The sequence below is a fragment of the Uranotaenia lowii genome, chromosome 3, assembly GCF_029784155.1.
Source record: "Uranotaenia lowii strain MFRU-FL chromosome 3, ASM2978415v1, whole genome shotgun sequence".
Lineage (NCBI taxonomy): Eukaryota > Metazoa > Arthropoda > Insecta > Diptera > Culicidae > Uranotaenia > Uranotaenia lowii.
Genome location: NC_073693.1, coordinates 47,283,418 through 47,544,671, shown reverse-complemented (window position 1 = coordinate 47,544,671; position 261,254 = coordinate 47,283,418). Strand labels below are relative to the sequence as shown.

General features: G+C 33.9%; 3 protein-coding genes across 7 annotated transcripts; all 3 read left to right on the top strand.

Annotated features, from left to right (window-relative positions):
* The first annotated feature begins 20,554 nt into the window (after nucleotides 1–20,554).
* On the top strand, nucleotides 20,555–200,559 carry LOC129755442 (probable chitinase 10). 5 transcript variants are annotated; one of them, XM_055751939.1, is made up of 9 exons: nucleotides 20,555–20,678; nucleotides 22,223–22,331; nucleotides 190,631–190,712; nucleotides 191,079–191,362; nucleotides 191,431–192,603; nucleotides 192,667–192,778; nucleotides 192,844–193,814; nucleotides 193,877–194,078; nucleotides 198,895–200,559. In XM_055751939.1, exons 2-9 carry the CDS (start codon nucleotides 22,329–22,331, stop codon nucleotides 199,104–199,106), a joined length of 3,039 nt encoding a protein of 1,012 aa, XP_055607914.1. In that variant the 5' UTR covers nucleotides 20,555–20,678; nucleotides 22,223–22,328; the 3' UTR covers nucleotides 199,107–200,559. The 5 variants fall into 5 exon arrangements, with proteins under 5 accessions (XP_055607914.1, XP_055607913.1, XP_055607912.1 ...); XM_055751938.1 differs by having other exon boundaries at nucleotides 20,557–20,789; XM_055751937.1 differs by having other exon boundaries at nucleotides 20,557–20,793.
* A 6,329-nt stretch (nucleotides 200,560–206,888) lies between these two features.
* LOC129752149 (uncharacterized) lies at nucleotides 206,889–208,386 on the top strand. Its single transcript, XM_055747942.1, has 2 exons — nucleotides 206,889–206,966; nucleotides 207,142–208,386. The coding sequence occupies exons 1-2, from the start codon at nucleotides 206,889–206,891 to the stop codon at nucleotides 208,384–208,386; spliced, it is 1,323 nt and encodes a 440-aa protein (XP_055603917.1).
* A 27,166-nt stretch (nucleotides 208,387–235,552) lies between these two features.
* LOC129752148 (putative uncharacterized protein DDB_G0268364) lies at nucleotides 235,553–240,627 on the top strand. Its single transcript, XM_055747941.1, has 5 exons — nucleotides 235,553–235,625; nucleotides 235,680–235,859; nucleotides 235,939–236,111; nucleotides 236,254–236,432; nucleotides 240,561–240,627. The coding sequence occupies exons 1-5, from the start codon at nucleotides 235,553–235,555 to the stop codon at nucleotides 240,625–240,627; spliced, it is 672 nt and encodes a 223-aa protein (XP_055603916.1).
* The last annotated feature ends 20,627 nt before the right edge of the window (nucleotides 240,628–261,254 follow it).

The following is a 261,254-nucleotide window of genomic DNA, read 5'->3' as shown; positions in this document are numbered from 1 at the left end:
TTTGTCATTTTTTGTCATTTTTGTCATTTTTGTCATTTTTGTCATTTTTTGTCATTTTTGTCATTTTTGTCATTTTGTCATTTTTGTCATTTTTGTCATTTTTGTCATTTTTGTCATTTTTGTCATTTTTGTCATTTTTGTCATTTTTGTCATTTTTGTCATTTTTGTCATTTTTGTCATTTTTGTCATTTTTGTCATTTTTGTCATTTTTGTCATTTTTGTCATTTTTTGTCATTTTTGTCATTTTTGTCATTTTTGTCTATTTTTGTCATTTTTTGTCATTTTTGTCATTTTTGTCATTTTTGTCATTTTTTGTCATTTTTGTCATTTTTGTCATTTTTGTCATTTTTGTCATTTTATGTCATTTTTGTCATTTTTTGTCATTTTTGTCATTTTTGTCATTTTTTGTCATTTTTGTCATTTTTGTCATTTTTGTCATTTTTGTCATTTTTGTCATTTTTGTCATTTTTTGTCATTTTTGTCATTTTTTGTCATTTTTGTCATTTTTGTCATTTTTGTCATTTTTGTCATTTCTTGTCATTTTTGTCATTTTTGTCATTTTTTGTCATTTTTGTCATTTTTGTCATTTTTGTCATTTTTGTCATTTTTTGTCATTTTTTGTCATTTTTGTCATTTTTGTCATTTTTTGTCATTTTTGTCATTTTTGTCATTTTTGTCATTTTTGTCATTTTTGTCATTTTTTGTCATTTTTGTCATTTTTTGTCATTTTTGTCATTTTTGTCATTTTTGTCATTTTTGTCATTTTTGTCATTTTTGTCATTTTTGTCATTTTTGTCATTTTGTCATTTTTGTCATTTTTTGTCATTTTTGTCATTTTTGTCATTTTTGTCATTTTTGTCATTTTTGTCATTTTTGTCATTTTTGTCATTTTTGTCATTTTTGTCATTTTTGTCATTTTTGTCATTTTTGTCATTTTTGTCATTTTGTCATTTTTGTCATTTTTGTCATTTTTGTCATTTTTGTCATTTTTGTCATTTTTGTCATTTTGTCATTTTTGTCATTTTTGTCATTTTTGTCATTTTTGTCATTTTTGTCATTTTTGTCATTTTTGTCATTTTTGTCATTTTTTGTCATTTTTGTCATTTTGTCATTTTTGTCATTTTTGTCATTTTTGTCATTTTTGTCATTTTTGTCATTTTTGTCATTTTTTGTCATTTTTGTCATTTTTGTCATTTTTGTCATTTTTTGTCATTTTTGTCATTTTTGTCATTTTTGTCATTTTTGTCATTTTTTGTCATTTTTGTCATTTTTTGTCATTTTTGTCATTTTTGTCATTTTTGTCATTTTTGTCATTTTTGTCATTTTTGTCATTTTTGTCATTTTTGTCATTTTTGTCATTTTTGTCATTTTTGTCATTTTTGTCATTTTTTGTCATTTTTGTCATTTTTGTCATTTTTGTCATTTTTGTCATTTTTGTCATTTTTGTCATTTTTGTCATTTTTGTCATTTTTGTCATTTTTCATTTTGTCATTTTTGTCATTTTTGTCATTTTTGTCATTTTTGTCATTTTTGTCATTTTTTGTCATTTTTGTCATTTTTGTCATTTTTGTCATTTTTGTCATTTTTGTCATTTTTGTCATTTTTGTCATTTTTGTCATTTTTGTCATTTTTGTCATTTTTTGTCATTTTTGTCATTTTTTGTCATTTTTGTCATTTTTGTCATTTTTGTCATTTTTTGTCATTTTTGTCATTTTTTGTCATTTTTGTCATTTTTGTCATTTTTGTCATTTTTGTCATTTTTGTCATTTTTGTCATTTTTGTCATTTTTGTCATTTTTGTCATTTTTGTCATTTTTGTCATTTTTGTCATTTTTGTCATTTTTGTCATTTTTGTCATTTTTGTCATTTTTGTCATTTTTGTCATTTTTGTCATTTTTGTCATTTTTGTCATTTTTGTCATTTTTGTCATTTTTGTCATTTTTGTCATTTTGTCATTTTTTGTCATTTTTGTCATTTTTTGTCATTTTTGTCATTTTCTTTGTCATTTTTGTCATTTTTGTCATTTTTGTCATTTTTGTCATTTTTGTCATTTTTGTCATTTTTGTCATTTTTGTCATTTTTTGTCATTTTTGTCATTTTTGTCATTTTTTGTCATTTTTGTCATTTTTGTCATTTTTGTCATTTTTGTCATTTTTGTCATTTTTGTCATTTTTGTCATTTTTGTCATTTTTGTCATTTTTGTCATTTTTGTCATTTTTTGTCATTTTTGTCATTTTTGTCATTTTTTGTCATTTTTGTCATTTTTGTCATTTTTGTCATTTTTGTCATTTTTGTCATTTTGTCATTTTTGTCATTTTTGTCATTTTGTATTTGTCATTTTTGTCATTTTTGTCATTTTTGTCATTTTTGTCATTTTTGTCATTTTGTCATTTTTGTCATTTTTGTCATTTTTGTCATTTTTGTCATTTTTGTCATTTTTGTCATTTTTGTCATTTTTGTCATTTTTGTCATTTTTGTCATTTTTGTCATTTTTTGTCATTTTTGTCATTTTTGTCATTTTTGTCATTTTTGTCATTTTTGTCATTTTTTGTCATTTTTGTCATTTTTGTCATTTTTGTCATTTTTGTCATTTTTGTCATTTTTGTCATTTTTGTCATTTTTTGTCATTTTTGTCATTTTTGTCATTTTTGTCATTTTTGTCATTTTGTCATTTTTGTCATTTTTGTCATTTTTGTCATTTTTGTCATTTTTGTCATTTTTTGTCATTTTTGTCATTTTTGTCATTTTTGTCATTTTTGTCATTTTTGTCATTTTTGTCATTTTTGTCATTTTTGTCATTTTTGTCATTTTTGTCATTTTTGTCATTTTTGTCATTTTTGTCATTATTTTGTCATTTTTGTCATTTTTGTCATTTTTGTCATTTTTGTCATTTTTGTCATTTTTGTCATTTTTGTCATTTTTGTCATTTTTTTGTCATTTTTGTCATTTTTGTCATTTTTGTCATTTTTGTCATTTTTGTCATTTTTGTCATTTTTGTCATTTTTGTCATTTTTGTCATTTTGTCATTTTTGTCTTTTGTCATTTTTGTCATTTTTGTCATTTTTGTCATTTTGTCATTTTTGTCATTTTTGTCATTTTTGTCATTTTTGTCATTTTTGTCATTTTTGTCATTTTTGTCATTTTTGTCATTTTGTCATTTTGTCATTTTTGTCATTTTTGTCATTTTTGTCATTTTTGTCATTTTTGTCATTTTTTGTCATTTTTGTCATTTTTGTCATTTTTGTCATTTTTGTCATTTTGTCATTTTGTCATTTTTGTCATTTTTGTCATTTTGTCATTTTTGTCATTTTGTCATTTTTGTCATTTTTGTCATTTTTGTCATTTTTGTCATTTTTGTCATTTTTGTCATTTTTGTCATTTTTGTCATTTTTGTCATTTTTGTCATTTTTGTCATTTTTGTCATTTTTGTCATTTTTGTCATTTTTGTCATTTTGTCATTTTTGTCATTTTTGTCATTTTGTCATTTTGTCATTTTTGTCATTTTTGTCATTTTTGTCATTTTGTCATTTTTGTCATTTTTGTCATTTTGTCATTTTTGTCATTTTTGTCATTTTTGTCATTTTTGTCATTTTTGTCATTTTTGTCATTTTTGTCATTTTTGTCATTTTTGTCATTTTGTCATTTTTGTCATTTTTGTCATTTTTGTCATTTTTGTCATTTTTGTCATTTTTGTCATTTTGTCATTTTTGTCATTTTTGTCATTTTTGTCATTTTTGTCATTTTTGTCATTTTTTGTCATTTTTGTCATTTTTGTCATTTTTGTCATTTTTGTCATTTTGTCATTTTTGTCATTTTTGTCATTTTTGTCATTTTTGTCATTTTTGTAATTTTTGTCATTTTTGTCATTTTTGTCATTTTTGTCATTTTTGTCATTTTTGTCATTTTTGTCATTTTTGTAATTTTTGTCATTTTTGTCATTTTTGTCATTTTTGTCATTTTTGTAATTTGTCATTTTTGTCATTTTTTGTCATTTTGTCATTTTTGTCATTTTTGTCATTTTTGTCATTTTTGTCATTTTTGTCATTTTTGTCATTTTTGTCATTTTTTGTCATTTTTGTCATTTTTGTCATTTTTGTCATTTTTGTCATTTTTTTGTCATTTTTGTCATTTTTGTCATTTTTGTCATTTTTGTCATTTTTGTCATTTTTTGTCATTTTTGTCATTTTTGTCATTTTTGTCAATTTTGTCATTTTTGTCATTTTTGTCATTTTTGTCATTTTTGTCATTTTTGTCATTTTTGTCATTTTTGTCATTTTTGTCATTTTTGTCATTTTGTCATTTTTGTCATTTTTGTCATTTTTGTCATTTTTGTCATTTTTGTCATTTTTGTCATTTTTGTCATTTTTGTATGTCATTTTTGTCATTTTTGTCATTTTTGTCATTTTTGTCATTTTTGTCATTTTTGTCATTTTTGTCATTTTTGTCATTTTTGTCATTTTTGTCATTTTTGTCATTTTGTCATTTTTGTCATTTTGTCATTTTGTCATTTTTGTCATTTTTGTCATTTTTGTCATTTTTGTCATTTTTGTCATTTTTGTCATTTTTGTCATTTTTGTCATTTTTGTCATTTTTGTCATTTTTTGTCATTTTTGTCATTTTTGTCATTTTTGTCATTTTTGTCATTTTTGTCATTTTTGTCATTTTTGTCATTTTTGTCATTTTTGTCATTTTTGTCATTTTGTCATTTTTGTCATTTTTGTCATTTTTGTCATTTTTGTCATTTTTGTCATTTTTGTCATTTTTGTCATTTTTGTAATTTTTGTAATTTTTGTAATTTTTGTAATTTTTGTAATTTTTGTTATTTTTTGTAATTTTTGTAATTTTTGTAATTTTTGTAATTTTGTAATTTTTGTCATTTTTGTCATTTTTGTCATTTTTGTCATTTTTGTCATTTTTGTCATTTTTGTCATTTTTGTCATTTTTGTCATTTTTGTCATTTTTGTCATTTTTGTCATTTTTGTCATTTTTGTCATTTTTGTCATTTTTGTCATTTTTGTCATTTTTGTCATTTTTGTCATTTTTGTCATTTTTGTCATTTTTGTCATTTTTGTCATTTTTGTCATTTTTGTCATTTTTGTCATTTTTGTCATTTTTGTCATTTTTGTCATTTTTGTCATTTTTGTCATTTTTGTCATTTTTGTCATTTTTGTCATTTTTGTCATTTTTGTCATTTTTGTCATTTTTGTCATTTTTGTCATTTTTGTCATTTTTGTCATTTTTGTCATTTTTGTCATTTTTGTCATTTTTGTCATTTTTGTCATTTTTGTCATTTTTGTAATTTTTGTAATTTTTGTAATTTTTGTAATTTTTGTAATTTTTGTCATTTTGGTCATTTTTGTCATTTTTGTCATTTTTGTCATTTTTGTAATTTTTGTAATTTTTGTCATTTTTGTCATTTTTGTCATTTTTGTCATTTTTGTCATTTTTGTCATTTTTGTCATTTTTGTCATTTTTGTCATTTTTGTCATTTTTGTCATTTTTGTCATTTTTGTCATTTTTGTCATTTTTGTCATTTTTGTCATTTTTGTCATTTTTGTCATTTTTGTCATTTTTGTCATTTTTGTCATTTTTGTCATTTTTGTCATTTTTGTCATTTTTGTCATTTTTGTAATTTTTGTAATTTTTGTCATTTTTGTCATTTTTGTCATTTTTGTCATTTTTGTCATTTTTGTCATTTTTGTCATTTTTTGTCATTTTTGTCATTTTTGTCATTTTTTGTCATTTTTGTCATTTTTGTCATTTTTGTCATTTTTGTCATTTTTGTCATTTTTGTCATTTTTGTCATTTTTGTCATTTTTGTCATTTTTGTCATTTTTGTCATTTTTGTCATTTTTGTTTTTGTTGTCATTTTTGTCATTTTTGTATTTTTTGTAATTTCAGTAAATTTTGTTATTTTTGTCATTTTTGTCATTTTTGTCGTTCTTTCCTTTTTTGTCAGTTTTGTCTCTTTTTTTAATGGTCGAACTTTTCGTAATTTTTTTAAACAAACCACTGATGTTATGAAATTTGTGAAACAAAATGATTTATTTGCATCAGATGCAGAAATTGTATTCAGAGTGCGTAATTGGCTAGAAGAGAACGATGAAAAAAAAAATCTAGACCAGATTCCTACTTGACCAAATTTGTACTGAACGGGGTTGCTATCACCAAGCAAGTAAGTACCTTTAGGTAAAATTTCCACTCCAAAGTACCATATGATCTTTCTGTCCCCGCAGCTTCATATAAAATAATGAACGACAAATAAAATCACCGCTAAAGTATGTGCAACGACACACAAAAGTAAAGTCATTTACTCCACTTCAAACAACTAGACTTTACCGTCGTTGGCATGGAATAAAGGTAGGACTGGATTTGAGCGAGTTGGAAAAAAGTTGAAACCTTTCACGCTCCGAAAAAAAGTAGCAACACACAACTTGCCAATTTGGACTTATGGGAATAAAAACGGCACGCGAATATGACGACAATGAGTGCACCCGGTTTTTTTTCTAGTTACTCTTAAATTTCATTGCTGATTTCTTGAGTGCACACTGAAATACACACACTACTTAATAGTAGATCGTACTCTGATTTTCAGCAAAGCGTATCTATAAGCCCAGTGATTTAGAGAGCTCTGGGGCTGTTCAATTTATCTGGCTGAATTTGCCACACTAGAGGTGTGTTTTTTTGTGTGTGGAAGCGAGCTTGGGCAGGGTCGGTCAGTTTTTCATCACACTTTTTAGTGTTGGCTTAGTTTTGCTGTTCTTTTGGAACACTTCTGGTAAAATCGTTAGAACACTGTTTTGTTGTTGAGGAATAATATTTTACCTCTGAAGATTTTGATAATTCCAAGTCCAATTAAGGCTTTTAATGCTCTGTTTTCTAAACCTACGATTATTGCGTTTTGTTCTAGGGCTATAATTGCCAAATTTGAACATTTGCAATAAATATCTCGGAAATCATACATGCTTGCATTACAAATTCATTTTTTCCTGGGACGTGAAAAATTATTAAAGTCATTAGTATGGAAAGGCATGAAGGGAAAAAAAAATGTTATCATCGAATTTCAAAAACCTACCCTTGCATTTTAATGATTGGCCCAAAATAACTCAAATATGCTACGTTTTCAGGTCACAAGGAATCTAGGAGCGACAAAAATGACAAAAATGACAAAAATGACAAAAATGACAAAAATGACAAAAATGACAAAAATGACAAAAATGACAAAAATGACAAAAATGACAAAAATGACAAAAATGACAAAAATGACAAAAATGACAAAAATGACAAAAATGACAAAAATGACAAAAATGACAAAAATGACAAAAATGACAAAAATGACAAAAATGACAACAAAAATGACAAAAATGACAAAAATGACAAAAATGACAAAAATGACAAAAATGACAAAAATGACAAAAATGACAAAAATGACAAAAATGACAAAAATGACAAAAATGACAAAAATGACAAAAATGACAAAAATGACAAAAATGACAAAAATGACAAAAATGACAAAAATGACAAAAATGACAAAAATGACAAAAATGACAAAAATGACAAAAATGACAAAAATGACAAAAATGACAAAAATGACAAAAATGACAAAAATGACAAAAATGACAAAAATGACAAAAATGACAAAAATGACAAAAATGACAAAAATGACAAAAATGACAAAAATGACAAAAATGACAAAAATGACAAAAATGATAAAAATGACAAAAATCACAAAAATGACAAAAATGACAAAAATAACAAAAATTACAAATTTGACTCGTGGATGTTTTGGTCGAATTTGTACAAAAATAAAAACGATTTCTATATTAAAATTGCAGGTCAAAAATTTTAATTAAGAGTTAAGAAGTGAAGTATGTTTCAGAACCCTCACTCATGACTCTTGAATTTAAATTCCTATGTTTTTGGTTTGAATCTGAATTCATTGTTTCATTTTTTTTTATATTTAATCGAATTGTAAATCCAAACAAAAAAAAATAATTTCAAATGATCAATCTAATTCTAATTTTTCAATTCAGGATCGCCCGTTAGAAGCTCTGTTAAGTTGATATTTTTCATAAGAATTTGGGTTAAGAATTTCGAATCTGAATGGCGAAAAAATAGTCAGGATGGTTTCTAATTTTCCTTTTTTGTCATATTCGGAATACTATTATCTAAATATTGAAAATTGCATTTGAGATTCTAAAATTTTTATCAAATTTTGAACGAAATGCGATACAATATCTAAACCAGGAATGTTTTCAGATTTTCGAATGACCCCTTTTGAAGGGGGTCGTCCATACGTTATTATTTATACATCGGGTTGTGATGAAAATTTGCTTATGAGTGTTTTAAGGGACGAACAATCGATTCTAGGTATCAAAGTTAGGAAAAAGGGTCGTCCATATCAACTGTTTGATATTTTTGCGATATATAATTTCCACATAGAACTTTTGAGAGACGAGCGATCGATTCCAGGTATTAAATTTGGGGTCAGGGGTCGGCCAAAGGGTTGGTCTATCTATATCAACTGATTAATGTTTTTGCGATATTGGCGGTATTATACATCCGATAGTATTGAAAATTAACACATGAGTGTTTTGAGAGACAAGCAATCAATTCCAGGTTTCAAATTCAGGATCAAGGGTTGGGACAAAGGGGTCGTCCATATTATCTTTTTACTTTTTTTTTGTTTCGATTATAGTCGTTTTACCATCTTTATGGCATTCGCGACTTTATCAACGTTACAGTTGGCGGATCGTTATTGAAAAACTTATCCGGTACAACTGTGTTCGATGTTTACTCTTGGGCTCGAACTCGCGGACATCGGCTCAGGAGACAACAGACTTGCCAACTGAGCTATATCACAAGCCCAATATCTTTTTACTGTTTTGGCGATATTGTCTTAAATATGCATAGGCAAATTGGCACATGGTGGGACGTAAAATTGCTTTCAATTATCGAATTTCGGGCCATGAGACGGTAAAAGTGGACGTGCACATTAAAAGTTCAGTATTTTGTGCAATCATTTTGTAAGATGCAGTCAATTGATACTTGGCATCTTAGCCGCAGCCCGTAGCGTAGAGGATAGCCTTCAAGTCTTCTAAGCCAGCGGGTATGAGATCGAACCACGGCATACATAGTACACTTTCTGTGGGTTGGTGGTTTGAGCATTTGTAAGATGCTAGCCATCATATCCTCTAAAGATGTTCACTAAGAGTTAAGAAAAAGGACTCTCTTCGAGGAAACACCAAGTTTCATTGAGATCCTGTATGTGTTTGTGTTCGTTTTTCAAAAAAAAAAAATTTAAGTGTGAAGGTAAAGGAGAGGAGTCGTGCATATAAACAAGAAGTAGGTGGAAGTCGTTTATGGCCGGACATCGTCTATGGCCGGACAACATAGATTTTTCGAAAACACAATATCCTAATAATGTTTTAACACCATGAAAATAAAGTAAATAGTAGCCTGATATGGTGTCAGAAACATGGTTATCCAATCTGAAAAGGTAAACCATTGATAGGCATCTAAAGCTTTTGCCTAGTAGTACGAAGAGGATCGCCTAAACTTTGCATTTGTATTGTGGTCAGTTTTTTCGGGTTGTAAAATTTGAACTGCACATGAACGACATCGTTGATTGGTTATCTTTTGACTTCAGTAGATATGAGATAACAAAACGAAAATTCAAAAGAAATATTAGGAAAATAAAAAAATGCGATTTTTCTATGACCGGACACCAAGTTGTTGTCTATGACCGGACGAGAAAATATTCAAAATTATAGATGATTTCAACTTGAAATTTTAATTTTTTAATCTCTATAGTACCCTCAAATGGTTAGCAGAAGATAAGGATTCAATAAAGAAACTATTTTGGTCCTCTGAGAAACTTTAGATTTTGATGTCCGGTCATAGAGAATTTTTCTCTAGTTTTTTCGAAACAAATATTCCATTCTGGTTTGTCAAAAAAACTTTTATGACTGGCTTCAAAGAACGTTCAGTATTGGAAAACACATACTCACAAGACCTGCGCAAGTGATTTCAGTCATTTTGCTACGTTTTTGTGCCATTGGTGACAACTTTGGTGAAGTAATTCGTAGTGTCCGGCCATGACACTGGACACGGCCATGGAAATGAGCGAAAACTAACATAAAATGATTTCTCTTACCACATGAATATGTTGTAAATTAATTTTTTTCTAATATAGTTAAGTGATCATAATATTGATACTCTTCAAATCAGTAGAAGAACCAATATTCACAAAAAAACTATTTTTGAAGTTATTGCTTAAAAACCTTAAGTGTCCGGTAGTAGACAACTTCCCCCTACATGTTTCTGTCATAACGTGTGATTTTGCAACAGATCGAGATAAAAAGCACTCTCACATAAGTTTTATTAAAGCCAATCAACCTCTGAATTTGAATTTTAAGAAGCTCAAGAAAAAGTGGCGACTTTAAACACTGTTGAATGTTTTACCCAATATTATTGCAAAAATGCATCGGATTGAATATTTTAAACTCATCTTGACGTATTAATGATTGAAAGTGAAACAAAGTTCGTACGGGATCAGCTAGTTTCTCATATAAAAATAACACACAAAAGTAACATGTGTTTTTTCTAGGCCCTCTAAAACAAAGAGATATATGTAATTAGGTGCAAAATTCATCAATGATAATGATAAACAATTGTTCAGCTTTAAAGCGGAAAACGGAGCAAATTCTCTGATATCAATTTTTTTTCTTCTTAAGTTTAGGTTGATTTAAAAATTGTTACTGATTGAATGTATTGAAAATTTTGTTTGTAGATTCTGTCTATTTAGACCATCCTGGATATGAGGGCTCAGTTATAGTTTTACCTCTAGATTTTTGGAAGTAATTTTGAGCAACTTTTTAGAAATTGTAACACGTTTGGAAACCGTTTAGAGGTAATTAATCGATTGAACCGAACCGTTATCAGAACAGGTCATCCAACTAACACTCATTTTGCAACCCAGCAAGACCAGCTAGCTTCTAGTTTAAGTGTTTCTAGCCAAAATGTTAAAAAAGAGAAGGGACTCTACTCAATACAAGCCGACTTTGTGTGGTGTGATGCATGGTCTTGCGACTTTTGGCTGGGAAACGCTTCCACTTCTTGGTTAGGCTACTAGCTAGATACGAGCACAAAACTGCCACACACAATCGACTCGTTTTCACACGAACTGCAGCCAGCCGCTGATGACGGTTTCTTTCTGGTGTGTTTTTAAAGTTTCGAGCTGTCGAAGCGAGGGCACCCACCTTACCTCCATTCACCTTTTGTGAAGTGGATATCTACCGACTGCCTACCTCTATGCATGGTGGAAATAAAGAAGCATGGTAGCGAGAAAAAAAACAACTTAAAAACACACTGCACTGGCTACAATCTCCCACCCACTTCGTCCGACAGCGAACTCGATGCAAAGAGGTTCGTCGCCTTCGGTGCTGCCGTCGGAATTGAAATCGCTCAAGCTGTCGATCGTCGTCGGCTCTAATGTCTCTTTCCCGCGCTTGCTCTTCGGGTTGGTTTAGCTTTGGCGACACGCACAATGCTCCGGAATTTGTTTTCAAAGGACAAGATATGATAAAGTTTCGTTTTTATTTCCGACAGTGTTTTGATTGCTTTGTATTTCTGAAACCTACAAATGTATGAAGACAAATTTGTATCTAAATCGTGCATATGTTGATAGTTTTTACTTAAATTCTAGAATAATGTTTAATTACTTTCTCATAGCCATATTCACTTCAAAATTACTTGAGAATCTGTGAAAAATAGTGTAAATTTGATATTTAAAAATATCGAAGCACATCGAAACTGTAATGAAACAGTCTGAACTGCGTTACATTTGAGATAATCCACAATTGTAGAGTTGTTTAATTATTCCGTCTTACAAAAAAAAAGATGAACGTCTGTACCATAGTTAAATCATTTTTATCAAAAATTACTATATTCAATATATATTGAATTGATTGCTTTTGGGGATATTTGATAGAACTGTTTAAAGTTTCCAAGTCCTGGACAGTTGAATATGATGTGTACATTCAGAGAAGAATATTCATCACATTTTTTCACTTAAAATATCTACATTTTCTGGTTGGTTGGGTGTCTCAATTCGTTACTGTTATTTGGCTCGTAGAGAACTTAAATTTGATAAATTTCTTGTTGTTATTTTTTGAATCTTATTTGTTTTAGCCTTTTCTTAGGCTCCTAGTTTAGAACAAATTGCTCAGTCAAATGATATTGCATGGAAGTTTTTTTCATAGTTTGGGTTCGACCAGAAGGAACTGAGTGCAAACATATTGCTTCTAAATTCTCATTTTCTACTGAACGTAGATCCTAAATTTCTTGGTGGAATGGGCGATGGAATCGAAAAGTTATTCTTTCTCTCCTCAAGAAAAACCTATTAAGATCTGTCAAAAGTTGGGTGAAATTTTAGCTGCATCCCACTTGCACTAATGCAAAACCATCACCCAAATTCTGCAGCGCTTCCATCGCCTATGACTAAAGGAATATTTTATAAAATGCTATCTACCAATTGGTAGGGCTGTGACCTTTTTACTCAATTATCTTGGATTCGTCAACTCAGTAGGCTGTGTTCGAAAGTGATGAGAGTGTTAGTTTGTTTCGCAAGAGAATTTCATTTCTCCCAAATTAAATTGGACATTAAAACTAGTTTCCAGAACGAGTCCCGAAAAACTTTTACAAGGAGTGGCCTCGAGGAAAAACACCAAATCTACTTTCCGGAGAATCCTGAATACTCGTAGGTCCAAGTATTTCAAAAGAATTTTGCCTTAGGGGTCCTCAATCTTATTGAGAAATGGGTGAGTTCGCTCCTTTTTATTTTATCTCGGTTGATATTTTTTTAAAAGTATTGTACAGTTTTTTTCCATTTTTATTAAAACATTCCCGTCTTATGTGCAATCATTATTCCTTGAAAGCGGTACTCTATCGTATAAATATTGCTGGCAGCAATTAGTGTGACTGTGGCCAAGGTTATCACGACATCGAGCATATCGTTTGGTCATGAGCAAGATTGCCGAAATAAACACTGTGTTTTGCGAAATAAAATTCCGACTTTCTGTGATTCTATCCAGAAATTCTGTGATGGTAACAGCATAAATTACTTTGAAAAGTCATGAGAAATGAGTCTTTCCACATTTCACTTTTGAAAAATCAATTGAAGTTATCAATCTTAGCATGATTATTCAAAACATAATTAAAAATCCAAAATTTATGATGACATGAAATTTATAATTTTGGAAATTTGTTTAAAATTTATGAAATCTGTGAAATCTGTGAAAATTTGCTCAAATTTTTGTGAAATCATAGATTTATCTTTTTTTTTTATTTATTAAAGACATTTTACCACGGTTGTGGCTTTCGTGTCTCATAGATTTATCTGTGATTCCGGCAACCTTGGTGATGTGAGGCCCACCTGGTCGCTAGAGCGAATTTTCTCTTCGGGAAAACCACCCTGCACCCCAGTAAGAGATGTTCTAGCTGCAATAGACATTGATTATATGTTCGAAAAATAGCTTTTTCTAAAAAATATTGATCTTCGTCTATAATTTCGTTAATTTTCATAATTCCCTATCTATCTTTTGACTACTACACCCGTAGAAGAGGTTGCACATATCCAATGCGTATTTAGCAAAACTCTGTGCCGCAAATGCGCTGAAAAGTGTACTGTAAAATGACATGGTTGAAAAAGCACTACTGGCATAAAGACTCGAGCTCCCCAGCAAAATAATACATGACCACTACATTCCAGCGAAACAAGAAAAACGTTTTATGGAATTTTCATCCTATTGGATAATTCATCCCAGAAACAAGAAATTTAAAAAAAAAAACTAAGTGCCGTATGGGAGTGAGAATCGAACTGTCAACGTCATTTTAATATCGTCTTGCCAATCCGACATCTTAACCATTGTACTACCTGAGCGGATGTTGGACGAGGGAGAATAGTCATAGGCTTTTCATTTTTCAAAACTCAAAAAGGCAAGTTAAAAAATTACTTTTCAAAACTATTGTTAAGTTATATTGAAAAAGTCACATTCAAGATTTAATTGAAAAAAAAACAAAATATATGAATGATAAATGAACATTAGTTTTAAGAAACCAACTTTAAAATCATAGAAGTTTTCTTCAAACTTTTGGATATTTTTTTCTAAATCTGTTTCTGTTTACTGTTTAGACCATGGGTGGCCAACATTTTCAACAGGCGGGCCAAATTTCTGAAATAGGATTGATTGGCGGGCCAAAAAAAATATTTGTTTTTGAGTATTAAAAAAAATTAACAGATTTTTGAAAACGCTATAAAATATTTGCCTAGGTCACATCTAGTAAATATTAAGCTTGCCAGATTGCCAGGATATTTAATACAAAATTTGGGAAAGGTCTGTTCCGGCTCGGATACTCGGATTGCATTGAAAAATGCTTGGATGCCAAATCGAACAAAAACAGTCAAATTGTACTGTAAATTTTTAAAGGTTGAATCCAAAAGGAGAATTTTCGATTAGGTTTTACAAAACTAACCATGAAAGGTTTTGTGGAAGCCTTAAACACGATTTAAAATCTGCTGATTACTTTTGATAGACATTTTTTTTATTAAGTTTTTTTTTGCTATTGATATCGCCTGGAGTTTTTGTCGAAAATTTTGAAATCAATTGCCCGGATTTTACCAGGTTTTTAGACGGAAAATTTTCCGGATTTTTCCGGTCTAGATACGTCGTTTTCGTTCTTGCATATTTTTACAAATTTTGTTCCATTTGAATAATAGTACGAATATTACGCAATACGAAATCAATTATCCTTATGTACTATGAGCGTCAATGTCTTCAAAACATTTAAAATCTCATCGGTTTCATCCCAGAAATGTCAAATGAGGTGACTAAAATAGACATAAACTCAATTTTATAGTCTCCAAATATATTAAAAATGACCGCCCATTTTCCAAAGTTTTCAAGTTCACCATTTCCTAAGAAAAATTTGATAGGCAAATTGAAAAAAACCGAAGAATTGTATTGTTGAAAAAAAGCGTTCACCAGCTTTTGACATTTGAAAGAAAATTTTTTCGACGAATTCTAGTTACATATAGGTATCATAAATAATATTGATTTTTCAAAGTACGGACGTCAACCTCAACTCAATCCAACTTTTTCAATATTGCGATTTGACAAGTGAATTTGGAAAGCCTTCTTTGAACAGGATAAATACGAAATTGAGTCTTTTTTTAATCATTGCACTTTTTTCAAGTCAAACTTTTGCTTAAAAAATTCGTCCTTCTGAGAGAATTGTCAGTACCGAACCGGTTCTTGTCGAATTTCACTATCCAACTGTAAATCTCCTAAATAAATCCTAACAAACAATAACAAATTGGAAAAATATACAGAGCAAACTTTTGATGTTTTATAATTATTGCAAAATTATTGAAAAATGCAAATGTTCGAAAAATGTATGGAAAATGGCCAAACACAACAATTTAAAAGCGTGTTTTCTTGAAATTAGTTTTTATACACTTTTACCCCTGGCCTTCTTAGGATTATATAACTTCGAAGAGATTTTCAGATATTTGTTTTGAATTTAGTTAAAAAATATTGAGATATATTTTTCCAAATGATATACGCAGCCCAAGAAAACCGATCAATTCTTAGAACATGGCTTTTCCAAAAAGTGCTTCGCGGCCATAAAAAGTTTATCGCGGGCCATGGTTTGGCCACTCATGGTTTAGACCATGGATTCCCTTCTAGGTTGTCAACTCTTTTAACATGTTTTGTTTTATATCAAAGAAAAGCTTATAAAATAACAAAGTAAAGAGAAAGAAATTTTCTTGAAATTATCAAGCTTTGATTATCAAGTATGATATTTCCCAGATTTAGCTTATCTTTTAAAAAATCCAGAAGTATGAGTTTTGATAATTGATGTATCCGAAAATTTTAATTTAATCAAAAAATATGCTCCTCTGACAACTGCTTTAATTTTGAAAATTCATGACATCAAACTAACTTGTCTCGTGTCAGAATTTAATGGATCTGAAAAAATTAAAAATCTCATTTCATCCCACATGTGATTCTTCAGTATTGTGCGCCCAATTGAATAAAGAATAAAATTCAAAATATTTTAGATTATTCATCAATGCTGGCTAAAGCTTAGATTACTGGGAAAAAAACATCTGTGGTTTGACCAGCAAAAACCTGTGATAATGTGGTTTAGTAGCCTGCATTAAAAATTCGTGACAAATGATAAGGAAACAATACGCTTTAACTAGCAAAATCTGTTTATGAATAGTTTTATAGTTTTCAAACAAAAAATAATAAAAATAAATCAATGAATATTAACTCTTAAAAAAAATTATTACGTGTGTTAGTAAAATTTAATTCAATATTTGTATGCTTCTTTAAAATTTTTCCCCACTTTTGTAGAGGTGGGTAGGTGGGCGTACATATTCTGTGCTACGAAAAAATTTTTTTTGTCAACCATCAAGTATAAACCGGTAGTCAGAATGCCGTGATTTGAGAAATAGATTGAAAACCTTCCCATTTTGAAGGGAAGTGTGCTCCATACAAAATCAGCATAAATCATGATCAATTTCTAAAATTTTCAGAATAATTATCTTAAAAATTGGTTCTCAGCATAATCATAACAATGAAATTCCGTTCGAAATCAGTAAAAAACATAGCTGGAATAATTGATGAGCTAAACATTTTGGAATACAAAAAAATTTCGATACCTTTTTGAAGATTGTTAGTTACGAAATTAATTTGCGGCTTTATCGGTGAGGGTTAAAGAGTTGAAACGTAGTGCCTTCTCTATTGGGTACTACTTCTTCAATACAGTTAATTGGTGTGGGACAAAGAATTTAGTATGTGGTCAAGCTTCTATTTCAAATGCTCTTCGCTCTTTTCACCACCTTAGAATTTTCTTCTGATATTCTATCCGTCTTTCATTTCAACTCTTTAACCCTCACCGATAAAGCCGCAAATTAATTTCATAAAACAAACTCACGGTGATTTCTCTTCTTAAAATTGTTAATTACACTGGAAAACTTAAAAAAAGAGGGGAGAATGAGTGCTTCTTTTTCACAAGCTAAATGGGAAATGACACATTTTAAAGAAATTTTAAGTGATTTTCAATCAAATTTGGTTTAGTCATGGTTATGGCATGACTAGAAAATTTATTGTTATGAATAACCCAGTTTATTTTATAAAACGCGGGAAACGACAAAAATCAAAAGAGTTATAATAATTTCATGAAAATTTTGAATAGCAAGTTGATTAATTATATTGAAAAACTTCTAGCGGGTTTTCAACAGAGTTTTATGATTAAAATACGATATTAAACACTACACATGGCAAGAATTATTAACAAATTTGAAATAAAAACAATTTTTCACATAGCCATATGTATAGATAGATGATCCATTGAATTGAAAAACTATTCACACTTGAAAAAGGAGGAACTTACATTCAAAAAATATTTTAAGTAGCTCGAACGCCTACGAGAACGTTCAATATCGATCATGTTCTTGCACTTTTCAAGAAATTCTGTTTAAAAGAAATTTTTGGCATAAAACATGATTTATTTTATCGAAAACCTCCTCCTACTTTCAAAACGGGATGGGTCCCATATGAAATCATTGTACATAAATACGTAATCAGTGAAAACATTGACCAGTTTATAAAATTTCATAAATGAATGAAATTTATGGCAGAACGAAGTCTACCGGGTCAGCTAGTTACAAATAAATCTGCAACGGGGTGTAAAGGTCAATTTAGTTTTTGACTACAAGTATTTCGGCTTTGAATAAGTTTTGAAATAGATTTTAAGAATTGAAATTTTCATTAATTCTTAATGCTAAATGCGGGTGTGAAAAGCAGTCAAACTTTAATCAGAAGTTTTCAATTCTCAGTTTTGTAATTTTTTATTTGAATTTAATGTATCTATTCACTAATTAACCCGTTGCCCGTTATATATTGAGTAAGCTTCACAGATTTTTTTCTGTATATATCTAGGCATGGGGTTTCTAAATTTTGAACACAAAACCGGATTATATCCGGGCAAATCCAGCCAAAATTTAGGTATTTTCCAAGTGAGAGAATAGTTGAAAAATAAACACATGAAAAATGAATTTTAACCAAAGCACATCTCGAACCTTATCTTATAATTACAAAAAATGCATGCGAATTTATTTTGCTACACCAAGCTGGAAATTTGGAATTTCGTAAAAATTGTGAATAATCTGCATAAACTGGCATTTCCTAATTTTTTCTTTGAAAATCTGGATATGCCCGGATAAAATCGGATACCTATATTCAGATAAATTTAAAATTTCCCTTCAAATAAATATGATAGGATTGTGGTGGTTTTCTTAAATTTGTTGTTACGCGTTAAAGTTTTGAATTTTTTTTCAAAATGGTTGATTCACTCTAATACGATTTTTAAATATCACTTGATCAGTTTTCATAGAGGGCAAAAAAGTGATTACGAGTGTTTAAAATATGAAATTTGATGAGGGTTACGTTGTTTGATAGCAAAACAGAGGCTATCTAAGAACTACTTTTTTGTAATTGATGAACTTTGATTTTCCTGTTAGGTAGAGCTCAACTTTTGTGTTCGATTGATTCATTGATTTTGGAAATATACAATTGGATTTAAGTTTCTGTTGTTTGAAAACAACAGTTATTTTTGCATTTACGGTTAATGATGATGCTTCAAAAACAGTGAATAGCAAAAAATGGTAAAACTAGGTTTCAAAAAATGAATTTCTGCTATTTAGTCTTTTCCGCTTTTTCCTACAGTGGATGAAATTTTAAAAATCTCTTCCGGATCTATCCAGCTTTATATCCAAAAAGCCGCAGGTTCCCGACCCATGAGCTAAGCTAAGCTAAGTTCGAGTTGAAAGCTAGTACAAACCTAGTTGTTGAAATTAAAATTTCTGTTTTTGTGAATATGTTTATTGGCATCTTGTTACAGTTTATAGAGGTAATTAATCAAATTGTTTGATTTTTTTTATAAGAACATACCAAAATTAACATTGAAAACTACAAATGATTCCCTTGAAAAACGGAACCTAGGGGAGATAAAGGCATAATGGCAACCTTAAGGAAGACGCTTATTTAACCATAGAAAACAGCTATAATATGTAACTTACATCATTGTTTCGTGTTCAGACACTTAAAAAGTCTATTTTCGAACTGAATTATACTTGAAAAAGTAGATAAAAACGTTTAAAAATGCATTTTAAAATTTTTTGCCGAGAGCTGAAAATCAATCACTGTAGGGGCATAATGAGAACCTATACTGGGGCAGTATAAGCAACATTAATCGGGGCACGATAAGCGTTTTCTGCCGTGGAATCTAGCAGCGAATTTCACTCGATGAAGCCAACTGAATAATAGAACTACAGCTTGACTTGTTTCATCTGACGATTTGGCCTATTGGTTAGATGTTGGAGAGGTAAGTAGTAGGCTTGAGTTCGATTCCTGTTCGAGAAGATATTTTTTCATTTACCATTCATGTTCGAGGCATTTTACACTAAACGGTGAGGGTAGATCCATCAAACAAAGCTAAAATAATGTATGACTTTTTGTAGAATACAAGCAATGCACACTCATTCATTATGTTTTTGGTGCTTTGCATCAACCTCCAAGATGCTACTAGTCATGAAATGCAAAAATCAAAATAATCGATCATAAATGGTAAATGAAAAAAAAAATCTCCTCGAACTGGAATCGAACTCGAGCCTACTGATTACCTCTCCGACATCTAATCAATAGATCGTCAGATGTAAACTGATGAAGCTGTAGCTCTATCATTCAGTTGACTACATCGAGTTGAATTCACTGCTAGGTGCTGCGGCAGAAAACGCTCTTCGTGCCCCGATTGATTGTGCTCTGTTCGCCCCGAGTCAAAAAATTAAAGAAAAAACGCGTTTCAAAATTGATTTAAGTGAACAATCAAAAAATTAATGATGGTGAAAATTGAGGAACTGTATATCATGTTGCAGTGCTTATTTACATTTCAGATCAAGATGATTCAAAGATCATAAAAGCCTATTTCCTGGTGCTTGAAAATTATTATATTTTCGTCACTTGAGAACCTAAATGTTTTTGCTTAAATATTTCTGTAAAGATGATAAGAAGATTTCTATTCTTCATGAAAATTTATTAAAGAAAATGCGTACTTTTGTAGAAAAGAGAAGTGCTTACTATGCCCCGAGTGCTCGTTATGCCCTTATCTCCCCTACATAATTTTTCCTGTTTCTTCTACAATCATTGCATCTGATGGTCTATTTAAAGGCATCAATCCCACTGTGCCAAGAAACCAAGAAGCGCGTGGCTTTCGAAGTTCGGTGCATTAAATCCAGCCACCACCGAGCGACAGACGGAAACCCGAACGGCTGTCTAAACTCGATCCGAAGATCTCGGCTCATAGCCATGTTGCTTTGGCAGATACTAAGCCGACCACCCGATCCGACCCGATGTTGTGTTGTTGTTGAGGGTTTGGTTTTCGACTCTCAAACTAGGGGTATCGGTGTTTATGAAACACAAATTTCGATTTAGTCCCTAGTTCGCATAGTTTGTGTCAATATCGCTTTTGGATTCCGCTCCGCCGATAATAATACGGCCGTTCCGTGTTGTGTTGATTTGGAAACAACTTTTTTTTTATTTCTTATACTGGGTACTAAGAGTGTGGTGACAGAATCAGTGCTGTCGCGATTTGTGTGTTGACGGTTCGAATCCCCGGCTGAGGATATTTCGGATTTGGATTGCGTTTCAGTTTTTTTTCTGTGTTGGTATGATAAAATATGTTCGGTTTGGCATTGGTGGAAAGTTCGATTTAGGAATTTGATTTCTAAGTTTGAGAGATCCTGGAGAAAAGAAATAAACAAAATTGACTGCAGGAATTTTGCTGTGATGGATTGTTGTGTATTGCTGGTGGTGTTTGAGTAAAACGTGCGAGGAATATCGAAACAGTGCGGGTTTACGTCACACGCATTTCTGGTAATTGTTCCATCCAATCGGCCGGAGAAAATAACATCAATCAGTGTGGAGACAAGAAGCAGAAGAAGCCGATGAGCGAGTGCAGCGTTGCGGATTGCAACATTTCGGATCGGATTTCAGTGAATGTGAAGCAAATAAATTAGCAACGCGTCGCGTCGTTTTAACGAGAGGAAAGAAAGAAAAAAATAGCTTAACTCTGCGCCTAGGAGACTGCAACGCGCTGCTTGGGAAAATAAGCGACGAACTCGATTTCTCTTTTCTCCTCATAACTTTTCGCTTCTTCAAATCCGCACAACAAACGGGGAGCCTTATTTCATGCACATTTCATACTTTTCTGCTGCGCGTCCGCATTTGTGAAATCATCCCCCCTTACTAGACATCTTGCGAGCTAGCAAGCATCCGTTTCTCCCCCAGTTGGCCGGAGCAAGTCCATTTAATTTCAACCCTTAAACATAAAACTAATGAATAAAGAAATATTTTAATAACTTCGCACGGCCAAAGCAGTTATTTTTCCTCTCATTCGTAGCTACCCCGTTGAAAAGGAAAAGACGTTTGTCTGCAATTGAAAGTCTTTTCCTTACCATTTTTTTACTGCTTCTCGAATATTTCCAACCACTTTGCTTTTCGTTCATCTCGAAACCAAAAGCTCGGAAGCTGTGCAGTTGCAGTTTTTTTCCCACTCGGTGCAGCGCATTTCTCTGAAGGAGGTGCAACCATCATAGTAAAAAAGCAAAACAAGTTCAACCAGATAGGAAAATAACTTGATCTCCATTGCCCGAACAACCGGAAGTTTGAACTAGTTGTGGCAACGTTATAGTTTTTTGCTCTCACCAGGAAGTGGCTCTCAAGTGGTGTCTTTCAGGTTGTCTTTTTTGCTCAATACTCGTTGCATTCCACCCATTCAACTAATAACAGAGCACCAAACAGTAGTAGTCACTAACCTAGGTTCGCAGCCTCAAGTGTCGTTTGAGGCAAGGAGCTCGAGAAAAAAAAACGCACGGTTCAAGTTAATTTCTTTCCAATTAAGCAGTGATTGGTCGTGGAACAGTGATTTATTTCTGCAGAAGTTGAAGTTTAAGGTGTGTGGCACCGGAAACAGGCGCTTTGGCCCGAAATCATTCGCTCACTCGCTCATTCGGGGGAGGGTCGAGCTAGCTTCTGAGAACTGAAGGACTGTCCGGACGTGATAATAAATAAATAAATATATATACATATACGCAGGAATATCAACCGTAACGCAGGACCTTGAGCCATACGCAGTTTGAACAACGACGCAGACTAGTGCAAAAGCCAAAAGGAACGGAAGTGAACAATCGGAGCCGCAAAAATGGTGAGTAATTTTTTTGGGTTGAAACTTTTTCTGTTAATTATGATATCTTTATGATGTTGTTATATATTTTTTTTGAAAAATATCTCGTTCGTAGCTTTTTATGCTATTGAATTCATTATTATTCTACATTAATTACTCTTTTTTTTAGAATATAAACGATATCTCACAACCATCATCATAACTCATTATAAAATATATACTATATATATTTCTTTCACACTACTACTAAGTTCTCAGAGATTAAAAAAAACTACAAAATTTTCCTTATCATTTTTAAGGATTTTAATACGAAGTTTTGAAAATGTAGAACAAATGTAAACTGTGAAATATTTTAACATTTTTCTTAAATTTTATCAAGTGATTTTATCTCTGAAATTACTTCCTTATTATATTATCGAGTTAATATACCATAAAATGACTTGAATTTGACAACAAATAGAAATTCATAAGACGAAGCCTTTTAATATCAGATATAAAAAAAAAAAACACCGAAGGTTGTGTTTCTCTGCGCCATATTTTTGTTGATAAAATTTTTGCTCATTTTAAATTAAAAAATCAATTCTAACCCTTTATTTCATGATTTTTTTTTTTAATCATTTCAAACAGTTGCCAATTATGTGTACATCAAGAAAAAAAAATACGATTTTCTACTTTTTTCATACATTAATTGCTGCATATTTGTTACTTTATGAAACGAATTGTTAATTCTCATTTATGCAGTTTTATAAATTTCTCAACACCAAACTAAATTAAAAATCATTTGATTACCTAACCAGTACATTTGAACTTTTACATGGCCGAATTATTTGATATAAAGAAATAATACTTTTATTGGATTTCATAACAATAATTTTATGAAGTCTTCATGAAATTTATTTTTTTTAACCTCATTTGACCTCAACCCAAAATTTTCCATTTCGAGGGATGAATTTACCAGAATAATTGGAAATTATTTGATCCCCCCCCCCTATTCAAAACTAACTGTTAACAAACATATCAGAAAATTGACTCCGGTGGAATTTAGACGTATCTTAGATTTCAAGTTGCAATTTAATCAACCACTAAAACTCTAATCTTGCCATTTAAAACCCCCATCTTGACTCTAGATTGAGTTTTTATTAAGAAGTGTAACTAAACAAGTTCATAATTTGAAGCCAATCATTTTAACTTTAAAATTGATTCATCGAATACTGATTCAACACACCAACAAGTTTCGAGCCGTGAGACAGCTGTTAACTTATCACGATAGTCAACAGAATTAGCAAAAATATGCGGAACATTGTATCCCTTACTCTATTACTAATCATTTTGATTGAAAAAATCGTTTTACAGATATGAAATATTCTTCAAAAAATCAATTTAAGCTTTTTTTTAACAAAACTGCAAATCATTACACATTTTTCAGATGAAGATTTCAAATCAATTATCAACTTTCCGCAAAAAAGTTATAATAGTTTTCTTTCTGTTTACTTTTCCTCATTTTGGTTAATATGAGAATAAAAACAAATTTTTAAAGAAGTTTAAAAACAAATTAAATTTAAGATCATTTTAAAGCAAAAGCAGGCTTTAACATATTCTTAAAATGAAATAATACCTATTCTCAAAACTTTCTTTAGAAATAACAGAAAAACTTGAAATTATATATTTCCAAATTTTTGAAAACTATAGAATCAAATTTGATTCAATAATGTGTTTCTGAAATAAGAATATCTAGGCCAAATATTGTTCCTCGACAGAATGGGGTATAAAAACGAATTCACAATTATGTTTTGTCTTCCATATAGTTTTGATAATTCTTCATTTATCAATAATGAATGATTTCACTCAAATCTGATTAATTTTAATACTTATAAACTCTATATCACCAAAACTAGAGGAAATTGATAAAATCTACCAAACGATAAGAGCAAATGACGCCAGTCAGAATTAATCATTATAGCATAGACACCAAAAATGCTGTTCCCTTGAGTTATCAATGGAATTCTATAAATGAGATTAGAAAATGGTTAGACGTTTTTATTTAAAAAAATCTTCTAAAATGTTAGGGATTTTTTTTTTCATTTTCTCATTTTGTTTCAATTTTCAAATTTATTTATCGAATTTTATAGTCAAACTATTGAAATATTAGAAAGTTTTTTTTTTGATAAGTTTTGTTTTTTATTCTGAATTATCTTTTTTTTCTGGATATCTTCTTTGAAGTGTATAAATCTCAATTGTTGGTAAGAAAACCATTGTTTTTACCATCTGTACTTTACAGGACGCGATATTTGAATTGACGGCGACAAAATATTCACAGCTTTTAAAATTTTAAGCTACACAACCTGCGCTTGAAAAAAAAATCGCTTACTATTTTAAATTTAATTTTTTTTTACAGACGTTTAAATCGTTTTGTTAACTTTATTGCTAATCAATTGTTGCTTTAAATATTTACAACAGGATTGGGAATAATTGATTTCTGTTTTTGTTAGTTTTATACTCATCATTCAAGAAATCAAATTTCCAAACTTTACTTTGTCAGTATAAGCTTTCAATGCATTGTTTACTTGAAAATGTTGAAAACTAATAAGTTAAACTTCGAAAATAAATGTTTTTGATGATTTTGATAGCTGGAACAATTTAATTAAAAGAACATGTTTTATCTTTGATTATGATCTCTGAAACTCTTGAAATAAAATCAAACATTTTCTTTTTTTAATCAAATTTAATTCAATTATGTGTTTTAAGTAAATTTTCTTTAGTTCAAAAGGTTAGTTTTTCGAATTCAAGATATTTCCGTGGAACTTTTTAATCAACCCTTAAACCGAAAAAGAAGAGCAAAACTGTAAATGAAGATTAATAATAATTTACAAATATTATCATTTTACTAAACGATTTTAAATCATGGTTGATTTCTGACATAAACTTAAAATTTATTTTAGGATTCGAATTTAATTTCTTTTTGAATATGGTGTAACATCTTACTCATATATTCTATTTCAGTGCTATTTTGTCGGAAACATTGAATTGTGGTTTTTTCGAAATTTTGATTTGTATTCGTTTTATGGTGTTTGTTTCAAATTGGTAAACTAGACTGCTTAAAATTCATTCTAAGAAAATGGAACAACTTCTATAAATAGTTTATAAATAACTTACGGGAAATAGTTAGATTAGAAACTTTGATTTATTTTGAATCGTATCAGAAAAATTTATTATTTTTTCGATTTTGTCTAGAGTTTGTCTAGAATGACCATCCCATGAAGAGAGATCAGAGTATTTATATAAGCATTCAGACTGCCTGATTTTGTCCTCAATAATTCAGTAAAAAAAAGTTCAAGACAAGTCTGGTCTAGCCTAGATGCCCAGTTACATTGGAAAACTCCCCGGATATTGCCCAAATTCATTCACATGATTTGCCAAATTATGCAAAAAAAACAAAAACTCAAATTTAGCTCACTAAGTCTTTTATTTTTGGGTCCAAAGGCGTTTTTCAGAGGAATTTTCATGAAAATAAACAGAAAATAATTTATTGAAGCGTTAAATGTGATTGGAGCACTGCTGATGTGATTCGATGAAAAATTTATATTGTAAGAGGCTTTCGTCTATTTTTTTCTTGACTTTTTTCAAATAATGCATGGATTTTTCTCAAATTTTACCGGATATTGCCCGGTTTTTTCAAACAAACAAATTTGAAATCAATTAGCCAGTTTTCCCAGGTTTTTGAAAACTGTTTCCCGGCCCGGATACGCGTAAGAAAAAAAATTGGAATTTTTATATTTATGTGATAATCATTAGTAGAAATATACTTTAAGAAATAATTTCCCTATTATTTGTGCATTTTTGGTGATGTTATTATTTCTAGCTTTATTTGAATTTCTAAATCCCCAAAGGTTCTTAGCACGGGCCTTTTTCATCTCAATGCATTCCAATAACAAATAAAAAAGCAACAAATTGTGAATTTTAGAAAGTGATATCTACATAATTCTAGCTTTTCGAACCAATTTATAAGTCTAAACTTTTTTGAGAAACAAAGTTTAAACAAACCTTCTTTCATTGAGAATTCAAGTCAAGTTTTTAACGATGCCATTTTTCCTATGTTTTAATTACAGTTTAAATTTAATTTTAAAAATTCTTGATATAAATAAATAAATTCTGGATGAAATTTTTGGTTGAAAATATTTCATCCAAAATTAAAATTCAAACAAAAAAAAAACCCAAATGAAAAGTACTCTACAAGTAGGAACTTTAAAAAGTCTAAAATAACGAACGATAAACTCTGAGAACTAATATGTAAGTTTGGTTCTTTATTTGGTCTTTTATTTCAAATTTTTTCAGTGATCAATTTTGTTTAAAGTAAAAATTTTTGAGGTTTTCTTTAAAAAACAACATTAGCTGAAACCAAATCACCAAAGAACATCTTGAGGTTTGAAAGAACCGTTTCCCGGTATTTTAATTCAATGTCCAAAATTTCTTTGTCAAAAATTTGAGAAAAAAATTACCGTTATCATTTTATCTTTTTTTTTTTCTGGGCAGATTAAAAATTCTGACTTCATCAATTTACTCTCACTTTAAGTTTATTAATCAGCTGCCAAAAATGTTAAAAAAAAAACATTTCGATCAATTCGAAACTGGATCTGTTATAACATAATTTATGTATTTATCTATGCATGCTTAACATTATCTTTAAGTTATGATAAAATTATTATGACGATAGTATTTTCGACCACAAAAATTGCGAGTTGTTGAAAATCAGCAGGTGCTTAATAATTGCTATAATACTATACTGTGGTTGAAAAACCTTAAAAGCAGGAATAGTAAAATAAGCATGACAACGTTTTTGAATTATCCACACAATTTTCCGTGTAATTTTACATTGATTTCATCGATTTTATCTAGGACCCCTCATTTCGAGGTTCTTGGGTAGTTCTTCTTATGTCATAAGTCATCTGGTTATGTTAAAAATTTTTCATGCTACAAATTTGATGAAAATCACTCCACAATTAAAGGCTGTTCGAGTTTTGTAGTAATTTAAATTCATTTTGTATGACAGCTCTTCCCTTTAATCTTCAAATGGGAAGATTTTTAACTATAATGCAAACTTTACTTAGTCCAGAACAACTCTTGGGTACCAATTTCATTCGAGATTGCAGGCCTCTTGATTAAATTCAGTTTCATGAAGCTATGATTGTTTTTTTTTTGGGTAGTAAGGGCCAAATAACACTTCGCTTAGATGTCTCCGGTCTAATCCGGTGGCTGATTTGAACTTCTGTGAATAAATCACATGAGAGAAAAAAAAGTTTTAGATCTGATAATCTGCATAGTAGATGTAACAGATCATCTCAAAGTTTGGGAAACAGTGGTTATTTTAACCCTTTATTTCAAGATATTTTATTTCCCCTTATAAATCATTTTTAAACAGTTGTTGTATCTATATAAAAAAAATTAAATACGATTTTTCACTTTTTTCATAAATTTATTGTTACAAATTTGTTACTTTATGAAACGAAGGGTTAAGTTAATGGCCGGGATGAAAAGGATTTTAAAATGAATCTGATGTTAACTTAAAACTAGAGATATACCGAATAGTGGTATTCGGCGAACGGGCAAATACCGAATATTGAGCTTTTCAACTATTCGGCCAAACGAATATTCGGCCGAATATTCGGTGTAATATACTGTTGGGTTTATAATGAAAATACAAAATCGATTATTTCAATTTCCTTCTATTTATTCCATCTTAATGCTTTTCATGTTTTTGAGTCGATAATTTTCAACCAGATGATGTGTTACAAAATCCCTTTCAAGTAGGGGTCTCTCTGATTTAAAAAAAAATCACCAATAACTGAAATGACATCAGATGACTTGTCGCTTCTAGGGCGTTTATCACCAAAGAGATGGGTTCCTCTGAAATCTGACAAAAACACGTCGAAACTGGTGCCGAGCAATATGAAATTGCTTATTTGATATCGAATAAGATGATGGTCGAATTTGAGCAAGATATCTTCGAAATAGTTGTTAAAAAGTACGATGATTTTTACCAGTCTGTGCTTTAACCTTGGGCAAATCAGGACAATTTTAGGTAAATTTAAAAAAAACACCAAATGTGAACAAAATCAAGGCTTAAAACATACAATTGGAAAATGAAAGAAAATAACTTGAAATTTAATATTTTCATTGAATAGCAGAAGTGTTAAAATCGTAACGTATCGATTAAACAAAAATTGATGTTCATTCGGGAATTGTTTAAAAATCGTTTTTGAAAATAAAATATTGAAATTTTCAAATGAGAATTCTTTATTTGATTAAGCAAATTATTTGAATGGAACCGAACAAAATCCGGAAAGTTTTGAACAATATCTGAGCATTCTGGCCAGATTTGACTTATCTTGAATTTTTTATTGGATTTATGGGCAAGCCTGGGTATTTAAAAAAAAAAATCTGGAACTATAGTCTAAGTATAGAGCAATATTTATCAGCATTCTCCTGTACGATCTACAATGAAAGATACACGGATACACCTAAGATGCTTAACTGAAACCATAAATTTCTGATGATTGTGTAGCTTTTTCAACATTACTTTTGGCTTTTCGATAAATTATCCTAATACATTTGAAAAACTTGACAATAATGTTATTGTATATATTTTAAAAATGAATATTCGGCCTATTCGGCCTATTCGGCCGAATACTTAGCTCAACTATTCGGTGAGCCGAATATTCGGCTTAACGGTTTTTTGGCAGTATTCGGCGCCGAATATTCGGTACATCTCTACTTAAAACCAAAGCAGTTTGAGTGCCTCGAGGCAATTTTAACACTTTTCAGTCATTGCAAGTTCCCGATTTTCCTTACACACATAATTTTTTCAACTGGTTTAGTAAACTCAAAACTTTTATTCGAAGCTCGGAAAAATATATTTATTGAACTATGAAGAAATTTTCGTTATAATAAACTTTAAAATAACAGAATTCACATAAAAACGAAGTCACTACAGGCATCAAATATCAACAATTTTTTTTTCAAAAATCAAATTTAAAGTGCATTTAAAGGTAAAGATAAATTATTTAAAATAAACATTAAGTATAAAATATGAAAATTATGAATGAAAAATAGGTTACCAGAGCACAGAAATTACATTTTTTTGTAGCGGCCCACCTCATACCGAAAAAAAATTATTGAAAAAAAATTATTGACCGGAATGAATATCAAATCATTCTTTTGTCACCCTCCTCCCCACTCTTCAAAATTTCAGAAAAACTCGATAGGGAAACTAAATAAAATTTGAAGAATTTATGAAAAAAATGATTATTTATTAGAACATTCACTCAATCCCAAAGACAAAAAACAAACAGTGGATGATACAGTGGAACAAACAGTGGATTTTACCTTTTGTTTTCGTGATTTTATCAATTTAATCAACTCGATTTTTCGATTTTGTTCAACGTGAATTGTATGCAATTTAAGGTTTTGTAAAATTTATTGGCTTTCTGCTTTATTTTGTTTTACTCTCCCCCTCGTGATGTATCAATTGCAAGTGACAAAAGAAAGATTTGAAATTTGATCCAGCCTTATTTAGCAGAAAAAAAGTGTCATACGGAATTCTCGATTATTTTCGATTCCCCTCCCACCTACGTAACAAATTTGTATCAGATTTTATATCCAAAATCATCAAAACGTAACAAGCTATTATACGACTAACCTTCCACCCCTTCCCCCTTAGACGCGTTACGTAATTTATGGATCCCTTAAAAATTACTCGAATTGTCAGTTGCATTGATTCAGTAAGGAGGGTATTAAAAAAGGCAACATTTTTGTGAATTACTTTTGATTGCATGGATGGAAATTATTAAATTTTCAGTAAAACTTCCTAGTAAAAAATTGTTTACATGTGCAAGTTTTTGGGACATTCTATTCAGTGGTTCTTGAAATAGCGTCCAATGAAGAAGTTCATCGACTTTAATTTTTGGGCCCCTCGTGCGCCATCTTTAATGCATATTTTGAACTAACCTTTTTCCTAATCAATGCTATTTTCAATTTTTTCCTGTTTCCTGAAGCTTGGCTTTCAAAACTACTTAAAAATTTTAATTTGATCGAAGTTATGGCAAATTTAGCAGATTGTCCTCCTTCGGCAGAAAATCATCATCTTTGATGACAATTCACTCCATCTCTGACTTAGAGTTATTGCACCTCTCTGTATCCAACATATAGTTGGTACCTTTGGAAGTGTTATTCAGGGAAAAGTCGAATTTGGAGGCAGCCTATATTTAGCCATTTATTTTGTCAAAAGTTGTGTAATACTGCCTGATTTGCAGCTTCCACAGATCGTCAGGCACCTCAATTGCTAAACATCAAATTTCTCCATTTTTTCTTCTTGTTTATCTCTGGAATATCCAGGCGAGACTTGCCAATGAAAAATTCTGGCTGGGAGGAGTCCGCTAAAGAGTTATTTTTTTTGTCCATTACGTTTTTTTTTTTCAAAACATCTCTCCGTTAGTGGTTCTAATTTTTTTCGCACGATTTGACCACCGTAGTTTGTTAATTTTAACGGCAAGTAGCTTTTTTACCTTGCAAAAATGAAGTCAAGCTTGATTATAAGTCAGCTAGACGAGCTAGTAAAAAAAATGTTTTGTCACTTCCCTAATCGAAAGTTTTGATTTGTGCTTGATAAAATCTTTAACATTACTTACCTTCACGAAATCATTTATGTTCACTTCATAAATAGCAAAATTTGGAATGCTCACAAGAAGATTCTCTAGAGCTCCATAAACGATTACCCATATGAATTTTGGTCGAATAGTTGATTTCTAGCTGTTTTTGGGTCTCAAGGACTTTTCTGAATTTTTCGCGATCCTGCCCAAAAAATTTAGTCAATGAGTCTCTGTATTGGACGATATCTCAAAAACTACTTGACAGAACTTCACAAAAACTTGCAAATGTAAACAAAACACCAGTAACAGATTCACTCAAAATTTCATTAATTTCCATTCATGCATTGAGTAGTTTCACAAAAAAAGTGTTGCATTTTTTTCGAATACACTCATTAATAACACTAGTTTACAAAATTTGAATAAAATCGTGAACTTTATAGACCGACCTATATTTTAAATGTGAAATCAAGCGCTGAATCCGAAACTGAAATTAAAAAAAAAAACTTAGTAGAACAGCTACAGTAGCTACAAAAATAAAATTTTGGAAAAATGAAAAAAAGTACTTGAACTCAGATTCAAATATCTCGGACTGCTTAACATGAATTTGAAATCTCTTTTTTGCATATTACAGGTAAACAAATTTGCTATCGATCACTTGAACTACATTTTTAAGTATGATCAAAAGTATTGTTGATATTAGTGACTTTATGATAAAAAAAAAAATAAAAAATCGCATTTTTTGAGAGAAAATTTTGTTTCAGCGAAAGTTTTAGACTCGATGGTAACATTTAAAAAAATCTAATTTTCTATTGATCTTGTATGTCGATTCAGAACGAAGATTTCAAGTGGTTTTTTTGTTAAAATCGGTTTAAAATTTAAGAAGTTATGTTTACTTTACCATAGCAGTAATTTTTGCATTTTTGAATAATTTAACGAACTGCAGTGTACTAATCATAGTAGAGGAAGATTTTCACCTAATACCTAGCACCTGATAAATCTCACTCGTTCCAAGTCAAAACTTATTCTTAGCTTACCCGAAGGTCACTTGCCAAATTTCAGAAAGGTCTGACCATTGGGAGTGGTTGCTGGAGTCTCAAACGTGAACTGGATTATAAGGTGTTTTGCTCGGGAGGAACAGAAGATACTGGTTTTACATAAAAAAAATTTTTTTTTCACAAGCCGATCGTTTTTTGTAATTTTTTTTAAAGTCTTGAGACAAATATGTCACTCGAAGACTGCAACCCAATTGGACTTAAAACAAAAAAGTTATTGCGGTTCAAAGATTGTGCTTAGGCTGCAAATTGTCATCTAACATGCAATGAGTACTTTTTACGTATTGCGTTATGCACGAGAAATTTCGGCCAAAATACAATTTTTGAATTGCAATAACTTTTTTTCACATTAAAAACAATCTTCAGTTTACTAATTTCAAAAATGATGTTAACTAGTGTAATCGCACCTCATTAAGCGTATTACTTTTGTAGCCAAGAAGAGAATAAATTGATGAACAATTTTAATGTTTTAATTAACAATTTGCACAAAACAGCGCAAAAACACAAAAAAAGTAAACTGTCGTTAGTTGCATATTATACAGCATAAGATATCATAAAAAGCCTTATTTCATCAGTAAACATTCCAATTAATTTGGTTCAGCATTGTTGATGGAAAAAACAATTAAAAGACGACTGAAATATTGAAAATTCAAGTCATTCTGTGCAACGATAAGTCATAGGACAACGATTGGCAAATCACCCAATTAGAGTTTTTTTTTGTTTATTTTCGAGAAAAAATTTAAAGGTTTTGAATGGAATTCGAGTAGAAATTTTTACCCGATATTTAAGCAACTGGTCCGAGCCGATTTTTTCTGCTTTTACTGAACAAAGCTTTTTTTTATATAATTTTTTTATAAGCACCTCCTATATAAAAAAACTGAATTCTCCCTATTCATTAACTCTTAATTGTTCTGAAATTGATAAAACGACAATAACTAAACAGTTTTTTGAAAATACTAGCGACACACGATCATCCTCAAACCAGCTCAGCTGCTTGAGAACAAACGAAAAAAAATCTTGAATATCAAACCAATCTGGTTGACATTGAGACGTCTCTTCTGGGCGCATTGTGTTAGCTCTCGTGCCTCTAAGCTTTCCATCTTCAACTCAACAGCACACGCATAGACGCCACCTGGGGATGATGGCAAGCACAGAGCCAACGGTGAAGATGCTCAGCTGTACAAACTGTGCGCTTGCGTATGCGCTAAATTTATTTAATTATCTAACAGCTCCATCCAAATGTCGAATGTTTGCCTCCAGCAAAATGTTTGTAGTTAGCTAGAAGAAGATGGCGCAAATTGAATTCAATCTGGCAGCATTGGTGATCATTTTAGGAGGTGGAAACACACCCCATGATGGATAATGGAAGTTATGTTCATTCGAAGGGGGTTGACACTTTCGGTGATGGAGTGTTGATGTCCAGTGTCGTTTTCATTGATTGGATAATTGGATGTCACTTTTGGTTAAATTGCTGTTGACGAGGGTCTATCACAATTGTTGGGAAAAATGGATTCCTTCAAATAATTGCTTCTAATGGAAGCATTCAAGGATGCTTGTTGAACTTTTCCCCCTTTTAAAGCTGGAGGTGACCGTTTATCTAATTATTATTCGTAAGAAAGAAATAAGAACTTGGAAGCTGTTGAAAACTTTTAATTAAAGGAATGGTTCGTACAAGTCAATGTTATTCTGTCAATGTAACATGCTTAACCCTCCAAAGCTGTTCGGGTCAATACTTCAAACATCTTTATCATCATTCCAATATACTGATGAACTGGGAATTTTGACAGACCAAGTATGTATTATGAAAATAATGATCAAATCAACGGAAAAAAAAACTAAAATTTGAGTTTTGAAAATCGGTTCATAGGGAAATGAAATACAGCTAAGCAAAGCCAAAATTAGATGTCGTTTTTTTTAAGTATTTAAGATATTTTTCTAGCGGAAGATCTGAGATAGCGGTCAAAACTTTCATTGTACACCAACATATCAATACATTGTCGGATAGATGGATTCTTGACAATTTCAAACATCAATTAAACACTTAAAAACAGAAAAGCTGTCAGAAGTTATGAGTATTTTAAAAATAAAATTGATATTTCGGACTTTTTACTTTACAATTTCTGATAACCTGGTAATACATATCAACTTGGTTTTGAAATGTTGAGTAATTACAATAAATTACCTACACAATGAGAATATAATATCATCAAAATCGATGAACATTTACAGCCAGGAGAACGAAATCAAACTACAACTAAAATTTCCCCGAAACTAATATTCGGCTTTGGAAGGTTAAGATTCACAAAGTAGAAGATAATTTTTTAAACTGGTCATAAATGGATGAGTATATGGAATAAGTTATCTCAAAAAGATAAACACTTTTTACTTAACTCTGATTACCATGTAGTAAAATGAATTCAGACTCAGAAAAAAATGCAATCATATTGAGTTCAACGGAAACAAGCTGAATCAGAAATGGTACACTAGGTCAGTAATGTTGCGTGCAGCTCACCGGGATCGATGTGTTGATTTTCTATATTTTGTTTGAACGTTCGTCGCATTACCCACATACCTGCAAATAAAAGTGAAGCAATTCGTCTTCCTTCACTTTGAAATTGCTTCTTCCAAATGGCAACACCGAAGACACAATTATGTGTACATGACACTGTGTGGTCGTAAATTGAGTCTGGCAATTAGCGAGGCGACGATGAAGACGACTGGAAATTTTACAGGTGACACAGAATTTCAACATGTTGCTCATAGTGGCGTCATGATGTTTTCTCCCAAAGGAAAATAAGATGTGAATTTAAAATTAAGAGACTTTAGGAAAAAAAATCCCAAAACACACTGTTCAAATCTCAAAATAAGAAGATGTTATCGTATAATATATGTCTACATGCTCATATCTTAACACATAAAAGACCGGAAAGAACTCTTAGCCGATAAACACCGAAATTCGGCGTACTATATCTTTGAAATCTCTGCAACAAATTTTACAATTTAAATATCTGTGAGTGTTTAATTTTGTAGAATAAACCTACAGTACCGTTCATAATTGTATAGAAATTGGAAGCAAGCGCAATGTCACTTCGACTTTGAACTTCCATAACTTTTTACTCCGATGATATTTTTTGATCAATTTTTTTGCCTTAGATAGATTAACTATCACACTATTATAACACAAAGTTTGAGCTTTCTGGAGTTTGTGTGGCCCGAGAAACAGTAATTCTACGAAAATCGGACTTTTTGGACTTTTCTCATTCAAACGCATCTAACGCATCTATCTAACGCAAAAAAATTTATCAAAAAATATAATCAGAGTAAAAAGTTATGGAAGTTCAAAGTCGAAGTGACAGTGCGCGTGATTCCAATTTCTATACAATTATGAACAGTACTGTAGTTTCATAAAAAAATTTTCAATATTTGAGTTATGCTTGCAAGTACAGCACACTTTAAGCAATCGGAAAAACGTGAAATCTCAGAAACCCTTTCTTATGTTCAAAATTCAAATTAAAAATAAATAAAAATAACATTACTTTAATCATACTGCTTCAAGTTCTAGAAATTTAGCCAAAAACGAATTAAAACGAGAAAAATGGAATTCAATCGTTAAATATACCAAGTAAGGGAGCTCTAATAGTTTCTGTTTCACTATAATATTAGCTAAGCGGGCCCCCTGGAATAAAAATTGCGGCATTTTACCCACATTTTCATTGGCTGGGACAATCAGTACAACTATTTTCAAAACCTAGAAAAATCTGGGCATTTGGTTTTGATTTTTCTACACAAAATCCGAACAAATCAAGCAGAATCCAGTATTTATTCAAAAAAAAAAAAAAAATCAAAACTTGTCACAAGGTCCGAATAATTTTTCAAAACTTAAAAAAAAAACCATTTAGATAAAGATAGCTATAGAAAATTTTGACCAATTTGAGTTTTCTGCTTGAGCCAGATCATAGTTTGCTTCACTTGTCCAGTGCACTTTACATTGAAAACCCATTTATGTCCGAATAAATCCAGCAAATCTGGGCTGCCTGCAATACATAACACATCTCTTTCTCTTACTTAATAAATAAAGAAAATATATTATGAGTTACTAGTTAATCCAATTTTATTCAAAACTAGCTGACCCGTTGTGCTTTGCTACACCTTCCGGAAATAAATGTAATTTGTAAAAATTTATTCAAATTTAGATTTTAGAGAGCATTTTTTTAAATCATACCTCATCATACTTCAGAACCAACAACTTTGAAATGAGAGCTGCAGCTGCAGTTCTGAATTGCAATTCAAAGATTGTATATATTATTTACTGAAACTTGATCTCTAAACTCGTTTTTCAAGATCTGAAATTTGTACTCTGTACCCAAAAAAACCTTTTTAAATATGGTCCCTTTTTTGAAAAGCTCTTTATCTTAAATGTACATGGGAGCTCTTCCATCTTTTTCAATTTTTTCCCCCACTGCTTGAAGAAGGTAGGCAAATTTAACCGGCTCGATACCCAAACAGCACTTATCATGGTTATGAAAAATATATTAAATTAGTTATGTATTAAATACAGTGCAAATTTCTTTTTTTTTTAATATAATTTACTACGGTAAACATATAAATATTTAAAAAAAATATCAGTTGCACCACTAAATACGTTCTCAGCGTTTTCTTTTATCTCTTTGAAAGTCAAATTTTCAAAAATGTAGGCAAAAACAAATTTCTAAGTTCACATTTGTCCCGTATATTGGGGCAAGTGTCAATGCAAAGCTTATTAACAGATGCGTCAGAGTAATGGCTTTAAAATGGATTTAATACGAATTCCTGTTTTTTGTTCTATCAAGTTTCACTGATATATCTGCAGTATTCCTGCAATATAAATTTATGTTTGTCACTCCACTTTTAACGAATGCTGTTCAAAGCAAATGAACTTCATTTACAAAGACATTTAAGAATTTTCAATATCCACTGAAGTTTCAACATTCGGAATACCCATTCTGGGCTTTTCAACATATTGAATCATTTTGAAGATGAATTTCTTAAAAGTTCGACGTTTGCCCTTGCCCCACCGTGAAAGTTGACAGAAGGGAATATTGTTTTTAACACTTTAAGGGTAAACTAAAAATTTCTCTTAAAAATTTTGCGTCCATTTGAATATCAGTTCTAAAGTATCGCTTTTCAAAAACGAAGCGGATCAAAAGTCTCTTTTATGCAGCCATGTAACACAAAAACACTTTTCATGTTAAGTACGTACTTGAATTGGTATGTAAGCAAAAAGTACGATGGTTTTTTCAGAATTTTTCAAAATAAGAAGCTCCTATTTTCATTTCTAAATTTGTTCCAGTTGTGTATTTGGGCCGAAGAAACAATTTCTAGAAGAAAACATAATTTTTAATTTTTTTTAACAGAAAAAGTTGAACGTTTGAACATGTTCTAATGTTTCTTGAATGAAAAGTCGAATGCTACCTACATTAACACGAACTAAATATGGAAGTATTTTTGCAAATCTTTCAATTGGTTTTGATTCGATTGATAAAATTCCAATCCGTGTCACATCTAGGCGTCATTTATTACCACGTGCTGTGTACAAATCAAATAAGCAAGAAAAAAACACATCTAGGTTGCATATCGCTCCACGTGTTTGAGAAACAGGCGCCTTATTGTTAAATTTTCCAGCAATCAAAGAACAGTGTGCTTTGGTTACTATCCTCTTGCGACGACGTTTGCTCGCCCATGGAGACGAAAAACAAACCCCTCAAAGAAAATATGCTTGGTTGAGAAATACGCGCCAAAATATTCCGACTGATCAGTATGCTATGTCTGGGTTTCTTTCCTTTTGCGACGTTGGCTTGCGACGCCTCGACCATAGAAACGAAAAACAAACCGCCCAAAGGAAAAAAAAAATCTCAAGAAAATGGATGTCATGACTTTAATTTGTTTCGAAAAACTACAAATTTTGTATGGAAGCCCTCCCTCCCTTAAGTCGGAGCAGTTTGTAACTATTATAGAAACCATCCCCGGCCCCAAAAACCCTCAGATGCCAAGTTTCACGATGATCGGTTCAGTAGTTTCCGAGTCTATAGGGAATAGACAGACAGACAAACATTCATTTTTATATATATAGACTAGCTGACCCGTTGTGCTTTGCTACACCTTCCGAAAATAAATTTAATTTGTAAAAATCTATTCAAATTTAGATTTATGAGAGCATTTTTTTTAAATCAAACCTCATCATACTTCAGAACCAACAACTTTGAAATGACAGCTGCAGCTGCAGTTCTGAATTGCAATTCAAAGATGGTATATATTAATTACTGAAACTTGATCTCTAAACTCGTTTTTCAAGATCTGAAATTTGTACTCTGCACCCAAAAAACCCTTTTTAAATATGGTCCCTTCTTTCAAAAGCTCTTTATCTCAAATTTACATGGGAGCTCTCCCATCTTTTCCAATTTTGTCACACACTGCTTGAAGAAGGTAGGCAAATTTAACAGGCTCGAGTTTACATAATACTAATGGAAAGAAAAAGATTTGAATATTGGAAATTAATGCAAGTTGTACCTTATGGAGAGAGAATTTTTTAAATCGATGAATAGCGTGAATCGTGACAGTTTTTTGAGTATATTCCTAATAGTCTGTATTATGAGCACTTCCAGCTCTTGTTTAGCTTTAGACGGGGTATTTTTTGGGTTTGAAAGAATAAGCTAAGGAAATTTGAAAAAAAAAAACGATGAAAAGGATTTTTAATAACCATTTTCAAACAGCTTTTTTCACCATCCTCGCCTACGAAGCAGTTTGAATATCTATCCTCTTTGCCCCAAAATTATGTTAATAAAATGTTTTGCCATATTCCAAACTCGTGGACATGAGACATTATAGCTTGGAGTTTTCCCAAACAGCGCTTACTATGGTAATGAAAAATATATTAAATTAGTTATGTATTAAATACAGTGCAAATTTCTTTTTTTTAATAAATTTATTACGGCAAAAAATATAAATATTCAAAAAAATTTCAGTTGCAGAAAGTCAAATATTCAAAAATGTTGGCAAAAACAAACTTTTAAGTTAACATTTGTCCCGTATATTGGGACAAGTGTCAATGCAAAGCTTATTTACAGATGCGTCAGAGTAATGGCTTTAAAATGAATATAATACGTATTCCTGTTTTTTGTTCTATCAAGTTTCAACGATATATCTTCAGTATTCCTGCAGTATAAATTTATGTTTTTACTCCACTTTTAACGAATGCCGTTTAAAGGGAATGACCTTCATTTACAAAGACATTTAAGAATTTTCGATATCCGGTTCAGTTTCAACATTCGGAATACCCCTTCTGGTCTTTCCAACATATTGAATCATTTTGAAGATGAATTTCTTAAAAATTCGACGTTTGCCCTTGCCCTACCGTGTAAGTTGACAGGAGGAAATATTGTTTTTAACACTTTAAGGGTATACTAAAAATTTCTCATAAAAATTTTGCGTCCAGTTGAATATCAGTTCTAAAGTCTCGCTTTTCAAAAACGAAGCGGATCAAAAGTCTCTTTTATGCAGCCATGTAACACAAAAACACTTTTCATTTTAAGTACGTACTTGAATTGGTATGTAATCAAAAAGTACGATGGTTTTTTCAGAATTTTTTTTTAAATAAAAAGCACCCAGTTTCATTTCTTAATTCGTTTCAGTTGTGTTTATGGGCCGAAGTAACAATTTCTAGAAGAAAAAATAATTTTTATTTTTTTTTAACATAAAAAGTTGAACGTTTGAACATGTTCTAATGTTCCTTGAATGAAAAGTCGAATGCTACCTACATTAACACGAATTAAACATGGAAGTATGTATTTTTGAAAAGCTTTCAATTGGTTTTGATTCGATTGATAAAATACCAATCCGCAACACATCTAGGTTGCAGATCGCTCCCACGTGCATAAGAAATATAGGTTCTTGGTTGAGAAACAGGCGCCTGATTGTTAAATTTTTCCAGCGATCAATGAACAGTATGCTTTAGTTACTATCCACTTGCGACGACGTTTGCTTGACCATAGAGACGAAAAACAAACCCCTCAAATAAAAGAAAATGTCAATCTGCGTCTCATCTAGGCGTCATTCATAACCATGTGCTGTACAAATGAGCTAGGAATCATGTAGAAAAAAAAATCACATCAAGGCTTCATATCGCCACCCCTTGCATTGAAAATATTCTTGGTTGAGAAATACGCGCCAAAATATTCCCACTGATCAGTATGCTATGACACGGTTACTATCCTTTTGCGACGTTGGTCGAGGTCGAGGCGTCGTGAGACCTTGGAAACGAAAAACAAACCGCCCAAAGGAAGAAAAAATCTCGAGAATATGGATGTCATGACTTTAATTTGTTCCGAAAAACTACAAATTTAGTATGGAAGCCCGCCCTCCCTTAAGTCGGATGGAGTTTTGACTATTACAGAAACCATCCCCGGCCTCAAAAACCCTCAGATGCCAATTTTGACGATGATCGGTTCAGTAGTTTTCGAGTCTATAGGGAACAGACAGACAGACAAACATTCATTTTTATATATATAGATGAAATAATTTTCCCTCGTTTAAAAAATTGTTACGATTTTTACGACTACAAGAATATCGAGGGCTAGAATAGTATTAAAACTGAACTATCTGGAATGCTCACTTTTAAAACAAAGTTATTAGTATGTATAATGCAAAATAATTGTTAGCTTTTCGATCATTATATAAATTTGCGTAGGTTTGAACAATCTACACTCTTTCCCTAATATGTGTTTTTTTTTAAATTTAACATTTAAAAACTTCTGTAGACAAATTGGCAATATTCAATTAATTTTCCATTCCAATTTCAGTCTGTGATTTGAAAATTTAAATAAAGCTATTCCAACTAATTCAACCCAAGTTTTAAACTATTGATTCTGATGCTCTTTTATTTTAAACTTATCCACTACTTAAGCAAATAAACACAAATCAGCATACATTTTCTAGTAGACCAATCTCCAATTATTTGTTGAATTATTGAATTGCGAATTTCATTGAGTAATTCTTTAAATATATTTTGATTTTATTTTCTTCGAGATTTATGATTCTGTGCTCCGAACATTTTGTCACATATAGAAGAACTATTTGACAAAAGTTTCTGTTATTTAGTATTTGATCTGATGAGAATCATATACTTAACACAAAATTGTAAATAATCCGCATTATTTTTTCAATTTCAAACACATTGTCTGAGAACGAATTTGATTTTGAATATATAAATTAGAATTGAAATAAAACCTTTGGATTTAAACTATAAATTTCACAATTCCTGCTTTGGCTCTGATTGCAAATCTGTTTCTCAATTTTGAATAAGAAAATTCAAAAATTTAAATTGAGATATTAAGTTTATGTAGTCTTAATCATTTTGAGTAAATTTTTCCACAATTTATGTGATTGATTTTTATAAGGCTTTAAAAATGATTTAAAATTGACTGGTGTGTTGCTATAAACAAAAGTTAAGTGTTTTCCTTCGCGATTTTTATTCAATAATTTTGATATCGACGGATATAGGAGAAAATACCTATGCACGGACCGGGTACTTATGGAAAAGTATCTGGAAAGCTTAGGCTGAAACAATTCCGGATTTTGTGATTCCAAATTTGCATATAACTTTCATGTTCGAAACTCATTCTTTTAAAATATGAAAAGAAAATATGAATTACAAACCATTTTCAGGATTTTAAATTTTGACTATTGAATCCTATGCAAAATTGGATCAAAAGAAAGTTTCATAATGGTGATCCAAAGTTGAAAATTTTTAAACAGCTTCATCATTCGTAACTTTACTTCAGATTCACATGTTGAATTTCGAATAAATATGTAACTTACGAAATAATTCACACTGAAAGCCAATAAATCGAAATTCACATAAGTGATTTCTGGTTGAGATTTCAAAAATCGTTTCCAAATTCTAAATTCAGATTTCGAACTCAGGTTCAAAAAGCAGTAGGAACTCAGATTCTGAATCAAAATTTCAACTTTAGATTCACCTCGAAGTTAAGTTTTATAATCAAGATTTAAATATAAATACTACCTGTAAATAAAACTTAAATATGAATGAGAGGAGAAAAGAAACCATAAGAAATCTCAAATATAAAAAAAAAATGATTTTCGAGAATCCTAGATTTAATTTTTTTTTCAAATTCAACAGAAAATATATATTATTGGTTTTTTGTTTAACATTATCTTTAATGCAGATTCTTCTTAAACAAAGTTTCAATCTAAAATCTTTAATTTAAATCGAGTAAAGAGTAGAAAAAAATCTGAACTGAACCGCAAATTTAATCTTCTACTTTTATTCAAAAATATTTGAATAAAAAATCAAAGCCTCCAATTGCTATTCTTGTGGTTTCAAAGAACCAGCTTATCTAATACTTTCATATTTCATAGCAAATATGAAAGGTATTTCAATCTAACTTTTTGCAACAACAACAAAAACAATTATTCACGGAGCAAAAACTGTTGGATCAACCTAAAAACTCAGTTGATTAAATTTTTTAGTATGGACATATCATTTTTTCAATGCTCTTTATTAAATTTGTGATTGATATTTTGGAGAAAATTTAGATTATTCTATAGAACTTTGCTAACTTTTTGAAAATTCATAGTACAGTAATCTTACTAGCCTCAATATTTATAAATTATTTTCATCATCATATAAAAAAAATCCAAAATGGTCGATACAATACACTTGATACAATCGGGTTTCCTGCTGCACTTCCGGTCGAGGACTGTAATCAATTTTCAAAAATTTTCATTGAAAAATAATGATTGAATAAAGTCCACGAAAACTTAACAACCTCGACTATGAATGAATGTCTTGGAAGATTTGTTGCCGGTACATTCAGTGGACTTTTAAATTTTTTTTCCTTCTCAAGACAAAAACTTCGTTGAGCTTCCGAAATATTTTTCTGATACATAGAGATAAATGGAACAAACTCACCAAATGTTAACGATGGATCACTACAAATCTGGACGCATTGAAACGGGTCTATCTCCGAGCTATATAAACGAAATAAAAATGTTTTGTACTTGAAATGTAGGGTTTTTATTGCACTTTAAAGAAAAAATAATAAAAAAAATATTCCGATGTTGTTTTGATGAATTTTCGAACTTTTGGTTGAGTATCACTCATTATAGTTTGAACACCCTATTCGCTGACCTCAGCGGCCATTTTGTTCCACAATCTCTTCATCTCTGTTGCTTCCCGAGTCGTCCTACCATTCTTCTTCATCTTTTGCTTGACAATTGCCCAAAATTTTTCGATAGGGCAGTTGGGTGGGTTGATGTCCTTTTCGACAAAATCCACCCGTTGGCCCAATACCACTGTAGAACCTCCTAGCTGTAGTGGCAGCTTGCCAAATCTGGCGAAAACTTAACTAGTCCTTTGTGAGATCTAATGTACGAAAAAAAAAGTTTTTCAGGCATTCCTCCTTGTAAATTTCGGAGTCCATGGTCTTGTTTTTCATAAAAACCGGAATTTTTCGTCCGCAGCTGCAAATACCTTGCCAGATCAAACACTTTCTTGCAAACTTATCAGCAAAAACGAATTTGTAGTTGCAGTGCAGTGCACCACTGCAGTGGCTTTACATAATTTTTGGCCAGAAAGCTGCCCAAAATCCATCTTCACGTACGTTTCGTCATCCATGAAGATGCATCCGTCGAACTTCGTTGGAATCTTCTTGTATAACTTGCGGGCACGTCCTTTGGCTACTAAATTCTGCTTCAATGTCCGGTTTGGTTGCTTACTGGTCCGATAGGATCGTATTCCTTCGCGTAGACGAATTCTGCTGACGGTGCACCGGTCGGCGTTGATTTTCTTGGCAATGTCATAGTCCGACTACCCTGTGTTTTCCTTGATCGTTCTCAACACCTTCAAATGCAATTTCCGATCCTTAATTCCACTATGACGCTTGGTATGAACCTGCCGATCTATAGTACGCATCTCACGGAAACGTTTGAGAACGCTACACACGGTTGATTTGACCATTTTTAACGATTTCGCGATTTTTGAACCCGACCACGTCGGGTTTTTGACGTGGGTGTTCAAAATTTATTTTCATCTCGCGGCTTCCATCACGTGTAACTTTTTTGAAACAAAACGAATCGTAATGAAATTTTCAGCACTGGTAGAAGAAACATTGCTCTACAAAGTGCTGCCAAAACATTCCAGATCCGACAACTAGGAGCACTATGGTAAAATAAATAGTGCGTCCAGATTTGTAGTGATCCATGCTTTACGTCCCAAACTTTTGAGGGGACTTCCGGTTATTTTATATGCTGTAATTTCATCACCATCCATTGTCCTGGTTAGCTGGATCTTGTCACAAGAGCCTTGTACAACGGCGCTTCCATATCTTCAAAAACAAAGCCTTCCTTTTGTTACTTTTGTTTATGGAGAAATCAATTTCCAATTTGTATAACTTTTTTTTTTAACATGAAGTGATGCTTATTGCATAGATCCACAGAAAAATATTAATTTAAAGATAGCATATTTAAAAGAGAATTTTGGTTTGTTTTTCATCAGATCTTTTTCAGAATTTTATCATCACAAGGCTGCACTTCCTTCCCCCTATCGACTACATGGGCTTGGCCGGCGTCGTTATTGGTTCATATTAAAGATTGGGATTTTCAAAGTTGGACTGTGAAAATGTATGGCACCTTTCATTTCACTCATGTAAACGTTACTTAAAACTTCTGCAAAAATCATGGATGAGTTTTGAACCAAAACGAATCTTTTTAGATCCCAAGTTTTGAGAAATTCAAAAATGACTCCAAATCGACTCAGTCTAGTGTACAGTGAGTTTGTTCCTATTTTAAAGTGCCACACGCAAAAGTCAAACTCCGAGCGCGTTCTGCGTGCCCACAACAGTGAAAATTCTATTCATCATGGCTGCCATAACTGGAACTTGATATTTCCTGGCTTCTATACAGTATATGTTAAAGTATATAAACTACATCTATGTACTGGAGCTAGACAGGCTGATTATTATTTGCTCCCAACCCCATGCAGCCATTCACTTTCAATTTCGAGCGGTGGCGCGCGGCGTGGACCTCGTTTTCATTTAGTACTTACCTACCCTCCTTCTTGGGCCTCCCTTCTTTTGCGACCATTCGGCCACTCCCGAGCAGTATTTTTTTCAAGCTGGTCTCGATCATGTCCATATACTTTGGGTGCTGTTTGCTCTGCTCTGGGGTGGCCACTCGATGGCAGCTAACTTACCTTACCTTCTGAACAATCAATTCTTGTCGTTTCGTTAGCGCTCAGCTGTATGCATGGAGACTAACTTCGTTTCTACAATTTATACCGTGAAGTTCGAGAAATAGCAACAACAGCTTAGCAGCCAGTAAAGTCCGAGATTTGCAGTACATAAGAGAGAGAGACCCCGAACGACGAATTTAATCGCTACGGTTAAATGGCCATTCCAAAGCCACGCTAATTGTACAAAGACACATACCGTAAAACGACTACCATTCCACCTAACTTCAACTCACCTCATCTTTGGTTCTTTAACTGTTCGATCAACCTCAACCGATCGGTGAAATCGTGAAACGAGTTTGTTTCAAAAGCACCACAGAGCCATGGGTTCGACAAAATGAAATCGACGTTTTGCAAAGAGCTGCTGCAGATCTGACGGCAGTGATTCTCAGCTTGATTGGCAACAGTTCAAGTAGCTGGACCCTAGTTGGGGTAGAAGCCGGTTGAAACTTTGTTGATATTCAAATTATGATATCTCGCTTGAAGGATCTTTTCTTCTGATGGAATGATTGCTTTTGAAAGAAGATGGTCTCATTCTGATTGGTGATCTGTGAGCGTTTGGCAGAAGTGAGTTTGAATGAGTGGACCAGAGTATTTCCAAACCTTTCATTTTTATGAATGATTCTTGTGTATTTATGAAATTAATTTCTGGAAGAAAATTAAAGTTTCACGATTGTTCTCAAACAATGGAATTAAAAATTGATTTGACTGTGGTTTGATTTATTATCAAAAATTAACCAACTGTTTCTCCATTGATGCATGAAAAAGAAGTGATATGTTTATAGCTACAAAAGCTGGCACAGAAGATTGATTGCAAACGCTTCAGTGACTCTAGGAATAATAAATGGCGATCGTAAATACATAAGTGAAGTGAACTACAAATTGTTCGATGGAACGAAAATTCCAATTTACTTATTGAGATGAATATAAAACTTAGTCCGGCATCACATTGAGACATAAGAATGTAGGTATACTTTCTGAAATGAAGTTTCCATACTCTATCAGTTAATATGAATAAGGAAATCAAAGTTATTGTAACTCTTTTAACACAATGTATACAATTTCAAAAACAACATTATGACTTTGTTGTTGTAGTAAGTAGTATTTTCATATTTATTTCAATTCAGGGTGTCCCAAGTAACACCTTCATCCTTCTAAGTGAAATCAATAATTCAGACATTGAAGTAACACTTTATTAATTTCAATTCAAGCATTGCTTGCGAAGAAATGATTTAATTTTGAATCCACTTTTCTCAACTCCACTGTTACCGCAGTGCATTCAGATTCACTTTCGATGTACTTTCAGCCTGACCTTGTATGGAAATTATGTATCGCTTTTACGAGTGAACCATGATGGGTCCATGCGTTGAACCCAAACCGGACACCAGTTAGTGCAGTGGAGGTAGGAGTCATCTAGTTCCGGAGTATTGTGTGCCCTGCTGCAACAACATAAGCAAGCACCAAAGCACAAGCCAGCCAACCTTTGCCACACCGATGAAAGGGAAGGTAATTTTTCTTCCCTCACCACACACTCGAGGGCCATAAAATAACAAAACCTGTTAGGCACTCACTCACTCGCTTGGTCTTGGGTTCGGGCACTTGCGGCAATTTTCTTTCTGGTGGCACCAAGCCACCAGAACATGTTGAGCCAAGTTTTGTATGGAAAGCGGAACGTCTGATACCACCAAAGGCAGTGCGCGCCGCGTGGCCTGTCCATGGTCGGGTACCTAACCAGCCACAATGAGCAGCCATCGGGCGACAGGCGGATGATTTGTTAGCCATCGTGCTTGAGGTTGCTTAAAAAAAGCAGAAGGGTGGTCTGGTGGGTTGAGGAAGGCAAATGTACACCTCCGATTCGAGTAGTACCTACTACATGGTGTAAATTTAAGTGTCTTGAACCTTTTGACAAACCGCCCCTGTGATTCTGTATGGGTTTGACTTGTATTCAACTCGTGTGACCATCAAAAGTATGCATAGACTGACTATTGAATATTAAGTTCGTCGAAAGATCCAGACATTAACTGAACATTTGTAGAAAAAAAAAAGTTTAAATAACATATTATTCAATCCATAAGCAAATAATTTGGAAATCATTAAAAGTTTAACAAAAATTATGAAAATTCCTAGCTCTTTATTTGTTTCGGCTGATGAAGAAGGCCCGAAATCAAAAACTCATCTCTAGCACGCATATTGAATATTGAATTTCAGTATCGCGGGCACATTATCTAAACAATAAAAAATTAAAAATAGATTATGTTTTGCTAATCACGCAGCGTGATGAATTTGATGTTTTAAAGCAAAATGCCGCAAGTTGCACTCCCGGAGTCGGCCTCCACTATTGAACAACATCTTATACAGCTTGCTTTGTGAGAAACATCTGAATTTTGCTCACGGAGATATTGGAGTTAGAAGAATCTCTTACATGGGCCTCCCGCAGGGTTCATATTTGAGTCCACTTTTGTACAACTTTTACGTAAGTGACATCAACAGCTGTCTCTCTGAAGGCTGCACTCTAAGACAACTCGCGGATGACGACGTGGTGTCTGTCACAGGATCTATTGAGTCTCATCTGCACAGACCTTTACAAGATACTTTAGACAGATTGTTTTTGGGCTTGGGATTGATTTTCCCCTCAGAAAACGGAAATGGTTGTTTTCTTTAAGAAACATAGACCTGCTCAACCTAAGCTTCAACTCCTAGCCAGAACGATCACTAAATCGAGGTGTTTCAAATATCTTGGGGTTTGGTTTGATTCCAAGTGTACCTGGAGGGCCCATATTGAGTATCTGAAAGTAAAATGCCAACAAAGAATCAATTTTCTCTGATCAATCACTGGCACCTGGTGGGGGAGCCCACCTAGAAGATCTTTTAAAATTGTATCGAACAACTATTCTTTCAGTGATGGAATATGGTAGCTTCTGTTTTCAGTCTGCTGTCAAATCTCACATCATCAAACATCAGTGATCAAACTCCAGCGTATCCAATACCGCTGTCTCCGCATCGCTTTGGGCTGTATGCCCTTAATGCATAACATGAGTCTCGAAGTCTTGGCAGGAATACTTCCTCTTAAAGATCGGTTCGATTTGTACGTCTCGGTGGTCGAGTGGTTAGCGTGGTACGACGGTAATCGCTGGTCCACTGATGGCATGGGTTCGATTCCCATCTCGGTACTGGGTGTTATATGTTAATCTTAAGTTGTCCACGTCATTTATTCAGTCTGTAAAGCCTAAATCGGCTAAGACGGTGTATGTCTTTAAAAAAAAAAAAAAAAAAAGATCGGTTCGATTTACTATCACTCCGGTTCCTCATCAGGTGTGAGGTCATGAACCCATCGGTGATTGTGAATTTCGAAAGATAACTTGAGCAAAATCTTCAAACTAGATTTATTTCTATATACCATGTCCTCATGTAAGGACGAGGATGAGTTGGGTCGGTGGCTCCACTCGATTATCCCAAAGATTGAACTTGAGTCGGTATTTTATTCGTATATTTTCCCGTCTCATGTCCAATCATTATTTTTTAGACGCGATACTCTATTGTTTTGATATTGCTGGCAGCAATTTGTGTGGTTGCGGCCAAGGTTACGACATCGAGCATATTGAAAACAAAAAAATCTATAACCTTTTTTTTCGCAGAAGTCAAAATTACTATCGGTCTTCGGGAAATTTATCTTCGATTAAAAACCTTTATTTTCAAATTTCATTTTATGATTATAATTTTAAGTGGCATGCTCGGCGGAATGAAAACTAGAGAGAATTTTATTATTATAGAAATGTGAAAGAAAGGTGGATAGACCGGTATAAGTGCGGCAATAGGAGAAAGCTTGATAGGTGTTGAAATTTTAGGCTAGAGGGCATGTTGATGAAAAGCTTCCATGAACTGTCCCGCCATTGCTCTACACTAGCAAGATCCCGGCAACGATACAGGATTTGTCTGTGTATCGTATAACCAACATCTTTTAATAAGGTGCTGGTGAATCTCGTTTAAAAGCTTTTTTTCCTCCGATTTTAACTTTTTTGCCTTGAGAGCATAGGAAATGAAAGCTCAAACCTGAAGTAAAAAGCTTAAATCTGAGGAAAAAAGCTTAAATCGAAGAGATGTGCTCCACACGGATTGTATAACGTTGCCGGGATCTGGCTTTTACATGCACTTCAAACGAGCAAAAACGTTACAACACCTGAGCCTACTGAGCTTTGCTTATGCGAGAACAGTTCTCTAGCGACGTTGCCATTTTTTCAGATTCTCGCTGCGAATAGTTGCTAGAGGAAAACTTAAAAAAAGAGAGATATTGTTCGATTATGCGAATCAGTTTTGAGAAAAAAGTCTTATGTAGCAGTCGGGTAGGAGAAAGTTGAAGGAAGCCCTTTCATTGGGCTTTGTATTGGGACACTAAGTATTTTAAAAAAATTGATGTAATTAATAAAATAACTTATTTTTTATTCTACCTTACAAGTCATGTCGATAACTCGAAAGGTTTTTTAACGACTTTGTCCTAATAAGCATAATAGATGTAGGAATAATATTTAATTAGCTTTCATTTCTCCTGCTGATGATGATTTTCACATTTCCTTAGGTAGATTTCAGCATATTGCACGTCTGTATGAATGTATGTATGTATGAGAACCCACCAGTGGCTGATAGGTCTTTCGACCCGAGGCGGTACGGGAAGTCTCGATCGCACATTCAAATATTGTTCATGCTTAACTCATCTATATATATATATAAAAAGCAATTTCTGTGGGTTTGTTTGTTTGATTGTTGGTTTGTTTGTTTGTCCTCTATAGACTCAGCCGTCTTAAGAGCTAGAGAGCTGAAATTTGGCATAGATACTCATTCGGACCAGGAAGGATGAAAAATGTTTTCAGATTTTTGGATGACCCCTTCTGAAGGGGGTCGTCCATACAAGACAAATATTGTTTTCACGATATTGACGTTATTTTTCGCCGGATTGTGTTGAAAATTTGTACATGAGTGTTTTTAAAGACGAGCAATCGATTTCAGGTGTCAAATTTTGTGTAAGAGGATAGCCAAAGGGGTCGTCCATATTAACTGTTCGCTGTTTTTGCGATATCGAAGTTATTATACATCGTATTCAGATGAAAAATTGGTACTCGATAGTTTTGAGTGACGTGCAATCGATTTGAGGTATCCAATTTAGTGTAAGGGGCCGGTAAAAGGGGTCGTCCATATTAAATTTTCAGTATCTTAGTGATATTGTCGTTTCTATACATCGGATTGGAATGATTAGCACATAGCAGTTATTAGGGACAAATAACTGATTTCACTTATCCGAACTAAAATCAGGGGTCGGCCAAAGGGGTCGTCCATGTTAACTATTCACTGTTGATGCAATATTGTCGTTATTATACATCGGATTCAGACGAAAATTGGTACACGAAGATTTTGAGAGATGAGCAATGGATTTCAGGTATTCAATTCAGTTTAGGAGGCCGGCAAAGGAGGTCGTCCATATAAACCTATCAATATTTTCGCAATATCGACGTTATTATACATCGGATTGGAATGAAAATTTCCACACGGTAGTTTTCAGGGGCGGACAATCGATCTCAGATGTCAAATATTTTGCCAGGAGTCGACGAAAGGGGTCGTCCATATAAATTAATTTTTCACTATTTTTAGCAATATTGACGTTATTATACAATGGATTGCTTTGAAAATTTGCACACGGGAGTTTTTAGGGAAAGGCAATCGATTTCAGATATCAAAGTTTTTATAAGAGCCCCCGAAAGGGGTTTAGCTTTTTGGCAATAATTGCGTTGTTATGCAATGATTTCGTCGAAATTTATGCATGTGGTTTTCGATTCCTGATTTCATATTAAGTAGCAGACGACAGACGAAGTGATCATCCAATATTTTTGCAATTATTACTGAACAATGAATCTGGAAAATGCTTGGCAATTGACTTTCATACAAACTGTTCATGACATATTCCAAGTTGAAAGCGAAACGGAGTTCGTATGGGATCAGCTAGTTAACAATAATTGCAGCACTACCAAGGGGTCCGTTACCACTGGTTTGGGACAGGTTTGAATCATCTCACTCCCTTCCAACTGTTCAAAACAAATAAAGAATCCTGAAAAGATACCTAAGTAGTCTATTCATGATTCCAAATTTGGCGAGATACTCCGGCTGGCTTGAACCCACAATCCATTGTATATCAGTTTTCCGATCGTTTTAATGTCCTGTCCATTCCCCCCACAAAACCCCATAATAGAGTTAAGCTATTTTATTATATAGCAAATTAATAATATTGTTTCATATATTATCTTCTTACCACCTGCAATTCCATTTCATATTCGTTATTCTCCCTGTCTTCAAAGGAACTCGAAAACTCCTCCATTAAAAAAAAAAACAAACAAAAATCAACACCCATAGAAGAAGTTGCAAAAATCCAATGCCAAGTTAGCAAATCTCTATGCCGAAAATGCGCTGAAAAGTGTACTATGCTCAAGATGATATGTTTGAAAAACACTATTGGCATGGGGACTAGAGCTCCCATACAAAATGATTCATGACCACTACATTCAAGCGAACCTAGAAATACATTTTGTGAGATTAGCTCAGTTGGCAAGTCCGTTGTCTCCTGAGCCGTTGTCCGCGAGTTTGAGTCCAAGAGTAAATATCGAACACAGTTGTACCGGATAAGTTTTTCAATAACCGTCCGCCAACTGCAACGTTGATATAAAATCGCGAATGCCATAAAGATGGTAAAACGACTATAATCGAAACAAAAAAAATAGTGAGATTTTTAGAAAAAAAAAACACAGTGCCGTAGGGGCGTAGGGAAGTGAGAATCGAACTCAAAACAACATTTTTATATCGTCTTGCCAATCCGACATCTTAACCAGTGTACTATCTGAGCTTCATGCAGGACGAGGGATATTTATCATAGGCTTTCTGCTACTGATCCATCACTTGAAACACACAACGGTGGCCTCCTGGTCACCGTTGTTTCCTTCTGAGGGAAACGGGAAAGGGAATGGATTACCATTGAAAGCCGGGCAGCTTGGCCGATGGTTGTTTGCCGGTGGATAGAAATAAAGGAATGTTATTTTTTTGCTACATAAACACGCATAGTGCTCGGTTCGCTGGCTGCCTGATTTTGGCCGATATTTATTCCCATCCTCCTTCATCTTGTGATGAGATACGTAGGGACGTGAAAACGTTTTTCTTTTATCTCTTTTAGGCATACGCAATCCGGTTGCGCTGGGAGGTTAATGCCGGAGGACGCAAATCGAATTATCCCTTGTTGCGTTCTTTTCTTATGCCAATTACGGTATGATATTGATTACTTACTATTGGCATAGAGGCTGAATTTTGGGTGTACCACCACACATTAGTAGGCCAAGCTTGGTTCGCTTCACAAGCGAAAAACTTGTAGTCTGAACGATAAAAAAGATGATATGTGTTCGCACTGCAAGTTTTCCGCTTGTGGGGCGAACCACGCTTGGCCTACTAATGTGTGGTGGTAGATGCAATTCTATCCTTATCTACCATTTCATAGTAGTCGGCCCGTGCTGGACAAAAATTTGATATGTGATGCTAATGCTTCTGAAAAAAATTCCATCCGCTCATATTCACCACCTTTCATTTCTACTAACTTTCTATCCATCTTTAAAATTTCATAATCTTAAGATGTCCCTACTTGATTCGCCATTGAGCTTAAAACTTTGTAATAATAATTTGCTCGAAACAACTACGCACATGGAGGAATAATTGCATCAACTTTTTCTTTTGGCAGCTCATGAACGACTCCTCCTGATTCACGCGCTCACTTTGCTAAAAAACACTGTAGTTATAAAATTCTTACATTCTCTCACTGTATTTATTTTTAACTTCCTCGAAAATATAGTTTTTTTTTTTAATTTCAATATATCTTTTACAGCATAAAAAACCACATTCTTGTGGAATTGCAATTCGAAATTTATAGTTCAAAATTAGTTCCAATTTGTGAACGTCATATACATAGTGTCGTAAGATTAAATGCCTTGGCCTAGAGTAATAATGGACTAAATTCCGCCGGCGGCCATTATTTTTGTTTACATTTTGGGATCAAGAAGTTTCTCGTTACAACGCTTAATTAATTTCCTTACAATTTTACATGAAAAAAAACCTCCATGGAAGGGCCCCCATGGAAGGGTATTAAACCCTTAAACCCCCCACCTTATTTGCACGGCCTGGGCTCCTAGCAATTAATGTATGCTCAAGTTGAATTCGTATTCATTTTTCACTTTTTTCTCTATAAATTATATAAAGAACAATCAAACACATATTGGATCTCAGTAAAACTGTTAATTTCAGTGAATTTTGTAGGGATCTAATTTCACTCAAAACTAAAGGCACATATGATGGTTAGTATTTCATAAATGCTAAAACCCAGACCATAGAAAGTGTATTAAGTATGCCATGATCGAGATTCGATCTTATGACCTCTGGCTTAGAAATCTTGAACGCTATCCTCTAGACCACGGTTGGCGTCAATGAAAACTGGGGTACTGGATGCTAAGATTTTATATTATAGAAGAATATCTGTTGTTAGGGCATAAGCAATTCAATGATAAATTTTACGACATTCTATTTTTAACAAACAAAAAAAAATTTGAATTACATTTTCAGAAAGTTCTCTAAGCGCCTCGACTTCAACGGTTCAAAGGTGGATGTGAAATTTAAAACAAGCTAAACAAAGCTAAGCTACTTTTACGAATTTCTATGTTTAAGATAATTCTTGCGAGGTTCTTGAATATTCATGATAAATCTAATTTTCTGAACTAATTTGTTACGAACTTTAAAAAGTATTTGTTTATAAGATTGTTATGGATATTTCAAATTACTTGATGATGTTGAATATGAAAGAATATACTAAGCTATGTTTTAGGTTTTTGCATGTTTAACTCATGGACATTTGAACGTTTTATTATTACGGTTTAAGTTCAAATCTTCATTCTAGATTTAATCAAGTAGCTATCTCCGTTTCAGAATATTTTACCTATGCAATTTTAATTGCTTTTCATGGATTGAATATAGGTAGTTTGATTTGAACTGAACAACTAAAATACTGAAATTTAAGGAATTTTCTATTTAAAAGTGATGAAATGAAGCTTTTTTTTTCTCCTAATATTTCTTCTGATAAGTTTAAAATTTGGTTACGATTAAATTTTCACGTTAATATATACAGATTATGATTCGATGAATTTGTTTGGATCAAAAAGTGGTCAAACTTAATTGCGTGTAAACAGATTATTTGTTTATTGAAAAAATCAAAGTGTCTTTGTTTTTTATGTTAAATATGTACCTTTAAAATACTCAGTAAAAATTCCAGTCGACCTAGCCCAAATTGAAAAGCTTGTCGTTTGTCGCTTGCCATCAGATGTTTTACAGTCACCTTGTCCATTTTTTTCCCCGCAGAACGCCAGTTTGCCTTGAACTGCTTCTCGCTGTTTACAGTTTTTCGGGTCTTTTTAAGGTTCTGCTAAACTATCGCCCAATATTTTTCGATTTGGCGAAGTTCTGATGTGTTGGGAGGGTTCTTATGCTTGGGCACAACCTGAATGTTGTTAGCTGCATATCACTTCATAGCCTTTTTTCATAATGGCAGGATAACAAATCCGGCCAAAACAGCACAGACAAGACACTCTTTCGCGTAAATTTCCTGGTTGACGGTCCCGGTAGCAACCAAAATTTCGATTAAAATTTCTTAACATATTACCAATCAAAATGTATCTCATTACAGCAAATTGAATACAAATGTAACGGAATATATTTCTCTCATCATATTTGAGATAACAGTTTAGTCTACTTATGCAGATCAGTTGACGATGATGAAACAGAAAATATCTGGATTAATTTCTCCGAAAACAATCATCAGTACCTAAGTCAGGCACCTACTCAATAAAACAATGTCGGTACCCAAAAACTCATAAAACTGGTGCATGTGTTTGCATACATTTGGATGAGCCATTCAAGCAACCATTCAACGAAGACTAGGAAAAAGCGACCACAAAGCGACAAAACGATTACCAACAACTCAATCCATGCTTCTTGCCTGTCGTCGATTTTATGTTGGCAAAAGAAAGCATTTTGATTGCCATTTCATTGCTCACGACCACGACACACAAGTGATGATCGACGACGACGGTCCACGATTGTATTCAAATGTTACGGATAATTTGCAACCGAGGCTGCCCCGAAGGCACGACCCCATCCGATCGCGCAATTTATTGAGCTGCGCCATTTTGCTGCTTTCTTTTGTTTTATCGAAACCCGAATCGAAGTGTGCGGGGTGTTTCGGGGCTGGGGCGTTTTCAAAAGGCCAGCGAACTTTGCTCGCTCACAGTTTTGATTGAATCCGGTGTGTTGTGCAATAGAAGCCGATTGTGTGTGTGGTTTGGGGTCGTTAAAGTTCGGGTCCTTTTTGTCTCAGCGGAATATTAAAATTGAATCTATTCCGTGCCGGTTTCTTTCTTTCTTTTTATAAGCCGCCACTCAAGTCTCTTCTATGAACTGAAAATCCTGTAATTATGTTTACCTATTCGGATGGATCGGATCCAAACTTTACTACCGGTAGCTGGGTGGCTGACTTTCAACCTGCAGCTCTACATTTTGGGTCCCTCTAAATAACGTCCGATCTTTGGCCTGTTTCCTAATTATTGTTCGTTCCAGCTAATATCGTTTTCTGTGATTCATAAAGGCTGACATTTGGACGTCGACGCTCCAATCTAACGCATTAAAACTTTGAAACCGGTTGAGCCGAAACGACTTCCTTGTGGTATTTACCAAAAGCAAAAACCGGAGACTTTGTGGGGCTCAAAGATCAACGATATGGTTCCACTTGTATTCAGCAAAGTGGGAGCTCGAAAGGTAAGACCGAAGGAAATATCATTCAAAGCATTAATTTTTTTTAGAAACGATCGAACAGCCGCTCGGTCATAAGATTTGGCAATTTGCATTTTATGGAAGCAATTCGCCGTGCGAAAGTTCGAAGAAGACCAAACCTGATTTTCAACATAAGTTCATTCATTTGGTTTTGTTGGAAAATTTGGAACCAGTTTTAAGGCGTTGTTGGTTTGTTTTTAAACAAACCGAATATTTAAATATGCAGATGATTTCGTTTCGAAGAACCGCCATTGAATGGCGATGTTTGTCTAGAACAATCATTGAATAACTTCGAGATGTTTTGTAAACAAATCGTCCCGTGTAAACATTCTTAAATCAATCTATGGGACCGGTTTTGGTGAGATTAGGTAATCCATACACTTCCTCAAAAATGACGTGTTTTCTTTCTCAATTTTTCAAATTTGTAAGTTCCTTGAAAGGAAAAAAAACTTGAATAACAAGCTTCGAGCAAACAAGCGCACATGTCAATAAAACAAACGGGACCCCCATTCAAGGCGGACTGATAGGAAGGCGCCGCCACGTCACTTCGTATTCAGGTAGCTGCTGTAATATTCATACAAGGAAATTTGCTTCTACTTTCTCTTTCAACGAGCGGGAGACAAGAAACAATCCGAATCGACCGCCAACCTGTCCACCTTCTGAACAAGCAGGCCGAGTTGTGTGTAGTAATAATCCACGTGAAGTAATAAGCAAACAATCTTACGAAAACTGTCGGCGGACATAAAAATAAATAAAAATGAAACCTGTTTTGAGAGCAATCCCATCAGCGGAGTGTGATGACGACAGCCGAGGCGACGCTCTTGTCGAAGTTTTTTGTTTGTCCGTTAACAGCATCGGTGCTTTGGAACAAAAACCAAGACCAGAGTGGGACTTAACGTGTTAACGTGTTGTACTCATCATAAAATGTTTTTTAAACTAAATCAATTTCTAAGGAAAGTCATCCAGTGATTTCAAAAATTAAGTTTGCTTTTGTTTTGTTAAATTTGGGAATTTTTTCTTTAAAGTATAACACATAGCAACAAAATCCACATTTTTCCGAGTGGCAAAATTTTTTTTTTCAAACGAACACACTCCCAGAGGAACTCAGTGAAACTCATTGTTTTTTTTTTAAAGATCTAACTTACTTAACTCCACCCAGCAAACATTTGTGTAGGTATATTTCTCAACAAACTTTGTTAAACGTTTCATATTCATTATAGAACATTGCATAAAACTCGAAAAAACAGCATTACCTATCAAAGGGGAAGCAATCTACATAGGTGCATATGTATATGTATCTTACTTCTGGCTCAAGCGATATGAATAATACAAATTGTACGATATTCAACACCTTATTCGTACATCCTGAAAGTATGCGAGAGAGCGCAAGTTTTGCTCTCGATGCATGCTAACTGTTGCCAGCGACAATATTTGCTTACTGAACAATTTTTCCAAATGAACCATTTAATGTTTAGAAATCTTTCACTGCTTATCGCAGAGAGAACAACAACGTTGTTTTCTCTCTTGAACCCTGCGCTAGAGAACAAATTTGCAAACATGCTGGATGCATGGTGGAATATTGTTAACGATTTGATCTATCATTTCTTATGCGATTTTTTTTTGTTGGGTAAGGTCTCTTTCAAGGATATGATGACAAGCATCTTACAAGCTACCCACCGATAGAAAGATTACTTTGTATGGCGTGACCGAGAATCGATCTCATGACCTCTGACTTAGGAAACTTGAACGCTATCCTCTAAGCCAACGTCGCGAGCTAATTTTGACTGAGAACCTGATTCAAAATATGCCAGGCCCGTGCGAAGGACTCGTACATGGGGGAGAGGGTGGTTTAGTTTTCGAAATTGAAATTTACCTAAAAAAATACCAAAATGCACAATTAATTTCTAAAACCATTTTCCTACTTATGATTATAACACAAACTCAAGAAATAATTAATTCAGTAATACGATTAAAAAACAATCAGAACGAAAGTTACAAATCAATGATTTTTCCGTCTTGTATTGATAAATTATTCAAAATTATGGTTCTTATGCTGAGGTATAAATTTGTTAAAAAATGAATTTTATGCAGTCTTGTTAACAAATTTCAAATCTTCCGCGAAATAAAACAAGAACCATAAAACAAGAACCAATTTAAAACCAGAATTTAAAGATTCGGACATTAGAATAAACGCACAGAAATATAGTAGGGTAAGTGTACCTAATGTTAACATACCGTTCGATTTTGACTGTTTTTGACGTTATTTTTCACCTATCACAATTATTAAAAAAAAAAGATAATGTAACGGATCATATGAACTTTCATTTTACAAACAAATTAGTTTTCTAACTCATAGAATTTTACGTAAAATCCGGAGTTTTTCAAAGTATGTCCAAATTGAATGATATTGTTAGCAAATTTCTTAAAAAATCACCTGCTTAGAAATGGAAGATAAAAGCTGAATTTGTCAACCGATTTTTTTGAAATTTTTCGTCGGATTGTTTTTTATCATGATTTAAGTAATAAGTATGTTAGAACCATGTTTTTTTCGTGTAAAAACTAAAAAAAAAGCATATGTCCACAATTAGGAACACTATTTTCAATGTGCCTAATTATGGACATAGTCAAAGTTTTCCAAACTATATCAAAGTCAAAGAATGTATTTGAAATAACTTTGATTGATTGAATTGTGCTTTAACTTAATTTTCATCGATCTGATAAAATAAACTGTTTCGAGCTAATAAAACATGATTTTTTTTTACTTCAGTGAATCTCAAAGCTGAAATTGTTGAAAAAATATTTTCGCCAGGTTGTAAAGAAAGCACCTTTCGCGACAAAGAAGGAAACCATCAAGTTACAGAGAGATTCTCAACGAGAACAGAATCGAAAGGAAAATTAAAAAAAAAACTCAATAAAATATTTTGTACCTATACCGTCATCTGGAAATCATGCAACACTTTTCAAATTCAATGGCTTCTAAAAACCTAATGTCCACAGATAATCCTACCGTTTATACATCGAAAGTTTTAAAGTTAATGGGACATCAAATTAACCTAGTCAAAAAAGTGGTCCACCAGTTATTTTTAATTTTACAAAACATGCGATTTTCACCTTACTAAGAAAAAGGGGTAAGTTGCAAAAACCTTTGTTTTTAATGAAAAATAAAAAAAATGTTTTTATAGTTATAACTTTTGACATATTTGTGATGTCGTTACGCATAAAGCACGATCTGCAGTTATTTTTGATTTTGTTAGAATTAAAGTTTATATTTTTTCTGTCCGAGATTTTTTTTTAAAAGAAAGCATAAGGGTGCTGTATACATTTAGGGATAAAAAATAGTACAACAAATTTTACATCATATTCTAGGATATTGAACCAAGATTTAAACTGAGAATCATTGATTTGCATGTCGAAGCATTTTAGCCCAGACTGGTAACGGAATTTAAAAAAAAAAAAAAATGATTGGCCGAAAAACATTCATACACCAACAGTGTTGATATAGGATAATAAAATCAATATAAAGTTTGTAGGTTATATCATTAAGCAAATCCGTCCATTGTGTTAAGTTTTTTACGGCATCAAAAAATGTAAAAAATTCGATTTATTTAATTTTCTATGAGAATCAAACACTTCAAAAATCTATCTCACGATGTGAGAAACTATGGCATCATCGTTTTGTTAAAATGAAATGAAAGTTTTTTAAACTATATTAAAATAAAAGTTAAATAAGTGTTGTGGAACACAAATGTTGCATCGAACCATGCTGTTGCATGATGGTCTGTTTGACTGTACTTATTTGTATCCTTTTCAATGAACTTTCTACTTTTTGAAATAAAAAAAATGTATCCATTGGAAAAGTAAAAGTTTGAATTTAAATAAGCTCCAATCCAAGAATCCACTACTTTCTTCAAAACTAGCGTAAAGGAATATTATGTAGGGTTTAAAAGTCCTTAATTCTCTTTTAAGATTCCAAAAACGTTGTAAAATTTATAAAAAGGTGAGTTTTGAAATTTTTCTCATTAAAGTATTGAAAAAACAGACCAATGTGCAAATCTGGAACAAATAGTGTAATATTGGGAACATTAGGAACAATTAGTGCCAAATTAGGAACATCGACACACTTTATAAAACATGATATTTTACGCAAATTAAGGCTTGAAATGATTATTTCAAACCAAAACAGAGTTAAAAAAAAATTTGGAACTTAGTTACCAAAAAATTGCATATCTAAGTGTTAAAGATACCAAATCTGACAAAATATAGCGAAATTAGGCTCACTTACCCTACATAGATTGTAACACAAAATTTGAAAGGACATGAAATCCGAATTCCAAAATAAATTTCAGATCAGGTCAGAAATCAACTATGATTTAAAATATGTTTCTCGATACTATATTAATTATGAATTTCATCTTCTACATATCTACATATCTTTTCAATTGAAGGGTTGATTGAAAAAAATCGTGTAAATATTTTGAAAATGAAAAAAATTTAGTTACGATTTGAAATGTGAATTCTCAATCAGGAAAAAAATGAAGATTCAGTTTAAATTTGAGAGACTATATTCAAAACAAATACAGGTCGGATTCGATTATCCGGAGTATCGATTTTTTTTTCACTCCGGATAATCGAATTTTCCGGATAATCGAATTAATTTTTTTTTCAGCCTGAGGACGTTAAATTGTTATTTTTTTGTGCATTATTTTTGTAAAATGCAGTGGCGTAGCCGGAAATCATTTTTATAGGAAAAAGGGGTAAAGTCGTGATAAGAAAAAAACAAATATGTAATAGCTTGATTTGACACATCTCGGAAGTGATTAAAAATCAGAAGGGTTGAGTACAAAACCACGACCACAAGGTTAACGTTGACTATAACTGTTTATTACATTTTTCTAAGATCTGATTGGCCAAATTTTGCGTTTCAACAAGGCTTGACATTTGAGATTATAACGTAAGTAAGCAGAACATGGAACAAAATTTGTCCTGATTGTCCTATTCAATATCGATATGACGGCAGCGTAGTTCTACGTCAAAATGTAACGCCCCAAGCTCCATTCTTTATTCCTGTCATTTGTTTTTAAGCTTAAATAAACGAGAGTTTCCGGACAAGAAATATGAATTTTATTTAACCAAAATGAGAATGTAACAAAAAAGAATATCAAAAGGGGAACATACTGAAAAGACACCCTAGCTTAAGTCCCTCTTTTTCTTACTACGTTCACGTTTGTACATTTGATCATACTTTGTAAATAAACTAAAATACATTTCAAAATTCACTCATTTTCAACCGAAGACAATCGATAATTCATTAAACTAGATAATAAATAATTAACCCGTTACTTTCCACGATTTTTTTTTTAATATTTCAACAACAAAAAAGCTTTTGTAAGGAAAGAGCTTGAACAAAAGTTGTTCCCCATGGCCTCAAAAGTTGTAATTCGTTGAAAAAAGTTTTTGATTGTTTCAATAGTTGCAAGATTGTTTTTCAATAGTGACTATATCTAAATTTCAATAAGGCTTATAGACAAGCACAATGAGTACACAAGGAAGTTTATACAATTATTGACTGCATCATAGTAGATTTACAAACTTGATAAAGACGCAAATGTTGTGGATCACTTGTGCTACTAAGGGATGTAGAGGGTTAAACACATTGACAACTCTTATTCTTACCCCTCCTGTTCCTAGCTACGTTCTTGCTTGACCACATATTTATATTACGTATTATAGAGTTAATGAGTTTGATCTTGAACAATACACTGTGGATAACCGAGTTTTAATATAAAGTACAAGTACTATACTAGCACCTGACCCCCCCAACTCCGTCCAAAGCTGATAAAAATATTATTTTGTGAATTATAGTACTAAATTATTTAAAAAATCAAAATAAAAATTTAAAGAAAAATTGTAAAAAAATTACTCCGGATAATCGAGTCTAAAATTCCGGATAATCGAACCCCGGATAATCGAGTCTCCGGATAATCGAGTCCGACCTGTAGTTGGTGATTGAATAGTCAAAAGAAGAAAAGATTTAATTTTTTTAAAGTGTCCATTGATATAAGTCTAAGATAAAATATTTTTTTTGTAATCCAATCTTTCCAGTAATCAAAACTAATGTTTTAAAAGATCATTTATGGAGTTCACAATTATAACTTTAAATATTTACTATAACACATATTCAATTCATCATTGAAATCTATTGCTGACAAGATTCGGAAATATGATTTCTTAAATGATTAATAAGGTGCTGATGATAATAAAAATAAGGAATTTCAAGTTTTGTTGTGAATATTGAAAGTACTGGGCTAATATTAATTTAGTTAACATCGCACACTAAAATTAAGCTTAAAAATAGATAAATGAAAAAATTGTGATCGTTTCATAAAAGAAAATTTGAAATAATAAAACAAATTTTCCGAAAATAAATTTTAAAGCACAGATAACAAAGTTCAAAATTGCAAGCTCTGATTATTTTGTTGTCGTCATTTGGGGAAAAAAGTTACAAAAAATGTTTTTCTTATTGAAAATTTAGATATATAACTTCAGAACACAAAACTGCAGGATTCAAAAACAAAGACACTTGTAAGACACAAATTTAAAGAAAAATTAAAAACAAATTTAACTATAACCAAAAATAATGGGATAATGAATTGGAAAATATTAATAAAATATGAAGAAGAAAAAGATTAGTTTTGTTATCACCCCCGACTCCAGGAAGATACCAAACTATTCAATCAAGGAATAGAATTTTGCCTAGATATTCTTATTCCAGAGGATTTCAATGATCTGAATTAAGTTAAATTCAACGTCTATTAGAAATTTGAAAAGATACCATTACAAGTATTTCTGACATTACTAAAGAAAGTTTAAAAAAAAGTCTTAAATTGAAATTTGGTATAAAACTTCATTAAACATTACTCAATATTCCCGTATTCAACAGAATTGCGAAAAGTAAAGAAAAAGAAAACTTCTATAACTTTTTTTTCTGCTGAAGTCAAAACAACTTTTGGCCTTTTGAAAAGAAGATCATTGATTAAAAACCTTTATTTTCATAAATTTTTCAAATGCATTTGAAAAACATTTTTGTCATAAAATGGCAGAAATTTCTTAAATGATTTTTACCAATTTTGAAAAGTTATTTAGGAAACAATTAAACGAAAAAACAAAAAGCATATTTGGATTCAGAACACCAAAATTAATCAGAGCTAGCTCTTAAATTCTTTAAACCTCGGAAAAATGTGGAATTTGAATCCTTGTGTGATTTATCAAAACCCTTTTAAATGTGGAGTTGGACATTTAGAAAAAAAAGTAACACGAAATAAAATTGAGGCAGATATTGAGTTTTTCAGAATACTATCATATCAGCATTAAGTTTGTAATAACATGATCAATTTTTCAAAATAAAAGTGATTGTTAATAAAGTAATGGATATTAGGTTTGGATCGTTTTTCTGCTCATTCATGCTCATAAGAAACACTAGCTTGTTGATGTGTTGCATTACAATTTGATGAATTAAATTTGGAGGAAAAATTGTTGGTTTCCCATTCTGAACTTTGGAAACAAAAGGTTTGTAAAATCGCTAAAAACTAGTTTCAATAAACGTCATTTACTGTCATTTACTCGTCATTTACTGCTCAGATTTTTAAGGCTGCTGCTACGAAAAAAATTGTTTCCGATTCGACCTCCGGTAGAAAGACGGATTGGCACAGGGAACGCAGATTTTTAAGGCTGCTGCTGTTGATTATTTGTTTTGATTTGGCCTTCCGGAGGAAAAATACGGACTGGCTTAGAAAGCGCAGATTTTAGAGGCTGCTGCTATTGATTATTTATTTTAAATAGGCCTTCCGGTGGATGAAAACAGAATAAGCTCAGGAAGCGTAGATTTTTAAGGCAGCTTCTGATAATTTTGTTGTGATTTGGCCTGCTTAAGGACGGATTGGCTAAGAAAGCGCAGATTTTAGAGGCTGCTGCTGTTTCTTATTTGTTTTGATTTGGCCCACCGGTGGAAAAAGACAGATTGGCTTAGAATACGCAATTTTTTAAGACTGCTGCTGTTGATTATTTGTTTTGATTTCACCTTCCGGTGTAGAAAGACGGATTGGCTCAGGAAGTGCTGATTTTCAAGACTGCTGTAGCTGATTATTCAATTTGATAAGGCCTTCCGGTGGATAAAGACAGAATAAGCTCAGGAAGCGCAAAGTTTTAAAGCTGCTGCTGTTGAATGTTGTTATGATTTGACCTTCCCGTGAAAAATGATGGATATGCTCAGGACGCGCAGATTTTTAAGGCAGCTTCTGATGATTTTTGTTTTGATTTGGCCTTCCGTTGGAAAAAGTAGGATTGGCTTAGAGAGCGACGATTTTTAAGGCAGCTTCTGCTGACTGTTTATTTTGCCTTGGTTTTCTGCTGGAAGAAGACGAATTGGCACAGGAAGCGCCAATTTTTAAGGCTGCTGCTACTGTTTATTTTGATTTGGCCTCTAGGTGTAAAAAGACAGATTGAGCTGATTGTTTGTTAATAAAATTTTCTAGAACTGAAAAGCCTGTACTTAGAACGGGATATTGAATTGAGATGAAAGATGTTATTGCACTTTGTCTGGAATTTCGGGGGTTAATCCTTGAAATGATTGCTTAGGGTTCAAGAAACAAACTTTTAAATGACGGCGATTTAGAAAAACGCTGTTTAGAGGTCGCACTGGTTCGATTTTTGAAAAAAAGCAAATTTTTGCGGCACTTTTTTCTAATAAAATTCTCATATCTTGAAAAAGTATCAAACAGTTGTGTTTTATTTATTTATTTTTTTTTATATAGTGAGTTTTAAACTAAAATTTTTTTGGGACTGCTTTGGATGCTGAATTTTTATATGAATTGAAATACTTCTTTAAAATGTGAAACTTAGATCCAAATCTTTAAATACAATCTCAGGTTTTAGTTTGATGTCAGGATCTGGAGTCTAGAATAGGGATACCAGACGTACTCTTTTAAGAGTACATGTACTCTTTTTTTTATCGAAAATTGAGCGTACTCTTGTTTTTGCAAAATTTTAAGAAATGTACTCTTTTTTTTGGTTAAAGGAATCAAATGAAATTTTCTCATATAAATTAATTTATTTCTTTCGATAAATGAAGATTGCATTCTTATAAATACAAAAATATAACTTGTTTTGCATTCGTTGCACAACACTTCAGTTTTGCTTCTTTTGTTAAATGTTTTAAAGGATGCTTCCTATGGAAGGAATATCGAGTAAATTCACGATTTCAATCTAGATTTTCCGTTCAAAATTAGCGCCTTTGAGTATGCAATCAACTCCCGAACAATAAGCAATATGCATAACAACAACTTGCATATGAGCATATTGCACAAATCAAAAGCGCACAACTCCGGAATAATGTTTTTGATGAATGAAAAAAATACGCCTCAATAAAAACTCTCTTTTTAAATGCAGTTAGTATGCTTTCTCAGCATGAAATCGAAAACTTTGAATAAACCACTTAAAATACTGAGCATTTGTCATGTAGGTCACATACCTTGCAACAAATTGGCGGTAATTGAGTGACCTAAATCATCATGGTTTTGAATGAATGACGTATATACAATTTTGAAAATATTTCTCTTTGTGCCCTTTTTGGCGTTGTAGGATATGGTAACGAAGAAAAGTACAGAGAAGATTAAAAGAGTATGCGCATAAGGCTGTTAAAGTACTAAGTCATCACATGATTTTATCTTTAGCTGAAGATAATACGGTAAAACAATTTTGCATGCATGTTTTCTTAAGCCATATGAAACCTAAACATGGTGAAGTTAAATTTAGATCATTTCTGTCATGAACAGATACTAAAGTTTACTAAATAGAAGCATTTCAAATTTTGTGAATATGTTGGTAAATATTACCAAATGGGATACAGAACATAAGCAGCTGGAAATTGAGTGAAAATTTTAAGCTTTTCAATTAATCAATTTTGTTATTAAAGCTCGGGAAGAAACCGAAATCACTTTTTGTCGTATTTTATATTAATAAATATATTAACAGTGAACATATCAATCAGTAGTACAATGAACTAGAAGTAGATGATTTGTAGACAAGAAAGCTTTTAACTCAATATCTATCACTTCAATGGAATGTAACAATTACGCAAATGTTAAACAGAGCCATGTTTCTGACAAAGATCGTGTAAATGATGGCATAACTTCCAAGCCGCATGTTACAGTAGCTGAACATTTGATTGATTTGAAACAGCTGCAATAATTTTTTTTGTGGCAAAGACATATGATTCAGCGAAAATCCATCCAGCTGCCACCGACTAACAAAAACTCGACATGACTTAAAGAAATCTCGCAAAGGGAAAAAATCTTAAGTAAAATGTCAACCAAAAGCCAGCTGCCGTCCAAATGTCATGTCCCTCATAAAACTTAACATGTGTGCTGCAGGATGTTTGAGACATTTGAAAATCCACCAGAACCAGAATAGTTCTTGGAAACTGATTTACGACATCATCAGAAAGCACGTGGCTGATAAATTTAAATGATTGAGATTTTCAGAATCGTGGCAAATAGCATTTATTACCCGTTTTGATGGGTAGCCAAAATTTTTATTATCTCATTTTTCAACCACCCACAAAATTAGCATACAACTGCTGCTACTTGATCAATTATTGGTGGAAAAGATTGTATAATAACAATCATCAGCAGAGCTTTAATCGTTTTTCCCACTCTGCCTCCAAAATGAAAAGCGAAGGTGGTTGGTGGTCGATAGCAAATTTTCACATCATGGACGTTGCAATTCCAAGATTATGCACTCCACCGAATGGAAATCGCTGCCTGCCCAACTGCTGATAGAGGAGAAACATCGGCTGGGAGAGTTGAAGTTATCTGGCATTTTTCGCATGTTTCAAGCTTCAAACATAGACTTTGTAGTTGCAAACATGGGTCTTAGACATGTGGCGGGTAGATTTGTGAGCATACATACCTACTGTCTCCCCACCCCCACGGGCCAACTCATACATATGCATGTACGAGTTAAAAATATATGTGAATGGGTCTCTTTATGAATGGTTTATTTTGCGTAACATTTGCACGCTTTGGCTCAACAGCTATAAGAAAAAAGAGTCGTGATGGAAGCAAACAACGCTGTTTGGCTGAAAAATTTTCCGATTTCCAGCTGCAAAAACAGCTGCTGACGTAGTTTTCTTTGAAATGCCATCAACAAATAACATTTCAATTTGGAAGAACCTATCTGAAGAGTGAATTGAAATGGATTGTACATTTGAAGTTGTCTCCAGTTTATAAAACAACCATCGTTTGAATTTTTTTTTCGAAATGGTACCTATTAAAAAAACTTGATAAGTAAATTCGTAGCTTAGGAATCTTATGAATTTTAGAATAAACCATTTGTGTCCTTAATTTTTCTTTTAAATTTACTGTAGAGCAAATGCAAACTAACTTTCATGATCTTTATTAACAGTGTTCGAATTAAAAATAAAAAGTTACAAATGATGTATTATTTATAATCAACACATACACTTGCTGTTATTTTGAAGATCCAAGAACTCTAAAATGGTGCCTGATTTTAAAGATGTATAAGTTAGGAATCAGTGATACAGAATTCTAGTTTGAAAAAAGAACTAGGAAAATTCCGCGTTTAAAAATAAAAACTATGAGCAACATTTTTATAATTTGGTTTCACAATCTTTCCTTATGGTTATGATTTAAAGTGTAGCAAATGATTTTTATCTGAATAAAATTCAGTAATTGATGTTTCTTAAGACCCAAAGATAAATAAATAAAAAATCAATTGCAAGTTATATTACACTGATAAGCGACTGGAATGACGAAGCTAATGCTTCTTTATTGTATTATCCAATTTTTTGATCTTTTTTTCAGGTTTTATTTTTTTATTTTTGACACTTTAACAGCATTATGGCATTCGTGTCTAAAATTTTTTTTTATCTATTATCACGAAAATACTTGAACATAAATAAAAAAAATCTTCACAATAAATCATAGAAAATTTAAAATAACTAGGCATACTATAGCGAAGGTTCAAAACAAAATATTTTAACTAATGAATGTTTTCTTTTCATTACAGGTAATGATCTCGAGCTTATATTGAAAAAAGTAATGCAGGTAAAATAAATGCTCGGGTGTAAGTGTTCAAGTCATGATGGTGCGGTAAAGCAATCACTTATTAATTTAATAAAACAATTAACTGGAATGATGCTGAATTTAAAAACTTTCTTCTTACCTCCGTCACATGAAATAGTTGGATCTGGAATCAACTTTGACAATATAAAAATGGCTGTGTGGCAGCGGCCTAAAGAATACTGCCGCTGGGATACTGGTCCATGTCGTACGAGGCGACTTATCCAGTACCTCCCAGATACGTTTATCTCATATTTCTGTCTATTGGAAATCAATGAGGTTGTATCTGGGAGGGGGATAAAGTGGGTGAAGGTCAATTATATCATGCAGATTTCAGAACTATTTTTAGTTCGGAATTGTGTAAGCCAATTTTTGAATCTAAATCGGTTTTGAATTCTTGCTGATATTTTTGAACTTTTTGATCTATTTTCTCTCGGGGATGATATGGCAATAGTGCGTATTGCCAAACATGCATTTGCACAAGCTGTATTCTTCCATATTTATTTTCTTGTTTTGCCAATTTGGAAAATGATCTATTATTTAACAAATATCTTTGCTTTCTTGGTAATTCTTTCAATACAATCTCTACACATGTGATTCTTATATGTAAATCTCTTTTATGTTCACATCGCTTACAGCCCAATGGGATTTTCTTAGTTTTTTGGCAATCTGTTAAGATTGGCTAAGTTGAAAACTTATAAAAATTTGATCTACCTACATAAATTACATCAGTAATATTTGTGACATCAAATAAATTCGTCATATTTGTCCTTGTTTTAACACTAGTGTCCTGTGCCTTCTATCTTCAGTTTGATAACACCCTCTTGTGGAATTCAATGGCCTTTCAGAAATAGATATTTAGTTTAAAAGAACCGACCTGGTACTTCAACCATGCAAGCCGTACAAATGTCGTTTTCAAGTAACAAATGTTCAAATAAAAATTTTTTTTTTCGCTTAGGTAGCCGGAAAGCCTTTAAATTTATTATTCTATCTAGTTGGAAGTCAAAACTAATATCACATGTCGACAGTTATTCCTGTTTCACCAAATATGTGTAACTTTTCTTGTATTGGCACATGTGACAAGTTCACTTTAGCTTCAGAAAGTACTCGTTCAAAAGTACTCGTTACTGAACAGATAGCCAAAGGGCTTAAAAAATCGCTTCTCACGTCCAGTTTATAAATACATCGCAAGGTAATAAAAAAGTCTTGCTGTCACATCGGATTGCTATGTATCAAAATTCACCTACTTATGCACTTTTCAAATCTGCATTTTAAATTTCACTTTAAAGAAACTCATAGTAGCTATCTGACCAGAGCACTAACTGGTCTGTAAAAAAATACAAACTTTGTATAATGAATCTCCTGTTTGGTTAAACTATAATTTCGAGGTAGTCGGTACTATCTATATTTCCCTTCCACCTAGTGTGTGATTGCTCTTTTTTGACTGACTACATTTCATTCATATGTCTGAATTTAAGTAAGAAATTTTTAAAGAAAAAAATCATTTCAAATGTAATTTTATGAAGTGCAAATGCATGAAATCCTTATGTGGATAGGCTAAATGCCAACTTAAATAAGATTTTTTTTTATAAGTCCTCACTGTAGCATCCTGGTCGGAGCATTCTCTGATCAGTGTAAAATCAAATCTCCTCAAATAATTTATGATTCTCAAGATTCTTTCCAACTTATATGTAACTGTCTCTCGTTCGCTGTATAACTTTTCTGTACTCTGCATATCATGTAATAATTGAATCTAATTCTAAGAATTTATACTAAAGTAACATTTTGTCATTCTTTACCCCATAAGAGCTTTAACGCTTAAAAACCCCTATGTGGATAGGCTTTATGCCATACTTTGTCAAGAATTCCCATGTGGATAGGCTACATACCATGTTTAATACATTGAATTTATTTTCTTATCCTTTTTATAGGTTTTCAGATTTCTCAGGTATATGATGAAATCTGCAAAAAAAGGCTAGGCACAATTTTCCCGTTTGTTTGGATAACGTGCCGCTTTTAAGCCTAACCCTTTTCTGATACCTGATAATAAAACAATTAACTGGAATGATGCTGAATTTAAAAACTTTCTTCTTACCTCCGTCACATGAAATAGTTGGATCTGGAATCAACTTTGACAATATAATTGTTTTCCGAAATTCACGGAGAAAAGGCTTTATATTTAAGCACCCGATGGTAAAAATTTTTAAAGTTACTTTAATCATATTACTACTTAAAGTTCTAGAAATCAATAAAAACTGAACTAGAAAATTTTAATTTGAACACCAAAGAAGGGGCCCTCTGAAACAATATCTCAAATAGTTTCACTGTGGTATAAGTTAAGGGGGCCCCCAAAAATAAACATTAGGGGAGAGTGGGGATACTTGATCCCCTTTTCTTATTTTCACCATATCTTTTTGGAAAAAAATAGCAACTCGCCGTCTTTGACATTTTCTGATAGCTTGTAACTTCAAGTTTTTATGCTCCAAAAATTAGAACGATACTTGAACCCGTTGATGAACTAGAAGCATTTTCGTGGGAGTAAAAAAATTGCGATTTTTCTGAAGTTAGGGGAGGCTTGATCCCCTACTGAAGGAGACTTGATCTTTTATTCAGGAAGCCCTAATCCTTGTTTAAAAATCATACAAAACCCCTAGATAGAATGTTAATTGACTATTTTGGTCATGTTTGTTCTCATTTCACAATTTATAGCAGACATATAAAGAAAATTCTATAACTTTGTCTCAACGCTAATAACATTGCATACTTAAAGGCGCTATTTTTTATAATTAAGAGAAAATTAATTATTTTTGCTCTATTCTTCAGACAATTCTTTGATAAATATTAGTTTTTGGATAAATATTAGTAATTTCGTAATCAGCAATCATAACGATCAATTCAGAAGAAGAATAAGCCGTTTGGAAGGGGGATCAATTATACCCAACTCTAGGGGATCAATTGTACCCATAATCAACATTTTAGAAAACTTTTCCTGAAAAAAGTTGAGAGTTTTCCATTACTTTGAAAATATGGCATTATGAAGTTCATTTTACGCTCAAACGATTGATCTTTTGGAACAAATATTTTTTTCATAATTTTCCCATGTAAGGAACATTTTAAAGTGATGAAAAAAGATCTTCAAGTTACATTTTGTGAAATTTTTCAAACAAAGTTCAATAACTCAAACAATTATTTTGTTAAAATTTTTTAAACTGCAAGCATTGTTATTTTGCTCATTTTGGCACATTTTCCTAGAACATTTGATATTTGTAAGACATTCCAGTTTCGAGATATAGCTAAGGAATCAAGTATCCCCAGGGATCAAGTATCCTCATTCTCCCCTATAGATTTTTTCAAGCATAAAAGCGGGCTTATCACATCAGGACCTTTTTTTCAAAACAAAATATGGAAATTTGATTTCGAATTTTACAACAGAAAATTCAAGCAGAAACTACTGATTATTCGAAAAAAATTCAAGAAAAAGTAAGAAAAAAACACCTTGAGTTTCATTTTTCGTCAAACACGTCAGTAGCTTTCGTATGGTTTTCTTTTCAATTTGAATCAAACCAGCAAAATACGCACTTTTTTAAACAATATTCTGGCAACCGTTGATTGCTTTACTTGTCCACTTTACTCTGAAAACCTTGGTATGTTTAAAAATATCCAAAGAAACTGGAATGCTTAGCTTACTCTATAATAAATAATACCTCGCATCCTCCTAAATATTGCATTAGGAATATATTTTGGGAGGTTCCAGCTAATCAAACTTTAGGTTTTGATGTTGAAATATATGTTGAAATATACTTTCTTCACATTAAAAAAATTATACGGATTCTGCGGTTGCTGGAATGACTTTTTCTTAGCTTTGTTGACATTTGAATAAATAATAGTAATTATTAGATTTATATTCTTAAGGGGGGGGGGGGGGTAGGGTCTAACACTTTCAAAAAATCGATTTTTTTATTTTTTTATTTTCTTATTGTAAAACATTTCAAGAATGTTGTGTCAAATTTTCAAGTCAATTGAAGCAAAACTGAAGAAGTTATAGGCCTTTATCTCCTCCTATCTAATACTGCAAGAAAGCAAGAGCAGAAACTTCAAACGCGTTTTTCTCGAAAGCACATTTTTAAAGTCCGTGGACATCGTCATTTGAAAACTACTTTTCCGATTCTTTTCAAATTTGGAACATATTTTCTACATATGAAATACCAGACCCCAACGTTTTTCTTTTTTGATTTTTTTACTTTGGGGAGATTTTAGAGGTGAAAGATGGCGGATTTTTAAGTGAAAAATCGTAGTTTTTAGTTCAACAGCCACAAAAATTTCATAAAAATATTTTTAAGTTAAATAAAAACGTTGGGGTCTAGAAAAACATCTATTAAAAATATTTTGCTCTGATTTTTTGAATTCAGATGATTCTGTGCTTAGATACAGTGTCCACCGCAAATCCTGTTTTCTAAAAGGCATCCTCGAAAATGCTCCGTCACCGGCTTATTTTTCAATATTTTTCTACGAAAAAAATACTAAATGTTCTTTAAACAATGTTTTGTACAATGCAAAAAATTTGAATACATTTGTTTGAACGATAGCTCTAGAAAAAAATCGTGAAAATGGTGTTTTTTTATACCCGTTAGACCCTACCCCCTCCTTAAGCTCAACTGGAAATAAATAACTAAAATGGGCTATCCAGAATGCTAGAAAGCATAGGTAAAAGTAAAAATGATAACTTTTCACTCCCATATGATTTTTCGGGTCACTAAACATCAGTGTAAAATTTGAGATGATTTGATTGATTCCTGAGTTAGCGCAACGCGTTGCAATTTTGTCTGGAAATTTGTATGGAAGAAGAAATTTTTGCACATTAAATGATCCAGAAAACTCAAATCAGTTTGAAATAAAGATGGTCTTTGATTTTTGGTTTTGACTGTTCAGAAGCTTCATTTTTTGCTAACATGACAAGAAGCTAAGAATTTAATGAAAAAAGTTATAACCATTTCAAAATAAAAAATCTTAATTCATTGAAAAATATTAAAAAAGGCAGTCTTTGCTTGTGAGAGCTTTAAATTATTTCATGAATTGTTTTTGCAAAGTTTATATAAATATATAAACTCTTTGGCAATGCAAAACAGTTTTTTGAGAATTTTTATTCTCATCCTACGGATACACAGCTTTCCAAACGCAGTCAAAAACACAAAAATTAAAAAAAAAATTTGAAAAAAATGTAAACATCGAATAGCTTTTCTGAGGTACAAATTATTTCTGTGCTTTATTCACATGAGTTGTACTGTATTGAATTGAGGTATATTTTTCATCCAAAGTTATATTTTTAGGTATAAAAATTAAAGAGTTTGAAATTTTCATACAAAGCTTGCAGAGGTCAGTATGCACAGCCTTTCCGATAATAAATTTTGAGAAAAACAACAAGTTTTCCTATTACATTTCTATTCCAAATTCGGATTTGAAATTCGAATTGAAACTTTTAAGGCTGATAGAACCAAAGTCTCATACCATTGACTCTGAAGGGTTGCTATTTTAAAATTATCCTCTACTGAATTTAAATATCCTGAATTCAGCATATCATTTTCCAATTTTCCATCCATTCTAAAATTATGTTCATCACAAAAACATTATTGTAGTTGAATCGCGAAGTCTCATGAGTGATTATTTAAATATAAATATTTCTATTTTCCTAATCTTGTCTTCTTCTAGATTTCAAAACAGAGATTTTATCCATCGAAATTTTCAAGTCTTGTGTTATTCCTTCAGTTTCGTGATTTTTCTGAGTATTGAGAACTCGTGATCATTTTTAAAGGTACCAAACTTATTTGGATTCCTTATCTGGTTTTTTAATAACTTAATTACTGATTCCGTGTTTTAAACATCTAATCACCTCTTAGAATTTATGTTCTCAACTTTTGTCACATTTAGAAGAACTTTTTCAGAACTACTGCTGTTATTAATTAATTATGAAAGTTGAAAATTGTAATCACCATTACATTGAAAATTATTGGCACATTACATGAAATGTAATTGTGTTTTAAATATATGATATTTAAATAAACATTTTGATAAAGACCTATATAATTTGCTTTTCTTGTATTGGCTTTTATTGTGACTTCCATTGTCAATTTTGTATTTGAATCTGATTTTCAATTTGTTTCTAAAATCTTGATATTATTATTTTTTAATTAACGACACTTGATCATCCTTGTTGCAATCGTGTCTGAATTTGATTTGAAATCATGATTTGAATTTGTGACACTGAATTGGTTCTGAATAAAATCTGATGTGTGGTAATGAATTTTACTCTTGAACTTTTTTTCTGTAACTTCATGGAATAGAAATTTTTAAATTTTGGATTCTAAGGCAGAAATATTAATGTTATTTCTCAACTGTCATGAGGAAAATATTCATTCTGCTTTTGATGATGCGTTTACGATGGTTCACAATGATGAAACGAAAACATTTATTTGTTTATCTTCGATTTTTTTTTTCGAAACAGAGAACTTTAGTTTGTGATTTAGTTGTTAAAAAACATCAGCTCTAATCAGAGATTACATTTTCGATTAGTTGATTGATTGTTCACGATGTTTGCAGGTGGACAATCACTTAATTTATTTGAAAAAATCTGAATATATAAAAAACAACGTTTTCTGTCTTCCGTATAGACTCGGAAACTACGGAACCGATCATCGTCAAAGTTGGCGTCTGAAAATTTTTGGGACCGGAGATGGTTTGTTTAATAATTACAAATCCCTCCGACTTAAGTGAGGGGTGGTAGCTCTCATACAAAATTTACATAAAATATGACACAACCCAAGCAATCAAAAGTCTCATATCTACTTAAACTCGTGCCTCCAAAGTTCGAATTTCGCTGAACAAAGGTTCCAAAGGGAATTGGTATCGAGTTTTCTCGAATGTGAGCATGAAAGTTTCAAAAGGTTCCTCAAATAGCCTTCTATGGACTTAAAGTTCCAAAAAGTTCCTCAAATAGCTTTTTTTGTGACATGCCAATCGCATCCACATAGTACAAAAGTTACCAATTAGGTCTCAAAAAGCCTTCTGTGAACTTCAAATTCCAAGAAGTTCCTCTAATAGCCTTTTTTGAGACATGTCCGCCATTTCATGAATATCACAACACAAAACATCACAAAAGGGCATATAATAAATAAATCATATTTTGGAGCTTGGAAATTGTTGAAATGTATAATTTATTTTGAAACTTCAACTCAGAACAACTTAAAGCTAACTCGCAAATGATTGTTTTTGAAAAAAAGTAAATATTTTGACTTGATAAAATTTCGTCCAACTGTATTTACTCACCACGAATTTATCACACATTGAAAGTCAGTTGAAGCAATTCATTGATTAAATATCGAGATAAACTCTAGAATTTGTATAATTTTTAGCTTAACAGTTATAAACATGGAATTCCATTTTTTTAACCCGATATTATTTTAACGGATGATTGATTTATACGCCGTTTCGTAATGTTTCTTAGTAATAATCAACATGCGTCTTTGCTGCTGGCCGCTGGCTGCTTAGCGGGTATTCTAGGAAGCTTATTACCACTTTGAATTTTAGCTGCCAGCAAGGCAACATCTAGGCGTGGCGTCGTGGCAGCGTGTTTGGCTATCATCTCGGAGGATGGGGTTCAAATCTGGTACCAGGACTAATTTTTTCCATTAGGTTGTTTGATTGCTTGAATAAACGAATCAAATAATTGTGTAGCAGAACTGGCGTGCATGCTGGCATGTATCGAAGAAAGTTAAAAACAAAGCAATCAAGTAAGATGAATTGAGGTGCAGGCTTCTTCAATTCTCTTGATTTTTGCTCACTTTTTCTCATCTGCTTGTCAAACGCGTAAGAGAAAAATGCTTTCTCACACTTAAACCGATCAAGCAGCCAGGCTTCATTTTGCTCATCTTGCCCAAAAGGAGACAGTGAACCTTTTCGCTCCTAATAATTGTGAGACGATTTTAAATGAGCATTTCATCATCTGCTGCTGAGAGAGCCAAGAGAAATTTTTTCTCTAACGAATGATCACTCTTCTACTGTCAGAGCATTGCTGGTTTGTGACTCTTAAAACACCTCATCAGCGCTACGTGTGATCAGTGAAATGAATTGCTCAGTGAAGGCAAGGGCATAGTTTTTCTATTCTCATCGCTCCTAAGAGAAAAAGAAATGCAAAACGCATATGAAATTTGGCCGTTTCACCAAATCACGTGGACAGCTTTAATGTGTGATTGAACCGTCCTCTTTCTATATGAAATTATGGAACATTGGCCCCAGCAAGTGCTGAAATAAACCACAACCGAAGCGTCCATCTCTGTTCGGTCGTTGATTTCTCAGCCAGTAACTGAGAAGCTGATGAACATTTCTCCCTTCGAGAATGAATTGGGCTGCTTGCAGGCTTCTTCGATTCTCTTGATTTTGGCTCTGTTTTTCTCATCTCTTTGTCAAACGCCTGGGAAGATATGCTTTCTCACACTTAAAACGATCAAGCAGCCCACATTTTGTTGGAGAGCATTTCAATCACACAGTCACCCAATCTCATTCTCGCTAGGAGAAATTTTCATTAGCTTCTCAGTAACTGGCTGAGAAATCAACGATCGCAATTCATTTCACTGATCAAAAGTAGCACTGATTAAGTGTTTTCAGAGTCACACTCCAACAGTGCTCTGTCAGTAGAAGAGTGATCATTCGTTAGAGAAAAAATTTCTCCCCTCTCTCTCAGCAGCGGAGGATGAAATGCTCATTTAAAAAAGACTCACAATTATTCGGAGCAAAAGAGTTCACTGTCTCCTTTTTGTCAAGATGAGCGTAATGAAACCTGCTTAAAACAGGGGGCTCCTATACAAAATTACCGAAAATTTGACAGAATTCGAACAATTTTCGGGAACTACTGAACCGATCAACGTGAAATATAACATGCTGCCGTTTTCTAAACCGCGAATGGTTTCTATAACACTTTAAAACCCCTTTGAATCCAAAAAGAGGGAGTTCCCATACAAGATTATTAAAAATATGACACAATTTGAACAATTTTCGGAAACTACTGAACCGATCAACGCTAAATTTGGTGTGTAGCCAGTTTCAAGACAAGGAATGGTTTCTTTAATACTTTCAAACTCTTTCAAATCCAAAAAGGTGGGGGGGGAGGGGCTAAAATAAAGATGCTGTATTGAATTGTTAATAAGCCTTTACAAAAATGCCCCTTTTTTGGATTTGGAGAAATTTGAAAGTATTATGAAAACCATAAAGATCATATTTTTTTCCATGGAAGGGGTAGCAAAGCACACCGGGGCAGCTTGTATTTTCATAATTCTGTAACCAGTCTGGGCTTAAATGCATCAAAACGCAAATCAAAGATTCACCTTTTAAATCTCGTTTTCATAGGCTGGAATATGATTGACTTACATCACGCGTTTGTTAATTACAAAATTTAATCCATCCAAACATCAATTGTTATTATTTCAGCTAGTAGATTTTTAAAGTAGTTTTTTATCCCTAAATTTATGCAGCTGTATTATACATTTTGTTTAAAAACATTTTTGACAAAAAAATGTAAAATTAAATTAGAAAAAAACCATAAATAACTGCGATTGGTACATTATGCGTAAGGACATCACAAATGTATCAAAACTATAAATTTTCAAACGTTTTTATTTGATTTTTCATTAAAAATACAAAGTTTCTTGCAACTTACCCCTTTATCTTAGTTGCATCAATACTAATGTAATGAATTCGTCTTGGTGCATCTTTATACCTGAAAATAATCAAATTTTCGAAGGCGAAGGAAAAGATTAGAGAAACATAAGGTATCAAAAAAAGAAAGAACATAAGCCGTAAGTATGTACCATGATTTTTTCAAAAAAGATACAACGGCTCACCGACGGGACTTGAACCCGCAATCTCCGCTTCAGTATGCGCCATTGTACGCCGTTGTACTTTATGATTATCTCTGGACAGAAGTTTTAGAAAGCCTTCGAAGTTGAAAACGCTTGCATAATGCCCCAGTTGACGGTAACTTAAAAAAGTTATTTTCTGAAATTCTGCCCTGTAGATTTAAGGTTACAGCTGTATGAGTTAAGAAAGCTGACTTCTTTTCGACCTTGGTCTTTTATTGTTTTAAACATACACATAACAACAAACATTATAGAGGCGTTTTACCTCAAACAACAGAATTTGTTGCAGAAAAACATTTCTTTTATCCAACATATTTATTCTGAGTCGTTGGAAAAATTATATCAAGAGTTCAGATGTTCTTAGCGACAAACTTGAGGTTTTACGATTTGGATGTTTTTATTTTTATGGAATGTAAAAAATCTTATTGTTTCTTAAAGATTATAAAGAAAATAATGAGGTCAAAGTTTTCATAAAAAAAGTGATTTTAGTAAGACAATTTGTACCAAGCCATTGTTTCATCTTTCTGAGCTTGTTTTTTTTCTCGGGGGATATTAAGCAACCTTATGGCTTATTCATCCCGAACTTTCTGAGCTTGCATTATAACTTCGAGGTCTGAAAAACTTTGTTCATAAAATTTTTGCATGTATGACTGTGCATTTTTTTGAGAAAATATTGCCTGGGTTCTGAAGCTATTTTTTTTAATACACTGGATTCTTTTTTAAACGATCTTATTTTACACGGTTTTATTTTAAACGACTGTTTTTTTTAACGATTTTCTCGAAATAAGACGATTTTTGAACAAAACAGGTTCTACACATTCCCGGTTTTTGTCCGAACCACTCTTGGGTGGTAAATGGATTCGGACGTTGCTTCCCGACAGAAACATTTGCCGGAATGGCCACTTAGAGACTATGCGGAAGTTCCGGAACAACCGTGGCTTAAAACCCAATACAAAGCAATCCAAAACAAATATTCGAGCTTCCCGGTTTCACTCAAATCACTTCAGAATGGTCTACCTGGTTGGAAATGATCGATTTATAGTCCAAGTTGGCCACTTTACTCAAAATGAGCGATGAATTTTTGCCCGGTTGTTTCGAACTTTTTTTACACGATTTCCTTTTTTTTTTTTTTGCACAAACACAACAATCGTTTAAAAAAAGAATCCAGTGAAACCAATTATGATTTTATGTTCTTATCTATTGCGTTCATTGAGCACAAGTATTATTGTTACTTTACCTTTTGAATTCATTCCAATACAAAAATTTTATCATTTTAACGAACCACGAAAAACCATTTATTTATTTTTAAGAACAAATAGCTTATACAAAAATTTTCCTCTTGTCCATGAACATGGATGTAAACAGAGGTTCGTGAAATTGACCCTTTTTCAAAATTTTTAAATTAACAGTCATGAAAATTTGTATTTGTTAAAGTGGAATAGGTTCCTTCTGTCAAAAATTGCCTTTCTGAAGATTATACTCAGAATCCAGTGCAAAGTTGAATTTAACTGTGAAAAAATCTTAGAAATTGCAAATTGACAAAAAAGTTTGAAAAACAGCTACTATTGAAAATTTTTCAAAAATTCTGTGATTAGTATTTTAAAAATCTAAAGATTTGGAAATGTGCCAAATTATTTCAACTTTCCAGTCCTCTTTTCAAAATTTATCTGGTGTGACTTTAGAAATTTTGAAGGTTCATTGATTGAAAAGTACGATTTTGGCACCTCTTTATAAACTTGATGTGGTCATGTTGTGGTCTTTAAAAATTTCAAAAAAATATATATCCTTGTAGACCATGTGGCCACATACATATAGCTCCTATCTTCAGCTTTCTTGGAGATTAAGTGAAATTTTTGTTGAGCATTACTGATCTACAGTCTTTTTTCCAGAGCATGTTTTTTAGTTTTTTTCTTCTAAGTACTTTGAATAACGGGAAAACTGAAGAGTTTTAGCTTAATATGTATTGTCTAAAAACATATTTGAGTTCCATTGCGAAGTTTCCGAAACTATAAATTTTGTAAAATCGGTTGAGAAACAAGGGAAATGAAATTAACTTCATCTCTCAATTTATTTTTTTTTGGCGAGAAAATTGTCGATCAAGTCAAATTTCTAGTGAACTTTTTCAGAAAAGACATCCAACTATATTGAATTAAAGTAGGAATGTAATCAGTTGTATTTCATATTAGTTTAAAGCTTGTGTCGTCGTATTTTTTAAGATGAATTGAGTTAGAATTTGTTTTTCAAATTCTGAATTGCTATCCCTATATCCTATGCTATATCTTATATTCAATTGATTTTTTTTTATAATTTTATATTTCTTTTGAAACCTTGAAAAAAAATAAATTTAAATAAAATGACCTGAATGGTTTTACAATGGACATATTTTATCAGATTTAATGTGTCGTAAATAAGACGAAAGTTTTCAACTGTAAGTTCAAACTATTCCATTGCATATGCAACATTATCCAAATAGAAACCGGATAGGCATCGGTACGCGTAATGTGACCCACATCCGATTTCGATTCGCTTCAAGTCCACGCTACACTCATTGAATAATTTTATGTTGCATCGCTTTCAAATCAAACTCAATCAAACACATCGCGATCGCGTAAATTTATGCTTTAAAGTTTTTTTTTTGTTTTCTACTTCATTCACTTGTCGGCACTTTCATTCGACAGCACAATAGCAAATGGTATACATATTATTTTGAAGCAACATGATAACAAAATACCGACTAGACTTACAAAATTACTTTACTGGGAACTTTAAGCGAAGAGCGTTGTTAAATCGTGATTGCATTTCGCTGTATTTTGTTTCTTCTTTGTTTTTTTTATTTCTTGAACAATCTACCAAGCCAACTTGCTTTCCGCCTTCTTTGAACGGTGGTTTTCACTTTCGGAACGATCGTATAATCTGATCAATGAAAACTGTTTCGGTGTTATGATTGTTATTTTGGTTTTAGCCGGGCACCCTTGAAAGTGAGATGATGCTACACTTAATCTTTACTGCCAATGCAATACAGCTTCTGAGCGGAAGATTATCTTTCACATTTAATCCAAAACGAATCAAATGCCGTGTTGAGCTTTCTGAATAACAACGGCAATAAAACACTTTCGCGCGCTTTTGATTGTCGTGATTTTCCAGCCCCAAGTCGAAAATCGTCTGGCTTTGGGATGATTTGAGGGGGTGGAATCCGTTAATGGTGTTTTTATCTAAACTATTTATTGCTTCATCGTTTCGATGTTGTTTTCCAGATAAACGCATTGAAAAATTAATATTTTTCACCATTGTTAGATGATTTTTTTTATTACAATTTTACGCCTCAAACCGTTAGAGTTCATGTCAGATGCCGACAAGCGATTGGGGAAAACTTGAACGGAAAGTGAAGCCATTAATCTCTAATGGTTCATCGATGTGAAAAATCTGCCAAGTTGAAAACTTAAAAACGAATTGGATTTGTTGTGCTTTTGATCGCAACTGAGTAGTTTTTCCCACCGGAGTCAACAGTCGATAAATATGTATTTATTATCATGGTCATCTAAGGAAAAAAATATAGGTACTAATTGAAAACCTGTTTCGTTCGTTATAAATTGTATAACAAATATTAAAATTGACTAGAAGTAAAAATTTTTTTTTTGCGATCCGTGCGATTTGCATTGGTATTCTTGTTTCTTAAAAAAAAAACCCTTAAAAATTCATCTTTCGAAAAATTTCTAAGGTTTTGTTTTATTTGCTCACAAAACTTAGTTTTTTTACCCCTCAAAACTCCTGATAAGATTGGCATTCATCAGACCTTCAGCATCCGCCTGTTGCTGTTGTTTAAGGTTAATCACGCATTGTTTTTCACAAAAACCATGAAGTTGTGTACCTCACCTTCCCAGCAGCAGAATAGATTGTTCCAGTTCACTATTTTTTCAACCCCCGTTTTGAAAGCCGAACACACCCTTGTTTCAAAGCTAACTTGAGTCTTGATGTGAAGGGGTTGCCAGTTGGTCAGCTGAACAAAAACGATAAACATAATTCCTGGGACGTGATAGGTAGACGTTGGTTTTCTTCTCGAAATGAGTCAGCTGAAAAAGATACTCTCCATAACAACCTCGAGATCCGTTTTAGAAAATGCCAAAATTAGTCATACATCCCGCATAATCCGTAACGCCGCCCCTAGCCGTTTGTCAATGAGGGGTTCTCTTTTGTCTTGTTGATAGCCAAAGGTTGGTCTTAGAGGGTAAATGAATGGAGGAGGAAAAAAACACCCAAAAAAGGTTGGGTCCATTCCGCAAATTGGACCCATAAAAATGGTCGATTGTTCGGTGACGGCGACATTTTTATGATATCTGAAGAATTTTCAATGTTTTACGAGGGTTGGTCGGTGTGGCGTGGCTAGAATGATGATGTTGGATCGCGCTTTTTAAAAGGGGGTGTGATGAATGTTGTTCATTTTTTTTAGACACCGGAAGGGGTTCGTTATCTCATTGTCAGTGACAAGGTCTTCAGAATTCATTAATTCATCAACACAGTCTAAAACGTGAAAACGTGTTGACTTTTGTGATTAATGAGTTCATTTGAATCTTTTAAACAATATCTAAGATTCAAAGATATTATTTAGAATTTTAAAATCGAATTCTTAATCATTGATTAGCTTTTTTGAGCCATAAAACAGAAACGGAACATTTCGATCTTTGCTCAACCTTTTTTCAAGGCACTCTAGAGTTCCCGTTGAAGTCTTTCGTATTCCAGATTAAACAGGCGACGAACCCCTCTCTCGTGGCCGGCACTTTCAAGGACAAACTGCTGATCAATAAAGCAGACACCCGGTTCATGATCTGGGTGGGTAAATAAGAGTAGGTACTGATCCAGCTGTTCGGTTTTTTGTTCTATGACTGGTAAATAATGCAGGAAACGAATGACTAGTGTGCAATTGAGAATTGAAAATGGCGGTGTTTAAGTTGTTTAATGACTTGCGGAGGATTGAAACATGGGAGACACTAATCTGTTTGTTGACCCGGAGATAGCGCTATTTTGAACAATGGGATGAATAGACCCAAGAGGTTTAACATCCCAAATAACACAACAAAACAACAAACCAAATTTTGAACAGGAGAACCAATGATAAACGGGTGATTTAATTGAAGAAATGAGATTGGTTATCCTAGTAAACTGTTTTGATTCTATCAAATATTTTATCGACCGAGATGATTCTGGAATCCTAAATTTCAGTGGAGCTTACATCTTGTAAAGGAAAATGGTAGATAAAATTTAAATAACCTAAGAGTTCTGAAACTCAAAATAATAGGTATTATTCCATAAACGTTTTCAAAGGCATCTATAAAAAAATTAAGTTAATGATACGATCAGAACAAAATATATTTTTTCTAGCTTATAGTCGAGAAACTGACACAGTTTTTAAACTCAGATCATGAAACCTTCATACATTATGAGCAAATCAGTGTAAACTTAAAGTTATTAAATGAAATTCCCAGTTCTAAACCTTTGGTTAAGAGTTGTATTTGAATAACTGAAAAATGATTCATTCCACGGTGACGTCACGAAAATTTCACTTTTTCAGTAAATCGTGTATTAAAGCAAGTTTAGATTGACTACAAAACTAAAAAATATATAAAAAGATTCAGTATTTAAAACGCCACATTTCAATTGTAATTTGATCTTTATAAAATAGTAGTTGATATTGAAGTCGTGGCCACAACGCCCCATTTCATATATTATTTCTTCTAAAATTTTGCATTTCCGAAGCCTATGTTCTATTAAGCTAATCACTAACAAAATAAGTTTATAATCATTACTGATATCTTAAAAAATTACTAAATAGAGTGTGATTTTCGTTTTGTTAACAATGAAATCCAAGCGCTGGAGGAATGATGGCGCATCATGGGTGGTCTCCTGGAAGGGGTCTAAAAGTCTTCAATTTTTCTTGTTTGTTTTTATTCAAAATTTTACATCTACAAACTCTTAAAAAAAATTCTACAGAACCTTGCACTTTTTGTATTTCGATTCAAAACTACATTTTTTTTACTATCCACCGACGAAAATCATATTTTTAAATTTTATTCAATTACGAATCAGCGATTAACAAAATTAGAAGCTATTTTTTAATTTTCATTTGATCAATTAAAGTAAGCTCGATTTATGCATGCAAGTTTTGAAATTGAAGTCTGTAATCTGGTTCTTGAGCTATTAATAACACAAGGCACAAGGCATCTTCACATTTTCCAGTTTGAGAAATATCTAAGAGCCAAGTTTGCTTATTAGGAAGCCCTGAATTCAAATATGTATTTTTTTTTGTTTCCTATCAGCTCTTGATTTTGAATTTTAAGCAAAAAGTTACTGAAATATTTTTTAACATCAAAAACTTATAAACCGTCTCTAGAGATGTCAGATAAAGTTTAAAAAAAAAATAGAAACATGCAAAATCAGAATTTTAAATTGAATGGACGACGAGAATTTTTAAATCATATTTTTTTTCGTTTGTAGGTTTGTTGTTACATAAGCCAGCATTTAACTCAAAAATGATGAATTTAAAACCTTCAAACACTACATCACCAAAACTAGAAATAGAAAATAAAATTTGTAAAAAATTCAAATTTAGTACATCAAAATCAAATATTTAAACAAAGTTACCATAATATCTGTCCTCAAGTGAATCCATGCATAAAAATTTGTAATATGCTTTTGGTTGGAGTGAAATGCAGCCTGCTCTACAAAGCTGTTATTCTTAGCGTTTGTTACTATTCCTAAAGCGTGGAAGTTTGGAAATGTATGAGTTGCTTGTGTTTTTAAGAGACAAGATGAAACAAGTCAGTGATCATGTTTCTCATCTTTTCTATCCAAAAATATGAAAACGCACGATATAGTTTCTAAACTTTTATGTTTCTATCTTTCCCTTTATTTCTTAAAAATAACCCAAAAAAATCAAAACAAAAATCATACAACACACAAACGGAGTCGAGATTAATAATCCCTAAGGATAAAATTCCAGATAAAAAAAAGAAAAAAAACTGTGATCATTCGTATTCCGACTTCCGGAGAAACAAGTCTTAATAACTTTTTTTAAAGGTTTCATACCTTTTGTTTTATTATTGTGAACTCATCCGAAGGACAGAAAACGGGACTCTACAAAATTGATTTTTTTTTTCATAAAAAAAACTTATATTTTTGAATCGATAATATTTACACAAATACATAGCTGTACAAGCCATTCCTTGAATCTGTTTTAAAAAAAAAATCCCAACGAACGTTTTAAACCAATTATTGTTTTATGTTGGAAGTCTAAAAAACAATCGTGATATTGCATAATGGAAGTTATTCGCTGAAAATTTCCGCTTAAAAAGCCTATTAAGAATTGATACTGCTGCGTAAGACTGTTTAAGTTATCTCGGGAGCTTCTTTAGCTAGTAACTGTTATTGAATTTACCTAGAATAAAAAATAATGCAGTCCATTCTAATGAGATATAAGTTCATTAATTGTTTAGTCCATATACGATTGCGTCCTTTGCAGAATGATGTACCGTAAAACGGGGTAACATTGATCACCGGGGTAACATTGATCACCGGGGTAAATTTGACCAACAATAAATTTTTACACATTATCATCAGTAAATCAGTCTACAGTTTGAATTTTTGAAAACTGTTCTCAAAGCTTCAAAGCTTTTAAATTGAGTATCAAATAGAAAATCGGTTTGTAGGGTAGATACTCTAGATTTCGACAGGAGCTAGTTTTCGACAAATTTTTAATGAAAGGCTTATCTTTATATTTGGTAGCTCAAGCTATCTATGTTCATATTTTTTTCCATTTTTGCTCTCCCACTTTATTTCGTAAACGTTGAATATAAAAATTCATCTAAAGATGTTATTGAATAGTAGAAAGCCATTTATTTAAAAGTAACAATCTTAATCACCTGTGAAATTTAGTGTCATCGACCAAGTAAGAATGATTTTGAATCATGAAAAAACTCCCCTTCTATTCGATTAATAGCAAAATAAAAGTAATCAATGGATGGATAAAGTTCTAAAATCAAACTTTTCGGTAATTTATTTAATATTTTTGCTAACATTTGATGAAATTTCAATCGCTTTTTGAGCTGTCGAAAACTAGCGCTTAAAACTCACCTAATAATCTATTTTTCGACACCTATCTTCTTGGGTATGTTTATACTGTTTCCATGGTGTAAAAAACGCCGTGAAGTAGACAAGCAATTCCAATAAGTTAAAATTTATATACCTGAGCTAACAAAGGAGGTGGAAATATGCTTGTCGAAAACTAAAACTTTTTGTGTCGAAAACTAAAATTGAATGTCGAAAACTAGACCATCGAGAGGCTTTAGTAAAAGGAAAATAAAAACGTTGTTTTAAAACTTTTGATCAATAAAAAAGGTAGAGAATGAAGAAAAAAGTCTGATTTATATAACCAAACATATTTGAAAAGAAAAACTTCAGTCAAATCACTTATTTACATGGTTTTTCTGACAAAACAAGCAAAAACTGTCGAAATCTAGGTATTTTACCCTATTAGATTTTTTTTCTGTTTGTAAAAATGTAATTCCAAAATCCTGAAATTTCTATTTTTTTCAGGGCTCGCAAACAAACAGCTCTCCTGATGATACCAAAAAGCATTTAGAAGCAAACGGGTTGTTGAATGTGATAAACTAACTTTTTTTCTTTGTATATGTATAGTTTGAGTATTATTTTTATAGTCATTAAATGAAATTTTTTTGATATTTAAAAAATAAAGACATTTTCATAGAGTAAGCCCAGTATTGGACAAATGGATAGGAACCCTATCGAATGGTTAACTTTGAAGAAAACATGAAAATGGAAATAATGGGAGGGCCTAGAGGAATGTGTGAAGGTACAATTTCATTTGCATTTTGAAACTAAACTATTTACCAATTGTTATAATTTTTGCCCCTAAATGTATGCAGTATCATTGTTCTTTTTTCGATTATAGATTTTTTTGAAAGAAAACGTTGAAAAGCAAGGTAAAATTGATAAACTAGCATTTGCAAATATTATGAAGGTGTGTTGTATCCTTTATGATCAAGAAAACTCGTTAAAACCGTCCAAATAGAGACTGATCACTATTACCCCAAAGCATCAAATTCTGAACAGAGACCAAGTCGATTTTTAAATCAAATTTTAAATGGTCTAATAAATTACTGCAACCATGTTTTACGTTCAGAGGAGTCCAGTACTAGTTTTAAAAATATTGAAAAAAGTGATCAATCTTACCTCGGATTACGGTACTTCAAAAGTTGATACTTATCAGAAAAGGGGTAGGCTTAACAGCGGTATGTTTATTATAACGGCTTGTTCCAATGAAAGCATAAAAAAATTTACACAGGTTTCGAGATTTTTTTGTCCATTTGTGATATTTATACAAATTGTCAATATATGTTATTTTCTGAAGAGATTCTTTAAATATAAGTAAGCCTCATTAAAATTACAGTTCACATTCTTGATTCTAGAAAAAATTTGCAGGTTTCAAGAATTTTTTAGTTTAATTTAGATACTACTGGGATAGGCTTTCCATAGCTGATTCATGAAAACTATTATAACATAATGTTTCAATGAAATTTCTGAAAATAGTTCCAAAGATAATCGTTACAAACTTTTCGGATAGAATAACAAAAAAAAAGACTTTTATGCTATGTCGATGAGATACCTTAAATTATTCACCCAGTTATTGTTATTGACCTTACCTTATTTCCGTTAATTTTCGAGAAAAAATTATGTCATTTGATAATAGCTGTATTTTTATTTTTCCAGTATTTGAGTGCTGACAAAACTAGCCTTTTTTCGAATTGGATGAAATAATTAAACTTTCGAAAACAAAATTATCTTCTGATCATATTTCAGCATCTTTAACCTTCCGATTTTTGTTTGATCTCCCGAACCGATCAAATAAATTTAGGAAAAATGTCATTCATTCCTTCAGTGGTTTAGTGAATGAACCAAGAATATGGAAATTTGAATAAAGAACTATAATTCTGGATTTCTTTCTGATACAAAAGTATCCGACAAAAGATCGATTCAAGCTTTGTATGAAAATATTAAATCCTTAAATTTTGAAACCTCCCATAACTTTTTTCGGTTGTTTTTGTACATGATTTGTACTGCCAAAATCAAGGAATATTTTTCATCCAATGATATTTTGTTATTGGATGAAAAAAATCCTCAATTTTTGCATTACAACTCATGTGAATAAAAAACAAGCTTAACTTATACCCTAGTATAATAAGTCAATGTAATACATGTTTTTCAATTTTTTTTTTTTAATTTAAGCGTTTTTGACAGCTTATTTGAAAGCTGTGTATCATCAGTAGGATGAGAATAAAAAATCTCAAAAAAAAACTGCTTTGCTTAGCCAGGAGATTTATAGATTTATATAGCCCTTGCAAAAACATTTCATGAAATTATTAAGAGCTCTAGCAAACAAAGTCTACTATTCTTTAAATTCAATAGATTTAGTTTTTTTTATTTCGAAATAGTTTTAACTTTTTTCCTGAAATGCTTAGGCACTTGTCCGCTATGGATTTGAATTTTATATTGGTAGTTAAATAATTAGGAAAATTATATATTCTGAAGAAAAAAAATCAATTTAAGGTTTTGCTTATAGATAATATCGTTCGACACGAATGCCATAACGATGGTAAGTGTCACTAATAAAACTTTAAAAATAATATATCGCATATAAGTTTTTACAAGAAATGCAATAAATGCTTAAAATTTTACAAAATGTTAACAAATGCAACTGCAAACAAGTGAAGTGTATATTTCATTATTTACTGACATATCATTTTATTTTGAATTGATATTGACCAGTATTTTATGAAGAAGATAATCTATCGCAAAAGAGATTACGGAGTAGGCGTTGACTCGCGCGGTCGTCAACAATTTTCGCTCCGTGAGAAAATAATTCTATTTCAGGAAGAAAAAAGATTGAATAATGGAGAATCACTATCAAATCCAGTCGAAAACAACAAAAACCAAAATTGTAAAGTGTGCTGTAGCAAAAAAAACTACAAGTTATGCAGAGGAATAAGTCAGCTTCAGAAACTTCGATTGCAGTAGTTTCCTATATCAAAACTCAAAACAGCATCAGTCTGGTTCCTGCAAACTTTAGATGTACGGCTACGAATAGGCGAAGACTGAGTCCTGTCGACGAGAACCCATTTGGTGAGATCCAACTTTTTTTACGATTTTAGACTTTTTGAATTGTATTTAATTTTTATATAAAGTTATTTTACTTAAAGCATATGAAGCGTTTGGTAGCAAACTCCACGTTTTATTCTTTCGCTTGTTCCAGTATGTTTTACGGTATTTATCACATGGTTGGCCTGGCCGTAGTAATGCATGTTAAAATGTGACAGAGTTTACGTTGAAAAAAAAAATGAAGGACGCAAGCTTACATGTTTTGGCTTTGTTGGTAAAAGAGAAAGATATATAATAAAAACAATAAGATATAGCAAAAAACTCAATTTGAGAAAAGCTTCGTGGGTCGCACACAGGCTGCATGTTGCTTATACCTCCTTTAGAGGATTTTTTAGGTTTCCAACGCACTCAATGGATATATCTTTATAAAAATTCGGATTTTTTAAAACTTTAAAGCCACTTTCAATATTGTTTACAGAATCAGCTTAGATTACTTCGCGGTCCTTCGTGTGTTTATATGTCGTTACTAAAATTACATCACTTTTCGCCGATAAGACCGATAAAATGAAGTAACATTTTAGTTAATTTTCAAACCATTATAACTTTTTCATTATAACTCTAAACAAGGTTTCAACAATCTCATCAACCGGAGCCTGTAAAATTGTCTTAAACTTGATCGTGGTTGTACCCTCCGTTTTTCATACAAGTGGTGTTATAAGGAAAAAAAATATTAGAAAAATTTTACGAATATTTCATAAATGTGTTTTGTACCCACCCATCAATTCATTTTTTTTTATAATATGTACTCATATTTTTTCATTTCTTTTTATTTCAGGTATGCACAAAATTTTCATCTGATAAAATTGGTAAATATGGTTAAAATAACAGGGGACAGAGATTTTAAAATACAAGTCATATTTATTCGATAACATTTAAGATCCATATGCATTTACTACTGAATTTGAGATTTTTTATGTTTAGTTCCCCTCAAAATTTATTCAAACACCTCACCAAACGACAATCAAACGAAAATTAGGCCAAATTTACATCTAGCGTTTATTTAGTTTCTAAGAATTCAACTGATTTATTTTTTGCAAAAACTGTGATATTGCTGAAATGTTAAACGTCGTCCATAGGTGACAGTCATGAAAGTGTTTATTTTTTAGTGCAGGGAGAATTTATAGAATACACTTAGTTCATAACGCACTAACAGGATATCTGGAATCTTGAAAATGAATCTTCTGGATTGACAAGTGCGTACAAACTGATGGAAAAATCTTTTTAGGTACAACGTCTCCGATAGCCTAGACAGCAATAAAAAGATCTCCGCAACCGGTTACAAATGCCCGTCGCGCGTCAACCGGATTTGCAAATGGCAAACGACATAAGGTGTGCCACGCCACCGCACCGGTCTCGGTCGAAGCCTTCAATAACTGGAAGGAGCGAAACCAGTAATCAATACAGGTGAAATATCGACAGAAAAAAAAACAACAGAAATAATGAAACAAGAGACACAAAATTCCATAAACGACACATTTAATCAACACGTTTTGAAGCCCGTTTTGAAATTCATACGTCCTACTAGACATGGCGTCAGGATTTTTTTTACTTCTGTCTTCGACTCCAACAGACAATCTATCCACTACTGTAAATATAACAGTGAATGCCTACCTTCATCCGGAAAGATTCGACTTCCTCATTTTTTATGCCCTGGTTATGAAGACCAGTAACTGAGTACGGTGTTCGGACTTTGGAATGGCTTACCGAGCCCAATTTGTGCGTGCTTATCAAGTTTCTTGTCGCAATACGCACAACAAAAAGTATGGCGATGACGAGGCGACTTGACAGACATTCCTATAACTGAACGCTAATTCAGTTGATTTAGTTCTGCTTCCGGAACTACAATCGATCAATATCTGTCAAACGATGTCGATTTTATTTGATCGGATGGGAAGGGAATCGCTTAATGAGCTTGAATGATCTTTTTTTGACTCACAGTAGCATAACCTTTTCTGTAATTTAGAGAAATCCAGTAAAATTTGGATGATTTATGTACTCCAAACAAATTTGGAAAGAAATAAAAACAAACATTTAAAAAAGTTAGCAATATAAAAAAGGATAAGCTTATCGAATTTGCCAATCATTTGCCATCTGTTCATGAGATCTGCAAAAATGGAAAGAAGGAAATAGGAGCGAAATAAAAGCTTGAGAAAAAAAATGAACATCAAATATCAAGCGTGCGCCTTCCGAAGTGATCAGTTTCGCTGATTGTTATTTTATTAGCTTGATCCGGCCTGAAAACTGCTGACTGACCTAATGCATGCAATCCGAGAGCTTAAGATCCATTTCAACGGTTGTTGACCCGAAGTATTTGGGGGAGCGTACGGAGTGGATAGAGAATTTGCTATCCGGTTGGGTTGAAGACGAAGTCCCTGTGACTAGGATTTCATTCTTTCAGATGGGAATTGAAGAAACAAATATTTCAATCATCTATTTTTTAGAAAATGGTTAGCAAATTTTAAAAATGCCTGAGGACTCCTTGAATTTAAAGGCTCAACGACTTATTAACTTTTTGAGCAACCCAAAATCTGTTATGTTTATAATATACTAGAAATTGATGAAAACTGCATTTACCCAATTTTCATATTTCTGAAATTTCTGACAATTTCCAAAATTATGACATTTCCGTCAATTTTGACAATTTTGACAATTTTGACGATTTTGACAATTTTGACAATTTTGACAATTTTGACAATTTTGACAATTTTGACAATTTTGACAATTTTGACAATTTTGACAATTTTGACAATTTTGACAATTTTGGCTATTTTGACAATTTTGACAATTTTGACAATTTTGACAATTTTGACAATTTTGACAATTTTGACAATTTTGACAATTTTGACAATTTTGACAATTTTGACAATTTTGACAATTTTGACAATTTTGACAATTTTGACAATTTTGACAATTTTGACAATTTTGACAATTTTGACAATTTTGACAATTTTGACAATTTTGACAATTTTGACAATTTTGACAATTTTGACAATTTTGACAATTTTGACAATTTTGACAATTTTGACAATTTTGACAATTTTGACAATTTTGACAATTTTGACAATTTTGACAATTTTGACAATTTTGACAATTTTGACAATTTTGACAATTTTGACAATTTTGACAATTTTGACAATTTTGACAATTTTGACAATTTTGACAATTTTGACAATTTTGACAATTTTGACAATTTTGACAATTTTGACAATTTTGACAATTTTGACAATTTTGACAATTTTGACAATTTTGACAATTTTGGCAATTTTGACAATTTTGACAATTTTGACAATTTTGACAATTTTGACAATTTTGACAATTTTGACAATTTGACAATTTTGACAATTTTGACAATTTTGACAATTTTGACAATTTTGACAATTTTGACAATTTTGACAATTTTGACAATTTTGACAATTTTGACAATTTTGACAATTTTGACAATTTTGACAATTTTGACAATTTTGACAATTTTGACAATTTTGACAATTTTGACAATTTTGACTATTTTGACAATTTTGACAATTTTGACAATTTTGACAATTTTGACAATTTTGACAATTTTGACAATTTTGACAATTTTGACAATTTTGACAATTTTGTCAATTTTGACAATTTTGACAATTTTGTCAATTTTGACAATTTTGACAATTTTGACAATTTTGACAATTTTGACAATTTTGACAATTTTGACAATTTTGACAATTTTGACAATTTTGACAATTTTGACAAATTTTGACAATTTTGACAATTTCGACAATTTTGACAATTTTGACAATTTTGACAATTTTGACAATTTTGACAATTTTGACAATTTTGACAATTTTGACAATTTTGACAATTTTGACAATTTTGACAATTTTGACAATTTTGACAATTTTGACAATTTTGACAATTTTGACAATTTTGACAATTTTGACAATTTTGACAATTTTGACAATTTTGACAATTTTGACAATTTTGACAATTTTGACAATTTTGACAATTTTGACAATTTTGACAATTTTGACAATTTTGTCAATTTTGACAATTTTGACAATTTTGACAATTTTGACAATTTTGTCAATTTTGTCAATTTTGTCAATTTTGACAATTTTGACAATTTTGACAATTTTGACAATTTTGACAATTTTGACAATTTTGACAATTTTGACAATTTTGACAATTTTGACAATTTTGACAATTTTGACAATTTTGACAATTTTGACAATTTTGACAATTTTGACAATTTTGACAATTTTGACAATTTTGACAATTTTGACAATTTTGACAATTTTGACAATTTTGACAATTTTGACAATTTTGTCAATTTTGACAATTTTGACAATTTTGTCAATTTTGACAATTTTGACAATTTTGACAATTTTGACAATTTTGACAATTTTGACAATTTTGACAATTTTGACAATTTTGACAATTTTGACAATTTTGACAATTTTGACAATTTTGACAATTTCGACAATTTTGACAATTTTGACAATTTTGACAATTTTGACAATTTTGACAATTTTGACAATTTTGACAATTTTGACAATTTTGACAATTTTGACAATTTTGACAATTTTGACAATTTTGACAATTTTGACAATTTTGACAATTTTGACAATTTTGACAATTTTGACAATTTTGACAATTTTGACAATTTTGACAATTTTGACAATTTTGACAATTTTGACAATTTTGACAATTTTGACAATTTTGACAATTTTGACAATTTTGACAATTTTGACAATTTTGACAATTTTGACAATTTTGACAATTTTGTCAATTTTGTCAATTTTGTCAATTTTGACAATTTTGACAATTTTGACAATTTTGACAATTTTGACAATTTTGACAATTTTGACAATTTTGACAATTTTGACAATTTTGACAATTTTGACAATTTTGACAATTTTGACAATTTTGACAATTTTGACAATTTTGACAATTTTGACAATTTTGACAATTTTGACAATTTTGACAATTTTGACAATTTTGACAATTTTGACAATTTTGACAATTTTGACAATTTTGACAATTTTGACAATTTTGACAATTTTGACAATTTTGACAATTTTGACAATTTTGACAATTTTGACAATTTTGACAATTTTGACAATTTTGACAATTTTGACAATTTTGACAATTTTGACAATTTTGGCAATTTTGACAATTTTGACAATTTTGACAATTTTGACAATTTTGACAATTTTGACAATTTTGACAATTTTGACAATTTTGACAATTTTGACAATTTTGACAATTTTGACAATTTTGACAATTTTGACAATTTTGACAATTTTGACAATTTTGACAATTTTGACAATTTTGACAATTTTGACAATTTTGACAATTTTGACAATTTTGACAATTTTGACTATTTTGACAATTTTGACAATTTTGACAATTTCGAAAATTTTGACAATTTTGACAATTTTGACAATTTCGACAATTTTGACAATTTTGACAATTTTGACAATTTTGACAATTTTGACAATTTTGACAATTTTGACAATTTTGACAATTTTGACAATTTTGACAATTTTGACAATTTTGACAATTTTGACAATTTTGACAATTTTGACAATTTTGACAATTTTGACAATTTTGACAATTTTGACAATTTTGACAATTTTGACAATTTTGACAATTTTGACAATTTTGACAATTTTGACAATTTTGACAATTTTGACAATTTTGACAATTTTGACAATTTTGACAATTTTGACAATTTTGACAATTTTGACAATTTTGACAATTTTGACAATTTTGACAATTTTGACAATTTTGACAATTTTGACAATTTTGACAATTTTGACAATTTTGACAATTTTGTCAATTTTGACAATTTTGACAATTTTGTCAATTTTGACAATTTTGACAATTTTGACAATTTTGACAATTTTGACAATTTGGCAATTTTGACAGTTTTGACAATTTTGACAATTTTGACAATTTTGACAATTTTCACAATTTTCACAATTTTGACAATTTTGAAAATTTTGACAATTTTGACAATTTTGACAATTTTGACAATTTTGACAATTTTGACAATTTTGACAATTTTGACAATTTTGACAATTTTGACAATTTTGACAATTTTGACAATTTTGACAATTTTGACAATTTTGACAATTTTGACAATTTTGACAATTTTGATAATTTTGAAAATTTTGATAATTTTGACAATTTTGACAATTTTGACAATTTTGACAATTTTGACAATTTTGACAATTTTGACAATTTTGACAATTTCGACAATTTTGACAATTTTGACAATTTTGACAATTTTGACAATTTTGACAATTTTGACAATTTTGACAATTTTGACAATTTTGACAATTTTGACAATTTTGACAATTTTGACAATTTTGACAATTTTGACAATTTTGACAATTTTGACAATTTTGACAATTTTGACAATTTTGACAATTTTGACAATTTTGACAATTTTGACAATTTTGACAATTTTGACAATTTTGACAATTTTGACAATTTTGACAATTTTGACAATTTTGACAATTTTGACAATTTTGACAATTTTGACAATTTTGACAATTTTGACAATTTTGACAATTTTGACAATTTTGACAATTTTGAAAATTTTGACAATTTTGACAATTTTGACAATTTTGACAATTTTGACAATTTTGACAATTTTGACAATTTTGACAATTTTGACAATTTTGACAATTTTGACAATTTTGACAATTTTGACAATTTTGACAATTTTGACAATTTTGACAATTTTGACAATTTTGACAATTTTGACAATTTTGACAATTTTGACAATTTTGACAATTTTGACAATTTTGACAATTTTGACAATTTTGACAATTTTGACAATTTTGACAATTTTGACAATTTTGACAATTTTGACAATTTTGACAATTTTGACAATTTTGACAATTTTGACAATTTTGACAATTTTGACAATTTTGACAATTTTGACAATTTTGACAATTTTGACAATTTTGACATTTTGACAATTTTGACAATTTTGACAATTTTGACAATTTTGACAATTTGACAATTTTGACAATTTTGACAATTTTGACAATTTTGACAATTTTGACAATTTTGACAATTTTGACAATTTTGACAATTTTGACAATTTTGACAATTTTGACAATTTTGACAATTTTGACAATTTTGACAATTTTTACAATTTTGACAATTTTGACAATTTTGACAATTTTGACAATTTTGACAATTTTGACAATTTAGACAATTTAGACAATTTAGACAATTTAGACAATTTAGACAATTTTGACAATTTTGACAATTTTGACAATTTTGACAATTTTGACAATTTTGACAATTTTGACAATTTTGACAATTTTGACAATTTTGACAATTTTGACAATTTTGACAATTTTGACAATTTTGACAATTTTGACAATTTTGACAATTTTGACAATTTTGACAATTTTGACAATTTTGAAAATTTTGACAATTTTGACAATTTTGACAATTTTGACAATTTTGACAATTTTGACAATTTTGACAATTTTGACAATTTTGACAATTTTGACAATTTTGACAATTTTGACAATTTTGACAATTTTGACAATTTTGACAATTTTGACAATTTTGACAATTTTGACAATTTTGACAATTTTGACAATTTTGACAATTTTGACAATTTTGACAATTTTGACAATTTTGACAATTTTGACAATTTTGACAATTTTGACAATTTTGACAATTTTGACAATTTTGACAATTTTGACAATTTTGAAAATTTTGACAATTTTGACAATTTTGACAATTTTGACAATTTTGACAATTTTGACAATTTTGACAATTTTGACAATTTTGACAATTTTGACAATTTTGACAATTTTGACAATTTTGACAATTTTGACAATTTTGACAATTTTGACAATTTTGACAATTTTGACAATTTTGACAATTTTGACAATTTTGACAATTTTGACAATTTTGACAATTTTGACAATTTTGACAATTTTGACAATTTTGACAATTTTGTCATTTTTGTCATTTTTGTCATTTTTGTCATTTTTGTCATTTTTGTCATTTTTGTCATTTTTGTCATTTTTGTCATTTTTGTCATTTTTGTCATTTTTGTCATTTTTGTCATTTTTGTCATTTTTGTCATTTTTGTCATTTTTGTCATTTTTGTCATTTTTGTCATTTTTGTCATTTTTGTCATTTTTGTCATTTTTGTCATTTTTGTCATTTTTGTCATTTTTGTCATTTTTGTCATTTTTGTCATTTTTGTCATTTTTGTCATTTTTGTCATTTTTGTCATTTTTGTCATTTTTGTCATTTTTGTCATTTTTGTCATTTTTGTCATTTTTGTCATTTTTGTCATTTTTGTCATTTTTGTCATTTTTGTCATTTTTGTCATTTTTGTCATTTTTGTCATTTTTGTCATTTTTGTCATTTTTGTCATTTTTGTCATTTTTGTCATTTTTGTCATTTTTGTCATTTTTGTCATTTTTGTCATTTTTGTCATTTTTGTCATTTTTGTCATTTTTGTCATTTTTGTCATTTTTGTCATTTTTGTCATTTTTGTCATTTTTGTCATTTTTGTCATTTTTGTCATTTTTGTCATTTTTGTCATTTTTGTCATTTTTGTCATTTTTGTCATTTTTGTCATTTTTGTCATTTTTGTCATTTTTGTCATTTTTTTCATTTTTGTCGTTTTTGTCATTTCTGTCATTTTTGTCATTTTTGTCATCTGATCGCTTTCATCATATTTCTCGCATCTTTCTCATTTCATGGATTCATTTCCACATTTGTATTTTTCAAAAGTTTTTTTTTTATTTTTCCTTGTCCCTTTTGGGTTTATCACTCTTCATGAAATAATAAACGATTTTTGTTTTTGGCGCCAATGACATTTTTGTCAATACTGTCAGTTTTGTAATTTCAAATAATTATCATCTCATCTACGAAATCAGAATTTAAGGATCAATAAAAGTGTTGAAAACAGAAGTTTAGTTTGCGGCTTTGTAGTATTTCCAACAGATTTTTTTTAAAAAACCAAGGGAAACTTCGTTTTTAAAATTCCTACAGCTAAAACCTGACCTGAGTCTTTGAAAACTCTTTGAATTTTCCTCTTCTGAATCAAATAGGAACTTTTAATACAAAATCAGGGCTAATTCAAAATTGCTACTGATACTTAAGAAAAAGTTGTAACTTTGTTTGGCATGACTAATGAGCGTTTTCGAGTTTGTGACAACTTTGTTAAAGACAAAAGACTAATGAAACTCAATAGTTGATAGAAAAAAAACTAATTATAACAATAGACTGAGTCGATTTGGGGTCATTTTCGAATTTCTCAAACCCTGGGGTCTAAAATGCTTCGTTTTGGTCCAAAACTCATCCTTGATTTTTTGCAGAATTTTTAAGTAACGTTTACATGAGTAAATTTGGACTTTTAGGTTTGTATGGGAAAATTAAATATTTTGTACTGAGAAATCATCATCGTTTTTGTTTTTTCTGTACAACCGAACCTGCTAATGGTTTTTGTGCCAATTTACAAATTCTTGAAAGGAAATTTTCCGCTGAACAACTTTGTCCAAGACCGTAAATTCGTATCTTATTAGCCAAAAAAGTTATTAGGTGTTTAAACAGAGGTATGTCTTTTGGCATTGATAAACAATCAATTCAATTAACACCACTGCTGGGTGCCTTGCGAGGTATTGCATGACTACTTTTCATGCAATACTTTGCAAGGCACAAGCAGTGGTGTCAATTGAATTTATTGTTTATCAATGCCAAAAGACACACCCCTGTTAAAAAGTTAATAACTTTTTTGGCTAATAAGATACGAATTTACGGTCCATGACAAAGTTGTTCAACGGAAAATTTCCTTTCAAGAATTTATAAATTGGCCCAAAAACCATTAGCAGGCTCTGTTGTAAAGAAGAAACAAAAACGATGATGATTTTTCAGTACAAAATATTCAATTTTCCCATACAAACCTAAAAGTCCAAATTTATTCATGTAAACGTTACTTAAAAATTCTGCAAAAAATCATGGATGAGTTTTGGACCAAAACGAAGCTTTTAAGGCCCCAGGGTTTGAGAAATTCAAAAATGACCACAAATCGACTCAGTCTATTATAACAATTAAAATTGATGTTCCCAGTATTCATCAATTTTGAATTGAATTAAATTAAAATTAAATACAAACAAGTGTTGGGTACGAATTTAACTATTAACACTCTGCTCGAATGATCATCAAAGCGTATCGTGTCTGACAATTATGATAAAAATTACAACAAATTGGTGAATGGTGGCAATAATCGCAATTCATGGTAGACGCAAATCATGTATGTTGAGGTTCCATCATATCTTTCTCCCTCGTTGTACTTACTTGTTTTCGATCACCTAATTTACAACGGCTCAGATCCGTCTCACGTCTCACGCCCACCAAATTGCAGCATCCGCCAGGCAGTCTGCTTCTTCCAACCTTCTGCGTTCAAGTCAGTCATCATAATTATCAAACAATCGGCCTTTAATCACGATTTCGGTTTCTGACACGCTTTTTTTGAACGTCGAGTTGAGTCGCGTTTTTTTGTTTTGTTTCTTTTCTCTTTACACGAAACGTCGTCGTAAGATGGACCTTGTCTGAGACCGCGAGCAAGCGCCGAGAAATTATATATGAATGCAAAACTCGAGGAGGCTCGTCCGTCCCGATCCCGGGACTTATGTAACGCTGATGAGGGATGATTAACGAAATCAAGCGAAAAAACACTTTCGATTGGCAGCGTCCGTAGTCGTCCGCATGACTGAAGGAAGATGTCTGTGATGTTTTGTTTTGTGGTTGTTCAACATGACGTAGTGTGGTTTATTATTTTGGATTATCGACGCTCTGTCGCTTTCGGCGGATCCTCGAATTTCGCCCGTATCCGGTTTAGATGACGATCGGTGAAATTTTAAACCGGCATTGGCGCCTAAAATTAAAAAAAAAAGAGTCTCTTTGATTATTTCATAAAGAGTGAAAAACTCAAAACAGACATGAAAGAATAAAAAAAAACTTTAGATAAACACAAATGTAGAAATGAAGCTAAGAGACGAGAAAGATGCGAGCGATATAATAACAGAGATCAAACAGATGTGAAAAATGGGAAATATGAGAAAGACAAGCAAGGTGATAGAAAACGAAAAATGAAAGAGATAAAAGAGATAAAAGAGATGACAAAGATGAGAGACAGGGAAAAAGAGAAAGATGGGAGGAAGATAAGATATGAGAGATAAAAAAGATGAGAGCGAAAAAAGTGACCAGAGAAATGAGAAAAATGAAAGGAATGAAAGAGATGAAAAGATGAGAGCGATGACTTAGATGGAAAGAAATGAGACAGATGAGAGATATGAGAGATGGGAGAGATGATATTGATGGCAGATGATGATTGATAAGTGACCAAAATGACAAAAATGACAAAAATGACAAAAATGACAAAAATGACAAAAATGACAAAAATGACAAAAATGACAAAAATGACAAAAAAAACAAAAATGACAAAAATGACAAAAAAGGAAAAATTTAAAAAATGACAAAAATGACAAAAATGACAAAAATGACAAAAATGACAAAAATGACAAAAATGACAAAAATGACAAAAATGACAAAAAAGACAAAAATGACAAAAAAGGAAAAAATTGAAAAAAATGACAAAAATGACAAAAATGACAAAAATGACAAAAAGGACAAAACTGACAGAAATGACAAAAACGACAAAAAAGACAAAAATAACAAAAATGACAAAAATTACCAAAATGATCAAGATGACAAAAATGATAAAAACCAAGCAGCATTTTGTATTCAATTCAACACATCTGGTTATCACACCAGGGTACGACATTTCCAAGTGATCCATTGATATGGGAAGGCAAAAAAAAATCAAACAGAACTAACACACAGCAAACAGCCCTGGAGCTCTTCCCAAGGCAATCCAGTTCCAGTTCGTGCCACACGTCGGTCTTCTCGGACGGATAGTGACGATCGGCTATTATTAGAACCCACACCGTGTTGAGATGTTTAAGCACATGGTTGAACGGGCTGTTTGATGAATGGTGGAAGTTATGCAAAAAAATCCTGACAATTCACACCAAAACGACGCATTCGACCATAAAGTTAAATGGGGGGAATTGTGTGATAAAACCCCAACAGCTGTGTTCCCAATCGTGCTGATCCATTAGAAGTCCAATAGTAGCAACAAAGGTGTTAAGCTGTCCCATGTATTTAGTTTAGGCAGAATCTTGGATCATTAGTCATACTTTTAATGATAATGGTTGAATGTGCTGCAAAAAGAGAAGGGATTGTTTCATTCAACAGGCAGGTTAGCTCAAAGTTGAGGCCTCAATCGGTTGTGAAGACCACCTGACTGTCCTGATGGATTAGCTTCAGGAAAATAAACTGCCATTGTTCAATGGTATTGATTCTACGCGTGACAGGACGAGTTGTGCAGCGCTGTTATGTAACTTCATAAGCGTGATAAATATGCTAAAAAGAATCTGTTTACAACTGGAAGCAAATTTATGAGAGATTTTGGAGGAAAAACATACTTTTGATCACACGAAGCTATTTACGCAGTTGTCTTATCATAAGGTGAAAACACTCAAAAATAACACATGGGTTTGTTTAAATCAGTCAACTTTAATTTCTAGCTTAACATAAAATGGTGAATTAAAAAATAAAACACCACGTTAACATTTTGAAAAAAAAAAAAAATAAGCAGCTCTCCTCGCATAGCCTTTGCACCCTAAAAATTCGTAACTATTTTTTTTTTATTTTTGTGATCAAAGATGAACATTTTATAACAAGTTTTATCAAAATATCATAAACGATTTTATGGAAGCCTTAAATACCATTTAAATCGACTGATGGGTTTTTGATTAAAATATAAAGTTTCAATTGTTTTTCTTCTCGATATTTAAGCAATAATTTATGTTTTTTTCCAAATTTGCACATATATTGCCCGGCCTTTCGAGTTAATAAATCAACTGCTCGGATTTGGCCAGGTTTCAATTTCAACAAGGCCTTATTTGTCCGGGTCGGATACGTTCGAGAAAAATTCTGGCAATCTTATTCTAAAGCATTGTACATCGGAAATTAAAAAATCTAGGTGAAATTTGGATCCTGCGTGAAATGAAGGATAGTAAATAGATTTATAATCAGTATTTAGTTGTAATGTAAGCTTTTAAGTTTCTCAACTGGAATTTAGTAAAAATTGCTCAATTTTAAAATAATACGAGCCATTGCACCAAACCTCGAGGTGATAGACGAAATATTCGAATTTATGACGTCAAAATCTTTGAAAACAAATATTAAAACATTTGTACCTATTTTTCTATTTAATTTTTGAAGTTCGATGGATTATGAAGATCAAAGTAGAATTGTTAGACTAACATAAAAGTATTGTTAAGTGAAAAGATCAAAGCTAGAGCTTTTTGGGTAGAAGAAATCGAACAGTTTTCAAAAAATGCTTTTGTGTTGTGGACATTTTTGCTACTATAAAAAAAAATGCATCTCATTTATTAAAATTGTCTAGCTAGATTGATTGTCTTTTATTTACAAAAAAAAAACGAGATTTCAACCCACTTTTTGTTCAAATCAGGACTTTTAAGAATTTGAAGTGTATCAAGAAATTTAGAATTGAAATTAAAAAAAAAATCCTTCATTTCAAAGTTTTTAATATTTTCTATAGAAATCCTGATTACCAGGCGATGATATACTTTTAAGGAAAAATAATTGAAAAACAATCTGTTGCCTTTCTCTGTTAGTGACTTTATGAAAAAGAAAACTAAAATTAAATTTAATAAACCCACTTAAAACCAATCCCGATTTCAGATGGGGTTTTCCGGGTTCAGAATATTAAAAAAACCAATCATTATTATAACTTATTTTTTAAGCAGAATGTTTAAAGCATATTAATCTAACAATCCATATTAATGGCAACTGTTGGGGAATGAGTTGTCAAAGGCTACATCTAAGAAATGCTAAAATACATAAAAATACTGGAAATGAAGATATTTTTCGAAAAATTATCCTTTTGGATGCATCAGAAATCTTTGGTCCATGTGTTTTTCGAACTAAAATAGCTATTGACAATTATGTCTTAAACTTGCCATAATCTCGTTATCCTTTTTGAACATAAAAATTCTATGTTAGGTAGAAAAGAAGAGATATAGAAAACGTCATAATGCGGGGTTAGGAAAAACAAAAAATAATTAATAAGTGTTTTAAATGGTTGCAACCGAAAAAGTATTGATATTAAGTTATTAAGGCAATAACTTATGCGATTTTCAGAAAAAAAAGTTTTCCAAACGATAAAGTTATTCGTAGAACTAAAGTGGTGTGTAATGATACAATTAAACTTCTGTATATTTTTCTTCAAAAAAATTAGGTTTTAGAGGTTGAACGTTACATAATAGTTACAATGTTAAAGGAAAGATAAGAAAGTTAGACTGCCAGTAGAAGTCTTATTGGAAGCGCCTGAAGCGTCTGGAGCTCTTATTGGAAAATGACAAAGAAATGTACATATAAACAAATATCCTAAGGATAAATTGTCCCTCCCACTTCAAATGATACGTATGGGGTGGAGAGAGGACCCAACTGGGCTTCATGGGACCATAACAAAAAAAAAATATCACCCAATAAATATTTGACTCCAATTTATTTGGGGTACATTCCCACGGAGTGGAAAATTTTGAAAAATCAAAGGTATACCGATTAGGAAAGTTCATATACTTCAAAACTGACACAGAACTTAGCTTAGCTTAGCTTGATGGACTACTCACATCCACCTTGAATCATTGAACCCGAAATGCTACTCAAGATGTCTGGATGAAGAATTTGAAAGTATTCTAGTATAATCTGTGATTGATTTTTAAATTTGGTTTAAATGCATTTCGGATTCCAAGATTGCAGGCGTGGCTAAGTAGAACAAGTTCCACATCGCCAATGGTTGCTACTCCGTGATCGACCGAGGCCATCAATTTTGTTCAGAGGTCAAATGAACGGAACCTGGGATTGGCTAGGGGAACTGGGGGTATAATGCCCAGTGTGGGCAAAACGCCCCACTGCGATATCTAGCTAGATATACACTTATTTTAAGAATTCGGTACACTATTTCCTTCTAATTAACAGTAGAAACCTTTTGTACAAAAAATTAGCATCAAATATGCGATAAATCCCTGCAAAAATCCAAAAATACTTTTCAAGCCATATTCCTTGCAATTTGTGCCTCGACTTTCGTAAGGAATTACGGCATCCATCGCCAAAAAAAATTACCTGACATCTGTTACAATGATGAACATTGGTCTTGAAAATCATCACAAAACGAAAAATATCCTTATTCAATTATTTTTTATGATATTTTGAACGATTTTTAATAAACATGTCTAGGTGGGGCAAAACGCACCATGTCCGTTTATCTTTAAGCATGTTTCATATTTGTTTAAATTTATATGCAGTTTCATCACAACAATTTTAAAGATATTTATAAGTTGTATTGGAAAACATAACTTGAATATAAACGAATATATTTAAAATTCCTAAATTTAATATAGATTTAAATAACTATTCACAAGAATTTCAGTATATCTGGCAGCACTGCGCGTAGCAATACATTTTTCCATCTGTGAAGTAGAATAGAAGTGTTTTTACCTGGAAAACACTTTCGGAGGCACTTGGATCAATAAACATTTATTAAACGTTAAACGGCGCGATTGGGTACACACATATGCGCATTATGCCCCTACTGAATCTGAAATCCAATTTTCTACGTACTCTTCAAACTTCATTAAATTTGTGGCCTTTTCTGACCTTCCAGTTATTCTAACTATCAGATTTAGACAAAAAATAAACCAAACTTCCAAACACAATCGAAAATTAAAGTTAATCTTTTCAAATGTATTCTAAAACAAGGCTTTCTTCTTAACGTGGGCATTATGCCCCCTCTTCCCCTACATATTCACAATTCACAAAACTGATGCTCTCTCTTTAAACATCAATAACGGCGCCGGCCACGTCCTAGTAGTCAATAGATAGATTAGGAAAAATTAGAAAGGGATGAAAGAACAAATTTACGCCTAAGGACCGAGGTCACCTCTGCATCCTTGCAAAAAAAATTGGTTGGGAATGTAGGGGAAGGGAAATGATTATTTAGGAAACACTTTTGACTAGTGTTGTGCTGATAGCTTTTTCTGCTGTTATATAATGTTTTATTATAACATCTACCCCCCCTCTTACTGACCCAAAGTCAGGAAAAATACTCACGGCACATGAATTCTTTATAAGTAAAACGCCTTATAAAATCATTTGTTAATAAAAAAAAATATATATATTAAAACTTAGGCAGATAAGAAATTATGTTTTTGAATGGTAATTATAAATAAAAAACAATTGAAGTCAATTGTATGTATAAACTTGATTCTTATCTTCATATCTCTGATAGTCGTTGCTAACATCATTTAAAGTTCGAAATGATATTCAAACTGATGTTCTTAATCATATTTTTGTGGGAATTTAATAACCAATAAATAGTTTAGAAGCTATAATAATTTGGTGAAAAACTCAGAAATAGAATGAAATAAAAAACATAATTGATTGAACCGTTGGAGAAAACTCGTTAAAATAGAACTTTTATCATTTTCAACAGAAATGGAAACTTTGATCAAATATAAAAACTTTGTCAATTTTCAGTATTTTTTTTATTAAAGAATTCAATACTTCAAAACTGACACAGAACTAAAATAAAACTCTATAGGAATGATAAAAAACAAATTAGGTATAAATTCCTGGGGTTTTTTTTTATCCTAGAGTACAACCGAGCAACCTACTGAAAATGAAAATAGGGACCTTAAATTTTTCTTTTTTTTAGAGAAAGATATTGGTCAACCTATAAATTAAAAATCGGCCATCCTGAGTTCCATTTTTGTCAAAGCATGTAAAAAGGGTTCTGGAAGATTGATCAAAAAATTAAGTCCAGAATTATTATCAGCAAAAAGTGAGTGAAATACTTATAAATTTCCGGATATTTCAGGCAATGGAAAACGTGCGGAAGTTTCCAGTGTAGTTTTTACCGCAAGCATTGAACTCTGCCAAGGTTCTGCAAATGTAATACAAATACATACAATCATTGAAGCAACTACATCACCAGGCTCCGGAAATATTAAGCTTTCATTTCAGGATCTCTTTCTAAAAAAAGGGCGAGTTTTAGCTTTAAATCGATGTTTTCCTCTTTTCAATGGTGACCGTCAAAAAATATAAATCGTATCAATTCATGATCACAAGTCGATCAGTTGGATAAGGGCACATTTTTTTATCTTCTTTTTTAACATCACCATGACCAAAACTAGTATGCATCATGGAAAATAAAAATTCCGTTCCGTAGTATGACTGTTTTATCCTCAATTCTCCAAATTTTTTTACAAAGTTCAGAAAGAGGCATGTTTGGACTTGAAAATTTTTAACAAAATAAAACTCATCTTATGTATTTTTTTCCCTAGAAATCGAATGAAGGCTGCAAAGTCATCGCACGCATCGTAAAATGGAGTTATGGCTGTTTTATTAACAATTCCCCAATTTTTTTTAATTAACTCAGAAAAAAGAGGATTTTACTTGAAAAGTTTAAATCAAACGAGATCCATTTTGAGTTAAATTTTACCGCGAAATCAAATTAAGGATGTTTGAGTCACCGCTCGCATCGGAAAATGGATTTATTATGGCCGTTTAACCTCAATTTACGAACATTTTCAATATAGTTTAGAAAAAGCTGGTTCGGACTGGAAAATCTTGAATCAAATGAGACTTATCTAGTGTGATTTTTATTTTCGAGAAATCGAATGAAGGCTATTTGAGCTACCGCACGCATTGGAACATGGAAATAAGGCTGTTTTAACCTTAAGTCTTCTGATTTTTTTACATATTGTAGAAAAGAACGTTCGGACTTAATAATTTTAAACCAAATGGGATTTGTACTATGTGATTTTTACTGAAAATTCAAAGGACGGCTATTTGAGCCACACACAGCACACATGGGTGAAACATGAAAATGGCGATCAAAACTATTTTCTACCAAAACTATGCGTTATATACCTATAGTGTCTTCAAGACAAATGACCAAAATTACAAGAGCTATAAAATACTTTTTTTTCGAAAAATTGATTAATCCCCCTATCAGTGAGTTAGAAAAACTACCGTTTTTATTATTCATTTTAGAGCTATATTGTCTGAGAAAAGTTTTTGGCTCTTACCGATCCTAGCAACTTTGTCCGGGAAGTCATTACTGTATCAATAATCATTTCAAAGTTATGACAATTTTCATAAAAATATCATCCATTTTCATTTTTCAACATAACTTTTTACGAGTGATTTTTCATATAAAGTATGTTCTAAATCGTTTTGGAAACAGTAAAGTTGCATACTTTTGCTGAATAAACTGTACAAAAGTTTTGAAGGTAAAACGAGATATCTTAAAAATACTTAAAAATAGTCATTTTTGATTGGTTATATCTCCTGAATTTGGACGAGTTTGGTTACATATGTTACAGTTTTGCAATCAGAAAAGTATCACCTTTCAAACAATATACAACTCGAAGTGGTCAATTGTAATCTTCATAGTGTAAATGTCAATAGAAGTGAGCCAAACATAAAGTTTTCCTACTTTTAGGTATATTGAAGAACTGAGATTTTTAGAAACCAAGAATGCTCTACGGAAATATTAATCAAATTAACAAAAAAAGCCAAGGATTTAGTTTATTTAATCGGTCTGATAATAAATGAGAAACAGCAAAGCAAAGGAAAATCCGGGATAATAGTTAAAATGTTCATAGGACCCCACATATGTATTTATACATCATCTGATAGATGTTTTCTCAACAATTCCAAAAATCAAAGCTGCACTTAAATACTGCAAGGCTGTCGAAAATTATAAACAATTTAAAAATAAAATTGTTTTTTTGGGACTATTTGCATTTGGGAGCTACAGACAACCTGATAAAACAAATTTACCTAATTTTGAAATATTGAGTAAATAGAATTTAGAATAAATCACCTACACAATCAACCAAATATCATCAAAATCGGTCAACATTTGCTGCCACGGGAGCGACATCAAACTACAAGTAAAGAATAGCTATGGAGGGTTAAACAAGATATAAAATTTCATATACAAATACAACATTGTTTGTAGATTTGTCAACTTTACCTGCATTAAAATTATACTTTATAAACAGTCGTGAACAAAGCATAATATCCTTTTCATGGTTCGAGTAAAAACTAAAAATATTTCTTTTTTTTCTGTCATTTCAGGTAAAAGATCGTCCAAAACCTGCTAAACGGGTAATGTACTTTCAACCATCTTCACATTAAAACCATGAAATTATTCATATAAGAAAAATCATGCTCTGCCCTGCGAGTCGAACTTTTGAATTGAATCATTATCTATTTATCCGACTTAATGTAAACATTGGCTCATAATGACCCCTCTATCAGCCCTTAAACGTTTATTCCACAAAGCTATACCCCTTGAGCTCTTCAGACCTGAGTTCAGAACTCAACCGTGAGTCACGATGCTTACAGATGATGATCATCCAATTTCGTTGTGAGAAACTGAAACAGCTAGGTCGCAAAACCCTTTTTCGCGACTGAACCTCGATAAACCGTGAACGCGCCTCTTGATTTCACTTTCAAGGTGCTCCACTTTAAAATGCGAAAAAAAAGGAGAAAAAAAATAGCAGACGACTTCTCAATTTGTAACAGTAATCGACAGCCCCAAGAATCTTCTAGAGATCTGCGTGCCGAGTACACATTGCACAAACAGTCATGTTTACCCTGATCGATTGGATCAGCTGGTTTGGGTAGCTGACTGACGAAGACCTTGCACGCGGGCCACGTCGATCGTCGGAGATCACATCGTCAAGCTTATAAATGATGCCGAATGTAGTTTAGAAGTGTTCTTGAATGGATGCGAGGTAGAATCTAGAGGTGAATTGAATTGAAAAAAAAAAAGTAAATCTAGACCGGTGCCACAGCACGACTACCTGCGCCTGATTGATTGAGATCGAGATTTAAGTGGTCTGAGCTAGAATATGGGAAATAACGAGCGGATTCTTGGCCTGTTGCTGATCGCAGCGTTAATCGTTGGGGTAAGAAGTTGGTTGTTTGTTCTAGATCGCACCTTTGATCGTTTGGTGGAGATTATTTCGTGAGCCCTGTTCCATTTGCAGACAATCAGACACTCCCAGGGCGCACCTTTTGCTAGCCCCGACAATGATGGAAAAGCTGCCGGAAAAGGCGCGGGGGAGGGCACATACGAATGGGCGGTTCGGCTCATTCATTACTTGACGTATTTGATTGATTACTTGATCAGAACCTACATCACCGATTGGGACATGGAAAGTCCGGAGGATGCCGTCAAGTACTACGATCAAGCTTTGGATCGAAACAAGGTTCAAGAACCTCGAGTCGACAACTCTCAACAACCGCATAAACCACCGAATGATAAGGCAGAATCGAGCATCAGAGCTGTGGATTCCATGAGCCATGCTTGAAGATGAAATAAATTTTTCTTTATTATGCTTTTTCTGAATGAAATTCAATCCTAGAAAATTTTGACATCTTCCACCCAAGATCTGACCTTAGCGTTGATCTCCACTTAATTTGCATTCACGATCGATCTCTGATCTTCTTCGAAAATTTGAAACCGTTCCTAGACCACACCGGGTTCATTATCTCTGGCCCCACCGAAAATAAAACCGGATGATCTGCCGGCTGGCTGATTTGACCTGTTCTGTCAGTCCAAACCAAAAGCATCACCGACAGCACCTACACCTACATCGAGATCGAAGCTCATCAAGGCAAAATCAAACGAAGGCTGATGATGATCGTCATGCAATGGGGCAACGCGGCGGAGTCGATGGCCACGAATCAATCGATTTCGATTGCCGTCCCCAGCTTCATTAGATTCGAGATGCCCGTTTGTCGGATCAGTTTCCAAATCGCGACGATCTTGCTCTTGACCGAAAACCTTCTCGGCGAATTCGACCTTTCTTCCGAAGGGTTAAGATTTTCAACGTTGCCCAAGGTTTTTTGTCATAGGGCTATTGAGATTGATGTGTATGTTTCTTCTTTTGTCCATTACAAATCAATTTGGGTTTTATATTTAAACATAAAATTTGAATTAATCCTGGAAAAGTTTGGCTTTCGGGCTGCCAGACAAATATCTGCACTGAAAATAATTTTCACTTAAGATTTACTCGAGTGACCTCTACATACATTCATGTGAATTTTAAGTGACCGTCAAGTGAGCGGTCAAGTGAATTGAAAGTAATCGAGTTTTGTGGATTGTAAGTGTATGCTCTGCAAAGGTCATTCTAATTTTGCTGTAAAATCTATTTTTCTGCGATATTTTTTGTATTCGAGCAGACAACAATTAATTTTTTTAAGGGTTGTATTTATATAAATTAATTTTAATTAATATGACATTCAGAAATTTAAATTATATTTCGACATATTTATTTTGTCCAACGTTCCAACGCAGAAAATATGTTCCGATTCCGAGAAGCAATAATCGACGCGAAAAGCCTCTCCGAATCCTAATTTGTATAAGAATTTGAAAATACATAAGGAATTAAAATGAAAAGTACAACCATTGATTGATTTATTATAACAGCTTACAACAAACAATGCAATGCTCGCCACGTTAATTGATGATTTCTAAAGAAAATTGTAACTTTAAACTATCTTCAGTTCTAGTTGCTTCTTTGGTAAATCGCTGCCAGTTTCAAGCGACATTGTCAACAAGCTTTGGAAAAAAAATCATTGCTTTAATTCCAATAAATTACTATTCTTCTCTACTTACATCCTCCTATGAGTTCAATCGAAATCAAAATTAAAACAATGATTCCCAGTGCAGTTGACCGACGATAGAATTTCAAATGCCACTCACTTAAAATTCAAATTATGAATGAGTACATACTGGATCGTTCACTTAAAACTTAAGTGAGAGACTAGTAAAATATACATCAGCCATTTTAAAGGAAGAAATTCGCTTGTCCCTTACATTTAAGGGTATTTTAAGTGTAAATTTGGGTTCAGTGTGGCATTCGGGTTGGACTGAACTGGTCTCAAACTTTTATTGAACATTAGGGTGGCCCTAATTTCCCAACTTCGCTTAAACCTAACCTCCACCCCCAATTTTAAACCAATGAATGATGAAAGAATTCTCGCAACATTTTTGCTTATTCGGATAACTCTAAGGCGACACTCAAAGACCTTCAAGTTTGTTATGTCAAATTTAAATGCAAAAAAGGAAAATTTTCAAAAAAAAAATTGTAATTAATTCTGGCAACATTATTAAACGACATAAACTCTTGCAGATCAAAATTATTACATGTATTTGTGAATTTGTAGAACATTTCGAGGTAAGATTGATCACTTTTTTCAATATTTCTCCATTATTTTATCTGTTAAGGGGAATGTGGCATGTTTCATATTTTTAAAACCAGTACTGGACTCCTGTGAACGTAAAACATGGCTGTAGAAATTTATTAGACCACTTTAAATTTGATCGTCTTTGTTTAGAATTTAATGCTCTGGGGTAACATTGACCAGTCTTCATTTTGACGGTTTTAACGAGTTTTCTTGATCATTAAGGATACAAAACATCTTTATAATAGTTACAAAAGCTAGTAATTGATAAACTAAGGCAGTTCGTGAGTTAAGGCCGAACAACAATTAAAATCGAATGATGGACCAGGATGCTGCATTAATTTTTTTAACATTACTTTAAAAAATTTAACTACAAAAAAATTAAATTTTGCCTTCATTCAATTCTCTAGGCCCTCGAACTATTCCTCTTTATTTTTCTCCTTCAAACTTTACCTATCAAATGGTTTCTAGCCTTTTGTCCTGAACTGGATTACTCTTGTAAAACGTCCCTACTTTTTAAATATCAAAAATTTATCTCCAAATACAGCCAAAACTACATATGACCCATTCCAAGCACCCCTCAACTGGAGAACCGATTTTTATTTTTCATTATCCAAAAATAAATTACATAGCGTTAGAAAGGTTATTTCTTGAGTGTCATTTTCCATTAAAAGATTTTCAGCTACCTTTTTTGAGAATTGAGTATGTTAACGTTGAAATTTAAAAATTTTAGTATGAAATTAAATTGATTTTTGCAAATATTCTTTATTTATAACATAACTTTGTCAAAAATCTAGCAATGTCAAAAAAAATTATTGCAAAATGATGGTAGAAAAGCCATCTTTTATGCATTATATAAGATAAATAACAGTCACTGCAAGTTCACGCTCTAGAATCGTTGATAAAGCTATATATTTTTAAGCGTTGTGACGTCACGAAAATTCTACTGTTTTTAAATTTATGATTTACTGAAATTTCACATATTGTCGAAAATTCGAGGTCTCTTCAAACTTTTTGAGTGGAATTTAATGCAATTTTTAGATTGAAAATCGGTTTAGCAGGTTGTGAGTTGCACCCGGGTAAAGAATGCGTTGTGACGTCACGAAAATTTATTTACTTTTTTTCGAAAACGTTCAAGACTTTTTACTTCAACACTATGATAGTATTTCTTCAATACAAGTTCAACACAACAATGTGCTTCAATAAACGAATTCTATTATCAAGTTTTTCAAGAAACTAAATTTTTTTTTGCATTAACTAAGTTGTTTTCAAACATTTATATTAAAACATATAAAACAGCGCTTAAAAACGCTTGATTCAAGAATAAACAAACTATCAAACAAATGAAATCCTCATCGATTTTGTAAAAGAATATTTGTGAATCATAAAGCAGGTAGTTATCTGTGATTTGAATAAAAATCTTGCAAAAGATCAAGTTCTTCATATATCTATGTTAGAATGAAAAACACCGCTAGTTGCTTCTATTTCTTTCTGGCATTATGTTCAAACAAAATAAGTTCCATGATACAAAAGTAATGAGATTCAAAAAATTCTTTGAACATGGTAATCTTAATAGATTAACTGTTTTTATTTAAAAATTCATAAGATTTTCATTGAAAATTAATAAATAAAATTAATTAAATTATTTTAATAAAAAACTGCCCTTGTGGAAATTTCCACCTCAAAGAATGACACTAGAAAATCCAAATTGAACCCCGTGTTCAAATAGAATCTCACAAAAGAGACTTTCAACTGAATTACAAAATTAAATAAATTCAAATATGTACTAGCCCAAGATCTGCAAAATTTGGGCCAGATTATTCTAAGGAAAGGGGTTACGCAACGCACCTGAAGTTTGTATGGAATTATGTACATTTTGTTCGGCATGATAAAAAAACCGTTTTTCGTCAATAATTTAGATCTTTATCAATGAGTATTTTAATGCTTTGATTATGACAATATTTCATCTGAGGAACGCATTTCGATTAGAGCTATCATAAAACAGCTATAACGTTCAAAATTAGCGTCGATTAACGATCATTCAGGTATTTTCTGTATTTGACCCATCAGAAGCTAATTTTTGAAACTCAAAAACCTTTTTAACTAACCATTTTCTAAGTAGGATCTTGAGATAAACTATTTGTCATAATAAAGTTTTGTGAATGACTATAATTAAAACTTCAGAAATTGGTGCATAACTTGGTTTTCATGTCTTTCCAAACCCCATTTCTCATAATTCCATACAAATTTTAGGCTCATTGCGCCCTCCATTTCCTTGCGCCAATCCCCAAATTTGGCACTGGGTTTTGTGTTAGGCCTAAGATCTATTTAAGCTTGCAACTTATAAGATTTTTATTAGATGGCTGATTTAGGCACTCAAGTGTCGATTAACTATCTTTGAAAAGATCGAAGGTTTTGAAATTATCATTTATTTTTCCTTTCCTTTGCAATTGAAGATTAAAAAGATTCAGAAACACATTTCATTGCTTTTACGAATAAATATTTTCTAGTTTTAGTTTTGTCCCAAATAATATTCACATGATCGCACAAAAAAACTTCGAATGAAATTGATGTTAACAGTGTTGCAAACCTTATCTGCTTATATGGGCCTTTGAGATTTAATTTCTTTTAATTTTTGGGAATAAATGGATCGATTTCATCACCAAATCACATTATTTATTAAGTTTTTAAGCATTTTAAGTAAATTAAGCATTCATTTTAAGATTATACTTTGATTTATTTCATGTAGCTAACCATAAAATTTCGTGACGTCACAACGCTTTGCAAAACCCTGCTTAAAAAAAATGGTGCGTTGTGACGTCACGAAACTGAATCGCTCTAAAATGAATTGAAATCCAAATTTGAAAAAATCAAAAACATCGATTTGTTGGTTGTGATGAATCGATACTTTCCTGAAATTTTCATAAAATTTGATCAAATAGAAGAGCAGAAAAATGCGGCGTTGTAAAAAAAACTGAAAAGTGGGAAAAGAGGCGCGTTGTGACGTCACGATTCCTTTTGCTTATATTTTGTTAACTATTTATTCTATACAAATACTTTTGGTTTCAAATTGTAGAGAATTAAATTTTGACCTTATATTGTACAATTTTTAACAATGTGCGATATGACCTGTAAAACTTACATACAATATACCAAAAAATTGTTTTGCAAACGTTGTGACGTCACGCTGGAATGGGTCATATACATTTACTAAGGAAAAAAATTAACTCTCATATAAATCAACCTGCTGCTTCAAAACGCGTTGATTTCATCAGGAAGGGTGTTTATTTCGTAGCCTTCGAAAAAATAGATATTTCAAGATTTTGAAACAGCATTTTAACTAACATTTGAAATTCTCAAAAACAAACCAAGTTTTCCCAATTTGATACTCCAACATGTAGGTTTTTAAACGTAGAATTTTTTTTAAAAATATTTTAACCTTAGACTTAGTTCTAAGTATTGTATACTAGCTGATCCCATACGAACTCCGTTTCGCTTTAAACTTGGAATATGTCATGAACAGTTTGTATGAAACCAATTGCTAAGCATTTTCCAGATGCACTTCTTAATTCATTGTTAAGTAGTAATTGCAAAAATATTGGTCGATCACTTTGTCTGTCGTCTGCTACTAAATTTGAAATCAGAAATCCTTTGACCGTGTCAAAAAACCACGTGTATAAATTTCGATTCGATCATTGCATTACAACGCAATAATTGCCAAAAAGCTATACCCCTTTCGGGGGCTCTTATAGAATCTTTGATGACTGAAATCGATTTCCCTTTCCTCAAAACTCCCGTGTGCAAATTTTCAAAGCAATCCATTTTATAATAACGTCAATACTGCTAAAAACAGTGAAGAATTAAATTATATGGACGACCCCTTTCGTCGACCCCTGGCAAAACATTTGACATCTGAAATCGGTTGCTTGGCCCTGAAAACTACCGTGTGCAAATTTTCATCCCAATCCGATGTAAAATAACGACGATATTGCAAAAATATTGAAATGGACGACTATGATTATATGGACGACTCCCTTTGCCGGCCCCTTACACTGATTTTAATACCTGAAATCCATTGCTCATCTCTCAAAACTCTCGTGTACCAATTTTCGTCCGAATCCGAAGTATAATAACGACAATATCGTATCAACAGTGCATAGTTAATATGGACGACCCCTTTGGCCGACCCCTGATTTAAGTTTTGATAAGTGAAATCAGTTGTTTGTCCCTAATAACTCCTATGTGCAAATTTTCAACCCAATCCGATGTATAAAAACGTCAATATCACTAAGATACTGAAAATTTAATATGGACGACCCCTTTTGCCGGCCCCTTACACTGAATTTGATACCTCAAATCGATTGCACGTCACTCAAAACGATCGTGTACCAATTTTCATCTGAATACGATGTATAATAACATCAATATCGCAAAAACAGCGATCAGTTAATATGGACGACCCCTTTGGCTGACCCCTTACACAAAATTTGACACCTGAAATCGATTGCTCGTCTTTCAAAACACTCATGTGCAAATTTTTAACACGATCCGACGAAAAGTAACGTCAATATCACGAAAACAATATTTGTGTTCTATGGACGACCCCCTTCAGAAGGGGTCATCCGAACATCTAAAAACATTTTTCATCATTCCTGGTCCTAAGGAGCATCCATGCCGAATTTCAGCTCTCTAGCCCTTAAGACGGCTGAGTCTATAGAGGACAAACAAACAAACAAACAAACAAACAAACAAACAAACAAACATACAGAAATTGCTTTTTATATATATAGATAAATTGAAAACTAGCAAGGCTTGGCACTTTCATGCCACATGAACATCTTGTGTTTGGCCTTGACTCTCCTGAAACTGTTGTTGTATGACAATGTTAGATGACAATGACTGTTGGAAAAGAAGTCAAATTATGATTTAAAGTTTCAAATTAGTAATGATGAAAGAAAAATAAAATAAAGAGGAATCATCGACAACGAGCAAAGATTTTAGAGGAGATATGGCCACAATAGTCACCTTAAGGAGGACGCTTGTTTAACCTTAGAAAACAACTATAATATGTGAGTTACATCGTTACATACGGGTCTATGAACTTTACCATGGCCAATTTAAATACGAAGATACTTTATGAGATAGACAAATGGTGTCTTGAGCAAATATGCTCAACAAAACATGCACTTGAATAATCTCAAATTAAATATCATGGTGTGTCATTTTTGCTTGATTTACGCATAACACTTTTTTTCAGTGAACAGAGCTAAACTGTCATGTTCATAGTTTACTGAATAACCACATACATATGACGTTTCGTAAGCGAGTTATGATTTTTTGAATGTTAAAATGTTAAGGTGTGTCGAAAAAATAGTATCCTGGCTCTAGCTTTTGTAAATAAATTACTACAATATCATACCTCGGATTGGTGCAAACCAAAAAAAATTATACAACGGAATTATTTAGATCAAATATTAACATTTGATTGCGAATTTATGGGGAATAGGTTAATCTTTGAACTCGATAAGAAAATTTCTAAGTTTGTTATTTTTTAATACATATTCACACATTGAAAGACCATGTGAAAGAGACCCAAGCAACCAAAAGTCACATTTTTACTTGAATGAAGGCTTTGAAAGTTACATATTGGCTGACAAAGAGAATCAACTGCCCAATTCCCTTGAGTGAACTATATGTGTGAACTATATTAACGTACTTGATAATTGAAAAAGTGATTTACATGTATGTAAGTTGTAAGGGACTTAAGTCACATAAAGGGCACAAAAGTGCTCAAAACGGGACTTATTTTGCCCAATTCCCATGAGTGAACTATATGTACTCATTAATGAACTTGAAAATTGCAAACGTGATTTATATGTACGTTGTATAGGACTTAGGTCACATAAAGGGCACAAGAGTGCTCAAAAGGGGATTTACTAAGTCACAAAAAGTGCATTGAAGCCTTTGATGATTGTCTTAGATTCTTTCAAAGTAAAATTTTGCACAGTTTGTTATCTTGATAAAAGGAACAGTATTAGAGGGTATAAGCAGTAAAATATTTCCTTTAAAAAGCTTCCATATAGCTGAAGGCCATCCTATGGAACAACCAAGTGAAACCTGAAAAAATCTGAGCATGCCCGTGCGAAGTCCTCGTCCATGGGGGCGGTTTCGCAATTCAAATTTAGCTAAAAATAATAACAATACCAAAAATACATAATGAATGGTTTTCCAATTTAAAATAAATGTTTTAAAATACAGATTCAAAAAGAATCAAAAAATTTAAAAAATCCTTAAATAAATATAAGATCAGGAAAAAAATAAACCATGATTAGTTGTAAGGAATATAATAATAATTGTGATTTATGATTCATCTTAATTTACAATTCTTTTCTTCATTTTCAACTGAAGAGTTGATTGAAAAATTCAATTGTAGTATTTCGAATTTAAACAAAAGATATTTAATAGCGATTTGAAATGAGAGTTTTCGATTAGGGACCGAAATCCATTTTAAACATAGGAAAATTTAGCAACAGTTGATGGTTTAAATTAATTTGACAAAATAAAGAAAATATTTAATATTATTTTAAGAGTGCCGGTGATCGAAGTCAGAGGTACAACCTTTTTAATGAAATAAAATTCTTCCAGTAGTCAAAATAAAAGGCAAAAATGTTTATTTTCGAAGTTCAATTAATAACTTTATGTTCAGTTATACTGTCAAAAATATGGTGGAAATTAAGCGATTACGTGAATGATTAATAAGAAATTGATGAATAATTTAAAATAAGGAATTCAAAGTTCTTTTTATAAATATTGATAGCACAAAGCAAATAAAATTTAGTTAACATTGTGCATTAAAATCTAGTTTCAAAGTTGTTACTTCGAATTATTTTTCGATCGTTTTGAAGATAAATTAGAAAATCATGATCGATTCAATAAACATGATTTTATATAATAAAAACAGAAGAATAGTTTATCAATTTTCGTACATTTTAAAGTTTAAAATTACAAGCTCTTAACATTTTGTGTCTTTGAACTGAAATATTGGGTTCTGGAAAGAACAGAAGGAGAAAATATGTTTTTTTTTATTAAATCTATTTACTGATTTCTGATTCTGTTTTTCTGCATTCAATTAAGGAAAAATATTATGACAATGATGATGCATGATCCAAAAAAGTTAAATTCAACAGTTTATTGTAAAATTTAGGAAGACACCATTACAGGTATTTTTAAATGTATAAAAAAAAAACTTTATTGCATTTAACTAATTTGTTGAAACCTTAAAAACGATTAAATTTTTACTATAAAAATGTTCTAATTCAATTTGGTTTAAAAATTCTTCAAGACTTCGATAAATGAAGAAAATTAAACAAATATCAAACTTCTAGAATGTTTTTCGCAGAACTCAGAATTATTTGACATCTTTAAATTTTAATTTAAAATATATATGGTTTTTTTTATTAAAGTTTTGTCAAATCAGTGCAGAAATTTCTTGAAATTTATTTACCGATTTTCAAAAGTTATTTCTATAATAAAAGCTGTCAGAAATATTGCAAATTTAGATTCAGGGCATCCAAATTAGTCAAAATTAACTTTTAAATTCATTGCACCTCAGAATAATTGGCTTGGTGGCACTGTGTAATTTATCAAAACCTTTTTAAATATTAGATATGTTCAGAATTCAGAAGAGCAAGGAAATCGAATTAAAATTGAGACTGAAATTGGTTTCTTGAGAAATATTTCATGTCAGCATAAAATTTTTAATGACATAAACTGTTTTTTTTTAATCAATATTTTAGTAATAAAGTAGAGGATATTAGATTTTAATTTTTTTCGCTTATTCAGTTGAGCATCATGAAGGAGTATTTTGTTACCATTCGAGTCAGTTACCCTATGCCACTCACGAAGAGTACTCATTTTCCTATTTAAACGCTTGAATGTTTATTTGTTTTATGTTGCATGTCCCGTACAGTAAAGTAGAATAAATAAACATTAATAAAAATCTAGATTAAAACTTTAAATAATATTGTATAATAAATAAATAAAAAGATAAGATAGGGAACTCCTAACGGTCACATTAAACACAAGCTCCACAAACACTTACCACACATAACACTTAACGGGAAAAAGGGATGAAGAAAGAAAAAGACAGCACGCTAAAGGGAAAATCGCTAACGATGAACGGAAAAAGGGAAAATCATCGTTAAAAAGGGAACGAAGGAAATCGACTACCGGGAAGCCTAAGGTCTTTTCCATCCGACTTCCGTACGATACACATCGAAGCCCATTAGTGGAAAAGTGCCGTGTATCTTCCGCAACACGAGATCAGGTAACCTCAAATCGTATTCCCGGTAGTTCGATCATCACCCTAATGTTTCCCTTGGTCTATTAGGACCCATTATTTTTATTATTAGGCAGTTTTGCCAAGGTCCGAAGCTAGCCTGGATAATCTGCGTCGCGCAATAAACCCGACCGTCACCGTCAACCTGCAGCCAACAATTCCGTAAGTTGCCAACAACCGCTATTCTCGCGCTTACCGGGGGTTGACCGACGCGTGAAAGGGTTTGCGACAACAGCTAGCAACCAACAACACCCACCTTGAGAGCCATAGCAATCGCTCACCAGCATTTGGTACCCGTCAATGTTTCACGAGGTCCGGAACCGAAGGTTCCGCACCGTCATTGCCACCCGTTTCACCACGTGCGATCCCCGAAACCCAAGACATCCCGCAGCAGCAGTTCCCGTTGGCCGGCCACATCATCGAGAACACACTACACTAAACACAGAGCAACAAAACTGTAAGTAGGACAAATAAAACGTTAAAAGACTAAAGACCGGTGTTTTGGACTTCTTGACTAGTGTCACCACCTTGTCGAAGCCGACCCGAGGTTCTTCGCAACCTCTGCTCTGCTAGCCAACCAAAAGAGGCCGCATGAGGCACACCCTCACCAGAATCCCCGTGGCTTGACCAGGGATTCGAGGGCTGTTGTAGTTGGCCCTTCTGGTCAGCTAATAATAGTGCCACGCGGTAAAGGAAGGTTTGTGGTTAGCAAACTTCCTGGGTGAATTGGGTGTGGTTAGCATTCCTTTTACCTTGATGGAGGACAACATTCCATGTATCCAGTACCTGGAGGAGGCGCGGACCCATCAGCGGATGAAACACTTGGATGTCAAGTACGCGTTCATCAGAGAGACCATAAGAAGCGGTCAGCTTTCTTTGCGACATGTCTCGACTGAGGATCAGCCAGCTGATGCGTTCACGAAGGCGTTACCGAGGGCAAGGCATGTGAAGCTGTTCAACATTCTCAATTTGCGAATTGAGGGGAGGTGTTGATACTTACGATAACTTTGCTCCTCCATTGGGAAAAACCAAAACCACATTGGTTTGTTTTGGTTTCTTTTTCTCTTTTGGTCGGTCAATTCGCATACTGCACACTCATTTGGCGCAACACCTTAAACTTGTAAAATTGACCCATTATTAAGAACAGCCGAGATCTGTCAAAAAAAGTGTCGTTTCATCGAGTCAATTTTACACATTATTTAGAAAAGCTGGCTTACTAAATAAAGGGTAGTCTTCTAACTTGTCATTCTATCCGATAGTGATGGTATATACGGTTTGCATTGTGGATTAAGCAATAAGTTTAAAAGTTGTGTTTGAGTTAAAAAGTGAGTTGTTGAAATGGAATCGCTAAAACCTATATTTTATAACACCAGCATGAAAATAAATAAATGACCAGCATGAATAAAGAAATTCAAAATCAGTTTTATTTTTATTATTTTCTTTCCATCCTTCTGACACTTTAAAGGGCTAACATCAAAGGGCTGACATCGCCATGCAAAGCGGGCGGCTTCCAAAATAATGTGTAGATTTTACATGTTTACATTACTAATTTTCACCTCTGTTTGACGTACATGCTGTGTACACTATAAAGGGTACAAGGGCTTTACATGAAAAAGGAGTTAACCCAGTCTTTTCCGATAACGGGTCAAAACTACATTATAAGGGGTTGCGCCAGATGAGTGTGTGAGAACAATAGCGTTTTGACAACCAATGATCATCGATGATGATGACAACAATACAAATGTTGTCATCATACACGATCAACTTAGCCAACACAACATGTGGTTCAGAGTAACCTAGCAGTGTTGGCAGATCATTCTGAGAGGATATCTCAGAATCCAATAGAAATTAAGAACTGATTCTGAGTTTGGGAATCAGTTAGTTTTAAGCGACAAGATGATAATCGCTATAGGATTAAGTTATTGTATAAGGACTTGACGAAGGAAATAAACAATGTTTAACTCAATTCCAACACAAACCTGCGTTATTCTCTCATACTTTAACAAAAACTAAATTTGAGTTTTAGTTTGGTTTGCAAAAAAAAAGTGAATAAATCCGAAAAAATATCCCGACAAATACCGAGCATTCGGGCCGGAATGGAGTGGTCACGAACATTTCATTGAACAATTAAGCAAAACCCGGATAAATCCGAGCGATTTAGAGTGCTTAATCAGAACACCAGCTGGTATTAGCAGCAAAAGCAAACCAATAATTTTGAAACAGGATTAAAAAGAAGATGGACCTTAAATTTAAAACTAATATAATTCAGTCACTTGTTCGCGAAAGTCTAACCACACTAGAACGTCTTTGAAAAAAAAACGTCCGATAGATATTGAATGAAATATTCCTAGAACTAATGGTGGAAACACTGAGTTCTGGTGGAAAGAAACCATCGTGAACGGCTTCATAGACCAAACTGCAGCACTTCAACATTCAAGCACCCATTTCGTGCACAATGTTGACAACTTAGCTTCAAGCAAACAACGTTAGCAAAATTTCACAAATTTCCAGCCATTTGACCAGAGGCAAGTGGCCAATTAAACGAAAAAACACTGTCACTGACAGACGGACGTTTACAGTTTTGTGGTGACCTTCTGCGAGTCCCGCTGTTGTCGCTATTAATATTCATAAACGTAAAGCTGAGGACGTTTTGTTCGTTTTGTATTTATACCAAACACAGAATACCGACGACAAATGTACCTGAGTAAAAACACCGAAAAAATAACATATATGCCAATGTTAAACAACAAACAGAAACGGGCAAAAAAAATGGTAAAACAAACCACATGAATGGCCCCGGGAAAGGGCTTGGTAGCCCGTTTTGTATAGAAGACACTGAATCCAATCGATGTTAAATAGTTTGACCATCAAACGTTTCACGCACGCGCCCGGGGTGTTAAACATCGAATGTGGATGTCGCTCGAAACCTTAAATGATCTATGTAAGGAATAAATGAACAGCCTGTTTCAATTTGTCGGATATATCAATGTCGTGAAATACGTTTTAACACGCTTAGAAATGTGAACAACATTAACTCTGATGAGTTTTTAGTCGAACGTTTGTACAGAAATTCTTATCATTTAGGTTTTCATTTGAATCTTTCAAAAAAGTCGCCTAAACTGAGGTTGTCAGAACTTTTAAGCACGTATCCTTGCCTCACAAATCCGGGATATTTTATACAAAACCTGGAAAATTTCAGCCATTTGATTTCAAAATTCTCGACCAAAAATGCAGGCAATATTTTGGCAAATTTGGTCAAAACCCAAGATTTTTTTTTATGAAACTTAAGCAAAAAAATTCGTTTTGGACGCATAAATTAAAAAAACACACACAACACAAATTGTTTTTGTTTTTGCTCGATTTGGCAAATAAAGTGACTAAATTCAGGCATAACCCGGGCTTTTTTCTATTGCCTGTCGGTTCACATACATACGCACAGAACATTTTGGCTGGTGTTTTTTTTTTACCGTCGGTGGGAAACAAAGAATGTTTTTTTTTCTGGAAGCTTGTTAATGCCGGTCCGGCATAGAATCTTATACCGATAATTCCACCTCCAAGGAAGTTCATTATTGGAGTAGAGTCTGATTGGTGGTAGTATTTTCCTTTTCTTTTATTTTTTTGATTTTCAAAAACATTTTCCATTTCAACTATCAATGAATAAATTTAGATTCCTAATCACCATGGGCATCAATATCAACCGATCCGTACCATTCGTGTCGGTAGAAACATTTTCGAAAGATCTCCTCCACATCCATTGATAGAGTGATTTACGGCTGCGGCTGCATATATGTAACATTCGGGTAATAGTAAAATAAATCATCAGCCTGCAGCTACCATGTTGCTGCAGTCCTATCTCTCTAGTTGGGTGGAAAATAATTGCTGAAAACTGCAACCACATCATCATCGACATGGTGCAGACAATTTCAGCAAACAGAAGTTGCGATCGGTTACGTTCCGATGATTTTTGCAGCCTGAATTATTGGTATGCCCGATTGAATTGTGAGGTGGGTGTATTTGTTTGAGCAAATTGATAGGTTTTTCTTCTGAGTCTTTCTTTTTTTCTCAAAGGCACGGAATAAGAAAGAAAACCGAAAGCCGAGCGAAACGTAATCGCGTGACAATTTGATGGCTGGCTCCCGGCAAGTTTTCACTTTCTTTTTCGAATAGCGATTTCGTGTTTGTGTCGACTGCAATTGATTGAAAGTAGCTATCCAAGCGTCGTGAATGATCCGTAACATTAATATTTATGCTAACAATATGTATGTGGGTGAAATTAGAATGGTTCATAATCTAATTGAAATGTAGAGAAAATGATTATAACAAATCACCAACTCGATAACCACACATATGGATTGTGCTCCGAACAACTGAACAAACTAGCAATATTGCCTGAAGATATTGCTGATGACGTTCGTTTCATGAAGTCATGTCACTCAACGTAGGATATCTGGAGCTAAGTCTAGTGTTTGATTATTTATTGGTTGCATGATTTATTTTACATTAAAGATTGAAAATTTGTAATATTTTCTTCGCTGCCCTGAGGTCTCACAGCATAAGTAATAACTTTAAGCAAATAAAAATATACTCCTCGATTTATTTCAACTAATTACACTAGTTTACAAAATATAAAAAAAATCGTGAACTTGATTAACTGACCAACATTTATAATGTAAAATCGGGCGCTGAATCCAAAAATGAAATTCAAAAAAAATCTCAGTAGAACCGTTTTTGAGTTATGCTCCAAATTTGAAATTTCGGAAAAATTAAAAAAATTCTTGTACTAAGATTAAAATATCTCGGACGGCACAACAATAATTTGAAATCCCTCTTTTGAATATTGAAGGTGAATAAATTTTCTATCGATCATTTGAATACTGTTTTTGCGTTTGACCAACAGTATTGCTGATATTAGTGACTTAATAAGAGAAAAAATTATAAAAAACGCATTTTTTTTATAGAAAATTTTGTTTCAACGAAAGTTTTAGACTCAATAGTAGTATTCAAAAAATCTGATTTTCTTTTGCGCCAAAATGTCAATTCAAAACAAAGATTTCAAGTGGTTGTTTATCAAAATCGGTTGAAAATTGAAGAAGTTATGGCTATTTTACCATAACTGTATTTTTAGTAGTTTTTAATATTTTAACGAACCGCAGTACACTTATCATAGTATAGGATGAATAACACATGGTAAATCTCACTCGCTCCAAGTCAAAAATATTTACTAGCTCACCAGAAGGTCACATGCCAAGTTTCAGGAAGATCTGACCATAGGGAGGGGTTGCTTGAGTCTCAAACGTGAATAAAATTTTAAGGTTTTCTGCCCGGGAGGAACAAAAAATACTGACTTTTCATCAATAACTTTTTTCATCACCAGCCGATTGTTTTTAATTGTCGATTTTTTTAAGGCCTAAGTTGAGACAAATATTTCACCCGAAGACTGCAACACGATTGGACTTGAAGTAAAAGAGTTATTGCAGTTCAAAGGCCGCAAATTTTGTCCAATACGCAATGAGTACTTTTTACGCATTGCGTTTTATACGAGAATTTTCGACCAAAATACAATCTTTGAACCGCAATAACTTTTCTGTTTCAAATCCAATCGAGTTACAGTCTTCGGGTGAAATATTTGTCTCAACTTAGGCTTTAAGAAAATCAACCATAAAAAACAATCAGCTAGTGATGAAAGAAGTTATTGAAGGAAAACCAGTATTTTTCGTTCCTTCCAGGCAAAATACCTCAAAATTTTATTCACGTTTGAGACTCCAACAACCCCTCCCTATGGTCAGATCTTCCTGAAACTTGGCATGTGACCTTCTGGTAAGTTAATAAATAATTTTGACTTGGAGCGAGTGAGATTTATCATGTTTCATTCTTCCTATACTATGATAAGTGTACTGCGGTTCTTTAAATTATTAAAAACTTCAAAAAATACAGTTATGGTGAAGTAGCCATAACTTCTTCAATTTTCAACCGATTTTGATAAATAACCACTTGAAATCTTTGTTTTGTATTGAAATTTAGGTGCAAAAGAAAATCAGATTTTTTAAATGCTACCATCGAGTCTAAAACTTTCGTTGAAAAAAAAATTTCTCCAAAAAAATGCGTTTTTTATATTTTTTTTCTCATAAAGTCACTAATATCAACAATACTGTTAGTCAAACGCAAAATCAGTGTTCAGATGATCGATAGAAAATTTATTCACCTTCAATATTCAAAAGAGGGATTTTAAATTACTGTTGTGCCGTCCGAGGTATTTTAATCTTAGTAAAAGAACTTTTTTTTAATTTTTCCGAAATTTCATATTTGGAGCATAACTCAAAAACGGTTCTACTGAGATTTTTTTTGAATTTCATTTTCGGATTCAGCGTCCGATTTCACATTAGAAATGACCTTCATTTTACTGAGTTCAAAAATGCTGTAAACTAGTGTTATTCTAAAGGACATATTCAGAAGCTTAAGCTCGAGAGTCTGACTTCTGAAATCTTAAGTCTGAAACCTGAACATCGAAATTTGAAGCCTGACATCTGAAGACTGAAATCTTAAAACCTGAAGGTTAAAATCTCCAATCGAAGGTTCAAGTCTGAAATCAAAAGTCAGAAGTACGACGTCAACTCTAGAGTCCGAAATATGAAGGCTTAGATTTGAAGACTTAAGCGGGAAGATGTAAGTCTGAAGTCAGAAGTATGAAGTCTAAAGTCTAAACATTGAAATCTCTGGAGTCTAAAATTGGAAATTTGAAATCAGAAATCCCAACTCTCTTATCTGAAGTCTTAAGCCTGAAGCGGTCTGCATTTTGCACTCTTAACATCTAAACTCTGAAATTTGAACTCTATAACCCTTCTGTTTAGAAAAAAAAAATATAACCTTATGCTTCATGATCTTGCTCATTTTCTACATGACTGGCTGGAATTATCTTGAATGATTTTAACAATCTTTTTAGTAAATTTTGTAGAAACAGTCAATTTGGTTTTTATTTTATTTTGAGGCCAAATGCATAAAACGATGAGATATGGTGCTATAATAAGGTTGCCAGATTGCCCGGTTTTATCCGGATTTGCCCGGATATTTACTAAAAAATTTAACAAAATTCCGGTCCGGCCCGGTTTCCCGGATTTCATTGAAAAAAGCTTGATTTGCCAAAACGAATCGTGTGGTAATTTTTTTATTTATGTGACCGAAAAAACCTGCTTTGAGCAAGTTTTATGAAAATAGCAGTCATAAGTTTTTCGAAAGCCTAAAATAAGATTTAAACTACTGATGAAAAAAAAATAATTTTCAAGTTTTTATTCTTGATTTATGTTGAGTAATTCCTGGATTTTGACAAAATTTACCCGGATATTGCCCGAATTTTTTGTCGACATTCAGGAATCAAATGCCCAAATTTTGCCAGGTTTTACGATAAAATAGCTTGGTTTTGTCCAGCACGGGTACGTGCTAAAAAAAAGTCTGGCAACCTTATGCTATAGTGAAAAAAAAATTATCGAAAATTTTACTTTCTGGGATTTAACCGTTTTTTGAAAAACTGAAGTCCCAAAAGTCGATTTGAAGTCGAAATTAAATTTTCGAGACATTACCAAATCTCGACGTTCCATGCATTTTTATGTCAAAATAAAAAATTTTGATTTTGGTTTTTGAAATCCGGAAGTCGATTTTTCGTAACTTTTTTTTCTTATTTCTTTATTTGAAACAGCTCATACCTTAAAGCTTAAAGGAGCAAAACTCGTTTTGTATGTTTACATTTGTTTGCTTAGGTCTAGATCATCTCTTTTTGAAGAAAACAGGAAATAGATAGGAAAATATGTGTATGGTTAGTATGCAAAATTCACCATATGGCCCATTAGCAAGGCCGGATAAAGCCATCGGAGGGACCGGACAATTTTTAATAGGGGGCCCTACCAATCGTTTTTTTTTTTTGCAAATGCGATCCCAGAAATACATAATATTTTAAAGATACCAAAAACATAGAAATGAGTTTAGTTATTGCGTTGAAATAACCATTATATCTGCGTAGAAATAAGCTTCTGGTATCTTCAAACAATATTTGTTAATAATTACATCACGTGCAATCATTTCGGAGGAGCGCATGCAAACGCAATTTATCTGTTACTGAAATTTGCTTGTTTAAATATAAAATTTATCATCGATCCATAGTTAAACTTCATCTAAAGCAGAAAAAAAAATATTTTCCTCATGACAATTTGGAAGAAGTTAGTTAGAATCCAAAATTTAAAAAAAAATAAACATAAGTATTAAATTCAAAATCCATAGAAATACAGATATAAAAGTTCAAGACTCACATTTGAAACTAAAAATCAGATTATATTCAGAACCATAATTCAGTGTCTCGAATCAAAGCCATGATTTCAAATCAAGATTTAAGAATCACTTTAGAAAGAAAATTCAAATACAATTCTGTATTTGAAGTCAAAGTTTCAATTACAACCATAGCAGGAATTTAAAATTTAATAATTCATAACTATAATATTTATTTCAATTTTAAACTTCGAAACACACAAAAAATGTGTGTTAACATAAGAATTTCATCAGATCAAATATATAAAAAAAAATACTTTTGTGAAATAGTTCTCCTAAATGTGACGAAACTTACGTTGGAAAACAGGCATTCAAAACTCAGAAAATTTTTTGATTTAAGAAAAAACGGAAAATGGTGTAGAGTGTGTAAACCAACGCAAATTTAAATAATGATTAAAAAGCTAGTATTAGTTTAACATTATTCGTACTTATGCTTATAATGTTCATCCCTTTATCTGCATTCACTTTACTCTAGATTCTGCTTCAATTTGTCCAGAATAAGTGTTGGCAAATTCAAAATCAAATGTCCATATTTTGCCAAGTTTTGAACGAAATTATCCCTGATTTGCTAATATTGGCGAAAAATTCTGTAATGCTCAGCCTAGGGGGTCCCCTTCACTTAATTTAGAGTTAAACTGTTGAGATATTATATCCTGGGGGCCCTCGATCCGGAGTTGCCCATTTGTATTGTAGAACTGTTCAAGATACTACATCTAAAACCTGATATTTTAATTTAATTCTAGAATTTTAATTCCAAAAAAGGCAAATCAACTTTATTTACAAAACTCAGTTGTTTCAAAATAGTTCTCTTTTTCTGACATTCATGCATACGGCTGTGATCGTCTAGTGGTTAGAATGAGGGAGAATGAGGATACTTGATTTCTTCGCTATATCTCGAAACTGGAATGTCTTAAAAATATTAAATGTTCAAGAAAAATGTGCAAAATACAACAAAACAACAAAGCTGTTATCTTAACTAATCTTAAAAATTTTCGAGCTATTGAACTTTCTTTGAGAAATTTTACAAAATGTGATTTGAAGATCTTTCTTTATCACTTTAAAATGTTTCTCACATGAAATAAATTATATAAAAATATTTATTCCAATATGTACATCGTTAGAGTATAATAAGAAATTCATAATTCCATATTTTACTCCAATTTTTTTTAATAATGCCATATTTTCAAAGCAATAATAAACTCTTATTTTTTTTTAAGAAGAAGTTTTCCAAAATTTATGTTATGGGTATAATTGATCCCTAGAGTCCAAAAAGATGTATTTTTCAGCTGAATGGATCCTGATAATTGACTATTAGAAATTACTAATATCTGAACAATAACTAATGTTTATCGAGTAATTCTGTTGAAAAGGGCTAAACATACTGTATTTATCTAAAAACTAGAAAATTGCGCCATAAAGTATGCAATGACTCTAGGGTAGAAGACAAATGTTAATATTTCTCTTTGCTTGATACTTACAAACTTTGAAATGAGAACTAATATGGCAAGAAATAGTCAACGGACCTTTTATTTTCGGATCAGGGTCAGGGCACCCTGAATAAGGGATCAAGCCTCCTGTAACTTAAAAAAAATACTTTTTTTTAGTCTGAAGAAAATGCTTCTAGCTCATCTAAGAGTTTATGTATCTTTCTTACTTTTGGAGCATATGAACTTGAAATTACACGATGTCAGAAAATGCAAAAGACGGCAAGTTGCTAAATTTTCCCAGAAAGATATGATGGAAATAAGAAAAGGAGTTCAAGTATTCCCATCCTCCCCTAAGGTTGTCTTTCTTTCTTAGCACGTATCCGGATCAGACAAATCCGGGCAATTTTATATAAAAACTTGGCAAAATCTTGATTTCAAAATATACGGCCGTAAATCCAGGCAATACTCAGGAAAATTTTGTCAATACCCAGAAATTACTTTAAAAAAAACCAGAAAAAAAAATTAAAAGAATTTCATCAAAACTTATCGACAGATTTAAAATAGTACTTTTGGCATCCAAAAAACTTTTCATGATTATGTTCATAAAACTTGGTCAAAAAATTTCGTTTTGGAGCCATAAAAAAAATAACATTCCAATTTTTTTGTATGATTTGCCAACGAGTGAATAAATCGGGGTGAAATCCGGGCAATTTTTAATGAAATTTGGGAATCCGGGCCGGGCCTTTGGTTAGAACATTCATTTTTACATACATTTCTTGTACGCTTAACTCAGAATCGAAGATTGTGGCGTTTATCTCCCTATGATTCTTAGGAACTAGATTTAAATCAGAAAAATCTACAAGAAACTCATCGAATGACATATGTATGTGTGATTAAGGTTTTAAATTTTCAAAAATGATTAAACTTCAAAAGATAAGGCGATTTCCAATTGACAGATATTAATGATTGCAATCTGGATTGCATATCGTAATTTAGCTCTGATTGAAAACTCAGAAATTGAGATAAATCAAACATTTTCTGTAAATTTTTGTAGAACTATAGTTGTTTGTAAGCGAAAAAAACTCGGGTAAATCCGGGCATTTAATTTCCAAATTGTTATTAAAAATCCGGGCAATACCCGTGTTAATTGTGTCTAAATCCTGCAATTAGTCAACAAAATTCAAGAAAAAAAAATTGAAAAAAAAAATTTCATCGGAACTCATCAGCAAATTCTACATCGTACTTATTAAGGCTTCCAAAAAACCTTTCTTGATAGTTAAATTGGCTCAAAAAGTTTCGTTACACAAACAAAAAGAAAATCTACAACACAATCTATTTATTTTTGTTCGATTTGGTATATAAAGTGAATAAATCCGGGCAAAACCCGGGAAAAAATTCGGGCTGTTTTCTTAACGAAAACCGGGACAGACCGGACTTTTCCCAAATTTTTTGTTAAATATCCGAGCAAACCCGGATAAAACCGGGTAACCTGGCAACCTTGTTCTAGAGGGTTAAGGTAATAAACTTTGGTTGCCAGAATTTTCGCAGCACGTATCCGGGCCGGAAAAATCCGGGCAACTTTATATAAAAACCTGGCAAAATCTGGGCATTTGATTTCAGAAATTGACTATTCAAAATCCCGGAAATATCCAGGCAAATTTGGCCATAACCCAGAAATTACTCAAAAAAAATCAAGAAAAAAAAGGATTATCTTTTTTAATTTTTAACTTATTGACTGGTTTGAAATCGTATTTTACGCTTCCAAAAAATCTTTCATGCCTATTTTTATGAAAATTGCTCAAAAAATCTCGCTTAGAAGAGATATATTAAAAATTAACAACACAATTGATTTAATTTTTGTTTAATTTGCCAAATAAAGTGAATAAATCGGGGCAAAAACCAAATTTTACAATAAAATCTGGGCAACCGGGGTGGGCTGGACAGTTCCCAAATTTTGTATTAAATATCCGGACGAACCTGGTTAAAACCGGGTAATCTCGCAAGCTTAGTAAAAACTCTAATCTGAACATGAATCAAAATTCTTCCCTCTTCATTTTTTCATGTTCAGAATTGCTATGAATACGAGATTTTGTTTTTGATTTTCCGATCTAGCAAGAAATTGAAATTAAAAGTCTAGATTATTTGTTTTCAAATACATAAACTTGATGCAGATATTTCAATAATGATTCAAAATATATGAATTCTTAATCCAAAATTGTGATACCAAAAATTTTGAATCTGATGATGTTTTTCGTTGTAGAAACTTCATCACTTTAGTCTAAACTGATCTTTTTTACCTTACAAATGGGAACATTTGTTCAAAAGTTCAGATGAGTTTTAAGGTTTAAATTTGAAAGATGGTTTTTAACCCTCATCCGTCCCAGAAATTTTTACCCAGTACAGTCCTTTGAGTTTCAATTTGACAATCCTGACTAAAACCAATATATCTTTCTTGTTTCCCAACCATTTTTTTTTACAAAATTTATAGTTTTGGAAACCTTGGAGTGTAACTCAAATATATTTGTCAGATAATATTCAACTACAACATTTTAGTTTTCCGTTATTCAAAGTATAAGAAAAAAAACCAGAGTTTTTGAAATGCAGACTAATTGCAGCGCGAATGTTATTACACCACTAGAATCGTTATGAAATTTCCTGAATATACTCAAAACCCAGTACAAAGTTAAATTGATGGGCAATAAAATCTAAGAAATTGCAAATTGGCAAAAACTTCAAAAAAAACAGCTACTTTTGAAAATTCGTAAATAAAAATCTAAAGATGCAAAAATGTCAACTTTTCAATCCTCTTTCCAAAATTTATCTGGTTTGACTAAAACAACTTTGATTTATTGATTGAAAAGTATGGTTTTAATAACATTTTTCACAATTTTTGTGGTATTGATCTTAAAAAATTTCAAAAAAATATATCCTTATTTGTAACGTATAGCTACTAACTTCAGCTTTCTTGGACCTTAAGTGATTTTTTTTTAGCTTTCCATAGCTGTTTTACAGTCTTTATTCTGAAACATGTTTTTCGTTTTATTTCTAAGACTTTGAATAACGGAAACTGAAGCATTGTTAGTTAATATAATGTCTGAGACACATGTATGAGTTATATTACGAGGTTTCTAAAATTATGAATTTTGTAAAAATCAGTTGAGAAATAAGAGGGATATAGTAGTTTAAAACCAAGAGTGTCAAATTGACACTCAAGGTCTGATTAGGGATTTTTTCCTGGGCTTTTAGGATGGGTCCAAGAAAAAAATAGTGATGCAGAAATAAAGATTTCATTATTTCATTGAGGGTCGCCGAAGATTTTAATTAGATGCACCAGAATAAAGTTACAAGCCGTCAAAATTCCAATATTGTCACATTGAAAATCAAGAGCGGATTAGGGTTATTCCAGATGAAATATTTCAGCTCCCAAAGGTTGAGCATCTGAAACTGGTTCTAATATCTTAAATCTATTTTAAACTTCAACATAACAAATCATTCTGGTAATTATGGAAAATCATCAAAAGCACACTTTAGTGTGATGGAGATTAGTAAATTTTAATAAAGGATTATAGTTGGTCGAGGCTCCAGCGATGAGATTTGCCAAATTAAATACCTTGCAATCATCACAAAAAATACTAAATTTCCCACTTAACGCACATCAGTTAACATGTTGAGAGAAAGAGAAATATAGCAAGCATCACGTAACGCGTCCAACTTCAAACTGTCACGAATCAACCAAAGACAGGTACATTCGGGGCCATTTTTTTGGGGTGCAACCCATTTATTTATTTATTTACACTTTAATTGAATCCAAACATGCCCTCCGGACAAGAAGCAGGGCCACGAGTAACCGGAAAGTATATGCACACACAAATCTTCAGAAGTTGACCACGAAAGTAATGCGAGAAAAAAAAAACCCAACAGTACAGTGTTTGTACTGGTTTATTTTTTGTTTAATTTGTCGTTTCTTGATTCAATTCTACATATCGCGGCAAGTTTTGCTTATCGGACGAAAAATGTCAGCTACATTTTTGCTGAATTGGCATATGGTATTTATGGCTGACAGATATGGGCCAAGGTTAGTGGTAACGGGAGAGTCGAAAGGTTTTATCTTCTTTTTTTTGGTAACCTTTAAAAACTGAGTCACAAGGTTGAGGTATCCTGAAAAGGGTTTAAACCTGTTGAGGATACTAGATCGTTCGTCTGTAATGATGTTTAACTGAAAGCACTGTATTTTTTACCATGGGTCGATTTCTGGGAAATTAAATTTTATGCGAAAAAATAAAATATTTTCGTATAGATTACAGAATAAAATCAATAATCACTTTAACTCAATTATACTAATGAAGTTGTTTTTTTTTTTCCTTTTTTTCACAGGTGAGTGTCGCTGTAATCGAAGTGAAAATTTTCATGGAAATGTTTATCAAGCATAAACCAAAACAAAACAACGAAAAGCAAACCTCTCTGAAAGCCATTAGGCCGGGCCTTCCAGTAGATTTGTGTGTAAGTAAGAGGAAATTGGAAATCTACGCCACTACCCGTTTGGTCAACTTTAGGGCCAACAATTTTCCACCCCATTTATCGTCCTACGAAAAAGTCTCTCCATTTATCAACAGCTCGTAGCCACCTCAAACAACCGGAAAATTCAACCAACACCCAAAACCAATTATTAGTCGTGGGGCAAAGCAAAAATCATCATCGTTACTCGATCATCATAACAATCAACGTCGATAGTGTTGAATAACGCCTCTCCAACTTGCATTTTGTTTTTCTTTCTTTAGAAAAAAAATATAGAGGGTGTTGGGAGAGAAAAATCACCCTCCAGGGGGTGAATGTGTGGCCAATCGAATCACAGCGAAAAAAGAACCGAACAGAAATAAAGACGTACCGCGTAAGTGTGTCGAGTGCAATTTCGCGCTTCGGTCCGAAAATGAATGTGAAGAAAATGTGCTCGGCCCCCCTAGGGGCCGAAATTCTTTACTACCGCTCAAACTTTTTTTCCTAGTTTTAGAGCTTTGTTTTACTTCTGAACAAAAAAACGATTGAAGAATGAAAAACAACAACCATATATCATGCCCCAATAAGCAGCAACGCCGCGAAATTTTGCTACGAGCACAAAGTTGCGTTTTGCGAAGCGGAATTTCCGATACAAGAGTGGGTTTATAGTGTTTTTGGTAAATGGAAAAAAAACTTCATTTGATTTTGATTCGTTAACTTTGGTGAAGTATTGTTATCGAAGAACATATGCGTCATTGAACACATGTTTTTTTAAATAGTGATTTTTCATAGTTTTTTTTTGCTTATGAACAGATTTTGAAAAATAAATCTCAGTTTAAGTTTTTTTTATCACGATCATGAAAAAAGCAAAAAAACAACTTTGTGTGTGTAAAGATAAAAATCCCAATCTAACTGTCATCGTCGTCGCTTTCCGTGAGCGTTAATTTTCATATATTGTTTACTTGTGTACGCATCATATGCTTCTTTTATTCAAGTTGCTTTATAAAAATTGATTGATTTTTTTTTTAAATATGTCTTTATTTGTATCAATTCATCATTACATTTATATTACATTATTACATTAAATTAGGTGTTCAGCTCAATAATGAACTGTTCAGAGCCCTATAGTTAACTAGATAATAAAAAAATTTTTATAAGATTTAAACTTGCTGAACGCAATCAAGTATTTAATGTAGGAGAACATCCTGTAATGGCGAAAATATTTTGAACTTAAAACTAAACACTATCCTAAAATAAAACTAATTATAAAGAGAACGAATCTCTGCGATGGAAGACTGCATCGATTTGCCTCTGAAGTTGTAGATGATTTTGTTGGCCATCTCTTCGATCGATTCAATGCCCGCAATCCGATGAAGATCTTCGGTGCTGTACCAAGGTGGAAGCCGCAAAATCATTTTCAGAACCTTGTTCTGAATCCTCTGGATGGCTTTCTTCCTCGTCGCGCAGCAGCTAGACCGAATCGGAACTGCATACATTATCGCTGGTCGGAATACCTGCTTATAAATAAGCATCTTATTCTTCAGGCACAGTCGGGATTTCCTGTTGATGAGAGAATAAAGAAATTTAGTGTATTTATTACATTTAGATTGAATATCTTCAATGTGATTTTTGAAAGTAAGATTCCGATCAAGTGTGAGTCCCAAGTACTTCACGTGATCGGACCATTCTAATGAAACCCCATTAAAAGTTATGGAATGATTTTCATTAGGTTTTAAAAATTTAGCTCTTGGCTTATGGGGAAATAAAATAAGTTGAGTTTTGGAAGCGTTAGGAGAAATTTTCCACATTTTCAAGTAATTCAAAAAGGAATTTAAATTTTGTTGCAATCTACTGCGTACCACCCGTAAATTTCGACCTTTGGCTGAAAGCAAAGTATCATCAGCAAATAATCTTCTACCTTTTCCTTCTGGTACATCAGGAAGATCAGAAGTAAAAAAATTGTATAAAATCGGCCCAAGTATACTGCCCTGAGGGACACCAGCTCTAATGGGAGTCCTTTCAGAGCATGAATTTTGATAGCTTACTTGTAAGGTTCGGCTAGTCAAATAATTTTGAATAATTTTAGTGAGATATACAGGAAAATCAAATCGAGCTAATTTAGCTACTAAACCTTTGTGCCAAACACTGTCAAAAGCTTTTTCAATATCAAGAAGAGCAACGCCAGTTGAATAACCTTCAGATTTGCTAGCGTTAATCATATTAGTTACACTCAAAAGTTGATGTGTAGTAGAATATCCATGACGAAAACCAAATAAAGTGCTTTCAGGCAACTTTTTAATAAGAATATAGAAAATCCCATCTTCCCCCGTAGCTTTCATATTTTTGAATTTTTTGAAAATCAATTTGAGTTCATCAATATTTGTCTCACAGGAACTTTCAAATACATTTTGCTTAGAAAAAATATCATCAAATTCAAGGGAAATTTGAGTAAAAATTGATTGATTGATTGTTTGATTAGAGAGACTTTAAACTTACTATTTTTTTTTAATGTTCTTACATATAAAACAAGCACCCGCAAATTGTATCCGTGGGAAACCTAAAGTTCATGATAAAAATATGCTCATATGATCTGTTCTTTCATATGAAAAACGAATTTTTCATGTTCTATCAATAAATCATGCTCTCTCTTGTGGATTAAATTCCTCAACGAAAAAGTCTTCTTGATATTATTATCTTAGGCGTAAAACTCATATAAGAGCATATAAGATAATCTCAACCTGAATTTCAAATTTCGAAACAATTTTGGGAATGTAATAACACGATATCTGAAGCAAAACTCTAGATCTGAATGTTAATATGAGCCAAGAAATTTCCCCTATTATGTATGTAGGGTAGAATGAGGATACTTGATCCCTGGGGATACTTGATTCCTTAGCTATATCTCCAAACTGGAATGTCGTACAAAGATCAAATGTTCAAGAAAAATGTGCCAAATGGAACAAAACAGCAATGGTTGCAGCTCAAATAATTTTAACAAAATAAGTTTTTGGGTTATTGAACTTTGTTTGAAAAATTTCACAAAATGTGACTTGAAGATCTTTTTTCATCATTTTAAAATGTTCCTAACATGGAAATACTATAACAAAAATATTTATTCCAATACATCAATCTTTCGAGTGTGAAATAAACTTCAAAATACAATATTTTCAAAGCGATGGAAAACTCCCAACTTTTTTCAGAAAAAGTTTGCTAAAATGTTGATTTTGGGTACAATTGATCCCTAATATATGGGTACAAATGATACCGGTATATTCTTCTTCTCAATGACTCGTGGTCATTGCTGATTAGGAGATTACTAATATTTATCCAATAGCTAATATTCATCCATCAATTATCAGAAGAAAAGGGCTAAAATAATTGATTTTCTCTTGTTTATAAAAAAAATGCGCCCGTAAGAATGCAATGTATTAAGGGTTGAGAATAGGCTATAGCATTTTTTTTTCTGACAATTATAGATTGTGAAATGAGAACAAACATGACCAAAATAGTCAATTAACATTCTATCTTGGGGTTTTGTTTTATTTTTTCCATGGATTAGGGCTTCCTGAATAAAGGATCAAGTCTCCCATAACTTCAAAAATATCGCCATTTTTTTAATCCCACGAAAATGCTTCTAGTTCATCTACGGAGCATAGAAACTTGAAGTTACCCGCTGTCAGCAAATGTAAATGAGTGCGAGTTGCTAAATTTTTCCAAAAAGATATGGTGAAAATAAGAAAAAGGGATCAAGTATCCCCACACTCCCCTATAGAATTGAAATAGTGATTTTTTCGGTTTCAATCTGAATTCATTATTTCAATTAGTATATATATTTAATCCGAATCTGAATGAAATTATGAATTTCGAAAGATGAACCTGATTCTGATTTTCAAATTTCAATTGCCATTTCGAAGCCTTACTATATTTGAATTCTGCATAAGAATAAAGTTTAGGAACTTCAAATCTGAATATCAAACAAAGAATTATGAATATCCGGGGTTGTACCCTTTTATGAAAATCAAACAAAAAATTATGAATATGATTTGAATTGACAATCAAGAATCCTGTTTTGGATACATTGGAAATCAAATCAAGAAAAGTCCATCCGGACAGGTAAGATTGACAGACAGTTTAATGATAATAAAACACTTTTTTTTGGAAAATGTCGAAAAAATTACTCACTGCATTGTACAGGATTCAAATCAGGAAACAGAATCCAAAATATGAGAACAGAAAAATTTTACGATTTTTGGGAATTTTTTGTGAGTGTGTACTAGACTAGGTAACTACTTCACTTTTCGGCTTTTTTCGCAGATCAAAGCAGGACTTATATGGGTTGTTCGCTGTCTCGACAGCGAATAACAGTACGACAATCGCTAGATAAAGTTCATGAGGAGGAGTGAAACGTCAAAAGTAGCTCGAAACGTTTGGACCAACTGGCAAGTAATTTCGTTTAAATTCTCGCCGAAAAAAGTCGATGAGAACAACAAACAATTCATCGCGGCTATTAACCAGTTAATCAATTAATCTCTGTTCTGTGCAATGATTTTTTGTGAAAAAATGTCATTTTTCTTGAAAATTTTTTTATGAGAGTTCTAGCAAGCCACTGTTATTACAAAACGATAATTTTATGATGGATTGGGTTTGATACTATTAGCAATTTTATGGATCTGTTTTTGATAATCATTCAAACAAATCGAAAAAAAAATAAAAAAATATAAACTACGAACTGGTACAGAAAATTTACTTACAATTGGAAAGTATGAAATCTGCAATAAATCCGAAAAAAAAATTTCACTCAATCGCCGTCCCCCCCCCCCCCCCCCTCCCGGCTCAACGGGGGCCCTCTAAGGAAAAAAGATTAGCATAACTTCAATCATTCTGCTCCAATTGTTAGAAATTGAGGAAAGAAAATCCAAATTTTTTATGTCAAAGGGGCCCCTGAGAAATAATATCTCGAACAGTTTCACTCTCATTTGAAAGAAGGGTTTTTTTTGTTTTAAATTTTTTGAATTTGAATCTTTCCCGAACGTATCCGGACCGGGCAAATCCGGTAAATTTAAAATAAAAACCTGGCAAAATCCGAGCATTGGACCTTAAAATTTTCCACCCAAAATCCGGGCAATATCCGAGCAAATTCATCAATTCACATCAGCAAATATTAAATATATTAAATCAAATTTTCGGCTTCCAAAAGCCGTTCATGATCATTTGGATAAATGCTTATGCTTAACAGTTCTATGTTATTACTATAGTATTTCAATTTTAGTTTTGTGTTAGATTTTAAAAATATAGTGATAAATCCGGTCATTTTACAACCAAATCTGGGCAACCGGGCCGGATCAGAATTTTCTTAATTTTTGTGTCAAATATCCTGGCAAGCCCGGGTAAAACCGGCAAACTGACTCTAGGGTAAGCATTGCAAAAATTTTCATGCATTGGCGCGTCCTGAGCAAATCAAGACATTTTGTTTTAACTTGGAAAAATCTGGGCTTTGATATCGAATTTGATAACACTAACTCCTTACAAATCTAAGCAGAATCCAGTGATTTTTAGAAAAGAAATTCCAAAAAAAGTGAGGAAAAAACGCTTTCACCTTTACGTCATCCGCGTGTAAATCATTTTTTCAAAGCTAAAAAAAACAATTTAAATAAAATACGAACCAGCCAAAAGCTGAATATCTCTATAAGCAAATAAAGAAAAAAAATTGGTAAACTAGTTAATAAATTCAGCCCAATTCGTGTAAACGTTTTGAGGCAGGCCGTAGTTTGCTTCAATTGTCTACTTCCCTTCGAAATCCAACGAATCCCAAGCCCAAGCAATACGTTTTGCATAATGAAATATTTTCTCAGAATTCAATTCAAAAAGTTACAGCTTTTATGGCGACTTGAATAACCTTTTCTTGGATTTGTAATTTTTTTTTCATTAACTACAGTAAATAATTATCAGATTACTGGATTAAGCCATTAAAGGGGCCTGAACAATTTTTCTCGGGGGGGCCCTACCAATCGATTTTTTTCCATATGCCATCATATAATTTTTTTTAACAAACGATTGAACTGACAATACATTCAACATATTACCTTCTAATAACCATTATGTCTGCGCAGAAGGCAGTTTCTAAATTCTTCAAACAATAATTGCTAATCCACTACGTACAAACATCGTGGAACAGTAAATCAACTAATCGAAAATCAATTCGGAATTTTTTTATCAACCCTATCACAAACTAAATTTTCTGTTTCGGAAAAATTCAAAGATAAACAAATAAATGTTTTTCATTTGATCATTGTGAATCATAGTGAATGCTTCATCGAAAGTAGAATAAATATCTCCTCATGACAATTGAGAAGCAACATTAATATTTCTGACTTAGAATCCAAAATTTAAAAACTAAACAAAAGAATTCAACTTAAATTCCATGGAGATACAGATAAAAAAGTTCAAGAGAAAAATTCAAAACCATAAATCAGATTTTATCCAGAACCAATTCAGTGTCTCAAATTTAAATCATAATGTCAAATCAAATTCAAACACAAATGACAGAAGGATGGTAAAGTTTCGTCAATTAAAAACAAAATAATAATCAAATTCAAATATCGGGCTTGTGATATAGCTCAGTTGGCAAGTCAGTTGCTTCCTGAACCGATGTCTGTGAGTGCGAACCCAAGAGTAAACATCGATCACGGTTGTACCGTATAAAATGGCTGTCCGCCAACTGCATCGTTTATATGAGTCGCGAATGACATAATGACATCATAACGACTATAATCGAAAAAAAAACGAAATCCAAAAATCTTATTATAGGGTAACGGATTTATTTTGGACCGGGTACATATTTTGGACCACCATTCGGATTTTTTTCCAATATTTCCCTCATAAATTATTTAAATCATGAAAATTTTGAACAAATGTAGTAAAAGCTACTTCTTATGATTCTAATTATATCTAACATTTCATTTAATTAAGATGATAAAAGAGAGAAAATTTTTAAATTTCAAATTAGAAGATTTAGAAGATTAGAAAGTTTTAAATTTTCACACTTGGGCCGAATAAAGCCCATTTCAGGAGGACGTGTCATTATTGGAGTCAACTTTCAAGAAGTTTTCTGCATGGCTGTGATGAATTTTGCAACTACAAACATGTTCACAGCTATGGAAAAACAGTTGCAGGCTCGAAAAACCAAAAAAAAATATTTTGATAGCAATTCGACCCATGTCGAAAATAGGTCCTATTTAATTGCTTAGGAACTTATTTAGGATCACTTAACGTAACTTGGGTATTATAAATTATACTTGTTGTCAAATGTTCATGAAAGTTTTACGACGATATTAAAAGAATTTTGCACACTAATTCAAAGGCTTATTAAAAATAAAGTTTGGAATTTTGGAATTATTTTATTAAAACAACTCGCTAAAGCCCAAATCCGCCTTTAGACGGGGTTCACTTCAATTGGCATAAAACCAAGCTAATCATTGTTTTAACTTGCTTTTTGTGCTTTAAACCACGATAATCTAAAAATCCACATTAATGGCAACTGTTTGATAATCAGTTATCAAAGCTACAGCTTAAAGAAGCTAAAAAAAACTTGAAAAAAGTGAACATACACCAATTTTTTATAAAGTCATTATATTTAAGGCTTAATGAAAAATTATTGACAGTTTGTGTCTAAAAGTTACAACCATTTAGGGTAGGTTTTCGAGAAAAAAAAACTCGGTTAGGTAGAAGAGACGAAATACAGTTGATATATCTCAGTTGTTAGTAGAATAATTTGAATAAAAAAATTTATTCAACTATAGCTATGAGATATGTCTCAAAACTTAGTTAAAAAAATGGTGGAATGAGTAAAAATTACAAGCGAAAAAGTACAAAAAATCCAGTTTTCAGCCCCTGTGGTTCTGCACTTTTTAACCTGGCTTTTAGATGGTCGGTCTAAAGATTAGCCAACTGGCCAGTATTTAACACTGCAGAATAAATTTTGTTGAGATTGCAGTGTGCCGTTGGAATTTTCAAAACATTTGAAACACACTATATAACAGAGGAGCTTTTCTGTTTTTATTCTAATCTCTTAGAAAATTATTGTTTCAAAGCATGAGAAGTTTTAGAAAAGAAAGATTGTAGTAGGAAATATTCAACAAACAAGTGTATCTAAATAGAGGCTGGGGAAAAGATTTAGTTCAGGAACGAATTAACGTGAACAAACGAAACTTGACCACAAGAATAACCAAGGAAAAGATTAACTGAATTATTCGCATAATTGCGCATCAATCGCTATCGTAAGAATAGCAAAATTTAGAAAAAATACTTATTTAGTTTAAGGGTGGTCAAAAATAGGTCCAGAGGGTGGTCCAAAATAAAAACCTGGTGGTCCAAAAAACCGACCAGAGTAATGATCGAAGAAACGAGTTTATAGGTTTCAATCTTGTTTTATTGAAATAAACGACGATATGTTTCGATAGAAAAAGCCTGTATCTCCTTAATGTGCGGATAAAACAGTCAAAAATTGTAACATGTACTTTTTATAATTCAGAAAATAGCATAGCCACTTCCCAAAGCAGTCCAAAATAGGTCCGTTACCCTATTTCTTGAAAGAGTACGTTCATATGTGTTTGAGTAAATACGAAATTACAATAAAGTTCCTGTTCTTTTATTTTTTAAAAATAAGATTGGTCTCGATCTTGCCTCCCACGAGCTCAATACATTTCTTCAGTCAGTTGCAAATGTTTCCGGCGATGCTCTCTGGCACTTTTCCCGTAATTGTCGTTCTAGACACTAGCAGTGCCATTCAGGTAGTGTCCGGTACTATCTTGTAGGAAAAACACTCAGCTTCACGAACTAGGGGACAGCCCCATACAATGAGGCGGCAAAATGTATAATTTTACTATTTATGAACTTTTTTGAAAATGAAATTAGTTGTTTACATTCGAAACCCAATATAAACTATTTTTGGCTTTGGTTTTTACATGTGTGCTCAGAAAGGACAATAAAATTGGAACATTAACTCGTAAAAATGCATAGTGTAGTTTTGAAACAATAATTGTTTAAATAAACTTATTTCGGAAACGCGAGCATATTTTTAAGTTCTGTGTTCACAAAAAATATGTGAGAGATTAAAGCAAAACCACTCAGGGTATTTTTGTTCAAGACTATTCAGTTTTGTATGAAGAATTAAAGAGTACACGCAAAAAAATGCAGAATTAAAATTTTATAATTTTTAGGAAATAAGAAGTTTTAAAAAAATCTCAGTTATTTCTACAGATATCAAAATTCTATCATAGCTTTTGGTCACAATCAATTACAATCATCTTCCTGCACGTTATGAACAATGTTTGCTTAATGATGTTTAACATAAAACATACTATTTTTCCAAAATGGTTAAAAATTACCCATTTTTTGTTTTTATTATAACTTTGAAGGATGCAAATATATGCAACTATTTTTTCTTGCATTCAAATTATTAGACTCTTAGCTATGTTTAAAAGTTTAGGGAAACGTAAGGCTTTTTTCTTAGAGACCAAAATGTTTATACCTTTTGAGTAAATCATAAAATTACTCATTTTTTACACTTTTTTGTTAACCGTGTAAAAATGAAAAATATTTCGAAAAGAAGCTTCAAAAATAAGCTTTTTAACGATGTGTTGGGAACTGGTGTAGCATTTCATTGAAAGAAGAAAAAATGATTTGAATATTATTGGATCAAAAGTATATTTTTCAAAATTTCTGATGTCTGAGTCTGATGTCTGTGAAACGATAAGTGCTTATGATAAAGATCTGAAAAATTGAGGATATCTTAGTTAAATATAAAGCTACAAACTGGTATACGACAAACATCGTTACGATGAAGTTAATTTTTGACTTTTTGCCGCCTCAAACCCCATAGTGCGATGGTGTAGCTGAGAGCTTATTAGTCATAGGGGAGAGTGGGGATACTTGATCCCCTTTTCTTATTTTCACCATATCTTTTTGGGAAAATTTAGCAACTCGCCGTCTTTGACATTTTCTGACAGCTTGTAACTTCAAGTTTCTATGCTCCAAAAATAAGAACGATACTTGAACCCGTTGATGAACAAGAAGCATTTTCGTGGGAGTAAAAAAATTGCGATTTTTCTGAAGTTAGGGGAGACTTGATCCCCTATTGAAGAAGACTTGATCTTTTATTCAGGAAGCCCTAATCCTTGTATAAAAATCAAACAAAACCCCAAGATAGAATGTTAATTGACTATTTTGGTCATGTTTGTTCTCATTTCATAATTTATAGCAGACATAAGAAGAAAATTCTATAACTTTGTCTCAACGCTAATATCATTGCATACTTAAAGGCGCTATTTTATATCATTTTAGAAAAAATTAATTATTTTTGCTCTTTTCTTCAGACAATTGTTCGATAAATATTAGTTTTTGGATAAATATTAGTAATTTCGTAATCAGCAATCATAACGATCAATTCAGAAGAAGAATATGCCGTTTGGAAGGGGGATCAGTTGTACCCAACTCTAGGGGATCAATTGTACCCATAATCAACATTTTAAAAAACTTTTTTCTGAAAAAAGTTAAGAGTTTTCCATTGCTTTGAAAATATGACATTATGAAGTTCATTTTACGCTCGAACGATTGATATATTGGAACAAATATTTTTTTCATAATTTTCCCATGTAAGGAACATTTTAAAGTGATGAAAAAAGATCTTCAAGTTACATTTTGTGAAATTTTTCAAACAAAGTTCAATTACTCAAACAATTATTTTGTTAAAATTTTTTAAACTTCAAGCATTGTTATTTTGCTCATTTTGGCACATTTTTCTAGAACATTTGATCTTTGTAAGACATTCCAGTTTTGAGATATAGCTAAGGAATCAAGTATCCCCAGGGATCAAGTATCCTCATTCTCCCCTATAGTTCAGGGCGTTTCACTAACACTTTCAATATTGGAAAAATTTAGCTTAAAAACGACAGCGTTTAGAATATTTTGAGGTTGTTCTTCTCTTTTCCATCCGTAAATGCCAGCAAGTCGTAAGAAATGTCAAAAACAATTCGGTAACTAAAAACCGATCAATTTTGGCTAATTCTTCTTAGGTTTTTAAAGTCTGATTTTGCATAGTGTCTGTTCTGTTCTGTTCTTAGCACATCTGAGAAATTATCATTCATTTAATAAAGCCCAGCTGCAGCCCTGCGATATTCAAAAATTTATGGTGTGCCATTAGTTATCAAGATTTTCAATTTCAATCAAACTGACATCTACCGACGACGACCTATTAGCAGTAACCACAAGCCGAAGTGATATTTGCAATCGAAAACACTCATCCGTCATTTGTTGCCAATTATCAACTGAGACATACCGGGTACCACCATATTGCTAACATAGACCACCTTAAAGAGTAATATCAGGTAAGGGGAGGTGGAAATGTCAAGAACATCCACCACGCGCCGCCACCGTCAAGTTAAGACTTGGCTTTTGCCCCGGCGTCGTCGTCAAAGTAGTAAATGACCACTACTCAATGGATCATAATGTGGCATTTATTCCACCACGTATCGTCTCTTGAATGCATGCAACGAAATGTTTGCAATGCAAATCTCCCATGAAAAGTCAACTCTTCTTCCCTAGGTTGTTTGTAAGAAGAATTGGCCAAACGAGAGATATACTTCGCGGATCGTTCTCGGATCGTTGAAGGTGTCATAATAAATTTCCGGCTGTTATGAGGAAAAATAAGTCGATTGCAGTTCCAATTCATACAACAGGCAGTAAAGGTTTTGGAATGGCATTTCGAGCAGCTTGATTTAGCGGAACTTGATTAATTGATGTATGAACTCGAATGGCAGGAAGTGGTCGGAAAACCTTTCCATAAACGTTGTTGGTCAATGTAGAACAATTTATTGTGATGGGAACATTAAAGTATTGGTTCAAAGCTACCATTTATGAAATGTTTCAAAACATCCTTGCTTGAGTATTTATGCCTTGAGCAGCCCTTCATCCTCGTATAATTTGAGAAAGTACATCACATTTTATTGGTTCTCCACCAACAAAGTTCAAATGGTTTCGGGAAGTCATTGAGATTAGCACGTTTAAAGGATTTTTACCTCAAGGGAGTATTTCTATTAAGGACGAATGACTCTTACGTAGTAAAAATCTCTTAAAAATGAAGTATTTCCATTCTTTGAAGTCATTCATGATGATCAATCACTGGATCAACTATGACTTCATCTTTCATATCAGCTTGGATAAAATAACATGGTAAAAACTCTCCTTCACCCCTCGAAGCATGTATTATTAAACATGATCATGGAAAATTACCCCTTGTGAGGCTACATATTGAGGAACATGTGAGATGATAAGCTTCAAACAAACAATTCATGGGAAATATGAGAAGTAAGAAAAAACTTAACATGATTGCAAACAAAACTATCTGAATGGCGTAGAAGAAAATGCGTTTGGTGGAAAGGTGTCAAAACATTTGTTGCTTCTTCATAATTCATAACCGGTTTGATTCATGCGTGTAGTAATTCACGCATGAGAAAAAGGTGAACTGCTTATTTTTTGTTTATTTTGTAGAAAGATTTATCCAGCTCGATTGAGATCAAGACGAATCTGATGAGGTGATGTAAAAGTGTTGCTGATGTGAGAATCGCATTTGTATTTTAAAAAAAATATTCAGAACCCTCTGAGGGTTATGGGTAAGTTTCCGAAAAAAAAATGTATAATGCGAAAAAAATTTTGACTTTCTGTGATTTTACCTGAAAACTCAATAATGGTTTTCTGTGAAACATGTAGCATAATTTTCTTCAAGTCATGAAAAAATAATTTTTTTTCTCCAATTATAGACACTTTACCACGTTTGTGACGTTCGTGTCTTGCGATGAAAAATAAAATCTTTTTTACATTTTGCTTGAGAAAAATCAAAAAAACATAACCAAGCTTATCATGTTTTTCAAAAACAAAGTTAAAAATCCAAAATGTATGTTGACATGAAAATAACAATCTTGTATAAATGTACAAAATTTGAAAAACCTGTGAAATCTGTGAATGTTTACAAAATTCAGAGTTCTGGGACACAGAATCTGTGATGAAAATTTGCTCAAAATTCTGTGAAATTGTAGATTTTTCTGTAATTTCGGCAACCTTGGTTATGGGCCCTCCAACTATAATGCTACCGAAAACGAATCTGATCAAAACCATGAACAAAACGTCTTAAAGGTCATCCAAAAATGCAATTATTTCACATCGTTTTGAGTAATTTGATCGAGCGATTACCCTTCTCAGTTTTAATGATGGGTCATTAAATCAAATGATCTATCGAACTAATGACCGTAGTAGTAGGCAGTAGATCAAAACCCTATACTCCCAGGGCAATAAGGAAGAAATAAATCTTCGGTAGGTAGCATTTTCTGGATTGGATTGGATTGGATTGTTGCCACATTCGAAGTTTTGTTTTTGAAACCTTATGACACACTGACCTGCTCAACTGGCGCAAAGATCATCTCGGGAGTCGAAGAGGATCATTAGCTGAATCCAAGTTTGTTGTGCTGCAGTAATCGTTTAGCTCACCTGAAGCATTTAACAACCCCACTTTTACAGCATTAAACTCCGTTGAGCTCACTGGGGATGACCTTAGGCACGTTTCAAATGGTTCAATCTCGTTGTTTAATGGCAGTAAAGTTAAAAATAAAACGAGCTTACTGAGCTTTGAGTGGCATTGGGAAATCTTTGGATTAATAAAACAATCGGAAAGGTTTGAAATGTATCGCTTATTAATTTAAACTGACTGATGAAGGGTATTTGTATAGACTTTTCTCACAAATCCTATGCAGGCTTCTGTATTTGGATGTTTGTAGCTACTAGAAAACAATTTCTGTTTTAAGCTAATCTTGATTATCTGGTCCACAGTAAAATATGTATAGGTATCTCTTAACTTAAAGATGGACTTTGCCTGTTGACAAAACGTATCTAAAAAAATTTTTCTGCAAGCTCATTTGGTATTTGCATAGGCGTGAAAAATAACGTCAAAAACCAAAACATATTTATTAGACCGCTGCAAGCTTTGTATAGAAATTCCATATTCTGAAATTTGTACACCTCCCATATCTTCTAGTGGTTGGTGGTTGGTAAAAATTTTGAAACCGATCCATCCAGTGATGAATTAGTGCAGCGAGTTTTAATTTTGTGTGAAAAACAAATTTTTTCATTCAAAAACCGACAGAGATACTGAGAGTTCTATAAAATATAACTTTGGATTTAAATATTCCTTGGTTCTTGCAGTACAATTTATGTGAACAAAGCACAAACCTAATTTGTAGATATTCGATGTTATACGAATAAAATAATTTGAAAGTTTATTTTTTTAATTTAAGCCTTTTTGACTGTTGATTTGAAATCTTTTTAACCGTAGGATGAAAATCCAAAATCGCAAAAAATGGCTATGCTGAACCCAAGAATTTGTAGATTTTTCGAAATTATCGAAAGCTCTAGCAAGCAAAACCTGCCATTTTTTCGATACTTTTCATTTCATCAACTTCATTTCAAGTTTATTTGAATTTCTCATAATGAATTTCGTACAATTGAACGATTTCATAAATATGACATTATACACATTTTTCCAACGTTTTATGTTTTCAATGAACACGATGCAGAACTTTTTTTTAAAATACTCATATATATATTTTTAAATCAACAAGAAACTATTAGATTCTACTGGAGCAAAGTTGATAAAAAAATCTATTAACAAACATGTAGTTTTCTTTGTAGAACCATTTTTCATTTACAATTTTCCAAAAATGTCGTAGAAAATAGAGCAAAAAGGATTTATTAGATTACTACTAGAGTGTACGTCCCGGGATTTCCCGGTCGTGAATTCCCGGGAATTTGAAAAAAATCGGGAATTCCCGTTTCCCGGGAATCATAGTTTTATTCCCGGGAATTCCCGAAATGTACAAAATTTGTTCTCTGGAAGCCTCCGGGCTCTTTATTTTTTCAAATGTAGTCATACGAAAAAACTCATTGAGAATACGCCAATTTCTGTGGGAGTGAACATTTTGCAGCCATTTGGTACAATTTTTTCAATTCAAATAGATAAGTTTAAAAAGATTATATGTATTTCCACACCGTTTTCATTAAACGAAAACCCACAACACTTTGAAAAAAAAAAGAAAAATCGCGCAGCATGTAGGCAGATTGTGTTTTCTCGAAAGTAACTATCTTTGAAAGCCAGGAGAATCTCAAAACTTAAAAATGAAGAGGATATCGTTTTTTATATGAAGAGCAAATATGTAAAGTATTCAGAAAATCGAAAAAAGGTTGGATTAATCAAACAAATAAAAAGTTTTTTTTATTAACCCCTCATTTCATGAATTCATTCTTCATTTGATTTGTTCAGGTTATTTTCTAGTCCGTTTGACTGTTTATAATTTATCATTGTGGAAAACAGTTTGATTTATTTGATTAAAAATAAGTTGAATAATCACTATGAAGATTACATTTTGAACAAATTATAAGCTTTTTTGCGCGAAAGGTTCAATAAGCTATATTTGAATCGGAGTGCATATATTTTACATGTTTTTGAAAATTTTGGGAATTCCCGGGAAACAGGCCACCAGATTTCCCGATTTCCGGGAACGAGAAAATAGCCGGGAAATGGACACTCTAATTACTATCCAATTTCCCCTACTATATTCTATGTTTATAAACTTACCACTGTTTTTGATGTTATTCAAGAACCATGAATCTTTGTTTTATATCAATATTCTTATTTCAAAATTTATTGTATGTATTTCAAATTTGTGATTGATAGTATGGATTAAAAATTTCATCAATCCCATCAATCGAACATGGTGAATATATATGAGTAGTATATGTAGTATATGTAGTATATGAGAATTTAGTTCTTATTCGATTAGAATTTAAATAGGAAGAGTGAGCTGAGCTTGAAGAAGTCAGACGTAAATTTTCTGGTTGCCAAATTTTTAAAAGTGAAAAATGAAACACAAATGAAAATTATTGTTCTTCAAGCAATTTGGATCAAAAATGACCAGCCATTCTAAACCCAAATGCCTAAAAAAATCGTTACTTCAATATTTCGTATAGAAAGCTAAATTATCAGCAACAAGATGGCTACCGTTGGCTCCAAATTTTCCGGTGTTGGAGGACGTTGTTTACTGGTTGAGTTGGATCATTTGTGCTGTTTCACAGCTTCCTATTGAGGGCCGGATTTAGTGAAACCTTTATTTTGATTCATTTCTTCATGTTTGGTCATGTAAATAAAAAAAATGGGAAATCCGGAAAGGCTTGAAACATAGTTTTCAACTGCCCGTCTCTGCAAAGAGTCCTTTTCTTCAAATAATTTCTTAACATGTTGTATTGATATAAGACTGGAACAAATTTCCATTTCCCATGTATTGAAAATTTGTATTATTTTACACCTACCCCCCTCCCTCCCTCGTGATGTTTCAACTCCAAGTGACAAAAGAGAGATTTCAAATACGTTTCAGCTAATTGGCTCTTGATAAAACTGCAATAATAAAATTATGTTTTTTTAACGGTATGTTACATGTTTCTTTATCCGCAAATACTTTTTGTAAAATAAAAACTGACTAACTTTGACTATAAATTTGGAATATTAAAATTAAAATAACAATAAGTCTCTTGCAATTTGTAATCTGAATTTTGAATACTGATTCTGTACCTGAATCCATATTTAGCGTTAACATTTAAAATTCAGATTATGCTCATAAATGAGTAAAAATGATCACGATTACTTATTATGAAATTTGAATTTTGGATCTTTTTCCGAGTTTCAATACGATATCTGAAATTTAAAAAAACGATCTCTGAGTTAGAATTGAAATTTGTTTCAGAGCCTTCAATCATCAATCTAGTATCTTATAATTGATGTTTGGGGTTTCAATCTGAATTCATTTTTAAATTTTTTATATTTTTAACCTGAATTAAAATATGAATTTCGAATGATGCACTCATTTTCAGAGATAGAAGTTGATCATTGTTTATTAACTTTGTAACTTATTTTTAGACTGGTCAATTATAACTTTACAACTGAGCTTATTTTCTGACATTTTTTCCAATTTCTTTATATTCTGTTTTGTGTCACTCGTTTCAATACACGCAGTCAGTGTTTATCAGTTTTAACACTTTATTAACGTCAATTTGACGTGTTCCTTTTTTTCCTTACGATTGTGGAAAAATTCACACGATCTAAATTGGATAAATGACTCTGATCCAGTAAGGAAGTTGAACATTTTCTGGTTGCAAAAATTGAATTTAAACAAAAATAGGTATGTTCTTTCGTAAACCTAGTGTTAATGATAGCTAAATACGGAGCAAATCTGCGCTACGTTGATGCTGTGAATCTCGCAAAGCAAAAAGCATTTTTAAAACTAATACTCACCACATTTAAGTACTAAAAGTTTCCTAAAATATGTATGAATATGTCATATAATCATGATGAAATAGAGTTTTCATTAATTTTTCTTAATTCTGCTTAATGGTCCATTAACTAAAATTCATATTAACGAACATTTGCTAATTTCTTTGAGTTCGTTTTCAATTAACACTTTATATACTACGTAGAAGTTTATTCTAGTGAAACTTCTGCGCTTTTTTGTTTGATTACCTTGAATCTTAGGGTAAAAGTTCAAGACTAAAAACCCTCTTTAATTAAATGTACAATAACAACAACAACCTTGAATCTTTCGTTATTTTTTTTTTACTATGCTTCTGTAAGTCTTTTGTCAATATTCGGTCAACATACTGTTGTTAAGCTATTTTCAATCTTTCAATGTGTTGTCACTTTTTTATGAGGATCTCCCAATTGTTGCGTCATGACTTTCTCTAATCATCTATCTTTTATTTTAAACTAGCTGACCCGGTAAACTTCGTTTTACCTTCTAAAGTATAAATCGTAATAAATGTTTAATTTCATCTACACGTCCTTAACTGCATTGTGCTCGCCAATAGATTCTTATGGAAATCGTAACAAATAAAGTTTAATTTGTATTGGGACCCCCTCATCAAAAGTGAGATCCTTGAAACTATTATACAAACCATCTCTGACCCAAAAAACCCTCGGATACCAAATTTCACTTCATTCCGACCGACCATTCATACGTGATGTTATCACAAAGAAAACGCCTCAATTTTTATATATAAGACTAGCTGATCCCATACGAACTCCGTTTCGCTTTCAACTTGTTGTATGAATACGCCAATTGTCAAGCATTTTCCAGATGCACTTCCGAAATCATTGTTTAGTTATTTTTGCAAAAATATTGAACGTTCACTTTTCTGTCGTCTGCTAATAAATTTGAAATCAGAAATCAATTGAACGCGCCAAAAAATCACCGTGGATGAATTTCGACTCCACAATTTCATAACAACCAAATTATTGTCAAAAAGTTAAATCATTTCAGGTGGCCTCTTATACAATCTTTGATATCTGTAATCAATTTCCTTCCCTCAAAACTCCCGTTTGCAAATTTTCAAAGCAATCTATTGCATGGTAACGTCAATATTGCTAAAAGCAGTGGAAAACTAATGGACGACTCCTGTCGTAGACCCCTGGCAAAACATTTGACAACTATAATCGATTGTCCGTCCCTGAAAACTACCGTGTGCCAATTTTCATCCCAATCCGATGTATGGTAACGACGATATTGCAAAAATATGGAAACGTTAATATGGACGCCCACCTTTTGCCGGCCCCTTACCCTGAATTCAATACCTGAAATCGATTGCCCGTCCCTCAAAACTCTCGTGTACAAATTTTCATCCCAATCCTTCATTCTTTCATGAAAAACATTTTTTACACCTATCATTTTTTAGGAAGCTTGAATAGATTTGGCTTAATAGTTTTATCTTCGAAAGATTAAACTGCTTTTTTATCTTTTCCATCCCCTATCTAATGAAAATAATTGTTGAAGATAATCCCACTTTTCAATATGGATGATCTCCCTGTAAAATGGTATATTTAAGTTTCATTTAATTAGAAATTTCTTAAAAACCTCCGAACTTTTTTGAACCATGTTGAAAACCCACTTTGCGTGTTTTTTTTTATTTGTTTGTATGTATTTTTTCGCTTTTCAATTTCGCACTGTTTTATTATTAGTTTATCTTAAATGTTGAAAGTTCTACTAATAACTTTTCGAAGTTATCAACAACAAATCATCTCAGACACACAATTTTTATATTATGAAAAAGGTTTTTTTTTAGTTCTGTTAAGAGGTGGTAGAATCGACCACATTTTTCATTAATGATAACTCAAAAGTTAGAAATTGGCCAGTAAAATAGAATTGTATAAAACTCAAAACCTCAAATTTCATTATGTTATCAATTTTCTAATCCCCCATTAAAATTCCAATTGAAGCGTTAAAATCGCAGCCGCGAACTTATAAACTCTGAATCTAAAAAATTTTTCTTTCTCTATGAGGAATTCCAAAAATATAAAAATGGTTGACCTTCAAAGCCCCCCAGCAGCGGTAAAGAGCACTTTGAAAGCCACTACTATTCTAGTCAATATATTCCTAACAGGCTAGTTGTATTTTTCAATCAAAATGTAGGCTTATAATTGTATCCAAATATCTCGTACCGGTAGCATGTGCTTTGAACAGTAGAAGGTACAAAAACACCCGCCAAAATTTTCACTTTCAATATTTTAATGCTCAGCAAGCTTCGATTTGCTATCCAGTACATGTGAGCTCTGGATGGTCGTTTCTTATAGCCTGCCCATGGTGATGGTGAAAATAATCCCGCCAACGAAACGAACGGAAACGAAAGTCGGTTCACAAAATGGGTGCCATGACTTTTGGTTCGGGAGAATAAAACCGTTGTTGTTTGGACGACCGCCCTCAAAAGGGGTCATCCGAAAATCTAAAAACATTTTTCATCATTCCTGGTCCTAATGAGCACCCATGCCAAATTTCAGCTCTCTAGCTCTTAAGGCAGCTGAGCCTATTGAAGACAAACATACAAACGAACAAACGGAAATTACTTTTTATATATATAGATTGACTAAAACTTTACCTCGAGTCTATTCTCTAAACCTTTCGTCAAACATTTGCTAGTTTCTAATTTCAGTACATTTGTGGAATTTTCAAAGTCTTCTTCAACTGTGCTTTGAAAAAAATCTGATTTTGGTGTAGGGTGAACTTGAAAAATTTGAAGGTTTGTTTTTTTCAAAGAAAATTGATAAACTCAAAGTTTCCATCGGGCTCATTTATTGTAGTCCTTCGGGCGCGATCTTTCAGTTCTCTCTCACTGTAGGATTCTGTAGTCTCCATTCCTAAATCATCAAAACTTATTTAGGTAAAATGTACCTATTTTTCCAACATAAGCCTTTCTATTAGTGAGGCCAAGGGCCTTTTAAAAACTTATTTTCAAAAAGCAAAATTGTCTTGGAATCATTCTAAAGGCATTTTTGAAATCACCATTGAGTTACTTTTCGACTTGACCTGGTCACTATTTTTTACCCTTATTTCACCTAAAAGTAACTATTTTGCCCTTCTTTTTGACGCATGGTCGCTTCTAGCCCTGCATTTTGACTTTTCAATCCTGGATCGCCATGTAGAAGTTTTGAATTCTGCAAAAGAATTAAGTTAAAGAACTTCGCATCTGAATATGAAATAAGAATTCGGGTTGATTTCTATAGCTATGATCATTTAGAGTTCGAGCATTTCAGTGATAAATACATTCCTAGAGTTCGAATATGCAAAATTTAGGCAGCGTTGTATTGGTAATGAAAAGGGATATCATGCTTTTTTGTTAGATGTCTTTTTGGTAGTCTTTTTTAGACGTGTTTTCGAGAAATTTACGATGCAAAAGAACATGGTAAAAATATTTGTGCACAATCTTCTCGGAAATTTATCATTGTCGACTGGAAAACTTATGCACTGTTGGTTTTTTCTGAATTTTTTTTTTGCCCAAATGCCCCAAATAGTTAAGAAGTAAAAGGAGACTTACAAGAATTCAAACAAATAGTATTCTAAATTATCATAGCCTAATTTTTTTTTCATATTCGGAAATTTATTTTTTTATGCATATGAGTTTCCAAAATTAGGGATAAAATATCGAATGAAATTCAAAAATAAATTTGTCTATTTAAAGATTTCAAAACACATTTTCAATTCAATTTTCTAATGATGCTGTGAACTGAAAATCAAGAATCCTAAACTAGATACATAGTGCGGAGTATGAAAACAAAAATACAATTTAGATTTTGATAATAAAGAACCAAAACCCTGAAAGGAGTTTAATCAATTGAAATGAATTTCAATAATCAAGTTAGGAAATTATGCAAATTGGCAGCAGAATTCTGAACCTGAGATTAGTTTTCCAGGTTTTGGCATCAGTTCTGAGTAAATATTGTTAATCTTGAATAACCTTACTCTATCATCAAAATTTGGTTAAAAATTTGAGTATAGAGTAGAACACCTCGCTAGCTTTTCCTGGACCAACATATTCAAAGCAATAGAATGTCAAGTTTCAAATAAAATGAAAACTTAAAATAAAGAACAATAAGATTATGAAAGAGAAATATTTTGTGTAATTTATTTCAGATTAATAATTAATAGAAATTGAACTCTCTTTGTTGGACTGAAAACACAGCGAGTTCATTTCAAACCGGAACAGCAACCAACAAACACGACGCAAAATTTTGTCGTTCCGGAACAATTACTGGAAGACTATGAAGGAACTTCACAATGGAATGTCCACCGTGTCAGCGTTAAATTCTGTCTGTCATTGTCCGTCATTGTCATTGTCATGTTGAGCGGCTTGGAATGTCCGGAAACTTCCGGATGTTATTTACTTCCCGTGAAAAGTGACATCCGGAAGTTTTCTTTGACCAGGAATTTGAAAAACTTTCCACCGCTCTGTAATTGCAATGCAATGTACCGAAACAGCAACATCCGAGTACAAAAAAATTAACCATCCTTTAATTCCCTGAAATTAAGCAACCTTCGAATAAAAAGGATACGTTTGAGTTCGGCTGCCGAACTTAGTATTGAGTGTGCCTATCAGAACTTAGTTTTGCGATTGCCCAGACAAACTCAAAGTTGAGGACTGCCACTGAAGTGCTGTTTTTTTTAAATAATCTAAGCATTTCGGGTTCAATGATTTAAGGTGGATATGAGTAGTCAAACAAGCTTAGCTAAGCTATTCAGTTAGTAATTTAAATATTAGCTCTCCCTTTTATTACTGAGCTTTTACACTGAAATTTTTGGATAATCTTCAAAGAAAAACTTCGCATCTAGGTGTCAATTTCATTTTTTCCCACTCTTTTTAATTTTTTTTTGTTCAACTTTACTAGTAAAAATTTTCTGAAATTGGATTTATTTTTTTGGTTATATACTTGGATTCAAGTGGAGAGATTCGATAAACTCTTCAAACTATAATAATATTGAACCATATATGAATATCTAACACATATCATTTAAGAAATAAACATTGTATTTATCAGTCAATATGGATTTGAAATTTGCCGATCTAAGCTGTTATACTCTAAATTTTTTCCAAGACTTTTCATTTGTTTAGGATTGAAACTTTAAATATATCTTAAATAACACTATGTTATTATCGATCTTTGTTATATTTCTAATAACTCTATACATTACTTTAAATTTATGCTTAATTTAATATTCATTGAAATAATTCGTTTTATATTAGAAGGAATTCAAGATTTTTGTCTATTTAATTTATTGACCTCACGTATAATTTAGACTAAATTTAAGGTTCTAATAAACTTTTATGGTATTGAAAATTGTATGCCGTCGAAAACTTTTTTTTAAGAATTTATGACATCAATTTCATTAGAAGTATAAATGTAATAATTCAAATTTCGATCAATTTGTAGTAATTTTGTGTAAAAAATCTTGTCTTAATCTTGCCTCATCCGATTTCAAATGTTAAAGAATTGAAGTCGAGGTTTAAAACTTTTCAGTTTTATTTTTTAAAAAGAATATAAATGTCGCGTTTGAATGTTAACGAGTAATGTTACATTGTTGGTATGTATTCTTCTAGGTGTTACAAACAAGGGGGAAGCTAAAAACAAGATATCTCGTATTTGAGGGTAGGTTGAAAGTAGATGATAACATCATTATTCTGAACAGGTTAGCAATATTGCAATAAGAAACAGTCCAATTTCAATGCATATGGCAACCTGTTGAAGCATTCCAAAAACGCATGCGCCACCACCCTCCACACAAACCATTCAAAAATAGTTCGCCTCATTGCAATGCAACGATTCATCGAAAATCACTTATGCTTGAAATTGGTTAACCGAGCGGAAAAATGTGATTCAACTTTATCAGGAAATCATACACCGGAAAACTGACGGAAACGACGAGTCTCCCTAAAGCCTCCCTAAAAGGGCTTCGGAAAATTTTCAACATCTTTTTTTTTGTCTAATGCCAACAACTAGTGATGGGTCGTGGAAAATTATCGACGTGTTCAGTCAGGCGAAAATGTGTGAATTTCCACGGAACAGGCTGTCAGCATTCGTCAGAAGTCATCCGACGGCGTCGGAAATGGGAAAGGGGGTGGAAAATTTTCGGTTTTTCGTCACCCACAACAATGCATCTGTGGTGACACCATGTTTATATGTATGTATTCGGTGTGTTGAGATTCCTCTGCTCGGTCATGCGTAAAAAGGGCCACAGCGCCACCCCTCCAGTCCATTCAGTGGTTTTTTATGAGGGTGGCTTCAATGAAAAGTCCTTGTACTGATGGTTGATTTGTACACTCTCAAATCAAAGTACTCACTCGGTATGGAAAATATACTCATAAAAATTTATTACAAGAAGTGATCTATTTAGTCGGACTGACTTCATTCACCTTGCCAAAATTTACCACCTTTGTTTGTCCAACTAACGACTGTTTTGAGTTGTGAACATCTAGCTTTGACAAGTTGTTTTGTTTCAGTTTAGCGGTGGCTCGCCGTTTTTTATTTTTTGGAGGTCAAAACAACGATATAGTTTTGGGTCAGCTTTATTCTTCAAAACAGTTCCTAATGAGCCCGAGAGCCGAAAAAAGGAAGTAATGGATCAATTTCAAAGCGTGGGATTTTGTACGATTGATTCCACCACATTTTTGTTCATTGTTGTCTGTTTTGGGTATTGTTTATTTTTTGTTGTTGTTTTGTTTTCCTAACCAGTATTTTCTTACATAAATTTGACAGCTCATTAATCAATGCATCATTTTTTTTTCTCATTTAAGGTATGACGCTGTTTTGCTTAATGGGCAGGGTTTGTAAAACAATGACGATGGTATGAATCAATTAATGAGCTCGATTTCGAGCGAACAATACAAATATGTATCATAATGAAGATTTATAAATTAATTTAAAATCGGATGAAAAAACATGTCCAGATGTGAAAATAGAAATGCAAAAACAAAACAATATGACGAAAACTCAATTGATGAATTAGACAATTTCAACAATAAAGACAAATTTTGTAAATTAGTCAATTTTGTTGCCAATTTTGTCAATGTTGTCAAAAAAATCATTTTAAATTTTGTCATTTCTTCTATTTTTGTCATTTTCTGTCATTTCTGTAATTTTTGTAATTATTTTTTATTTTTTGTCATTTCTGTAATTTTTGTCATTTTTGTCATTTTTGTCATTTTTGTCATTTTTGTCATTTTTGTCATTTTTGTCATTTTTGTCATTTTTGTCATTTTTGTCATTTTTGTCATTTTTGTCATTTTTGTCATTTTTGTCATTTTTGTCATTTTTGTCATTTTTGACATTTCTGTCATTTTTGTCATTTTTGTCATTTTTGTCATTTTTGTCATTTTTGTCATTTTTGTCATTTTTGTCATTTTTGTCATTTTTGTCATTTTTGTCATTTTTGTCATTTTTGTCATTTTTGTCATTTTTGTCATTTTTGTCATTTTTGTCATTTTTGTCATTTTTGTCATTTTTGTGATTTTTGTCATTTTTGTCATTTTTGTGATTTTTGTCATTTTTGTCATTTTTGTCATTTTTGTCATTTTTGTCATTTTTGTCATTTTTGTCATTTTTGTCATTTTTGTCATTTTTGTCATTTTTGTCATTTTTGTCATTTTTGTCATTTTTGTCATTTTTGTCATTTTTGTCATTTTTGTCATTTTTGTCATTTTTGTCATTTTTGTCATTTTTGTCATTTTTGTCATTTTTGTCATTTTTGTCATTTTTGTCATTTTGGTCATTTTGGTCATTTTAGTCATTTTGGTCATTTTGGTCATTTTGGTCATTTTTGTCATTTTTGTCATTTTTGTCATTTTTGTCATTTTTGTCATTTTTGTCATTTTTGTCATTTTTGTCATTTTTGTCATTTTTGTCATTTTTGTCATTTTTTGTCATTTTTGTCATTTTTGTCATTTTTGTCATTTTTGTCATTTTTGTCATTTTTGTCAGTTTTGTCATTTTTGTCATTTTTGTCATTTTTGTCATTTTTGTCATTTTTGTCATTTTTGTCATTTTTGTCATTTTTGTCATTTTTGTCATTTTTGTCATTTTTGTCATTTTTGTCATTTTTGTCATTTTTGTCATTTTTGTCATTTTTGTCATTTTTGTCAATTGACAAAATTGACAAAATCGAAAGCATTAACAAAATTGACTAAATTGACAAAGTTGACAAAACTGACTGTCCATTTTGTCAATTTACCAATTTTGTTAATGCTGTCAATTTTGTCAATTGACAAAAATGACAAAAATGACAAAAATAACAAAAATGACAAATATGACAAAATTGACTAAATTGACAAAAATGACAAAATTGACATAATTTACTAAATTGATAAAATTGACAAAATTGACAAAACTGTCAAAATTGACAAAAATGACAAATTTGACAAAAATTACTATTTTTGTCAATTTTGTCAATTGACAAAAATGACAAAATTAACATAATTGACAAAATTGACAAAATAAATAAAATTGTCAAAAATGACAAAATTGATAAAATTGACAAAATTGACAAAATTGCCAAAATTGCCAAAATTGCCAAAATTGACTAAAATGACAAAATTGATAAAGTTGACAAAATTGACAAAATCGTCAAAAGTGACGAAAATGACAAATTTGACAAAATTGACAAAATTGACAAAATTGACAAAATTAACAAAATTGACAAAATTGACAAAAATGACAAAATTGACAAAATTGACAAAATTTACAAAATTGCCAAAATTGCCAAAATTGCCAAAATTGACAAAATTGACAAAATAGATAAAATTTACAGAATTGACAAAATTGATAAAATTAACAAAACTGACAATAATGACAAAATTGACAAAATATTCAAAATTGTCAAAATTGACAAAAATGACAAAAATGACAAATTTGACAGAATTAACAAAATTGCCAAAACTGACAAAATTGATAAAATTGACAAAATTTACAAGTTTGATGAATTTTACAAAATAGACAGCATAAACAAAATTGACAAAAGTGACAAAATTGACAAAATTGACAAAATTGACAAAATTGACAAAATTGACAAAATTGACAAAATTGACAAAATTGACAAAATTGACAAAATTGACAAAATTGACAAAATTGACAAAATTGACAAAATTGACAAAATTGTCAAAATTGACAAAATTGACAAAATTGACAAAATTGACAAAATTGACAAAATTGACAAAATTGACAAAATTGACAAAATTGACAAAATTGACAAAATTGACAAAATTGACAAAATTGACAAAATTGACAAAATTGACAAAATTGACAAAATTGACAAAATTGACAAAATTGACAAAATTGACAAAATTGACAAAATTGACAAAATTGACAAAATTGACAAAATTGACAAAATTGACAAAATTGACAAAATTGACAAAACTGACAAAATTGACAAAATTGACAAAATTGACAAAATTGACAAAATTGACAAAATTGACAATATTGACGATATTGACCAAATTGACAATTTTGTCAATTTGTCAATATATCAATTTTGTCAATTCAGTCTTTTTGTCAATTTGGTGAATTTTGACTAATTTGACAATTTTGTCAGTTTTGTGAAGTTTGTCGATTTTGTCAATTTTGTCAATTTTGAAAATTTTGAAAATTTTGTCAGTTTTGTCAATTTGTCAGTTTTGTCAACTTGGTCAATTTTGTTAAATTTTTCAATATCTCGATTTTGTCAATTTAAACGATTTAGTCAGTTTTGTGAAATTTGCCAATTTTTCCTTTTTTTTTCAATTTTGTCAATTTGGTAAATTTTTTCAATTTTGTTCATTTTCTCAATTTTGTCAAATTTGTCAGTTTCGTCAATTTGTAAATTTTTAGAATTTTGAAAATTTTGTCAGTATTGTCAATTTGGTCATTTTATCGAGTTCTACATTTTGTCAATTTTTACAATTTTGACTTAAATCAAAATTTCACAATATCGACAAATTAAAAATACAATGACAATTATGATCACTTGACCTTTTAAAAGATTTGTCAATTTCAACAATTTTGACAGTTTTGACAATTTTCTTCAAATTCGATAATTTTGACAATTTGGACAATTTTGAAAATTTTGAGATAATTAACAATTTCTACAAAACTTAAAGGACTGACAAAATTGATTCAATTGACGATGTTGGATGTATTTAAAAATAAAACGTGAAAATTGATATGATAAGAAAATTTAAAAAGATTATCATAAAATTAGTCTAAATTGAGTGTTTTGATAAAACTATTCAAATTGACATAATTTGAAATGTTTGACAACATTAAAAAAAATCCGAAGTTTAACAAACTGACGAAAGAAATTAAATTGGCACAAAAACAAAATCGATATTACAGACAATATTGACTAAATTGACTAAATTTTAATAAAAAAAAACCGGATTGAACCGTTAGGAATATTAAGATATGGATTTATATATGGATGGAATTTGGAGTATTTTTCTTGAATGTGCAAATTCTTTGAATAACGAAAATTTTTCTAAATTTCCTCTGTTACGCATGACTGAACTTGGAGTCCTTCTCGAAAGCATTGGAATGCCAATACCTACCTCTAACCGTATTCTGCAATCCTCATCCGGAAAAATTCTCACATTCATGCTTGACTGAACATTCGGGCTCCGTTAATCGAAATTCTGCATCGGAATGCCCAAAAATCTAGAGCCACCCGCCGGTTATTCAAAGCTTGGCATACAAATCAGCTGAGAATGTTTCCTACTCAGGAATCAAAAAAAAACCTCAGCTGTGCCGTGATAAAACCCGGCATTTAATGACCGACTTGCTGTCGTAACAGTCCAATTTTCGACACATTTCAGTGCACAACCGAATCACGACGTCGCTTGGCACCGAACCATGATAAAGGGGGAAGTACTTGAAATTCGAGGCGCATGCGTACTCAGCAGCAACACCGGCAATTGAGGGAAAAAGAACTGTCACACATTCCGATAGATGCGAACTTTTATCGCGTTGCTTTTCTGTTTGAATGTTTATCGTAATTGTGACTACGCGTAAGTACACATACACCAGTGCGGATACAAATTGCAAAATCAGCCAAGCGTGAATAATTTGATTTTTCGACGAACAGGAGGTCATATCTGGCGAAAAGGATTATCTGTTTTTTTTATTTCACAAGAAAGGATATAAAATTGTCCAAAACTCTTTCCCCTTTTTTTCAATTCAAAATTCAGAGCTCAAGAGGTAGGATTCAACAGTAAAATTAAAACAAATTTATGCTTGAAATTAAAACCAATGTGCAAAAGTTACAACCGTAACTGGAAGTTCAGAGTCTTAATTCCAATTCACAATTAATATAAGAACCTAACAGCTGGCGCTCAATTTATCTATATATATAAAAAGCAATTTCTGTATGTTTGTTTGTTTGTTTGTTTGTTTGTCCTCTATAGACTCAGCCGTCTTAAGAGCTAGAAAGCTGAGATTTGGCATGGATGCTCATTAGGACCAGGAAGGATGAAAAATGTTTTTAGATTTTCGGATGACCCCTTCTGAAGGGGGTCGTCCATAGAAGACAAATATTGTTTTCGCGATATTGACGTTACTTTTCGTCGGATCGTGTTGAAAATTTGCACATGAGTGTTTTGAAAGCCAAGCAATTGATTTCAGGTGTTAAATTTTGTGTAAGGGGTCAGCCAAAGGGGTCGTCCATATTAAATGTTCGCTGTTTTTGCGATATTGACGTTATTATACATCGTATTCAGATGAAAATTGGTACACGATAGTTTTGAGTGACGTGCAATCGATTGAAGGTTTCAAATTCGTTGTAAGGGGTCGACAAAAGGGGTCGTCCATATTAAATTTTCAGTATCTTAGTGATATTGACGTTTTTATACATCGGATTGGGATGAAAATTTTCGCATAGCAGTTATTAGGAACAACCAACTGATTTTACTTATCCAAACTAAAATCAGGGGTCGGCCAGAGGGGTCGTCCATGTTAACTAATCACTGTTGATGCGATATTGTCGTTATTATACATCGGATTCAGACGAAAATTGGTACACGAGAGTTTTGAGAGATGAGCAATGGATTTCAGGTATTAAATTCAGTTTAAGGGACCAGCAAAGGGGGTCGTCCATATAAACCTTTCAATATTTTTGCAATATCGTCGTTATTATACATCGGATTGGGATGAAAATTTGCACACGGTAGTTTTCAGGGACGGGAAATCGATTTCAGATTTCAAATGTGGCCAGGGGTCGACAAAAGGGGTCGTCCATATAAATTAATTTTTCACTGTTTTTAGTAATATTGACGTTATTATACAATGGATTGCTTTCAAAATTTGCACACGGGAGTTTCGAGGGAAGGGTAATCGATTCTAGATATCAAAGATTGTATAAGAGGCCACCGAAAGGGGTTTGACGTTGTTAGGCAACGATCGAATCAGAATTTATACACGGGGTATTTGGCACAGTCAATTGATTCCTGATTTCAAATTTAGTAGCAGACAAAGTGATCGTCCAATATTTTTGCAATTATTACTTAACAATGAATTCAGAAGTGCATCTGGAAAATGCTTGGCAATTGACTTTCATACAAAATGTTCATTACATATTCCAAGTTGAAAACGAAACGGAGTTCGTATGGGATCAGCTAGTAATTTATAATACATACTAAGAACTTCTACGTCTGTAATCGCAGATAAGAAGTCAAAGGTTTGAATTATAACTTTATAAGCTTAGTTCATTTAGAAATGAGACAGTGCTGAGTGCGCATATCTTGAAAACCATTTGTTTGATCGAAAAACTTTATGAGAAGGAAATAATGGTAATCTTATTATTATTTATGGAAAAATATGAGAAAAAACTTCACGGTGTACAATATAATAAGGTGATATCTTCCCGATGATGTCGTCATTACTATGATAGTAATCCATCTAATGATCCTCGGTGTATACAGCATTATCTTGCCTGGCACGCTATAGGCAGATAGTAATGACGTCACTTGTTTACATTCAAACGAGTTGTTTACTCGTTTTAGTAGCCTACCTTATATATTTATACCGTGAAAAAACCTTTTTCACTTTTTGTGAGAAATAATTATACTTTATTTCTTTATTCTCCCATCGGTCGGCGCCTACTTTTTTCAGTTATTATCAGGGCCGGATCAAGCCATCGGGGGGCCCGGGGCAATTTTTCTCGGGGGGGCCCTATGATTCGATTTTTTTTTTCAAATGCTATTCCAGAGAATACAAAACATTTCAAACGTGTAAAAGAACTGGAGATGAGTTCAGTATACTGTCTACAAATTGCCATGTTGTCTGCGTAGAAGGTAGTTTCTGGTATCTTCAAATAAAAACTGTTAGTTAATTACGTGCAAACATTGCGGAAGAGTTTAGAAATTTCTCAAAAATGAAACTCTGATTTGAGCTGCAAAATGCAAAATATAGTTCTCATTTTTTAATACACCAACTTAAACTCTCTGATTTAGAAAATACGATCTGATAGATATTTAAAATGATTTTCATTTCATCATTGATCGTCTGGTTTGTGCTTTATTGAGAAATATTTACCTAATGACAATTGGAAAATATCATGAAGATTTGAAACAAAGAATACGAAATTCAAAAAAATAAATAAAATTATTAAATTCAAATCCCATAGAGATACGTACATAAGGGTTTAAGAATTCAAATCTTAAAATCAGATTATATTCAGATCCACCATTCAGTGTCTCAAATCTAAATCATAATTTCAAATCAAGTTTGAAAAGCAAAATATGAATTAAATATAAAACAAGAGATTCAGAGTTACAATAAGAGCCGAAGCAAAAATTGCACCAAATGTGAATTTCACACAGAATCAGTCATCATTGAAAACAGTCCAAATGAGTTTACCCAAGTAACCATGTGCACTAAAATAGCAGCTAATTTCGCCAAAACTGGCTCACAGTGCCAAGAAAGAGCAGATAAGGTTGAAAGCTGTTTGTTGAATAGCATTTTGACAAGTCGTTTGTGCCTATGGTTTCTGAACTTCTGTAACTAAAGAAACAACACAAGACTTGAAAATCTCAATGAATTGCATCTGGAAAAAAAAACCTTGAAATTTTCATGTTAAGAGAATCACTCTATGATATTAGCAACTCAACTATGAGATCGTTTTTATGATAATTTGAGAATGATTCTTTGGACAATGATATTCTGAATTCAGGATATTTACTTCAGTATATGAGAAAATTCTGGTTAAATCAGTTGAAAATGTTTCAATACAAATTTCAAGTTTCAACAGAAATTGGAATGGAAATTCAATAACGAAACTGTACTTTCGATTGGTTCAATTTCAACAACTACAGTTTTTTAAAGTTTTTTTTTTTTCAAAAGGAGAAAGGGGTTTAGAATTTTTTAACCAATGAAAATCTCAATAATAATAATTGAAAAGTGAAAAGTTATAATAATACCCGTCATTAATCCGGATACTGTCCGGTTAGAATTCTGAATTTTGAAAATAAAGCTTCTCTGTTCTCTCTTTGCACTGTGAGTCCGTTTTGCGAAACTAGCTGATATTTTAGGGCAATAGCCATTATTTGGAAAGTGAACGTAATAATAAACATTATTATTGTGCATGACGTTCGTATGTAATGAAAATGAGGAGATGTTTTTCTTTATTTTAACTGTTCTGTACAGAATATTCTAACTGACATGTTTCGATTAAAAAAAAAATGAAAACGGAGCTGTTATCCAACACATTTTTCTTATTTTTTCCAATTTTTTTCGAATTCGGCTCACAATACTTTTGTCCAGATTTTAGGTTGAAAATTTTGAAAATTTATTACCAGAATTTTGATATTCTCAGCCCGCAAAATGCGCGCCTTTACTGCTTACTCTTACTTAATTTATGTAAAAGAAAAACTAAATATCTATATATATATAAATGAATTTCTGTCTGTCTGTCTGTCTTTCTGTCTTTCTGTCTGTCTGTCTGTCTGTCTGTCTGTCTGTCTGTCTGTTCCCTATAGACTCAGAAACTACTGAACCGATTTGCGTGAAACTTGGCAGGTGGGAGTATCGGAGGCAGGGGAAGGTTCCTATTATGGTTTGAGACCCCTCCCCCTAACAGGAAGGGGGGGGGGAAGGGCCTCCCAAACAATAGTCAATTTTTTGCATAACTCGAGAACCAATCAAGCAAATGGTATCAAATTTGGCATGGGGTGGTATTTGGGGACGAGGAATATTTCTATGAATATAAGGTACCCCTCCCTCCTCTCAGTGGAGTGATAGAAAGGGGGGAGGGGGGCTACCTTAGAATTTTTCATATAACTCGAAAACTAATCAAGATATTGGAACCAAATTTGGCATGGATAGGTATTTTGATACGAAAAATATTTCAATGATTATTTGAGACCCCTCCCTCTTTCCAGTAGAAAGGGGGAGGGGCCCTCTTTCATATTTTTATACATAACTCAAAAACTAATAAAGCAAATGGAACCAAATTTGGCATGGGAGGGTATTTGGATACGACAAATATTACTATGATTATCTGGGACCCCTCCCTCTTTCCAGTAGGGAGATATAAAGGGGAGAGGGGGCCTCTTATATAATTTTTACATAACTCAATAACTAATTAAGCAAATGGAACGAAATTTGGCATGGGCAGGTATTTGGGAACGTGACATATTCTTATGATTATTTAAGACCCCATCCTTTTTCCAGCGGGAGAAAGGAAAGAGGGAGGGAAGTTTCATACAGTTATTACTGCATTTCTCAAGAACTACAACAGCAAATGGAGCCAAATTTGGCATGGAACGATATTTGGGTACGAGAAATTCTTCTATGAATATTTGGTATCCCTCACTCCTTCAAAGAGGTGGATGAAAAGGGGGAGTAGAGGTCTCCCTTACAATTTTCGATATAACTAGAGAGTTGATCGATCAAATTGAACCATATTTGGCAACGAAGCCAACAAATGGACACAAATATGACATGGAAAAGTACTTGGTTACGAGATATGTTTCTACGATTGTTTTAGATCCTTACGCTTTACAGTGTAGAGAGGGGTAGAAAAGAGAAGGCTCCATATACATTTCGTTGTAAAGCTTAAAAACTTATCAACCAATCAATGGAACTATATTTGATATAAGAGGATTTTCGGGAACGAAAAAAATGGGTATGATTATTAAAGATCACGACGGGCTCTCTTATCAGTTTTTAGCATAAATCTAGAACATATCAAGCAAAAACAACCATATTTTATAAGTTGAATTGTTTGCGTACGATTAATTTGGCCCTCCCAGCTCATGGTGAAGTTTAAAGAAACAGATTAAAATTATCAGATCTTCAACACAAATTTATAGTTCAAGATTCAAAAAATTAGTTTCAGTCATCTTTGTACTGCAATTCAAAACTCCAGCTGAAGCTCTCATTTTATAGCGGTTGCTTTAGAATTATGTTATAATTTGATTTAAAATAATGCCAACAAAACAATAAAAATTTGAATAATTTCTGAAAATACTATTTGTTTTTGAAAGGTGTAGCAAAGCACACCGGGTCAGCTAGTACTAGATATTATTTCTATTTCACGGGGCCCCTATAGTGGTTATATGTCAAGTTTTCCGATTTTATAGTTTTGTTTTTTTTTCATAGGTGTAACTCTCCTTTCGTTACGCCCGCTTAGTCACCAGAGATTCCCCAAGATTCCCAGGGTCGGCTCAAGCTTGCCGTAATTAAGAAAGTGATAAGAGGAGGTAGAAATCACACTTAGTTACCGAATTTTATGATTTTTATTCGGCACATCAAACCCTAACGTTCCCTAACGTCCCTAGCTAATTTTTTACAACTGGACTAACGGTTTTAAGTGTGTGGTGTCAGTGTCTGGGCCCGCCGCTGCCGATGACCGTCTGCTTAGAACACCCGAGGTACCGATCGGAAGGTTTTGGTCTGCTTGGATTCGCTCGGATCCGGGACCGGATCCTTCAGTAGGTCTCCGAAACCACGAGGCCGTCGGAATTTTGGATTCGATTTTCCCAAGTCCTTGCCTGCGATTTGATGACCACGTCTTCGGAGCCTGGATTTCACGGTTCGGCCACCAATGGGGGATCCCACACCGGCTTCCGGTGTGTCTGACCGCGGGGCCGTCGGAGCGGATGTTGTTGTGTCGCTCTTTATCGGAACTTCCAACCACGAGGTATGCTAGAGCGTATGTTGTTGGACGCTCTTTTGGGATTTCCGAAAATGAGGTGTTCCACCTCAGCCTTCTTCTGGACCAGAGTTCGGATTCGCGCTTTTCCTGGTAGAAATTTTACGCTACCACAGGATTAAGCAAGAGCTTTTTTGTATAAGAGGCCACTACAAATAACTAGGCACTCCCGGAACTACGCTTAGTTCGAAGCTAAGATTTCCGAATAAACACCTTTTTGAAACGTGAGTGTTACTTCTTTGCTGGTCCAAAACGAAGTGCAAGATCCAGCGGAAGTCTCCTTTTTCCAACTCCGTTTTTCCATTTTTTTTTTTATGAACTTTTACCATAGGGCAATATTATACCACTTTGGTTAAGTTCTGTGGTAATTTGTGGAGAGTGTGGTGTTGTTGCTACTGTCTACAAAACCTAGCAGTGTATTGTATTTTTAAATTTGAAAAAGACGTTGTGCCGCAACCTACTCTTAACTTTTTCTATCTTTTTTGATTTTTGTTATTATTTGTTTTGTTTTTAATAAATTTTGGATAGCAATTTTAATTTGTTTGTAGGCTTTTATTCTTAAAACTACCCTAATTAGCTAAATCGGTAGAAGTGTGATTTCAACCTTATGTTTAATTATAAATTTAAGAAAATTGAGAAATTTACAAATGAACAAGTGAACGTACAAATATGGACGGTTACATAGGTTTGAAGAAATTGAATTAGTATAATTTATGTTTGAACTTTTTTTCCCTCGGGGGGCCCCCCTGAACCGGGGGGCCCGGGGCAATTGCCCCTTTTGCCCCCCCTTTAATCCGGCCTTGGTTATTATATTGATTAGATTTTTCCAGTAATACTTTATATAATTAGTGTTAGGTGACTGCATTCTTCTTTTTTAATTTCAGTTACTGTTTCGACCAACACTTCTTATTTGACAGAAATTGGAGGCAACTTGGTGGATTCCGCTGTTTACAATTTATCAAAACATGATTATTTTTGTGCTGGTAAAATCAGACAAAAACATAGTAGGTAGATTCATCACAAGACTCAATTCGAAGAAAAATCGATTAGTTGAGATCGTGAATTGCGCAGTTTTCAAACAAGGCTACTCTTTTAGGCTTTTGAAAACATCGAAATCCAAAGTTTTCGTCTCGAAAATTTAGTTTTTTCCGAAGGAGCAAAGTTTTGCCACATCATGATATTTTTCATAAAACAATAAGCAAATATAAACTTTATTCTGTTAGGTACCTTGTCAGAAACAGATATGTCACAGAATTCAACTGCCATAACTTGTGAAACATTGTTAATTTCACAAGTTTTGTCGCCCATTAAAGTTTACCAGCTTAGGAGGTCTGGAACTGACAAAAATTTGTCTTTTGAGGCTTTTGTCTTCTTCTCTTGCATCTAAAATAATTCGGAAATCCGTTAGTTTTAAATTTTGGAAAAAACATCAGGTTAGTACCTACTTTTTACAGGCAACACAACGCTGTCAAAATTATGCATGTACGATGATTGGGGACTTAGCTTAAACCAATTGAAAGTGTCCCATTTCTAAATGAACTAAGCTTGCCTTTTAAGCATGCTGTAACTGTTTTAAACAATTTATCTAAAAAATCACTTTATGTGTGTTATACAATAGAGGACCGCCTAACCTAAGCCTAACCGAAACCTAAGCCGTGAAACATCTAAATTTGGCATTCTGTATCTCAAAACTCGCTGGATCAAATCCTCATATGTTATTTCTCTTCGGAATAAATTTCAATATACGTACTTCAGTTCAAGTTTTTCACCTTGGTGTTTAATGACGGTTTAAATGTAGATCTCGGTTTCTGCTGAAGACGCACGCAGGTCAAAACTTTTTTTCGGTCGAAAAATTGTTAACTTTGTAGGCAACATCGAACAAGCAAAATGACCGTATTTATGGGGCATAATTTCGTGATATACCAGTCGATAAAAACGCATAAACTTTGCAACTTCATTTTAAGTGTTTTGCAAAAACAAAAAATTAAACGGAAAAGTATTTTAGAAAATATTTTTTAATGTATTGTAGAGACTTTGTGTAATGTCATTCATTCGTTTCTGTTTTTCAGAAAAAGAAAATCACCGGTATACCTTATAATTACAAGCGTGCTTAAGCTTCCAAAGCTGTTCGGTTCATCATGACACGAAGCGCACAGCTCTTCCAAAAAAAAAAACGCAAAAAATGTATTTTAAAATTTTCCTGGGGAATGACAAAATACACTATTTAAAAAATCGTAGTTAGGCTGTTTGGGTTAAAATGAGCCGAAAGTTTGCGACCGATCGATTTTGATGATTTTTGACTCATTGTATAGATAACTTTTTCTAGTTTTTCAAAAATGATAAGTCAAAATGTTTTACCAGTCAACCTGTAGCTGATTCCGAATGATAAAAGTCCTGAAGAAGAGCTTTTTTTAAATGCTTATAACTTCTGATAGGTTGCATTACATATAGGACTTACACAATTAACACACAACGTATTATAGGACACGACACTTGACATTCTTACAAACCGAATTTTTTGGGATTCCAAATTAGATTTTAAATGTAAACCGACATTTATTTGATTTTTTTTATAAATAACAAAATTTAAAAATATCTGCCAGTGGGTTGTCCGCACGCATTTCGCCAAGTATTGGACATCATGCCTCAACTGAAATAAAAATAAAAATTACTGGTTTCGTTAAGCAAATAATTTATCTCTTCGGAAAAAATATATCTTTGGTTTAAATGCTTCATTGCTCGAATATGGAGCCAAACACTTTTCGCGCACAACGAAAAATAATGAGCAAAAACAAAAAGCAAATTCAAGTTTCACAGATCGATTGCTGGTTTTTCAGCAATGAAGATCAAGTGCTGGATAATCAGCAAGAAGGAGGATGTTTGCTGGTTTCCAGCCAAAATTCCACTGCACTATATCCTAATAAACTTGATGTTTCCTCATAGACATTCCTTTTACTTAACTTTAAGCGTACATGTTTCGAGGATATGATGATTAGCAACTTACAAATTCTAAAACCATTAACCCATAGAAAGTGTACTAAATGTATGCCGTGACTGGGATCCGATTTCATGACCGCTGGCTTAGGAAACTTGAAGGCTATCCTCTACGCCACGGGCTGCTGCAAGTCAAAAAAACCAAAGGCGGCATCCATTGATTACGTAACGCAAAAAAATGCACCGCCTACCTCTTATATTTTTTAAATTCTATGTTTGAAGATTAAAAAGAGTTTTAACATACTATTTTTCAATGTTCTTCTAAATAAATACAACAAAATAGATTAGGTTGATATCTGTCCAGATAGCTTCTAGATACTCAATAAAAGCTTCGTTCAATCGTAAGTGGAAATTGGTTTCTACTGATTTCTGTCAACTCGTAGTTGTTCAAAACTTTGATCGAAATTCAGATCGTTGTTCAATGAAGCAATTGAAACTAGTCAATGTCAAAACCGATCCAACTTAGCTGCAGGATTAATTTCGACCTGGTAGAAATCGATCGAGATCAATTGGAAAGAGACAGGTGATATACTGTCAATTCATTTATACTTGTTTTGGTATATTTCGACCATACTTCATTAGACCTTATGATAACTCTCTGTAAACGCTTCTTGATTGTCTTATTCCGAGTTGCTCTATGCTTGTTAGCTGATGAATTGAGTTTTTGAGGGTCTTATATTCGGTTTTCTAACGATTATTTCATGAATATTCAATACCGATCTTCAGAGAACTCTTTCTTTCTGAGCTTCTCAAATAACCAGCTGTGGACAGTAAAAAAAACATTTTTATTGTTTCATTATGAGCTCTCAATTTATCTGAATTCATATTAATCAAGAGTTTTTCAATATGACTTCAACAAAATGAGTTATAATTGATACAAAACACCCTATTTTAAAGAACTTTTTTTTTGCTTTAAGGTCCTATTCTGAAGACCATGAACATCAAACCACAAATTTTCAAGAAACATCTATCTGATTGCAGACATTTGGACAATTTCAAATTTGTGTAGTTTATACATAATGATTCAATAGTTTTGGTTTTAATAATCAAAACAATAATTCGGGTTGATTATACCTCTTTTTTTTTTCAAATAATACTATTACATAAATTTTCTCATTTAATCAATTATTATATTTTCTTTTTAATTTTGTCAATATTTCGACCAGAGATATTTCGCCAATTTTGTCGGTTCATTCAGTTTAGAAAATAATAAATTCTAAATTCTCATAATTGTTTCAATCATCAAAATAATTAAAAATTTCAGAAAGGTCAAATAGACACAGTTGTAAAAATTGTCATAATTTTTCAAATTGTCGAAATTCAAAATTCAAAATTGATAAAACTGTCAAAATTGACAAAACTGTTAAAATTTTCAAAATTGAAAAAATTGTCAAAATAGGAAAAAATGGCAAAATGACAAAATAGGTAAATTTGACAATTTTGAAAAAATGACAAATTGGGCAAAAATGACAATATTTAAAAAAAAATAAAGATATACAAAATTGACAAACTTGTTAAAATTGACATGATTGGAAAAAATTGACAAAAAATGTCAATATTGATAAAATCGTCAAAAATGACTAATTTGATAAATTTGTCAAAATTGACGAAACTGACAAAATTGCCAAAATTTGACACAATCGACCAAATTAACAAAATTGACAAAATTTCATGTATCTAGCTTCAACCGTTCCTGAGATACCGCTTCGAGAAAGGAAGGTTAAAGTTAGAAAATCAACCAGGAGGATCTAAAAATCAACATTTAAAAATGTACCATTTATTGAGTTTTTCGATTGTTTAGAGAAAAATCATAGGCAATCGCCTATGGTTCTCTACAAAAGTGTGTATCAATTTTATTTTCGGATAACTTATGCATGAATTTACACTTTTTGCGATAAACTAATTGGTGTTGAGGACCTTAAATGTTACGAAAAATGAAGCGAACTAAAATAATCACTAAGTGCAACAAATGTGTTTTGATAATTATGGAATAAAGTTGCGAGTGCATGTTGAGTTTTGAAATTCATTTCCTCACCATCTTGAGACAACCGGGTTTGAATGTAGGTTTATTCATTTTTCATACTTTTATTTCAACCGAGGACTACAGTTTTCGAAAAATTAATGGAAAAATGCACTTTAATTAAAATACTTTTTTTAACATAGAAATGTTTGAATAGTTAGTTAAATGGTCAATAAGTGTGAAGGAAATAAACATACAAGGCATACGAACGACACTTGCGGCACTAGGTACACTTCTCGCAATGTCCTTCGTTTTGTTTTAATTTCAATGAAAATGAATGCTTGTGTGCAGTCATGCGCGATGACAAATAACTGTTTCACGTCCAAGAGAACATAAACCCACAGGCAGTGAACGGTACATCATCAAAGCAAATGCCAAGGGTAAAAACCCCTCAGTAAAATTTACAAAACATATAAAAACACTTTCCAACCGCAACAAATCCTTAAGGCTTACGAACCCATGATTAATGTAACTCAATTTGCGACTTACCTGTTTGGCTTTCTACCGTTACATTGGAAAGCAGCTTTCCCCAAATTGACATTTGACCGCAAGCTAATCGACTTAAGAGACTCCAATGTTCATTGGAGCAGAAAATCAGAGACACTGCTAACAGGACTGCAGGATACGTTTCATCAACTTGCGGATTCGTTTCGATTTAAGGATACAGGTGAATAAAATTCCATGTCACGCAAAAAGGCGGTTAAAAATTATTCACGCTTCAGTTGCCAACTCCTGAATTACATACACCCCTGAACAGGAAAAATTCTCATTCATGTCCGACTGCTATTTAGGTTCTTTTTATGTGTGTGACCTGTTACTAAGTGTATGAGTGATAAGGTGCTTTAGGTAGATGTGTTCTTTTCAACTTACTTATTGTGAATTTCAAAATTGTTATATCACATCAACTTAACAATTATGTCTTCAAGCTGACCCCAAAAAAAGGCCTCTTGAAAATTGTCCGCCCCCTAATTGCTGACTAACCAATGAGGCGTTAAATCATCAAAGATTAAGGCCTATCAGGTTATAGCTTTAAAATTCCCCACAAAAGATGAATGTTGCATCTAAAAGACCGGATCTGCACACATAATAAACTGCAGCTTTTTAAAGAAAACCGATTATAAGCTAATGCAAGAGAAGACAACAGAAGACTACATAGAAGAAAAAATACCAGTAGGGTCGGGTTGTTTTCGCTAAATGAAAAGCACCATCTAAGGGTGCACAAACAACGAACCCTCCGGAATAACGGGGGTCCCTTGTATTTGCAGCGCATTTCGCCAAACCCTCAACGACCATTTTGCCATTTAACCACCCAGTAAGCCCATTCGATAACGTCGTCAGTCGGCTGCTGGCTCGAAATTATTACCATCTTTGGAAAGACGACGACGCGCGGCTGCTGCTGTTACGTGATGATGGACATAATTTTTCCCGCAGCAACCAACAAGATGCGGGTGCCAAAAACGGCACTTGTTGTTCGCATAACTTGAGCCGGGTGACAACCAAAGTTTTGCCAGGCAGGCAGGGATGCTCATTTTGCTTGATTGCAAAGCCCAAACCAAAACAGGCAAAATATTGTGGCTGAGGGAGCTGATTATTATTATTTGGCACCTACCTACCTCTAAACCGACAGAAGGGTGGTTCGATGATGCTTTCTTAGAGTTTAAGCCGTCCCATTTGGTTTAAGTTATTTATGAGTTTATTGCATTTTTTGTACTGCTTCTATATTTGGTAAGATTGTTGCGTGACTTATTCCTACTTGGTACCTATAGTTTATCACGAAGATTTTAATTTTATTTGTGACCTGGAAAAACGGTTATGTACTGGTCAGTAAACGAGAACCATTTTGAAAAAGTTTAATAAATGTTGTAATCAAAAATTTAAATGTAATAAATAAAAAGTTCTATGAAGGTTGTTGAATTTCATGTGTTAAGTTATGGGTGGTCCAAAAATAGATTAAATTCCGAATTCAATTCCTTGGAGACTGAGTTCGTTGCTTTTGTATCATCTAACGGTCTTGGAAGGAAATGTCTGAAATAGAGGCAGGTTTAAGTAACCATTTTTTTAGCAATCAGTGCTTGAGTGTCCTACCCGGGATTACACGACCGGGCATAAAAAATCGGGAATTCGCGAATCCCGGGAAACGCTAGAAGATCGCGGGAATTCTTTAAGCTGATAAAAGTGCTTATTTACTAAAAATTTACACGATCTAAATTTGAAAAATGGATCAGATTGAGCTAGGAAAATGATAGTTCTACCTTGATGGCTTAGGCTTAAACATTTTGACGTAGAATTTCGTCTTACGGCAACACTATAGGGGTGCAAATTGAAATTCGCGAACGGTTCTCGCGCCTCGAAAATATCTTCTTTAACGGACATCCCTTCTGAAGAGCATTTCGGATTGGTTGTGTGTTAGTTCACCGATTCCAATAAAGCGCAATCATCGCACAGTGCGGTGACCAGTGGACAAAAGTCAAAAATTTTAGTTTATCAAACCTTGAATCCAACTTTACCAATCGATTGGAAAGAGGTTGGAGTTTCATGAACAAAAATTCTTTTGACATAATTTTGCTTCCTACGCGCGCAGCATTGGTTCGAAGTCGATGCATTAAGAAGGCAAGAAAAATTTTTTTTTTTCGAAAACATACACTTTTTTTGAAACTTTTGTTTACAGTTGACAAGTTTCGCGGCAAATTCAAATTCTTCGTTCTACAAGTTGAAGATTTAAACTCAACGCGTGTCGTATTGTGTTTTTTGAGTGAGAAAATTTCGTTTTTGTCTTTACAGCTACCTTTGAATTTACCATTATTTTTGTAAGTTTCATCAACAAAAATTGCTCAACTTCAGCTAGTCAGAACAAAATCGCGTCACAAGACGTCACTACCATTTTATATTCAAATTCCAGAAAATTTCATCCTGAACACCACCTATGCTTGCTGAATTGCGTTTTTTTGCGCTAACAGAGATATGAGCAATTTAAGGAGGGTTATTTTTACACCACAGGAATGACAATTTTTCGAAAAAGAACCGCTGTGGTAGAACGAAAACCGAAATCAAGTGAATTTTTCTTCTTGAACTTATCAGTATTATATTTGAAAAAAGATTTTGAATTAAAATGGATTTTTGATATAGTGTTGTGGCCTCGAAATCTCATTGAAAAGTTATACAAAGCTTTGTGGTTTAATTTTGAAATATTTTGACCTAAGATAAGGCAAACATCGGCAAAATTCCCTTGAATTCCATATTCGCTTGAAAAGGAAATGGTTGTATCCAGTTATTTTCTTTGTGTTACATTATCAGTAATAAACATAATCGTCCATGAAAGCCAATATTTGACAGATGGAAAGGATCTTTTACGAAAGAGATTAAAAATCTTCAAAATATGGGTTTTTGAGACTTGGATTTTTAGGTTTAAAAAATCAAAATTGAGACAAAACTTTCAAAACACAGTTTTTCTGACGTACTTTCAATAATTGAACATTTAAACAAATATTTTATCGAATTAAAACTTTTTTCGACTTTTGTCCATCGGCTCTATGGGATCACCGCACTGTGCATCGGTTCTGTTTAACTTGAAAATGAACAAATTTCGAAAATAAATCTTTTTAAAATTTCAACTGAGCATGTTTACGATGTTTTTTGAAACATTTTTTAAACGATAGAAGATAATTGACTTGAAATACAACATTTAAGTATTGAAAACTGAATTAGAATTTTATAAATCAATGTCCATAAAATTAAAAGATTTCAAAAATGTTCTTAGAATTTTTCATTAAAAATTTGTCAGTTTTAAAATTTTGCTTTGAAATACAATTGTATGTTAAAATTTCAACGCGTTTTTATTAAAACTTGTTCTCTAAATTCATTTATCTTAAATCACGATCGGTACATTTATTGAAGAACGAGTTTCGAATTCAAGCATTTAAAAACTTAAACAATACCTAGTTAAGAAGATATACGAGCATGATAGATTTGTTATTTTTATGGCGAAAAAGAGATACACTCACAATAGACTGCCCCAAATTTGTATGAGAAATTTCAAGCTTGTGAAACGTTATGAGCTGCAGGCTTAAATTGATCCTAGGCCTAGTACAAGGTCTCATACCCAATTTGTGCCAGATCGGATCACGAGAAGGGGTCGCTCAACGAACCTAACGTTTGTATGGGATTTTGAGACATTTTGTCCGGGAGGAACATGAAAATCCAGTTTCTCATGAATAACTTTGATCCCCTTCGGCCGATTTCTTTTGAAAACGGGTTTTCTTAAACCCTAAACTATGACAAATATTTCATCCGAAATCTGCATTTCGATTCGACTTATGATAAGAAAGCTACTAAACTTCAAAAATGGGGTATCTTTTTTCAGGGTGATATGCATCACTGTTAATGCTGCGTCAAAGTGTTCGAAGCAGTGTCTCTCATTAATAGTGATGAATATCACCCTGAAAAAAGATAACTATTTTTTGAAGCTTAATAACTTTTGTGTCTTAACTTGAACCGAAATGCAGTCTTCGGATGAAATATTTCTCAAGGTTTAGGGTTTAAGAAAACCCGTTTTCAAAAGAAATCGGTTGAGGGGGACCAATGATATTCACGAAAAACTGGATTTTCGTGTTCCTGCCGAACAAAATGTCCCAAAATTCTATACAAATTTTAGGCTCCTTGAGCGACCCCTTCCCGAGATCCGATCTGGCCCAAATTTGGCATGAGACCTTGTACTAGGCCTAGAATAAATTTAAGCCTGCAGCGTATAGCTTTTTCAAATGGCGGGTCATTTGGAGCACTCTAACTCACAATCAATAAATCAATATAATCAATAAGGGACATGAAAGAAGGAATTTCGGATTTGATACGAATGACATTATGAGATTTCGCTGAATACATTGTGGAAATAGCTGCATTTATTTTTAAAAATTATTAAACTTATTTAACATATTCTTAGTAAAAAGAATAAATTTACTAAGTGAATCGTTAATAAGAATAAGAAAAGTTAACTGTTAAAACAAATAAATTCATCTGAGACTGGATACAAATTTTTTAAAAAGTATTAATGTGAAAAAACAGAATTACAACAACATCTACCAATTATGGAAATCGCTACAAACAAGGTGAATACAGTAATTCGAATGCATAAAGTCATTTAAAAAACCATCATTCAGATTAAGATAGCTTTCAAATCCAATATTTCACATTTCGCAGATTCAGGTTTTAAATTTAGATTCGAGATTTCAGATTCTGATTTCTGGTTCAGATTTCAGATTCAGGATTGAGATACACACTTCACAATAAAGAAAATAAAAAAAAAATCAAATGTAAGAGTCAGATTTCAGATTCACATTCCTAATTTCATTTTCAAATTTCAGACTCAGAATTCTGTTACAGATTTCTGACTCAGATTTCAGATTCAAATTCAAATGTTAGATTCAATTTTCAGATTCAGATTCAGATTTGAGATTCAGATTTCAGATTGAATATTCAGAACTAAGAATTGATTTCTGATTCAGATTTGAAATTCAGATTTCTATTCAGATTTTACGAACCCAATTTCTGGTTTTCAAATACCGGATTAATTTCACAAAAATTGTAATGTGGCTATTAAATCTGAGTTTATAACTTCAAACTTCCAAATTCAACTATATTTTTCATTAAAATCGTGATTTAAAGTTTTGTAATTTTTTATCATGAAATGAAAAATTAAGATTTAACGTTCTATGACAGTAATCAACAAGACGGAATCCAGAACATGGTATTTTGGGATAAGAATCTGGATGCAGAAATTATTTTTCATTAGCATCAAATTTCGGAATCTGAATTACATATTTGATTTTTCAGAATTCAAATTGGAGTTTCGGAATATCGTTTTGTCAGAAGCAATTCCTTTATTTAGAACCCAATATTTTTTTTGTTTCTGGGGTTTAAATTCAGATGAAGATTGAAGATTTTTGTATGTATGTATGTATGGTTCCCCCATCGGTAGCAAGGTCCAGCCTATGTCTGTGTGGATTGGCTTTCGAATTGCTTCTAGGGCTTCCACGGCCGATGGTTCGTCGAGGGAAGGCATCCAACCTTCAGAAACCTACAATGGTTGGCAATCCACTCCGCTTGCAATAGTCTCTTCAGATTTACCCCAGATGCATTCCCTCTGAAATATATAATTATTTATAAAACGAAACACAATCTTACCTGTCGGCAACTTGTGGGATTCGAACCCAAAAGTTTTTCTTGCCGATACCGGGAATCGAACCCAGTACGCCTGGGTTACCAGACTCGCGCCAGCCTATCCACTAGACCACATCAGCGCTAAATGAAGATTTTTTTGTTAAGAATTAAGAATTGAGGTTTTTGTTGGATTCGTTAAATTGAATAGATACTCAAAAGCAATAACTGATTTTATTTAGCACTGTTTACATTTCATTGCTCAAATTAATATAAGTATTAGGATATATTGACAGTTCTACACGAACACCACCTCAGCACGAGGTCTCAGCCCTAACCTCAAACCATGGGAGAACAGAATCGATTTTTGAGAAGGGCGCACGATAAACGCGATTATCTGGTACTAATATCGACAAATTCGCCCTGTTGAAAAGCGATATACAGATGTTCGTGTTTTGATTTTTTTTGGGTGTTCAGGGGTGCCAAGTGCATTGATATTTGGAAAATGATTATATTAGTTTAATTGCATTTTTATTGAAAAACCTTTTCATGAGTACTGAGAGTTTGCTACTTTCCCGTAGATTTCTCTTCGAATATGAAATTAAACGCATCATTTATCTGAACGAAATAACAACTTACTGAATCGCACACTTAAACGTTGTAGTGAATTATGTGGATACGTTTAAAATAATCAGAACATGTAGGCGATTATTTTCAAAGTCAACAAAGACGGGGATTTAATAAATTTTCTTGTTTGTAACAGTGAAGGATTTTGCAATTGTTTGTTTAGGAGTTAGAAACTACTCTTTTTTAATACAATATTCTAATTTTAATATATTTCAGATGTTGAAATTCCCCTTGAAAATTTATTAGCAAAAGATGGCGTATCTTCATCCATTTAGGGACGCCCCGTAATGAATTCAAACGTTTAGCTGTTGATAGTTAAAAAATTTAATCATTTCAAAAATATTATTTAAAATTAGTTTAAAACAAGCAAAAATTTTTTTTAGTAACGCACCTAGCATCACTGGTGAGGCCGCCCGCAAATAAAAATTTGAGGTTATGGTTGAGGCCAATTTTTCGCCATTACTATCGTCCCTATATACCCTTAAAGGATCAAGAAATAGATAACAGAATAAAATTAACAGCTTTTGAAAATAAATTTTCGGAGAGTTAGGACTGAGTCAGGGCTGCGATCTCATCTCCAAGATTGGAAAATGCAGAAATGAAAATGACGAATGAAAGAAATGAGAATAAAAGATTCAGATTTCAGATTTTGGATTCCAATTTAAGATCTCCTTTCAAGAATCTGTATTCGAATATTTTGTGTTATATTCAAGTTTTAAAATAAATGATAAAAATTAACTTTATTTAAATTCCTAATTTATATTTTAAAATGAACGATTTCATTAAATCGACACTAAAGAAAAACTACCGCCACGTCCGCACAGCATCAAAGCACGAGCAGTGATTTCAACCTTAAAGATTTTGTAAGGATCTTTTAGACTATTTATTATTATTTATTATTATTATTTATTATTTCTTTATTTCATTCTTGCAACGTAAGATTACAATCTTTTTTATTGATACAATGTGGTAGGTTGTTTTCTTGTATTTTTTTATAACTAATAACTAATCGTTCCTAATTTGTTACGTTTTAAATTGGTCTTCCGCCAGACGTTTTTTCAGGTTTTGATGTTTCCAGACTTTTGACATTTCTTCCAGACGATTTCAGAATTTTGGCTTTGGCCATGAATTTTTCAACAAACCAAACTCGCTGCTGGATTCTACGGCAGAAAATGTTAATCGTGATCAATAATGCTCGGTTCGCCCCGAGTCAACAAGTTAAAGTAAAAACGCCTTTTAAAATTAATTATAGTTATAAATATATAAATTTATGATGGTGAAAATTGAGAAACAATGTGTACATGATGTTGCAGTGCGTACATTATAGATCAAGATGACTAAACGATCATAAAACTCATTTTCCGGTGCTCAAAAGTTATAATATTTTCGTCACTTGACAACATGGTTAGTTTTTTATTAATATTTCTATAAAGATGATTAGTAGCTTTCTATTTTGCTGAAAAATGAATTCTATAGAAATTGCAAAACTGTTTCTCGTGAAAATTCATTTGAGAAAATACGAAAATTTTCTTAAAGAGAGGTGCCCAGTTAGCTCCGGGTGCTCATATGCCCTTCTCCTCTATGCTCCAAAAATAAGAACGATACTTTATCCCGTTGGTTAAGTAAAAGTTTGTGAAAAATTTTCGTGGGACTAAAAAAGAACTATTTTAAAGTCAAGGAAACTTGATCCTTTATTCAGGGTACACTAACCGTTGGCGAAAATCAAACGAAATCGAAGGACAAAAGGTCCATTCACTATTTTTGGCCACATTAGAGTGCTATTAGCTCTCATTCCACAGTTTATGAGTTTCAGAAAAAAGAGAATACTGAAAGTTTGTCTACAAGGTCTACAACCCTATACTGACTATAGTCATTGCCTACCTGAAGGCGATAATATCAAATTTAAAAAGATAAATTTTCTAGCTTTTTTTACCCGGGAATTATTGGATAAATATGATTGATTGGATAACAATTAGTGATCTCATGCTATCACGATCTATTCAGAAGAATTTTAGGAAAAACACATAAGTGCCGATTTGGTCTAGCGGATAGGCTAGCGGATAGGCGCAATTCTGGTTTTGGTATGTCAGGCGTGCTGGGTTCCAATCCTAGTATCAGCAAGAAAAATTTTGGGTTCGAATTCCATAAGCGGTCGACAGGTAAGATGTGTTTCCTCTTATAACTGACTATATAATAAGAATGTTCAATCAATTGCAAGCTGGCCAGGTATATACACGGATGCCGGAATACCTGTAAGTAAACAAGCCCACCTGGTTGACTCTTTCTTCCAAAATATACCTTACAGCAACACAAAACATTAACTGCATAACAGTTCATACGAAGCCATGGGGTCCGGGTATAGGGTACGCGTTGCATTGGAGATTTCTAGAACTTAAACATCTGAATGAATGCACGTGAACATAAACTTAGGCAGAAATAGCGGTAAATCCGTGCACTCATGATGGATACATACATTAAAAGAACATTTTAGGAAAAAAAAATTCTGGAAAAAAAGTTGAGAGTTTGTCATTGCTTTTATAATTTTTAAATTCATATTATACTCTAACGATTGACCTATTGGAATTAATATTTTTGTTCTAATTTTCCCTAGGAGAAACATTTTACAGTTGTGGAAGATTTTCCAAACTTCAGGTCACATTTTGGTGAAATTTTTCAAACAAAGCTCACAAACCCAAAACTGGATCATTTTTTCTAGAACATTTAATCTTTGTAAGACATTTCGTCTTCGAGATATAAGTAAGGAATCAAGTCACCACAAGGATTAAATCTCCAAATTCTTCCCTTCATTCTGTTAGTCATTTCCCACAATTTCAACAAAAATACATAGATTTGTAAATTCTCATTGGATAGATACAAATATTCAAGTTTTTCCATTTTCTTCAGTTAATTAAAGGATTATTTTAGAATGAAATCGATGTGAATAACTTTCCAGATTGAAATGACAGAATTCAAACCTGACCGTCGACGATCTTTTGTTAGTCGACGGAAAGCACGCGCCTGAAGCTAGCAAACATTGCAATGAAATTTAAAAAAAAACAATAACGTGAATCATGTTGCCCATAAACAACACATAATTAGCGACACGCACGTGGAACCTCAAGAAGGGGTAGTAAGTAAAAGCTCACCCACCTTCCCCGGGGTTTAACCATGAAAAATTGCCGAATAACCTACTCCATTGAGAGGTTCCCTTCTGGCTATATCGCTAGACAAAATGAATTCTTAAAAAAAAACAACCAATTCTCTTAAGCTCAAATCAACCGGTAGAGTTGGTTCTAAGTAAGTAAGTAGAAGTCAGTCACTAAGTTTGCGCCCAGGGGCTGCCAGCTGCCAGTTTCTAGCAGCCACATGTATGTATGGTCTCGAGCGTTTGAGCTCAAGCAATTATTTTGTGCTGATGTGTGCGCAAAAATTGCGGTCAAGTACAGCTCCCAACCTCTCCTCTGAGCTTTTTTTTTGCTGGCACCTTGTACTATCTGAATAAAAACAAATTCTCTTCTATGGTTAAATTTTTCAAAAAAAAGCTTGCAAAAAATTAAAACTTGTCTTCATCAAGTTTCTAGATGAAACTTGGAACAAACTGTTTAAATATTTTTTTTTTTTGGCAAACCAGAGTTGAAAATTGTACAAACTACATTTATACACAAAAATATCGTGAATAATTTTATAACATTTAAGTATTTTTTTTCAGTTTTATTATTCATAAAAACTATAGCAGCCTGATAAAAACTATGTTAATGTCAAATTTAGAATATGATTAGTAGACTGCAATCAATGACAATAGTTGTGTAGAATGAACTCATAATTCTTTGTTTTCTGTTCAAATTTTCATCAAAGTTTAATTGCTGAAAATTGGTTGCATTTATATTTTCTTTTTTTTTTTTAATTTGAGATGGTCCGTATAATTTGCAATTTATTCCATCACTCATTTTGACTTTATCACTAAAACCTGGCACCAATCAACAGCCCAACGATTTTCTGACAACATCTATCGCATTTTTGTTTTATTTTTTTTTTTTTGCGATGAACGCAGACAACCACTGCTCATCATCCATGGGAACAATTCCCATGAGTCTGGCGCAGACTTTTGTGAGAAGACGCCTAGGTTAGGTTATTGCATTTGTTGCATAATTCACACGCGGGCGCATCTACTTTAGCGGAATACCCAGGTGCCATAATCAGGCATTGGCATCATACCATGAGATGGTTAAACCGCAGCCAGATAAATTGTAAGCAAACATATCTTAAGCGATGGTTGGAAACTCCCGGTTTTACCAAATCGCATAAATTAGACACATCGTGAGTTACTTAGTGTGGTCTGTCACGTTTCTCATTCCTGACATTTGTCTGCATTTTATAATAATAAACATGACTGCAAAATTTAATATGATAAATTTTAAATAAACTTTAACAAATTTTAAACTTTAAAGTTTTTTTTCTCAGAGATTTGAATCCATTAGCTTTGTGCAGAGCTGTCTGGAGATCCGAAGCTCGGAAGTGCCACCGGATATTGGATTGGATTTTGATTAGATTTTTGAGGAAAATATAATCATTATGGGCACAGAGAGACGCCATAGAACATAACGTGTTATTATAATCTTTTGATTCAATCAGCCGATAAAAACACACATGAGAGGAATTTTCATCCTATATCACACTTTAAAATGCTTGTCAAGGTCAAATTGATTCACCGAAGATTGAGCATTTTGGTCCAAACGTATCCTCTCACATAAATTTGAAGATAAGCTCAGCACACAGGCGGTGGTTTCTAAAATAATGTTCAAGCCGTCAACTCAAGCCGTCAAACTTTCTTCGCAACCCGTTCGATCATTAATTTAATAAGAAGCTGTATTCTCAAAACACTTTCCAATTTCAAGTGATCCACTGACTTGAACTCTAAACAATTAATTCAAACTGCCTTTTCGAATCGCTTTCAAAACTTTCCTTTAATATTTTAGCTTTTTTCCAATCCTAAGTTATTTTTTTATACTCGCTTTCAATTTTGATCAATTTATTTCAGCTGACCTCTCGACACGCTGTATGATTCATTCTTAGTATAAGCTATCATTTCAACCTGCTTGATTTTCCATCGGATCAGTTATTAAAGCTGTTCTCTCGACCCGCTTTTTCCTAATTTCGAGCTGTCGATTAGTTTTCAAGTTCAAACTTATCTCAAACTGTCCTCCCATCTCGTTTGATTTTCAATATGGTAAGATAATAAAGCATTCATCCGGAATCCCTTTTTCCAAGTTCTAAGCTGTCCTCTCGACTCGCTATAAAGTTTAATCTTATCTCAAGCTGTCCTCTCATCTCGTTTAATTTTCAATTTGGCAAAATAATTCAGCTGTGCTTTTGACCTGTTATATTCAAGTTCCAAGCTGTCCTCTTGACTCGCTTTAAAGTTCAATCTTATCTCGTGCTGTCCGCTCAACCCGCCTGACTATCAATTTAATAAGATACTAAAGCTGTCCTCTCGACCCGCTTGTTTCAAATTCCAAGCTGTCCTCTCGACTCGCTTCAAAGTCCGATCTTATCGCAAGCTGTCCTCTCAACTCGTTGATTTTCAATTCGATAAGATATTAAGGCTGTCCTCTCGGCTCGCTTTCGCACATTCCAAGCCGTCTACTCGATTCGCTTCAAAACTTAATCTTATCTCGACTCGTTTCAAAGTCTGATCTTATCGCAAGTTGTCCTCTCAACTCGCTTGATTTTCAATTCGATAAGATATTAAAGCTGTCCTCTCGACCCGCATTTGCAAATTTCAAGCCGTCCTCTCGACTCATTTTAAAACTTTATCTTATTTCAAGCTGTCCTCTCAATCCGCTTGATTCTCAACTTAATAAGATAATTAAGCTGTCCTCTCGACTCGCTTCAAAGTCTGATCTTATCGCAAGAAATCTTCTCAACCCGCTTGACTTTCAATTTAATAAGATATTAAAGCTGTCCTCGTGACCCGTTTTTTCACTAATTTCAAGCTGTCCTCTCGACTCGCTTCTAACCTTAATCTTCTCTTAGGTTGTCTTTTCAATTCGATAAGATATAAATTGTAGTTATTGACGGTAATTTTCGCAATGCTTTTTTTTTTGACAAAATTTCCTCTCAAAATTTAAATAAGCACTATATTTTGAAACCTTTGCCTTGACTTTTTTTCAAAAACCTTCAAAAAATCATCTCACGGGATCGCTTTTTGCTAAAGTTAAAGTATTTTTGTTTTTTTTCTCTAATTATAGACACTATAACGTATTTATTTTATTGAATTTTAATCCCCGACTGGTACTTTTTCCTCATCTTATAGCATGTTTAGGAAGAAATCAGCAATCAATACCATTTTCTACATTGATATTTTATCTTGCTTATCTGTATCCAGGGGGATGCAATGCTATACGATTTCTCTATGTATCGTGTGACCAACATCTATTTGCTAAGTGTAAGTGAATCTAGTTTTTAAGCTTTTTTTTCCTTAGATTTAAGCTTTTTTGCCTTGAAAGCATTGGAGATACAAGCTCAAATATGAAAAAAGCTTAAATCTGAAAAAAAAAAGTTTAAATCTGAGAGTTCCGCACGGGTTGAATAGAACTACATCCCCCTGTCTGTATCCTTCACAAATATTACGAACAAAGATCAATTTTTCTGTATTTTAGAAGAATGATTCATTTTTTGATTTATTCAAAAAAGTTATTTCAAACCGTTCAAGTTTTGTTTTTGGGAACCGACAATCTTTCAAATGTTCTACACCTAGCTTAGGGTGATCCAAAAACAGAGCTATGTTCTACACCCAAAATAATTTTCACTTAAAAAATAAGTGACATCTGTAGTAAATTCTCGCCATACGTAATTTCATTTGAATTTTAAGTGATGGGTCCAGTGAATTCACTCGGTCAAGTGAATTACACTATGACGTTCGAGTGAAATTTATCTGAATTTCTAAGTAAGTTTCTAGTTGATTATTTCAAATACATACATTACGCTTTCGCCATACATTTATTGATTGGAAAATTCCATCGTTATCCCAAGGCAGATCGGTTACTGCGGATAGTGCGACTTCTAAATCTTCCCTGCTGCAAACCAGAAAATCTGTCCGGTTCAACCCACAAACTGAAACATGATAACACCTTTAAATAACTTTCTTACATCACGTTTAACACAAACTACCGCCAAAATCGCCTGGTAAAGAATTGGGAAAATCCAAATACAGCATAAGCTTTAAACGCTGCTCTTTAGAATTTGCCATTTTGAACTCTGAAAATAAAAACAATTACAACCCGACATTCACTTGAAATTCAAGTGATGGGGAAGTGAATATTTTTTTTCACTTTAAATTCAAGTGACGCCTGAAGTGAATGTGGATGAATTCACTTGAAATTTAAGTGACTGCCAAGTGAAATGTATATGTCGCACTTGAATGGAAGAAAATCACTGGATCCTTGTTTTTAAGTGAAAAATCATGTGTATTTTAAGAGTGAATTTGGGTTCAGTGAAAGAGGTCGCTCAGCGAGCCACAAGTTTGTTTGAAAATTGGGCCTCATTTGTTCTAGCGAAGGTGCAAAATGCACTTTTCTGCCTCTAACTTTAATGAATATGCACTGATTAGAGTGTTTCCCAGCCAGTTGAATTCGCGACTAGATTCTACGGTAGAAAACGCTCATCGTTCCCCGATTAATGGTGCCCATACTGCTCCAGGGTGGTTCTCATTATGCGTCTACAGTGACTGATTTTCAGCATTAGCAAAAATTTTTAAAATGCATTTTTAAACGTGTTTATCTACTTTTTGAAGTTTCAGCCAGTTAGGAAATAGATTGTTTTATTGTCTGAACACGAAAAAATGATGTAACTTACATACACTGAACCCAAAATCACATTTAAAAAACACTAGAAGATTCACTTAAAAGTGAAAACTCAGTGAATTTCTTCATTTCAAGTGGCTCATGTACATTTCACTTGCCTCTCATTTGAATTTTAAGTGACCGAATCAATATACACTAGCTCATCACTTGAGTTTTAAGTGACCGGCATTGAATGTCTTCGATGCTCACTTGAAATCCACTTGACCGGTCACTTAAGCCAATATTCACTTGCCCATCACTTAAAATTCAAGTGATTTTTTGCATAGCGAATGTCAACAATGTCAGTATTGATTGTTTCATTGTTGTTTGGAAAAGAAACAACAGAGGTTTGTTTGAGTTGGTAGGTGCAGAATTAAAGTAATTTATATGTTATTAAACAATGATATTTTCCATAGGTCGGCCGACAGAAACATCGTGTGAACCGGTTAACACGTCGCAAAGACCTTTTTGAAGCAATCAGGTTTCGGATACGTTTTCCGATGATGATTTATTTTGGAAATATTTAAGTGAAATTAAAGTAAGTATCATGCAAAACAATAAATACTAGTTAAATTTAATTTTTTTTATTATTATTTCAGAAAAGATCAACCCGAATGTCTCGTCAAAGTGAGGAAGTCAATGATTTTTCGAAGCCGAAAAATATGTTTGAACCCAAATAAGGAGAAAAAGTGACGTTTTTTTACGATGTATTTTTTTAAATAAATAATTGTTTTGTAGTAACAAAGTTGATTAATGTTTGATATTCTGAAATTTCACCTAAAAACCACTACAACTGAAAGATATTAATGACCTGAGCAAACATTTGAAATTGACTTTGCCATTCACTTGAAATTCACTTGATCGCTCACTTAAGTGATTTCACTTGACGGTCACTTAAAATTCACATGAATTTACGTATGGCGAAAATTCACTCCAGATGTCACTTACCTTTAAAGTGAAAATTATTTTCGGTGTATTATAGCTTTTTTCTATGGAAAAATATGCGTCCTCCTTAAGGTGGTCATTATGCCCTTATCACCCCTATATATTATGAAGGTTTGCTAGCGTTTTAAAATTCCAAAGTTTTCCCATTTTCCCAAAAAATGAATAAAATGATGAATAAAAAAAATCAATGTTAAACCCTGAAATTTTCAACAATTGTTACCCAGAACTTGTTAGCCGGTATGAAATCAAGACAAATACATCGACACCTGTAGCATGCAGCATCAAATTGACAGGTTTATGGAACGAATTCAATGAAATTGGTATCTAATCATTGTTTTGCTTCACAATTTTCACAATTTTGCAAGAACATTTAGGTGATTCTAGATTTTTTTTTATTGTTGTAGAAAAAAAAATTGTGCAGCTTGTAAAGAAATATGTAGAAAATAGACCGAAATATAATATTAAATCATCTTATCAACTCAAATGGGAATTTATCTTACAAAACATAAAATCATCAGATTGTAGGGCAATATTCAGTTATTTTATAAATGCAGTTAAACGTTTTACAAATCTAAAGACAGGTTATAGAATTAATGTTTTCCTTTATATAAAGTAGTGGAAAACTGCAGTAATGCCCTAGTAATTTGAACTAAAGATTTGTGGAAATATAGAAAATCATGAATGGGACTGGGCTGAATTTTCATCGTTTGAATGTAAGTTATTATTTTGCATCAGGGTAAAGTCCTAAGCGTTCGACAGGAGCTTGTTTTCGACACAATTGGACATATTGGAACATTAATTCCAGCTAAGTATGAAAAACAAGCCTTTCTCTGGACTGGATACAATTTTGAATGAGTGAATTTTCAATAAAGAAAAATCTTGAAAAAGATCCAACACTACCCTCGTGTGAAAATTTTTCATTTTATCTTCCAAAGATTTCAATAATCTCATAGATATGTAATGTTTGTACAATTCACAGTTTTCCGATAATGTCAATTTTATCCCATTCATCTTAAATCTCAACTAATCCCCTCCATCCGTTCTCTTTTTCTCTATTTCCAGCTAACACCTCGGATCTTTAGAATAGCAATAGTACTATGCATCATCATCGCCATCTTCTCACAAGCCACAGACAGCGCACAGAGTAAGTAGCAGAAAAAACAAACTTGAATCCGCTTGACATTCTGTTTCAAATATCACGCTCTTTGGGCCTAGGTTTACCGCCTTCAGTCAGCTGAAGTCGGTAGCCGTTAGAAATAAATAATAACAATTTATCACCCAAACTAGATCATAAATTTTGAACCGACTTGGCACAGAAAACAATCACCCCCTCGTTTGATTGATGATCCGATAGGGTTGCTTAAGCTGGCTGACAAACGGCTTCCCTAAAGTCATCACTTGAAATTGAGCTGATTTTTATCTGTTGCCGTTTCCTGCAATCATTCATTGTACTTAATTCCTAAATTCTAAGCCAATCCTTTACCATTTGTTTTGAAATCAAACTTCCCAGCAAAGCGAAGAATACGCCGACCCACCAGCCTGAAGTCGTCGTCGACAGCTAAGCAAACACCAGCGGAAGAGGACAATCAGATCCCTGTGAAAAAGCAGGCCCAGGACCGGTCCGATCAGGCCCCAGCATCAGCCACCAATCGGTTTCGGGTGCGGTCCAAGACGCGAGGTGGAACCGCGGCCGCTGCGTTAGCAGGTGGAGCTGCGGGAGCCGCCGTTGTAGCTGGAGCAGCTAGCACCAACTCCCTGGTCACTAAGAAGGTTCAGGACAAAGATGGTTACAAGGTGTTTTTTTGTTGGGAGATTTGTTCGGTAAAGGGTATTGATAATATTTGTTTTTCTTTTTTTTATAGATCGTGTGTTACTATACGAACTGGTCCCAGTACCGTACCAAGCTAGGAAAGTTCGTTCCGGAGGACATCCCAGCTGATCTCTGTACCCACGTGATCTTCGCCTTTGGTTGGTTGAAAAAGGGCAAGCTCAGTTCGTTCGAAAGTAACGATGAAACCAAGGATGGCAAAACCGGTCTCTACGATCGTATTATGTCCCTGAAGAAGGCAAATCCGTCGTTGAAGATCCTGCTGGCCATCGGTGGTTGGTCGTTCGGAACCCAGAAGTTCAAGGAGATGTCCGCTACCCGGTACGCTCGACAGACCTTCATCTACTCAGCTATCCCGTTCCTGCGTCAGCGTAACTTCGACGGGCTGGATATGGATTGGGAGTACCCGAAGGGATCGGACGACAAGAAGAACTTCGTGCTGCTGTTGAAGGAGCTGAGGGAAGCGTTCGAGGCCGAATCTCAGGAAATTCGTCAACCACGACTGCTGCTGACGGCTGCCGTCCCAGTTGGTCCGGACAATGTTCGAGGAGGATACGATGTCCCTGCTGTGGCTAGCTACCTGGACTTCATTAATCTTATGGCCTACGATTTTCATGGCAAATGGGAACGAGAGACTGGACACAATGCCCCCTTGTATGCTCCCTCGTCTGACTCTGAATGGCGCAAGCAACTCTCGGTAGATTTCGCAGCTAATCTGTGGGTTAAGATGGGAGCTCCCAAGGACAAACTAGTCATCGGCATGCCAACCTATGGACGATCATTCACCCTTGCCAATACAGATCGCTACAAGGTCAACTCACCAGCCAGCGGAGGAGGCAAAGCTGGAGAATACACTAAGGAATCTGGTTTCCTGGCCTACTACGAGGTATGCGAGATGCTGCTCAACGGTGCCGTCTACATCTGGGACGAAGAAATGAAGGTCCCTTACATGGTTGATGGAGACCAGTGGGTTGGCTTCGATGATGAACGATCGATCCGTAATAAGATGGTGTGGATCAAGACTAATGGATACGCGGGAGCTATGGTTTGGACCGTTGATATGGACGACTTTAGCGGAACAGTTTGCGGTGGAAATGTCAAGTACCCACTAATTGGAGCTATGCGTGAGGAACTTCGTGGAGTTAGCCGAGGAAAGGATGCCAAGGATGTCAACTGGTCCGAGGTTGCTGCAACTATCCAGGAGAAGGTGGGTTGAAACTCGTAATTATTTTTGGAAGTAGATAGCCAACAAATTTTTATGCTTTTACAGGAAGTTGAAAAACCAGCTCCGATCAAGATTTCCGTCTCCGAACTGCTAAATAAGGTTCAGAAACCCCAGAAAAAGATCATCAAGCAGGGACTGGCTACAATCGAGAAAAACTGTAAGTTTCACGCACCTTCAGTATACACTTATTAATCTACATTAAAATAACCGTTGAATTTCTAGCCCGCCCCGGTCAAGTGTTCTGTTACCTAACGAGCTGGTCCGCCAAGCGTCCGGGAGCCGGAAAGTTTGAACCCAAGGACATCGACCCTAAACTTTGCACCCACGTCGTGTACGCCTTCGCCACCCTTAAGGACCACAAACTTACTGAAGCCAACGAGAACGATCCGGATATGTACGACGCTGTGATTGCTCTCCGAGAACAGAACCCAGACCTCCAAATCCTGCTGGCTATCGGTGGATGGGCCTTCGGATCTACTCCCTTCAAAGAGCTCACCTCAAACGTGTTCCGCATGAACCAGTTCGTCTACGAAGCTATCGAATTCCTGCGGGAGTACCAATTCAACGGTTTGGACGTGGACTGGGAATACCCACGTGGAGCCGATGACCGTAAAGCCTACGTTGACTTACTCCGTGAACTCCGTATCGCCTTCGAAGGAGAAGCCAAGACCTCTGGACAACCACGTCTACTTCTGACAGCCGCCGTTCCAGCCTCTTTCGAAGCTATCGCTGCCGGATACGACGTTCCGGAGATCTCCAAATACCTGGACTTCATCAACGTCATGACCTACGACTTCCACGGCCAATGGGAACGTCAAGTTGGACACAACTCGCCCCTTTATCCCCTAGACTCAGCCTCAGCCTACCAGAAGAAACTGACCGTTGACTTCAGCGCCCGGGAATGGGTTAAACAGGGTGCCCCCAAGGAAAAACTGCTCATCGGAATGCCCACCTACGGACGATCCTTCACCCTAGTCAACAATACCCAGTTCGATATCGGAGCTCCAGCTTCCGGTGGCGGAATGCCCGGTAAGTTCACCAACGAAGCCGGCTTCCTGAGCTACTACGAAATCTGCGCCTTCCTGGGAATCGATAACACTACGCTGGTGTGGGACTCGGAACAGCAGGTACCGTTTGCCTACCGCAAGGATCAGTGGGTTGGATTCGACGATGAACGATCGTTGAAGACGAAGGTATGTTCGGTGATTCTTTAAAATTTTACGCCTTTAAATTTTCATCTCTTTTTTTTTCGCAGATGGAATGGCTGAAGGATATGGGCTTCGGAGGTATTATGGTTTGGTCGATCGATATGGACGATTTCTCGGGGCGATGTGGAAATGGCAAGTTCCCACTGTTGAATGTCCTCAACAACGAACTGAAGGACTACAAGGTGGCACTGGAGTACGATGGACCCTACGAGACGCATGGACCACGGGGAGCTTACACCACCAAGGATCGTAAGTAGTTAGATTCTATCAGAACAGTCATTCTGTACGATTCGCAGACCGCAGACAGCTGCAAGCTCCAACTACTCTTGAAGCCAATCAAATACGGGCAAACACAGTACTGACCGCACGTCAAATGTTTGTGACCTCTGCTCCACTTTGGCGACTGTCGCACTCGGTCCGCAAATAATAAGTACATATATTGGAACGATTTTTTCGTGTTATCGGCAGTCAAAAACTACACGTTTGGATATCTCGTTCGAGTCACCGGAAGTTGAGGCAAGCCTACAAGTCGAAACCGGTGGAGGTACTTCATGATCGATCAAGAACTGCATCATGAAGAAGTCCACTCCACTATGCCTTTTCTTTATCCGTTTCCCGACGTTTAAGTTCAAACGATCAGCTCAGTTCCTCTCTCCCTCTGAGCTGTCCACAGCTGCTGCCAGTTGGCCATCGACGCCTCTCAAGGGTATTTTCTTACGTTATGTGTGTCCTTATGGCTGTAGCAAGAAACATCTTTCTTTAGCAAGTCCGAGATAAACAGGATCTCTGCCATTTAGGTTTAAAATCGTTGCAGAAACGCCTCGTACGAGGCTCACAAATGCTCTTGCCATATTTCATCACATGGTTCCGCAAGAAGTCACTTTAAGGCTTCCACGCCTTCATGTTTTTGAAGTCGACTTCGGCTTCAAATATACTCCAGTCAGTCCATTGGACTGAAGTCCAGCCAACTCTACTTCGACCTAGAAATGAATCCTTTAGAATGCTCACCAGTTAAATGGTTAACGACATTCTGTTGAACTAGATCCGTATTTCTGGAAGGTAACAAAAAATGTTGAATTAAGGCATTTAGCAGTTCAATTATCAAATCCTGTACACATATTTTTGCACGAGCGACGGAACGTTTCTGATAAGTATCAGAGGATCTCTGAATAAATCACTCAATTCTCTGAAAAGTTCCAAACCATGGACTCACAAGTCTGCGGGGGCTTTTGGTAGTTACTATATTCAGCAGTTCTACGTTCAGCTTGCCAACCCTGCGATGTGGATCTGATACCAGCACAACTCAATCATCTTCTCAATCACCATATGCTAATATAGCTGATGTGAATTGTGCTTAAGGTTTCGTTGAACAACTTCTACGCCTGCAGAGTGGGTCCACCACCATATTGAAGGCTGATAGTCACTTATAAAACGGTCTAGCTTACTGTAGATATAGCCGCTAAGTGATCAGTTTCGCCGCCTCGTCAGCGAAGCTCTTAGTTCTGCCTTTGCTGCTAGAGCCGCAGCCCGTCGCGTAGAGGATCGCCTTCAAGTCTTCTAAGCCAGCGGGCATGAGATTGAATCCCGGTCACGGCATACATAGTACATTTTCTGTGGATTAGTGGTTTTAGCATTTGTAAGAAGCTAGCTATCATATCCTTGAAAGATGAATTCTTTGAGTTAAGAAAAAGGAATCTCTTCAATGAAACATCAACTTTTATTTAGATTCTGTATGTGTTTGTGTTCGTTTTAAACACTGGAAGCCTAGGCATCGTTCGAGTCTTAGGAGGGCCAGTCCTCAGCCGTATCAAAAGCTGAACCCAACATATGTTACACTGCTTGCTTATTGTTTTTCTTAATTATTACGACGTCGTGAGCTCATCCAGGTTTATCCTCCAATGGGCTCTTCCTTTCTTAGCACACGTACCTAGCTATTCCCTTCACTTCCCTCCACATTTCCTTCACTTCACTTTTGGGATTTGGGATTTCGTTTGGCTTCCGAAGTCACCTTTTTCTTGTACTCCGCCGTTTGCCACTCAGTTACCAGGTCTTGCCTGAGAGTAGTTGATTTGTTAGGATGAATTGATCTCAGTGTGTATATCGACATTTACATTCGAACACCCCTCGATATGTCGATATTCATCGACTCTCCGACAGCTCGATTCACGCGGGCTCCCGGACCACCTGTCATATTGGTGAAAAACCGTCAGTTCGCGGGCAGAATGCCCTTCTTTAGTAATTTGAAAGTTTGGTAAGTAATCGAAAGGCAGAATCGCTAGTAAAGGCCAGTTTAGTTGCCAGTCGAAGACTTCGGTCCAGTTAAGGACTTCGATCCAGTTGAGGACTTCAGTCCAGTTTAGGACTCCGGTCCAGTAAAGGACTTCGGTCCAGTTTAGGATTTTGGTCCAGTTAAGAACTTCGGATCAGTTGAGGACTTCAGCCCATTTTAGAACTCCGGTCCAGTTAAGGCATAGTTACCAGACGAGAACTTCGGTCCAGTCGAGAACTTCGTTCCAGTTGAGGACTTCGGTCGAGTTAAGGGCTTCGGTCCAGTTGAGGACTTCAGTCCAGTTTAGGATTTCGGTCCAGTCAAAGACATCGGTTCAGTTGAAGACTTCGGTCCAGTTAAGGGCTTCGGTCCAGTTTAGAACTCCGGTCCAGTTGAGGACTTCAGTCCAGTTTAGGACTTCGGTCCAGTTAAGGGCTTCGATCCAGTTTAGAACTCCGGTCCAGTCTAAGAAATCGGTCCAGTTGAGGACTTCGTTCCAGTTGAAGACTTCGGTCCAGTTTAGGACTTCGGTCGAGTTTAAGTCTTCGATCCAGTTAAGGGCTTCGGTCCAGTTGAGGACTTCAGTTCAGTTTAGGATTTCGGTCCAGTTAAGGCCTTCGGCCCAGTTGAGGACTTCAGTCCAGTTTAGGACTTTGGTCCAGTCGAAGACATCGGTACAGTTGAGGACTTCATTCCAGTTTAGGACTTCGGTCCAGTAAAGGACTTCGGTCCAGTTTAGGATTTCGGTCCAGTTAAGGACTTTGGTCCAGTTGAGGACTTCAGTCCAGTTTAGGACTCCGGTACAGTCAAGGCATAGTTGCCAAACGAGAACTTCGGTCCAGTCGAGAACTTCGTTCCAGTTGAGGACTTCGGTCCAGTTAAGGGCTTCGGTCCAGTTGAGGACTTCAGTCCAGTTTAGGACTTCGGTCCAATTGAGGACTTCGGTCCAGTTTAGGACTTCAGCCCAGTTAAGGACTTCGGTAAAGTCGAAGACATCGGTCCAGTTGAGGACTTCGGTCCAGTTTAGGACTTCGGTCCATTTAAGGACTTCTGTCCAGTCAATGCGTAGTTGCCAGTTGAGGTCTTCGTTCCGGTTGAGGATTTCGGTCCAGTTTAGGTCTTCGGTCTAGTTGAGGGCTTCGGTCCAGTTGAGAACTTCGGTACAATTTAGAACTTCGGTCCAGTTTAGGACTTCGGTCCAGTTAAGGACTTCGGTCCAGTTTAGGACTTCGGTCCAGTTTAGGACTTCGGTCCAGTTAAGGACTTCGGTCCAGTCGAAGACATCAGTTCAGTTTAGGACTTCGGCCCTGTTAAAGGATTCGGTCCAGTTAGTGCATAGTTGCCAGACGAGAATTTCGGTCCAGTCGAGAACTTCGTTCCAGTTGAGGACTTCGGTCCAGTTGAGGGCTTCGATCCAGTTGAGAACTTCAGTCCAGTTAAGGACTTCGGTCCAGTTAAGGGCTTCGGTCCAGTTGAGAACTTAAGTCCAGTTGAGGACTTCGGTCCAGTCGAAGACACCAGTCCAGTTGAGGACTTCGGTCCAGTTTAGGACTTCGGCCCAGTTAAGGGCTTCGGTCCAGTTGAGGACTTGAATCCAGTTGAGGACTTCGGTCCAGTTAAGGACTGAGGTCCAGTTTAGGACTTCTGTCCAGTTTAGGACTTCTGTCCAGTTTAGGACTTCGTTCCAGTTGAGGACTTTGGTCCATTTAAGGACTTCGGCCCAGTTTAGAACTTCGGCCTACTTTAGGACTTCGGTCCATTTAAGGACTTCTGTCCAGTCAATGCATAGTTGCCAGTTGAAGTCTTCGGTCCAGTTAAAGACTTCCAGTTGAGGACTCCAGTTCAGTTAAGGGCTTAAGTCCAATCAAGACAAAGTCGCCAGACGAGGACTTTGGTCCAATCTAGGAAAAGTAGCCAGATGATGACCTCGGTTCAGTGAAGGTAAAGTTGCAAGTCGATGACTTCGGTCCAATCAAGACAAAGTTGCCAGTCGAGAAACATCCGTTATTCAAAGTCTAAGAAAAAAAAATCCGAAAAGCATGCTTCGGAAAAGATTGTAGATCTGCCACGAAATTCTAAAAAAAAATCACTTAGTGTCCAAGAAAGCTGAAGTTAGAACTTATACGTTGCACATAAGGATATTTTTTTTCTTGGACACTCAACTAGTGCTGTCAGTTCCTTTATCACGGTCAGGGTTTGATCATGAGGGAAATTTTGAATTCCTGCTGCTCTGGAGAGCTCACGAGATCCTCGGTCTGCCCTAGGGCCGATTAGAAAATCTATCGGTGGCGTTGGGCAAGCTGCAAAACAAGAGAATGCCTAAGATCCCTTAATAAAACGGACTTGGTTACTTTCTTACTGTGTATGTTATGGTTTATAATATAAATGCTAGATCTCAAATTGCAGGGGAGTGTTCACACTTTACCCTTACCTTACCCTTAATCCTGTAAAAAGCCCAGCCTCAGAAGTAAACCCCCGAATGTTAGGGTGGGCAACCGAAGATCACAGATTGTCTTGCCTAAAAGGTCCAATAGTATTCAAGCACATTGCCAAAGTCTTCATAAGCAAGGGAGGGTAAGAGCTACTTACGGGTCCTGTATCTTCGAGAAGTATTCAAAAGCCGCCATTCCACAGCCTTTGAATAAACTCTTACAAATTAGGTGTAGTCCACTTTTCAAAAATACAAAACAGGAAAAATCAAGCTTACGCGTTGAAGTCACATACCGATTCCTAGATATGTAATTATAAAAACCCATCGTATAAGGTCACTAATTTTTTGTTTCAATTCCCTTCCAGCAAACGAGGTCGTCTGCGCCGAGGAAGATGGTCACATCAGCTACCATCCGGATAAGAGCGACTGCACCCACTACTTCATGTGCGAGGGAGAACGGAAACATCACATGCCATGCCCCGCCCAGTTGGTGTTCAACCCAAATGAGAACGTGTGCGATTGGCCGGAAAATGTCGAAGGCTGCCAGAGCCATACGCAGACGCCACCTGCTGCCTAAGAGCGTTCATATGAACCAACCTTTGAAAGGGGTCGTCGGGTTCAATCAAGTAGATCCTTGGATGTCCTGGAGAGCTAATCGCAATTATTCATGAGAGAACAAATATTTCATAATCATACAGACAGACGAAAGAAGAAAGAACACTATTCATGTCCCTACACAGAGAGAAAAACTTAAAAGTAATTTGTCCGAGTAACGAATATTGCTACCCAGGGATGTACTTCTGAACAGGAAATACTCCACGTGAGTTTGGATTTCGAGGAAGCGACAATCCAAACCATCGTCGAAAACTGTTGTAAATATTTACTCAAATTTTCCCACGTAATTCTACCCTACACTTCAAATTATTCGCACATATTCACACACAATCGCAGGGCAGATCAGTCATGAATCTGAAACCTTCAGACTTGATTTTAAAATTTCACACAGAGATCGTTGTTTCATTTCAAAACAGATCATTCAAATTCGTTTAGCATTCACTGAACACAAAATTTAACAGAATTTATTCCGGAAACTCACGTACACGCAAACATACTTTTCTCTTAGAAACTATACATCTAACATGTACTATTTATATACAAAACCGTTAAGGAAATGCCTTAAGCTTAAGTATTGTTAAATATGTTAGTACGATTACCCAACAGGATGAGAAAGAAAGAAAAAACAAAGTAAAATCGAAGAAAAAAAACGAAGTAATATAAAACAAAGGTAAATGATAACATTTATCTTTGAAAGTAGAAAATCCTCGTAAAATTACAACATCAACATGAACAGTAAACAAAATTATCCTTCACTAAACAAATAAGACGTTCCGAATTCTTTCCAGAGAGTGAAACAAAAAATTACAACAAATATCCAGCTGCAACAAAAAAATCAACTCTGTGTAAATGTGTTTTTTGAGTAGATGTATAAAATCTGTGATAATTAAGTGTATATACCGAGCGAAAATCGAAATCACACAAAACACACACACGCAAATCAACAAAGCGAATGTTACAAAAGCGACAACTAAATTGATCAACCTATCAAAAAAAAGTGAAACCATGCGCAGAGGATAACCAATTTTGTTTCCCCCTCACATCCAATCATAAATCGAAAAAGGGAGTTAGGATTAAAGAAGAGCAGGATTCAAAGCGGACTGGTGCACACGGGAAGCTGAATGAGCTGACTGGTTTCTGACTATTTATCCGAGAAATCGTGCAGCTACATTAGAACTTCCGGCCGTTGTTGTCACTAGATTTGAATTGAAAGCAACAAAAAATCAAAATACGGATTCGAATGACACAAACAACTACAACATAATGGAAGAGGACTTGGGATTGGAGAATGCAGAGAAATCGAATTCGGAGAAAAATAAATCAATGATACACACATTACACGAATATGAAGTGACTCTAGAGTGTAGCATATGTATTGTAATTTACCCGAAGAAATAAATTTATTTTAAAACGTACCGTTTTGGTTTTGATAACTGTCCGAAAACAGCTTTGAAATAGGTCAACAATATTTTGACGTGTGAGATTGTGTAGTTTTGAAGCTATTCAGAAATGGATACAGGTTTGTGATAGGAAAATCCTCGAAAAATCAACACAGGCATTTGTCAAATTTAAATAAACATAATGTAGTAAAAAGATAAATTTATCGATAGTCTGAACGTCTGAACAAAATTGATTAAATATCTCTTTTATTATATTGTAATACAGTTGTCATTTAATGATGATGATGATGATGATGATATATGTAGTTTCTCTCATCGTGACATATTTTTACCCCTAAATGTATGCAGCGCCCTTATGCCTTTTCTTTTAAAAACATTTATGACAGAAAAAATGTAAAAAATTAATTCGAACAAAACCGAAAATTACTGCAATTGCTGCTTTAGGGTTTGCTTTTTTAAGGTGAATATCGCATGTTTTTGTTAAATTAAAGATAATTGGTGGAACCAATGAGAAACTGATTAACGGAATTCCCATGTATAGCTAGCCCGGTGGTTTGAGAGCGTGTTTTTATGCGCACTTCAAACGAGCTTCTGCATTCTATCAAGGATTCATATTTCGCTTAAATATTGCCCGGATATTTAATACAAAATTTGGGAACAGTCCAGCCCGGCCGTTTTGCCCGGATTTCATTGAAAAATGCCAGAATTGTTTATTGGTTTGAAACCGGTAATGTTCTATAGTTTTGCCAAAAAGTGTACAAATTTCTTAGGTAAATTTTTATCTATTCTAACAAGTTATCCAAAAGAGATGAGCTGAAAAAAAATAAATACCTATTTGAATTCAGTGCCCCTAAAGGAGACACATTGCACCTTGAAAAATATTAATTTCGTTGCTTTGTGTTATCAACGGATTAACGGAAGATAAACAATAAGATTTTCATTCGATTTCAAGCAAAAATTTTTACAGGAGCCGCTCAGCAATACAAATTATTGCTGAAACCAGTTAACATTATATATTTTGCTGGTTTTTTCAGCAATCGATCCGTATTGCTGGAAAATCAGTAATCGATCTGTCAAATTGGGGAATTGTTATTTTCGTGCAACCGTAAAATTGTAGTATCGGTCAGTTCGGTATTTTCTTATGAAGAAACAATGCGCTAAGGCGAACTATTCTTTAAGTAGATCCTTTTACATTAAATTTACAAAACCACTGCCGAAATTTTCATATTTTCCAGAATAATCAATTCGTGATAATATCGCCGATGTTGACCAAACCCAGCTGTTGCGCCACGGTAAAATTCAGGGAATTTCGGCTGTAAATTGCCAAAATTTGTACATGTAAATTGCCAAAATTTGTGTGGGGAACTTGAATGAATAAAATGAACATTTGTGAACAAAACAATGCATGTATTCCTTATTATGGGAAACAATAATAATAAAGTAATTAAAACATATCAATTTCAACCGAACATTTGTAGGTTTCCAGGATAGCATATTTTTAAGATTGCGGGTTTTCCAGCAATTCAGTTTGCTAATCGTTTCCAGCAATTCATATTGCTGAAAATTTTGATGGAAAAGCCAGCGGGAGAAAAACCATCAAAATTTTGCTGGTTTCAAGCAATTAAAAATTTGCTGTCTATATTGGATTCTTCTGTCCCTGCACAGTAAATGTTTGCCTCGATTTCCAGCAAAAAAAAATTTCAGTAAATGCCAGCAATCCAAATTTTTGCTGGAAATTAGCTACTTTCCATTTTCGTTTTGTTGACCTTTCCAGCACTTGATCTTTTTTGCTGGAAACTTTCCAGCAATTGATCCGTAATGCTGGAAAATCAGCAATCGATCTGTCAGATTCGGAACTTTGTTATTTTGGAAAGTGAACTTTAGGTGATTGAAAAAGAAAAAGCTCGAAGTTTGATGGAAATCATTCGGCAAGTACATTGTTTAACATAAATTTAACAAGAAAGCTGACAATGTGTTTTTTATTTTACAGACTGATTAAATTTTTAAATTCCGGCTGGATAGTCGTTGAAGATTTAGGAAGAGCATTTGTTATGGTTAATTTTGTTGCAACCAAAATTTTGTTTTATATTCATTAAAAAATCCAATTATTTATACCAAAGCATGGGAAAAAATTACTTTAAGAAATTGGAATAAAAAGCAATATTTATGAAAAGAAATCAATATGAATAGAACATTTGTTGGTTTCTAGAAAATTTGTTAGAAGATTGCTGTTTTCCAGTAATGGAGTTTGCTGGTCTTTCCAGCAATCTGTATTGCTGACAATTTTGCTGGAAAACCAGTGGGACGAAAACGAGCAAAATTTTACTGTTTTTCAGCACAAAAAATTTTACGGTTTCCAGCACAAAAAATTTTGCTGTGTACGTCGATATGTAGGTACTTAAATAAAGGGAAGACGATTTCGAATAGTTAGTAAAACAAAAAAAAAAAGTTTTCTACAAATGTGGAATGTTATACAAAAAAAATAAAAATTACAAAAGATTTGTTTATATGATCACGAAAAATTGAATTCCAAGTATGAAATCAAGATTTGGAATATTGAAAATTTACAATAATGTACACCTGAAGGCCGAGCGAAAATTGATCTGAAAAAGAGAAAAAAAACTTAAAATTATGAAAAGAGAATCAATAGGGCAAAATTGCAGAAGGCAGATCCATAAATATTTAATTAAGGCATATTGAAAAATGTGATTCAGGCACAGTTTTCCCGTTTGTTTGGATGACGTAATGCTACTAAGCCTACCTTTTTCGTGATTGTAAAATCTGATTCAGCCAGAAAAACCCTTACAATTAAATGTTAAAATGGAATTTTGTAACGAACAATACCATATTGAAGTGAATCTAAGATCAATGGCTGTTGCTCAAAATAAAGAAAATCTTTAGAATCAAGAACAATTCATGAAAAAGGATGAACCATTCATTTTCCTGCCTTAAGCAGGGGCGCACCTAGAACTCGCTCTTGAGATGGGGGTGATTTTACAATGTTTTTAAAAATCAATCAGTTAATAGAATTTTAAATATAACGTGAAAAAAAAATCGACTTTTGAGCTCATGAAGGAATCTCTCGATAAAAATGTTATTTTATAAATGATAATAATATACTTGATGTAGAATGGCAGAAAGTTTTAGGAAATTTTTCATTTAAATATCTATTTTTTCCCGAGCTTCTTCATATCAGCGAAGGTTAATATAACGTGTAAATTTGATAAACTCTCAAATTCATTTCTCATTGTAAAATGTGTTAGAAATAATGAAACTTTATTCAGAATTCTAAACGTTTTGGAACTCTACTTTGACTGATTAGCTCTTAACTTTCAAGCTCTCTTCCTAGACTTTTAATTTTATTTAACCTGAAAATTTAAACCCTTCGTTTCGAATAGTTAAAAACTTGCAGCAAAGAATGTATGATTAAAGTGAAAAACTGTTTTCATTCCTTGAAGGACACATTATTTCCAATTTATAAACAATATTTAGAAATAATTGAAAAATCATAAAATGATTTCTGATAGCACCAAATTCACATTTTCAAGGTGCAAAAACTTTAAGAGCTTATTGGGCTAACTTGGGAATACTGAATCCAAATATGTATTAAATTTCATTATATCACCTTTCGTTTTAGAGATTTAAGGCAAGCATTAGAAAAAGATTAAAGTTCATTTAATTAATTTTTGCACTTTTTTTAAGTGTAAATGTAACAAAATATTGAAAATAAAGGATTATAATGACTGGTCAACTTCCTCGATGGCTGCGAGTAATGTTGATTTCTGAGAAAAAGTTACATAAGGTCACATTTTCGTAGGTGATGGAAAGAATTAAAGAAACATAAGCTATCAAAGAACGAAAGAACATAAGCCGTAAATATCATGAATTTTTCGAAAAAGATACAACGGCTCACCGGTGACTTGTATTGCGGACATCTTTAAACTGCTTGTGTGATCCTAAATTTTTAATGCATCTTTTAAATTGAAATTGATTACCTAGTTAGTTTGTCATTTATTAAGAAAATGATTTTTTTTTGTTTCGATTATAGTCGTTTTACCATCTTTATGGCATTCACGACTTTATCAACGTTACAGGTGGCGGATCGTTATTGAAAAACTTATCCGGTACAACTGTGATCGATTTTTACTCTTGGGCTCGAACTCGCGGACATCGGCTCAGGAGACAACAGACTTGCCAACTGAGCTATATCACAAGCCCGAGAAAATGAATGAACTTTTGAGATAGTTTGTGTCAAAATCGGGACTTGTAATTAAAATTGTACAATGAAATTTATAATTATATTTTGTTTTAAGGTTTTCACAAAAAAAATTAATCGTTTTATTTTAAAGTTTCCAGTTTTTTAATTAAAATCATTTTTCACAGGCTATGATATAACATTAACGGAAAAAATTTTGTTGCCTTTATATGTTTAACATGTCTGTGTATTATTTGTTACTTTATAAAAAAAAAACTTAAATAGAATATTGTTAACCGGGGATACCCCTCCCCCCCCTGCCACCCAACAGACAAAGTTTAGTAAAATCAAACAAAACCAAAGCCAATCACTATTTGGCATACTTTTTGAGCAGAATGTTTCAAAATATGTTAATCTAACTATTTGACGTGAAATTGAGAAAAGCTACATTTAAGGTAAGCTTAAAAAATGAGAAAACTGAAAAAGGACCTCGAAAATCTATCGTTTTGATAGCGTTGAAAATCCTTGATCCATGTGTTTTTCAATCTAAAGGTCTAATACTTTACACCATTTTGGTTTTTTTTTAAAGACAAAAAGATCCTTTGTAAGGAAGTAAAAAAGAATCACCCCGCCTGGTGCGGGGTTAGGAAAAACGCCAACAAATCGACAAATATGTTCAATATTTGCAACTGAAAAAGTCATTAATTTATTGAGCCTATGTCATTATGCCATTTAATAATGTAAAATATGATTCCATAGCAATACATTTTTTCGAATAATTAAAACGGTATGTTATAAAAGAATGAATTTCCAGCAAAAAAGGGGGGTTTGAAGGTTTAATATTAAATAATGGTAGCAAATGTTGGAAGAAAGGTCAGAAAGTAGCAAATATAATAATGGTAGCAAATGTTGGAAGAAAGGCCAGTAGAAGTTCTCCATTTGTAAAGCGCATGTTGGAAAATTGATTACCCCAATAGAAAATTTGATTGCACTAATTATTTTTGATTGATGAATATTCCCGGCCATTCAAGTTTAACAACCTGCATCCTAATTCAACCAAAAACTACGACATTATGTTCAAACTTTTTTTTGGTTTCAAGAGAATCAAATGAAGTTCAAACCTCATTTCAAACCATTATGAGGGAACTTTTTAACCCCCAATTTTTTTTACAGAGATTCAATACCAAACCATCAGTCACGCATCGATTTATACAAAATGTTATCATTCAAAGTGGAATTCATTCACCGAAAAATCGTGCGTCACCATCAGCAACATTCCAAGCGAAAGGAATGCGACCATCAGCTGGAGTAGCTGGAGTAGCCACCCGGCCGGTGACATCTTCAAATGTGTGTGTTTTGGTAAACAACTGCCAAAAAAGTGCCCAACGGACGACCGCGCGTTCGTCAACAACTGGTGGGTTTAAGCGATACCTCGCGCGAAAGAAGCCTTGCTGAGGGTGCAGAAATGCGGACGAAGACGTTTGGCCGTTACCGTTTGAACACCTTGGAAGCTCGACGGCACGCATTCGCTTCAGGGTTTTTGAGACCTTCCAAATGAACGAACCACCCAAAAGGTGCGATTCTTTGCATATAAAACGATTTTAGGCCGGAAAAGCCGACTCATTAGTGGTGCGATCTTTGGCTGAGGCTGATACGGAGTCTCAGTTTATCGGAAAAAAGTGAAACGGGTGCGTGCCATGGCGGACTGCAACAAGTGGTTGCTGCTGGTGTTGGCCACCGTCCTAGGGGGCGGGGTCCAGATCAGCGGGGCCAATCTGATCTACTATCCGACGATGGATCTGCAGAATGTGCTGAGTCCGGTGAATTTGTGCGAACGGCTTTGCGGACAGTGTGGGTGTATGGGGAGCTTTCTGGCCGAGAACGTATGCCAGTGTAGTTGCAGCCCTAGGGGTTGTGATCCCGGATGTGAGTTCCTACCAATTGAGGTGATGAATTTGGGAAGTGTTGATTGATGTGTGTGTGTTGATTTTGTCTTCTATAGATGCGAATTGTACGCTGGGAATGCTACAGGTGTGCGACGAATCGGCAGTGGATTGTGAGTTTCCGGATGATCAGGAGTACGGGTTGCGAACGCGTGATCCTCGACACGGTGGCCACTGTATGGAGTGTCACGAGGCACACGGCCATGATGAGTGTGACTCTCATGGGCACCACGGCCATCACCTGCATCATCATCACGGAGATGACGGACACGGTTACAGTGAGGGTAAATACGACGAGGGAAGCAAGAAGTTCTTCTGCTGCAAGAAGCACAAGAAGCATAAGAAACATAAGCACGGCAAGAAGCATAAGCATGATCGAAAGATCCATATCAAGATTGTGAGTGATTTGTGAGTTTTTTCTTGAAAAATTTAATTGAGATCTTTGATTTTTTGTTCTAGCGCGGTAAGTTGCCGGATTGCTGTTACTTCAATCATGGTCATCACGACCATCACCACCACGATCATCACGAGGAGTACGACAGCTACCGAGTGCCGGAGAAGAAGCGGGTCCCAGAAGAACCTCATCCTGAACCAACTTCAACGCCAGTCCCGCTACCAAACCTGTACGATGGAGCACCAACACCAGCTCCAGCGGTGATCGAGACTACAACCCTACCGAAGGCCAAATCCTACATCGATCCAGAGCCTCTATACATTGACGAGAAGCCCAAAGAGTGCTGCACCGGTAAAAGTGATGTGCACTGCGTCAATTGTCACATCTACCCCCATGGTCATGAGAGTCATTCCTCGGTTGATAAGTACGGAGGTGATTACGATTCCGGACATTCCAGTGGCTACCGAGCAGCACCCGGAAGTTCCGGAGATCATTCCAAACTTCCAGCTCCGACTGCAGCGGCTCGTCCAACCAAAACTAATCCCATACCACAGCCTCCACAACCTTCCCACAAACCTACAAGTAGTCATGCCCGAAGCTACGATGGTGGAGACGACTACGGTCATCATCAACAGGCACCGATCTACCATCACCAGTCATCCTCATCCGGCGGCTACGAACACAGTTCTTCAAGTCATGGCGGTCACGTAGAGTTCAGCCACCACAAAGTCGTCATCCCGAGCGATCACCTCCACAAAATCTTCGACCATCCCAAACCAGCTCTGCACCCCATCGATCTCACCATCTACAACCAGATCGTCAACCAGGAACTCTTCGATCAGCACAAATCCGACCAATACGGAACGGAAATCTTCCAGCCGACCAAGCAACCCCATCGAGACTACTACCAGCCTCGATCTTACAACCTCGCAGCGGCCACCTTCCCACCCGCACCCCTAGAATACCGACCTAAGGACTACCTCCCGATCACACCTCCACCAGGGGCTTACGTAGCCCCCATCCCTCCACACATCCTACCGCCCTACTACTCCACAGCTGACAGCGGTCCAGCGATCTTCGAAATCCTGAACGATAGCCCGCCTCCGACTTCACCGCCCCCGCCGCACTACGTCCAGGTCCAGGCCGGATCCTACTACCCCTTCGATGCCAACAAGTACCGGATGATGATGGCGGCCAGACAGCAGCACCAACATTTTGGATCGGACCAGATGGTGATGGCTTCGAGACATGCGGCGCCGCCCTGTGCACATCATTCGGAACCGCATCATGCCCCTTACTATAAAAAATAAATTGTTTTGTTTTGAAAAATAAAAAAAACCTTAATTTGAGTTTAATTTTAAGAACATATTATGATGACAACCATGGTTGGTTCCTATATTTATTTTCTACTTTTTAAAGAAGCCGCCATTCTTTCCGCTTATGGAACTTGCCCAAAAATTTACAGAAATTTGACGTCAATTAGCAAAGAAGTCTCCTGTTCAAATTCTAGATAAAAGTATCCCATTTTTTTAAAATGTCACCTGAGACATAAGATACGAAACCTACAACCTGGTCTTGATATGTAAGACCTGAAACCTATAACATGAGACATGACACATGAAATCTGAGATATGATACCGAAATGCGTGGAATGTATTCATTGCGTGTTAGACGACAATTTGCGGCCAAAATACAATCTTTGAACCGCAATCATTTTTCTGTTTTAAGTCAATTCGTGTTGTAGTCTCCAGGTGAAATATTTGTCCCAATTAACGTTTTAAGAAAAATATTCATAAAAAAAACAATCAATCGCTGGAGAAACAAGTATGTTTTGCTTCTCTCGAGAAAAATATATAAAACCTCATTCGCGCTCAAGGCTCAAGCAGCCCCTCCCCATGGTCAGATCTTACTGAAATTGGCAAATAACTTCTGCTAAGCTAGTGATCAATTTTAGCATGGAGCGAGTGAGATTTATCGTGTTTAATTCTCCCTTTACTAATATAAGTACACTGCGGTTCGTTAAATTATTCAAAAATGCAAACATTACTGTTTTAGAAAAATAACCATATCTTCTTCAATTTTCAACCGATTTCGATAAATAACCACTTGATAGCTTTCTATTGAATTAACGTTTAAGGTCCATATAAAATCAGATTTTTAAAATGTTACCATCAAGTCTAAAACTGTCATTAAAACTAAATTTTAATTTTTCATAAATTAACGGCATCGGCCCTGGCTTAAGGGTTGGAGCATACGATTTTACAAATTTTCAAAAATCGACCAATAAAAAGAAAATTTAATATCTAGTGAATAAACGTTCATTCATAAAGAGTGATGAAGGGGGAAAGGATGCTGCATACTGCCCCTTTTCCTCAAAATTGAGTCCATTGTACTAAATTTGAAGTGTTTTGAAAAATTTCCTATTTCCTATTTAAACTTTTTTCGATAACTCTTTATCAAGGCCGTGCGAACGGGGGAGGGGGTTTAGGGGTTTAACGCTACCCCTCCCCCCCCCCCCCCCCCTCATGAAGATTTTCTCCAATTAAATTATTCACCGAAGTGACGGAAAATTACTGGATTATAAAGTGTATTTAAAAATAAGTGTTAACAAGCAAGTCAGAATTTAATCTTAAATCACCCTTGGCTTTAAACATTTCGACCTACGATACTATTCGACGTTTACGAATTGAAACTAACTTTGGTTCTACATTGCAATTCAATTAACCTTTTGTATAGGAGCTCAAAATTTGACATAAAAAACCCTACTTCGTCGTCGTCAGATTTGGTTTTTATTAAGAAGTGTAACTAAATAAGAACAGAGTTTGAAACTAACCATTTTTTTTAATTTAAAAAAAAAGTTTATTTCATTACAAATGTTAAGCTGATATGAAATATTCTTCAAGAAACCAATTTCGACAAAACTTTATTACGTGTTAAATGCTCAACACAACACATAATTTACACAAAGCTACAAAATTTACATTTTTCTGAGGTACAATGAAGGTAAAGGTAAATTCGATTAATTTGGATACCCTGAATCTGAATATGCAATATTTCTATCAGCTTTCGTTATTCAAAAGACAATTATCAACTTTCCTCAAGAATTCAAGTAATTTTGAGTTCCGCGAAAAAAGTTATAGAAATTATGTTTTTTTTTACTTTTATTTCATTTATAAAACTTTTACATTTTAAAACTCCTTATCACCAAAACTCAAAGCGTTCGAACAAATTTGATAAAAGATTCGAGTTCAGAACGCTAAAATCTACCAAATCAATAATAGGAAAAAATAAGCACCATGCACCAAATGCTGCTGACTTGAGTCTTCAATTAAATTATGTAAATTCTTATGGTGAAACGTGTTTATTAAAAAAAAACCTTCTGAAATGTGTGCTTATAATTTTCATTTTCATATTTTGTTCAAATTTTTAAATAAATTTACCGAATTTTAAAGGACAGTTTTTTTCTAATTTTTTCATTAACTTTTCAAATTTTTTAGAAATTTTAGAAATAGTTTTAACAAATTTGTTTTTTTTTTAATTCTGAATTTTTGTGTTCTTGCCTTTAAATCTTAATTTTTAATAAGAAAAGCAAAGTTTCAAACTTCTGTTCTTTCCAGGACCCAATATTTCAATCGAAAGTGACAAAATACATGATTTGAAGTAGGTAGCAACTTTAAACTTAATTTTAATGTGAAATGTTAACAAACTTTATATTTGCTTGGTTCTTCCAATATTTGTTGTAACTTGGAACTCCTTATCTTTCAATTTTTTATCAGTTTTCATTGATCATTCACGAAATTACCCATTTCCCAATATTTCCTTGTAGGTATAATTGAACATGAAGTTATTATTTTGAACTTCAAAAATGAACTATTCAAGCCGTTTATTTCTCTATAAATTGGTATTTTCTATGATTTCTGTCACTGTCACTTTTCGAATAATAATAAATATATCTATTCTTCTTTTTATCGAATTAAATTAAACCATCAATCATTGAATAAATTCTCCAACGTTCAAATTGGGTTTTCAGCTATCGAAAACTCACATTTTTAATCGCGATTAAATATTTTCTGTTCAAATTCAAAATACTACAGCGGAATTTTTCAATCACCTTTGAGTTGAAAATGAAGAAAAGAATTTTTATTAAGATGAATAAATATTAACAATTATTATCATTTTCCTAAAAACTAATCATGGTTAGTTTTTTATCTGATTGGATATTTATTTTAGAATCCAGGTTTCTTTTAAACTCTGTGTTTTTGAAACGTTTATAAAAAAAAAAATGAAAATTTTGTTCTTTTTTTATTTTTAGTTTGTGTGGTAATCATGAGTGGAAAACGGTGTTTTTTTAGATAAATTTGAAATTCGGAAACCCCGCACCATGAACGGGTCCTTCACACGAGCCTGTTCTTTATACAACTTCAATCTGCGAATCAATAATTTTTCATGCTAGTGAATGTATGTAGATAAAAGATTATTTTCGTATTTTATATATCAGGAAATAAAAAATAAATAAAATTAAATTATGAGCCCATTGAGAAATATCTCGTTATTAATTGTTAAATAGAAGAAAATTCTTAAAATTATTTAAACAATTATGTATTTTTTCTGAGCTTCTTCATATCAGTGCAAGGTAATCCCATCGAAATTATAATGATTCTCATTTTGCAAATATTTGTAAAAATAACAAATATTTTAAGTAAGTTTTTGATTATAATTGCTATTAACTTAAAACTAATTACCTTTCACAGTTACATTGATCAGAATAGTGATTCGAAAATATCGCGTTGGCTTTATCAATTCTGAAATTAATTTCTAATTGTGAATTATGGTCCAACAGTTTTATTTCTTAAAAAACGAGCACACACACATAGGATCTCAGTGAAACTTCATGTTTCTTTGAAGAGATCTTCTTTCCTTAACTCTAAGCGTACATCTCTCGAAGTTATGATGGCTAGCATCTTACAAATGCTAAAACCACCAACCCACCGAAAGTGTACTATGTATGCCATGACCGGGATTCGATCTCATGAAGCTTGGCGTAGAAGACTTGAGCTTTAACCACTACGCCAAAGCCGCTGGCAAAATCTTAATTTAATATTGGAATGAAATATGGAACTATCTTATTTTAAAACTTTATCTAAGCCGAAACCAATGAAATTAAATTTCAATCGTTTATTGAGAATAGTAACAAACTGGCAAGAAACAGGGTATGAATAAAACTTTTTTTTAATTCTTCAAAGGGCATAATTCATAATTTTTTAAAACGATTTTCTAGAAATAATTTTTAAAAAAAATATGAAAGAAGTATTGATTTCTGACAGCATAAGGAAACAAAAATTCATTGGTGCAAAAAAACATTAAGAGCTGATTTTGACTGATTTGGGAGTGTTGAAAAATGTGTGAATTTTTTTAACTGTAAAATGTTACAAAGATATTGAAAATAAAGGTTTTGATTAAATGATTAACTTTCTCGGTGACTGCGAGTAGTTTTGGCATTTGAGAAAAAGTTAAATAATTTTTCTTTTTGATATTTTACAGTTCTTTGGAATTCTTTGGAATTGGATCAAATTTCAATGAACAAATTAAAAATTTTCAAAAAAATTTAAGCGCCCTTTTGTAATGTCAGATATAAAAATTTATATCATTTTCAATTGAATTGAAAAAAAAGTCGAATGACATTTTTGTTTCTATAAGGAAACCTGTAAGAAAATCTAGGTAAAATCATGATTCTTCATGAAATAAAGGATATTAAATAGATTCAAAATCCGTCTAAAGTTTTCATTTTGCTGCAATTCAGTAAAAATTGCTTAATTTGCATCAAAACAAGAGGTGATAGACAAAATCTGACGAAATATTCGAACTCATGAGGACAAAATCTTTCGAAACAGTTATTAAAACATGTGCACCAAACTAGTTCTCTTATATATGGGTCATTCCATGTCAAGTGTGCACAGCGAAAAAAAATCTTATCGAAAATTCGCCAAACTTGGCCGAAAGACTTTCTGAGGCCTACAAACTAAACCCTCAATTTTTGAGAATGATCCGCCCACCCCTCGTTCCAGGACCCTCCCTTCTTTTTTTCAAGATTTTGAATTTTCGATAAATTTTTTTTTTCGCTGTGCACACTTGACATGGAATGACCCATATGTATGTAGTTGTTAATATTCTTCAATGTAGAGTTATTGTGATTGTAATTACAATAATTAACTTTTTTTGTCAAATCTGAAACTGGATTATAACTCAGCCGAGTTCGGTAACAAATAGCCGGTAATGAATTTTTAATCTGATTTATGATACGGAAATCAAAATTCGTTTCTTTTTTTCAAATTCATTTACTCGTTTGTATCCTGAAATCGAAGATTTGTAACAATGTTTTGATTTTGATTTTGGATTCATGATATACCTTCGATAATGAAAATATTTATAACTACAGAAAAACCTAATAGGAAACTAACGATAAAAAAAAACAAAAATTAAAAATTTAAAGTCCACAGGCAAGTGCTAACGAAACTCTTAACTTCCATCCAAAATGTGATCCAAAAAAGTTGAATATCCCCCGTTGTATCTTTCATCAGTTCTATATTCTTTCAATCTAAGCTTATTTTTGATTCAATGGAGTGGATTTCTTTAATGATAATTCTAATTATATTCTCTTATTAAATATTAGGCACTTCAGCGAATCATGAAATTTAAAATAGAATGGTTAAAATCAGGACTCATTCCAGCATTACTGAAATTCTTATTTTCATTGTTTAGAAAAAGAATACACTGTTTTTGAAAGTCATTTTTCAAAACTTCACATTTAATCATGACTAATTTCGTTATATTGTTTCTTGAGTACGTACGAATCGGAAATTTTAAATTTTTAGAACAAAAATTTTAAAAAGGGCCGTATTGTGACGTCGCGACTTCAATCACTAACATGTCAATAACTATTTCATTGAGAAATAAATTTTCAATATCAAAATGTAATACGTTGAATTCTGAATCTATTGCTATATCTTTTGTTTATGTACCTACTGATTACATTACTGATTCATTTACGTTTATACACGGTTTACTGAAAAAATGGCTCTTAGACAGAAATGAAAACGGAAGGTGGAAAGAAAACGAATAGTTAATGAAAAATGTTATTTCGGGCTTTTGTGTTTTGTAGAGTTTTAAACTACTTGTGTGATTCTAAGATTAAAATGCATTTTCTCAATTGAAATCATCTATTTAATTCAATTTTCATGTGTTATTTTGTGTCAAAATCGGGAATGGTAAAAGTGTTTAACGAAATTTAGAATTGAAATATATTTAAAAGTAATCATAAGAAAAAAACAAATAATTTCCCTTTATTCCAAAGTTTTCAATCTTCTACTTAAATCTTGTTTCACAGGCAACGGAATATTTATTGAAAACATTTTTGTTGCCTTTCTCTGTTATACATGTTCGTTTCCAATTTGTTACTTTATGAAAAAAAAATCTTGAATTGAATTTCATTAAGCCTCTACCCTCTCCGCTTTTAAACGGGGTTTAGTACATACAATCGGCATTAAACCCGAGCTAATACTTATTTCTACTTACTATTTGCGCAGAATGGTTTAAAATATGTTAATCTTAAAATCCATACTAATGGAAACATTTTGACAGTTAAGTCTTAAACTTCCCACTGTTCTGGATTTTCTTTTGAGAAAAATAAATGATCCTATGTTAGGTAGAAAAGAAGAAATATATAACATGTCAAAAGGCGGGTTTTAGAAAAAACCGACAATCAATTGACAAATAGGTTAAATGGTTGCAACCGAAAATGTACTGAAATTAAATTATTTAGCACATGTGGTTTTGCAATTTTTGAAGAAAAAAAATGAAAAAAATCGTTTCCTTAACGGTAAAGTTATTCGTAGAACCTAAGTGATATGTAATCAGAAGACAAAAAATCTGTGACTTTTTCAGCGAAAAAAATTGGGTTGAAAAGGTTTAACATTTAATAATAGTTAATAACATTATAACTATAATTTAATGTTAAAAAAATATAAGAAAGTTAGACTGCCAGTAGAAGTCCTATGCTTCTGATTGGAATTGGAAAATTTATCACCCAAATGGAAAATTTGATTGCAATTTTTTGGGAAACATTTTCTTTGGGATTTTTCTTTTCAGTCTATCAGAAATAACACCAAGGCTGAACGCTTCACTTTCTGTAACAAATACTTTATTTCAAACTATAAACATAAGCAAACAAATGATTACTCCTAACACTTGTGACAGAGTCCCTAAGCTGCGGGCTCCGTAGTCGTAGTACGTCTACGTCGGTTCAGAAGCGGTCGCCGGGTGAATTTTCTAGTTCTTCTGGTTCGGGGAGATGCGGTTGAGGTAGGTTCCGGTTCCTGTCGGCGACCTCTCAACAAGCGTCTCTTTTGGCCAGCTTTTGCCAAGGCGGCAGCTTGCCGTGCCGGTCGAGCCAATGTGCCGGACGGATCATACTGATCCAGATCGTTGAAGAACTCAATGTCGTACACAATGCCAGTTCCATTCTGGAATACCCTCACCTCTTTCTCACACTCTTTATCTGAAATTTTGGAAAGCTTTCTAAATATGTTCGTACAAAAAAACACCTGCAATTACTCACCATCGAACGAGGCCTCACAATGGCAGTTACATTTGTCTTCCATCTCATTTTGCTCGTTAGAATAGAACAGACCCATGCAGCCACAATATTGGCAGAACGTATCGCAGGTCATGTTCTTCATGTCACGTATCGTAGATTCATCACTGGCCACAAGCTGGACACTTAGAATGCCTATCACGAATGCACTTATCAAAAATGCTTCTGCCAGCACCAATACGCTGCGTCTCCTCATCATTTTTTCCGCGAATCGAATGACTCCCCACCAAACTCAGAAAAATAACAACACCTCCGGGAAAGTTCAGTCTCAACACTATACTGCCCTAGATTGATGTGAATCAACCGGGCGGAAAAAGGTTCTATAAATGTAGAATGGCTTCGTGCCATCGATGTAGATTCCTTCGCTGAGTTAAGGCTACAAAATCTCCCGAACGTGCGTGACATCTAAATAGATTCCAAGGGAAAGATAACAAAATGCGGCACGGGGTACTGTCTTGAGACAGTTTAACAGTTATTTAGCCTCAGAACAAAAAAAAACGCTTTGAAAAAAGGATGTCTAATCTTCTAGGAATGTTTTTGGATCGTGATAGATGTTCTAAAGAATCTGAGTAGATAAACTACTCTTGATTCTAGTCAAATCTCAATACTAAATATTGGAATCGTGAGTAGTTGCTGCAGGAATATTAAAATTAGCTTGTGAAATAAACAAAGGCTAAATCGTCATTTAATAAAAATTAAAATAACGAGAAAAATATAATAAAAACGCGCACTGAGCAAAACAACATGTCCATTTAAGACTTCGTTGATCGTGCGATGAGCTGTAAAATTTTGAACTGTGATAAATATAGAACAGCTAAACCTAACTAAAAAAAATAGCACAACCACGAAACCATAATTATATTTTTTGTAGAGAAATGAGTCCGCTATCTGATTGAAATATTTTAGGTATATCATATGGACATAATGTTGCAAAACATGTGAAAAAAATGCTGTTTACCCAGAGGATTTAGAGTAGGGTGGTCTAACCGGTCTTCTCAAAACCGAAAAACCGGCTTTTGGACGGTAAAAATTGGTATGTCCGGTCAATTTTTCACCTTTATTGGACATTGTAATAAATTCGACACAGGTAGACGTTTTTTTCTACCCAATATTTTTGAGTACAAATACTCAATTTTGTTCAATCAGCTTCAAAATCTAAGCTCAAAAACCTTACTGCAAGGTTTTTGTGAGATTTGATTATTGCTAAAACTTTCCGATGTAAGTATTGGAATTAAAACTATAGTGACGTTCTAAAAAGAATTGACAAGCTGCCATCTCTCTCTTAGCTTATATGTTTTCATGAAATTTTCACACTTTTCGAGTAAGCTATTCAACTAACGCTCCACGACATTTAAAGACCGTACAAATGACTGAAAAAAAGATGCGGGCTCACAAAAATCACTGTATTTCATTGGAAAAAACTGGAATTCGGTCAAAATATGTAAAAACGTTTTATACGTAAAAACAGGCCAAGTATTATCAAAATCGTTCTAAGCGGTGCAAGGCTTAGACAAATTTAAAATTTAATACCAAAAATGTTGAAAATTGCTTAAAAACTTTCTAATTTGTTTTAAACCATAAAAGGTTTCAACAGAGTCAGCTTGTAAACACGTGTTTAAATGTTTTTATAATTCAACACATCTTTTTTTTTGGAAATTGACGGTATTCTGTTGAAGCATTTTTTCTAGGGCAAGGCATTAACAAAGTTTTTATAAGTTTACAAAATTCTTATAGCAACAACAGAGCGTACGGATCAGCTCCAAAGAACTATTGTTGAATTACGACTAATATTTTAATAGATCTTTATTCCTATTTGTTCGTTTAAATTTTGGAAAGCCAAACTGAATGCAATTATGATCGAGGTTGCGGGGATCTGTATTTTGGACACCAAAAGTCTGTAGTTCTGTGAGTTAATCACAAACTTTGTGACAGTGTTTTGTGTTATGTTCAATCAAATTAAGTCATATTTTCCAGAAAAATCTTTTTGTACAACAAATTTCAATAATTTTTATGAAAGACTATATAAACTTTTACTGAATCTGTAAAAGCTTTTCATAAATCTGAATACATCAGGGTTTTTTCACTGATATACGTACCGCGTTAAAAAAAAACTTTGCAAAAAAAACGTGTTAAAAACCTAATTGCGGAAAACCTTGTGAAAAAAAGGCCATTCAAATTCGTCAGCTCTGATACTTGAAACAATAAGACATGTTACTTGACACTTAAGAACTGAGACCTGAGACTTGGGACTTGAGACCTGAGACTTGAAACTAAATATATATAATTTTTCTATAAGTAGAGCAATTTACCATGAGTTCACGGATTCAATACCATTCTTCTAAAATAAACTTTATCGGCGGATCCGTGCACCCATAGTAAAGATGTATATAACACAAATTTTCTTTCTAATCTATAGATGCCGTTATTCTTTACCTTTTGCATGCAAAGAAAATGGATTTTGGATGAATGACAGTGAAACCGTGCACCCATGGTAAATTGCTCTTCTTATAGAAAAAAGAAGAGATATTGGATAACGGTTGAATTTTAGGAATTATATTCGTCAAGTTACAACGTGAGACGGATTGCTATGAAAATAAATAAAAACTATACCAAACTCTAAACTATGTCTCAACATGGATTTTAAATCAACAATATTTATTTATAGTTCCGTTTTATTATTTTCTGGAAAAAATGTTTCAATCATATCTTGAAATTATATATTTACTTATTTGTTATTATAATACGTTATGTCGTGTGACGGAAAACTGTGAAAACTAAAATACTGAATCAACTTTTTTAAATTCGTATGTTTATTTGTTTTTACTAAAAACTTTTTTAATTGGTTAATATTGCATTTCAAAGACCTATCATATGTTTTTGATTTGTAAGCAGATCAGATTAAGGACTGAACGAGAACCCCTGATCACAATCATTCACCACAAAGTATACAAACAAAACTTCCTTCAGCATTTTAAAACAATTTTTATAGTATTATTTTTTTAGTACCTACTGTTGAATTCCCTAAATATCAAGTGACATTTAAACTGATTGAAATATTCTAGTTTCCCAACATCTCACTCGAAAATATTTTGTATTCTAAAGCAAGTTGAGAACTATTTCACTCTATATAATTTACTACGGCGAATTTGCAGCCATTCCGTGCACCCATGTTGAAATATCATTTAAATTATTCTGTTTCAAAACTTATGTCTTCAAATATGAATAATTGAATACAAAATTCATAACTATTTTATTCATACTAATTTGGTATAAAAGATATTTGTAACCTAAAATAAGAGGATTTTTTATTATCTGACGGGTTTGCGCCGGGGGTCTTCAGATTTTCCCCAAAATTAAAAATTTGGTTCATTTTTACGACGGTGGACGGTGGAACACTGAAGATTCGCGTATGAGCGAGTGAGGCAGCAATACACTGACGACGAATTATGTTCGTTCTTGTATGGTAAACATCAAAACTGAGCGAATGGAGAAAACGAATACGGTGTCAGTATCATATATTTTCATTGTCATATTACCTATAATGGGAATGATGCTTTTTACAGCCTGGGCTGGCCATACTGAGCTCTTCATTTATTTCTACAACATCTCGTCCACTTTCTCAAACGTTTTTGATCAATGTGTAAGGATTTTGATGTTCAGTGCTGAGCTCCCGATATAAAAACTAAATAAAGCATGTTTATATATTTTTACCACACTTTTTTGTAATCCCAAACACAGGGACTGAAACTTTCTACTATTGGCATTGACTATGCTTTACAATGATCTTTGTTCGAGAAATTAATAAGTCATGACCAGGCTGTAAAAGCAACATTCCCATTATTGGTTAAATCACCTTAACAATATGATACTTAGATTATTGGTTTAAATTTAAAGTCAGTTTTGCTGCAAACACTCTTCAAAGCACGAAAAATAGTGTTTTTTTGCCTGCTTTGATATGTTCTTTTGTTTCCTTGTTGTTACACGTGCGCACTACCTCCATATGTGAGTGCAGTTGTTCGATCATTGTTTGTTTTCGACGCAAAACAAAGAGATTTATTGTCATTATTTCTTTCATGACTCTTCAAGGAGTTGTTGGCCCACTTGTCTTCAGATGAAAGTTGCATCATAAATTGAGCTATACCTACAATGGTAGTTTTTGCAAAATGATGTGGTGATGCAGACGGTACTTTTAGACGCCATTTAAAGCTTATTTACATTTTTTTCATGTTGAAAGTCATTAATTAATTTTTTTAAGTGTTTTATTTTGAAAGCTGATAAAATTTCAATGCATTTTGATGTTAATTTCCGTTGAAAAATAACAGAGTTATGTAGCTTTGCAAAATAGTTAATTTTTATTTACAAAAAAAAACTAACCGATGCTAACTCAAAAAATAAAAATGTTAGAAATCTGAAAAAATACATGAATTTTTAAGTCGTAAAAAAAACCAAATTTTCAATTTTGGAGAAGATCTGAAGACCCCTGGCGCAAATTGTCAGATAATTAAAAAAATCTGCATTACTCAAATTACTCGAAGGGCATGTATTAAATCTAACATAACTTTTACAAATTTCGAAGAACTTTCGCCAAATTTTGACAGAAAGTTGAATTATAGTTGAGCAACAAAACAGACCAATAAAATTTTGAGTCAAGTGCTTGACTTTTTCCACAAATCTTCATAACTTCGCTTCGAAAATCAATAATTTTATAACGAATGACACACTTCTGCCCACCATAATTCAACTAGGGGTCATTGTTTTGAATGAAGATTGCGAATAAAACTAAAAGAAATTAAAAAAAAAATATCTTGTTTGAGTTATAGGTTTGTGAATTTTACCAGTCATTTAGACTGGTCACGATCCTACCCAAGCAACCAAAAGTCCCATAAAACAGGTACAAAAACGCTTACTCAGCCCCATCATTGATATGAAGTACGTTCTATACAGCTCAAAATTTAAGTTCTTATTGATACTTTCAAGTTCCAAAAAAGTCTTAATGATCTTCTATTCAGCTTCCAGCGGCCTCTTAATTCAGCTTCCAAAAAATCGCAAAATGAGCAAAAAAATTTCTCTCTATCTCAACTGAACCGTTGGCTTCGGTTCATATCACCTTCTCTTGATTATTTACTGTGTTCTGTACCGGTGCCGCCATGATGCCACGCGCCGGATTTCAAATTCGACTAATTGCTCAATTCCTTCTTTCCTACATTTCCTACATATATCGCATCAGAATGGTCACTCAAGTACAAATTTACTTATTGAAAAAAAACTTGCCAGGCTTGGGGATCGAACCCCGACCTTCGTGGTGAGAATCGAACACGCTACCACGAGACCACGCCTAGATGTTGTTCTAACTGAAACTAAAACTCGAAGAGGTGATTTGATTTTGAAAGCACATCAATGAACTTTTTGTGACTTATCAAATCCCGTTTGAGCACTTTTGTGCCCTTTATGTGACTTACTAAATCCCGTATTGAGCACTTTTGTGCCCTTTATGTGACTTAAGTCCCGTATAACGTACGTATAGATCACTTTTGCAACTTTCAAGTTCGTTAATGAGCACATACAGTTCACTAATGGGAATAGGGCGAAACAAGTCACATACAGCGTACATATTAATCACTTTTGCAACTTTCAAATTCATTAATGAGTAAATAAAGTTCACTAAAGGGAATTGGTCAGTTGATTCTCTTTGTCAGCCAATATGTAACTTTCAATGCCTTCATTCAAGTAAATATGTGACTTTTGGTTGCTTGGGTAGTGTCTATGGTGAAATTTATTTCGCTTATTAAAAGAGTTAGAGAATAAAAAATAAACAGATTCGTAGAGATTCAAGATTCATGAAAAGTTGTATTTTTTGCGAATTTTTAAAACGTCATTTGGACTGGTGCAGTCTTTCTAGTGTTAACGGCACAAGTACCGCGAGAACTTAGTTTAGCTTCGATTTGAACTAACGACCCAAGGAATATTTAAAGAAGGTAGTGTCGAGGTAGCCCTGCTTTAGTATTAGTACGTCACAATCACGAAAAATCTGTTAATTTACTAGGAAATTTGCCTTTTTTGTTGATAATTTGAAGAATTTGCTGGAAATGTTCCACTTTTAATACCTGTTATTCTAGAAGGATTCTTGCTCTCCAAGATTGGTACGAAAAAAGGTGGATTTTCGAGTAATTTTTGTATGAAATAGACCATCGAAATTACAAAAAATGGTGGATTTTCCCTACTCAAATTATATGAAACCACAATTATTTATTCGCATTTAAGTAAATCGAGTTAACAATAATCAATTGATGTTAATTGTTCTACATAAGAATTGAATATGGTAAAACGATTGGATAAAAATCATGACAATCAGTTGAACACTCAATAACTACCAGCTAGACCTTTTAAAAGTAGATTTTATCTTCGTTTTTGAACGTTTTAGCTTCAAGATGACATTGCGTTCATTATTAAAATGAGAAAAAAACATAATGCAATCTTCAAAGGACCAGAAAATTTCATAACATAGTGAAATAGAGGTCTTACAACACAATCAAAATGAAATTAGAATTCATTTTCGTTCTAAAACATGTTTTTCTTTGAGATTTCAGCCATTCGCATATAAATTTTCGATACATTCGTTTTTGTGGCGTCACAAAAAAAAATCCAATATGGCTCTCGACACTACCTTATTTAAATATTCCTTGCTAACGACCCCTTTAGTGAAAGAGTTTGACTTGTACGTGATAATGGCGACAGGGGGTAATTTTCAGAATCCGATTAATTTAATGGTATATATGTTTATTTGTATTTTTTTTATTTTGTAACATGTTTTGTTTTAATACTAGGACGATTCTATATTCAGAAATTGATCAGTTTTTGTTGCTCGGCTTTAGAATCGGACAACCTTGTAGCTATTTACGTACAGTCGGCATTTAAGCAAACGTTTTCGGTAGTCAAACGCACTCTCCAGTGTCAATAGCGCTGGATTATCGGAAGGGTATTGTATGTAATGTGGTTTGACCTGAACTAAACATTAGGTCAAACCATATTAGTACTCTCTCGATAATCTGACGCTTTGTGCTAATACTTATAAACCTAAAAATACTGTGTGTAGAATTTTCACTTTCTCACTATTGCTAGTTTCTAACTAATTCTTTTGAGGATTTTAGTTTTCTTCAGGGCTTCATTTTGTTTTTAAAACTTCTTCTAGTAGACAGATGTTATCTAATTGAAATATTTCTTGATCAATATCATCATTTTAACCAAGCTTTCAGATGATGCAGCAACAATTATGAAATTATCAGCAGCTGAATGTTGAAATAAAAAAAAACACAATTTTACAATGTGCTTCATATGTTTAAAACTTATTACATATCTTATATAACAATCATCAAAAGTCTATTATCATTGAATAAATCTATCTTTTATTTCTATGAAATTTATTGTAAAAAAAACATTGTATGAAAAAAAAATTTGGTTCACAACGATGCTGTCCATTGGCTAACAATTTATATTCCTGCTAATTGAGTTATCACCGATTATGGACATGAATATAAATTATAATAGTTCAATATTTTCAGTTGGATCCCGCTGATTGAGACAAGTAGAACCTAAGAGGCTTAATATTTTGAAAGTAAATAATTGAATGAACTATGCATCTGATAGCCTATTACTGATATTTTATTTTCAGCATCAATATTATAATTTGGTATATACTTCAGCTTCCAGATCCTACGACCCGCACGCAGATTTTAAATTATTAAAATTATTATTTTCATTATTTTGAATCGTTTTTAATTATTATTCTTTTCATTTTCAACCTTGAATATCGATCTTCGTTCATACCATTTGGAATTATATTTCACCCTTTTTTATTGAATTATATTCTTAAAACAATTTATCTCACAGGCAAACAAGTTGACAACACAACATATGCAGCCGCACAGGAGACTAGTGAAAATGTTAGTGGCAGGAAACAAATATTTATATATATTATATATAAATTTATTTACAAAAATATTTTTTTCAGGATATTTGGTGAACCTTTTTTTTTTAAAACATCATAAAATTAAACTATTTTTTGCAGATTTCCTACTTTTGTTTCAGCTTTCAGCATGAGATCCCAGAATTGATTGGAATTGTAGATTTACCAAATAATCCATTGTAATTATGTCTTCAAAATTTGCATTGTAATAAATATATAATAAGAGGGTAATAGTGTCAATGTTTAGCTCTTGAAGCAGTTAAAAATATTTCATTTCACATTCACATTTATCACATAACAGTTTCTCGACGGCAATTTCGTATGTTGGTGGCGATTATAGTAGATTCACGACCGACCGAATATTTGGTACATCTATAATTATAAAATTATATATTTTAACAGGTTTATATGTACTTTTTTATTGTTTACATTCTTATAAACATTCTTGCAGGTATTTAAAAAAAATCTAAATGTGTCCTGAATATTAAACCTTATCAACAAAGCTATCAAAGCCAAATTTAATGATGAATAAATTCATGTTAAAAGTAGCTATTTGTTTTTTTTAATATCAGATTTCAATTCTCGCCATGTAAATAATCAATTTTTATCACAGAAATTTGTTGATTTTAACTATAATTTTATTAGATTTCAATGGATGACTTTCAGAATTTCAAATTTAATTTTTTATGATAATTCGCATTCGTATCAAACCAATGAAATAATCATGAGGATCACCTGAGATTAATTTACTTTTTTCAGAGGCTTAAGTAATATGTGATTTATTAACCATGTTTCAATGTAGTCATTCTTACCTTGTTTCATTGCATTGTATTACATAACACCAAAATATATTATATATTTTTAAATATTTCATTATATGGTTATTATACGTATATTATATATTATTATTTCATTTATATTTTGAATTTTTATTTTATTTATATTATATATTATTTCTATATATTCATATATTCTACTCTATCATCATATTCGGGTGGGAGCATCAGGGTATCCTCGTTTTGCAAAAGGAGCGGGTTACAGTATGTGCTTGTTTCTCGTTTCGAATACTGGACGTTCCTCAATTTATGTCAAGGGAATTTGGCATGGTTTAGGGAAACATAGTTTTCGATTACTTTTTGTAAAATAAGGACGCACTCTTTTTTCGGAAGCCTTGGGGGCGGGATTATAACTTGCATGCCATTTTGGTTAGTCAACAACATGGTTATAGCTTCTCGAGACTTTTCCCCTTTTCACCCTGGATACCGTAAGTGCCTCTGCTTACGATTCCATCCCCTTAGAAGTCTCATTGAGTGGTTATGACTGTGGTGCGTGGGAGCCAAGATGGACGCGTGGGTTATTTTTTTGGCCATAACCGCGGCGCTGCTGCAAACCCAAGGTGGATACATACATACATACATACATACATGTTTTGTTTTAATACTAGGAAAATAAATCAAAACGTGCAAGCAGAAACTGCAGCAACCACCCCGCCGACAATCGAGTAAAATCATCATTCCGATTTTAATTCTAAATTTGAACCCTGAATCTGAACTCGGAATCTTTTTTTTTCAAAAATTTAAGAATTTATTCAGAATTCACATTTAGAATTTACCTTCATTCATATGAATCCTACATCTAAATCTGAACTCTTAATCTCAATTCTGAATCGGAATCCTTTTCTCTGAATTTTAATGTTCATTCTGAATGTCAAGTTTGTACAGAACTCTGAATTCGGCTTAATAAAACCATGTTATTTTTTGAAATCGATTTATTAGTTTCGAATCTTCAGTCCAAATAGTAATTCAGCTGTAAAATTCATTTATTAAAAAAGATAAATGATGAATTCCATAATTTACACACAACGTATTCTCGCTAATACATTCGAGACCCATTTTTAACTCCTGAAGGTAGGCTCATTTTTATATCCAAGAACACCGTACCGGTGCCGCGTTCTTCGGACAGAAGAAGGGATAAAAAACAACAAAAATTTCAAATATCCTACTATCAGCATGCTATGTTCAGTACACATGAACTCTGGGTGGTTATTAGAAACAACCTCTGCCCATATGGTGATTAAAAACAACCTCTGCAAAATTTGGTGAAAAAAAAATGTCAGATCTAAATTCTGAAACTGAATTATGAATCTGAATTCTAAATCTTAATCCTTATTTGAAACATTTTCTCAATCTGAATTCTGTCTCAGTATGTTGATTTGAATAAATTTACATTCAAATTAATCGTTTTGAAGTATAATTTATGTAAATTTATTCAAACCTAGGCTCAAAAAATCAATTCTAATCGATCGATGGTGGGACTCAAATCTCTTAAAAGTTAATAGACCTAAAATTGAATAAACACATGAAGCTGAAATTAGAACCAAGGTTTATGAGCTCTTGAGTTAATTCCGGGCCCTTTATTTTGTTTTGTTTCGTTTCAACTGATGCTAAATGTTATAGTTTGTAGTCATGCTTTGTAACTCTGGCTCTGCTCCATGTGAAAAGTTAAATGACAAAATCCGGAAGACTAAAACAAGTCAAGAAACTTTTTTTAGGTTTTTTCAACACTGAAACCAGAAGCCAAAAACAATAAAAAAAGCTCCAAACATCAATTGAAATTTTGGAAAACCTCAAGGGATTTCGTACATATGCGATATGAACAACAAAAACCAACGTTTTAATCATCACTGTTTTATTCCCGAATCAGTCAATTCGACTCCTTCCACTGGCTCGAGCTTTCCTCTCTAGGAAACGTCTTCCTCGACCCCTTCGGTTGACCTTCTTCCGTTTGCTCTTGTTGCGTCTTGCCATTCGATCACCAATCGATGTTTTTGCAGCAGCCTTCCCGGATTCAGCCTCAGCGTCTCTTCTGATGCGACTTAAGAACGCTTCATCGTCCGATTCGTCATCTTGCTCGCCACCATCATCCTTCGGGTTCAAGTCTTCCGGTGTGATTCGTTCCTCAAGCTGTTTCAGTTCTTCCAGGCAGCGAAGTTCTGAATTAGGTTGTTGTTGAATTATTTGTGTTAAACGGACACTTCCAGAAGGCAATCAGTAGCTACTTACGTCTCTCGTCACCATTGGCGCAATCGCAGATGCAAGCATCCCCTACAAAAGTTCCATCACATTGGCAGTGATCACACAGCAGAAAGCAGGACACGTTCTTCTGCAATTCATTGGTTCCGGATAGATCCTCCAGAAGCGATTCCCGGAGACTACTTTCAACTAGACTGGTCACCAGCACAATCACCAGTCCAATTGTTAACATCGCCAACAGGTATTTCATTTCTGGCAAAAATGTATCAGGTAAAAATTTGTCGAAGAAAGCTACTCTCGCGAGATCCAACTGATAGCAAACTGCCCGATCTGAGACAACTTTATATCTCAATCTTAGAGATTGGCACGTCTCGAATGACCGTGGCGATGTTGCTAGAAGTGTTGATAACTGGTGAAGAGTTTGAAATCTTTTCGCTTCTTCGGTTGCGTTGGAGGTTAAATTTTTGACAGGCCAGCAAGTTACGCGCGCAGAACATCTCAGAACCAATTTCAACGTAGGAGTATGTACTTGTTTTTTTTTTTCACTAGCCTCCGACGCAAAATTTAATCAAATATTGCTCGAGAGTCATGAACTCTAATTCTATTTTAGTTTCCAAATTCCAATCAATCAGATGAACCAGGAATCAGCGTTTATGAGTCCAAAATTAAAAAGTTGATGAATAATCAAATATCTAATGTCAACAATAATATTTTGAGGTCAGAAGCTTCAAGTTAGAAGTCAGAAAAAACGAGTTAGAAGTTAGGAGTCAGAAGTCTGGGTTGGAGTCAGACAATGGTATGGAGTAAGCTTATCAGATTTCCAGGTTTTACCCGGACTTGCCCGAATATATAACAAAAAAATTAGGAAAAATCCGGTTCGGCCTGGTTACCCAGGTTTCGTTTAAAATATCCCGGATTTTGTCCGGAGTTATTCGCTTTGTTAGTCAAATTTAACAAAAAAAAAACAAAATTTAGTTATTAAAATAAGATTTTTGTATAAAAAAAAATATTTTTTGGAGCAAGTTTTATCAAAATAATCATAAACGGTTTTTTTGAAAGCCTAGATTACGATTTAAAAACGGCTGATGTGTTTTGATGAAAAAATATGTTTGAAGTATTTTATTCTTGAATTTCATTGAAAAGTTTAGTAGTTTTAACCGCATTTACCCGGATTTTGGATTTGAATTTATGAAATTAAATGTCCTGATTTTGCCAGCTTAGCCATTAAAAAAATGCTGACCGGATGACATTCCGAACGTCGCAGTGAAGATCGGAGTTCGTCAAAATGTTCATTGCAACGATATGTGACGGAACGGTTGTTCCCTGAAACATTGAAGCGGCAGAAATTAGTCCTTCTTCCAAAACTAAATGTCTACTGTCTACTTGACACAGCGGATAAGGTCCTGAAGAAGGTGATTCAGAACTGACTACAGAGGTACACCGAAGGCGAGGGCGGACTCTCGGAGAAACAGTTTGGTTTCCTTAAAGAACGCAGCACCGTAGATGCCATCCGCTCTGTCATTGAGACAGCGGACAGAGCAAAGCTAACGAAAAGGAGCTCCGCTTTTACGCTGTTGTCACTCTGGATGTGAAGAACGCCTTCAACAGCGTCAGTTGGACAGTGTCGGATTGCGTCGTCGCTCATTCAAATGAGGGTCCCAGCATATCTGTATAGGCTTGTGGAAAGTTTCTTCCACAATCGCCAAGAGTATGACCAGTGAGGGCAAACGGACACAAGAGGTCTCGGCGGGTGTGCGGCAGGGGTCAATACTTAGCCCGTTCCTGTGGAACATCACGTACGACGAGCTCCTAAGAATAAGCCTCCCATCATTGAACTCGTAAGATTAGCGGATGATGTAGTACTCTTGGCGAGAGGCTCCTCGGTAGCGGAGGTACAGCTACTTACTAAAGTAGCTTTCCAGGCATTGGAAATCTGGATGCACTCCAAGTGCCTGCGTCTAGCTCACCACAAAACCGAGATCGTGCTGATCACCAAACTGATCTCACCCCAAATAGGTACCATTGCGGTTGGACCGTGTGATACCGCGTCCAAACGCGTAATTAAGCACCTAGGGGTGATGATTGACGACAGACTCACGAGTCATGTCGATTACGTGTGTAAGAGAGCGGCAATGGCCTCGGGCGCACTCACACGGACGATATCGAACTCCTTGGCAATCTGCAGTAGCAAGAGGAGGATACTGTCAAGCGTGACCATGTCGATCTTGCGGTATGGAGCGGCGGAAGACAATTTAACCTGTAGAGACTTAGCAGCGTTCAGCAGCTGATGAACCTGCAGGTTATTTGTGAGTACCCGACCATATCGTCCAAAGCCGCCTGCGTAGTGACGGGCGTCATGCCCATCTCGGTTTTGTTAGAGGAGGAAGTCAATTTTTACGAGAATAAAGACACTCGCCAATGAGGACTCGATGTCCAACTGGACGCTGCTGTGGGACAGCTCAGCGAGAGGAAGGTGGACCCATTGTCTGATCCCTCATATCGGGAGCTGGATCGGAAGAAGACATGGTAAAGTGGACTTCCATATGGCGCAATTCCTGACTGGCCACAGATGCTTCATGAAGTACCACTACCGGTTTGGACACGTGACTTCCACATATTGCTCAGCTTGTGATGATGCAGAGGAGACACCCTAATACTTGGTGTTTGCCTGTCCGGGGTCAATATGCGGCGGTACGTATAAACATACTTGCCGTCTTTGGGCCCGACACGACAGTATACAACGTGGTGCAGAGGGTTTGTACGGATTCCAACTCGGTCAGCGATGGGTTCACCCAGATCATGATTGTCTTGCAGAAAAGCTGGAGACAACGGCAGTCCGCCAACGGTGTAGGATGACTCCATAGCCGGGGAGCATCTGTTGTCTTGTGCGCCCGGTCCCTTGATCGAAGCTATACCATCTTCTGCGTAGTGGAGGTCATGGGGACGCCGCGAACGGGTGTAGGATACAACACCGTCGGGGAGTATCCGAGTAGTGCCGCCCCCTAAGGGGGAAACTGTGGGGATAAGACAATACCTTCCTCTTAGCGGACCTCGTAGGAAGGGGGTAAGCCTCTCGAGTCGGTGTAGGATGTCGTCACTGTCGGAAAACATCCGAGTAGTTGCGTAAAGTCCCGCGCGTGTGCTGTGACAGGCGCGAGTCTAGGATAAGCTGCTCTTAATCGGCACACGACGGACAGAAAATCCACGGGCCAAAAATCCTAGGGTTGCCAGCCAAAGGGATGCAAGAAGGCCGGACAATAGTCGGAGTAGACTGACCCATCGACGGGGGACTGTCGAGTAGTGTGCGTCCGCGGAATAGATAAGGCAACATCTTCTGCGTAGCGGATGACGTGGGTACGCCGCGTTTGCACAGTTCTAAACCGGTGAATTACAGAAAGATCGTTCCCAACAGCGTGGAAAATTGCCGCTATCTCACCAATACATAAATCGGGAAATGATTACAGCCTGGAAAACTACCGTCCTATTTCGATTTTGAACTCCATCTCGAAGATTTTTGAAGTCTTGATGTACGAACAGACACATGCTGCTGTAAAACCTTTGATCTGTAAGGCTCAATATGGTTTTGTGAAACAAAGGTCGACCGTTACCAACCTGATGTGCTAAAGCATGGGTCACTACAAATCTGGACGCATTAAAACGGGTCTATCTCGGAGCTATGTAAACGAAATAAAAATGTTTTGTACTTGAAATGTAGGGTTTTTATTGCACTTTAAAGGAAAAATAATAAAAAAATTATTCCGATGTTGTTTTGATGAATTTTCGAACTTTTGGTTGAGTATCACTCATTATAGTTTGAACACCCTATTCGCTGACCTCAGCGGCCATTTTGTTCCACAATCTCTTCATCTCTGTTGCTTCCCGAGTCGTCTTACCATTCTTCTTCATCTCCTGCTTGACAATTGCCCAAAATTTTTCGATAGGGCGGAATTGAGGGCAGTTGGGTGGGTTGATGTCCTTTTCGACAAAATCCACCCGTTGGCCCAATACCACTGTAGAACCTCCTAGCTGTAGTGGCAGCTTGCCAAATCTGGCGAAAACTTAACTAGTCCTTTGTGAGATCTAATGTACGAAAAAAAAAGTTTTTCAGGCATTCCTCCTTGTAAATTTCGGAGTCTATGGTCTTGTTTTTCACAAAATCCGGAATTTTTCGTCCGCAGCTGCAAATACCTTGCCAGATCAAACACTTTCTTGCACACTTATCAGCAAAAACGAATTTGAAGTTGCCGGGGACATCACCATGGCCAGTGCAGTGCACCACTGCAGTGGCTTTACATAATTTTTGGCCAGAAAGCTGCCCAAAATCCATCTTCACGTACGTTTCGTCATCCATGAGGATGCATCCGTCGAACTTCGTTGGAGTCTTCTTGTATAACTTGCGGGCACGTCCTTTGGCTACTAAATTCTGATTCAATGTCCGGTTTGGTTGCTTACTGGTCCGATAGGATCGTATTCCTTCGCGTAGACGAATTCTGCTGACGGTGCTTCAACAACGCCAGTTCCTTTGGATACCCTATCATCGTACCGCATATAACAGAAATCATCCTATCAACAAGTGTTGTGAACGTTTTAACTCAGTGTGTCACTTGTTTGATTTTAATATGTGTAAATGTAGGTTTAAATTAGTCCAAAGCCCAAAATTCTTAGGTTTAAGCTATAAGTCTGGACGGTAATACAAACAAAGACGATAAATAATAAATAAAATAAATAAACAAAACGGTGAGTTTCAACACCTCCCTATCAATTCGTAATTTGAACATGCTAAACAGCTTCGTATGCCTCGCCTTCGTGAACGCATCAGGGGAAGTTGTCCTCCATCAATGTAAAAGGAGTGCTAACTACACCAAATTCACAGAGAAAGATTGTTAGCCACAAACCTCCTATCTCAGCTTCGGCGATGGCAGACTGATCGTTTGCAGAACGTTTCCTTAACCACGAAATAAGGTATTGTAAGTGTCTCCAGATCTGCGTCTGCATATCCGAAGAGTGTTTCCGTTTCTGTGGAATACCAACTCCATACCTAGGTCAAAAGCAGGGCTGGCCTGGTGCTTGCTCATTGCGCTAACCGCAACACAAATATCCGGTCTCGAAGATGTTGCTAGATATTGTAAACAACCGTTCAAGTTCGTGACCGGTTGCTGGGTGATAACCTCAACATTGAGTTTGAGCTCAAACTTTGAGCTTCGGCCAGTCCGAATTTCGTTCTTTTTCATGGCTGCCATTCCCTTTTCGAGAGTGGTTTCCCAAAAATCCCTGTTGTCTCTGCGCTTTAGCTCGCTGATGATTGCAGGTAGCTCCTCATCAATATCAGCAGCTACGTTAGACACGTAGCGCTGAGTAGCTTCCTTGATTCGATCACTGCGTCTTAGAGCGTGTTCAGAATTGACGGAGTCTTGATCATCATGGCTATCGTCAGAAAATTCTGCGCAACTTTTGTAGTCGCTCACGCCGTTTTCAGCTTCAACCACACTCTCAATACGATGGAGATCAGCAGGCACATCAGCTAACCGTTCAGTCGGACATTCGGCCGAAGGCCTATAGACCGAAAGATGTTAGGCCGAAGGTCGCTAGGTCGACGAATGTTTGGCCGAATAGGACAATATTAAGGCCGAATGGGACATTAGGCCGAAGGTTATTTAGCCGAATGAATGTTAGGCCGAATGGTCATTAAGCCGAATGGACATCAGGCCGAATAATCGATAGGCCGAATAATCGTTAGGCCGAATGGTCATTTGGCCGTATGGTCATTTGGCCGAATGGTCATTGGGCAGAATGGCCATAAGGCCGAATGCTCATTAGGCCGAATGGTCGTAAAGCCGAAAGGTCGTAAGGCCAAATGTTCGTAAGGCCGAATGGATGCTAGGCAGAAAGGTCGTTAGGCAGAAATGGACGACAGGTCGAATGGTCGTAAGGCCGAATGGATGCTAGAAGGTTGTTAGGCCGAATAGCCACTAGGCCGAATGGTTGTTAGGCTGAATGGTCGTTGGACCGAATTTATGCTAGGCCTATAAGACATATTATCGCTTTCTTGCATGTTAGGCCGATCAGTAGTAAGGCCGAATGGTCGTTAGGCCGAATAGTCATCAGGCTGAATGGTCATCAAGCCGAATGGATGCAAGGCCGGATTCGACCATTCGGCTTTGCTACCACGGCCTATCATCCATTCGGCCTAGCATGCAGGCAAGTGTAAAAGATTTCTTATTGACCCAGCAACCATTCACGACGATCATTCCATTAGGCCTAACAACCATTCGGCCTAGCATCCATTCAGCCTTACGAACATTCGGCCTTACGACCTTTAGGCTTACAACCATTCGGCCTTACGACCATTCGGTCAAATGACCATTCGGCCTAATAACTGTTCGGCTTTATGACCATTCGGCCTAATAACCATTCGACCAAACATCCTTTCGGCCTTGCGTCCTTTCGGCCTAACAGCATTCGGCTGGATAACCGTCGGCCGCATAACCCATTCGGCCTAAACAGTTGCCTGATCGGCCAGATATCTCATTCGGCCCTAAGGTCCTGAATGACCTTCGGACTCGTGCCTTTTGGCCGAATGACCCAGCCTTCGTTCAGATGTGTGTTCTGTTGTTGGCACATCGGCTAACCGCTCAGATTTGAAGGCCTGCCGGCTAAAATTAATCCATCATGCCAAATTTGGCCAGATCGGATCACGGAAAGGGGTTGCTAAACGAGCCTGAAGTTTGTATGGGATTTGAAACATTTTGTTCGGGAGAAACATTAAAAACCAGTTTTTTATAAATAACTTTAGTCCACTTTGATCGATTTCTTTTGAATAAGGATTTTCTTAAAGCCCAAACAATGACAAATATTTCATCCCAAGACTGCATTTTCATAAGAATTAAGATAGAGAAGTTATAAGGCTTCACAAATGGAATAATTTTTTTAAGCGTGGTATTCATAAGCTTGCCAGATTGCCCGGTTTTATCCGGGTTTGCCCGGATATTTGATGCAAAATTTCGAGAAAGTCCGGTCCGGCCCGGTTGCCCGGATATCGTGAAAAAAGTCCGGATATTGCCCGGATTTTTTCACAATTTTCACAAGGAAACAAAAAAAAATCAAAGTTTTTGAGTAAGTTTCAGCTAAATCGATTGACGTTAAGGACATTTTCAACGGTTGTTTCCAATAATTTCGCTGATTTACTTTTATAAACCTTCAAATATTTAAGTGTTCCAAAAAGTTTTTGGAAGTCTGCAATTACATTAATAAAATATGCATTTCATTTTTTTTGCATTTTTTCTTTGCTTTTATATATAAAAATACTTAAATTTTGCCCGGTTTCTGCCCGGTTTTTGGATTTGAAAAAGTGAAATCCATGCCCGGATTTTGCCAGGTTTTTTTGAAAAAATGCCCGGAATTGCTAGGCCCGGATGGGAGTGGAAAAAATTCTGGCAACCTTAGGTATTCATCTATGTTAATGAGGCGTCAATATGTTCGACTCAACGACAGTGATGAACAAAAACCCTTAAAAAAGTTTGCCCATTTTTGATGCTAACATTTTTATCTTAACTCTTATCGAAATGCAGTCTTCGGGTGAAATGTTTGTCATAGTTTAGGCTTTGAGAAAAACCGTATTAAAAAGAAAACAGACGAAGGGAACCAAAGTTAATGTTGAAAAACTGGGTTTTCATGTTTCTTCCGAGCAAAATGTTTAAAAATTCCATTCAAACTTCAGGCTCATTGAGCGACCCCTTCTCGTGATCCGATCTGGCCCAAATTTGGCATGAGATGTTGTACTAGGCCTAGGATCAATTTGCATAACATTTCGCAGGTTTTGAATTTCCCATACAAATTTGGGGCAGTCAAAAGTACATCCAAAAGTATAATTGGTTTATCGCATGTCTAACACGATTGAAACAATTAAAACAATTGAAAAAAACATCTTTGTTTTTTTTGCATGAATTGCTCAGTAAGGGGTTATTAATTTTTTTCTCACCGGATTCATAGTCGTTGCAGAAGAGAGTTAAAACATATGCATCAAAAAGGTTGTTTCCTATGTAAGTTCTGAAAAAATCTTCAATTAGATTACAGACGTTTTCACAAATTCGTACTGAAATTTGATTTAGGAAAAATGCATTTACAAATCTATTCCAATTATAAATATTTTTAATAAATTTATGTGCATTTTTATCTCCTGAATTCTTTCTGACACAAGAAAGTGTCTTCTGGGTCATATTGACCGTAACTCGATCAGAAAGTTGAGGGTTCAAAGGGGTGTGGTCTTGTTCTAAGACCTGTTTGTTTAAGACATGGTTCACTCCACCTTTAAGAATTTGCCTAGATCAGCTAGTGACAAAGTAAATTCATAATGCATAATTGTCTCAAAAAGTTTAAATGTTTTTGCACTCACGACCTTGGCAGGGTACCGCACATCTTACACTAAGTAGAAACGTTCCAGCAACCGCCGATATCCCACGTTCCGAATGCTACCGAGAAGTTTACTAAACACGTGTTCTGGGGAAACGAACTGGTGGGCATGGGTATAGTACTGGATAGTAATATTTTTGTTATCAACCAAACACCGAAATCAACAAACTAGCTACATTTAGGCTAAACTTTCATGCACCAACAGGGGACAGACGTAAATATGCACCAGTCAGTCCGCCTTCAAAAATAATAACAAAAATCGGGCAATGGTAGAATAACTTCACGTTGTTTTTTCCTACCCCGTTTGAAGACGACAACCTTGACAGAAGTGCAAATGTCAACGGGACTTGGGCATAGACGGCAAATTTGAAGCACTTTGAACGGGGTAGATTGATCATTCGGCTACAAACCACGGAATCGAGATGCAACCAAGTAGCGTTCTAGGTGCTTCTGTGACATTACTTATTTTCGCTGTTATCTTCGTTTCTCTGAAAGGTAAGGACTAAGTCAACGGAGACCTCAAAATAGTCTAGATAACTTCTTAAAACAATTCCGTTTGTCTTATCCAATCAACAGAAACTCAATCGGCAGCCATTTTCGACCCGGAGTGTCCCAACTTCAAGGCCCAGCAAACGACCTGTAGCAAGTTATGCGGTTTTTGCCCTTCCTGTAATGGATTCTACTGTGGCGAGGAGTGCATTTGCGAGTGTCGTCAAAACGATACCGAACGTAAGTCCTGATATACCGGAAGTATCTCTGGATTTGTGCAAAGCTAATTGTTATCGATGCTCTCTAATCAACCTTTTAGACGCCCAATGCATACACGACATTAAACTGAACAGCCGAGACCTTGGCCTGAAGTACGATGTTCTAGTTCAGCAGTCCAACAACGGAAGGATGACTCGATTCTCCCGAAGTGCTGCGCCAAGGCATGGCGTCCATGATCACCTTAATCCGGATGAGCTGTCCACCTTCCGGAAGGTAGTGTTCACTAACTTTGGCCCGTTGAAGGCACTTCCTTCGTTCGCCTCCGAAATGGCAGTCATTCCGAGAGTTCGAAATGGTGCCGTAACGCACCAGCAACGTTCCGATGCTCATCCAAACCATCATCCATCATTGACAGGTACTGGAAATGTTGCGGATTCCGATCGACATGAGCAGCATCTCGCTTCCCAAGGCAAGGATGAGTCTGAAGCACCTGTCGGAAGACCATCATCAACACCATCATCATCATCATCACCAGCAAAGGCAAAGGCAGCAACAGCGTCAGCCGCATCATCTACGCCAACGAAATCTTCAACGGCAACGTCAACAGCATCCCTGAAAGGTGGATTGATCCAAATGGAATTGACTCTCGGACGGTGATTCGATTTTAGTGGTGTACTGAGTTATTATTTATTTTATTTATACGTGTCATCAAAGTCAATAAACACATAGGAGTCTAATCTAGTGATTTTCGAAGTGGTCCCTACCGCCCCTTGCGGGGCGTTGATAGCCCACAAGGGGGCGATGAAAGAGTTCAAAAATACATTTTTATTCGAAAATACTCCTAGGAGGGGGGGGGGGGGGTCCGTGAGCTCTAAAATATCGAGACAGGAGGGCAGTAAGTGAAAAAAGTTTGAAACAACTGGCTAATCAAACATTTAAGGTAACATACTTTTTTATGATGAATCAACTTGTTCTTTGGATAAAAGATCATATCCCTAAGTTAAGCTGTCGTGTTTCCTATTGTCTTTTTAATTGCTAAACGAAATAAAAAAGGAATGATACATTGTATATTAAACTGTAATCAGGAGCTGATCGAAAAATGAAGAAATCTTTAGAATTTTTACAATATTTATAAATTTAGTTGCATATTTTCTGTGAATCAGTCCTGATAGTATTCAAATAATGACATTTATTTTGAACAAGCATTTTCTTCTGGAAATAGCAGCATTTCCAGAGTATATAAAATTCTGTTCTCGGTTTAGATCAAAGATTTCTAAGAATCAAGATAAACTACCTGCGATTTTCGAGAACAAATACTTTTCGACATTGACACGATGTTTATGGTGCTGCCGCGCTGAAAGAGCTTGGTTGGTAGCTTTTTCTCAGATTTGAGCTCTCATCTCAAATGCCATCAAGGCAAAAAAAAGGTTAAATCTGAGGAAAAAATCTTAAAAACAAGATTTACTAACATTTAGCAAATACATGTTGGTCACACGATACATCGAGGAATCGTGTAACGTTTCATACTCCTGGTTCATATGTGTGCGTGAAAAACTTCTAAAGTTGAGGTTGTATGACAACCCGTCAACCCTGCTAATTGACTACTGTAGCGTCTCTAGTGGATGCAACGTGAAACAGAATGTCTGAATTCAGCAAAGAACTGACTGTCAGTCACATGTCAATACATCTACAACTACAACTGGCAAATTACATGTAAACATTCCGTACTGACACTGGTACCAATCAGTTTCCCTTGATAATATTATTATTATTATTATAACTTTGTTTTATTTATGTAACGTAAGATTACAATCTTTTAAACTGTTACAATGTGGTGGATGTTTCTTGATTTTTTTAAACTAATATTCAAATCGTTCCATTTTCGCAATTCTAAATTAAATCATGTCGTTTTACTCCATATATTCTTCTAGCAGACTTCTTTTAAACTCTGATTTCTTGTTGATTAGTTTTAAATTATTTTTATGAAAGTTTAATGGCATTGCGGTGAACTTGATACTATGAAAATTCTTGATAGAAGAATTAAAGATTGAAATTAAATGACGGATAGACAAAGCAGATGCTTAATAGAAGAAAATTGAAAGATGTTGAAAATGAGCCAAGAGCATATTTTATGAAAAGCTTCAAAGGTGCGTTCTAGACCCTTTGTCCCACATCAATTGAATGGCTGAGAGAAGTAATAGCGAGAGGCGCAATTACGTTCACCCATACATCCAACCCGATGGATTGGTAAATTGGTGTTTACCAAGATCGTGATTTATTTTATCAAAGAAATCATTTATATTTGAATTGCGTTTAGAGCAAAGATAAATTTGCACATCATCTGCGAAAAGATGAATAGAGCAATGTTCTAAGACGGAAGGGAGATCGTTAATGAAGAGCGAAAAGAACAAAGGCCCTAGAATTGATCCTTGAGGAACACCCGATTCGATTGTTACAAACTCAGAGTTGCATCCATTGAAGAAAACAGATTGAGAACGGCCTTTTAAGTAAGATTGCACCATTTTTACAGCTGAACTGGAAAAATTATATTTGGAAATCAATTTATTGATAAATACAGTATGTGAAACACGATCAAAGGCTTTTGCAAAATCTATCATCAAAAGTATAGCAATTCCTTTTTTGTCTAAGTTAGACGCAATATCGTTATGCACTTTCATGAGTGCAGTTTCTGTGCTGTGAGATGAGCGAAAACCAGATTGAAATTCATATAACATATTATTTTGATTAAGGTAGAGTGTCATTTGTTGTTTGACTAATTTTTCAAAAATTTTTGAAATTGCACTCAGTATACTAATAGGTCTCAAGTTAGCCAAGTCAAGAGCTTTCGCTTTTTTTGGGATTGGAATTACTTTGGATTTTTTCCATTGGTATGGAAATTTGGAAGTTTTTATAATGGTATTAAAAATGTGACTAAGTGCAGGTAGAATGAATGGTAAAGTAATTTTAATTAGACGGATTGGTATTTCGTCCACTCCTAGAGCATTCGATTTAACCGAATTAACAGCGTTAATGATTTCGTAGTCTTCTATTGATTTAAATTCAAATCCTTGTGAGTTAGAAGGGCAATGCAATTCTTCAACTTCGAGATGAGTAAAGTTAGAAGAGAAATAATTGTTTATTTCGGCAGCAGAGAAGTTTGACACAGCCAAATTTCCTGCAGATTTTTTCAAGCCAAACTTCTTCAAGTTATTCCAAAATAACCTGGCAGGTAAATCAAGATTGAGGCGATTTTTTTCACGCGCAGTTTTTGCTTTAGTAATCATCATGTTCACTTTATTTCGTAGGGATTTGTACTTATTTCTATCTTCGATAGACTTGGAATTCTTCCAAGAATTATAGGCCAAATTTCTGTTTATGATAGCATGATTTATTTCATGGTTAAACCATTCATTCTTACGGTTTCTACGATATTTTAGCGGAAAGTAAGACTCGTGAATTCCTTGCAAATAATTATTAAAAATATCAACTAGCATATCAGAATCTTCAATGCTATGGAAACGGGTCCAATCCGATTCTTCGAGAAAAGCCGAGAGTGAATTTACATCAAAGTTTTTGTAATCACGAAACCAAAAACCATCTTGCGGAATCATTTTTGGGAAATCAAGCGATGCAAAAATTAAGTCATGGTGCGAAATACCTGGCAAAGAAATTTGACTAAATCGGTGTATGACATCAGGAGAATCTGTTAAAAGTAAATCTAGTAAAGAACTACCGGTATTATGGAAAAACGTGGGTTCTCTATTGACACAGTGAAAATTTGAGCAACTCATGAATTCTTTAAACTTTTGGATCCTCCCAGATTGTTTTAAAAGATCAGCATTAAAATCACCGATGAAAAAAGAACTATCACAATTCAGAGCATAATGTTGAACATGAGTTTGAAGTAATTCAGAGCAGTCGTTTTCAGGAGGGTTGTAATAAAGGCCGAAGAAGAGTTTATTTTCATTCATAAGGAATTCAGCCAAAATAAATTCGGTGCAGTGTACCTCGCTATTTTCAGATTTCATGAGAACTCTACATTTTAGATTGTTTCTAAAATAAATGCAAACACCGCCTCCATGCCTGTTGCGATCATTCCTAATTAAATTGAAACCGTCAATTGAGATTACAATATCGCTAACAGTTTCAAAAAGCCACGTTTCGGTCATAAAAATAATATCTATTTTGCTTTTCGTAAATAGATGTTTGAGTTCAAGAAATTTTGATAAGTTACGAGCGCAGAGGCTTTGAACATTGATGTGACAAATATTGAGCATATCGTCACATAGAACACTGTGAATCACAGCATTAGGAATTGCATGATCCATAGAGGCATTTTCATTAGAATAGTTAACCATTGGGAAGCAGCAAAATTAAGAAATCAAAATCTAAAAAGAAGTCACTAGAAAGAATAATGTTTGGAACGACAATCTTCTTAAAACGATTCATAATAATCACTTGAATTGACTTCTAGACTTTACAGTTGAGTAGGTAACGGAACAAAATAAGCATTCAGAATAATGAAAACATTATAAGATTTGCAGCTTTGTCATCCATACGATCAATTGTCGGCGCTTCTAACATGATTACAGTACCTTAACACAGACTGCGGGGATTTTGTTCAAGGACAGCGACCTGGGCGGTAAAGCAGCATTCGGAATTCTGGTCAGATGTTCTGGGCTACGACGTTTCATTGAAGAACCAATTATCATTCGGGATCAGGCAGCAACAACCGCAACAACCGCAACAACCGCAACAACAGCAACAGGCATCCATCCGAGTACAGTAAATAAACTTTACTCGCTGATCGCAAATTAGCAGCGACCGGGCACCACCAACAGCTAACACGCAATTGGATCTAAACATCACATCTCCAGGGCACAATATAATCGCAGATCGCTCGGTGGCACCATCTCTCAAGAGCAGCTTCGAAGTTAGGAGATCTCTGAGAAGTGATGTTTTTATCTCAGACGAAAAAGCATTTGATCAACAAGATACTGTAATGAAGGTTACGATGCGATGATTCTCTTTGGGCTGGACTCTCCGGAGCGTCATCGATAGGATCATCTCAGGACGGCATTATCGATCAAATTCTCCGTATGATGAGCGATGAAGTACTTTGATCGGTGTCTAGGTACACGTGGCCAAGATGGGATGTGAAATGGACCACTCGGAATTCGGCAATTAAGTCGTCTCTCAATGCGAGACAGCGGCATGCAGCATAACGATAACATCGGATTACGGGTGTTCGTTGTTGTGTGTTATTTTTAGTTGATCTCACAGCAATTGACCCGCAATTGGATCTTCTCAACTTCATCACAGGATGGCTGGGCTTAGGTGTTGATCACAGATGATGCTTTCAGAATGTGGAATGAAAAGTTGTCTCTCAAAGTCGATACGATTGTACCCAGTATCTCCATGCGACAACAGCACTCTAAAAAGTACGTTTTTCGATGACGGCCAATGACGGTGGCAGTTGCGGTTTCTCGGGAACAGCATCGATCCTCACCGGGCGGTGGCATTCGGGCGAATGACGATGTAGACGTTGGTCGTTGACGACGAGCGGCGGCGAGTCACGAGAGAAACGTGACTTTATGGAAGGATTAGGAATCAAAGGATAGCGAGGGATCGGAATCAGAGGAATGATGAAAGGAATAATGATGTTGCAAGGAAAGGTGATTTTGTTTTTTTTTTTATTTTGTTGACTTTCAGGAGTGGCGTGGATTCAAAGGATTAAAAGGATAGGAGTCAAAGGAGAAATGGGAAGGAAAAGAATAGCTTAGTTGGATAGGGTTTTATTGCAAATTTCAGCAAGGTGATCTTTGTTTCTGATGGACACCATTTCGGCTTGATGGATTAATTTTACTCGAACGATTCCATCTCTCGAGTTCACCTTTTCAACGAGACCTTGTTTTTTTAGTTTTATTGCTTCTGTTCTGATTCCTCTGGCTAGTGGAGTGAGATGTTCGTTGATAAAGATACGGTTATCCGAATCAAATCCTACGTGACGTAGCGATAGATTGCGTTGTGTGATGTATCGTTTATAGAACTCGGACATAGAACTTCTCATGGCAAACTCACACAATATAAGAGGTGAAGTTCCGGAGGCAATTGGGGCCTTTGCTAATCTTTTGAGCTCAACTATGGGGCATACATTGTAGCTCAACTGTTTGATTATATTCTGAAAGATGATGGTCAGGTTTTCGTTCTCTTCATAAGGAATTCCAGATATTATAATCTCGCGGCTTCTTCCCAAACGCTCAACAGCTTCAGCAGTTGTAAAACATTCCTCATGCAAAATTTTTACCTCAGAGTTTAGCGAGTTAATTTGGGCAAAACACTCTTTTCGAAAGGAAGAAACCTCCTGTTCGATGGTGTCTATTCTTTTCGCAAGTTCGGTATGGCAGTTGTCAATTTTTTCTTCGAGGCGCGAATGAGAATCAGTTAACTTAGCCTCGATTTTTCTCCACAGTTCGTCGAAACTTCCAATAGTTTCGGTACCAGTCAAATTGATGTCTTCTCTGGAGCGCTTTTTTGCTTGCGATTCCAAGTCAACAAGCAGAGATGACGGCGTTGTTGAGCGAGTTGACTTCGACATTTTTTATAGATGTTCGAAAGGTGGTGTTTTGAAATACAAACTTCTGAAGGGAGCTTTCAATAAAGTCTGCTTACAGAAAATTATTTTCTGGGTGATCACAAAAACTTAACTTTTTGTCCTTTTGTGTCCACAATCGCGCTTAACTTTATTTGGTAGGGCTTGAATATTCACTTATTACAGGTTTACACGGTTCAAACTTTCCGATGTAGGTACTTTTTGGGTGGAAAACTGAATAAGTCTAGAGCTCTACGAAAACGCGTTTATCTAAACATCCCTTCAGGAATGCGATTTGATAATATGACAGTATGACCCATAAAAAACCGAAAATCTCTAATCAAATTTCTGAATCACTTTCCTTGATGTTAACATGATTTGAAAATCTTTTTTATCACTCAGGAATATGGATAAACATTAGACTGCCTCAAATTTGTATGAGAAATTTAAAACCTGTGAAATGTAATACGCTTCAGGCTAAAATTGATCATGGGCCTAGTACAAGATCTCCTGCCAAATTTGGGCCAGATCGGACCACGGGAAGGGGTCGCTCAACGAGCCTGAAGTTTGTATGGGATTTTGAGACATTTTGTTCGAGAGGAACATGAAAGACCAGTTTTTCGTCAATAACTTTTGTCTCCTTCGACCGATTTCTTTCAAAAACGGGTTTTCTCAAAGCCTAAACTATGACAAATATTGCATCCGAACGTTTAATTTCAAATAAAGTTAAGATAAAAAAAGTTATTAAACCTCAAAAATTGGCTAACTTTTTTAAGGGTGATATTCATCACTGTTTTAATGAGGCGACTAAATGTCCGACCAGAACACTCAATGTGAAATACATGCCGTTTCGTCAAATAATGACCGATTTTAACCGATTTTTTTTATTGCGCTCGATTGCAATTTTTGATATTTTTCTAATATTTGAGTTTGGATGATATTCACTTGATAGTTCAAAGAAGAAAGGGCGGAAAAATGCTTGACAATTTAAAAGAAAAATTGCACAGGGGCTTGGGAACATGACTGGACGATTTGTGATGCCAATAAAAAGATAGATATATGTACAATAAACTGCCCCAAATTTGTATGGGATATTCAAAACCTGTTAAATGTTATGCGCTGTAGGCTTAAATTGATTCTAGTCCTAGTACAAGATCTCATGCCAAATTTGGTCCAGATCGGATAACGGGAAGGGGTCGCTCAACGAGCTTGAAGTTTGTATGGGATTTCAAGACATTTCGAGCTTAAAGTTTGTATGGGATTTCGAGACATTTTGCTTGGAAGAAACATGCAAAACCTGTTTTTCATCAATAGCTTTGGTTTTCGTTGGTCGATTACTTTTAAAAACGGTTTTTATTAAAGGATGGTATTAATCACTGTCAATGAGTCGGGCGGTTGAACATATTGACGCCTCATTAACAGTAATGAATACCACCGTAAAAAAGTTAGCCCATTTTTGAAGCCTAACAACTTTTTTATCTTAACTCTTACCGAAATGCAGTCTTTGGATGAAATATTGATCATAACTTAGGCTTTTAGAAAAATTGTTTTTGAAAGAAATCTGCCGAAGGGAAACAAAGTTATTGATGAAAAACTGTTTTTTTTATTGGCATCGTCCAGTCATGCTCTTAAGCCCCTGTGGTTATGCTATTTTTCTTTTAAATTGTCAAGCATTTTTCCGCCCTTTCTTCTTTGAACTATCAAGTATCAAGATGATATTCCAAACTCAAATATTAGAAAAATATCAAAAATTGCAATCGAGCGCAATAACAATGGTTAAAATCGGTCATTATTTAACAAAACGGCATGTATTTCACATTGAGTGTTCTGGTCGGACATTTAGTCGCCTCATTAAAACAGTGATGAATATCACCCTTAAAAAAGTTAGCCAATTTTTGAAGCTTAATAACTTTTTTATCTTAACTTTATTTGAAATTAAACGTTCGGATGCAATATTTGTCATAATTTAGGCTTTAAGAAAACCCGTTTTTGAAAGAAATCGGTCGAAGGAGACAAAAGTTATTGACGAAAAACTGGTTTTTCATGTTCCTCTCGAACAAAATGTCTCAAAATCCCATACAAACTTCAGGCTCGTTGAGCGACCCCTTCCCATGATCCGATCTGGCCCAAATTTGGCATGAGATCTTGTACTAGGCCCAGGATCAATTTTAGCCTGCAGCGTATAACTTTTTCAAAAGTCGGGTCATTTGGGGCAGTCTAATAAACATGTTAAGAAAAAATCAATCAAGGTATCTGTGAGGAATAAAGCAAGGATAAATATCTCTGATAGAATACAACGAAAAACGAACAACTGGAAGAATGGAAACACTTGTACAAGAGAAAGCGAGTTCCTGTTCATATATTCATGTACTCGGCAACTTAGAGCACCTTCAACGGTATAGGCATAAATATTGGTTTTACGTATACCAGTTTTAGCACAATTTTAAATTTTGGAATCGGTTAAAATACGCGCTCCCCACCGGTGTGATAGCAAGTTTAAAACGGGTACACTTTCATTGCAGACACTCGATAATTGAGAAGAAAGAACTCATTTAAAAAAAAAATTGCTAAGTTTTGAGTTTTACACCGCCATTATTGTACCAGGATTTCATTAACTTAAAGTCTTTTTAATGAAGTTTGGCCGAATCAAGTAGAAATGGATTGACGAATACCTTTCCTTTTCTAATTGACTTCGACCGATTTCTTCCAGGCCGTAACGAAACCCCCTGTCGGATCAGTTTTGACCATTTTGACTAGTTTCAACTTGCTTCATTGACAACGACCTGACTAGTTTCAACCAAAACATTGGCTCATTGAACAACTACCAGTTGGCAGAAACCAGTTGAAACCGATTTTTATTTATAGTTGAACGAAGCTTTAAAAGCCAAAATGACTATACGTAACGAGAAAAAAAGCATAATTGAAACAAAAAAAACATTTTCTATTTAAAAATTGACTCATTTTGGGGTGCTGATTCCAAATATAAATTTAGTTTACCAGTTCTTGTTTTCGAGATACCTTTTGAAAATGTATGTATGTATGTTTTATGTTGGTTATCCACCATGGGTGCACGGATTCACCGCAATTTCTGCCTAAGTATGTGCTCACATGCCTTCTTTGGATTATTAAGTTCGACAAATCTTCAATGCTACGCGTACACCATACCCGGACCCCATGACTTCGTATGAACTGTTATGTAGTGAATGTATTGTGTTGATGTAGGAATATTTTGGAAGAACGAATCAATCAGGTGGGCTATTTTACTTACAGGTATTCCGGCATCCGTGTATATACCTGGCCAGCTGGCAACTGGTTGAACATTCTTGTTATATAGTCATTTATATAAGGAAACAGATATTATCTGTCGTCCACTTAAGGGATTCGAACCCAACAGTTTTCTTGCCGATACCGGGAATCGAACCCAGTACGCCTGGCATACCAAAACCAGACTCGTGCCAGCCTATCTGCTAGACCACATCGGCGCTTGTTTTCGAGATATCTTTGAAAATAGGTAAGAATTCATTAAACATATTTGTACTTTTGTTTGGGCAAACTAAACAGATTGGCAAACATGCTCCTTTTATGTATTCTTAAGTAAAATTTTCATGATTATCAGTAGTTTGTAATGTAGCAGACGGCTTTTTTTAGCCAGAAATTGAAAGGAATTTTTTCCAAGAATCATGTCAGATTAGTCAATGTTTTAATATAAAAACCGTGAAATATGATATATTGTTCGTGTAGATTATAAATATTGTTAACAACTTTTGACAAAAATCGGTCATTACACTGATATTCAAATTTTTAAATGTTTTTGAAGTTTATTAGGCTGGAACAAATATCAATTTTTTATTTGTCACCCCCCCCCCCCCCTCCCCTCCTTCAAAATTTCCAAAATCCCGAAGGGGGGAATAAATAAAGTTTGAAGTATTTTAAGTAAATTTCAAGTAAAAATTCAAATATCCGAAAGATTACAAGACAAAGAACCAAATTTTGGAAGATGGAAGTTAATTCACATTTTGTATTCTTGATTTTATTGAATTTTTCGATACAAAAAAATTCTTGATTTATAGGTTTTATGCAATAATATAGTATGCAATTTGGTTGCATACAAGCTTACGTGCAATTTATCCAATTTATTTGTTTTTCGCATTATTTTTTATTGGTTGAAAACCGTGTTTTGCATACACCGTTGGGACCGGCCTTATGCTTTTTCGAAGCGTTCTCTAGAGAAAAAAAACTGTGTAGACTTTTGGAACAAGAGTGCACGTTTGTTTTTGGAAAAAAAATGCGTGAAGTATGTGAAAGAATGGAACGCTTATTTGAATTTAGAAGGAAAGTAGTGAGAAAATGAAGAGGTAAACAGAAACTAGGTCGGCCGGTCTCGACAGTGACACGGCTGGTTTAAATAAGTGAATTCAGAAGCAAAAAAAAATGAACTGAGAACTTTAAAGTGAAAAAAGGTTCAAACACCTTGAGAGGGGCAGAATCAAGATAAATGAGGTGCAAACCCCATAAGAAAGGCACTACCAAAGAAGAAAGGTACAAACCCTTAAGAGGGGCAGTAACAAGTGAAGAAATATACGGAAACCTGTGAGGGGCAGTTCCAAGTAAGAAAAAAGATTCAAACACCCTGAGAGGGACAGAACAAAGGTGGAAAAGGTACAAACCCCTGAGAGGGGCCATACCGTACGTCTCAGTGGTAGAGTGGTTAGCGTGCTAAGACGGTAATCGCTTGTCCACTGATGGCATGGGTTCGATTCCCATCTTGGTACTGGATGTTTAATGTAAATCTTAAGTTGTCCATGTCATTTATTCTGTCTGTAAACCCTAAATCAGCTAAGACGGCGTATGTCTTTTATACCAAGCGAAAAAAGCTATACACCCCCAAAAAGGCCATTACCAGATGAAGAAAGCTACAAACATCTGAAAGGGGCAGTACCAAAAAACGTAAGGTACAAACCCCTAAAAGAGGCAGAACCAAAAAACGTAAGGTACAAACCCCTAAAAGGGACAGTACCAAGTGAAAAAAGGTACAATCATCGAGAGGATCAGTACTAAGAAGGGGAAGGTACAAACCCCTGAGAGGAACAGTACCAAGTGAAATAAGATACAAACGCCTGAATGTAAGAAAGATACTAACCTCTGAGAGGGGCAGTACCAAGAGAAGAAAGGTACAAACCCCTGAGAGAGGAAGTACCAAGTGAAAAAAGGTACAATCCCCTGAGAGGGGCAGTATCAAATGAAGAAAAGTACAAACCCCTGAGAGGGTCAGTACCAAGAGAAGAAAGGTATAAACTTCTGAGGGGCAGTACAAAGTGAAAAAAGGTTCAAAATCAAGGTAAAAGAGGAACAAACCCCTTAGTGGGGCCGTACCAAGAGAAGAAAGGCACAAAGCTCTGAGAAAGGCAGTACCAAGCGAAAAAAGGTATAAACCCCTGAGAGGGGCAGTACCAAGTAATAATAGATACAAACCCTTGAGAGGGGCAGTACCAAGTGAATAAAGATACGGAAACCTGAGAGAGGCATTAACAATTGAAAAAAAATTCAAGCACCCTGAGAGGGACAGAACAAAGCTAAATCAAGTTATAAACTCCTGAGAGGGGCAATACCAAGCCAAAAAAGCTACAAACCCCCGGTAGGGGCAGTACCAAGTGAAGAAAGGTACGAACCCCTGAGAGAGACAGTGCCAAAAAACGTAAGGTACAAATCCCTTAAAGGGGCAGTACCAAGTGAAAAAGGTACAATCATCGAGAGGATCAGTACTAAGAAAGGGAAGGAACAAATTCTTGAGAGGGGCTGTACCAAGTGAAAAAAGATACAAACGCCTGAATGTAATAGAGGTACAAACGCCTGAAAGGGGCAGTACTAAGAGAAGAAAGATACAAACCCCTGAGAGAGGTAGTACCAAAGGAAGAAAGGTTCCAACCGCTGAGAGGGGCAGTGCCAAATGGATAAATGTTCAAACCTCTGAGGACGGCAGTATCAAATGAAGGAAGGTACAAAACCCTGAGAGGGGTAATATCAAATGAAGAAATGTACAAACCCCTGAAAGGGGGTGTAGCAAGAGAAGAAAAGTACAAACCCCTGAGATGGGCAGTACCAAGAGAAGAATGGTATAAACCTCTAAGAGCGGCTGTAGCAAGTGAAGAAAGGCACAACGCCCTGAGAGGGGCAGTACTAAGTGAAGAAAGGTACAAAGGGGATGTATGAGGGTTAATGAAAACATGAGACATCTTTAAACCATTCGAAGCAATCGCAAAAATCCGACCATATCTGCCTAATTTTGCCACCTATCGTCGGTATTGTGAACCTTGTAGAATATGACAAAAAAATCATTGTAGGAAAAAATAACCTGTTTAGCCCGGTTGTATCGTGGAAATTGCCTGTTTTTCCCTGAAAGCTTTGTTGCACTTTCAAACTGCGGTAGCATTTCATCAAAAGCGATCAGTGTACAGTTATACTGTACTACTGCATTGTTTACGTCCATTGACAGATGAAGCTTAGAGACAATACACCCACAAAAAATATCCTCAAAAATCGTCAAAAGCAACACAAAACAGATTTCTAAAATTTTCTCATTTTTTATGGGTCAACAAAGCTATACAGTTGTCTGCAGATTTTTTTTTCTTATAAACCTTCTCTAGCAGGCCATTGTGCATCTTTAAAGTTATAGACACTATAATTTCATATAGTCTGGCAAAGAGAATGATGGGAGTCAATCGAATTGTCATTCGCGGGAGCCAATCGAGTAAACTTTCTAAATATTGGAAAATTATATTTGAAGTATTGCGATTAACAAAGATTTGTTGGCATTTAATAAAGCTATTAAGCTTAATTTTAACTATTTTTCACCTTTTAATCTTAATGATTGAAATATTTTACAAAACGATTTCGAGTTAAAGTTAAAAATAATAATTTACGAATTTACGAATCTGAGAAATTATTTTTTATTTTGCAACTGGAAAGAGTTATGAAGAGCTTGAGCACTATCATAGAATGCTCGATTGGCTCCCGTCTTCTCTTTGCCAGAGTATATGAAATTATAGTCATTGGTCACTTGTCATTGGAAATTAGTGAAATTTTTATGTTCCAAATTACAAGCTTTTAAGTTTTTTGTTATCAAGAAAGATAATATAAATTAAATTCGAATTTGCTTCACCGCAAAGAATCAAGATACTTATTGGTCTTGAAAGTAGGAAGAAGTTATTTGTAGATTACATAATACATGGAATCACAACAATTTCTCCACTTGTTGTCCCAAATCACCCCATTTTAGAAAATGGAAGCTAAGTTTAAATATTACGTTACATTAAAGTACATTGAAAATGTAAATCATCGCTAATCATGTGCCAAATATCTACTTCAATGATCTAAAAAGAATACAAGTACCCTTACTCCTACCTTCGTACTTTGTATTCAGCGTTGTTTTAGCGATGATAATGTATGAAATCGTCACGAACGATTGCATCTTTCGAGCCAGGTTAAGTAAGCGATATCAACGTTCTTTTGCGTCAGAACAGGTAGTTGGCTTATTCTGGAAGGGAAAAAAAACTTAGCTTAAAAAACATCCAAAGCACGAACCAAACATCAACCGAATTCCTATGTCTGACTTAAGAACTTTTCAGTTCGCCAAACACGGAAGCAGTTCTCTATTATCATTTCATGCATTTAGATCATATTTTTGTCTAGTCCGAAGATGTTAGCGAGGACACAGGTGGGATTATTGACCCTATGGGTAACATTGCCAGCGATTTTTGGAGGTTGGTTCAAATTTTAAGTTCTTGGTTTTTGGGTGTTATCCTGAATTTCCTACTGAATTTCAGACAAACCTGTTTGCAATTACATCCACGATTTGAGTGAGTGCCAGAACAACGAATTGAAATACCAGGTCAAAACGGAGGGTTCCAACGGTGAAACTGTATTCATCGAGCAGACCATCAAACGAGCTCGACCCACTCCGGAACCACTGTTGGGAGCACTAGGGCCGATGTTTGCCCCATTCCGAGGCGGAAATGGTGGCCCGATCCGGCAGATTGTGGACAAGATATCCACCTTTCGGAATCAACTTTCCAGTGCTTCCCAGGATCGCCGGGATCGGTTGATGAGGATCTTTGGCCGATCGCGATCCGGTCGGACTACCGGAGCAGAGCGGAAACTTCAGCGGCAGCAGAATCAAGCCTCGAAGGCTCGAACGAAGCAGAGCCGTCGGAAGGCGGACAAGAAACGAGCTGAGCGGGATTAGAAGTTGAGTGGAATTTAAATTTTCTTGGAAGTTTAAAAGTGTGAGTCGTAGAGGATTAGAAACATGGCATAATACTTATAAGATAGTACAAAAGTTTAAAAACATGTTATGCCTCTCATAGCAGTGTACTAGAGTGATGAGATTTGTGGCATATTCCGTTCTGTATATTTATGATCAAAAACTATGTTTAACTTATACTAGGTACTAGTCTTGAAACCCCTTAATATATATGAACTGAAAAATATATTTATTGCTATCAATCACCCTCTAAATTTTTTGTCTGCTAGACAACTTCCTGTACTTCAAATTTCATCGTTGTTCGTGTAAGCCGTCAAATTCGAAGCTTCTCAATAATCTTTGTAGAGAGGAAAAGTTTTATATCCGGAAGTTTAATGACTGCGTACTTTTTCCAACATTTTCATCTGAAAAACCATGAAACCTACTGAATCCAACCTTCACACGGTTTTATTTGAACTAGCAGCTCGGATTTATTCAATTTGTTTGGAAAATCAAACAAAAAAATGTGTTGTTAAAATGTCTTTTTTATGCCTCCTAAACCAAATTTGTTGGGCAAGTTTTATAAAAATAATTATTAAAGGATTTTTCTAAGCCTAGAATATGATTTAAAATCTGTCGATGAGTTTGAAGGAACATTTTTTTTTTCTTGATTTTTGTTGAATAATTTCTGGGTTTTGACTAAATTTGCCCGGATTTTTGGTCGTCCATTTTGAAATCAAATGTCCAGATTTTGCCAGGTTTTTATATAAAATTGCCCGGATTTTTCCGGCCCGGAACGTGCTGAAAAAATCTGGCCATTATTTCAACAACTTCCGCATCGCGTTGATTATCCAGAAAAAGAAGCTATTTCCTATTGAAAGCACGTCGCTCAATCGAAAAGAATCAAAATATAAGCTTAGGTGACCAGGTGACTGGTCAAACATTCTACGACAAGCAACAGCATGGTGTGGAAGTCGTTAGTTTTCCTAGGGCTGATGGCGATGGTCACGTTGTGGGTTCAACCCAGTAGTTCTGCTGGAGTTCCTCCCAAAGCTCATCCCTGCAACTGTTTGCGCTGTGCTGCGAATCAACCGTGCAGCTGTGGGTGTCGCCAGGGAATTAATCCTCCGGATGGAAACGGGAAACATCCGGAACCAGTGGTTCCGGCCGGGACCTGTCCAGTGATTGGAACCGGACTGTAGAGTAGAATTTGGTTCAATAAAGATACTTGTTTCCATTTTAAACCTTATACATCAGTTATTTATTTATTCAATCAGATGTTCAAAATAGAATCATTGAAAGCTCATTACTCACAGACCGCCGAACGTGGCTTAGAGGATAGTGTTCAAGTCTTCTAAGCCAGAGGCCATGAGATCGAATCTCGGTCACGGCTTATAAAGTACTCTTTGGGCTGGTGGTTTACGCATTTGTAAAATGCTAGCCATCATGTCCTCGAAATTTGTACGCCTTAGTGTTAAGTTTAAATTAGATCTCTCAAAGAAACATGAAATTTCATTGAGATCCTATATGCAGTGATGTCAACTTTCTAGATTCTGTCTGGATCTTCCAGACTTTTTGACCTTCTGTCAGACTTTTTTTTAGGTTTCTAGACTTCCAGATTTTTGAAATTTCTTCAAGACAGTTTCAGATTTTCTGGTTTGGACATGATTTTTGTACAAAACAATCAAACTTTAAAATGTTTGGGCTAAAATGGTATGAAATGATTCGGATAGTAATTGGAAAATGAGGAACGCTACAAAGATGGATGTAAAACAGATGGTTATCCATAAATCGTAGTACTACCGAAACTACCACAATTGGTCTAAGACATAGATAGTGTATAGAATAAGCTTGCCGGGACTTGCCTGGATATTTCACAAAAATTCTGTAGGGAAAAGTCCGCTCCGGTTCGATTGCCCGGATTTCGTTGAAAAAATACGAATTATGCCCGGATTTATTCTTACGTTTTGAAAAATCAAACAGTAAATTCAAATTGAGCTATTATAATTTTAGATTTTTGAGTTCAAAAGTAAGTTTTATTAAAATGAACACAAAATAATTTTTGGAAGCCTGAAATACGATTCAGAACCTGCTGATGTTTTTAGGTGAAAAAACTGATTTAAATGTTTTTCTTCTTGATTTTTGTTGAAATTTTCTGTATTTTTGCCAAGTTTGCCCGGATAATGTTTCGGATTTTGGTTTGAAAATTTTGAAACCAAATCCCGGATTTCGACAGGTTTTTAGATAAAAAAAAGCCCAGATTTTCCCAGCCCCAAGACATGCGAGATAAATTCTGGCAACCTTAGTACAGAATATATGATAACTATATTCAAGTAATGAGCATTTTTTTCCTACACAGCAATTATTGCGATCTGGCGACCAAGTTCGGCATCCAGTTTTTTCCAGACATTTTTACAAAATCTTCCAGACTTTTCAGAAAAAACAGTTGGCATCTCTGCCTATATGTATGTGTTTGTGTTCGGCATGGATGGCAAAACTCCTCAGATCAGTTTGTCCAGTGAAAGAGAGCACGCTCCTTTATTTTAACTCAAAATTAAGTACGACCGAGGTTCAAAACATAGTTTGATTCTATGAACTTAAAGTTAAGTACTCTTTTTCCTCCTTGTCGCAGTTCAAAACGGAGTCCATTTTTTTCCTTCGGCGAGGGATCAAAGCTGAGTTCAACCTTATGAACTTAAAATTGAACTCTTTCTGTTGGACTGAAAACACTTACACTCTAAGAAATTTTTACGTGTTGAGACAGCAAAAAGTACATACTTTGAAGTACAAACATTTTTACGTAGAAGTGAGTACCAGAAATTACATATTTTGTAAGTTCTTTCTGCTTTTGAAGACCCTTACTGTGAAAACAACTTCAAAGTATGTAAAATTGGAGATCAGTCTCAGCGGCATCCTGTTCTGGTAAATATGAAAACACTCAATTTGTGTGCGTCGCGAAAACTTTACGAACGGGAGACTTGCCTCGAATGATTTTGTTGCTCCAGGTAAGGTTATGAGAAACTAAAGCTCTATGACGACGTTTGTTTTTCATTAAAATCTTTATTATTTTTAGATTGTTGAGTCCACCGCCAGCCTGATTTACTTCATCATCGAATCCAAAGATTGATATCGACGTATGGGGAATCCGCAATCAGATGCAATTGAATTCCGGTCAAAGCTATGGGCTTCAAAACAAAAGACATCGACTATAAAAGGTAATATTTCCTCTTGTTCTGAGAAAAATTAAAACTAATTTCAATATACAACTCTTCGATCCATTAGGATATCCAATTCATGTTCGGCTAGCATATTTAACCCCATGGACAGTTCAAGTGAACGAACCAGAGATATCAACATGGCATCAAAATGTGGCTTCCTTGTCCTACATCATTCCACAGCCGTTCAACAGAAATCCCGTAGAAATTAATGAAAGTAGCTGGATCTCTTGGACAAACCGGAGGAAAAAAGTGACATAAAAATCGCGAAATCGTGCGATATTATTATATTGTTCATTGTTATTGATAGATAATAAACTTCCTTTTAAAGAATGTATAAATGAAAGCATCCTCAATTTGAAAGAATTCCTTGTCTTTAAATTTGTAATTAGAATTTTTTCTACTGTATGTGATTCTCATACTCTATGTAATTTTAACATACTTGGGAGTACTTTCTACAGACTCGTCCGTACCAGCCTTGCTACATACTTTTTCGTAAAATCATTTTTACATACTAATGGCTTCCTGCACTTACGGGTTGTTTTGACTTCTTTTCACTTACTTTTGTGTAGGATTTTCTTAGCGTGTAGCGAGTTCACTTCGAACCGGAACAGCAACCAACGAACACGTCGCAAAGTTTTGTCGTTCCGGAACATTTACCGGAAGATTATGAGGATCTTCATAATGGAATGTCCAGCATGTCAGCGTAAAATTCTGTCCGTCATTGTCACCATATATGGTGAGCGGCTTGGAATGTCCGGAAACTTCCGGATGTTATTTACTTCCCGTGGGAAGTAACATCCGTAAGTTTTCTTTGGCCGGGAGTTTCAAAACTCTCCACCGCTTTGTAATTGCAATGCAATGTACCGGAACAGCAACATCCGGGTACAAAAATTTTAACCATCCTTTAATTCCCTGAAAATAAACAACCCTCCAATAAAAAGGATAAATTTGAGGTCAGCTGTCGAACTTAGTATTGAGTATGCCCCCCAAGCTGTGCTGGAAGCAGCATTGCAAAACTCTCAAATCCGTAGGTTTGGCAAAAACGAAAAATGTACTGATTTTGAACTTGATGAACTTTTTTTTTTGGTTGTCAGGTAGAACTTTCGTTTATGCGTATATGTACACTGTAAATTTTTGCCTCGATTTCCAGCAAAAAAATTGCTGGAAACGTTCAGCAATCCAAATTTTTGCTGGAAACCAGCAATCGATTTTCGAATTGCTGGATTTTTCAGCATTCGGTTATGTGCTTGTCATTTTTGCTGAAAAATCAGCAATCGGTTTTCAAATTGCTGGACTTTCCAGCAATTGATCTAGTTTGCTGATAAATCAGCAATCGAGTTGTCAATTTGGAGTTTGTTTTTGTTTCGTACGCTGAAGTAAGGTGAGATTCTATTTTACGAATTTAGGTTTAATTAATATAATTATTTTATTTTCCTCTATATTCTAGCAACCAGGCATCAAGTCAAGGGTAAGTTTTTATTGTACAGGTAGATATTCCATAGAAGATACTAATCAAAACTATTTTTACAGGTGGCGGATGATCAACACTGCGGCTCAAAGCGGCCACCCCAGAGCCGGTTTTAGAAAGTTGTAAAAAAAAAGTTTTTTTTTTTAAATAAATAAATCCTTTATTGAAAATGGTAGAAAATAATTGTTTTTATTGCTTATTATATGCACAGCCAATATTAAACTGTAATTTTGAATTGAAATATAAATTTCATACTAAATACTGGCGGTTGTGTTGAAAGAAATAGCTGGTTTCCAGCAATCTGGATTGCTGATTTTCCAGCAATTTGAATTGCTGGAAACCAGCATTAACGTTTGCTGTTTTTTTTCCAGCAATTGAAATTGCTGGAAATTTTGCTGGAAAGTCAGCGGGACAAAAACCAGCAAAATTTTGCTGGTTTCCAGCGAAAAAAAATTTGCTGTGTAGTTCCTTGACAATTTACGATAATCTGTAGAAAATCTGTAGGGAGTGCTGAAAATCCGCAGATTTCAAACATAAAGTCTGCTTCATTTAATATTGGAACAAATTCTTTTGCTCATTGTGGCGCTCCTAGTGGACGGATTTGGAAACTTTTTTCACCCACGTGTCGGAAAATTCATTACCTTTCACTATGTATTTATGCCATAACACCAAACGATAGCATTTTGTAAACAACTGCCATGGAAGCCGAACGGAGAGATCAAATTGTGCACAGTTTTCTTGAAAATCCATTGTTGTCGGCATCGAAGCTAGCTAAACAGCTTAAAATGCCCAGAAATACCGTATGGCGTGTTATCAAGCAGTACAAGGAAACATTGACGACGGCTCGGAAGCCGCATTCGAAGCGTCGGAGTAGAACTGCCGACAGGAAACTGCGTGGGAAAGTCATCAAGGCCGTCAAGAGGAATCCCAATCTTTCAGACCGCGATTTGGCCAATAAGTTCCAGGCCGCTCACAGTACGGTGCGACGAATTCGTCTCCGGGAAGGAATAAGGTCATTCCGAGCCAGCAAACAGCCAAATCGGACGCTGAAGCAGAACAATGTGGCCAGAATCCGTGCTCGAAAGCTGTACGACCAAGTGCTGACCAAGTTCGACGGATGTAAAGTCTGCTTCATTTAATATTGGAACACAAACAATTGCGTGTAGTTCAGTCATTTATTAACGAATTCATAATTTGTTTTTCATACAAATGTAGCATTTTCTTTACTCTTTCATAAAAAAAATTAAAAAAAATATTCATTGCTGTTTCGAAGAAATTCTCGTACTCGTACTCGTAAGAAAACTGTGCACAATTTGATCTCTCCGTTCGGCTTCCATGGCGGTTGTTAACAAAATGCTATCGTTTGGTGTTATGACATAAATACATGGTGAAAGGTAATGAATTTCCCGACACGTGGGTGAAAAAAGTTTCCAAATCCGTCCACTAGGAGCGCCACAATGAGCAAAAGAATTTGTTCCAATATTAAATGAAGCAGACTTTAGGTCCATAGATCCGTAGAAGTGCTCAAAATCTGTAGATCTACGGAAAAACCCGTAGATCTGGCAACGCGGGCGGGGAGAGATAAATCGCACTGTACAGGGTCCGGCAATTGAAGTGCTACATTGGAACTAACAAATAATTTGATCAAAACAAAAACTTTTTCTTTCAAATTTAATACGATTTACATCAAAACAGACCATAATTTCAAAATCCATTGGCACCTTTCGATTTTTTGTCCTTGAGCTTAACCATTCGCTGCAGAAGCTCAAGGCACATATTCTAAAAAGACCGCAGATGGTTTTTGTGGTATTTTATCCCAGGACTCAAATAGATCTCCACCAGGAAAGTACGGGCGGTTCCGACCCAGACCTTTAATAAGACAGATTTATGTAGTCTTATGTCCTTTTAAACGTTTGCATAGGTTCGTGATCTTTCTGACAACCGAAATCTGTAGTTCTGTTTTTTTCACGAACCGCTGTACGGCGACGAATTCATCCGCAGAAAACACGATATTCTCCAAACTTTTTATGCGCGGACCACGAAAGCTGCGCCTTTGCCCTTTCTACCTGCTCTTGCTTCTGTTCAAACGAGAGGTCTTGAAAACTTAGGATCCTGTAAGGCTGGGCCAAAAGATCATCTTCCAAGATCCGACGGCGATTTTGATCCGGTGTTTCGCCAATTTAGTGTTACTACGCCAAGAAATTCTCTCAGGGTGCATCTTAATGATCTTCACCATGGTAGGTGTCGCCACTGTAACTTGACGATCCTCACCATACTAAACTTGGGTACTTCTGATCTCCAGGTATCTTCCAAGTGCGAGCCAAAATAAAAAAAATACATACACTCATTGGACAACTCACGAAATATGTCTTTCCACCGTTTCACAGCCAAAGGCAAAGCACTACGTTAAGGTTCGAGAACTATTATTACAAAAAAAAGTTGAAGAGGTTGTAATCATGCTACAACCGTGAAGTGAGCGTAGAATTACTATAACTCTCTATGGTAAACTTATTTCTGTATTGATTACATAAACAAAAAGATGGGAGTATAATCAAATGCTTAGAACTAATGTCAAAATGACATCATCATTGTATGTCATTTCAAACTGTGATGGCAGCAAGCTTGAATGTCATTTCAAAATGTCATAATGTCATTTCAAAATGTCATGAAAACATGTTCTTTCAAAATTTCATGACATGTTCTGTCAAAATTTCATGACAACATGTTATGTCAAATTGTCTTGCCAAAATGTCATGTCAAATTACAATGTCATGTCTACATTTAATGTCATGTCTACATGTAATGCCATGTCAAAATTGTATGTCATCATATCATGTCAACATGTCATTTAAACTTGGCATGTCATTTCAACATGGCATGTCATGTAATGTCATATTAAGATCTCATGAAGATGTGAAGATGTCATGCCAACATCTCATATCAAAATGTTATGTCATGTCAAAATGTCAAGTTAAGATGTCAAGTTAAAATGTCAAGTTAAAATGTCAAGTTAAAATGTCATGTCAAAATGTCATGTTGAAATGTCAAGTTAAAATGTCAAGTTAAAATGTCAAGTTAAAATGTCAAGTTAAAATGTCATGTTAAAATGTCATGTTAAAATGTCAAGTTAAAATGTCAAGTTAAAATGTCAAGTTAAAATGTCAAGTTAAAATGTCATGTCAAATTGTCATGTCAAATTGTCATGTCAAAATGTAATGTCAAAATGTCATGTCAAAATGTCATGTCAAATTGTCCTGTCAAAATGTCATGTCAAAATGTCATGTCAAAATGTTATGTCATGTCAAATTGTCATGTCAAAATGTCATGTCAAAACGTCATGTCAAAATGTCATGCCAACATGTCATGCCGACATGTCATTAACTTCGCTGGTTATCTTTGATATGCCTCCGCTGCTAGTCGCCAGCACCGCTAAACAGTCACTATCGCCTCTGCTGCTGAACCATCCTTCTGCTTCGCTGGCTTCCACTAAACTAACTGCAAAACGATATCTGCGTTGGATTACCACTGGTGGGCAGCCTTGCCAGATCTACGGATTTCTCCGTAATTCTACGGATTTTGACCATTTCTACGGTGCTACGGATCGATGCTCGAAATCTACGGATTTTCAGCATTTCCTACGGATTTTCTACAGATTATCGAATAAATTCAAGGGATTCTGCGGAGAAATGTAAATTCTACCTGTCGACCAAAAAAAAAAGGTAATCAAGTTTTATTTAGCTGAAATCAGTACATTTTTCGATTTTCTTGAAATCTACGGATTTGAGCGGTTTTCAATCTGGCAACGCTGCTGGTGGGGTCCAAACGCAGATCGAATTGCAGGAGAACTGTTCACGACGACGAGCAAAAAGAAACTGAACCCGAGCCGCTGGCGCCCCGTTGTTTTTATACTTTTCGTAGACATGGAAAATCAAAACTCATCAAGAGGCGGGGCATTCGTGTTTTCTTTCTTTCTCTCTTTTTTTGTTTTGGCTTGGTGATGACGTCATAATCCTTTAGATAGGATGTCCGGTAAAGAGGCGTTTTTCGTGACGCGAGAATCGATCGCAAATTTCAATTTGCCCCCGTAAGACGTAATTCTACGTCAAAAAACACTTGATAACAAAATCCACAAAAATATCCTCTGACATCTTAGACATAATGTTAACAAGGTGACAAGGTGTCACCTAACTCGATTTTGTATACTTCGTAATAATCACTCCTAAAGTTTTGTAGCAGTTCAATTGCCGGACCCTGTAAACAAGAGTGAGATTGTCATAAGAGTAACCGAGAGGATTCACATCTACTGCTGAAGAGAATTCCTTCTCTGGGAAAATCTATTGCGCGTGCGCATTGTGTTAAGGAGAAAGCTGAGACCTTACACAGTTTTTTTTTGTACGTTTACGAGAAAAGATGCTGCCCTCTGAACGCTACCTTATGGCGTGTTAGGCGTCCTGGTTTCTCAGGATTTGTCCTGATTTAAAAAAAAAAACTCTTGAATTGTCCTGAATATTGACAAATGGTCTTCAAAATTGCTCTAATTTTCAACAAAACATTTTAATTATAATCGAATTTGTAGTTAAGTGATGAAAACATTGAACAAATTTCAAATAAAATAAATTAAATAATTTAATCGATGGTAATCTTCGGTTCATATGATATTTAATTCGTGTTTTTCGTTTTAGACTACTGGTCACTCAAGAGGCTGATCACTTCTGTTGCATAAATTAAGGCGTTTACAGCACCTGTATTTCGCCTTCATTCATGCAAATTTAAACAAAGCTGCATATAAAATCCATAATATCCATTCCACGACACGGCGAGCGACCGAGTACTCCCAGTATGCTACTCTGGGTCCATGGGTGCAATTGGATGACTCATGATTCTAAGTACTTCTACGCCTTAAAGTCCACCTCTGGCCTCTGGTCATAATTCCCATCCGGACCTGCATCGAAGGCAGTATCCGAAATGGGAGACCAAGTCCGGGCCTAAGCGCTCATCAGCTAACTTAGTTTCAAGTCTAAACTCAAGCATATATACCCTGCATTTTGTTACGATTCAAGACTAAGGACCTCTCCTCTGACGACTCGAGGTCCGGCCTTTACTCGTAACTCGAGAATCGCGAGGTTTGCCTCTCCTCTTTGCCCGTCCGTGTGCCGAATCGAGAATCATCGAATTTTTTATTAGTTGATCACCCAAGTGATAAATCCTTTTACGGATTGCATTCCAAGGCACGGCGAGCCACCGCGACTATAACGTAGACATGTGGCTTGTGATGTGGACAAGCAGTTGCCTTCTGAGAAAATAGCCATGAGTTCGAGCCCAAGATTAAACACCAAACACAGTTGTAGCGAATAAGTTTTTTCAATAACTGTCCGCCAAATGCAACGTTGATCTAAAGTCGCGCACAAATGCCCTTAAAAATGGTAAAATGGCTCTCATAAAAAAAAACGTTAACAGTTTTCATGTCATTGATGTAGAATGTTAATAACAAGGACCCAGAACACTTCCTTGAGGGACACCTAGATTATTTTCAGTACAGTTTTATTGATACCTACTCTTTCCGTTTTCAAATTTGATTTTTCAATTTCGTAGTATCAAGTTCACTGCAGACTCCGTTTAGTGAATCCATAAACATAAAATTTGCTTTTGAACTACTTATTCCAGCACATTGCTTGTAGTTCTAACATGTCTATCGGACGATATCATTAACACGTTCGTCGACGTGGGACCCACATTCTGGTGACAGGTGTATTTCCTGGGAGGCCCCGTCACTTAAAAAACATGTGACGCTCTCTTACTCAAGTTAGCCGCTCAGTTTAGTCACACGTTGCAAAGCAGGAGTTTTCCTTCTTTAATTTCTCGCTCCGAGAATGTCTTTGGGCCCGGCTAGTAGAACTAT

What these genes read in the sequence shown, in the direction of transcription:
- LOC129755442 (XM_055751939.1), top strand. An exon ending in GGCTACAATCGAGAAAAACT is followed by an intron (nt 192,779 to 192,843) that starts GTAAGTTTCACG and finishes TTGAATTTCTAG; the next exon opens with CCCGCCCCGGTCAAGTGTTC. An exon ending in AACGATCGTTGAAGACGAAG is followed by an intron (nt 193,815 to 193,876) that starts GTATGTTCGGTG and finishes TTTTTTTCGCAG; the next exon opens with ATGGAATGGCTGAAGGATAT.
- LOC129752149 (XM_055747942.1), top strand. Translation starts at nt 206,889, where the DNA reads ATGAGTGTGACTCTCATGGGCACCACGGCCATCACCTGCATCATCATC. An exon ending in CGGACACGGTTACAGTGAGG is followed by an intron (nt 206,967 to 207,141) that starts GTAAATACGACG and finishes TTTTTGTTCTAG; the next exon opens with CGCGGTAAGTTGCCGGATTG.
- LOC129752148 (XM_055747941.1), top strand. Translation starts at nt 235,553, where the DNA reads ATGCAACCAAGTAGCGTTCTAGGTGCTTCTGTGACATTACTTATTTTC. An exon ending in AGCTGTCCACCTTCCGGAAG is followed by an intron (nt 236,112 to 236,253) that starts GTAGTGTTCACT and finishes CATCATTGACAG; the next exon opens with GTACTGGAAATGTTGCGGAT. An exon ending in CGCCAACGAAATCTTCAACG is followed by an intron (nt 236,433 to 240,560) that starts GCAACGTCAACA and finishes ATTCGGGATCAG; the next exon opens with GCAGCAACAACCGCAACAAC.